Here is a 268,377-nt window from a genome sequence, read left to right on the forward strand (position 1 = left end):
TGAACATGGATGGAAGTGAGGGAAGACAGAAGGAGATGCACATGGATGGAGGGGAGAGTAGAAATTCTGGACATGGATGGAGGAGAGGGGAGAGTTGAAATGCTGGATATGGATGGAGAGGAGGGAAGAGAGAGGACGTGAGATGAAGTGAGATGAGCATAGATGGAGGGGAGGAGAGAGAGGAAATATGCTGGATATGGATGGAGGAGAGGGAAGAGAGAGGAAGGAGATGCATACTGATGGCAATGAGGGAAAGGGAAAAGAGGAGAAAACTGCACATGGCTGGAGAAAATAGGCAAAAGCTGGATCCACACTATACCTCCTCCAGTCAAGTCTGCGGAGGACCCAGCTTTTACCTATGGATGTAGGGCAAGAAATGAGGAAGAAAGGAGGAAAGTAAAGAAATAAATGGAAAGGAAGCCCTGGAAGTGGAGTTAAGGGAACAGATAGAGAGCAGCAGAATCAGAAACTGGGACCATCATGATCAGAAAAACAAAGTCGCAAGACAACAAAGGTAGAAAAAATAATTTTATGTTCATTTTAGTGTTTGGAATATGTCCAATTTGAGAATTTACATCTGCTGTCTTGTTTTGCAATGTATAGCAATGTTCTGTTTTTCTGGTATTGTGCTGCATGCAGAATCTGTATGCTAATTTGGTTTGTGTCATTTTGGGTATACTGGAGCTGTAACAGCTTACATAAATTATTTATAATGAAAAAAAAACAAGTTATTTTTCGTCTCCTGTACTGGTGTAACATTTTCAATGATTACTGTTTATATGCACCATGGCTGGTAAACGGGTGTGGCTAAATGTGCCAACATTGTCCAGTTCAGCACACTATTAGCAGCCAAGTTCATACAAAGTTAATTATGTTCAGTGGAAAATAAATCTGTTGGCTCAGGTTGCTTGCTATCTGAATATTCAATAACTATTTCATTATTGCTACCAAGTATTACATATTAAGGGGATTTGTTTTAATTCATTTATCTAGTCCTTACGTGCACATGGTTTTGCTTTTTAAAACCCAAAGGTTTCCTAGTATAGCATTTTTCATGTTTGAATTAGTTTTTGTATACAAATTTTGCTTGATTTGTCTTTATTTGAAATAAAAGAAAATGTTTAAAACATATCTTGTCAACAAGGGGTGGGGCTGGTGGGACTGGGGGGGGGGGGGGGCCCAGCGAACTGGTCTGCACAGTGCCCCGCAGTTGCTAAGACCGGCCCTGCATATATATATGTATATACACACACGAACACACACACACACAGCCAGCCTATCCCTTTTGTTGCCTCCCCCCAAATCACATGACAAGCCTGCCCCTTCCTCTCTCTGACTATTTCTCAAATGCACACTACCACCTCTTTCTGCCCCAACACACACCTACAACCAGAATATTTATATCTGTGCTCTCCCCTCCCCCCACACACGTATAGCCAACCTATTCTTCCCTCCTTTCCCAATGAATGCGGCCAGCTCATTCATCTCTCTGCTCCCTTTCACCCAGTTGCCACTGCCAGCTCATTCTACAGTGGCACTCATAGGCTGCCTGCGGACTGCACCCTGCACTGAGGCTGTCTTTCTGAACCATCCTGTCCCTTCTGATGCAACTTCCTGTTTTCTGCAGGGTGGAATGGTTCAGGGAGAAACCCCAGTGCAGTCTGCACTGCAGGCAGCCTATGAGTGTTGCTGCCACTGGTGCTGCCCAGGCAAAGACTGGAGGTGATTTTAAGAAGTGGGGGAGGGAGGGAATTGCGAGAGCTTTGTGGGGCAGGGAAGGGAGAGATGTTTGACTGTAATCAAGGTGGGGGGAGGAAATTGTGAGAGCTTTATGGGCTGGGAAGGGAAGGGAGATATACCGGACTCTAAATGGAGGGAGAGGACTGAGAGAGCAAGAGCTGTAGAACAGGAGAGGAGGGGTGACAACATTCAAAGTGGTTTACATATTGTATACAGGTACTTATTTGTACCTGGGGCAATGGAGAGTTAAGTGACTTGCCCAGAGTCACAAGGAGCTGCAGTGGGAATTGAACCGAACCCAGTTCCCCAGGAAAAAAGTCCACTGCACTAACCACTAGACTACTCTGGGAGGGAAGATTTAATCACTGGTGTAGCTATGGGGTGTGCATCTGCCTCTTATAGGTTCAGCACCCTCCCCCCCCCCCCCCCCCCCCCCGAAGACTGCAGTGCCTGTTCAATAGCTGATGGGGTAGCTGAGGCTCTGTCAGCCAAAGAAATCTGCTGCCTCAGTTGCCCCCTTCCTGCACATACTGCCTCAGGAGCAAGAAAGTCGGCGGCATGCCTCCAACCACCAACACTGGCACTCCCCAAACATGCTCAGGTCGTGCATGATCAAAGGTAACTTTTTCCAATAATTTTGATTTGAAACATTGATTGGAGATGAGGTAGTAGTTTATGGGGCGAGAGGGATCCACGGTGGTTTTTTTTTTTTTCAACAAAGGGTGGATGACTTCTTCCAAAAGGCAGGGACAATTCTTGAGGTGAGGCTATGTTGAATAAGTGATAACAGTAAAGGTAAAAGGCCATGGGTTGATGATTTCAACCAGAAGGGTGGAAGGAGGTTGAGACTACAAATGGTGGGTTTCATATGGTGCAAAAGATCGGAAAGTGTTGGAGGGTGGGTAAATTGAAGGAAGTTCACACTAATAAAGTATGAAGGCGGTGGAGTACGCCAATTGTATCTCAAAAACAATCCTCTCACCAATATTATTGTACGTAACAGGAAAATATTTCAACACAAGGAGGAAAAAGCCTCAGCTGACCCAGACCAACTTAATTTCTTCAGGTCTTCAGGAGACCTTTTTGGAGACCTGAATAAATTAAGTTGGTCTGGGTTGGCTGAGGCTTTTTTCCTCCTTGGGAAAATGTGGGATACAAATGCAATAAATAAATATAAATATTTTCCTCTTATGTACAATAATATTGGTGTGAGGATTGTTTTTGAGATACTAAATTAAAGTAAGATCAGGTCACAATACCAGGAGAGGCAGCAGTAGCATTGGGAGTTGACTCCTTGGGGACTGAAGAAGTCAGGGGACTTTGTAATCTTTGTATTTTATCAAGAAAAACTACCACAAGGGAATTGGCTGAAGGTAGGTTAGTAGGGGAGTCCGTAAATGGCTTTTGAAGGATACATGAAGAGAAAGCAAAAAGACATCTAACTGGATTCGTAAACATTTTGATCAGATTCGAAAAATAGGTCAGTGTTGCTTTTTTTAGATGGTAATTATTTGATCTTAATTTGGATTTGCAAAGGAGGCAATTAATCTTAGTTCTGTGCTTGCACCAATGACAACGTTCAGCATGTCTGAGATTATGTTTGATCAAATGAAGTTCTAATGATGGGTTGATGACACTTTCATCTTTTTTGTTTGGACATGCATACAAGGGCTGCACTTACTGTGAAATCTTTCTGCATGTGTGGCCAACATGCTTTTCCCCCCCCCCCCCCAATTAGCTGCAAGTTTCTGCTCATAAAATTTGCATGCCATTAGCTTTCTGCATGGCATAGGATGACACTCGCGGTAGAAGCCACGTGCTCAGACAATCACATGCGTCTCTACGTCAAGCCTTTTTGCATGGGCCCCTGAGCACGATGATGTAAATACATTGACACAACTGCCTCTGCCACCTGGGTTAGGACAGGTAAATTGGTCACTGGGTGATAGTTCACACAGGAGGTATCTTCCAGCTTATCTCCTTTTAGTAAGGGGTTGGTACAACTCTACCCATTCATACCAGAAAACTCCCCTCCTGCAGTGACTGATTAACAAATTGTGTAACCAACTATATAAAACATCTGGCATCTCTTTGATTGTGTTAGGGTTCAGTGTGAGGAACCTTTATGACTCGGTGACCATGAATAATCATTTCCTAGTCTGTTTGCCTGCTCTACAATGCCAAGCTTGAGAGAGGTTTCCATTAGGTTTAGTTTCACAAGTTACAGTGTAACTATATATAAACACAGTTCCCTGTTTAGGAAGTGGTATCTATGTTATAATCAGTTAAGGACCCTGGGCTTTTCATGGTTAGTCATCTTATCAGTACTAAACCCTTTAGTATAAATTATCTGCCTCAGTGATAAACTTTTACAAAGTAGTATTTGTGTGTGCTCATGTGCCTCCTCCCCTCTCCCCTCTTATTGTATCAGGGACTGTTCTGTGAGCAAATATATTAAATCAACCTCTTTTAGCATGTCGTTTCTGTTTCAGTCTTAATCCTGGAGCAGCTGGAACATGTACCTGGTTCCAAACTCCTTAGCTGCTGATGCTGAGGCTGTTGTGCATTAGAGCAGTGCACAGTAAGTCAGCACATGGTTTCCTAACACACATGTAAAATAATAATAAAACATTACCCCCAGTGCAGTGAACAAAGGGATGCAAATAATATGCACACATAGGAGAGCACACTGGTCACCATGGAAAGGTGCACATATGGGCATGATTTTGCAAAGAGTTTGTATCAGTACCAGAAGGTGTGTTCCATGTACATATATTATGCATATTAGATCTCTGTGTCTGGAATGCAAATGTATTTTCAGTGCATAAATATTATTGGTATAGTATTTTCCAAATGTCTGCAGTTGAGTGCACTGTCCATAATTTCATAGTTGCAGCGCTTGCACTTTAACCCTGCATTTGGCCAAGTGACCACTTCAGCTATTCATTTCCCTGCCGTTTTATATTTGCTCATTCATTCTCTTCAAGAAAACAAGAAATAAGTTGTGAGAAAAGAAACCTAAAGCCTCAAAAAAAGCAAACTAACCTTTCACTCCACCTCAGACTCCACACCAAGGGGACCATTTACTAAGTTGCAGCAAAATTACCCTTAACCAGGGCCGCCAAGAAACTGAGCTGGGCTCAGGGCAGGGCCACCGCTGCCAGCCCCCCCCCCCCCCTTCACCAGGATTACTGCTGCCACCCCCCCTGGACTGCTGCGTAGCCAGACTATAAAAATTGGGGGATGGAGCCCAAAGTGGGGGGGGGGCACATTTTGCCCCACCTCCCTGCCTCCCCCCCTCAACTCCACATACCTTGGCTGGTGGGGGTCCCCAAGCCCCGGCAGCAGACGTCTTCCTCCAGCGCTGTTCTTCGCTGCATTGCCTGCCCTGTAGCTGCTTTTCCCCTCACATCGCACATTCACCGTTTTAAGAAATTGTCAAATGAGTACTTAGCGCCACCCATTTTGTAGGTGGAAAGCGCTCACATGGTATTCCTGTGCCAACCAGTTAGCACACGATAATATAGGTACACTAACTGATTAGTGCAGAGACACCCACTTTCTACTCATGACATGCCCCTCTCAAAAAATGTCTGAAATATTTTTTATTGTGTGCCCATTTCAGAGTTACCACAGGATGCCTGAGCGGGTCACTCCATTGTTAGCTGTGCTAGGCACCCAGCGCTTAACACCTCTTAGTAAAAGGGCCTTTAAATCTTCAGTTAGAAAACCAGGCATTGAGCCTTCAGGCCATGTGTGCACTTCTTTGCATCAGGGTTTAATAATGCTTCATTACCATTAAATTTACATAGTAACATAGTAAATGACGGCAGATAAAGACCTGTACGGTCCATCCAGTCTGCCCAACAAGATAAACTCATTTTACATGGTGTGTGATACTTTATATGTATACCCGAGTTTGATTTGTCCTTGCCTTTCTCAGGGCACAGACTGTAGAAGTCTGCCCAGCACTGTTCTTGTACTAAGTTCTGAAGCTAATGTCGAAGCCCCTTAAAATTTACACTCCAGACCATCCCTATCTGTTCAGTCACGATCAGGGTGTAGACCGTAGAAGTCTGCTCAGCTCCCATTTTGTTTCCCAATTACCGGCGTCGCCAACCAATCTCCGCTAACATTCCGCAGAACCAAACCTTCTAAACAGGATTCCTTTGTGTTTATCCCCTTTCCACATAGTTTTCTTGTGTCCTAAACTCCTTAATTCATAGGGCAGCCATAGCAGAGCAGAACATTGTGCTTAGAACTCATGGTAAGCTGATACTTCATTGCACCAGCCCCACTGTGTGGGGCAAACCTTTAGTCGGGACCTGGTCCTGGTGGCCCACCTTGTTTCGCTGCCTATGTTAATCTAGAAATCAGAGTCAACACTCAAGTTTTTATTGGCGTAACAACACATTTGAGGCTAAGTTTTGAGAGTTTTCTACTCTATCGTCAGGTCAAAATGAATGAGCTAAAGGATTTTTACTGCCAAAACTTAAAAACATGCTGATCCTGACACAGATCCAGCTATGTGAATGAAAGGACTAGCACTGTAACTTCAGATGTGTGTCTGTTTGTTGCAGGGATCAGCTGTTTAAATTGTTGGTGTGCCGGCTGCCACACGCATCCTTAACCGTAACTGTATTCTCAACGCAAATAGACCAATCATGGAAACACAACATTGCAGTATGATTGCTTAGTTCAGCTGAGTGCATGAAATAAAGGTCTTTTTATTAAACTAATTTAATTCATTGCTGGTTAGCTTTTGGCAGCAGCACTCTCTTCATAAGGTCAAAACAAAATAAGCAGGTCGAGGTCGTTTATGGTTTATTGGATTTAAGATGCTGGCACCCGTAGGCAGGACCAGACGGAGATGAGGAGTAGCCTAAAGCAAATGGAATCTGGTGCTGAATAGGATTGTCTCCAGGCTCCGCTCATTCTGCCTCGCCTCACCCTATGCTTGGAACAACCTTCCTGAGCCCTTACGCCAAGCCCCCTCCCTGCCCGTCTTCAAGTCTTTGCTTAAAGCCCACCTCTTCAATGCTGCGTTCGGCACCTAACCCTTACCGTTCAGTGAATCCAGACTGCCCCTATCGGACCGACCATTCACTTGTCTATTAGATTGTAAGCTCTTTGAGCAGGGACTGTCTCTCTTTGTTAAATTGTACAGCGCTGCGTAACCCTAGTAGCGCTCTAGAAATGTTAAGTAGTAGTAGTAGTATTTCTTATTCCTAAATCTGAGGTGAAGACAAAGGGCTTGAATGTACAAGTGAATCACAGGTTGCAATACAATGACAGTATGAAGGGGATGGGGGTTAATGTCTCCCAATGTGTTAATTTTACACATACTGTGACCCATAGGTGTTGTTACAGCATTGCAGGGGCCACCTTAAATTTAAAAAAAAAAAGGCTCGCCACCCCAACCAGAACCAGACAATACCTTTAAACTGCTTTGACTGGTGCTGCAGCTCCTGATGTGGTACCTCCCATGGTCACACAGATTCTTCTTCCTTCCTTCCTAGAGCTGCTGGACTGAACTAATCAAATCTGCCCTGTGTCTACATAGCCCTACATGGCTTAAACAGATGATGCTTGAACCTGGTAGGGTTCTTTAGATTCAGGGCCCCATGGTTCAAACAGAGCAGGTTTGAATCGTATGGCCTGAGAGCTGTAGGGAAAAAGAGGGGCTGTGTGACCCGTGGCTGGCACCAGAACTGGACCCATAGCCTCAGCCAGACCAGCTTACAGGCGTTGATCCAAAGAAGAAAAATTAGTGGAATAAATTGATCTAATGGACTTTAGAGAGCAGGAGGATGGGACTGGGGAAGAGAACAATAGAAGAAGGGCTGGACTGAGGAGGACAGAGCAGAAGATGAAGGAGAATGGAGAGGGGACATAGGAAGACAGATTGCATTTGGAGACTGAGGGTATGAGCAGAAGAGGTGCTGGACTCGGGGAGCGGGGGTGTGCAGAGAAGAAGATGGGTGGGAGAGCAGAAGACAAATGGGACCGAAAGATCAGGGGGAAGAGAAGAACAGAGCAGAAGATGGATTGGATTCAATGACTTGGGGAGGGAGTACAGAGCAGAAGAATTGGACTTGAGGTAGAACAGTATTGAGTGAGAAACTAGGGAGGGGCAGAGCAGAAGTATGGGACTCAGGGAGAGGTTGGGAGTGACAGCAGAATAATGAGACTTGGATGAACTAGGGCTTGATGACTGAGTAGGAGAAGGGAGCAGAGTAGGGAATTATAGATAGGAGGGATTTGGAGGGGATACTGAAGACCTTGGCAATTGGTAGATTTGAGTGTGTGGGGGTGGGGGTGTTAGATGGGTTGGAAATATAACTGAGGGTGTGAGATAAGAATAAAATAAAATAAGGGGGATGAAATGTGAGGAGAGGTTTAGACATAGTGTGGAGAACTGGAGGGAGAGGTAGTGAAAAAGGATGGGGGTGTTGTGGAGAGGTATGGGAGAGGAAAAAGACGAGTCTCTGAAGGGAGTGAATGAGGGTGTGAATGGGGCTAAAAAAAGTGGTAAAAGAGGGACAATAAGAGATAAAAGAATGTCCTGGAGGCAAGGGAAGGAAGGAGACACAGGGATGAAGCTAGGGCTGGGAAAGGGATGAGAGGCAGGGAAGGATAGATGAGGACTGAGAGAACATAAGAGGAGCCATATTCGGTCAGACCAGTGGTCCATCTAACACAGTATCCTGTTTTCCAAACAGTGGTCAGGCCAGGTCACAAGTACCTGGTAGAAACCCAAATTATGGCAACACTCCATACTATAAATTTCAGGGCAAACAGTTGCTTCCCATGTCTGGCTCAATAGGGTGAATACAGAGGATGGACATGGGGGACAAATGGATAAAAAATAAAGAGGATATAGGAAATTGGGGAAGGAGAGAGACAGGAAACAATGGGAGTGCTCAAAATGGGATGACAGAGGGCGATGGGAAAAGCCAATAGGTAGATGAGAGGTGAAAAAAGGAGACTAAGGACTACAGGGTGAGAGAAAGGAAGAATAAGAGGTAAGGTCAGATATAAGTGGATACAAAGGCAGAGAAGAGAAAAAATGAAAAGAATGATCAGTGTCAGATGTAGAGAATGAAGATGAGGAGAGAGAAGAAATGAAAGCAAGACCACAGACACAAGAAACGTGGGAGACAGAGACTGGGACTATTCCAATTAGAAAAACAAAAGACCCAGACAACAAAGGTAGAAAAATATGTGTCTTCAATTTTGCTTTTTTTTATTTTGCTTTTTTGGAACATGTCAACTTTGGAGAAATGCACATATTTTCTAGTTTTGTATATTTTTTTTGCATTTTTTTCCTGTATTATTCTGCTCATAGATGCTTGGGGGGGGGGGGGGGGGTTCTATTTCCTTATTCTATATGAGGTAAGGGTTTGTCTATGTTTGGAATTGGCCCACACCTTTTCAATAGTAGCCTGAGGCAATGGAGGGTTAAGTTACTTGCCCTAGAACAGAAGGTGCCGCAGCAGGATTTGATCCTGGCCTTAGCTCAGTGCTCTAGGGCAGTGGTTTCCACCCCAGTCAGTCAGATTTTCAGGATATCCACAATGAATATTCATGAGAGAGATTTGCATGCAGTGGAGAACCAGGTTTGGGAACCATTGCTCTAGGGGTTTTCAACCTAGTCCTCAGGGTACACCCAGCCAGTTGGGGTTTTCAGGAGCACACTCACTGGGGTGCCGCAGCAAATCCCGACCTCCCTCCCACCCGAACTGCTACTGAAGACAGCAGGGGCAGAAAAATGAAATACAAAAAAAAAAAAGCAAGCACAGGGCTGTAGCCTTCAAGCATGTGCTGTCAGCTCTGCCAGTCCTCTGCCCCCGGAACTGGAAGTTGACGTCAACAGGGGCAGAGGACCAGCAGCCTTGTGCCTTTTTTTTTTTGTCGCGGCCACTGGGGACAGGGAGCAGGAGGTGTCCGGGACTCACAGAAGTGACTGCCAAGGAGGCTTAGTGTTGCTTTGAAAATACACCTCAATGTGTGCCTAATGAAAACAGCAGCCCGGATGAAGTCAAAAGTTGAAGTTAATAGGTCAGTCTCTGTTTACCTTCCTATTCAAAAAAAAATGCAAACCTATGAGCTCCTGCATCCGAGTTGTCATTCTTTATTGTTGGTAGCATTTTTTTTATTTAATCTCACTTATATTTTTAAACATGCTGGCTTGTGCAACTTACAGATGTATAATAATGGAATAACTTTTCATAGGTAGAATAGTACCCATAGGAATATATGGGCATCTCTAGTGTTTAGTGCATGCTAAAAACGCTAGCGCACCTTTATAAAAGGACCTGTAGGTGTATTCCATTTTCCATCTCACAGATAGGCTGCAGAGAATACCTTCTCCTGCTTTAGACTTAGTCCCGCCCACCCTACCCCTCTACCCACCCACCCCTAGAGTGACATGTCTTATATAACCTCCCTATCAACCCACTCATTACTTTTACCTCACCCATTTCTATTCTTCTATCACCTTCTCCCACTACTCCAACCAGAGTTACACCTAATCACACTGACCACCCTTCAACATCTTCAGTCCTTCTGTGACTGTTCTCTTGTGCTTGACTGCTTAAATATTAAATGCTTTACTTTTTGTCTATTTAGATTGTAAGCTCTTTGAGCAGGGACTGTCTTTCTTCTGTGTTTGTACAGCGCTGCGTACACTTTGTAGCGCTCTAGAAATGTTAAATAGTAGTAGTAGTATTCCAAGGACTGAGTTGAGAAACTGATTATATTGTTGATGAGTGTGGGAAGGTGAGATTTTCCATAGAAAAGGGAAGTTATTAACAAGAGTTCATGATATAAAATTAAGGGAGGAAGGTCCATTGCAGGGGCTTTCAACCCAGTCCTTGGGCCATACCTAACTAGTCAAGTTTTAGGATATCCACAATTTATTTGTTACATTTATACTCCACATTTTCCCACCTATTTGCAGGCTCAATGTGGCTTACAAAGTACCATATGGCGTTTGCCATTTCGGTTGATAACAAATACAAGATTGTGTTGTGGTCAAATGAGGTAAAATTGAATCAAGCGACATGAGGTCGAGGAGAAAGAGGAAAGCAAATTGTCCGGTACGATCATTGATTATGGTGTGTTGCTGGATGTGGGAATTTATGTTGGATTGGTGGGGTAAGATTTTTTTTTGAAGAGGTAGATTTTTAATGATTTCCTGAAGTTTAGGTGGTTATGTATTGTTTTCATTGCATATGGGAGTCCATTCCATAATTGTGCGCTTATGTAGGAGAAGCTGGATGCATAGGTTGTTTTGTATTTCAGCCCTTTGCAGTTTGGATAATGTAGGTTTAGGTATGATCATGCTGATCTGAGTCTGTTTCTAGTTGGTAGATCTATGAGGTCTGTCATGTATCCTGGGACTACGCTGTAGATGATTTTGTGGACTAAAGTGCAGATTTGGAGATGATCTGTTCTTTGATTGGGAGCCAGTGTACCTTTTCTCATAGGGGTTTAGCGCTTTCGAATCGTGTTTTACCATATAACAGTCTGGCTGCTGTGTTTTGGGCGGTCTGGAGTTTTTTTTGTGAGTTGTTCTTTACATCCCGCGTAGATTCCATTGCCGTAATCTGCATGGCTTAGGACCATTGATTGTATTAGTTTACGAAAGGTATCTCTCGAGAAGAAAGGTTTTATTCGCTTGAGTTTCCACATTGAGTACAACATTTTCTTTATTACGGTTTTTACTTGGCTCTCGAGAGTGAGGTTGCGGTTGATTGTGACTCTGAGTATTTTTAGGTTGTCTGAAATAGGGAATGTGTGTCCTGGGGTGTTTATGGTTGCGGGTTTGTAGTTGTTGTGTTGAGATGAGAGGATAAGGCATTGTGTTTTTTTCAGTGTTCAGTTTCAGTTGGAATGAGTTTGCCCAAGAGTCCATGATGTTCAGGCCATCATTGATTTCATTGGTTATTTCAGTCAAGGCATGTCTGAAGGGAATGTAGATTGTAACATCATCTGCATAGATGAATGGGTTAAGGCCTCGATTGGATAAGGACTTTGCTAGCGGGATCATCATCATGTTGAAGAGTAATGGTGATAATGGTGAGCCTTGAGGTACTCCACAGGTTGCTTTCCATGGTGGTGATATGTTTGAATTTGATTTTACTTAGTATGTTCTGGTGGTTAGGAAGCCCTCTGTTTTCTGTCAATAACCAATTCCTAATCCACACCAGAGCATTGCCTCCTATCCCATGACTCTTTAATTTTCTTAGGTTCACACTCAATAATTGGTCGTACTTAAGTAAACATAACAGCCGTTAGAAATGCAAAAATATCTTTATTCTATTTATATAAATCGAATCCTCTTGTCCTTATCTTGTTAACTCATAGTCATAAAAGTCTATCACACACAAATCACTAACATTCTCTCACATTCACACATTGAATTCAACAAAATATTACAACCAAATACAGGCATAACAGGACTAATACTGAATATGGAGTATTACATTAAAGCATAGTTACACAACTACTTAACCATGCAGACTGATAACACATAACAATTGAGTCCTTTCCACGTAGCAGAATTTCAACCAGGCTGTATAGATAGTTCCAATCTCTTCGGATCTCAATACGAGTACTTTACATTAAAGCTGGATATCCTTTAGTAAACATAGTCTTAATTGTAAATGGACGACTATCTTCAACCCTTCCGGTTAAGGACTCCAGGAACTCCAAATTGCTGACACCACCAACTGTTGGCTACTATGTAGTAAATTTCCACATGAAATTATAATACAATAGGTAGTTGATACACCAAGGAACCAGGACCCGACATGATCATGTTTCGCTAAAAACTAGCATCTTCAGGGGTCTTGTGTTCAGCTCTTCAAGGTGGTAAGGTACTCGACACCAACAATGTGCCAGTGTCAGAATTTAAAAAGGCATAGGATAAGCATGTGGGATCGCTTAGGAACAGGAAGAATTAGGGGTTACAGAGGATGGGCAGACTGGATGGGTCATATGGCCTTTATCTGCCGTCATGTTTCTATGTACCTGAGGTTATCGATGGAAGGTAAAAGTCACAAGGAGTCTTGGTGTGGGTTTGAACTCTGGTGTCCTCTCAGCCCACTTCACTATCCACTAGGCTGCTCCACAGTACATTTCATACACAGCAGCCACGTTGTTTTGCAAGACTATCTCCTCTGGTCTGTTTTCAGCCATCTAAAAACCACAGAATTGCATACATTTATAGATGACATTATTTTGAAGCTCTCCTGCAGGGCTAAAAACCTCTAGGTATTTGTCCCTGAAAGGCAGATTTGTTCCAGAACCATCAAGGCTGGTTTTCTGTAACACGTTTTTTTTTTTTTCATATTAGACCAAATCATTTCATTTCAATAACAGCCATGAATGCAGCTTTGTTGAAACATTATAGCCCACTGAATTGAGCCATTTTTCTTGACCTCTAAGGTGCCTTCTTACTTCACTTTAAAGATTAATAAATAAAAATAACAAAATGAAATGATAGGATACCACTTTATTGGGCTCACAATACATTTTTCACTTGCATTTGGAAGTGGAAACCTCCTTCCTCAAGTCAGGACAGTACAGGGCCGCTGAGAGACTAAGCCGGGCCCGGGGCAGAGGCTGCCTCCTCCCACCGCCCCCCCAATCGCTACCGCCAGTGCCTCAGTTCTCAGTCTCCACCCGCCCACTCCCGGCCCCATCGACAGCCCCCCTCCGTTCGCCACCGGGCCCCCTGCATTCAAATCGGCAGCGCCTTGCCTCCATGTGAAAGCGGCAGATCGCCTCCCTTTGGGCCTTTCCTCATTGTGTCCCGCCATCGTCTGATGTAACTTCCTGTTTCCGCGAGGGCGGGACACAGGGAGGGCCTGAAGGGAGGCGATCTGCCGCTTTCACAGAGAGGTGAGGCGCTGCTGATTTGAATGCAAAGGACCCGGTGGCAGACGGAGGGGGGCTGTCGACGGAGCCGAGGGCAGGCAGGTGAGACCGGGGACTGCAGTGCCGGCAGCCTGGGAGCAGGAGAAGGAGAGAAACCCCGGCGCTGGGCCCGGGGAATTTTGTCCCCCCTGCCCCCCCTCTCGGCGGCCATGGGACAGCATGAGCAAAATTGACAATACAAGAATATCTAAGGGTCCCCTTTTACTAAGCTGTGGTAAAAAGGGTCCTGAGCTAGCAGCAGCGCGAGTTTTTGCCATGTGTAGAGTCCCCTTTACCGCAGTGGGTAAAAAGGTGGAAAAAAGAAATGATGCAAAAACAGAAGAAACAAGTCTTTGCAAAAAGTATGCTAAAAAAAATGAAACAGCGAAGAAGACTACAAAATGATAAAAGGACGACGCTTCAGATAAAAATCCAGATAAAAATACGATGTTTATTGATCGATGAACAAGACTCAACACAGTTTTCGATCCGGGTTTACCCTCAAGATTAGAAAACCTTCAAGAGCACTATTTTATTCCGATGCAAGAGACTCTGCAGCTCCATTACAAGATCTACAATTGTATAACGAATACAAGAATTGACATATCTGATGATGAAAGACTCCTGATGCAGGCCCTGTAGGCCGAAACACAGCTGTGTCGAGTCTTGTTCGTCGATCAATAAACATCGTATTTTTATCTGGATTTTTATCTGAAGCGTCGTCCTTTTATTATTTTGTAGTCTTCTTCGCTGTTTCAGAAAAAAGAAATGGCCATGTGGAAAGTTCGTACTTGCTGCGCAGCCTTTTCAGGGGAAACATTTACCGCCACCCATTGAGGTGACAAGTGAGATCTCTCGCGCTAACCCAGAGGTAACCCCCTGAGGTGATCATTTTTGAAAAATTCCAGCAGCGCGGGAAATGCCACACGCCGGGGACAGAACTACCACCGGCGGAGGTTTCAGGTTGCCGTGCGACAAGCCTTTAGTAAAAGGGGCCCTAAGTAAATAATAAAAGCATTCCAATGACAGACTCGAGGGGACAAGTAGTGGGGGGAAGGGTAAGTGAGAAACAAGGAGAGATGGTTGGTGATCAGAAGATGACAACGCAGAATTTTATGGTTTACAGTGGGATAGCAACTCAGATTTTTGTACGATAATAATAATATAGGCTTTTATAAACTGCCTCCACCAGAAGCTCAGGGCGGCTAACAATTGATAAAACAAAACACAGTTTGTGTCAACATTTTTATTGATGATTCCACCTGGTAACACATCCATTAGAGTACATACATAACAAATTGTAAAGCTATCGTTCTTATGTACATTAATCTTAAGTTGCTATCATCAGTTTTTGTTTTTATAACAGTACCCTATCTTATCCCCCTCCCCCCTTACTACCTTCACTTTTGCCATGTACACTGAAAGAAACAATAGTCAGCTAAAACAAAACACAGTTTAAAATGACAACAGTCAATAAAACATCCATATTAGGACTGCATTTTGAATAAAAGATGTAATTGCGATTAATCACACAACTAAAATTTTTGATGACGATTAATTGCACGATTAAAGTTTTGTTTATTTATCTTCTTCCCTCCCCACTGCAGCTCCTTGTGACTCTGGGCAAATCACTTAAAGCTCCATTGACCCAGGTACAAAATAAGTATAAACCACTTTGATTGTAACTGCAGAAAGGCAGTATATCAAATCCCAACCCCCTTCCCTTCCCTAAAGGACTGATAATCTCCCTCCCTCCTGCCCCCCAGATCCAACATATCCCCTTTCTCTTCCTTTCCTCTTCCCCCAGGTCTATTATCTCTTTCTTTCCCTCTCCCTCCTCCTCTTGTTCAGCACCTCATCATCCCTCCCCTTCACCTTTATGAGTAGCAACACAAAGTTATTTTCGTGGCTGGTGGAGCTTACTGCTTTGGGAATAGCTTCCACTGGTGACCTCTCCAGTTCTGCTTGCAGGTCTGCGTCTCACTCCATTCCCTCTACTCAGGCTTTGGCATCTGCCCCTCTCAATTCCCCTCTCTCCCCCAGTTTTCCTTTAAGGTGGTCTTCTGTTGGTCCTTGGCAGTGGCTGCCTGCCGCCAGGTCTGAAGCTTTCCTTCTGATCCATCCTGCCCTTGCAAAAACAGGAAGTGATATCAGACTAGGCAGAATAGACCAGAGGGGAATCTTTGGAGCAGACCGCAGGCATCATATGTGCACCCCTGCCGTAGCTGGGGACCAACAAAAGACCATTTTTAAGGTAGGCTGACGTGTGGGGGATGATGTTGAATCCTGGTTGGAGAGAAAGATGCTGAATCATGCTGAGGACAGAGACTGGAAGTAGAAGAGAGCAGAAGAGATGTTTGGAGGAGACGGAGATGCTGCAGTACGATTAAATTCTTTAATCGCGATGGGGTTTAAAGCATGGTTAATGATTGATATGTTAATCGCATAGTTACCTGCGATTAACTTGCAGCCTTAATACATATGTTTATGTTTGTTTATGTTTATTAAAGCTTGATATCCTGCTTTTACTCTTTTGGAGACCAAAGCGGTTTACAAATAAAACATGAACCAATACATAACATCAAGAAGTAGAACACCATTTTGTATAGGAAAGATACTACTCAATCATTCAAAATGCTTTAGGAAATAGGAAAAGGGAGTACTAAAAATAAAAATACAGTTTCTCTCTTTTCATCCACAGGATACTTTCACTGTAGGATAATATCAAATGCCAGTGAAAATATTCAATCTTTAAGCGTGACTTAAATTTGGCTAAAGAATATTCAGCCCTAATATCAGGAAGAAGATCGTTCCAGGGTCTGGGAGAGAGGAAGGAAGGAAGGAAGGAAGGAAGGAAGGAAGGAAGCTAGCTGAATTTCAGGTACCTTCATGGTATGCTTTCTTGGGAGGGGGAAGCACTAGTCGATTTGAGCCAAGGGATTGAAGCAAACAGTTCAGTGTGTACGGGACAACCAGTGATGAAAGGTAAGAAGGTCTTCCTCAATGAAGAGCTTTCTGTTAGATTCTATATAGCATCCCTAGAAATACACCTGAATCCATGTGTATTCTATAACAATTCGCATAATGTAATTGGCTTAACAAGCCAATCAGCATTGATAACAGCACTTAACAAGCATTAATGAGCACTAATTGGCAATAATTAGAATTTACACGCACAACTCATTAAGCATATTCTGTAGTGAACTGTGCCTAAATTCTAATGTGTACAGTTTAAAAGGGGCATAGCTATGAGCGGGGAAATGGGCGTTCCCAAATTTATATGTGCAGTTATAGAATATGGCCCAGGACACACAAATCTATGCACAGGGATTTATGCTACATTTTCATTGGCGTAAATAGAGGTGCATAGTTTTAGGCGCTGGAATATCAACTAAGTGTATTCTATATACTGCACCTAAATCTAGGCACCACTGATAGAATATGCTTAGGCGGAAATGTTTACCGTACGGATTTTTTAGGTGCTATATATAGAATCTGATCCTTTATGGGTAAAAATAAGTAGCTTAAAGCAAATATGATATTTGATGGGTAACCAATGTAGTGTGATGAAAAGTGGAATGACTGGATCAAAACGGCAAGCTTGGCAGAGTATGCGTATGGCTGAATTTTTAAGTGTTTGAAGATGACACAACTATTTTTGTAGTAATCCTGCATAAATGACCATACAATTAAGAAAATATTTGAAGGGGGGGGGGGGGCAATATTAAAAAGGGTTTAACCAGGCAGAAGAAGCTCCTACTACTACTACTTATCACTTCTATAGCGCTACAAGGCATACGCAGCGCTGTACACCATACATGAAAAGACAGTCCCTGCTCAAAGAGCTCACAATCTAAATATGGAATGTTGCTAGTGGAATAGCAACATTCCGTGTAGAATCTCAAATAGTATCAACATTCCATGTAGAATCTCAAGTAATAGCAACATTCCAGAATCTCAAATAGTAGCAACATTCCATGTTCCACTGCACTAACCACTAGGCTACTCCTCCACTAGCAACATTCCATCTAGAAGCCTGCCCTTGCAGATCAGCAACGCAGCCGTGCAGGCTTCTGTTTCTGTGAGTCTGAGCAGGACGTCAGACTCACAGAAACAGAAGCCTGCGCAGCCACGTTGCTGATCTGCAAGGGCAGGCTTCTACATTACTACTACTTATCACTTTTATAGCGCTACAAGGCATACACAGCGCTATACACCATACATGAAAAGACAGTCCCTGCTCAAAGAGCTCACAATCTAAATAGGACAGGCAAACAGACAGAACAATTAAGAGGTAAGGGAATTAAAGAGGTGGGGATAAAAGGGTACAGGGCAAGTGAGTACTGGTTAGGAGTCAAAAGCAGCGTTAAAGAGGTGGGCTTTTAGCCTGGATTTGAAAACGGCCAAAAACGGCGCTAGACGTACAGGCTCGGGAAGTCTATTCCAGGCGTAAGGTGCAGCGAGATAAAAGGAACGGAGTCTGGAATTAGCAGTAGAGGAGAAGGGGGCAGATAAGAGAGATTTATCCATAGAACGGAGTACCCGAGGGGGGGGCGTAGGGAGAGACAAGAGTGGAGAGGTACTGGGGAGCGGTAGAGTGAATGCACTTATAGGTCAGTAAGAGAAGTTTGAATTGAATGTGGAAACGGATAGGGAGCCAGTGAAGTGATTTGAGGAGAGGGCTAATGTGAGCATAGCGACTCTGGCGGAAAATGATTCGCGCAGCAGAGTTTTGGACTGATTGAAGAAGAGAGATATGGCTAAGTGGGAGGCCGGTGAGAAGCAGGTTGCAATAATCTAGGCGAGAGGTGATAAGAGTGTGGATAAGGGTTCTGGTAGAGTGCTCAGAGAAGAAGGGATGGATTTTGCTGAGCTGGCAGTCAATATTCAGTAGCTCTTAATCAGGCAGTTCCGCTGAATATCGGCTCTAACCAGCCATAGTGAAACCAGCCAGTTGAGGAGTTATCTGGGATGGATTTGGGACAATCCCAAAAGTTATGTGGGCCCTGGTGATAATGCCAATGTCTGCATGGCTAATCGAGCAAGCAGGACCATGTAAATAGCAGTCCTAGCTTTGCCCAGTTAGCTAAGTGGGTTCAGCACTGAATATTGGCCATACCGCCATAACTTCTCGGTAAAAAAGTAACATAGTAGATGATGGCAGTCTGCCCAACAAGATAAACTCATAGTATAACGTATGATACATATACTTGATCTCGATTTGTTCTTCCCATTTTCAGGGTACAGACCACAGAAGTCTGCCCAGTACTGGTTTTGCTTCCCAATTACTGGTGTTGCCATCTAATCCACTCCTAAGTTTGTTTGGTTCCACGCCTTCTATATAGGATTCTATACAGGTATGGTGGCTAACCTAGATATTTCAGTGTTGCTGCCCAGACATGCCTGGTAATTGAATACCTGGGTCTACCTTTGACTAGTGGCGTAGCTACTTGGGGCCACGGGGGCCTGGGCCCCCCTGCCGACAACCCTCTCAACCCCCCCTCCCGCCGCCAACCCTCCCCCACCGCCTACCTTTGCTGGCGGGGTCCTCTTCTTCCGGCGCAAGGCTTCGTTCTGTTTCTGTGAGTCTGACGTCCTGCACATTGTACGTGCAGGACGTCAGACTCACAGAAACAGAACGAAGCCTTGCAGGTCAGCCAGCAATGCGGCCGCTGGCTGATCTGCAAGGCTTTGTTCTGTTTCTGTGAGTCTAACATCCTGCACGTTGTACGTGCAGGAAGTCAGACTCACAGAAACAGAACGAAACCTTGCGCCGGAAGAAGAGGACCTCGGCTGGTGGGGATTGTGGTCCCCCGCCAGCAAAGGTAGCCGACGGCAGTGGCGGGGGAGGGTTGGGGGAAAAGGGGGGTTGAGAGGGTCGTTGGCAGGGGGGGGGTCAAAGTTGTTGTTGGTGGTGGTGGTGGCGGCGGGGGAGGGTTTGGCAATGTCAGGGGGGGTCGGCGGCGCCGGGGGGGCTAAAATGTGCCCCCTCACCTCAGGCTCTGGACCTCCCCCTCCCGCTGAAGTCTGGCTACGCCCCTGCCTTTGATGGTAACAGTCATTGCTTAACATGGTCCCCTAAAGGTGGGATGGGGGGGGTGAGGTGTTGGTGAGTGATTAGTGGGGTTGATTACGTTGATATTTGTGTGGAGGAAGATGGGTGTTGTTAATTTGAGGGAAGGTGAGTTGATATTGGGGATTTAGTTAGTACTAGTGTGAGGAAGATTGTGGCCTATCCCGATGCATCAGCCTCAGACAGGATATTTAATAATAATGGCACAGCTTAGAAACTTTTAATACTCTTTCTAGAGTTTCTTCTTATTTATGTAGGAGAGTGGCCCCTGCAAAACGAGAGTACAGTGCAGCCTGATGAACTTCTGAAACATAAACTGGAAGTGGCACAGACCGGATCAGAGTTTAAAGGCAAAGGCAATCCCCTGCTGTTGGCAATAAATGCTGCCTGGCTTCCCGTTGTGCAATCTGAGTGCGGCAACCTATCAACCCTCTTCTTTGCACTCATTTTAGCACCACTGGTGGACCAGGCACAGTGTGAGATTCAGTAAGGTAGGCAACATGAGCATAAGGTCAGTCACTAGAAGCAAAGGATCCGCTAATAGCCATTCAGAAAGTCAGTAGGATTCCACAGCTGAATTCCTTAAAACATTAGCCTTTCACCTCAGTGAGCATTCAAGGGAGACTGAGGGAAATTAGCTTGTCCCAAAACTTGTCTAACTGTCCCTCTCTGCTTTGAGGTAGCACACTTACTGAGTTGCTCATTTATTGACAAAAAGAAACTTTTTTTGGTTTTCAGGCAGAACAATTATGGGGCCCTTTTACATAGAAGCCAAACAGAGAGGGTAACCAGCATACATAAAAAGTACACAAACAAAAAAAAGCCACACTGGGCCTTCAAGACTGAGACAACAGGAGTGTTTTATTAGTGAATGACCCGACACGGGCCGGGCCGTGTTTCGGCATGAAACAACGCCTGCCTCAGGGGTCAGGGTTTGGGCATAAATTATGTGAAGTGTATAGGTATCCAAATCCTCCGAGATTAAACGGAGAGAAACTTTGGAGCCAAGAAAGCCTGTCACACTGGACAGTAGCGATTCAAAAACAGGAGACTAAAAGGTGGTTTCTTTTGAATCGCTACTGTCCGATGTGACAGGCTTTCTTGGCTCCAAAGTTTCTCTCCGTTTAATCTCGGAGGATTTGGATACCTATACACTTCACATAATTATGTCCAAACCCTGACCCCTGAGGCAGGCGTTGTTTCACGCTGAAACACGGCCCGTGTCGGGTCATCCTATATAATAATTCTCACCTCCAACGTTCTGTGCTTGGGACCGTGGCTCCTTGGCTGGAGGTGGTCTGTGAGGCAGACACGCACTGACGTCACTGACGTCAAAACAGCTGATTGCAAGGCAAGGGGAGGAGTAGGGAAACACGCGCAGCGTGTTTCCCTACTCCTCCTACTGCCTCGGAATCAGCTGTCACCCCCCCCCCCCCGCGCTATGGCCCCCTCGAAACCCACCCCCTCCCGCGAACCTGTCGATCCCCCCCCCCGCCGGAACGCCGAAAACTGCCGCCGCCGTTGTTGTACTACCTTCCCTTCCCGTAGGTTGTTGAATCATCTTAGAAAGTTTAACTCCGTGCGTCTGACGCACGGAGTTAAACTTTCTAAGATGATTCAACAACCTACGGGAAGGGAAGGTAGTACAACAACGGCGGCGGCAGTTTTCGGCGTTCCGGCAGGGGGGGGGGAAACAGGTTCGCGGGAGGGGGTGGAAGAAAAAAAAAACGCATGTTGGGGGGGAGAGAAGAGGGTGGCCAACCACAGCATGGATGCGAGCGGGGGGGGGGGGGGGGGGGGGGGGAAGAGGCCGGCCCAGGCTGGCACATGGGAGAGAGAGGAGCATGGATGCGAGGGGGGGGGGGTCATGGAAGGGAGAGAGGGGACTTGCTGCAAAAGGATGAATGGAGGCGACAGGGGACAGAGGAGCATGGATGGCCATGGATTGGGAGGGCAGGCCTCAGGCAGAGAGGGGAAATGCTGGATAGGGAAAAATGGAGGGGCCAGGTGACAGATGAGCATGGATGGGCATGGATTGGAAGGGCAGGACTCAGGGAGAGGGGAATTGCTGGATAGGGATGAATGGAGGGGACAGATGGGCATGGATGGATATGGATTGCAGGACAGGCCTCAGGCAGAGAGGGGAAATGCTGGATAGGGAAAAATGGAGGGGCCAGGTGACAGATGAGCATGGATGGGCATGGATTGGAAGGGCAGGACTCAGGGAGAGGGGAATTGCTGGATAGGGATGAATGGAGGGGACAGATGGGCATGGATGGATATGGATTGCAGGGCAGGCCTCAGGCAGAGAGGGGAAATGCTGGATAGGGAAAAATGGAGGGGCCAGGTGACAGATGAGCATGGATGGGCATGGATTGGAAGGGCAGGACTCAGGGAGAGGGGAATTGCTGGATAGGGATGAATGGAGGGGACAGATGGGCATGGATGGATATGGATTGCAGGGCAGGCCTCAGGCAGAGAGGGGAAATGCTGGATAGGGAAAAATTGAGGGGCCAGGTGACAGATGAGCATGGATGGGCATGGATTGGAAGGGCAGGACTCAGGGAGAGGGGAATTGCTGGATAGGGATGAATGGAGGGGACAGATGGGCATGGATGGATATGGATTGCAGGGCAGGCCTCAGGCAGAGAGGGGAAATGCTGGATAGGGAAAAATGGAGGGGCCAGGTGACAGAGGAGCATGGATTGGACTCACACTTTCACTCTGACTCTCAAACAGTCACTCTCACATACACTCTCCCAAACATACACACTCCGAGGAAAACCTTGCTAGCGCCCGTTTCATTTGTGTCAGAAACGGGCCTTTTTTACTAATTCACTAATAAAACACTCCTGTTGTCTCAGTCTTGAAGGCCCAGTGTGGCTTTTTTTGTTTGTGCCCTTTTACATAGGCAAGTAAGGCCTACATGAGTGCGGCACATGTACATAAGTAATGGCACACTGGGAAAAGACCAAGGGTCCATCGAGCCCAGCATCCTGTCCACGACAGCGGCCAATCCAGGCCAAGGGCACCTGGCAAGCTTCCCAAACGTACAAACATTCTATACATGTTATTCCTGGAATTGTGGATTTTTCCCAAGTCCATTTAGTAGCGGTTTATGGACTTGTCCTTTAGGAAACCACCTAACCCCTTTTTAAACTCTGCCAAGCTAACCACCTTCACCACATTCTCCGGCAACAAATTCCAGAGTTTAATTATGCGTTGGGTGAAGAAATATTTTCTCCGATTTTGTTTTAAATTTACTACACTGTAGTTTCATCGTGTGCCCCCTAGTCCTAGTATTTTTGGAAAGCGTGAACAGACGCTTCACATCCACCTGTTCCACTCCACTCATTATTTTATATACCTCTATCATGTCTCCCCTCAGCCGTCTCTTCTCCAAGCTGAATAGCCCTAGCCTCCTTAATCTTTCTTCATAGGGAAGTCGTCCCATCCCCGCTATCATTTTAGTCGCCCTTCGCTGCACCTTTTCCAATTCTACTATATCTTTCTTGAGATGCGGCGACCAGAATTGAACACAATACTCAAGGTGCGGTCGCACCATGGAGCGATACAACGGCATTATAACATCCTCACACCTGTTTTCCATACCTTTCCTAATAATACCCAACATTCTATTCGCTTTCCTAGTCGCAGCATGTTACATTGGCATTACCGCCTGGCAGTAATTCCGAGTTTGGTGTGCGCCAAAATCCCACAGTAGAAAATAATTTTGTATTTTCTACCATGGGGGCATTCCCGGTGGTAATCAGCAGTTGGCGTGTGTTGGACGATTACCGTGTGGGCAACGCATGAGCCCTTTATCGCTAAGTCAATGGTCTCAGGCCGTAAATAGACGCATGATGGTTTTCATTTTGCCGCACATCCATTTCCTAGCCCAATAAAAAAAAAAAAACCCTTTTTCCAGACACAGTGGAGAAATAGTCCAGCACGCATCCGATACACACGCCCACAATACCGCAGGCCATTTTTTGGCATGCCTTTATAAAAGGGCCCCAAAATGTTATGCTCATAATGGACTAAGAAATAAAGGGGTCCTTTTACTAAGATGTGCTGTTTACAAACATGGGCTTATGGTGCCAAAAAAGGCTTAATGCAGAATGCGCTAAAGCGTCCTCAAATAATTTCCCTGTTTGCATGAGCAAATTGCGCACTATTTATTTAAAAATTATTTTTTGGAAGGGGGTGTGGTATGAGTGGGGAAGGGGCATGGAAGTGTTAACCAGCTAGTGAGTTCACATTAGCGCACCCTAACTGATTAAAGCAGGAGGTGGTAACTGCTCCTGCGTTATTTGACAGTTGCCTTAACAACAAAATTAGTGCACAACCTGCAAATCAAAAACTGGAAAATGACCTACTTTTCCACCACAGTAAAAATGGGCTTAGCACATGGAAAGTCCTGTGTTAAGATGTTTTAAACCCAGTCCACTTGATATTTAGCGCTATTTAACTGGTCAGAACAGATGCTGACCGGTTAAATAGCATTTAATCGGCTATCCATGAATATTCAGTGGGGGGATAACCAGCTATCCTCCGCTGAATGTCCACAGTTAGCAGCTGGTGGATAATTGGTTATATCATGCGATATAACCGGCTATCTGCCAATTTTTAAACTGGATTTGGAGGCCATATTTGGCCATGTCAAACCCTGGTATGTCTTTGGCTGGTTTAAAGATAACCGGCTATGTCTGAATACCGACATTTCCAGTTATTTTATTTATTGCATTTGTATCCCACATCTTCCCACCTTTTTGCAGGCTCAATGTGGCTTAAAATGTATCGTTATTGGTAGATAATAGATTAGGAGATAACAGTGTTTACATAAAGAACAGCATAATCAAAATTTAAACAAGTAGATATAAGTAGAAAACAGTACTAATAGGTAAGGTGGAGATGGCCTAGAGAATGGCATAATCGAATTTCAGAAGCAGATATAAGCAAAAACAGTGCTGATTTTTTTATTTTGTTACATTTGTACCCCACGCTTTCCCACTCATGGCAGGCTCAATGCAGCGGGCAATGGAGGGTTAAGTGACTTGCCCACAAGGAGCTGCCTGTGCCTGAAGTGGGAATCGAACTCAGTTCCTCAGGACCAAAGTCCACCACCCTAACCACTAGGCCACTGCTCCACTGATAATTGGTAGGGTGGCGATGTATTACATTTATAGTTGCTGATCTTATTTGTATGCCTTGTGTTAATAATAATGAACATGCTACAGAAATATAATGAGAAACAGTTGAACAGTATAAAGTTCCTATGGTCAGTGAAGTGCAAGTATTAAGGCAAAAGACCTATGAGTCACAAACCTGTGAAAACAATAAGGGAGTCATAGAATCAACCTTGAGCAGCCTGGTGTGAAGCAGAGACAGGAGGCTGTGTAAGTGGGGGGGGGGGGGGGGGGGGGGGGGGGGGGCAGAAGGAATGTTGCTTGCAGACATTTGTAGATAAGGAATGTGAGAACAAGCTTCAAAGAAAGGGGTTGCTGACGTGCACACATTGGGTGCAGTATGAATGTAAGTGTATTTAAACTGAGGAGAAGATAGGTATCTTAAGCAAAGCAAGAGCAAAGCTGAGCAAGCATATATCTCTGTATTACTGCTAAGCAAATATATATCTCTGTATTATTGCTAAAATATATATTCTGTAAGCAGACTTTGCTTCAAGATATACTCACGGTTCGGCTGATTGACAGTCTATAACCTACTCAATCCAGGCTGGCCATTTCTGGAGATCATAGGAAAGAAAGTCACACGATTACCAATCCAAAAACTTAATCCGAACGACGGCAGCCGCGTCCTTCCGCGGTCGCCAATTTGTTGATTTACACCCTATAGTGTAAATCAACATTTGTTGAAGAGGTGGGTCTTCAGGGATTTGCAAAAGTTAGTTGGTTCATAAGTAGTTTTTAAGTTGCGCGGCAATGCGTTCCATAACTGTGTACTCAGGTAAGAGAAGTTTTACGCATGCATTAGTTTGTATTTTAGGCCTTTACAACTGGGGAAGTGAAGATTAAGGAATGTGCGGGATGACCTTTTAGTGTTCCTGGGTGGCAGGTCTGATGTGTAGGCTGGGGCATTTCCGTTAATGATTTTATGAACTAGAGAGCATACCTTGAACGCGATGCGTTCTTTAAGTGGAAGCCAGTGTAATTTTTCCCTTAGAGGTTTGGCACGTTCATATTTTGCTTTTCCGAATATGAGTCTAGCTGTGGTGTTCTGGGCGGTTTTGAAGTCTGGCTGGAAAAACCCCAAATATTCAATGCTGGTCACTGGAAACAGCCTGACATTGAACATCAGGGTTCAGCACAGACCGGTCCGAGTGAGACAGCCCGGCTATCTCCTGCAGTCTGAATATAAGGGCTATTATTTTTACCACACCTTAGTAAAAGGACCCAAATGTGGGGGGGGGGGGGGGGGGGGGGGGGGGGGGGAACATGTGCAGACAAATGTTGTGACTTTGTTAAATGAAGGTATCATCCAGAGAAGTGGGTGAGTTTAAGACACAATAACATAGGCAGGCCGCACACCCTCTTGCTCCAGCCCTCTCTTTTACCCTTAAAGCACTCACAGACCAAGCATGAGACAGGTTTTGGGAATAAATGGTCACAGCTTTATTGAAGAAACACACATTAAACAATCCCTAGGAAGCACCCGAGCCTTGGGTTTGACGTTGCAGATGCTTCTGCCCTCCGCCCTGCTTGGAGCATCTGTCTGCTTGGGGCAGCACCCCCCCCCCCCCCCCGGACCAAAGTCCCACCTGCCCTGCGTAACCAGCGAGGTGATTGGTCTGCCAGCAGTGTATGCTCTTGTCCCTTGCCTGAAGCGGGCGATCTTCCTTTCGGCTGTTGGTCCAGCACATCCCAGAGTTCCCAGGCTACACAATTCTTCCCATAAGCACTGCAGTGTATTTGGTGCTAGTGAGAGCGGGAGGGAGGAAACAACTTGCCCTACATTGCTGGAAGATATACTGTTGAATAGGCATGACTGGTGCAAGAACCCAATTAACTTTCAGGCACCTAAGTCCCCTTCCCCCTTGACATTTTGATAATTAAAACTCAACAGTCATGATCCTCATCCCTCCCTGGAACAATTTCCAAAGACAATGGATCATGGTTAATGGGCTATTTGAAAGCAGTCAACCCTCCCTGTGGGAAAAAGTATCCACTGATGATTCTTGGAGTTTAGTGTGCTTGGGGGGGGGGGGGGGGGGGGAGGGTACCATTTGCCACCCCTTATACCTCTCAGAAGCTGTCACAGAAAATGACCACCTGCTTTACCCAATGGTTAAACTGGCCTTGTGAACAGGATTGATATATATCTTAGACGAAGTTCGTAAGAAACTCATTCAATCACATTCTCTTTCTTTGTTTTTTTGTTTTTTTAATAATTTTGTTGTGACAGTATTAACTTGCTCAAATTTTCCTGATTCCTGCTGATACTGGGTTGATGCAGAAAATCACACAGTAGAGCTACACACCAAATATGACTTTTACTGCAAAATTATCTTTAAAACATAACATGGTGATGTAGTAATCAATGTGTATGCAAATTAAAAATCTGGCAGTAATCTGCTGCTCGTTGTGAAAATGCCTCCCTTCCTGTCAGTGGTAATTGGCTCACACAATGACAGGAAAGAAGATATTATTTCATTGCATCCCTCCCAAAACTACAAATCCCTGTTAGTCTAGTGCCCCCCCCCCCCCAACCTGACCCCCTGCCTCTGCCATTAAAAAAAATCCCTGGTAGTGTAGTGGCCCCCTCCCCTCAACTCCACCTTCTCCACCATAAAAACATTTCTTGTTCATTTAGCATCCCCCTCCCTCCTTCAACCCTTCTTGCCACCACTTCCCCTCCCCTCCTGTCCGTGACCTCTCCCCTCTTGTACTTTCAAGAGGCAGGAAGGATGCCCAATTACACCTGCCTCTGTGCCACCATGCACTGCATCCCTTATTTGGCAGATTGACCCCATGTGGTGCATCCCAGAATGCACTGCATGGGTTCAGGTGTTGTCATTTTCCAAGATGGCACCATGGAGGTGGGAATGAGGAGTGAGTGGGAATCACTTCTGCCTTTTGAAGGTACAATGGGGGGGTGGGGTGGTGGAGGAGGTCTGGGGAGCCCAGAGAGCTCATAGGAGTGGGAGTTGCTGCTAGATATTAGGGCTATTTTTGGGGCAGATTGGAGGTTCAGGGGTTAGCTGCAAGGAGGAGAAGTGAGGACCTGGGGGGGGGGAGAGAGAATATTAGTTTTTCTGTCCTAATGCAGAGGGTGAGCTAATCCTTCTATTCCTCCCCAGATTCAGTGGTAGATTTCTGTATTGCAGCGGAGTGGCCTAGTGGTTAGGGTGGTGGACTTTGGTCCTGAGGAACTGAGTTCAATTCCCACTTCAGGCACAGGCAGCTCCTTGTGACTCTGGGCAAGTCACTTAACCCTCCATTGCCCCGTGTAAGCTGCATTGACCCTGCCATGAGTGGGGAAAGTGCAGGGTACAAATGTAACATAAAAAAAAAAAAAGCTAACAACCTAGTTGCTATTTATTTTAATATGCTGTTCACCAGTGTCAATTGCATGAATTCATTGCCACATTGAACCCACTTTTGAATCGTTCCCTTGCTAACATACTCACATTTCACATTTCTCGCATTAACTGCATGCTCCTGCCCATGGTAGCTTTCTGCACCAGACCTGCTATGTTCTACCTTCCTGCATACAAAATTAAATTAAACATGATGTTTCTATGGTATGGGGTAAATAGAATATACTAATCTGTCAAGTGGAATCACATGACCATGCAATAACATTGCTTCGCCACACAGTTCAGTTTACGTTCTTTTGCACTGTTATCACTTGTATCGCTGCAATCTGTAAAGGAATGATGCTTTCAGCCAAAGCAACTGGTACTGAAAATGCCCAGGCTTCCAAGCTCCGACTTTACCACCAGCCCTTGTATTGCAGTCAGAGAGACACCCAGATAAGTGCTCCTTTGGACCCGTTTGAAAGAAAATGATGTTTGTAATGGTTCCAACCTGTCTGGCTGCAGACCTAGGTCAAAGGCCTCAGTCTAGAATTCAGTTCTATGGGGCCTGTCTGAACTAAAGGGTTAATGTTGAGCCCATGGTGATATTCGGCCACTATCCAGAAAGCCAATTCACATACAGTTAGGGCAGACTTTTCTCTGTCCTGTATTATGAGGATACTTATCCGCGTGGTGGTGCTGATATGTGTTGGTTCCTTCCCAGCTCCGTCCATGCACGGCCGCCGAGAGGGGGGGACAGAGGGGACAAAATTCCCGGGGCCCGGGCCTCCAAGGGGGGCCCAGCGCCGCAGTCCCACCCGCCACCGGGCCCCTTCCACCCAAACCCCCACCAGCAGAAGTGATGTCTTCTGACTCTGGCGTGCGCGGCCACACGGACGCGCTCCTCTCAGCTGATCTTCGCTGTACTCTGCAGGGCTTCTGTGCGTCTGACGTCCTGCACGTGCAGGATGTCAGACGCACAGAAGCCCTGCAGAGTACAGCGAAGATCAGCTGAGAGGAGCGCGTCCGTGTGGGCCGCGCACGCTGGAGTCAGAAAACAGCACTTCTGCTGGCGGGCGTTCGGGTGGAAGGGGCCCGGCCCGGTGGCAGAGGTGGGTGGGAATGTGGCGCCGGGCCCCCCTCAGGGGGGGCGGCGACAACTTGGGGGGTGGCAGTGGGGGCGGGGCCCAGGGGGCGGCCTTGTCTCGGGCCTGGCCCAGTCTCTCGGCGGGCCTGCGTCCATGGAGGGGAAATATTCAGTGGTGTTATCCAGATAGTGGGCTCGCCAGGACTTATCTGGTTAGCAGATTCCACTAAAAGGGTTAGCAGGACCCTTTTACTACGCCGCAGTAGGCTCTACGCTCGTGCAGCACATGCCCAAATGAGACTACTGACAGGCCAGTACACCCCCTGGCTGAAATATGAGATTTGGCGCATGCCCATAACATCTGGATGATTTATTTATTTCCTCCCATGCGCGCTGTTTCTGGCAGTAATCGGCAGTTGTTGCGCGCCGACCGGTCACTATGCGTGTAGCGCATGAGCCCTTACCGCTAGACCAATGGGTGGCGTTAAGGGCTCAGGCTGGATTTAGACGCACGTTGGTTTCAGTTTTACCACATGCCTTTTTCCCCGTCACATTAAAAAAACAAACCCTTTTTTGCAGTCGCGGGAAAAACTGGCCCGGTGTGCACCTAATACACGCTTCTACAGTGCTGCAGGCCACTTTTTTCCACGGCTTAGTAAAAGAGTCCCTGGATAAGCCCCTTTTGAATATTGGCCACTAAATGGTTTCTCCCTTTAGTTCATTGGAAAAATGTCAACAACAAAGGCCCAAATGCATTTGAGTAGTAAATGAGAAAATAACTTGCAGAATTTACTGCACAAAAAAACCCAGCAAGGCATGTTATGGTTTTTTTGTGTGTGTGACTGAATGAGTCCAGTAAGAGCCTGCAGAGGTCACTGTAGCCTCAAAATAAGAGTTCAGTCAGTCCTCATAGGACTAGATTTTACACAGGGCACCGAAAAAAAAAAAATCATTAAGGGTCAGATTCGATATTTGGTGCCTAGAAAATCCGCACAGAAAACATTTCTGCCTAAGCGTATTAGATTTAGGCACAGGATATAGAATACGCTTAGTTGAATCTTAGCGCCTAAAACTACGTGTCTTTAGTTACATCAACGAAAACGTGGCGTAAATCCCAGCACCTAGAATTAGGCGCAGAGGGTTATATTCTATAACAATGTGCGTAAATTTTGGAACGCGCATTAAATGCCCATTTCTTCGCCCATACCCACGCCCCTTTTTGCCTGCCCGCATTAAAATTTAGGTGCAGTGCATTACAGAATATGCTTAGGGAGTTGTGTGCGTAAATTCTAATTATTACCAATTGGTGCTCATTATTGCTTGTTAAGTGCTCTTAACAACGCTGATTGGCTTGTTAAGCCAATTAAATTACGCGCGTTGTTACAGAACATGGTTGGATTTCGGCGTGGATCTCTAGGAGCGCTATATAGAATCCGGGGATAAGTGCTTTTCTATAAACTGCCCTCCAAATAGAAGAATAGCAAAAAAGTAGTGAGATCAACATGACAAAGCCAAGACACCGTGGGTACGAGTAATAAAATGTTTTATTAAATAAAAATTTAAAAATACTCTAATAAAACATTTTATTACTCGTACCCAAAACTGTACAACAGTACCATTGCCCTTAAAGGGTAAAGGGGGCACCTACATGTGGGTACAGTGGGTTTCTGGTGGGTTTTGAAGGGCTCCCATTTACCACCACAAGTGTAACAGATAGGGGGGGGATGGGCCTGGGTCCGCCTGCCTGAAGTGCACTGCACCCACTAAAACTGCTCCAGGGACCTGAATGCATTACTGTGATGGAGCTGGGTATGACATTTGAGGCTGGCATAGAGGCTGGAAAAATTTTTTTTTTTAATTTGTTTTTTTTGGGGTGGAGGGAGTTGGTGACCACTGGGGGAGTAAGGGGAGGTCATCCCCGATTCCCTCCAGTGGCCATCTGGACAGTTCGGGCACCTTTTTGAGGCTTGGTCGCAAGAAAAAATGGACCAAGTAAAGTCGGCCAAATGCTCGTCAGGGACGGCCTTCTTTTTTCCATTATCGGTCGAGGACGCCCATCTCTTAACCCCTGTCCCGCCTTCGGTACACTGCCGACACCCCCCGTGAACTTTGGTCGTCCCCGTGACGGAAAGCAGTTGAGGAACGGCCAAGTCGGCTTTCAATTATGCCGATTTGGCCGGCCTTGAGAGAAGGACGCCCATCTCCCGATTTGTGTGTGTCTTTATAAAAGAGAAACCTTTTCAGACTTCTCATATAGGTAAAATTAACCGCTTAATGGATTGTTCTTTTAACAATTTTTCCTTCTTTTTGTCCTCATTCACCACTTTTTTCCTTCTGGCCCTGCCTTTCTTCCCTCCCCCTTCTCTCCTCATCGCATTCAGCTCTCAGCTTATGACCTGGCTTTATTTTCTCTTTCCAGAGTCATGTGTCTATCATTTGTGCTTGAATTCAAATCCTTAAATCCAACTTCTGTTACAAAACATATGTAAAGCCTCTCACAAAACTTAAACCAATTAGCCAGGCTTCCTGCTTCCCACGGACAGAGCACTTTACAGTAAAATCATATGTATGTACTTCATACATGCATGTATATATGAATCTAAGTATTTATTTATTAGGATTTATTTGAAGAAATTCCCCAAGGCAAAGAAGGAAAACACTAACATACTTATCAATCGGATAATTGTCCTAGCAGGGCAGGTGAAACTGCAGTCTGACACAGTGGCGTAGCTACGTGGGGCCACGGGGGCCTGGGCCCCCATAGATTTGGCCCTGGACCCCCCCTGCCGACGACCTTCTTGACCCCCCTCCCGCCACCAACCCTCCCCCCCCCCCGCCACCTCCGTCACCGTGGGCTACCTTTGCTGGCGGGAGACCCCAACCCCCGCCAGCCGAGGTCCTCTTCTTCCGGCGCAAGGCTTCGTTCTGTTTCTGACCTCCTGCACGTTGTACGTGCAGGACGTCAGACTCAGAAACAGAACGAAGCCTTGCATTTTCTCCCCCATAAAAGTTACAGATGATATCTGTCTTAAATATTGTCTCAATAATGCCTCTTTATCCATAAGGAAAACAAAAGACACCAGTAATGTATATTTAAATTCAATATCTTCTGGTGACTGTTCCAAAAGAGCAGAAACATCCAGATTTTGAGAAACTTGACACATACGTTCTTGATTTTTCTAACTTCTTCACAAAAGCTTGGTCTGCTTTCCTTTACTCAACCAGCACAGAATTAGATTTCTGTTGTTATTAACCGTTTTGCCCTTTCTAATACAAACCATAGCCTGGTCAATGGACAGCACCTGACAGCACTATAAAATCCTGAGGCCTTTTAGAAATGTCACTCATACTCCTTGCAGGAAATCTTCCAGTTTCTCTGCAGGCTGCGGGCAAAATGTTATCATAATATTTCTCTGGGTTTTTTTTTCCTGCTTCCCTACTGCCACAAAGATGGATTATTGAATCATAAAAGGTTCTCAACTCAGTCCTCAGGGTACAGCCAAATCCGTCAAATGTTCAGGGTATCCACATGAATATGCGTGAGATCGTTTTGCATGCACTTGCCTCATGCATATTCATGTGGATATCCTGAAAACTTCAACATTAAAGCTTCTACCACAGAAACTAGAAATAACTTTCAAAGTAAATACTGTGGAGTCTACAAATGTACTTTTGACTCATAGAACAAGAATAGCCTGGAGGAAAAGACCATAATGTGAATGTCCCGGGAGGTACTGAAAGTTCTGTGAATGTTTTCACTGAGTACCACAGGCTGTATCGAGATCTTTTTCTCCACGCTATTTTTGTTGTTTGGGTACAGTATTTAATTTGAAAGTTATCCTGAAAACTTGACTGGCTATTTGTGTCCTAGGTATTGGGTTGAGAATGCCTGTTTTGTTATATTATAGCTCTGTCAATTGCAAACAAGAAAAAATAAATTACAGCGTCACTGTGCAGCCTGCAAAGCTGAAGATTATTATTATTAACATTTGTATAGTGCTACCAGATGCACGCAGTGCTGAACACCTGACTTAGAGAGACATTCCCTGCTCAATAGAGCTTACAATCTAAAAATATAATACAGACAGACAAGACAAATTAAGGGCGAGGGAAGTACTGGGTGAGCAGGAACAAGGGGAGGCAATTGAGTAGTGGCTAGGAGCCAAAAACAGTGGTGAAAAGGTGGGTTTTCAGCATAGATTTGAAAACAGGTAGAGATGGAGCTAGACGTACAGGTCCAGGAAGTCTATTCCAGGCATAAGGTGCCGTGAGGGAAAAGGAACGAAGCCTGGAGTTAGCAGTGGAGGAGAAGGGGGACGACAAGAGAGATTTGTCCAGCGAGCGGAGTTCATGGGGAGGAATGTAGGGAGAGATGAGAGTGGAAAGGTAATGGGGGGCTGCTGAGTGGATGCATTTAAAGGTCAGAAGTTTAAACTGAATGCAGAAGTGGACAGGGAGCCAGACAAGTGACTTGAGGAGTGGGCTAGTGTGGGTATAACGATTTTGGCGGAAGATGAAAATTAGTCTCTTTCCTTATAAAGAAAACAGTTTCTGGATACACTATGTCTAGGTTAAATGTATGATTTTGCCATGACAGTGTCACTGAGCTGTGTTGTGCGATGCTGGGTATTAATAGCTCTTCAAGGCCCATCACCAACTTCCTCAAAATTGATTCACGGCTTTCCTATTCAACACACCAGATTCAGCTACCATTGTAACCACCTAATATTTAATGTTAGGGTTTCTTTTATAAAGTAACTAGAATATAACCTTTTTCCTCTTTGTATTAGCTGATAGGCATCATCCACTTTGGAGTTGGGAATTGCGTCTGGTCCTCATTCCCTCAGTATTTGAGTTTGTCTATTCAGTTACTCATTGACTATTAACAGGTTGTCACATTGCTATAGATTGTATTTTTCCCCTTGTCTATTATGTTCTTAGTGGTTTTAATCTCTGTACAGGAGCTTTTTATGAAAGATGGCTATTTGGGACTAGATTATATATACAGGGCCGCCGAGAGGGGGGGCAGGGGGGACAAAAGTCCCTGAGCCCGGGCCTCCAAGGAGGGCCCGACGCCGGGGTCAGGCCACCAGCGCTGCAGTTCCCGGTCTCACCTGCCTGCCTCCTCGGCTCTGAGCCCCATGCATTCAAAGCGGCAGTCACAGATCGCCTCCCTTCCGTCCTTCCCTCCCTGTGTCCCGCCCTCGCGGAAACTGGAAGTTACATCAGACAAGGGTGGGACACAGGGAGGGAAGGCCAGAAAAGAGGTAGCAACGGTGGAGGAGTGGCCTAGTGGTTAGGGTGGTGGACTTTGGTCCTGAGGAACTGAGTTCAGTTCCCACTTCAGACACAGGCAGCTCCTTGTGACTCTGGGCAAGTCACTCAACTCTCTATTGCCCCATGTAAGCCGCATTGAGCCTGCCATGAATGGGAAAGCGTGGGGTACAAATGTAACAAAAAATAAAAAATCCATCACATTCTCAGATTTGATTTTAGAACTCTGTTACCAAAGTACCTAAGAACCCATAATACACTTTCTTCCTGAGCTGATATGTCAAGCTCCATCTCTGGCCATCTTCAAATCTAGGCTAAAAGCCCACTTTTTTTGATGCTGCTTTTAATTCCTAACCCTGACTCACTTGTTCAGTACCTTTATTCCCACCTTAGTAATTCCCTTCTCTTATTTGTCCTGTTTGTCTGTCCTAATTAGATTGTAAGCTGTGTCGAGCAGGGTCTATCTCTTTATGTTCAGTGTACAGCGCAGTGGCGTAGCTATGTGGGGCCATGGGGACCTTGCCCCCCCCCCCCAAATATTTCTTCTGGGCCCCTGTTTTTGCTGGCAGTGGTCCCCAACTCCCGCCAGTTGAAGCATGCTCAGTTTCACTAAAAGGAGAGTGCCAGATGTGAGGGGAAGACACAGCATGGCAGGCAATGCGGCGGCGCACTGGACAAGGCTTCAGCTGGTGGAAGTTGGGGACCCCCGCCAGCCAAGGTATTTGCTGCGGCAGTGGGTGGGGAGCGGCAGGGCAGCGAGGCGGCAGGGGGGCAGCGGTGGGGTGACAGCCCAAATGTGCCCCCCCCACCTCGGGCTCTGGCCCCCTCCCACTGTGAGATCTGGCTTTGCCCCTGGTACAGCGCTGTATACATCTAGTAGCACTACGGAAATGATAAGTAGTAGTAGTGTTCAGGTCTGGCGGATCCTTAATTGTTGCAGAACTTGACTGAATAATTCAATGAACTGGAATCATAACAGCTATGAAGTCCTCCTAATTTTCTAATTATGAGATACCACTGCCCACAAACCATTTGGACCCGTATCCCATCTCTACCCTCCTCTCTTCTGTCCTTTGTCATTTTTAATGAGCTCTTCTGGCAGTTTTAAGCCAACTTAATGAAAAGGCCTAAGTGAATAATGCCTTGTGACATTCTAATCCAAACCCGGTGACTTCACAAAGCTTTCTGCAGCATTTCCTTTCCTCTGACTGAGTCTCATTTAACCTCTGTCTCTCTTTCTGTGTATCTTTGTCTTGGAGCATTGTCCTCAGCATCTACAGGCATCATCACATTGTGGCTACACTGGATCTCATCTCGACATAGATTTCTTGGTACTGGTTCATATCATTGCATACTCAGTTTCATTGGGTGAACAGTAAGTAAAGAGCTCTTTTAACATTAGTCTAATATAGTAGACATGATTCTCTTGATGAAAAATAGTACATTTTCATTGTGATTCTTAATACATTTTTTGATTAGCTTTCGAAGGTAGCCCTTCGTCAGATCGGAAATAAGCAAATGTTGGTAGATGACAGTATATATAAGTGAAACATCAAAGCATTTCAGTGACAGTCTAACAGGATGAGGGTGGGTCAGGTGAGAGCCAGGGAGAGCCAGGTGGATGACAGACAGGGAGATATGCATGGAGATCTGACAACGAAGGACTATCTTCAAAAGCTAATCAAAAAATGTATTAAGTTATGTCCAATAAAAAAGGTATCATCTTATTTTCTTTTCCATGTTTTATTTTGTTTTATTTCTATTGATTATTACCTTTAAAAGTGGACTAACACAGCTACCACATCTCTCTGCTCATTGTAATTCTGAAACAATGCTCTGAATTTTCCTCTCCTGTGGATTTCAAAATGGTGGTGGGAGGAGGGTGGGGGAGAATAAAATGTTTCTGCTTTGCAAAATCATCTAGCGCCGTTGCCTATAATATCACTAAAGAGTCGAATTATTCATGTAAGCCAAGTCTGGAGGTAGTACATGAATACAGATCTCCAGAAAAAACGAGTAAGTCCTAGACTCAAAGAGTTAAACATACTTTATTCTCCAGGAAATCATTTTGTTAGCATTCAGTTTAAGAGCTCAGCAGACATGTAGTGGTATATTGTTTCTCAACGTAGAGTCTGTGAGAGTTGCTCAGCCAAGCGTCTGAGAGATTACTGCTCCAACTAACTATAGAGCAGCAAATCCCAAAATACAATGAAGAGATGAGCAGAAGCCTGTAGAGAGACAAAAGATGTGCAACAAAATGTTTGTCTTGATTGTCTAAATGATTGTGTGGAACTCAAAATTAATGCCCCACATCAGCTGTTTATTTTGGAAATAGGTTCAGTCAATGTTTTGACACTGTGTGCCATCTCATTCCAATCTAGAAAAATGGAATCTGCTGAAGAAGCTCTGAAATCTCTCTGTCGAATGTGGTACCTTTTTTTGTACCAACATAATACCATATTGTGGTCCATGAGCTTCTGGACCACAATATGAGCAACCTAACAAGTGTTAGGTTGGAAACAACTATTCACAGTGGAAAATATACTCCTAAATAATAAAAATCTTTATTGTAATAGCTTTGTAGTGTATGAGGTCTGAAGTTGAGCTTCAAATCAAATAGTTAAAAGTATCCCTTCAGTAAATGCAAATTGATTGATTTAGTCATCCAAAAAGTACAAAGACTAGGGGACACCATGAAGTTATTATAGTAGCACATTTAAAACAAATAAGAGAAAATATTTTTTTCACTCAGTACATAGTCAAGTCTGGAACTCGTTCGCATATCAAGTGGTAAAAGCAGTTAATGGAACTAGGTTTAAAAAAAGTTTGGACAAATTCCTGGAGAAAAAGACTGTAATCCTTTATGGTTAGACCTGGGGAAACCCACTGCTTATCCTTTGGGATGGGTAGCATGGAATCTTGCTACTTTTTGGGGGTTCTTCCAAGTACTTGCGACTTGGATTGACCACTTTTGGAAATAGGATACTGGACTAGATGGACCCTTAGTCTGACTCAGTTGGGCAACTCATGTTCTTATGTACATGTATTGTGACGTTTCTCAGTTAAGACCATAATTTTAGGCAAGCTTTGCTGATCTTATTTTAAATATAGGTATTGGGGCTGGATGCAGACATAGGCACATCCTTAGGTTGCCAAATTCTGAAGGCACCCTAAAACTAGAAACTGAAACGCACTGCTTTCTAATCTCTGAAGGAATCTTCTCACCACTGGTCCTCTGCCAATGGGCATTATATTCTTAAATCTGGCCCTGATCGTTGTTAACACCCAACTTTGGATAGGTCATGAAGAAGGGAATTGAGACATCTAAGTCAAGATGTGCACAATTCTCCCTGTATGTCACAAAGGCTCTGCCAAAAATGCAGCCTTTTGTGAATACATTTAAGAACTTGCACAATTCAATATGTATATACCACCACGTCCAGCAAGAGCAGTTGTTTTTTTACAGCTGTGTGTGGGAAAAAGTATAATGTTCTTTTTCTCCACACTCAGCTGTATGTTGAAAATGTGATTTGGAGGATGATAGACGTTGTAACAGTGATCTGGAATGGGGCACGTGCAATGGTGGCTGGAAGGGATAGGGGAGTGAGGGGAATCGATGATGTTGGGAGCAGTGATTTTAAAAAGCTGTTCCCATGCATATTTGGTAAGACTATAATGTTGTCTTATCAGATGTGCATGGGAACCAAATCCAGCCACCATTACATGTGCCCCATTCCAGATCACTGTTACAACGTCTATCATCCTCCAAATCACATTTTCAATATTCATCAGCCCCCATCACCCTTCTGACAACTATACCCCCTCCTCTGCAGACAAGCCCCCTACTCCCATTCCCAACTCTTACTGGGGGGGGGGGGGTCCAATGAGAACAGAAGTAATGCTCAGTCGCTCTGTCTTGGTGTGGTTCTGGGTTCCAAAATGGCACCCTTGATCCCTAGTGGTAGACTCTTAAAAATATCACAAGGGGTCAAGCTGCCAAATGATGGGAACAGTCCTTCTTCCCACTGAGACCCCCAATGTCACTGCCATTTAGAAACTGAGGGGCCCTTTTACAGAGCAACAGTAAGCCCAGCGCGGGCTTACCGCTCGCTCTTTCGGGACTGCCGCTGGCCCAAAGCGGCTGCCGGCAGTAGTCCTGCCCCAAGCACGTGCCATTCCTGGGGGGAAAAAGAAAACCCCTGGAAATGGCTTGCCTGGCGGTAACCCAGCGGTAATCGGGCATTGCCACGTGCTGCTCGGTTACCGCTGGGTTAGCGTGGGAGCTCTTATTGCCACCTCAGTGGGTGAAGGGCTCCACATTGCATGGCTATGCAGTAAGAGTTCTCTTACCGCATGGCCCTGTGTGCTGGGGCAGTGGCGATCCTAGGTCAGCTGCCACCCGGGATGGATCGCCGCTGCACACCCCCCCCCCCCCGGGTGCAGTGGCATCCGTCCCCCCAGGGTGCAGTATGACACCCCCCGGTGCAATGACACCCCCCTCCCTGGCGCATCAAGCCCCCACCCCCGGCGCAATGACACCCCCTCCCCGGCACATCAAGCCCCCCCCCGGCGTAATGACACCCCCTCCCTGGTGCATCAAGCCCCCCCCCCCGGATGCATTCTTGGCTGCTGGGAGCAGCCATGCGGCTGTTGGCTCCACTGGCTCCCTCTGCCCCGGAACAGGAAGTAACCTGTTCCGGGGCAGAGGGAGCAAGGAACCAGTGGAGGCGACAGGCGCGCGGCTGCCCTCTGCACCCTCCAGCAGCGTGCACCCAGGGTGGACCGCCCCCACCGCCCCGCCCTTGGTACGCCACTGTGCTGGGTTTTTTTTTAACCCCTGTGGTAAAAAGGGCCCTGACGCATGGGAAAAACGGCCCCCACCGCCAGCGCAGGGCCCTTTTCCCGCAGCTTGGTAAAAGGGCCCCTGAATTCCTCCTACCCCATCTATTCATGTGTAAAATATTTAAATGAACAACTAAAGGGTTAGAGCAACAGGCTGACACCCAAGGAAGCCGGGTTCAAATCATACTACTCTTCCTTGTGATCTTGGGCAATATTTTTCTTATGTATTTATTTATTTATTAGGATTTAATTACTGCCTTTTTGAAAGAATTCACTCAAGGTGGTGCACAGTAAGATTAAATCAAACATGAACATGCATGCTGATCTCTTGAGTAGAGAGAGCCTATCAGGAGGGGGAGAGCATCTGGGTCAGATGAAACCCTTCTTAATTAAGACGAGTAAGTAGCTTTCATGCAGATCTTTCTTGGGGGGGGGGGAGGCATGGAGTGGAGGAGTGGCCTAATGGTTAGGGTGGTGGACTTTGGTCCTGGGGAACTGAGGAACTGAGTTCAATTCCCACTTCAGGCACAGGCAGCTACTTGTGACTCTGGGCAAGTCACTTAACCCTCCATTGCCCCATTTAAGCTGCATTGAGCCTGCCATGAGTGGGAAAGCGCAGGGTACAAATGTAACAAAAACAAAACAAGGTGACTGGTGCAGTGTGGCAGGGGCTGGGCTGGCCAGGGGTCGGGATGGAGGGGATTACTTATGGCGGTGATGGGTTAGATTCCCCGCGGGGATGGGCAGGGACGGGTTAGATTTCTGTCCCCCTGCAGCTCTCTAAATCTTACCTGTAACATATTCTAACCTGACATCAAGCTCCCAAAATGTGGTACAGACTTGAGAAATCTCCCCATTAGGTGATCCCTCACATGCTTACAAACCACAAAGTCAGGTTATACACCATAAAGTGCACAATTCACAATTACTAAAATAGCTGCCATAATGATAGACAAACACACTTCAAGGCAAATCTTAACATTCCAAGTTGCTGCATACATAGTTAGATCTTTTTCCCCAAACTCCTCCAAAGTTTGCCTAAAGGAGTGTCTTAAAGAGCTCCTTCGTTGTGCTCGTTTGTCAGCCCGACAAAGTCGGTATCTGCTCTCTGGCATAATCCCCATAGTAAAGAATCCGCACACCCCTGTGAAGGCACAGGGGGTGGGTCCAGCAATAGCCCATGCAGGCTTGGGGATATTAGCAGGAGAGCAGCAGTAGGTAGTAAATGCCACTCCTTCTCTCAGTCCAGAGGGTGAATGACAAGATAGAAACATGATGGCAGACATAGGCGGTCGGTGGCCCAACTGTTTGGGGAGGCTAAAGGGGGCGGGGTTAGGGGTGGGGCCAGGGGTGGAGCTTAAATCCATAATTGTCTGATAACACACATAAAAAATAAATAAATAAAAATAAAAGTCACAATTAATACCCTTTATTAAATTTAGATATTAGATATGTATCATATGTCAAAGAATAAAGTGGTTGCTCAAAGCATATTCTAAGCACAGTCGCTCAACTGCAAAACACTATGCACACCTTTGTGCAAAAACACATTCAGAACCTTACTGTACCATAAATATTACACTGGGCAGAACCTAATACACTAATATACCACCCAAACGGAAAATGCAGACCGTCAACAATATGAAACAAGGGATCATATCATCACAATTCTCATGTAGAGCCACAAAACACCCTAATTAATGTGGGATAAAATGCCATAAATCAGTAATTAAATATAAACTTTTAATGTTGAGTACCTGATTCTCAAAGTGGACATATTCCAAACACTATAATGAAAATAAAATGATCTTTTCTACCTTTGTTGTCTGGTGACTTTTTCTGATCATGCTGGTCCGGTATCCCATTCTGCTGCTATCTGTCCTCAGTGCAGGTCAGGAAGTCATCCTCCTTAAATATCTCCCTGGCAACCCAGGACACCTCCAGCCAACCCCCCCCCCCCCCAGCAGTAAGGTAAACAAACCATAAACCAATTTCTACAACTGATTCACAAGGCTAGAGGGCTTTCACTGCAGCTCCTGCTGTGAGGATAGAGGTAAATCAACAATTTAAACCCCTCAGAGCACAGCAGGGGAGGCTTAGCCTCTCCAGGCCTCTTATACCGGGCGCCTATGATGGCAGATAAGATCCAAATGGCCCATCCAGTCTGCCCATCCACAGCAAATCACTATCTCCTCCTATCCCAAAGAAATCCTATGTGCCTGTCCCACGTTTTCTTAAATTCAGTCACAGTCCCTGTTTCCACCACCTCCACTGGGAGGCAATTCCACTCATCCCTTCCTGTGAAAAAGTATTTCCTTCGATTGCTCCTGAGCCTATAACCTCTTAACTTCATCCTATGCCCTCACATTCCAGAGCTTTCCTTCAGTTGAAAGAGGCTCATCCCCTGTACATTAATGCCACAGAGGTATTTAAATGTCTCTATCATACCCCCTCTCTCACACCTTGCTTCCAACTTATAGATATTGAGAGCGTCAAGTCTGTCCCCATACGCTTTGCGACAGAGACCACTAACCAGTTTTGTAGCCACCTTCTGGACCCACTCCATCCTGTTTATATCTTTTTGTAGGTATGGTCTCCAGAACTGCACACGGTATTGTAAATGGGGCCTCACCAGAGACTTACACAAGAGCACCATCACCTCTTTTTTTTCCTGCTGGCCATTCCTCTCGTTATGCACCCAAGCATCCTTCTGGCTTTGACAGTCACCATTTCTACCTGTTTGGCCACCTTGAGATTATCCGACACAATCGCTCCCAAGTCTTGCTCTTCTTTCGTACACAGAAGTACTTCACCCCCTCCCCCCATACTATACCGTTCCCTTGGACTTAGCTGAGCAAGAATTTATCTTCTGGTCTAGTGGGAAGCTGGCAGTGAATCATGCAAACATCTGAAAATGCTCTTAGATCCCTTTCTGTTCCTTGTCAATCATGGTCATTCCATTCTGGATCTCAGGTCCAGCTTCTGGGCTATTAGTTTTTCATAGTAAGAGAACTGATGGATCCTCTGAGATGAGCAAGGAGCTCCTAAATGACAAAAACACACTTTGGGCAGCTCTCTATAGAAGCATGCCGCACTCTCCCAATTAATTCTTCATCCGTGACACGACATTATGTGCAGATCTAAACTGATCCCTTGAGACAGTGGGATGGTTTAACATGTCTATTTTGACCCCTTCTTTGCTCCCTGCTTCTCCTTTCACTAAAGGAACCCACACAAAAGATCAGCTAAATCTGATACTATGAAACCATACAAAGAGGTTCTGATTAATATACTCTATATCATTCCCAACTCTTGTATCTCAGAACCACAGGTTTGGATTTGGTCTAGTACCGTGGTTCTCAACTCAGTCCCCAGAGACACACCTAGCTCGTCAGGTTTTTAGGATTTCGACCATGAATATGCAATGAAGTAAACTTGCATACACTGCCTCCATTGTATGCAAATCGGAGGCAGTGCATGCACATTTTTCCATGCATATTATATTCATTGTGGATATCCTGAAAACCTGACCTGTTAATGATGTCATAAGCAGGGCCACCGAGAGGGGGAGGCAGAGAGGGCAAAATTCGCTGGGCCCAAGCCTCCAAGGGGGGGCCCGGCGCCGCGGTCTCTCTCTCTCATGCTCCTGACGGGACCAGGGAGATCATGCAGTGAGAGAAAAATCAACCGCAGGGGCAGGCAATGGGCAGAGTGAAGAGCAGCGCTGGAGCAAGACCTCTTCTGCTGATGGGGCCTCGGGATCCCTGCCAGCCAAGGTATTTGTATTGCAGTTGCAGCGGTGACAATCCTGGGAGGGCAGCAGCCCTGGTCCTAAGGTCCGGTTCACTCTCTTGGCGGTCCTGGTCCTAAGGTCTGTGTTGTGAATTCCTGGTTTAATGTAATGATACAAACTGGTAAAGCGCACTGTCCTCATTGCATACAATTAGAGAAGGTGCAGAGAAGGGGCGACGAAAATGATAAAGGGAATGGAACGACTTCCCTATGAGGAAAGGCCGAGAAGGTTAGGGCTCTTCAGCTTGGAGAAAAGGCGGCTGAGGGGTGATATGATAGAAGTCTACAAGATAATGAGCGGAGTAGAGCGGACAGATGTGAAGCGTTTGTTTACGCTTTCAAACAACAACAAAACCAGGGGACACAAGATGAAGCTAGAATATGGTAGATTTAAAACAAACAGGAGAAAGTTTTTCTTTACTCAGCGTGTAGACAGACTCTGGAACTCGTTGCCGGAGAATGTAGTGACTGCAGCTGGCCTTACGGAATTTAAAGGGGGTTTGGACAGATTCCTGAGGGAAAAGTCCATTGAACATTATTAAGAATTAAGTTGTTTTTTTTTTTTTTTTTTGGGGGGGGGGGGGTTGCCGGGTTCTTGAAGCCTGAATTGGCCACTGTCGGAGACAGGATGCTGGGCTTGATGGAACCTTGGTCTTTTCCCAGTATGGCGGTGCTTATGTACTTATGGTCTTTCGGGTTCGTGGGACTCTTAAATTATGCCGTGGAAGCAAAGATCTTCTAATCAAATTGTGCAGAGCTAGTGAGAGTTTGTTGGTTAAAAAAAGGCAACAGGGCAAAATCTAGAGATGATGAATTATCAGTTCAATATGTTTTTCTTTTTGTTCACAGCAGCTTTTTGTGGAAATACAGAGCACATCATGTCCAGCAATGTGAGTATTACATCAGGTATTTCCCGTGTTCTTCAGAAATTTATTCATACCAGAACTAAGGATTAGAAGAAGCTAGAGAAGAACTTTGGTAGTTTTCAAAGCCATTGGAATTTCTGGAAAATATTTCTAGCTTCCAGAACTTACAAAGTAAGTACCAGTAGAAGGGAATTATTCCCGACAATCACACCTCTATTCCATAGATCCCAAAACTGAGGAAACTATGACTGGGAGAGAAGCAATTAGGTATAATCGAGGAATTCCCTACAACTCCCATAAATGAAAAGCGTTTACTAATGAGGCCTCCTCAAAGTCCAGCCAAGGGGATTTTTTTTTCAGACACTCTAATTAATAGGTTTAAGAAATAAATACATTGAATTGATTGCAGCATTTCTTGCACATTTTCTTCCTCTCAGGCTGGTACATACCGCATTGTTTCTGAGGAGGAACAGGCCCTACGAGCCAAGTTAGAACGTCTTATCACAAACGACCATGGGCCAGTCTTTGGGAAATGTGAAAAGCTTCCTCCCCACACACTCCAGAAGGTAAAGAACCTGTTTCCAAGGATGCCTACATACCTAATCTTTCTATATTATACTGCAGAAGGACGGAGGTGTGTATATGTGTGTGTGTGTGTGTGGTGGGGGGGGGGGGGGGGAGGTCTAACTTCCAATAAATTCTCCTCCAAAATGGACTGCAGAAATGTAACTGCTCCAACTGGATTTTAAGAATTGCCTGACGAAGTCACTTGGATCCCCTTTTACAACGTGGGCTTACCGCTCGCTGAAAAGGAAGTACCACCGGGCTACCACAGCAGACCGGTGGTCCTTCCCACCTCTAGTGCTCCATCATATCCGGTGCTACAGCACCGGTGTGCACCCGGAGGTAATCGGACAGTGCCACCCGCTGCCTGTTTACCATTGGCTTAGCATAGGGGCCCTTACTGGCACTTCAATGGGTGGCGGTAAGGACCCCCCCCCCCCCCCCAAAATGGCCATGCAGTAAGTGCTTCACTTGCCACACAGCCACTTCTTAAAAAAAAGAAAGACCTACCTTTTACCCGCTGGGGTAAAAGGTGGCCTCAGCGTGCATCAAAAACACAGGCAGATGCCAGCGCAGGCCCCCTTTTGCTGCAGCTTGGGGCCCTTAACCCTCCCGTGACACAGTGTAATGTGCTAGCTAGCTAATGCTTCCATGCCCATCCATGCCACATCCCCTGACGGAAAAAAAATCTATGAAAAATGCAACAACATGCAGTTTAATGTATGGAAGTAGGCAAACCACCACAAAACCCCTTAATGCAGTCACACAGTAGCCTGTTTTTGAATGATAACCGCTTGTTAAGGATTTGACGCTCTTTAGTAAAAGGGCCCCCCAAGTTGGAAGAAAGATGTGTTAGTCTTGGGATATTTAGAACATCTATAAGAAACAAACCTAGGGCAAGATACAATACTTCTGAACTTTCTTCCACCGGCTATAATTTAACGGGGTTGTTGTCACTGAAAACCAGAGATACACACTATCTCATCCAGAGACTTACTTATAAGGAAGATGTTATACAAGGTTGGTCAGATGCTCCTGCTAAAGATCAGGGTTTGTTCCTCAGGCAAAAGATGAACTGAATGAGACGGAGAAGGCCCGTGAGACGGCTATCCAGGAGCTGAGAGAGCTGGTTCAGGAACAGACCAGCAATGGGGAAGAAATCTGCAAAGCTGTGGCTGAGAAGGTGAAGGACCAAGAGGACAAGTTCTTTTTAAGGTTCATCCGTGCTCGAAAATTTGATGTCAACAGGTCTTATGAACTGCTGAAAGGTGGGTTATTCAATTTCTCTTGGATTAAGTTATTGTGCCGGAAAGTGAATTATTTATATCATTATGAACAATGAGCAGGAGCTTAATTAAGCTCCCCTGTTCCCTAGACAGACATATCCTCTGCTGATATGTTCAGAGCCTCAGCATCCCTGATATCTGATCTTGGGAGTTCCTTGAATAGAAATGGAGATCGTATATTTGTGACAATACACCTATTATGAGTTGGGACACAACTTTAATTAATCTTTGACCGAAGCTATGGCAGTATTAACTTTCTTAAGAAATGAAAGATTAGTGTTGTGACCCTATCTTATAGTTGGACTAATTATTCTGATTATTGATAAGAGGTTATATCAGAAAGTAAATGCTCCATAGCACTGCTATTCCTATAGATCAATATTTGTTTACAATCTGTTTACAGTAGACCTCGCAGTAGATTTGGAGCAGTAGATTGCCGATAAAAATAATGGAATTCAAAAAGAAGCAATGGACAAACATGGAGAATCTATCGTGGCAAAGAAGAGAGGACAGAGTCAGAGACTGGTCTATAGTATTGCAGGCAAGGGGGGGTAGATTATAAATGGCCAACAGGAGCTGCCTATTGGTCAGAACAATGTGCCCCAACCAGGAAAACCAAAGGGTCATCTACTATGTTACTATGTTGATATACCGCCTTTCTATGGTACAACCAAAGCATTCCACCCCCCCCCCCCCCCCCCCACACCCCAAAAAAAATCTTGCTTCTTTCATAGATAATCCTTGGGTCCTTGTGCAAGTCATTTTATTCCCATGGCCCCTTTGCAGAAGAAATAGACCTTACCTGAAAGTTATTACTATTGTACAGTTTAGAATATTTCCAGCAACATTACAAAAAAATAACTATAAATATCTTCCATCTGCATCTCTGTTCTCAAGGTCTTCCTCATCTTCGGTTTACAGAATCCTTGTTTTAAATTAATAGGGATGTTCCATTTAACCCCCCCCCCCCCCCATAAAAAACACACACAGTAACATAGTACATTTCATAAGTACACAAGTAATGCCACACTGGGAAAAGACCAAGGGTCCATCGAGCCCAGCATCCTGTAAAGACCTGTATGGTCCATCTAGTCTGTCCAACAATGTGGCCAGAGTTGAATCTAGCACTCTGCACAGGTTCCACTACATTATGAAATTAACATTCATTAATTTTCCTAAGATAAAAAAGAGCTAAGCATTCCTCTAATTTTAGCAGCTTTGTGAGACACACCTTGCCTTCTAGATAGGTCAGTACCCCCTAATGATTGGGCTTCATCCCAATGGCAATAGAAATCCACCTGGACAAACATTTCCAGTTTCATTATGATACCTGAAAAATTGTTAATCAACAAAAAGCAATCCTGCTCTCTCAGTCCGTGCTAGACAGAATTTGCAAAAATGAACCCAGAGGTTATAAAATCATAAGAACATAAGTGTTGTCATACCGGGACAGACTGAAGGTTCATCAGGCTGAAGAATCCTGTTTCCAACAGTGACCAATCCAGATCACAAGTACCTGGCAAGATCCCGGAAAAGTAAAACAGATTTTATGCTGCTTATCCTAAAAATAAGCAGTGGATTTTCCTAAGTCTATCTTAATAATGGCTTATGGCTGTTTCCTTTAGGAAAGTAGCCAAACCTTTTTTAAACCCTGCTAAGCTAACTGCTTTTTCCACATTCCCTGGCAACGAATTCCAGAGTTAAACTACATGTTCAGTGAAAAAAAAAATTCTAGGAGTCACCATTGATCGGCACCTAACACTTGAGAATCATACGAAAAACATAACCAAAAAGATGTTTCACTCAATGTGGAAATTAAAAAGAGTAAGACCATTTTTTCCAAGGACCATCTTCTGCAATTTGGTACAATCACTGGCACTCAGTCATCTGGACTATTGCAACTCACTCTACGCCGGCTGTAAAGAACAAATACTCAAAAAAACTCCAGACAGCCCAGAGCACAGCGGCCAGACTAATATTCGGAAAACCAAAATATGAAAGCGCAAAGCCCCTACGAGAGAAACTACACTGGCTCCCACTCAAAGAATGAATCACGTTCAAAGTATGCACCCTCGTTCATAAAATTATCCGTGGAGCTGCCCCAGCCTACATGTCAGACCTAATAGACCTGCCACCCAGGAACGCAATAAAATCTTCTCGAACATTCCTTAATCTTCATTTTCCCAACTGCAAAGGTCTGAAATATAAATTAATGCACGCCTCTACCTTTATGAGCACGCAACTCTGGAACGCGCTACCACGCAATTTGAAAGCGACCAATGAACTGGCCAACTTCCGTAAATTATTAAAGACTCATCTCTTTGAAAAGATAAACCACAAAGATCAAAACATACCCAGAAACGTCGTAACGCGTCTAATGTCTTATAATGTCTTCTGCTATACCACTATCTTATATTCTTAACCATATAACCCAAAATCCTTCTGTAAAACCAAATGTATATCCTCTTCTTATTTCCAGTATCCATGATGTATTGTAAGCCACATTGAGCCTGCAAAGAGGTGGGAAAACGTGGGATACAAATGCAATAAATAAGAAATATTTTCTCTGGTTTGTTTTAAATGTACTACTTAGTAGCTTCTTTGTGTGCCCCCTAGTCCTAATATTTTTGGAAAGAGTAAATAAGTGATTCACATCTACCCATTCCGCTCCACTCAGTATTTACTAGACAGGAACTCTTCAATGTATTATCCTATTGTGAGCTTTTCTATGTAAAGTCACAGAGGTTTTTGAAGATAAAAAGGCAGTTCTCTCCAAGAGAGAATAATGCAGGTTAAGCTTCACAGTTCATACAGAAGTCATCTGGCATCCTGAAATACTTCACCTGTGTTTGAGTTTCTTTAGTCAAGCTGTGAATGCTTCCCCTTGTTTTCCTAGCATTCTGAAACTTTATTTGCCTTCCTTATTGTTTCGTGACCTCTTGCCTCTAATTGATCCTCAAGGTTATGTCCGCTTCCGTCAGCAGTACCCGGAGCTGTTTGAGAATATGCACGAGGAGGCTGTTCGCAGTACAATTGAAGCTGGATACCCCGGCGTTGTATCCAGTCGAGACAAGTACGGCCGGGTGATCCTTCTGTTCAACATTGAGAACTGGGACTATGAAGAGATCACGTTTGATGAGGTGGGTCGCTTGTTTGTTCTCTCCTCTTCGTGCATCATTAAGGTGACAAAGTGAAAAGCTTACCTTCCCTTTTCACCAGTCCCCTCCTTTTTGTCCTTTCTGAGAGGCAGATGATAAAAGCAAACGTGGGCGCTGGAGGCCATTAGCACTGGACCAGCGCCCGCATTTGCCTGTGCCCCAGGATGATCTGGCCAGTGCATGTAACAAAGCGCTCACTGTCTCTGAATGCAAATGCATACAAAAGAGAGACATCAAGAACCAGTGAGGTAATTAAATTTGCTGATGACATAAAGTTATTCAAAGTTGTTAAATCACAAGAGGATTGTGAAAAATTACAAGAGGACCTTATGAGACTGGGAGACTGGGCGTCTAAATGGCAGATGACGTTTAATGTGAGCAAGTGCAAAGTGATGCCTGTGGGAAAGAGGAACCCGAACTATAGCTACGTAATGCAAGGTTCCACACTTGGAGTCACTGACCAGGAAAGGCATCTAGGTGTCATCGTTGATGATGATACGTAGAAATCCTGTGTACAGTGTGCGGGGGCAGCTAAGAAAGCAAATAGAATGCTAAGTATTATTAGGAAAGGAATGGAAAACAAAAATGAGGATGTTAAAATGCCTTTGTATCTCTCCATGGTGCGACCGCACCTCAAATATTGTGCGCAATTCTGGTCACCGCATCTCAAAAAAGATATAGTGGAATTAGAAAAGGTGCAGAGAAGGGCAATGAAAATGGTAACGGGGATGGGATGACTTCCCTATGAGGAAAGGCTAAAAGGCTCTTCAGCTTGAGAGAAAAGGCGGCTGAGGGGAGATCTGATAGAGGTCTATAAAATAATGAGTGGAGTGGAACAGGTAGACGTGAATCGCTTGTTTACTCTTTCCAAAAATACTAGGACTAGGGGGCACACAATGAACCTACCAAGTAGTAAATTTAAAACAAATCGGAGAAAATATGCCTTCACCCAACATGTAATTAAACTCTGGAATCCGTTGCCAAAGAATGTAGTAAAAGCAGTTAGCTTAGTGGAGTTTACAAAAAGGTTGAATAGCTTCCTAACACAAAAGCCCATAAGCCATTATTAAGACGGACGTCTGGAAAATCCACTGCTTATTTCTAGGATAAGCAGCATAAAATGTATGGTACTGTTTTGGGATCTTGTCAGGTACTTGTAACCTGTATTGGTCACTGTTGGAAACAGGATGCTGGGCTTGATGGACCTTCAGTCTGTCCCAGTATGGCAACGCTTATGTTCTTATATTCTTATGTATTCCTCTCCAATGCTCAGCAGGCAGCATGCCAAACTAGGGAGCTGGCATTAGGGTTTACAGAGCATTGGGGAGGAATGGGGAGCCCTGTCTAGCATGCATGTGCATGCTAGCAGGCCCCCACCATCCCTCCTGCCAGAAGATGACCCCCCCCCACCACTCCACCACCAGAAGAGCCTGACCGCCCCCCCCCCCCCGACAGACTAGAGGGCTGAACTTCCAGCCCTCCCCTGGTGGTCTAGCGACTCCCTGAACCCCCTATACCTTGAATGATGGAGGAAGGAGTAGGCATACTTTATAGAATAAACTTAAATTTCTATACAGTTTATAGAATATACTGAGTGCTCATCTGCACGACTAAATGTAGTCACGGGCACTTACGCCAAGTAAAACTTGATGTAAATGCTGACGCCTAAATTAGGCACGGACCGGGTGTATTCTATAACAATGCACGTGGATTTCAGAAATGCCCACGACCCGCCCATTCCACCCCCATGGCAACACCCCCTTTTCAACTACGCAACTTGGAATTTACGCGCAACACGTTATAGAATACACTGACTGCTATGTTCGTAAATTCTAAATAATGTCAATTAGTGTTTATTGCATGTTACTGGGCAATTATTGGCGCTGATTGGCTTGTTAACTAATTAAGGGGCCCTTTTACTAAGGCACATAGGCACCTCACGCGCGTCCAACATGCATCAATTTGGAACTACCGCCCAGCTACCTTGTCCCCCAGGTGGTAATTCCATTTTTTATAAGCATCTGATATGCGCAGCGGAAAATATTTTTTTTATTTTCTACCGTGTGGCGCTAACGGTAACTGGCTTTGTACGCAGGCTGACGATTACTGCCTGGTTAACGTGTGAGACCTTACCACTAAGTCAATGGGTGGCAGTAAGGTATCAGGCCCAAAATGGACGCGTGCCGATTTTTATTTTGCCACATGTCCATTTTCAGCAAAAAAAAGTCCTTTTTTGCAGGTGCGCTGAAAAATGGACCTGCATGCGTCCAATACACACGTTTACACCAGCGCAGGCCATTTTTCAGCGCACCTTAGTAAAAGGACTCCTAAGTTGTGCATATAAATCTAGAATATAACTGGATTTGCATGCAAAATTTAAGTTGCACTATCTAGAATCCAGGGGTTCGTGCCTCCTATATAGGAAATTGGAAAAAGTGCAGCGAAGGGCGACTAAAATGATAGCGAGGATGGGACGACTTCCCTATGAAGAAAGACTAAGGAGGCTAGGGCTTTTCAGCTTGGAGAAGAGACGGCTGAGGGGAGACATGATAGAGGTATATAAAATAATGAGTGGAGTGGAACAAGTGGATGTGAAGCGTCTGTTCATGCTTTCCAAAAATACTAGGACTAAGGGGCATGCAATGAAACTACAGTGCTAGTCCCCCTTTTGGAGTTATGTGCCTAAAATTGTGCATGTAAATTTTAAATAATGCCAATTAGCTCTGATAATTGATGATTAGCACCCAATAATTGGCACTAATTGGCTTGTTGTTTAATTAAATTGAGCACATGAATTAGGCCTGCACCCAAATTTGCGTGCGTAATTTTTAGCACCATATCTAGAATGTGGAGGTTAAGGTCTCCCTTTGCTTGGAAGACACAAGCATCTTCTTTGAGGCAGGATAATACCAGTCAGAATTCATTTAACTAGTACATCTTTGTAGAGGTAGTGATGACCGAGGTTTGCGTCATCCAGACCATCCCTGGAAGTATGTTTAATTATGGAAAAGTATAGTTTGAAAACAGACAGATATTTGAAACTATTGGGAAAGCAACGCAGTAAAGAAACGGTAACTTTTAGAAAAGTGGAATTTTTTTTCTCCCCATTTTACGTGGCTTAGATTCTCCGTGCTTACTGTGTGATCCTGGAGAAGCTCCTGGAAAATGAAGAAACGCAGATCAATGGATTCTGCGTTGTTGAGAACTTCAAGGGTTTCACGCTGCAGCAAGCATCAGGTATCAAACCGCATGAGCTAAAGAAGATGGTGGACATGCTGCAGGTGAGGGGCACCAGTTCCTTCGGCTTGTTTTCTCTTCTTCCTGGTTTTATTTCACTCACATAGTAACATAGTAGATGACGGCAGAAAAAGACCTGCATGGTCCATCCAGTCTGCCCAACAAGATAAACTCATATGTGTATACCTTACCTTGATTTGTACCTGCCTTTTTCAGGGCACAGACTGTACAAGTCTGCCCAGCAGTATTTCCCACCTCCCAACCACCGGCTCTGGCACAGACCGTATAAGTCTGCCCTCCACTATCCTCACCTCCCAACCACCAACCTCTCTTCCCCCACCTGCTCCGCCACCCAATTTCGGCTAAGCTTCTGAGGATCCATTCCTACTGCATAGGATTCCTTTATGCATATCCCACGCATGTTTGAATTCCGTTACCGTTTTCATCTCCACCACCTCCCGCGGGAGGGCATTCCAAGCATCCACCACCCTCTCTGTGAAAAAATACTTCCTGACATCTTTTTTGAGTCTGCCCCCCTTCAATCTCATTTCATGTCCTCTCGTTCCTGCCTCACTTCATACATGTCCTTCTTTGGGTCTCTTTTTTTCCTTCATACCCATAGTCGCATTTGATTGGATTTAACATTCTTACTATTTTCTATAGTGAATAAATTAGAACAATAGGTCAGGTTGACATGAGAGCTCAGAAATGAGACAGTATGCAGAATCAAGCCCTAACTGCCCTCTCCCCAAATCCAGTTTTTCAGGGGAGCCAAATCCAGTCCTGATTTTATTTCCATTGCATTGATTGAAGAGGAGGGCAATTGTCAAAGACATTAACGAGGATAAACGGAGATTTACCTGCATAAATTAGTTGTCTGAATAGTAATCTCTCTTTCGCAATACAGCTGAAAGTATGACCAATATATGTTACATGATGCATGTATTTTTAACTGCATGTAGAGGAGGTGTTTGAGGGAGGGAGACATGATTTGAGAAGGATTGGCAAATAATGTGCCTAGATTCAGTGGCGTAGCCAATAAAGTTTTACAGGGCTTGCATCTCCCACACTGTCCCCGTCTTTCCACCCCCCCCCCCCCCCGGTACCTTAAAATCATCTCTGCTGCAGTCTTCACCCAGGCAGCAGCAGCCGCACTCATAGTCTACCTGCGGCCTGCACCGGGACTTCCTCTCTGAACTGTCCCACTCCCACCCTTCACAAAACAGGAAGTTATGGGATGGCTCAGAGAGGAAGACCCGGTGCAGGCTGTAGGCAGCCTATGAGTGCCACTGCTGCTGCCCGGGTAAAGACTGCAGGCTGATTTTAAGGTATGGCTGTGGGGGTGGGGGCTGGGTCTGATGGGGGGGGGGGTGTATACACAACACACGTACCTTGTATAAATAGGCCACTGCCTAGAATGTAATTTGAAGTCAATATTCTATATTTTTCGTAGAATATATACCAGTGCAAAAAGCAGATGCAAATGTCTATGGGCATTTTGTATCTATGGCATATTTCAAAGAGAAAATATGCACAAAGCCTGTAGGTAAAATGTACCTATGTCATAAGTACATAAGTATTGCCATACTGGGAAAGACCAAAGGTACATTGAGCCCAGCATCCTGTTTCCAACAGTGGCCAATCCAGGTCACAAATACCCGGCAACAGGGGCGTATCTGCGTGGGGCCACAGGGGCCTGGGCCCCCGCAGATTTCGCCCTGGACCCCCCTACTGCCGCCGTGGGTACCTTTGCTGGCAGGGGACCCCAACCCCCACCAGCCGAGGTCCGCTTCCTCCTGCCGCTGCGAGGTTTTTTAAGTTCATCGGGATTCGTCCTCCGTCACTCTGTGCCGCTGTTCAAAGAAGCTGCTAGCTGAATGCAGTTTTCGGACTGAGTCTGACGTCGCTGCTGCATGTTGTACATGAGTCTGACGTCCTGCACGTACAACGTGCAGCAGCGACGTCAGACTCAGTCCGAAACTGCATTCAGCTAGCAGCTTCTTTGAACAGCAGCACAGAGTGACGGAGGACGAATCCCGATGAAGAACTTAAAAAACCTTGCAGCGGCAGGAGGAAGCGGACCTCGGCTGGTGGGGGTTGGGGTCCCCCACCAGCAAAGGTACACACGGCGGCAGGGGGGGGGTCGGAAATGGCAGCGGCGGGGGGGGGGGGGCTATAATGTGCCCCCTCACTCTGGCTTCGGCCCCCGCTACCGCCGACTTTCAGATACGCCCCTGCCCAGCAAGATCCCAAAAATGTACAAAGTTACATAGGTTACTGTGGAGCTCATTTTTGACACTAACATCCAAATTGCTATTTTCAAAACCCATTTTGTAGATGTTTTTCTACGCTGTTCATCTGCAGTGCATTCAAATCACAAGGGAGCGTGTCGGGGGCATATTAAGGGTGGGTTTTGGGCATTCCTAGCACTTGAACATTTTCTGCCATAATGGAGCAAAGCAAAATCATGTAGGACTTCAATTTTAGATGTTTTGATATAGATCTGTTTTTATCACTACTTGCCCTAAATGACCAGCTGACCACTAGAGGGAATAAGGAACAACAACACCCCCTTTACTCTCCCAGTGGTCACTGACTCCCTCCCCACAAAGATGTGAAAGAGACAGTACATACCAGCCTCTATGACAGACTCAGATGTTATAGCTAGTCTTGTCTGAGCAGCAAGCAGGTCCACGGAGTAGCCTAGTGGTTGGTGCAGTGCACTGTGGAGACGGGAACCAAAGCCCATAATCCATTTTAACTGTTACATTTGTGGTAGAAAGTGTGAACCCTCCAAAACCCAAGAAAACTTACTGTACCCACATATAGGTGACACCTGCAGCCATAAGGGCTATTATAGTGTGTATAGTTGGGTACAGTAAGTTTTTGGTGGTTTTGGAGGGCTCACCATCAGGGGCGGTGGGGGCAGTCCGCCCCGGGTGAATGCTGCTGAAGGGTGCAGAGAGCAACCACGCGCCTGTTGGATCCGCTGGTTCCCTGCTCCCTCTGCCCCGGAACAGGTTACTTCCTGTTCCGGGGCAGAGGGAGCAGGGAGCCAGTGGAGCCGACAGGCGCACGGCTGCTCTCTGCACCCTCCAGCAGGCAAGAATACACCCGCAGGGGGGCTTGATGCACTGGGGAGGGGGGTGTCATTGCGCTTTGGGGGGGGGGGTGTCGTGCTGCACCCTGGGGGGATGAACGCCGCCGCACCTGAGGAGGGGGTGCGCAGCAGCGATCCGCCCCTGGTGGCAGCCAACCTAGGATCGCTACTGCTCACCATAAAATGTAAAGGGGTAATGGTGAGATGGGTACCTGGGACCTTTTATGTGAAGTCCACTGCAGTGCCCCCTAGGTGCCCCACTGTTACGATGTATGTGTGGCCAGTCCACTAAGAATGGTGGCTCCTCCTATATACCAACGGCTTGATTGTGTGTGCTTTTAACTTGGTCTTTTTTTTCGATAATGGTGCAGAAAGATAGATACACTAGACACAAAACGTCTAGGAAACATCCAGGAAGTGGCCATTTTTGAAACAAAACGATAGACATTTTGCAGGTTCAAATGGCCGTATTCAGCACTTGATATTTGGACGTTTTCAGCAAAACATCCAATGTCGGATTTAGATGTCATTTTGAAAATGCCCCTCCACGTAACTTTGTAAGTCTATGTGCTTTGACGATGAGCACCATAGAGGTGTTGCTAGTCTCTTCTTTGTGATATCTTATCTGATGTCTGCATCGATTTATTCTCATCTTTAACCGATAGCGAGAGGAGTGGCCTAGTGGTTAGGGTGGTGGACTTTGGTCCTGGGGAACTGGGTTCGATTCCCACTGCAGGTACAGGCAGCTCCTTGTGACTCTGGGCAAGTCACTTAACCCTCCATTGCCCCATGTAAGCCGCATTGAGCCTGCCATGAGTGGGAAAGCGCAGGGTACAAATGTAACAAAAATAAAATAGATACTATTGGAGATTCTACGTACGTGCAGGACGTCAGACTCACAGAAGCAGAAGCCTGCGCGGCCACATTGGTGATCTGCAAGGACCGACTTCTATACTAGTGGAATAGCAACATTCCATGTAGAATCTCAAATAGTAGCAACAGTGGAGGAGTGGCCTAGTGGTTAGGGTGCTGGACTTTGGTCCTGGGGAACTGGGTTCGATTCCCACTGCAGGTACAGGCAGCTCCTTGTGACTCTGGGCAAGTCCCTTAACCCTCCATTGCCCCATGTAAGCCGCATTGAGCCTGCCATGAGTGGGAAAGCACGGGGTACAAATGTAACATAAATAAAATATTTCTGAAGGGAGCTTATATCCTCAGTGTTAGGCCGGAAATGTATGAAATTGGGCCAAGAAAGTGTTTGTTTTTTTAGCAAGTTGATGTTTATCTTCACACATTTAAGTGGTCTAACACAGTCACCCCACTCTTTTATCCAAAAATAGTAAGGGAAGTTGTACAACAATTTAATAGATCAATATGGTGCAATCTTCAGCCTGCACCTGCTCTGGTAAAAGCAGCACTTCACTTGCCCTCCTACTCACTGCTACTGAGTGTAACTAAAAAGGGTGTGTTTCTGTCACACACAGGACTCGTTTCCAGCTCGATTCAAGGCTGTTCACTTCATTCATCAGCCCTGGTATTTTACCGCTACCTACAATGTGGTCAAACCTTTCCTGAAGAGCAAGCTGTTGGAGAGGGTAAGCGTATGATAGAGCAAGAGCAGTGACCCCCCACCTTTCTGCTAAATTAAAACACATATTGATTCTCCCCTACACACATTCCAGCCAGCATACTTGAAACATATGCCCTTGATGAAAAGGAGGGCTGAAAGTTAAGTCTCCCATGGAGCCTCCTTGAGCTGCTGTTTCCCTCCCTCCCCAAGACTGTACAAATCACCCCTGCTGATTGCTCAATAGCAGGGGCATGGGGTAAAAATTCATTTCATTTTTCATATTTTTTTTTTTATCTATTTCATTTTGCTTCATGCTGTTTTATTTAGGAGCTGGTATATAACCAGGGTAGTTGGTACACAAAGTTCAGCACCAGCACTTAACTTTACACACATGTTCGGTGGCAACATCTGTTTAACTAGTGTCGCCAAATAAATATATAAGAAGTGACCACATCTACAACTATCTGTCCAGATTCAGGCCTGCTGTAAAGCACTCCTGCAAGACCCCACCGCCATGGCACTATGTGCCTTTACCAACACAATCCCTGTAGGGGGCAGGAGCGTTCTGTATGTGCTCCTCCCCCAGAGTCCACAGTTTTCTAAAATGGTGACACATGATCTCTAACAATAAAGTCAGAATGTGCCACTAGGGGTCATCTTCCAAATACAGGAATCCTCCCTTATTTGGGAAGCTGAGCCCTAGGGCTGTGTTCCATGCTGGGGAGGAAGCAAGTGATTATCATTCCTGCACTATGCAGAGATTAACATAGTAAATGATGGCAGATAAATACCAGTCTGTCCAACAAGATAAACTCATTTTACATGGCATGTGATACTTTGATTTGTTCTTGCCATTCTCAGGGCACAGTCCTTAGAAGTCTGCCCAGCACTGTTCCTGTACTAAAAGTTCTGAAGCTAATGTCGAAGCCCCTTAAAATTTACACTCCAGTCCATCCATATCTATTCAGTCACGATCATGGTGTAGACTGTAGAAGTCTGCCCAATTATCTTGGTGAGGCTAAGTAGGCGCTTGGGAGGGGTCCTTTTTTGGCATTTTATAACCCCAATGGGCAAGGGAGCAGGAGCATCAGGGACTCACTGGCCTGCCAGAGAATTTGGATTCCTTTCAAGAGCAGGGGTCTCAATCACCAGGGATGCACCAAATCCCTCTTCTTCAGCCCTTTGAAAAATGACTAGAGCCCAGACAGGTGCAGTTGTTTTTCTTGCAAAAGCTGATCTGTGAAGCATTTTCACACACCAGTTTTGCAAAATTCTCCACTACTAAGCTGCTTAGAGTCAATTTGTGAACTTATTTAATTCCCAAACCTGGTCCTGGAGGCACCCCAGCCAGTCAGGTTTTCAGGATATCCACAATGAATATTCAGGAGAGAGATTTACATGCAGTGGAGGCAGTGCATGCAAACCTTGCTCATGAATATTCATTGTGGATATCCTGAAAACCTGACTGGCTGGGGTGCCTCCAGGACCAGGTTTGGGAACCACTGACCTGATACCTTATTGAAAATTACCCCTAAGTAACTTTAAGTGAGACTGCCATTCACTTTTATTGAACCTGCTCTATATAGTGACTTTAGACTTAGGCTCAAGATTTGCTAGGCCAGGGGTTCCCAAGCTTGGTCTTACAGGACCACTATCCTTTCAGAATTTCCACAATTAACATGCATGAAATCTATTTGCATACAATGGGGACAATGAATGTGAATTGAACATGTATGAGATCCTTGTGGAAAGCCTGAAAATTGGATTGGGGTTTGGCTCTTGGGGACCCATGGGCTCAGCAAAAATCAAAACCCTCCTGTGCCCTTAGTTTAGGTATCTGTCAAGAAATCTCATTTGGAAGAAAGGCATGAAGAGCAGTTTGTGCTGTTTGACTAACAGGGTCGCTAGCTTGGATTATAATCTTAAAACCTAAAATGCTATACTCCGGTGCTTCTTAAATTCCAATCTTATTATAATGCAATTTTTATGTTGCACATTGGTTTTGTAACTTGCTCCATCATTGTTTATTTCATACTAGCAGTTGAGCCCGTAAAAACGGGCTGGTATTGGGGTTTTCCTTCCTTCCTTCCCCCTCCCTCCCCGCGAGGTCACCACTGCTACCGTTCCCCCCCCCCCCCCCCGGAGTCGCCGCCATCCCTCTACCCGGCCTGGGCCCTCTCTCTCTCCGCTACTAAACTTACACATCCATTCGCCGGAACGCAGCACGCACATCAGCTGAGCTGCCGTCGGCCCTTCCTTCTCTGCCTGTGTCCCGCCCTCCTGTGACATAACGTCAGCGAGGGCGGGACACAGGCAGGGAAGGAAGGCCGACAGCAGCTCAGCTGATGTGCGTGCTGCGTTCCGGCGAATGGATGTGTAAGTTTAGTAGCGGAGAGAGGGCCGGGGGGGCGGGGGGGGGGGGGTAACGGTAGCGGCGACCTAGGGTGGGCGGGTGGTGGGGGGGGGAGTGGTATCAACCTCGGCGGCGCAGTTTCCCTCTCTGTCCCGCCCTCATCATCACGTATTGATGCGGGGGCAAGACAGAGGGAAGTCTCTACTGCGCATTTGCGAGTGAGTCGGTCACTCGCTGTTTATATGTTTGATTGTAATCCTCATCAAACAAATCTCTAACATATCTGGTTTTCAAGGTAACCAAAGGTTGTAAATCAATCTTGTAAAACCAAATATACGTAAATGTATCTTAGCAGCTTGAACATCAGATATCCTGGAAACCAAGCTGTTTGTTTTTAAAGGGGTGGGGGGGGGGGGGGGGGCAGAACTGCAAAGCACTAAAATCCTACCAGCCAATATTCAGCTCGTAGTGGTCAGCATTTTTTAAAAACACTAACTGCCACGGACACAATTAGCCCTGGATATTCAGTGCCAGGCCATGTCTGGGGCTAACTGAGATGATGGTGGCCGCCAGAACTTGTATGGGGCCTGGCTGATATTCAGCCAGGGCCTGCATAAGACAGTTAAGTGGGCCCGGGCTGAATATTGGCTGGGATCTGTATAACCTCCCGTCCCCCCCTTCCAACCCTCAGAAAGATCCATACCTCCCTCCGCGAGAGGTCATGGCAACCATTTTCTAGAGGCAGCCGTGGGGTTCGCTCCTACCCCCATTGTTCCCACTGGACTATCAAGGACTTCGGGGGGGCTGGAGGAGGTCCCTTGATACATTGGGGGGGAAGGAGAGAGGGAGATTGGAAGGTCTTCATATTCTTCTGGATAGGTGGAAGAGAGGGAGGTCTACATTTGCATCAGAAAGGTGTGTGTGGGGGGGGGGGGGAATCTGATAGGGGATCAGGACACTTAGGCCATAACCCAGAAGTTATGTGGATGGTGACCCAATACTCAGCTTCTCCCGCCTGCTTAAATCATTTTGAATATCAGGCGCCTAATCTTTAGGGGGTTTGCAAGGAATGTAACACCCACACCCCTGACCTAGAAGTGTGTTTTATGCTACCTCAGGTTTTTGTCCATGGAGAAGACTTGGAAGCCTTTTTTCGGGAGATTGATGCTGATATCCTACCAGGGGATTTTGGAGGCAACATGCCAAAATACAATGGTAAAATCATTGCCGAGAAGCTCTTTGGAACTCCTAGTGACTCTGAAAATACCATCTTTTAATAGTCTTTCTACTGAACTAATTTACCACCCTCTAAAACAGGACACCCCAACTAAACCAACACATCTGGATTTTTCCTTATTGTAACCTGAGCCAAAATGATTAGTTCTAATCACAACTTTGTGGTTTCATGTCCAATTCCAAAAGAATGTGTACTTTCTGATAAGCACTAGAGATAGCGAACTTATCCAGACCAACACTACTACTACTACTATTTTTTAACATTTCTAGAGCACTACTAGGGTTACGCAGCACTGTACAATTCAACATAGGACAGTCCCTGCTCAAAGAGCTTACAATCTAAAGGACAAATGTACAGTCAGTCAAGTAGGGGCAGTCAAAATGGGGCAGTCTAGATTTCCTGAAAGGTATAAAGGTTAGGTGCTGAAGGCAATATTGAAGAGGTGGGCTTTGAGCAAGGATTTGAAGATGGGTAAGGAGGGGACTTGGCCTAGGGGCTCAGGAAGTTTATTCTAAGCATAGGGTGAGGCGAGGCAGAATGGGCGGAGCCTGGAGTTGGCGGTGGTGGAGAAGGGTACTGAGAGGAGTGAGCGGAGGTTTCGGGCGGGGACATAAGGGGAGATGAGGGTAGAGAGGTAATGAGGGGCTGCAGACTGAGTGCATTTGTAGGTAAGAAGGAGAAGCTTGAACTGTATGTGGTATCTGATCGGAAACCAGTGAAGTGACCTGAGGAGAGGCGGAATATAAGACGTGCAGCAGAGTTCTGAACGGATTGAAGGGGAGATAGATGGTTAAGTGGGAGGCCAGTGAGGAGTAGGTTGCAGTAGTCAAGGCAAGAGGTAATGAGAGCATGGATGAGAGTTCGGGTGGTGTGCTCAGAGAGGAAAGGGCGAATTTTGCTGATGTTAAAGAGGAAGAAGCGACAGGTCTTGGCTGTCTGCTGGATATGCGCAAAGAAGGAGAGGGAGGAGTCGAAGATGACTTCGAGGTTGCGGGCAGATGAGACGGGGAGGATGAGGGTGTTATCAACTGAGATCGAGAGCGGAGGACGAGGAGAAGTGGGTTTTGGTGGAAAGACGATAAGCTCGGTCTTGGCCATGTTCAGTTTCAGGTGGCGGTTGGACATCCATGCAGCAATGTCGGATAAGCAGGCCGATACCTTGGCCTGGGTCTCCACAGTGATGTCTGGTGTGGAGAGATACAGCTGGGTGTCATCAGCATAAAGATGATACTGGAAACCATGAGATGAGATCAGTGAGGCCAGGGAAGAGGTGTAGATTGAAAAAAGAAGGGGTCCAAGGACAGATCCCTGGGGAACTCCAACAGAGAGTGGTATGGGGGTGGAGGAAGATCCATGAGAGTGTACTCTGAAGGTGCGGTGGGAGAGATAGGAGGAAAACCAGGAGAGGACAGAGCCCTGGAACCCAAATGAGGACAGTGTGGCAAGAAGTAAATCATGATTGACAGTGTCAAAAGCGGCGGATAGATCGAGGAGGACGAGGATGGAGTAGTGGCCTCTGGATTTGGCAAGGAACAGGTCATTACAGACTTTAGAGAGTGCTGTTTCTGTCGAGTGTAGAGGGCGAAAACACTATAGAGGACCTTTCACTCGCTACTCCAGAGTGAGCTGTGGAGTTTCCTTTCAGTGTAATTGGACAGAGAAAATGTTTTCTCATTCCATATTAATTTCAGACAGGAGGAAGCGCAATTGGTGTTATCATAACATTGTGTCCTTTGTGCTGTACAGTTGGCTCTGACAATATGCAATACAGTCAAAAATAAAACCTGGTAGTGCACAGATATTTTCAAAGACTCTTCATAATAGTATGCATACAGTTTCTGCAAGTGTGTGTGGAGAAAAAGTAAAATAAACACATTAAACTGGAAACAAGGGGCAGAGGAGCAGTCTAATACTTAGAGCAAGATGCACTAAAGACGTCGGTAATTCCCATTCCCTACGGATTCCATAGCGAATCGGTAGGGAACGGGAATGCATCAACGATAGGGAATGCAAATGAGCTACTCGTTGTAGCTCACTTGCATTCTCTATTCCTTCGGTACCTGAGTCGGAGAATCGGGACGTCCCTTTTGATTAGGCTCCTCTTCCTGGTCTCTTCAGCCAATCAAAGCGGGCTTAGCTGGCTGTTGTCAACGAAAGGCGCTCTGATTGGCTGAAGAGACCAGGAAGAGGAGCCTAATCTAAAGGGACATCCCGATTCTCCGGCAACCAGAAAAATAGAAAAATTTTGCTGTGGAGGGGTAAGTGGCGCGGCGAAGACTCTCAATAGAAGGGGGAAAAAAACACGAGCGCCCGCAGAGCAAAAAACTGCGAAAAAAAACCGTCGCTCACAAGCGCAGGGAGAGTACGTCCTTAAAGGACGCCCCTCACATGAGCTCCCTGCTTTTTTTTTTTTTTTAACCTTTTTGGGGGGGCCCTTTTCCTTTCTGATTCCCTCACAGGAGCCCTAACGAGAGGTGCAGACCTCCCGTTAGGGTTCCTACGGTAAGGGAATCGGAAAAACGGTAATGCATCTCATTATAATGGGCTGCAACGGTAGTGCAGCTCATTATAATAGCTTTTGAATCATTTGCATTCCGTTTTCGTTGCCTGCTACCGTGGCAGGGAAAATGCCCTTAGTGCATGCCCCCCCCGGGTAAACTACTTGTTGTGGGCTCGTTAGGTTTTGTGCATCTGGCCCTTAGAGCAGAAGGCCAGGAACCAAAAGGGCCCAGGTTAAAATCCCATAACAGCTCCCTCTGACCTCAGGCAAGTCACTTAGCCCTCCATAGCCAAGGGTGGTGCTGGCAACTTCACCTCACTTGGGGCAGCTCATTCACCACTCTCTACTTGATGATGACGAAATGGGAGACAGCTCACTGACCCAGAGGCTGGAATCATACATCCCAAAATACATTTGTGTTGAACTCTTAATTAATCTTGAGTTGACAGGAACTGAGGAATGATGTTAAAGGACCACTCAAAAAGCAGAGAGGGAAGATGAGTCATGTTTTAGCCTGAAGCCTATGACCACTCAAAATTCTCCAACAGAGGAGATGGCTGGATGCAGGGAAAGGATTAGTAACAGACATCACAAATGAAATAGTATAGAAAGGGGAAGCTGTGAGAAAAATACCTTTGACCCACAACTAGCAGTAGGTCGAGGTTAAAAAGAATGAGGCTTTTAGAGGGATAAAGCTGGTACGATGTTCAGAATCCTGCAGCTGCTTCATTCAACTTGGCCATCTTGAAGCCTGCTAGCCCAGGCCTAGCAGTTGTAAAGTTTATTCCCAGTCTGCTCTGGGACTTATAGACCATTTTCATTGACAGTCCCAAAATTCAGCAGGGCTACCATGTGGTACCTAAAACTGAAGTAATCTCTCAAAGTGATCTGGCCTCATCACTTCTTGATTGTTTAATCAACAGTACTATAATGTAGTGTTCAGTTCACCGGAAGAGTTTTACGAGTAGGATACAGAATTTGAGAAATCCACTGAACTTATTTGGGCCATAACACTTAGTGCTAATTGTTCTGAGCTGTGAAGTCCTACCCTTAATCAGAAGAGCAGATACCAAGAGCCAGTCAAATCCTCTTTCAGATCAAGAATCTGAAAGAAAAGGTGTTTATCTTCCGACTGGCTCAGCATCCGACCAAACAAGATGCATGAGAAGTGGCTGGAAGTATGAAAAAGAGGTTGAGAGTATGTTGTTAATAATATTATCATGATTCAGGTGCAGTCAGTCAAGACAGAGGCAGCTCAAGGCAATCTGCTGCCTGAGGCAAGGGATCAGCTGTTGCCACCCCCTCTCCTCCCTGCCCACCGCCTCCTCTTCCAAGCCCTGCAGCAGCAATAAGCCAAAGGATGAACACAGGGTGCCTCTTCAAGACCCTACTGATCACACCTCTGTGACGCGAAAGTACGCATCAGAGGGGGTGCAACAAGCAAGGCCTTGGAGGCACTCATGGGTCTCAGAGGCCTGTGTTTTTCATTTGGCTTTTTACCACAGTAGGAGAGGGGAGAAGTAACATAGTAGATGACGGCAGAAAAAGACCTGCACGGTCCATTCAGTCTGCCCAACAAGATAATTTCACGTGGCAGCTGAAAGGTGGCCATTAGGGAGTTTCTGCTATCAAGGAAATCACCGCTGGAGTGGTTGAGAGCACTTCATGCCGCTCCAATAATTCTGTCAAAGCGACCACCTCACTTTGCCTAATGATAGGGCCACCTCTGAGTCGAGGCTTTCCCTATAGTACAGGAATTTTCAGCAAAATTGAGGGTTTTTTTTCCCCCTTAAGGTCTGGAAATATTTTCCTACCTAGAAATTCCTCAGCTATTAATGTTAATTTCTCACTGCAGGCAGAAATAAATTTTAGTAAAACAAGACAAACCTCCTGAGACAGAAATGTCTATGAGCCCCTCCTACAGGATCTCCACAACAACATTAGGTCTTTGCTGGGAGTTAGAGGTAACAAAAGCCTGCAGAAAGATACCGTGGTAAGTTAGCATTCTTTTTTTCTCCAGAAGGTTCCATAGTTAGTGCAGAGAAGCCCAAAAGAGAAATCATTAGTCTGTAGATCATACAAAGCAGAACATACATCTTCAGTTCTTAAAAAAAGGCTTTATTCACATCATATAAAATAACATCACCCAACGTGGCCACGCTTCACCTTCTAAAAGGCTGGGTCATGAGCTAAACTTAGTCAAACCACAGCTCCGGTTTATTCCTTTTACTTTGCCTTTTCTTATTTTTGTTTTTGATTGTGCCTATTTTTTGCTGTGTGTGTCTGGATTAACAACTTACTGGTACAAGTGCCCTTTGGGCCCCTTAGGGGGGAAGTTATCAAAGTGTGGGAAAAAAATTGCCTTTTACCACATCTTGATTTACCGCAGGATTCAGCAACCTGGAGGATCTCAGTACCGCAGTTGCCGAATCCTTTGGTACAAGAATAATGCTGTTTGCAAATCACCTCAGAAGCAGTGCTATTCCAGCAGCCCATGAGCATTAGGCTACAAAGCAGTGGCCCAACGCTGTTGGGACAACAGACCAGGTTCCCTTCCCTGAAGTGAAGCCCTGCCCACCCCTGGCCTCCACAGGGTGGAAGCTCTCCACTCTCCCCCCTCATAGCCCTAAAGGGGCTATCTGTAGAAGCACTGGTGGTCAAGGGGGTTCTTCAAGCAGTAGGCAATGCCCAGTCACTCCTGCCCAGTCTGGCACTTTCCCCAAAATGGCATGACTGTTAGGGGTCACGGTTCCGGATAAGGAAACATGACCCCTTACTCTTGTCATGAGACTAACAATAGGGACGCCATTTTGAGGAAGGTGCCAGACTGGGCAGGCGCAACTGGGCATCACTCCCCCCCCCCCCCCCGGACCACCAATGCTTCCGTAATGGTATCAGTTTATTATTGAAATATGTAGCATGATATTTTGCTGGATCATATATAGCAATACAAAAATACAGCTTTAAAAATACAGTTTTAAACTACAGCAGAGAAAATAGTTTCATTTCAAGCCCCTCTCTCCCCCTCCCTTTTTCCTGGGGACTTTTGATAGCAGGGCTAGTCAATTACAAACACTTAACAGAGACAAAAGCTGGCTGGGAGGGTCACCAAGACATCTCTAGAGAACAAAAAACTGAAACAGACAGAGAGACTCCTATGACTCAAATGACAAAAGAAACTCCACCTATCACAGCAGACAAACCCTCAAGCTATAGAAAAGCCATTTGCCAGCAGATATCCAGGAAACATGTGACCATGCTTCCCTGCAAACTACAATACCCAAGATCCCCTGCAAACTACAACTCAGGGAACATTATAAAAAGCCTGGAAATAGCCCAGCTCTCTCTCTTGGGAAGCTCGCTTGGGACCTGCTGCTCTCTCTTGGGACCTGACCTGCAGTCCACCTGCCTCTGCCTCATGCCTCATCAATCTTCAATGGACCACAGCATGCTCTGTAACAAAAGGACTGTTCTGTGAGTTATAACTTTTTGATCTAGACCTGCTACCTGGCTATAAGTGCAGATTCTCTGTAAGACCCTTACCTCTCGTTTGGTTTGCAATTGTATTTTAAAATAAACCTTTTCTGAAGCTAAAAATATAGTCTCTTTGTGTTCTGAGCATATGGTATCTGTTAAAGGTTATACTGATAGCGCATGGACACTTTTAACTTAGTGCCATGCTCTGAGTACATGCTTTCAAATCTTGCAGTACAGAATACTGCATTTCAAAAGAGATATATACTTAATTTATTGCAATTATCACCTTTGGTGATTGGTGGAGAAATTAATATCCTAAAACTTATAAATACAGCGCCTGCTCTTAAATTATAAACAGTAGCGAGTGCTTTAGAGCAATATTCCCCAAGTAAATCATTTCTTGTAACACTTCTACAGAGAGCCCCTTTAGGGCTATGAGGACATGGAGGGGGAGGACAGTAAGCCAGAGGGAACCTGTTCTGCCAGCCTTGAAACATCAGGCCATGGCTTTGTGGCTTGCTGCTCCTGGGTGGTGAAATAACCCCAGCAAAAAGCCCACCTGCGGTGTATCACCACTGTATGCCACATCACATGCAAAACATGTACTTGCAGGTTTTGCATCTCATTACTATGTAAGTCACAGCAGCTTAAATATCACCATGGAAAATTTTGTCAGGTTGCATTAAATCTATTGAGGTCATGTTAAGGGGCATATAATGCAACTTAAAGCCCTAACACAGCCTGATAATGTTTTTCCCCCACCCCCCTCCACTTCATGCTTTGTACACTTTAGTACACAGGCCTCAAGACTTCCCTCAGTTCAGCCACTACCATCAGAACTGACCAGTGAGTTGTTTGGCTACTTTAATCATCTTGAGAAACTGGAAGGTTAGTATAAAGGTTTATTAAAGGAATGTGATTTTTTTGTTAGCCTCAAGATTGTCAAACTACAGGAGAAATTCACTAGTTTTCAGAAAGTGCAAGGCAAATTAGTTCATAGTAACATAGTAGATGACGGCAGAAAAAGACCGGCACGGTCCATCCAGTCTGCCCAACAAGACAACTCATGTGTGCTACTTTTGTGTATACCCTACTTTGATTTGTACCTGTGCTCTTCAGGGCACAGACCGTATAAGTCTGCCCAGCACTAGCCCCACCTCCCAACCACCAGCCCCGCCTCCCAACCACCGGCTCTGGCACAGACCGTATAAGTCTGCCCAGCGCTATCCCTGCCTCCCAACCTCCAGTCCCACCTCTGGCTCTGGCACAGACCATATACAGTGGGGGAAATAAGTATTTGATCCCTTGCTGATTTTGTAAGTTTGCCCACTGACAAAGACATGAGCAGCCCATAATTGAAGGGTAGGTTATTGGTAACAGTGAGAGATAGCACATCACAAATTAAATCCGGAAAATCACATTGTGGAAAGTATATGAATTTATTTGCATTCTGCAGAGGGAAATAAGTATTTAATCCCTCTGGCAAACAAGACCTAATACTTGGTGGCAAAACCCTTGTTGGCAAGCACAGCGGTCAGACGTCTTCTGTAGTTGATGATGAGGTTTGCACACATGTCAGGAGGAATTTTGGTCCACTCCTCTTTGCAGATCATCTCTAAATCATTAAGAGTTCTGGGCTGTCGCTTGGCAACTCGCAGCTTCAGCTCCCTCCATAAGTTTTCAATGGGATTAAGGTCTGGTGACTGGCTAGGCCACTCCATGACCCTAATGTGCTTCTTCCTGAGCCACTCCTTTGTTGCCTTGGCTGTATGTTTTGGGTCATTGTCGTGCTGGAAGACCCAGCCACGACCCATTTTTAAGGCCCTGGCGGAGGGAAGGAGGTTGTCACTCAGAATTGTACGGTACATGGCCCCATCCATTCTCCCATTGATGCGGTGAAGTAGTCCTGTGCCCTTAGCAGAGAAACACCCCCAAAACATAACATTTCCACCTCCATGCTTGACAGTGGGGACGGTGTTCTTTGGGTCATAGGCAGCATTTCTCTTCCTCCAAACACGGCGAGTTGAGTTCATGCCAAAGAGCTCAATTTTTGTCTCATCTGACCACAGCACCTTCTCCCAATCACTCTCGGCATCATCCAGGTGTTCACTGGCAAACTTCAGACGGGCCGTCCCATGTGCCTTCCGGAGCAGGGGGACCTTGCGGGCACTGCAGGATTGCAATCCGTTATGTCGTAATGTGTTACCAATGGTTTTCGTGGTGACAGTGGTCCCAGCTGCCTTGAGATCATTGACAAGTTCCCCCCTTGTAGTTGTAGGCTGATTTCTAACCTTCCTCATGATCAAGGATACCCCACGAGGTGAGATTTTGCGTGGAGCCCCAGATCTTTGTCGATTGACAGTCATTTTGTACTTCTTCCATTTTCTTACTATGGCACCAACAGTTGTCTCCTTCTCGCCCAGCGTCTTACTGATGGTTTTGTAGCCCATTCCAGCCTTGTGCAGGTGTATGATCTTGTCCCTGACATCCTTAGACAGCTCCTTGCTCTTGGCCATTTTGTAGAGGTTAGAGTCTGACTGATTCACTGAGTCTGTGGACAGGTGTCTTTCATACAGGTGACCATTGCCGACAGCTGTCTGTCATGCAGGTAACGAGTTGATTTGGAGCATCTACCTGGTCTGTAGGGGCCAGATCTCTTACTGGTTGGTGGGGGATCAAATACTTATTTCCCTCTGCAGAATGCAAATAAATTCATATACTTTCCACAATGTGATTTTCCGGATTTAATTTGTGATGTGCTATCTCTCACTGTTACCAATAACCTACCCTTCAATTATGGGCTGCTCATGTCTTTGTCAGTGGGCAAACTTACAAAATCAGCAAGGGATCAAATACTTATTTCCCCCACTGTAAGTCTGCCCAGCACTATCCCCGCCTCCCACCACCGGCTCTGGCACAGACCGTATAAGTTTGCCCAGCGCTATCCCTGCCTCCCAACCTCCAGTCCCGCCTCCCACCACTGGCTCTGGCACAGACCGTATAAGTCTGCCCCGCACTATCCCCGCCTCCCAACCTCCAGCCCCGCCTCCCACTACCGGCTCTGCTATCCAATCTCGGTTAAGCTCCTGAGGATCCTTTCCTTCTGAACAGGATTCCTTTATGTTTATCCCACGCATGTTTGCATTCTGTTACCGTTTTCATCTCCACCACCTCCCGCGGGAGGGCATTCCAAGCATCCACCACTCTCTCCGTGAAGAAATACTTCCTGACATTTTTCTTGAGTCTGTCCCCCTTCAATCTCATTTCATGTCCTCTCGTTCTTCCGCCTTCGTATCTCCGGAAAAGGTACGTTTGTGGATTAATACCTTTCAAATATTTGAACGTCTGTATCATATCACCCCTGTTTCTTTTTTCCTCCAGGGTATATATGTTCAGGTCAGCAAGTCTCTCCTCATATGTCTTGTTACGCAAATCCCATACCATTCTCGAAGCTTTTCTTTGCACCGCTTCGATTCTTTTTACATCCTTAGCAAGATACGGCCTCCAAAACTGAACACAATACTCTAGCTGGGGCCTCACCAACGACTTATACAGGGGCATCAACACTCCCTTTCTTCTGCTGGTCACACCTCTCTCTATACAGCCCAACAACCTTCTAGATACAGCCACCGCCTTGTCACACTGTTTCGTCGCCTTCAAATCCTCAGATACTATCGCCCCAAGGTCCCTCTCCCCGTCCGTACCTATCAGACTCTCGCCACCTAACACATACGTCTCCCGTGGAGTTCAGTGTATCCTTGGTGTTATGGTGGAGATAGGAATGAAGTTATTTATCTTAAGTCAACCTATGCTAGTATCCAAGAGAAAACCTTTTCAAAGTAAGCAGTGAGGTGAGCTTGGGAGAGATTTAAAAAAAAAAAAAAAAAAAAAAGGAAGGGGAAGTACTGTATTTGTTAGACCTCACACTTATTTTGTGAAGTTTCTCTAGTTAAAACATGTGATTACAAATAGAAAAGAATGTTTGTCATCCATCTCTACATCTTAAGCAGCCTCATGTTAGTTTTAATTGTGAAAACAAATGTATGTGTACTCCTGGAAAATGGGACTTGATATACCACCTTTCTGTAGTTTTTGCAACTACATTCAAAGCGCTTTACATAGTATATACAGGTACTTATTTGCACCTGGGGTAATGGAGGGTTAAGTGACTTGCCCAGAGTCACAAGGAGCTGCAGTAGGAATTGAACCCAGTCCCCCAGGATCAAGGTCCAGCTACACTAACCACTAGGCTACTCTTCCAACAATGCGCATAACCTAATTGGTTAACAAGCTAATCAGTGCTGATAGTGTCAATTGCTTGTTAATTGGCATTAGAATTTATGCACAGAACTGTCAAGTGTATTCTATAATGTGCTGTAAATACTAGGTCACATAGTTGAAAGGGGGCGTGACATGAGGGTGTTTCTAAAATCTATGCGCATTGTTATAGAATACACCCAAGTCTGAGCCTAATTTAGGTGTTGGCATTTACACCAGGGTTTACTTGACATCGCTGCCTGCGACTAAATTTAGTTGCACAGACCATCACTCAACGGATTCTATAAACAGTGTGGAAATTTAGGTTTATTCTATAAACACAGAATATGTAAATTAAAAATTATATACATATCAAATGAGCATTTATACCAGCTTATGGATGGCCTAAATGCTCGTGCTTAAATGATAGGTGTGCATTTCACCTGTTACGCTAGTATTCTACAAAGGAAAGTAGGTGTTTATTTTCAATTGTGGAATGGATGCTCCATTACAGAAAAGCTTGATGAGCCCAAAACTTGAAGGAAAGATTTAGATTCACAAAGTGCTAGAGTTTAACTGCCTATCGCTCTTCATTCTAATTATAGTTCCCTTAGGGGGTCTTTTACCAAAGATCAGTGCACATTGGGTATCTTTTACTCACATTTTTAGCGCACACTAAATGTTAGAGACGCCCATAGGAATGCATTGGCATGTCTAATGTTTAGCGCGCCTACAATTTTAGCACGCGCCAAAACTGTGAGTGCGCCTTAGTAAAAAGACCACCATTATCAGCCACAGGACCCATTTTATTCCTATGGGACCTGCTGCATTTAACATGTGCAATCTTTAGTAAAAGATCGCTTTGGTCATTTACACATTCACACACACACACCAAAAGTATTCACTTTGTCCTTTATTTTTCTTAAAGCAAATCCAACAGAAACAAAGTTTAAACAAAACTCGATGTTTACTTGCAGATCTCAGTTTACACCACAAAAATCAAATCAAGACAACAAAAAGAGAACAATATTGGTATATTTAGAAAAATTGCATTGCTAGTTGCAAAACTTAGTGCTTCAAGTCTACCACATCCTATGGATTTCCCCATATATATATATATATATATATATATATATATATATATATATATATATATATATATATATATAGGCAACTTTAAGGAACATTGTAGATAAACTAGACCTTTTCAGGGCAGCATTTATGTCTGACCAAGGAATGTGAAACTGAAGGATTCCCTGCCCCCCCCCACCCTAGAAAACTGGCAAAATTTAGTAAGCAAACACCCCCTAGTCACATGCAGACTTGGATGCTTGTGTCACTTTAAGTGAAAGAAGGTAAAGAGGATTATGGATTTGATATACCGTATTTTTTGGACTATAAGACGCACTTTTTTCCTCCCAAATTTGGGAGGAAAATGTTGGTGCGTCTTATAGTCCGAATGTAGCAACCCTCCCCCCCCCCCCCCCGTTACAGGCACCTCCCTCCCTCCGTTAAAGGCATCCTCCCTCTCTCCGTTACAGGCTCCCTCCCTCCCTCCGTTACAGGCACACCCCCCTCTCTCCCTCCGTTGGAATTTTAAAACTCCTCACCTCGGCGGTGTGACTCGCAGTAGCAGCAGCGCTTCAGCGTGCATGCTGCTCGGCGATCTTCACTCAGCCTTCTCTCTCAGAGAGCTGAGGGAGAGAAGGCTGAGTGAAGATCGCCGAGCAGCATGCACGCTGAAGCGCTGCTGCTACTGCGAGTCACACCGACGAGGTGAGGAGTTTTAAAATTCCGACGGAGGGAGAGAGGGGGGGGGGGGGGGTGCCTGTAATGGAGGGAGGGTGCCTGTATCTATTTTTCGGACTATAAGATGCACTTTTTTTTCCTCCAAATTTGGGAGGAAAACCTAGGTGCGTCTTATGGTCCGAAAAATACGGTACTGCCTTTCTGTGGCTACAATCAAAGCAGTTTACATTTACGATATGCAGGCACTTTCTCTGGCCACAGAGGGCTCACAATCTAAGTTTTTGTACCTAGGGCAATGGAGGGTTAAGGGACTCCAAAAGTCAAAGGGAGCCACAGTGGGAATTGAACCCAGTTTCCCCGGAAGCCACAGTGGGAACTGAACCCAGTTCCCCAGCCCACTGTGCTATTATACTACTTGTCCAAATCAAGACATGGGGGGGGGGGGGGGGGTAGACAATTTAGAACCATTATCTCTATATGCAAAGAGAGAAAATGTTCTTTTCAGAAGCTCAAAATGCTCTAGAAAGAAAAAGCAAAATTCTTTAATTCTTTCTTTCTTTGTTTCATTTGTATCCCACATTTCCCCACCTATTTGCAGGCTCATTTTGTTAGCCTTACTTAGGTTTATACACTAACATAAATACAATGCAAATACCAATGCAGTTAGCACCAAGATCTATGGCTTAGTTCACAGGTTACATATTTTGCCCATCTTGATTGTGGCAAAGCATTTTTTATGAGCAACAGTTATAGGTTCAGGCGATATAATGTAAACGGGGTCAGTTTTATATCAAGAAAATTGACCTGTACACCAACACATCCTGCTGGATCATAAGTTTCTTTGAGCTGGGACGGAAGGCAGATGCTCCACAGAAGATCAGAAACAGCAACTTCCAAGTCTGACAACTAGCTCAAATTAGGGATGTGCCTTTGTTTTCAGAAGAAGGAAAACTCAAAGAACAATATCATTTTGTTTTTTGTTACATTTGTACCCCGCGCTTTCCCACTCATGGCAGGCTCAATGCGGCTTACATGGGGCAATGGAGGGTTAAGTGACTTGCCCACAGTCACAAGGCGCTGCCTGTGCCTGAAGTGGGAATTGAACTCAGTTCCTCAGTTCCCCAGGACCAAAGTCCACCACCCTAACCACTAGGCCACTCCTCCACTCCTTTTCAGCTCATGCATCTCTAAACAAATCAAATGGATACTGGAACACATGAACCAAAAAGCCATTTGTTCTGGAAACCCATGATAATCTATGGGGCAGGGAAAGCAGTACTTTTTTTTCCCTTGGTCAGCATGAGATGCAAATTTATGACCATTGAGGGTAGAGGCTAAAGACTTACAGATGAGGCTAGAGGAACTACAGTACATGGGTAAGATAGAAGTCAGTAAAGAGTTATCCTCTGGGCAGCAGCTGGAGAAAAAAAGCTCCTGGATGACTCCTTTGGACCACTATTTAGTCCCTAAACAAAGGACGCACCCATGCTGGTCCAATGAGTTCCTCTGGGTTGTGTTTCACCTTCTGCTGTCCAGAGCATAACTATTCACTGGCTTGGAACAAAGTTGGATAGTTCCCATAGTTTCAGCTGTAAATCTTCAGCCTCTGTTCATGGGGGGTCACAAGTTCAATCCTCAGTGAGCTTGACAGCTGGACAGATTGGAGATGACTTGGGAAGAAACAAGGAAGCAGCCGCCAAACACGTCTCCCAACCTCACCTTCAAATCTCATAACTGATGTCACCACGAATCTGAGAACAGCACTATTTCTTTGCTATTTTCCTTTTAGATTTCAGAGTGAGAAGTTTGTATTTGGAAGGTGTACGCTTTAGGGGAACAACAGGATAAACACTGTCGTACTTAAAGATAAAGAAAGCAAAGAGCACGCACAGGGCTCAGGTACAGAGAGGCAGGCACTGAATAATCCTGCGTACCAGAGAAAAATTAGGTTTATCATGTAGTGCAGAGAAGAGGGACTCAATTGTGAGAAGCTCGATAGAAAATAAACTGAAAAGTGCGGGGCCAATGTTGGTGCTACTTTATCCTCCCTTCCAGTGTCTTGGGATATTTTAGACTAAGTTCATGCTGCATTGTCCCTCTCCTGGCAGCTTGAGGTCTTTATTCTATTGTTTAAGCTACCACATGAAAGGCAAAGTACTCAAAGTCTTCATTCTATTGTCGGTGCCCTCTGCCCCTCTTTCAGTGCCATGGGTTCTTCATGCCATCCTTCAAGTCTTGTAGTGCTTTTGCCTCTGTTACACAGATGCCTAAAAACAATTTGGATCTACCTCGCACCTTTTTAAGATGGAGTTGCATCAGTGGGATTTGATCCCTGGCTTCCAGAGGTCTCAGGCTACTGTGCTAATAATTAGGGTATTCCACTACAGTTTCAAGCATGTTTCATTGAAAATGGGTGGAAAACCACATTGTTACAGTACAAAATTGCTTGCCCCATTGACCTGAATGGAAATAAGTGGAACAAATCATATGGTATCTGAAAACAAAATATTTACGCCTATACACACCCTTAATTTGAAATTCTTAAAGCTAACAAACCCAATGAAGATTGTCCACAATTTCAAACGTATTTATACTTTGGCAAGATCTATCTAGAATGGTAAGAGTGGTGTTTATTAGGATCAGAAAGTCCCATATTGGTAAATGCTGCCCTTTTAATGGATGGTTGTGCTCTTTGATTTAACTAGCAAACAAAGAACAAATATTTAAAGAAATTTCAGTATACTAATTGAGTTTACTAAAACCCAAAATATTTTTTTCTTTTTCTTAAACAGGAAACATATATATAAGTTTATCAAATACACCTTAGTGCCTTCATCAACAGGTAAAACTTGGACAGAATGTTCAAATACTTGAAAGATAATTAAAGAAAACTATGAACAACACAAGACCAGAAGACCAAGCACTTGTCAAAGCAAGGGATAAAATATTCAAGGCGTTATGCTAAAGAGCACATCCTAACATAGGGCTATGAAGTGGGATTGCTCTGATTTAGGGCATCAAGTATTGTGTGCGAGTTTCTCTCTTTTCAGTTCCTGTCTCAAGGTGCAACAAGATGAAAGCCCTGTATAGTAAATGACATCCAGTTTCAAGAACAACTTGCAAAAGGAATTTGAATATGTTGGAACCAACTCACTCAATAAAGAGTGTAGTAGGGCTGCGTACTCTAAAGAGTTAACTATTTACCAGTATCTATTTCAGCCTCTCTGGCGCAGAAAATATTTTAACCCTTGCTTCACGCATACAGAACACTGGTAATGCAGGAAACATGCAAATGAAATAATTAACAATGGAAAACACGTCATGATTGGAAAGCTGGGATACTTTACTCTTCCACATAATTCAAACAGATGCAATGAAAGAACAGGAACAAATATAATTCACTTTCAAAATTACTTGCAACAGGATCTTGAAGTGCGTTGTCCAACAAATGAGATGAACAAAGAGGCTGTGATAACACACAGCAATTGACAGATTACACACACACACAGACCCCCGGATTCTATATATGGCGCAATCCTGAGATGCGCGCAACTTAATTGGCTAATGAGCCCTCAATGAGCAATAACTGGCTGTTAACAGCCAATGACTGATGTTAACTGGCACCAATTAGGATTTGCGTACACATCTGGCCCCATGCTATTCTATAATGCTTGGTGCACAAATCTCATGGCACGCAACTCAAAAAGGCGGTGTGACCACTGAAGGGGCGTTCTGAAAAGTTGCATGTGCGTTGCTACAGAATAATTGGTCAGCGCGCCCAGCTTGGGCACCAACATTTATACCCAGTTTCAGCAGGCGTAAGTCTAGCGCTCAATGTTATGGCATGGGAATTGGCCCCAACATGATTCTATAAAGGGCACGCGTCCTTTATAGAATCACATTTAGCACCAATCTTTTAGGGTGCCCATTTCTGAGCACCATATATAGAATCTGGCCCAGAATGCATCAGGTGAAAACATGTTACCCATTACAAATAGTAATTTTATTAACACACCAGCAGCGGAATATATTTTAAGCTTATTATCAACATCTTGTTTTGATTCATATCCATTCCAAAGTATACATTTCTAAAGCAGAATTTCTTCAATCGCTATATCATTAGTGGAATATAGTTTGTAAAGAGTCCGATAAACTACGAAGATTTAGGGAAAGCAACTGGGCAGAGTGGATGGGCCAACTGGTTGTGGTCTGCCATCAAACCCAACTAATTTGAGCCAGATTCAAGTGAAGAAACTACACCTTCAGAGTCGCAGTTACATACTTTGTTTACCTTAGTTTAAAAAAGTGTAGTCCTTTATTGGCCACATATATCATGTAATCTTTCAAATAAATGTTGGTTAATGCAGTACTAGGTAGATAATGATTAGTCATTCATTCCAGAAGAAACAAAGCAGTCTCGGCTATATACGATATTGATCAGTTTTGCTGCTGGCATTCTGCAAGATGCTCTAAGAGATGAAAAAGCATTACTCCTACCATCCATCCTAATTCTGCTCTATAGCACTACAAAAAAATCAGCCCTATGAGTTTCATACACTCCTTTCCTTTACTTACAATGTGTAACTGCTATGTAAATACAATAATACACTAAAAATCAACCAAACAAAATCCTTGTTATATGTTGTCATGTATTTTAATACAGGACTGTAGACCCAGCTTAATATGTTCACCAACATATTTTTTTAAGGCAAAAGCAAACGAGACTGAACAAGAAAAAAAAATTCTAAACTATTTACAGAGAAGAAATTTCTAAAATTGATGTGAGCTTTGGTGAACTTAAATTAGTCAACAGGGCTTATGACCATACAACTACTTCTCAAGAGAAGCCATGACAAAGGTGGCTGGAGACAATTTTGTTCCACTAAAACCTGGACACAGTTATAATGGACTCATCTGGATCTTGAAAGCTGATGATATAAAAGCTAAAACTGATTTGCAGTTAATAAAATCACATCAAGCCATGAGGGAATGGGCTAAAGGGCAGAGGGTGACCCTAGAGGTGATGCTGGTCCCATGGCAATTCAGCCAGAGTGGGCCTCTAATCCAAAGACTGAAAAGGGAGAGAACATGAGAAACTGAGGAGTGAGGAAAATTTAACTCCTGACCTGGTCCACATGGCCTGACCCCAATTCCTGCTTTCTCTTTTTCTGGGTCACAAGGGCCAATGCAACTGACCCTTCCAGGGTGCTCCTGACCACTGGCACTCCCAGCTGACATCAGATGTAGGAGGAAGGGCTACCACAGCAGCATAGCTTCTAGGGTGATTGGCCCAATTCCTCCCCCTTCCAACAACCTTGATGTGGGGGAAGAAGTAAAAATAATAGTATAACCTCTCCCCCTCCCCTCATTCTATAATATGAGAGGTTATCTGTGTGCTTAAATTTATAGAACAGAACCATTCATGGTCTATAAGTGCGTTGCTATAATTATGTGCTAAAATGGTTTGGGGCATAATTGTTAGGGGGCCTACTCACAGGGGAGGGGGGCATGGTGCACACCTACATTTAGGCATGCCAATACTGGTAACCTTACTCATGTACGTATTCTTATAGAATAAGATCACTGCTCGTGCAAATATGGTACCTAAAAGTTAGCTCCCTACTACTTAACACTTCTATAGCGCTACTAGGCATACGCAGCGCTGTACACCATACATGAAAAGACAGTCACTGCTCAAAGAGCTCACAATCTAAATAGGACAGACAAACAGAACAATTAAGAGGTAAGGGAATTAAAGAGGTGGGGATAAAAGGGTACAGGGCAAGTGAGTAGTGGTTAGGAGTCAAAAGCACCGCTAAAGAGGTGGGCTTTTAGCCTGGATTTGAAAATGGGCAAGGATGGGGCTAGTCTATTCCAGGTGTAAGGTGCAGCGAGGTAAAATGAACGGAGTCTGGAATTAGCAGTAGTGGAGAAGGGGACAGACAAGAGAGATTTTATCTACAGAACAGAGTGCCCGAGGGGGGGGGGGGGCGTAGGGAGAGATGAGTGGAGAGGTACTGGGGAGCGGTAGAGTGAATGCACTTATAGGTCAGTAAGAGAAGTTTGAATTGAAGCGGAAACAGATAGGGAGCCAGTGAAGTGACTTGAGGAGAGGGCTAGTGTGAGCAAAGTGACTCTGGCGAAAAATGAGTCGCGCAGCCGAGTTTTGGACCGATTGAAGAGAAGAGATGTGGCTAAGTGGGAGGCCGGTGAGAAGTAGGTTGCAGTAATCTAGGTGAGAAGTGATAAGAGTGTGGATAAGGGTTCTGGTGGCGCCCTGTTATTGAATTGGCTCCATGGTATCTTTCTAAAGCAGCATTTCCCAAGTCTGGTCCTGGAGTACCCCTTGCCAGTCAGGCAACTGCCTCCATTATATGCAAATCTGTTTTTACGCATATTCATTGTGGATATCCTGAAAACCTGACTTGCAAGGGGTACTCCAGGACTAGACTTGGGAAACACTGTTCTAAAGTGCCTGTGTCAGAGGTCAAAAAAGTTGTTGACATCTCAGAAGCAACGGAACTTGCTCCTTTTCATAAATCACAGAATGTAAATGTGGTCATAAGGGCATCAGGAGTGTGGTGGAGGTCCTGTATGGGTCTAGAGGGACAAGAGGTTCTCTACACATTCACTGGCCCTGTCACTGGTTAGAACAAGGAAACCAAACCTGAACACAGCAGTACCCAATCTAATGCAGTCATTGTAACACTGTCGGGTTCTGCATCTCACTGATTTAAAACACTGGGTGTTGAAGAACAATTTCCTAATGCCCAATTGCCATTAAACCAGCAGGTAATTCAAGTTACCAGGCCCACCACACCCCTAGTCTCATCCTCTAACCTGTTCCAAGGCAATAGGAAAACAGAGCCTCAAAGCAGCGACAGAGTGAATACCAAAGGGAATTAACTACTACTACTACTTGACATTTCTAGAGCGCTACTAGGGTTATGCAGCGCTGTACAGTTTAACAATGAAGGACAGTCCCTGCTCAAAGGAGCTTACAATCTAAAGGATGAAATGTCAAGTTTGGGCAGTCTAGATTTCCTGAATAGAGGTATGGTGGTTAGGTGCTGAAGGCAACATTGAAGAGATGGGCTTTGAGTAAGGATTTGAAGATGGGCAGGGAGGGGGCCTGGCGAATGGTCTCAGGGAGTTTATTCCAAGCATGGGGTGAGGCGAGGCAGAAAGGGCGGAGCCTGGAGTTGGCGGTGGTGGAGAAGGGTACTGAAAGGAGGGATTTGTCTTGAGAGCGGAGGTTACGGGTAGGAACGTAGGAGGAGATGAGGGTAGAGAGGTAGGGAGGGGCTGCAGATCGAGTGCATTTGTAGGTTAGTAGGAGAAGCTTGAACTGTATGCGGTACCTAATCGGAAGCCAGTGAAGTGACTTGAGGAGAGGGGTGATATGAGTATATCGGTCCAGGCGGAATTAAAGAACAGAACTGTGTCACTCACAAGAAAGAGTGATACTAGACTAAAATCCTGCCCACTGGGTCACTACCTAGTTAAGAAGGTAGACGTTTCTGACTAACACAACAGAGGAGTGAAGTACCATAAAAGGGATTGAAGATTTCTACCAACATTCAGCCTGTTGGTAAGTATGAAAGAAGCTTGAGTTCGAGGTACAGAATGCTTTCCACAGGAGACCAAGAGTTAGCAGTTCAGTGAAACCAGTGGCACAGCTACATGGGGCCAGGAGGGGCCCTGGACCCCCTGCCAACGACCCTCTCGACCCCCCCTCCCGCCACCAATCCTCCCCCGCTGTTGCCGTGGGCTACCTTTGCTAGCCGAGGTCCTCTTCTTCCCGCGAAGGCTTCGTTCTGTTTCTGACGTCCTGCAAGTACAACGTGCAGGATGTCAGAAAGCCTTTGTGGGAAGAAGAGGACCTCCTCAGCTGGCGTGGATTGGGGACCCCCACCAGCAAAGGTAGGCGATGGCGGGGGAGGGTTGGCGGCGGGAGGGGGGTTGAGAGGGTCGTCGGCAGGGGTCGTCAAAGTTGGCGGCAGCGGCGGTCGGCAATGGTAGGGGGGGTCGATAATGGCTGGGGGGGTCTGTGGTGCTGGGGGCTAAAATGCGCCCCTTCACCTTGGGCTCTGAACCCCCCTCCCGCCTAAGTACTATTTGATTCTTTTTCTAATCGCTGCATTTGGTCTTTATAGATATTTGTCTTATTGTTACTTGTACATTATTTGAAAGTGCACTGAAAGGGAATTCAGTCTCTCGGCCTTTTTGCCATTTGAATTATGTGCCTATTATTAAAAATTAATACTTTCAGGTCACTATCTGGGGACATTTAATAGTTTGTGTGCCAGGAGAAGAATAATTTCAGGAGAGCTGTATATTTTTTGGCCACGGATCTGACATATGATATTATGCACTACTCTCTTTCTGGGGTATCCCTCAGCTCTGCTAGTCAGAGGTCCGCTACATTAGAAAGGGGGTGGGACTTGATATACCACCTTTCTATGGTTACAATCAAAGCAGTTTACATATGATATAAAGGTATTTTGTAACTGAGGCAATGAAGGGTTACAAGGAGCTGAGGGGGAATCAAACCCAGTTCACAAGGATCAAAAGCCGCTGATCCAGAGGAAACTGGAAAGTCATGGGATCGGAAGTAGGGTATTACTATGGATTAAGAGCTGGTTGAAGGATAGGAAGCACAGAGTAGGACTGAATGGTCAGTATTCTCAAAGGAGAAGGGTAGTTAGTGGGGTCCCTCAAGGGTCTGTGCTGGGACTGCTGCTTTTTAAGATATTTATAAATGACCTAGAGATGGGAGTAACTAGTGAGGTAATTAAATTCGCAGATGACACAAAGTTATTCAGGGTCGTCAAGTCGCAGGAGGAGTGTGAAAAATTACAGGAGGACTTCATGAGATTGGGCAATTGGGCGTCCAGTGGCAGATGAAGTTCAATGTTGACAAGTGCAAAGTGATGCATGTGGGTAAGAGGAACCCGAATTACAGCTATGTTATGCAAGGTTCCGTGTTAGGAGTCACAGACCTAGAAAGGGATCTGGGAGTCATCGTTGATAAGACATTGAAAACTTCTGCTCAGTGTGCTGCGGCGGCTAAGAAAGTGCACAGAATGTTGAGTATTATTAGGAAAGGGATGGAAAACAAACACGAGGATGTTATAATGCCATTGTATCGCTCCATGGTGCGACCGCACCTCGAATACTGTGTCCAATTCTGGTCGCCACATCTCAAAAAAGATATAAAGGAATTGGAGAAAGTGCAGAGAAGGGCGACAAAAATGATAAAAGGGATGGAACGACTTCCCTATGAGGAAAGGCTAAGACGATTAGGGCTCTTCAGCTTGGAGAAAAGGCGGCTGAGGGGTGATATGATAGAAGTCTACAAGATAATGAGCGGAGTAGAGCGGACAGATGTGAAGAGTTTGTTTACACTTTCAAACAATAATAGAACCAGGGGACACAAGATGAAGCTAGAATATGGTAGATTTAAAACAAATAGGAGAAAGTTTTTCTTTACTCAGCGTGTAGTTGGACTCTGGAACTCGTTGCCAGAGAATTTAGTGACAGCAGCTGGCCTTACGGAGTTTAAGGGGGGTTTGGACAGCTTCCTGAAGAAAAAGTCCACTGAACATTATTAAATTTTTTTTTTTTTTTTTTTTTGGGGGGGGGGGGGGGGGTCGCCGGGTTCTTGAAGCCTGGATTGGCCGCTGTCAGAGACAGGATGCTGGGCTTGATGGACCCATGGTCTTTTCCCAGTATGGCGGTGCTTATGTGCACTAACCACTAGGCTACTCCTCCACAAGGCTGCCATCTGAACTGAATACAGATGTCCATCCATCAGATATATACACTAAGCAATACCAGTAGACTCTTTCCCTCTCCCAAATAATGAAACTGATTTCCAAATTCTGAGACCCAAACACTAAAGACTTTTACCTATTTTGTGTCTATGGGAGAAATATTTTGTCAATAGGACCCCAAGAAGTTGGTTTCATTTATATCAAAGTGTAAAGTAACTGCCCCCCTCACTAAATTGTTAGCAGGCATTAAGGCCTTGTCTATCAAGTTCCTCTGGCCTCTGCACTGTCTTGAGGGCACAGATTGAAGTGCCTCTAACCTGGTAGCACATTACAAACAGCATAACAGGCGAGCGAGAATTTTGCAACATTTAATACACAATTAAGCTCTTTTCTGGCATTTTCTTGAAATCAGCGGTTTTTTTTAGCTTCAAAAGAGAAAAATAACAGAGTACAAATAAAATCAGCATCACTGATTTATCTGAAATGTCAGCTTTCACAACAGGAGGGGGTCTACAGTTCTTTGGTGCTTCATAATAATGCTATCCCTGAGTTTGTAATAGCAGTAAAAATCTACATCCTCATGTTGTTAATGACAGGAAAACACACTGACTGCAAGATAGAACAAGTACAATGAAAACCGTAAAAGCAATGTTACACAAAAAAATAAAAATAAAACCAGCGGGCCTGGTATTCAAAATGATTTAAGCGTCCAAGAGAAGCTCCTGACCATTTAAATCTTTAGAGCTTTCCTATGAGGAAAGGCTAAAGTGGCTAGGGCTCTTCAGCTTGGAGAAAAGGCAGCTGAGGGGAGATATGATACAGGTCAATAAAATAATGAGTGGAGTTGAACCGGTAGATGTGAAGTCTGTTCACGCTTTCCAAAAATACTAGGACTAGGGGGCATGCGATGAAGCTACTATGTAGTAAATTTAAAACGAATCAGAGAAACTTTTTCTTCACTCAACGTATAATTAAACTCTGGAATTTGTTGCCAGAGAATGTGGTAAAGGCGGTTAGCTTAGTGGAGTTTAAAAAAAGGTTTGGACGGCTTCCAAAAGGAAAAAGTCCATAGACCGTTATTAAATGAACATGGAGAAAATCCACTATTTCTGGGATAAGCAGTATAAAATGTTTTGAACATTTTTGGGATCTTGCCGGGTATTTGTAACCTGGATTGGCTACTGTTGGAAACAGGATGCTGGGCTCGATGGAACTTTGGTCTTTCCCAGTATGACAATACTTATGTAAATCACCTGTCCGGAGCTGCCATTTTTGGTAGCACTTAACTGGATAGTCCACGGGAGAACAATGCAGACCAGAAAGAAAGTAGAAATATGCTCTTTATTAAAATCAATTGCCCGACGTGGCCACATTTCCCTTCCCAGAGGCGGCGTCAGGGGCTTATCATTCCACTCTCAGGGTCCCCTAAAGGCAGAGGAGGAGGTTACTGAAGAGCTTCAGCATTTGTTGCTTTTCACTATTTTAATTTGCTGCTGCAGCGTTTTGTTTCAACTGCTGTCAGGTGTATGTGCCTTTAGGGACCCTGAGAGTGGAATGATAAGCCACTGACGCAGCCTCTGGGAGGCAAAACGTGGCCCATTGGGCAACTGATTTTAATAAAGAGCGTATTTCTACTTTCACTCTGGTCTGCTTTGTTCTCCTGTGGATTACCTGCGTGTAGATCGCAGCCTCTATTGTTCCATATACTTAACCGGACAGTGCCTGAGCCAAAACTGGCTATTTTGGGGAAATTCCTGAGGTGAAGTCAGCACTTAACCAGTTAAGATCTGCATAAATAGGACCGCGTAAAACACGGTCCTATCTTTATACGGTTCTTCGTAGTCGGTTAAGTGCTGAATATCGCACTTATCCAGCTAAGGACCCCGTTTACTAAGGCGTGTTGGTGTTTTTAATGCACCTACAATTAGCGCGCTACCCGTGTAGGCGCCTACAGGGATACTGTAGGCGTGTACACTGTTAACGCGTGTTAAAAATGCTAACGCGCGTATAACGCGGTTTAGTAAACAGGGCCCTAAGTTTTAGCCTGCTCTCTATACTCGGAAATTCAATGCCAGAGACTGGATGTGGCCTGGCAGTGAATTGTGGGAATTAACGCCAGCGGAGGTCAGCAAAACGCTCACTGCCAGAGTCTTCAAGATTTTGCCTAATCTCTTTTTGTTCTTAGGAGAAGTTAAGAAACAAAGATTGATATTTTTGACAACATATTTAAAACTGAACAGAATGCAATTTGTCCTAGGAAAAAAAGTCAAAATGGAAAACCAAATATACCTCAAATTAGATTAGGACACAATGGAAAACAGACTGCAGCATTTTGCTGATCTTGTCCATGAATGTTGCTACTTAAAACTGCAGCTGAAAAAGCTTTTACATATCTGCCATCTAAATGTTCACCTCAGGGGCAACATTTCTAGGTACACTCTGTCACAGAATTACTCCTATGATGTTAACTTTCTGTTGTAATTTTTTCAGTTAACAGTTTGTTAACTGCTAGCTCAAGTATTCTTGCCTTTTTGAAACCAATTCATTTAAGGTTTTTAAGCATTAAGGGGGTGTTTTGCTATGGTGTGACTAAAAACGCTAGCGCACCTTAGTACAAGATCCCCTAAGAGAGGCTGCCATGAGTAAGGGAAGTTATACGTGGAGGGGCATTTTCGAACGGGGACGACCATCTCTAAGGGCGCCCAACTATAAGCACGGTGCCGCGAAGGGGTGGGGCAACGCGTATTATGGAAACAAGATGGACGTCCATCTTTCGTTTCAATAATACGGTCGGGGACGCCCAAATCTTGACATTTAGGTCGACCTTAGAGATGGTCGTCCTCGGTTTTCGGCGATAATGGAAACCAAAGATGTCTATCTCAAAAACGTCCAAAAACGTCGATACCAAGCCCTTTGGTCGTAGGAGGAGCCAGCATTTGTAGTGCACTGGTCCCCCTCACATGCCAGGACACCAACTGGGCACCCTAGGGGGCACTGCAGTGGACCACAAATTGCTCCCAGGTGCATAGCTCCCTTACCTTGGGTGCTGAGCCCCCCAACCCCCCCCCCCCCAGGTCTGCCTGCCTGAAGTACGCTGCACCCACTACAACTGCTCCGGAGACCTGTATACTGCTGCGATGGACCTGAGTATGGCATTTGAGGCTGGCATAGAGACTAGCAAAAAAGTATTTTTAAAGATTTTTTTTTGAGGGTGGGAGGGGGTTAGTGACCACTGGAGGAGTAAGGGGAGGTGATCCCCGATTCCCTCTGGTGGTCATCTGGTCAGTTCGGGCACCCTTTTGAGCCTTGGTCATGAAAAAAAATGGACCAAGTAAAGTCGGCCAAGTGCTTGTCAGGGACGCCCTTCTTTTTTCTATTATCCGCCGAGGACGATCATCTCCTAATCATGCCCCAGTCCCGCCTACACTACCCTGCTGACACACCCCCATGAACTTTGGTCGTCCCCGCGACGGAAAGCAGTCAAGGGTGTAAAAAAAAAAAATCGGCTTTCGATTATGCCGATTTGGACAACCTTGCGAGGACGACGCCCATCTCCCGATTTGTGTCGAAAGATGGGCGTCCTTCTCTTTAGAAAATAAGCATGATAGTCACCCATCCTTATTATCCTGCAGTGAATCTGGACTCCACCTGCAGTGGACTACAAAAGCGAGCACACTCGTAGTCTGATATGCGTATACAGTGGTAAATATTTACCAAAGAAGGGATTCCTAAAGAGAACTCAATACCTAGGATTCCCCCACAATGTACTTATTTTTAAATGTAAAGACTTCTAAACAACAAAACAAAACCCTTCTGGTGTGAAGGTTAACTTTATACCCATTCATATTTCTAATATGGTAAATATTAATCTGTATAAAGGTTTCCAGTCTGGTATAATTAAAAAAAAAAAAACAAGAAACCCTTAACTCCACAATAGATCATATTTTAGCAAAAATGATATGGAAGCAATATTTCATCTTTTTTTCTGCTATTGCTTCTGCCATGAGCGTGTATGCACTCAATACCCCCTTTAATTACACAGATTTCTTTAGTCTACAGATTTTTCAGAAACAGGGCTAAGCAGATAAACACTAAAACTAATTACAAATTGTGCCCATTCTTGCTAGTCAGTCTAAGGAGGGCTGCACAAAAAAAAAGTCACTAGATCTGAGAGACATTTTTCTGTTTGAAGACAGCTACCCAGTGTCTCTAGTGCACACAATGTACATTTACCACAGTTCAACACAACAGGCCCAAACTTACAGGCCTAAGGCAAACAGAAGGAGTTCTGTATCTCCTGATATGGTCAAAATTACAGTAGCTCATTATTGCTTTGCTAATTAACAGAAAATTCCAACCTAATGAAATGTGTACAAGAGCCAACTAATGACACAGGAATTTGTGTGCGGCCACGGAATTAGAACATTTAATTAAAGTGTCTAAAATGCAAATCAAGGCTAACCTTGATAAAGTGCTGATTGGAAGGGACAATGCTCGAGAAGAATACAGAATGACATTTATCGTACTGAAAATGGAATAGCTGGCTACGATAAAGGGGTTGGATTTTAGGGGTTGGATTTTATAAGCAACTCGAGCATGCAGAACAGCGTTTCACATGCTCAAGTAGCTGCTTATAAAACTGTCCCGGTATATGCATGCAGAAAAATAGATGCCACGAAAACACTGCACCTACTGTTGAGTATAGATGTTCTCAAGGGGCGGGGCAAGGGCAGGATTGGCACTTGTGTGTCTCCTATGAAATACATATAGATATACGAGTACACACATGCACAAAGTTTAATCCTGCTTCGGAGTAAGTTTGTGCTGTAACTTTCTGTGTACTATTTTATAAAAGTGTACGGGTGCGTTTTCTACATCTAGTTTAGGTTTATATTTATTCTGGTGAACTTCCTATACCACCTTTCCTGCCACGCAGGTCGAGGCGGTTTACAAACTACTAGCCATCATAGGCAGAATCCACATTTATACACCAGCATCACGTGTCGGGGGTCTCATAAAGACAACATATGTACCTACTGTCTTGACAGCCTAGACACCCTGTTATAATAAGAGGGGTCGATATTCAAAAGCATTTAAATGGATAGGAGGGGGCTCCTGCTCTGTTAAACCCCACTGAATATCACCGCTAACTGGACATCCCCTGACCGGCTAGATCGGGGCAGGCTGGGGGCAAAACAGTTGTTCTAACTTTATGCACAGAGTTAACTGGGCATCGGTCTCAATATCGGCTGATGTCCATTTAATTTCCGAGTCTGTGGACATACCTGGATATTCAATGCTGGGAGCTGTGCACGCCTGACACTGGATATCCAGGGTTAGATCAGCGTGCGGCTGAATATCGACTCCACAGTTCCTATCATGAAGAGAATGGAACCTAAATAAATGAGTTCAAAAGATCTGTTTTCTTAACAGATCCTCATCGCTTCTAGGAACCCCCCCGAATTGCACTAGGAGGGGGAAAATAATCAGTTTTGAGGTATGCCATCTGATCATGATCACCAATGATTAAAATACAACAATATTTTACAATTTGAAAGCCGTCGATCAAGGTCAACAAAAAGGCTCCATGTGAAACAACTTTTCCCTCTTTTCCAGAGAAGAGTATTACATAAAAGGAGAGACACCAATGCATTATTATATCCACCTAAACATACATGAGGCAATATTCAAAGTGTTCACATTGGTGGCTTGTATATAAATTCCATTTGGAAATTGCCATGAGTATAAAGAGGCTTATTTTCAAAGCTCCATAGGTTTCTATGGAACTTTGGAAGGCTAAGTGCTTTGAAAGTATGCCTCAAAGTGTCCATAGACTGAACACCTGAATTTTGAGCAGAGATAATCCTTTCCACATGCATTATTTTCCAAACCCACCCAAAACACAACCCCAGAAATGACTGCCCCTCAATCAGGCTCAAAGGACAGAGGCCATGGAACCTGCACAAACATTTTAGTCACTCTAAGGGGGGAAATGTTCAGACAGGCTAATTTATCAGGATAATTATTTAAATAAATGGTTTTAAAATTGGCCTTTTGAACAGGAGTCACCGTTGTAATGCCCAACCATTATACACATCTGACCTTCCAGATCTAGTTTTTAGCTAAGGTAGAGAAACTCTAGTTTCTGCCTTTTCACTCACAAAACAAAAAAAAATACTAAATCATGTCAGAAAGAGAAACACACAAAGCAAGAGTGAAAATCAAAGTCTTTTCAAAAAGAAGGTAGAAAAATCAAACAAGCTGCTCTAATTCTCTGTGTAAATATGTTTTCCAACAGAGGAAGTGCACCTACCATAATTCAGAACCTGGAATATACCAGTTCTTAGAATCTAATTACCCCCCAATGGTCCATTCCTATTTATTTACCCAACAGCAGCAGTACGGCACCCTGTGCTTTCCTTAAAATCTATTCCATCTCATTCTGGCAATATTCCTAAACCCACGTAAGCAACTTTGAAACAGCCATTTTTGGACAAGTGAATCATTGGTTATGCCCTTATAGGTTCCTAGTGCAATAGTGTAATAAGAATTGCACTTTCTTTATCTATCAATTCCCCCACTGAAGGTTCAATCCTGTAAATGAAATATATTTCATTGACGTCATACACCATAAACTGCTGGTTTCTTCCAGAGATTGATCCAGGGTTCTCCACGTTCACCATTCAGTGCACAGGCTCCACTCGCACGTGTTAACCAATTTAAAAGTGCTATATTCAACTCACTAGAAACACTGCCAGGATGACCAAAATATCTAAAGATAAGCACTCTCTTTACTCCACGTTAATGCAAGGCCACACTGGTGATACGATATACCGATCCAGAACCATAGGATGTTTGTCGTGAGGTGAAGGAGAACCCTGAAGCAAGAAGAAGAATCATCAACAGTGGCTAAGCCGACAAGGAAGAAGCCTGTTCTTTTAATATTGCTCATGGGGCAGACAGTCTCTCCCTTTGCACTGTACAAGAAGGTAGGCAAATACCAGATCAAGAATTCACGAAGCCCAAAAGAATGAGTGAGTCAAGTAGCCTGATTCTGGAACAGAAGAGCATTTAGGGTACTAGTGCTGTGTGTAGTTGTTCATGGTCAGCCTCCGCCTGTTCCAAATCTGCGCACTGAGATTTGTGTCTCTCCCACTGGCATATTGCGTTGGCATACTGCACTATGACCTTGTCCATCCACGTTAGGGGCTCTGGAAATAGCACAGAGCCTTCGAAGAAGCCCAAGTGACCCCCGTGAAGCGGCAGCACCACCATAACGTTCTCTTTTGTTCCTAGAAATAAGAGAGGAAACAAGAAGGGAAAGATTAAAATTCATAGGGGCCAAAGGACCAACTCTCGCAAGCGCCGCTGGGATCCTTCACTCTGCTTTCTAGCTCCTTTATGATGAAGTAAATTTTATAATAAATGATCCTTGTTCACAGTAATTACATTTTCATGGTTTACAGCTAGTTTCATTTGATATAGTACTCTTCCTGAGGCAATAACGGAGTGGTGTACAACATAAATGTTTTAGCGTTTATTTCCAATTTTGTGTTAACTAAAACACAGTCATTATGAAAATGTAGCATAGTCATGTTAAAGATTAATAAGAAAAATTCAGGTATATCCTGGTAGGCACCATCTCCTTCCAAGTCACTGCATCTAGAGTCAAACACTAAGATCATTATGTTCAATCGTTCACTTTCCACTGATCTTCCTTCACAGTTGACCAGTAAGGAGATGCAAATTATCATCTCGCAATAAATCTGTAGTCTCAGCATTAAACTAGACTCTACCCTCATCATGAAGGCTCAGATCAAGACAACTGTACCATCTTCTTTCTACAGCCTCGGATTGCCAAGTAAGTTAAAACCTTTGCTGTGTAGTGAGGATTTAAGGACTGTGGTTCAAAGTTTGGTTCTTACTAAACTTGACTACTGCAATCTGGTTCTTACTAAACTTGACTACTGTAATCTCTTTAGCTAAGCATTTCACAAAATCATTTGACAGCACTGCACCTAGTACAGAATGCTGCTGCCCAACTTTTGACAGGCATACCAAGACATTGAGAGGCCCTTTTACTAAGCCTCGTAGGTGCCTACATGCGCCCAACGCGTGTCAATTTTGAGTTACCGCCCAGCTACCACGTGGCCCTTGCAGTAATTTCATTTTTGACGCGTGTCCGCTATGCATGCCGGAAAATATTTTTATTTTCTGGCTTGCGGGCGGTAATTGGCATTTTACATGTGTAGACCATTACCGCCCGGTTACCACGCGAGACCTTACTGCTAGGTCAATGGCTGGCGGTAAGGTCTCAGATCCAAAATGGGCGAATGGCAATTTTCATTTTGTCACACATCCATTTTCGGCAAAAATTAAAAAAAAAAAAAAAAAAAGGTATTTTTTACAGGTACGCTGGAAAGTGGAGGAGTGGCCTAGTGGTTAGGGTGGTGGACTTTGGTCCTGGGGAACTGAGGAACTGAGTTCGATTCCCACTTCAGGCACAGGCAGCTCCTTGTGACTCTGGGCAAGTCACTTAACCCTCCATTGCCCCATGTAAGCCGCATTGAGCCTGCCATGAGTGGGAAAGCGCGGGGTACAAATGTAACAAAAAAAAAAATGAGTTTGCGCACGCCCAAAACCCGCATCTACACTACCGCAGGCCATTTTACAATGTGCCTTTGTCAAAGGGCCCCTATGTTACTCCCCACCTTAAGGCTCTGCAATGACTGTCTAGTCAGTTTATGTTGTTTAAAATACCTGCTACTCATCCATAAATCTTTACAAAATTATGTGCCATTGTACCTTTTGACAATTAAAAGCATGTATAGACCATGTGGAGCCTTAAGATCAGAGAGAATGCTTCGTTTAACTAGTCTATCACCGGCCAAAATTTTTCTTTCCAAAACAGGATCCTTTGCTTTTTCTATTACTTGTCTGTAGGAAAGGGATAAACTTCCCACTGAACTCAAGACTTCTGATACCAAGCAGTTTAGAAAACTACTACTATTTAGCATTTCTATAGCGCTACAAGGCGTACGCAGCGCTGCACAAACATAGAAGAAAGACAGTCCCTGCTCAAAGAGCTTACAATCTAATAGACAAGAAATAAAGTAAGCAAATCAAATCAATTAATGTGTACAGGAAGGAGGAGAGGAGGGTAGGTGGAGGCGAGTAGTTACAAGTGATTACGAGTCAAAAGCAATGTTAAAGAGGTGGGCTTTCAGTCTAGATTTAAAGGTGGCCAAGGATGGGCAAGACGTAGGGGCTCAGGAAGTTTATTCCAGGCGTAGGGTGCAGCGAGACAGAAGGCGCGAAGTCTGGAGTTGGCAGTAGTGGAGAAGGGAACAGATAAGAAGGATTTATCCATGGAGCAGAGTGCACGGGAAGGGGTGTAGGGAAGGACGAGTTAAGGGGCTTCTCTTTATATGGGCGTTTGACTGTACATATTAGATATATTTAAATGCTACTATCTGTAGGATATTTCAGGGTTTAGTGCAAGCTGTTGTCTCTGTATAGGATGACAAGCTTTGATGCGAACTGAACTTGTGGCAGCAAGACCAGAGGTGAATAGGGATTATTTATATTTTATTATGTTTTAATGTGGAATTAGATAATTTGTTGTTGGTTTTTTTTTTTGTTCTGGCCTTGGTTAGCTCACTTTGGCTTTTTGTTTTATTAGGTACTAGGAAAAAATGCCCGTTTCTGAGCGGAATGAAACGGGCGCTAGCAAGGGGCCCCCTCCCTCCGTCCCTCGAAGCTACTTGCCTTGTTCGCTGTGGGCCGTTTCGGCCCTCAAGTGTCAATAGCTCCGCCCTCGACGTCATGACGTTTTGACGCGAGGGCGGTGCAGACACTCCAGGGCACACCAGATATCTCGGGCGTCTCGACTTCCGTGGAGGCTTCAGAACGTTGGGGTTGCCTTTTATATATATAGATCTTATGTAACAGAATTAGGCAGAATACAAATGGATTACCTAAATTAGAAAATACATACATGACCATATAAACCACAAACTGACTCATTAAGGAATGCCTGTTGAGATACTTGTGATATTAAAATGGAATTTTCCCTGACTTTTCTCTACCAGATGACTAATTGCAAAGCAGGACCATAAGCACACAGAGTGCTGTGGCTTCTTCACACGATATAGAATGCCTGTTCTATTGAATTTCCAACAAAATCAAATCCAAATAAAAAAAAAAGCAAAGCATATCTTTACTTTAATAGCCAAAACAAGGAAGGAGAATGGTATGGGATTTGCGTTCCAAGACGTATGAAGAGAGACTTGCTGACCTGAACATGTATACCCTGGAGGAAAGGAGGAACAGGGGTGATATGATACAGACGTTCAAATACTTGAAAGGTATTAATCCGCAAAAAAATCTTTTCCGGAGATGGGAAGGCGGTAGAACGAGAGGACATGAAATGAGATTGAAGGGGGGCAGACTCAGGAAAGATGTCAGGAAGTATTTTTTCACAGAGACGGTGGTGGATGCTTGGAATGCCCTCCCGCGGGAGGTGGTGGAGATGAAAACTGTAACGGAATTCAAACATGCGTGGGATGTGCATAAAGGAATCCTGTACAGTAGGAATGGATCCTCAGAAGCTTAGCCAAAATTGGGTGGCGGAGCAGGTGGGGGAAGAGAGGTTGGTAGTTGGGAGGCAAGGATAGTGGGAGGGCAGACTTATACGGTCTGTGCCAGAGCCGGAGATGGGAGGCGGGACTGGTGGTTGGGAGGCGGGAAATACTGCTGGGCAGACTTGTACGGTCTGTGCCCTGAAACAGGCAGGTACAAATCAAGGTAAGGTATACACATATGAGTTTATCTTGTTGGGCAGACTGGATGGACCGTGCAGGTCCTTTTTCTGCCGTCATCTACTATGTTAGTTAAGGGGGAGAGGAGGTCACTAATCTATGTGGTAAGATACGAATAGATAGGAGACCTTGGGGGGATAGGACGGGAGTGGAAGTATGAGGGGGGAGGGGGGAGAAAAGAAAATACCACTGTTGTCATACAACACAAAGGGAGGGGGGACTGAAGGAGGAGGGGAACTAATTGAGGCAGGGGGTGACCAGGGAGAATCCTATGCCATGCTAAGAGATCCCTCATTTGCAAGTGATGGCACAGATATGGCTTGGAGCCCCCTGGACCCGTCTCTCATGGGGTCATCAGAGTCCAGACCCTGTGGGATAAGGACGGGGGAGGGTTTTGTCTTAAGAGGGAAGAAGTACTGATATGGCAATATTTTAATATTATGTGTTCAGTGGACCTTTATATGTGGTAATTTCAAGCACAAACTTATACTGGTGAATCCAACAAAGTGGTTAAGATTAATATAGATGGGGGGTGGGGGGGGGGGGGAAGAAAAATAAAAATGTGATGACTGTACATAAGGTTAAATGTTTGTTAAGCTCTTGCCCTGAGAACTGTATTCTGATATGGGCACTGTTGTGGTGGGGAGAATTGGTGATTGTTTGGTTTGTCGTCAATAAAAACCGTTGAACTATTATAGCCAAAACAAGAATGAGTTTAACATTTTTCAAGCAACTAGATGAGCAGAGATCACTTACCTAAGAGATGCCCTTAAAAAGGATACCTGGTGCCCTTAAAAAGGATGGATGGTGCTAAGAGAGGCACGGAAGAAGCAACTAGAGCCGGTTTCAAAAACAGCCCCGCCACTTAGACCCTGAAGCAGTGGCACGAAACACTGGCCATCGTCGGCTAGTGGCAAGGGGGAGAAGGAACATGCTCCAGCAAAAGAAGTTATTAGTGCCGGTAGCAAGAGCGACTTGAAGATAAGTGTCCTTTCAGTTTTGAATTACCAATTTTTTTTTGTAGTCATAGTTGTTGAAATATCTGATGCAGCAGCACTGAAATTAGAATTGTGTAGCAATAGAGGCTATAGCAGCAACTAGCGACTAGACATCAAGATCAAAGGGTTGTTTTTTTTTTTTTTTGGGCCGATCATGAACAGAGGATTACTTAAGATCCGTTTTAGCTCTATTAGACTGTGTTGATCTAGGAGCTCTGTGAGGCCTTTTTCCATTTGTTAGATGCACTAATTTATATTAGAGTGTATATACCGTATTTTTCGGACTATAAGACGCACCGGACCATAAGACGCACCTAGGTTTTAGAGGAGGGAAATAGGAAATTTTTTTTTTTCCTTTTTCCCTCCTCTAAAACCTAGGTGCTCCGGTGCGTCTTGTCCGAGTTCGGGATCGCCCTCCCCCCGGCCCTGTCACCACTTCTCCCCTACTCACGTCACGCGATGTTCCCTGGTGGTCTAGTGACGTCGGGGCAGGAGAGAGCCCCCTCTTTCCTGCCCAGCGCGCTGCTCTCCGTCCTCCTTCCTGCCCTATTAACCTAAGCACCTTGTTATAAAATTATCCTCTAAGGATAATTCTATAAAGAAGGCTTCAACATTCAAGAGCCAAGAATGTGCTTAAATGACCTCAATACCATGTGTGCACCTATATATACTAATGTCAACATTCCAGCTATGAGCTACTCCATAAAATGGTCGTCTGAAGGTGGTATACGTGGATGAAGTCTGGGTGGAATGTGAACCGGGCACATGTTCACAGTATACTCTAATTTGCACACCTTTATTTTTTTAGAATCAATCTAGGCACGAGCAGATCTTTTTTTCTCCTTGCGCAGCGTTTCTGCCTATGCTATGATTGAGGTCTACAAAATCCTGAGTGGTGTAGAACGAGTAGAAGAAAATCGATTTTTTATTAATTCCAAAAGTACAAAGACTAGGGAACACTCGAGGAAGTTACATGGACATACTTTTAAAACAAATAGGAGGAAATATTTTTTCACTCAACGAATAAAGCTCTGGAACTCTTTGCCGGAGGAGGTGGTAACAGCAGTTAGCGTACCTGGGTTTAAAAAAGGTTTGGACAAATTCCTGGAGGAAAAGTCCATAGTCTGCTATTGAGACAGACATGGGAAGCAACTGCTTGCCCTGGGATTTGTAGCATGGAATGTTGCTACTCTGAGATTCTGCATGCAGTCTTGTCACTCTTTAGAATTCCAGAATCTTGCTATTCTTTGGGGTTCTACATGGAACGTTGCCACGATTTGGGTTTCTACCAGGTACTTGTGACCTGGCTTGGCCATTGTTTGGAAAACAGAATACTGGGCTAGATGGACCATTGGTCTGGCCCAGTATGGCTACTCTTATGTTATTACGTGCTTTTGTTTTAGGATTGACCTACTTTGCCACCAATTTATGTCAAATGAAGACCAACTGAAAACAGCCCATGCCTTTTGACAAAGGGGAAGCAGCAGTAGCAAGCTGTAGTCCCCAAAGCCATGCTCAGGGGGCCCTTGCCAGTCAGGTTTTTAAGACAGCTGTAATGAATATGCATGCACTGCCTCCATACCATATAAATGTATCTCATGTGTATGCTTCACTTTCTTTCTGGTTAGTATGAGAAAAATAACCTGATGTTTTGGGCTGGGCAGATACGGAGACTGAAAATTAGGAATTCCATGACGCAAATGTATTATTTTTTCAGTACTCCTCATTTCTATTACTTTTAACAAGACAGTATGCCAAATAAACTTTCAGACAAATGTAATTATGGGTGTTTTGGTTTCACTGCTGCTTTTTAGCTCCTAGCCACTACTCAATTGCCCTCCCCTTGTCCCTTCCTCCCTTCTCACCCATTACTTCCCTCACCCGTAACTGTCTTGTCTGTCTGTATTATTTAGATTGTAAGCTCTTTTGAGCAGGGACTGTCTCTTTGTATCAGGTGTTCAATGCTGCGTGCGTCTGGTAGCGCTATACAAATGCTAATAATAATAATAATTGTGAAAAGTTCTAAAATAAAATCTGATTTTCTTAACAGCTAAGCTGTTAAATTACTTAAATCGGCAAAGGGTTTCAAATTTGTGATCAAACCCATAATTCTGGACTGTTTTAAAATAATTGTATTAAATCATGAAAACCTGCCTTGGAATAATGGACAATAAAATACATTTCTAATTGCAGTGGCGTACCAAGGGGGGGGGGGGGGGGCGGTGGGGCGGGTCCGCCCCGGGTGCACGCCGCTGGGGGGGGGGGGGGGGGGTGCCGCGCACCTGTCTGCTCCGCTCGTTCTGTGCTCCCTCTGCCCTGGAACAGGTTACTTCCTGTTCCGGGGCAGAGGGAGCATGGAACGAGCGAAGCAGACAGGCGTGCGACACCCCTCCAGCAGGTAAAAATGCACCCGGGGTGGGGGTGGGGTGTCCTTTCGCCGGGGGGTGGGAGGGGTCACGCTGCACCCGGGAGGGGGTGTCCTTTCACCAGGGGTGGGGGTCGCGCTGCACCCGGGGGGGGGGGGGGACGCATCGGCGATCCGCCCCGGGTGTCAGCCACCCTAGGAACGCCACTGTCTAATTGCATGCCAGTACTGCTCATTTCAGTTCCAGGCTCCTGGCACTAGAAATGCTATTACATTTCAGGACTAACATAAAACCAGCATTGTTTGATTACAATCACATGCTCTGGATAAACTGAAACTCAAACAGAGGCAGATAAAAATCCCACAGTGCTTTAGAACATCCAAGGAGCGTGACTAAAACTCATGGTGGGTGGCCCTACTATACCAGAATTGTGTCTGTGTTACTAGAGGCGATGGGAGGAGCAGCAAAACTAAAACTGGTAATCCCAAGCAGCCCAAGGACTTGAACAAACCTGATAGACTCTTTGGAATGGATAACAAACTGTCATGCACCAGAGGATCATCAACAGCATTAACAAGCATGAGTGGAACATGGATCTTCAGCAGTCGAAAGAGAGAGAGAGAGAGAGAGAGAACAGGAACACTCTAGGTCATTAACAGTTCAGATTTGGTGCCTTCAGTTGATCACAGATATATTCTAAACTAGATAACCTATTTTTCTTTGCAGTAGCAAGTGGAGAACAGCCCAGTGCAGGCACCCTGGCCAGTTAGGTTTTGAGGATATCCCCAATGAATATTCATGAGAGAGATTTGCATGCAGTGGAGGCAGTGCATGCAAATCTCTCTCATGAGTATTCACTGTGGACATCCTGAAATCCTGAGTGGCTGGGGTGCCTCCAGGACCAGGTTTGGGAACCACTGGCCTAGTGGTTAGAGAGGTGATGAGAAGCCTGGGTTCAGATCCTGCTGATACTGCTTGTGACCTTGGGCAAGTCACTGCTTCAGATACAGCCTTAGGGTTAGCTTTACTAATGTGCATTAACATGTTAAATGTGATTTAAATCATATTTATTGACAACAGCAGCCCTATTGTCAGTGAGGCCAATTTATTAACAGGTCAGTTTTTAATATCTTGAGAACTGCCCCAATTTGACTGCCCCTATCGGACCGACCGTTCACTTGTCTATTAGATTGTAAGCTCTTTGAGCAGGGACTGTCTCTCTTTGTTAAATTGTACAGCGCTGCGTAACCCTAGTAGCGCTCTAGAAATGTTAAGTAGTAGTAGTAGTAACAACTGGAATTCAACAGCACTATCCTGTAGAAAATAGCTAGAGCCACTGAATATATAAGTACTAGCTGTTAAGCCCGTAACAACGGGCATGTTTTTTTGTTTTCCTATGGCCTCCCCCCCCCCCCCCCACACCAACCCTGCTGTCTCCCCTGCCCTCCCCCCCAGCGTCTGTTTCCCTCAGTTCTGCCCCCTCCTTCCCTCCCTGCTCCCTCCTCCTCCGATTTCCACGCCCAAGTCCAAGCCCTCCTCCCTATTGGGCTGTACTGCTGGTGGAGGCGGGGCTTGGACTTCTACACTCTCAGCGTTCCAACTCTACTGCACATTTGCAGGTGAGTCGGTCACTTGCCGTTTATATGTTTGATACATTATTCCCCAGATATTGAAACTCCACAGTCAGTGTTGCATTAATACACTAACTGTGGTGTTTAAAGTTATACTTAGGTATTCAGTGATGGCTTGCAGTGGTGGAGGCCTGGGCCACTCTACTCCAAACTCAGACACCCGCCCTTCCACATTGTGGCAGCCAATACATGGCTGGCAGGGGTGCTCAAGCCCCGCCATTGGAAGAGTTTCCCTGCCAGAGCCCAGCCCATGCTGCCTGAGCAGCAGGAAGTTGGCCGGGTGCTCTAGCAGCTGATTCTGGCACTTCCGTATATGCTCAGTTCATGTATTGCTCAGAAGTCCTGGCGTTCGAGCAGTCTGCCTGCTCCAACCCCCCCCCCCCCCCCTTAGATAGCAGGGCTCTGGCAGTGAAACTTCAGCTGGCGAGGCGTGAGCATCCCCACCAGCAAAGGTATGATGGGGGGGGGGGGGGTGCCCTACGGCAACAGCAGCTGTTGGGGAAGGAGGGGGACTGAGAGGAAACGCTTGGCTCCCTAGTCCACCCCTGGGCCCCCCTCCCAAAATCAACTACTGGGTATGCCCCTGGTTGATAGCTGATAACGGTGTTAAATATTTGGGTACGAGCTGACCGGGAGGAGGACCAAGAGGAAATGCTTGGCCCCACCCAGTCCACCCTCGTGCTCCCCTTCCTAAATCAACTTCTGGATACACCCCTGGTTTGTAGCTGATACCGGTGTTAAATATTTGGGTATAAGCTGACTGCCAGAACTTATCTGACTATATGCTGGTACTTGGAGAACTATTTTGCTGATCTAACTTACCCGGATACTTATCCAGTGTACCCAGATAGGACCAGGGTAGTCTGGGGGTGGAGCCAGAACTATCTAGATAGCACTGCAGTGGCAAGTTCTGATTTTCAGAGACATTACCTGGATATTGCTGCTGAAAATCAGTGGCTAGCCCCAGAGAGCAGCAGCTATCCAGGTAGGAGCAGTTCATGCCTGGATAGGTGTCACTGAATATTGGCCTTATATGTTCAAATCTACCTATTGGTAGAAGAGTCAAAATACTGGACATGGTTGGCCATCCCTGATCTGTACATATATGTAAAATACAAAGATTTTAATATACTAGGAAAAAGTAGACAATTAGCTGTTCTAATTATCATATATGAATTCAGCACATCACATTTCATCTATGAAGCAGATGACTTCTAAAAAAACTGTAGACCAGTGTTATATAACATATTTGTGAATTGAAAAAATGTATTAACATTCTCTAAACTAATCCCGCATTTGTAGGGATAATGCAAAATAAACCTACCTCTAAAGAGAGATCACCTCTTGTTGCATACACAGAACTGCTTCCTCCTCTCTTGAGTCTACCTTTAGAACAGGGGTGGGCAACCATGGTCCTCAAGGGCCACAACCCAGTCGGGTTTTCAAGATTTCCACAATGAATATGCACTAGATTGATTTGCACTTACTGACTCCACTGTATGCAAATAGATCTCAAGTATATTTATTGTGGAAACTTTGAAAACCCAACTGGCTTGTGGCCCTCAAGAATCGTGGTTGCCCACCCATGCCCTGTACTCATGAAAACAATGCTGGAGCATGGGAACAGTGTGGACTCAAATTCATCATGAGCCCCACAGTCTAGTGCTATAGCACATGAGAAGCAACTGACAGAGACCTCTACTGTAAAGTGCAGCAGCAGACAAGACATGGCAGGAAAGGAAGGGGTGTATCTGACCAGCAGAAGTGGTGGTGAACCGGAGGGGGGCGGGGAGAGCTTTGAGCTACTGGGTGGGGATGTGAACTTAGAAATATTATCCCTCTTACAGCTGATTCAAACAAATTGTTATACAGCACATCCAGTACAAGTAGTAAGATTTATTATACATCTTAAGATTAAAAGAAGTTAACTCACATTGTGTAAATAATGCAGGCAGCTCTCCTTTTCATAGTACTCTTTCAGCGACTTGTAACCATGAAACTTCCTGTTGCACAAGGAAGGAAACAAGGTCAGTAGGTTTGTGCAAGCCTAAAATTTTCATTTTGTTTAGTTTCTCATGTTTACAGGATTTTATTCTGTTCCGTTTTAAAATTTATATTTGTTTTGGGGCAAAGCCATTAACAGGGTGACCTATCGATACACAGGAAAAAGAATGACATTTTGGATTTTTTCATGTTGTTTCAGGTTAAAAATTAAATGGAAAACTGACATTTCCCTTGTCATTATAATGCACATCCCTAGAAGTGGAAACAATAGCAACCAGTATTGGACCAATAAGTCACCATAAAAATAAATGAATCGACAGATGGGAAAAAGGTTTCATAAGTCACCAGGTCGACACTCCACTTGTTTAAAATTTAAGGAGCCACATTCAAGACCTTCGGTAATTAGTGTAATCACTGACCAAAAATCCCCCTTCCATCCAAAAACATATAACATGCAGAAAGTGGGCTCCTTTGATCTCATCTCACGGTTTCCAGTATCATCTTTATGCTGATGACACCCAGCTGTATCTCTCCACACCAGACATCACTGTGGAGACCCAGGCCAAAGTATCGGCCTGCTTATCTGTCATTGCTGCCTGGATGTCCAAACGCCACCTGAAACTGAACATGGCCAAGACCGAGCTCATCGTCTTTCCACCAAAACCCACTTCTCCTCTTCCTCCACTCTCTATCTCAGTCGATAACACCCTCATCCTTCCCGTCTCATCTGCCCGCAACCTCGGAGTCATCTTCGACTCCTCCCTCTCCTTCTCTGCGCATATCCAGCAGACAGCCAAGACCTGTCGCTTCTTTCTCTTTAACATCAGCAAAATTCGCCCTTTCCTCTCTGAGCACACCACCCGAACTCTCATCCACTCTCTCATTACCTCTCGCCTTGACTACTGCAACCTGCTCCTCACTGGCCTCCCACTTAACCATCTATCCCCCCTTCAATCCATTCAGAACTTTGCTGCACGCCTTATCTTCCGCCTGGACCAATATGCTCATATCACCTCTCTCCTCAGGTCACTTCACTGGCTTCCGATCAGATACCGCATACTGTTCAAGCTTCTCCTTCTTACCTACAAATGCACTCAGTCTGCAGCCCTCATTACCTCTCTACCCTCACCTCCCCTTACGTCCCCGCCCGAAACCTCCGCTCACAGGACAAATCCCTCCTCTCAGTACCCTTCTCCACCACCGCCAACTCCAGACTCCGCCCTTTCTGCCTTGCCTCACCCTATGCCTGGAATAAACTTCCTGAGCCCGTACGCCAAGCCCCCTCCTTATCCATCTTCAAATCTTTACTCAAAGCCCACCCTCTTCAATGTTGCTTTCGGCACTTAACCTTTATACCTATTCAGGAAATCTAGACTGCCCAATTTGACTGCCCCTATTTGTCTGTCTGTACATTTGTCCTTTAGATTGTAAGCTCCTTGAGCAGGGACCGTCCTTCTATGTTAAACTGTACAGCTCTGCGTAACCCTAGTAGCGCTTTAGAAATGTTAAGTAGTAGTAGTAGTAATTAGTTATAAAGACTGTGCTGAGTGACTAGCGGTAAGCTAATGAATAGAGCGGTGTGATTTTTTATTTTTATTTATTTGTTGCATTTGTATCCCACATTTTCCCACCTCTTTGCAGGCTCAATGTGGCTTACAATACATCACGAATAATGAGAATACATGAGAAAGTATACAATTAGTAGTAACAGAAGGATTTGGGGTAACATGATAATGATAAAACATGATCGTATTTTAGCAAGCAATCATAATAAGAAATATTTAAGAACGTGGAAGCGTCAACCCCAGAGAACACAGCGGTTACAGATTTGGGTGCAAGGAGCCCTGCACTCACTCCTGTCCTGGTGGCACCTCCGGGGGTAAGCGGTGAGAGAACAAAACCGGCTGTGATAACGCTGGAGCGGTTGTGGGATGCCATACAGGGGATGAACACCAGCCTAACTAAGGTAACAACGTCCATAAAAGAAGAAATTGTTAGTTTAAAACAAACCCAAGAGCAGCTGTGTGGGAAGATACAAGAAAATCAAGTAAAAACTGATGCCTTGGGAGGAGAGTTAAAGAAAATTCAAGACCTGACAGGAACTTTGGTAAAAGATAGAGATACTCTAGCTAAAAAGCTAGAGTATCTGGATAATCAGGGGAGGAGAAATAATTTGAGATTCCTTAACTTTCCCAAGTCTCCTTTAATTCCTGCTAAAGATATGCTTAAAAAATATTTTGGAGAAATCCTAGGAATCCCAGTGGAGGGTTTTCCTCCTATCACTGGGTCTCATTATATATTTGGAATTCGGTCTCAACCCCTGGTTTCTCAATCTCATCCGGATATGAATTTGACCAAGTTCCTCGAGAGTTCATTAGAGGTGGTTACCGAACGTACAACTCTCTTGGTGTCATTTGCTCTTGAGTTTGACAGAAATGTCGTCTTCAAATTGTTTTTTCGACATATGAATGCACTTTTTTTTGGAGCCAAGATTCAGATTTTTCCTGACCTTAACAAAGAGACACAAAAGCGGAGACGAGAATTCTTGGTGCTTAAACCACGAATCCTCGCAATATCTGGGACTTTTGTTCTTAAATATCCATGCAGATGCTTAGTCTCTATTGATGGTGTTAATTATATGTTCCTTGACCCCAGGAAAATGCAAATATATATTGAATCAAAAGAACATAGTAAGACTGATGTTCAGACCTGAGATCCCACTTTAAAAATGCTGTTATATCGGCTAGCGAGTAACTGGGGTTTTTTTCCTCTTATTAGAGTAAACTAAACTCAATAACTGTTTTTTTTCCTTTTCTTTTTGATTTTCCTAGTTTCTTGCCTCACAATGTGGTGTTGATTGTGGTCGAAATAGAATATATATATTCATTATGTTATAGTGTGTTTCATATATTCTCTGTATCTAATACATTTTTGAAATGGATGTAATATTGTAAAATCATAAATAAAAATAAAAATTAAAAAAAATATATATTTAAGAATTATATAAGAGTTATATAGAAAATGTGCATTTAGTAGTAGTGAAAAGCATGGTAATGGTTTGGCAAGCAAATATTGTAAGGGCGGTTCTGGATATGTGTACAGGAGTTCATATTTGTTGATCCTTGTTGTATGCCTTGTTGAAGAGAAGGGTCTTCAGTAAACTTCGGAAGTTAGCTTGTTCGTAGGTCGTTTTTATGTTTCGCGGCAGCGCATTCCAGAATTGTGTGCTCAGGCAGGAAAAGGTAGACGCGTGCGTTAGTTTGTATTTAATACCTTTACAATTTGGGAAGTGAAGATTAAGGAATGTGCGGGATGATTTTTTAGCATTCCTGGGTGGTAGGCTGGTGCCTCTCCGTGAATAATTTTGTGAACTAGGGTGCATATTTTGAACGTGATACGTTCTTTGAGTGGGAGCCAGTGCAGTTTTTCTCGTAGGGGTTTAGCGCTTTCGTATTTTGTTTTACCGAATATGAGTCTAGCTACAGTGTTCTGAGCTGTCTGAAGTTTCTTGATTATTTGCTCTTTGCAGCCGGCATAGAGTGCGTTGCAGTAATCTAGATGACTGAGTACCATTGATTGTACCTTTGGCTCCACAAGTCCGTCTTGTTTTTCTATTTTTTCCCCCTCTTTTTTTTTTTTTTTTGAATACTGTATTAGAAAGAACAGATAGATGTACATTTCTACTTCATTGACCATGCAGGGGCAGATTTATGACAAATTCCATGCAGTGTACCCCATAGGTTAGCAATTAACCTGTGAACAGCTCTTCATTTAAATCAGTTTCTGCTGCTTTTCTAGAGCGGTTATGTCCTTCCCACTCTTTGCTAGTGCCCTTTGTGTCATAAAATTCAAGTAATATTTATCCTCTTATCAATTAAACATTTTGTGCTGAAAATGTTTGCATTCTAATCCATTTAATTTGAAGTCCTTTAAGAGGTATTTGTAGGTGTGCCTATGTTTGTGTCTCCAACCTAAAGACCAGCTCCTCTTCCCTAAGCATACTGGTGATCACATTAAGCATTTAAAGTCACAATCATGCGGTACAAATGCGGATTCCAAAGTTTTATACAATGTATTGGTATTGCTCAAATTAACCTGAAATATATTCTGAATTTTAAAAAAATACAGCACTTATCTATTATGCTCAAAGACTGTAGGTTATTCCAAAGAGGAAATGTAAGATTCTAATAATATCGAAGTCAAAAGATGGTTTTTGAGGTATGGGTATAGTTTGGAGGGGGGTATTGCCTCCCCCGAACGCTGCTGGACCGAGTGCCTCACTCTCCCTCCCCTTCCTGATGCGTTCCATTATCTTTCTCTCTAACTCCTTCCCCATTCTGCTTTGTCCCTTCTTGACCTGCCCCCTCCTGCGCATCTGCCCCCCCCCTCAAACCTGTCCTAGTCCTGCAGTTCCTTCCCAGTGCAGCCGTGGTGAGCAGGAACTAAAAATAGCCAGTGCAGAGTCCTGTGCTGCAGCGTTTCCAGCTTGGCTCTGCCGTACTGCCCCCTCTGATGCACTTCCTACCGCTGTGGGAGCAGTTCCGGCAGAACCTAGCTGGAAAAGCTACAGCACAAGGCTCTGCGCCCACCGTTTCTAGGAGTCACAGAATGATACAAGCCTTGAGGGAAGGGAGTGGATTGGGGGGGGGGGGGGGGGGCTGCAAGAATGGACAAAGCTGGACGAGAAAGATGGAGACACACAGAGAGAGGGAGGGAGATGATGGAACATGTGGGTCAAGGGAGGGAGAAGAAAGATGGCAAGCAGTTTTGGATTGGGAGAGGGGATATGCTGGACACTGGGAAGAAAGGAATAGGGAGACAAACGGCAGGTTTGAAGGGAGGGGAGGAGATAGACCGCAGAGGGACTGGAGGTTGGGATGTAGAAGAGACCCTCGTTCTGTGTGATGAGGGTCAGAAAACACTCCAACCTCCATGGTTCTTTGGGGGATAACTCCAGAAGAAGGGGAACCATATTTGCCGCGGCCAGTATGGTGCGATCAGAATCATGGTTCCATGGTCTTGCTTCAGTTTCAACAAAGTCTTCCCCACTAGAGGTATGCATGACAGATCTGGTCGACTTACCAACTAGAAACTCCTTCGTATCAACAAGGAAATACCTCAATCTGATCTACCCAAGCTGCAAAGGAATCAAATATAAATCATCATATGCGTCCAACTTCTCCTACATAAGCACACAACTATGGAACGCATTAGTAAAGGCCCTGAAAGCCGTGACCAACCACCTAAACTTTTGAAAACCATTGAAAACTGACCTATTCAAAAAAGCATACCCTACCGACACAACAACATGCCCGAAATCCACAACGCACTGAAACTGAAGCACAATAATAACACCACACCTCCCCCGCTAAATGACCCCCATTGTGGCTGTACCACATAAACTCTATCTTATCATAACACCATTCTGTACGTATTTGTTTACACCGGAGCCACATTGAGCCTGCAAGTAGGTGGGAAAATGTGGGATACAAATGTAACAAATAAAAAAATATATATAGAAGACCTGTCCCCCAAATGAGGAAGAAGGCATCTGACACTAGTCTGTCATGGGCCTGAAGCCTGGAACAGAACTGAGGGACGTTGTGGTTGAGCTGAGTAGCAAAAAGATCCACTGAGGGGGTGTCCCACATTTGGAAGATCTTGTGGTTTCATTATCATGCTCAGTCTGTTGGCCTGGATATTGTTTTTGCCCACCAGATAAGTGGCTTGAAGGAACATGCTATGTTGGGGAGCCCAATGCCACACCCAGATGGCTTCCTGACACAGAGGGCGTGATACGGTGCACCCCTGCTTGTTGGTGTAATACATTGCAACCTGATTGTCTGTTTGGATGACAACAATTTGGTGAGATAGTTGATCTCTGAAAGCCTTTAGAAAGTTCAAGATTGCCTGGAAGATTGATTTGAAAATTCGTTTCCTGAGAGGACCAAGCTCCTCGAGTGTGAAGCCCATCTACACAAGCTCCCCATTCCAGGAGGGATGCATCCGTCATCAGCACTTTTTCTGGCTGAGGAATTTGAAATGGAAGTCCCAGAGTCAAACTGGATTGAATGGTCCATCACTGAAGTGAGAGTACAAGTCCTGGGGATGCCTAAATGACATCTTCTAGACTTCCCGTGGCTCGATACCAGTGAGAAACTGGTGAAGACCCTGGGAGCTGACGCGAGGCCAAAAGGCAAACACGATACTGAATTTGACGTGTTCCCAGCCGATATCGAAGATACTTCTGGTGGGCTGGAAGTAACGGGATGTGAGTATATGTATCCTTTATTTCCAGAGAGCATAGCCAATCGTTTTTCTGAATCATTGGGAGAAGGATGCCCAGGGAAACCATCCTGAACTTTTCTCAGACAAGGAATTTGTTCAGGGCCCTTAGGTCTAGGATGGATGCATCCCTACTGTTTTCTTCTGCACAAGAAAGTAGCTTGAATAGAATCCCTGCCCTTCTTCTTCTGGTGGTATGGGTTTGACCACACGGGCCTTCAGAAGAGCAGAGAGTTCCTCTGCAAGTACCTGCCTGGGCTGAGAGTTGAACGAATGAGCTCTCTGTGGGCAATCTGGAGGTCTGAGATGCCAACTGAGGGAGTATCCGAGACAGACTATTTGAAGAACCCACCGGTCAGAGGTTATAAGAGGCTACCTTTGTGGAAAAATTTCAGCCTCCCCATGACCAGCAAGTCGTCCAGGACGGAAACTATTACTGCAGCTAAGCTCTGTTGGAGTCAGTCAAAAGTTCATCCCTTGCTTTGACTGGGGAGCAGCAGGGGCCTTAGGCGCACACTGTTGACATGAATGAGCGCGCTGGGGTTGAGCCTGAGTAGGCTGGCATGCCTAAGGGTTGTACCTACGCCTCAACGTGCCAAAAGTCCTCCTAGCTGAGGAGGCTGATGCAGAAGGTACCTGGCGAGAGAGAGAAGCGATGGTATCTGTGTTTTTTGATTTGGTCTCTGACCTCCTCAACCTTCTCTCCAAAAAGGTTATCCTCCCAGCATGGGGTATCCGCCAACCTCTGCTGAACAGAATGTTTCAAGTCAGAAACACGCAGCCATGAGAGTCTGCATTGCTATAGCTTGAGCAGAGATCCTGGATGGCACATCAAAAGTATCGTAAGTGCTCCTGGCCAAGAACTTTTGACACACCTTCTGCTGCCTGATCAACTGGCGACTGGCTCGGCCTGCTCCGGAGGGAGCATTGTCAGCCAGGTGGGACAACTTGTGCACCGAGTTTCGCAAGTAAACGCTCGTGATGAGCTGGTAAGATTATATAAGAGAAATAAGCACTGAAGCCTGGTACATCTTCCTCCCAAAAGAATCCAGGGTTCTAGCTTTTCTACCAAGGGGTGCCAAGGCACAGTCCCTTGAACTCCTGGCTCTTTTGAAAGTGGATTTCAGCACCATGGAATTGCTGAGGCCTATCAAAACCAGGTGTACTGTGGAGCCGATACTGGGTGTCAATCTTTTTGGGCATGGCAGGGACTGACACAGGGAACTCCCAGTTCCTGAAGAGGACTTCCTTGAGTACCTCTCATGGAGAGGTGCAGTCACACCTCCTTAGCAGGAGATATGTAGTCCAGAACCTTGAGCATCTTGGCCCAGGGCTCATCCTCCACTTCCAAATGGAATGGCATCAGCCATTTCCTTTACAAAAGATAGAAATGAAAGGCTCTCCTGAAGGAGACTTTCTCCTTTCAGGTGGAGGGGAGGTTTCAGAGGGAATTCCATAAGACTCGTCCGAGGAAAAATAACTTGGATCCTCCTCGGTGTCAGACAATACCTCCTAATGGGAAAGTCTAGACCGAATCTGCCTCAATGCAGAAGAACCACATCCTCGAAAACGGCGTTGAGAAGCAGTCTCCTGCCTCGAAGCTTCCTCCACTGACATCGAGGGAGTGCCGGCTTGGGTGGCAGTCAACACCACTGCCACATGCGGCATCGGTGTTGGAGGCCAAACCGCCGGCTGAGGGCAAGCGGGGCCACAACGGGAGGCAGGGTAGGCGCAAGCACCCCTGATGCCAATGTACACCATTGCATGAAGCCATCTAGCATCTCAAGGAGCAAGGCTTGGATGTGCTCATTGAGTGTCGGGCACCGGGAAAAGCTGGGGTGCCGACTCAGGTTGCAGAACCGCTGAAGTCGATGTGGGAGGTTGATGTTGGCTGTTGGGAGACCGGCGCATTGACACTTCTTGTACGGATGGGGAGTGGTCCTCCCGGCAAGGTTCTTCTTGGGTGCCAAATCCTTCGACGCCCCGGAGTTCCCAGCATCATGCATCGAGGTGGACTGATGATGACGCTTCTTGGCCTTCGCCTGAAGTGTGTCATTGAGGCTCCTCAATGCCGACGTCGAATCCACATATCGCCCTGGGGTGGGTCCGACGATGGACAGTCCCGAGGGCCCTGAACAACAGGAGGCCTCGAGGCAGGTGGAGACCCACACGATGCTTCACTGATCCCAGCGTCTAAGGGTCTAGAAGCAGCCATGCTTACCAATACGCCTGGTGACACTTGACATTGATGCCGACACCTCTGACCTTGATGCCGATGCCAAGGCCGAGGAACAGGACTTGGTTCCAAATATCATCTCTTGTTGAGCCTCTCTGGAAACTTGGGTCCTCTTCTTCATGTGAAGACAGAGCACACAGTTAGTGGGGCTATGGTCCGGCTCAAGACACTACAGACACAAAAAATTAGTATATTTTCCAGAGATTGTCCGACTGCACCAGGTACAGCGCTTGAAGCCACTGGGAACTTTCATAGATATGGAAGGAAAAACTTCATCGGCTAAATTAAACGATGCGATGGTGCCTAAAAAAAGGGGCAAAACACGGAAAAAGAAAGGGAAAGTTTCTGACCGAAGTGAAGGCTGGAAAATAAAAGGAAACTTAAAATCGTGCAAAATCACTAAAAAATGAAAGGAAACTTAAAAGGACAGAGGTTCCAACAACAGGAGCATAATAAATGATGAAAAAATAAATGAAAAATAGCTGAAAGACACAAAAAAAGCTCTCTAGGACCAAGTGATGTGAGGAGATGGTAAAAAAAAAAAAAAGCCCTCTTCTCACTACAGAAAAAGAACTGAGGAGATCGTGTTCTTGCGATGGTCGGGAAGGCACTCACTCATGCGCGGTACAGCGTGTCTTGTGCTCCACAAAGCTCTCATTTAGCTTTGGTAAATTCCGGACTGGGCGAAGCAGGTTGGTGTCACCCACTTGTGATAATTATAAGCCTGCTTGTCTTCGGAGAAACAATTATTCATCTGTAGGCACTCAAAACCTTTCAAAATCTATTACAACCTTTCATTACAAAAATAACTAGCCAATCTCAGTTTTATGGTACCATCCCACCTGCCCAATTAGCACAGTTGCTTGGTGGGGAAAAAAAAAATTAGCTGTATCCGAGTTGTCATCTGTAATTAGAATGCGGCATAATTTTTTTTACGAGTTGAGATCCTTGTAATTTAATGGCTATATCAAGATTCACAGAACCTACGAATGCCACAAACAACTGAATTCTACAGTAATAAAGACTGGTGGCATTTTAGGGATAACTGGAAACATTTCTGATCTTCAGACATTCCACTTCTCACTTTACCTCATGATGTTATCATCAATCTGCGTGAGAGATGTTGCTGTGTACAGACGGTTCATATCTGTATCATCAAGTCCTTGTGTTCGATTACTGTTCTTTCCAAAGAGGACATGTCTACATGATCACAGAATGAGAAAAATAAGATGTAATCATTTTTCATTTACCATCTCAAAGACAAGAACCAGAGATCATTACAAACAGGAAGAGGGCATGAAACAGATAAGCCAGAATTGAATTTTACGTTACTTTACAAGAATGATAGCAAAGAACTTTAATAATTCGCAGAGATATAGGTGCTTCTCATTACATATCCACAGGCGGAGAGAGGGGTAATAAGAGAGAATTTTGCTAATAAACCATACAGTTCATATGTGTTCGCTTAGAAATAGCTAGAAATGTTGAAGTTGCACATCAAAATCAGTAGTTATTTATAACCTTCACAATCCACAATGTTCTGGCGGCTTACAAATAAACATACCCTCGGTCCCTCCCCTCAGTGCCTGTCTCCCCCTCCTCCCAATACCTTGGAATCTTCTCTGCTGGGGTCTTCATCCGGGCAGTGGCACTCATGGGTTGCCTGTAGCCTGCACCGGGACTTCTTCCTTGAGCCATCCTGCCCTTCACAAAACAGGAAGTTGCATCGGAAGGGGAGGGACAGTTCATGGGGATAGTCCCGGTGTAGGCTGCAGGCGGCCTGTGAGTGTCGCTGCCACTGCCCGGGTGGGGACTTCAGCAGAGAGAATTTTAAGGTGGGGCAGGGGGCTGGGTCTGACAGGGGCTGCGTATGCAATAGGCACACCTAGTTTAATACATCACTTCAGTGATGCCAAGATAACACTCAGCTTCACCTTCACTCAGTATAATCAATTAGATTATGCTGCTATCACAGAAAAATCATAAAAACCAAAACAAAATAAACTAACTTGTGAAACACTTACCCCTGGATTCTATAATGGTGCTCAAAGTTGCGTGTGCAAATTTGGTTGCACACCCAATTTGTGCACACATTTTAACAAGCCAATTAGTGCCAATAATTGGGCGTTATCAATTATTGACATTAATTGGCAACAATTTGGATCTGCGCACACATCTTGCTAAGGGCTCTTCTATAAAGATGCGCAAGCAAATCTTTCAGCATGTAACTGAAAAGGGGGCGTGGTCATAGGAGGGGCATTGGTAGATCAAGGGTACACTAAGGATGAGCGTAGTATTACAGAATTCAGGGTATCTGCGCCTAATTTACGTGCGAGGATTTACACCAGGTTTCAGTTGGTGTAAATCCTTGAGCGCCCAACTTGTAGCGCCATTTATAGTATAGCGCTCAGTACTCTTTTTGGCGCCATTTACTGAATCTAGTCCTTAGAGGGCAGAAAGCTTCCTAGTCCTCTACAAGGGCAACAGGGAGCTTGACAGCAACCACACTAAAGAAATCATGGAAGTTTGATGACCCCAATGCACCCCTATTACATATGAATCACAGAACCCAGAAGCCCCGGCAACTTCTCTCCTCCCCCCTAATGTAATAAGCAGCACATTCATTGAATTTCTTCATAATTCAGATTTATATGATTAAAAGTAATTGTTTTCTGATACACTTGCTATGCTTGAGATATATAGGCTTCCCAGTTGGAGGTGGTAGCTGTGGGAAGAGTAATTACAAGTGTGAAATTTGAGGTCTGTTGTGCACTAGTGCAAGGATGTACATGACAAAATGAATGATCTGAGTAACTGCAACGGTAGTGAATGAATGTGTTGTGCTTGGGGGGGGGGGGGGGGTTGTGTGCGCAAGTGTGTGTATGAGTGAGTGCAAGGATGTGTCTGCATGTATGTGATTGAGTGAATTTGGGTTGATCAGTGTGAGTGTGGTGTGTTTGAGTAAGTGGAACTGGTATGTGTGACTGAGCACATGCATGGTTATTGTGTGAGTGAGTGGAGTGTGTCTGGCCCCCTTTATGTTCCTCTTTGCTTTCTATCTGCATCTTCCTATACACATATGAGTTTGTGTTGGGCAGACTGGATGGACCATGCAGGTCTTTTTCTGCCGTCATCTACTATGTATGTTTCCTCTCCTCTCTCATACCCTTTTCCTATTGGTCTTCACTCAACTTCTTCCCTCGCATCTCTCCCCACAGCTTCCAGACTTAACCCTTCCCTTTTCACCATGCTCCAGACTTAACCACTCAAACATCCACTCTTTTCACTTCCCCATTTTCACTGTCCCCCCCAGACTCATTCCCTGTTTCTCTCTCTCCATCCCCACATTTTGTCCTCTTCCCCAGGATCACAGTTTCATTTTCTCCCACTGTTCAGTTTCTGTTTCTAAACTCCACCTCCTCTTTTCTGGGCAGTCTGGATTCGGAAGTAAGAAATGGCAGTAACGAGGTCTGAATGGTTAAATTTTATTCAAAAGAGAGGGCCATGAAAGAAGAGATGAGAAAGGGTTGAGGTACTCATTGCTTAGCTCATTTGTCACCCCGTTGTGCCCCAGAGTAAAATCGACTAAGGTCAAGAAACCCACAAACACAGCACCTTCAAATTGCATGGCGCCATGCACTAGTCATGTTCTTTCTACTGGCATATGCCATTTCCTCTTTCCTGTAGGGAGCAGGAAGGAAGGCAGCCAGTCAAGGAAGAAATCAAAAAGGGTGGCCAGTACTGCCTGGGGCCATGGTGCTTTGCTGTCTTGTTACCGAGTTGGCCGGGCTGTTTTGTTGGCGGCTGGAGTGGAGGAGGATGGGTCGCCCTGCAGTGATCCAGTCTCTGGCAGTTTCAGTGATGACAGCTAAAGCACAGGGCTGCAGCAGCTGCCAGATTGATGACTGGTTGACTCAGTGGCTCCTCTCCGCCAGAGCAAATTTGTTTGTGCTCTGCATGATGACCCCTAAAATTGTGCCATCCTAAGTTGATGCCTTGTTCATCTGGTGCTAGGGCAGGCTCTGGGTACACAAGCAGCACGTTCTAAAATATTTTCGACAACATAATCTGGGGTTTCACTTCATATTGTGCCTCTCTTACCAGCTCTGTGCTTGTTTATTGGGCCACAGGCTAACAGCTCATTGACTCTTCCAAATACAAACTGGTTAGGCTGACACACCTGTGAGTAAGGATGATTTTCTTCATATTGTCTGCCATAAGGAAGTTGTACAACCTTCGACACTGATCCCACTGCAGGAAAGTTTCCTGTGCCCTAAAATATAATACATAACCATATGTCAACAAGCTTCTAGAAATACTAACAAAACAACAGAAATACATCTTTTTTTTTTTTTTTTTTTGAAAATGGCTATTTGCTAGGTGTTTTTGTGCTCTGTGCATTATCTTTTTGGTCCATTTTTGAAAAAAAAAAAAATGTCCAAGTGAAAAATGCACAAAATCAAGCCATTGGGATGTAGGAGGAGCCCGTATTCTTAGTACACTGGCCACACAGACATCCCAGAAGAGCAATGGGGCACCCTAGGGGGCAGTGCAGTAGAATTCAAATGAATGCTCCCAAGTACACATCTGACCGTTGCTCCCTTATTTTGTCTGCTGAGCCCCCCCCCTCCCAAAACCCACTACCACCAACTGTACACTATAATAGCCCTTATGGGTGAAGTTGGCACCTATATGTGGGTACAGCGGGTTTCTGGTGAGTTTTGGAGGGCTCACTTTTTCCACCACAAGTGTAACAGGTAGGGGGGGGAGGTATGGGCCTTGATCTACCTGTCTGCAGTGCACTGCACCCACCACTAGACTACTTCAGGGTTCTGCATATTGTTCTAATGGACCTGAGTATTACATCTGAGGCTGGCACAAAGGCTGGTAAGTAATGTTTCTATATTTATTTGGTGAGAGGGGGTCAGTGACCACTGGGGAAGTAAGGGAAGGACATCCTTGATTCCCTCCAGTGGTCATCTGATCATTTAGGGCACCTTTTTGTGTCTTATTTGTTATAAATGTAAGCCACATTGAGCATGCAAATTGTTGGGAAAATGTGGGATACAAATGCTACAAATAAATAAAAAAAGAGGTCTAGCTCAAAACGTCTTAGTTTTAGTCCTGGACGCTTTTGTTTTGTTTCATTATGGCCCCAAAACGACCAAGTGTTTGGAACGCCCAGATCCTGCCCTTAACACGCCCCCTTGTGATTTGAATGCACTTTTGATGGACTACATAGAAAAAATGTCTAAAAATTGGTTTTGAAAATTTCATTTTTAACGTTTTGTGAGAAAAGTTTCCAAATGCAGATTTTATACCACTTTTTGGATGTTTTTCTCTTTTGAAAATGTAACCTATGGAACTTTGTAAGTCTATGTGCTTTGAAAATGAGCCTAGACTGTTATTTTCCACCCTTAAACACACAACTAGAATTTGTCACTTAGTAACAACAAGACTGGTTATGTCTTGTTATGTCAGAAAACTGAAAACCATATTCTTCTAAACATGTTAAATGCTTTGATATAAAAAGCAATTTAGGTCGTAGCCTATTTTATTATTCAGATTTCTTTAGGTGCTCCCTACATTGATAGCACAACCCCTTTCTCTTTTCAAATATTTCACATACAGCCTCCAATCTGCACATTGCTTTATTTTATTTTTTTTTCTATTTCATTTATTCTTATAAATGGCCTTCCCAACCTTTAAACATTCAAACTTCCTAATGTGGTATACAGTTGTTGAAAATAACAAAGGGGGTAATTCTCTGCAGGCCGCCTAAAGTTAGGCGCCGAGATGATCTGCACTAAGCGTGAATTCTATATTGACAGTTATGCGCATAACTGGCATTATAGAATGCTAGCGTAAGTCCACAGTTGCGCACCTAACTTTAGGTGTGATCGCCTATGCTGTCTTAATAGCTGGTGTAAATTCTCATGCTTAACAACCGTTGAGTACATAATTGGTGTAAATTCTCGTGCCTAACAACCGTTGAGTGCATAATTGGTGTAAATTCTCATGCGTAACTGTTAAGTGCATAATTAATAGTATTCTATAACTTGCGTGCATAAGTGCTAGCCACACCCCAACCCACTTGTGCCCCTTCCAGGTCCACACTCCCTGCAGTTCCGCGCTATGGATTTTGCACCTCAATTTGTAGAATATCAACTAATGGTCGTTACGCGCATAACTGCAAATTAGTGCCAATTAACATCAATTGTAGCCAGTTATTGGTTGTTAATGGCAGTTAACAGCTATTTTAACAACAATATTCTGTAACTTGCATGCCAAGCGTTAAATTATGTGTATAATGGAGGAGTAGCCTAATGGTTAGTGCAGCAGGCTTTGATCCTGGCAACCTGGGTTTGATTCCCACTGCAGCTCCTTGTGACCTTGGGCAAGTCGCTTAACCCTCCATTGCCCCAGGTACCAAAACTTAGATTGTGAGGCCTCTAGGGACAAAGTACCTGCATATAATGTGTACAGCGCTGCATATGTCTGGTAGAGCTATAGAAATGAGTAGTAGTAGTGCATAAGTTTATACAATTAAAGGGAAAATTTCCATAGGGAAATTTTAACTTTTCTTAAGCCAAAAAATGTCTCTCATCTGATGTCACCAAGAAGTCTCTTATATAGCATGGCAGTGCAAAGAACGCTCCTGCCTGAATTCTGTTTTTTCTGGGCTTTAGGAACACGTAATGGCACCCATTCACCCACTCTCAGTTGACATGTATTTTTCAAATATAAAGGGACATTTTTTTCATAGGGTTGAAAGTTGGAGACAAGGGCTTCTATTTAAATCTTTTTATTACAAGAGGTCAACACACTACATGAAACATGCAAAATTGCCTATTCACATCAGCGACAAGGTCTTAATCCTAACAGGAAGCCAATGAAACAATGGAGCTGTGGTCATTTGCCTTGGGCACCACACCACCACCCCATCAGCCATATTTTGGGTAAATAGTAAATACCCGCAGATAAAGACCCTCCCCCCCCCCCCCCCCCGAACAACAAGGCAGTTACATTTGTTTTCTGCCATTCTGTGCAGGTTACACCCTTCTGTATCCTTTTTAAAGTGCTAAGGTTATTTATGGTTTGCTTTGAACCATCCTCTTTCTATATATATAGGGATGGTCAGCATAGCTCATTAGAAGCATGGAAGATATATGTTCTTTCCTGTCTTATGAAGTACTCTACTAATCATCAGGGCTACTGTTATACATGCTGAGGCCAAGGGCAGAAATGAAGAGAGTGCCCCAAAGTTCACCAGTAAGTTGTACAGGGAGGGGGGGGGGGGGGTACCCTGTGGCATATAGACCCAGGGCAGCTGCCTTCATTGCACCCTCCCCAACACTAGCCCCGATGACCGCAGAAAAGATCCCAAACTATAATGTGCATGCAGATAGGGCAAAATCAGTTTGCTCAGTAAGAGGTCACCTTAGTGCAAGGATTCCAAACCCAGGCCTCGGGATACTCCTAACTAGTCAAGTTTTCAGGGTACCCTCAATGAGTGTGTATGAGATAAATCTGCATACAGGACTTCAATGGTATACAGATCTATCTCATGCATATTCATTGTGGCTATCCTGAAAACCTGAGTGGCCTGGTATGTCCCAAGGATTGGGTTAAGAACCCCAGCCTTAATGCAACTGGAGCTGATCATGACACAGAGGGTAAACCCATCTCTGTACAGACTTTGTTTATATATTTTTATTTACATAAGTACATAAGTACATAAGTAGTGCCATACTGGGAAAGACCAAAGGTCCATCTAGCCCAGCATCCTGTCACCGACAGTGGCCAATCCAGGTCAAGGGCACCTGGCACGCTCCCCAAACGTAAAAACATTCCAGACAAGTTATACCTAAAAATGCGGAATTTTTCCAAGTCCATTTAATAACGGTCTATGGACTTGTACTTTAGGAATCTATCTAACCCCTTTTTAAACTCCGTCAAGCTAACCGCCCGTACCACGTTCTCCGGCAACGAATTCCAGAGTCTAATTACACGTTGGGTGAAGAAAAGTTTCTCCGATTCGTTTTAAATTTACCACACTGTAGCTTCAATTCATGCCCTCTAGTCCTAGTATTTTTGGATAGCGTGAACAGTCGCTTCACATCCACCCGATCCATTCCACTCATTATTTTATACACTTCTATCATATCTCCCCTCAGCCGTCTCTTCTCCAAGCTGAAAAGCCCTAGCCTTCTCAGCCTCTCTTCATAGGAAAGTCGTCCCATCCCCACTATCATTTTCGTCGCCCTTCGCTGTACCTTTTCCAATTCTACTATATCTTTTTTGAGATACGGAGACCAGTACTGAACACAATACTCCAGGTGCGGTCGCACCATGGAGCGATACAACGGCATTATAACATCCGCGCACCTGGACTCCATACCCTTCCTAATAACACCCAACATTCTATTCGCTTTCCTTGCTTGCAGTAGTACACACATAATAAAATCAAACAATACAATCAGACAATACAACTAAAACATCAAAGCATAAAAATACCTGAAATTATATTATAACATCAACAATACATCTGTTAGAACAAATGGGCTTTTCACTGTTTACAAAAAGTAGAGCCTCAATATGTCTCAGATCTGATGCCAATAAATTCCACAAAGATGGGTCTGCAACCATAAATACTGACTCCCTATATACATCAAGCCATATCAAGCCCCCCCCCCCACCCCCAAATCAAGCTTCTTACAGTGTGATGGGATCTCAATGTTGTACTTACTTATCTGATGAAAGCTCTTTTTGAGTCACTAGATACCAACTTGACTGGTTAGGTGTCCTGAGGACAGGGTTGAGAGTCCCTGCACTAAGGTGAACTCTTACAGACTTCATGTTCTGACTTGTCTCTGAGAAATATAGAAGGTATTCAAGCAGTTTTTATATAGGGCAAGTGAAAAAAGTCTATGGCCTCGCCCTCAAACCAGACAGTAAACCTCTTCCATTTATAGCATATGGCTGTGTAATTACTCCCTCACCCGTAACTGTCTTGTCTGTCTGTATTATTTAGATTGTAAGCTCTTTTGAGCAGGGACTGTCTCTTTGTATCAGGTGTTCAGCGCTGCGTGCGTCTGGTAGCGCTATACAAATGCTAATAATAATAATAGAATCTTTTCTAGTATCTAGCAAGACTGGAATGACACTGTCAGGCAAGTTCAGGGACGACAATGCCAATTTCTCAACATCCAAGCAAGGATGGCTGGGGGCTCAACAGTGTGCCCTGCTCGAGTGGTTAGTGTTGGAAAACACTTCAGTCTCACAGGACTTCTGAAAGTGTCCAAAAAAGCGTAATGGTTAGTGCAGTAGGCTAAGAACCAGGGGAATTGGGTTTGATTACCACTGCAGCTCCTTGTGACTCTGGGCAAGTCACTTCACCTTACATTGCCACAGGTACAAAAACTTGATTGTGATCCCAATATCTAAACCACTTTGTACCATAGAAATGCATTATATATTACCCATTATCCATAGATAACCTTTCTCCTGATGTACCTGACCTGGAAGGTCTTAGTTTTGGTAATGGCTACATGCATGGTAACAATACCCAAATGCTTCTGGAAAACATTGCTGGATATTCTTTCCTTTGCCAGTGACATCACCCAGACGTTAGGATTTAAGTCCTATTCTCCTCAGAGAACACCTGCTACATACAGGTAAGTAACAAATATTTGTAGAGGAATTTAACAAACTGCTATCAGAATCCGTGCAGATACTGTATTTTTCAAGTTTCGCTTTGGAAATATATTTTCTTCTGTTCTTGATCATAACTGTGTCAAGTAGATTTTTTTATTTTTTTTGTTACATTTGTACCCCGCGCTTTCCCACTCATGGCAGGCTCAATGCAGCTTACATGGGGCAATGGAGGGTTAAGTGACTTGCCCAGAGTCACAACGAGCTGCCTGTGCCTGAAGTGGGAATCGAACTCAGTTCCTCAGTTCCCCAGGACCAAAGTCCACCACCCTAACCACTAGGCCACTCCTCCACTCAAGATCCACTCCATAAGAAGATCCAGTGAGTCTTTCATCCTGCAGGTGTTTTCCATACGTTTCTCTTTGTGATGTAGCCTGTATTGGTGTGTAATCTAGGTTTCAATTCCTTCGGGCTTCCTCTTATTTGCCGCACGGGAATCGCTAAGGCAGCTTTGTAAAAGAAGCCCTTAGAGGCTTCCTGTTTTCGATGTAAAGTGATTGAAGTCAACTTATATGACGTCCCTGAGAGATTTGAAACCATGGAACTATAGGACTGTAGTGCATGTATCTAAACTTGGAAAATGAGACTTAAGGTACAATGAGGCTTCTTTTGGCCAAAGTCTTGGCAATATTTGTGGAAAATGCATGTGAAGTACATTTTGTTTACTTCCATGTTAAATTTTAATTTTACTTCAGATGTAAAAATAATGAGATTCATAGCACACAGAAGTACTAAAATCTGTGCTAAAATCAAAATCATGCTGTAAAATGGAGATAAACTTTACCTCAGCACTAAATTGGAAGTGAAAATTACTATTATGTTAAGAAAGCAAAATTAACTTCTTCATTAGAAAGTGTGTTGCTTTTAAACAGCAGGAAAAAGGAGTCAGAAAACCGAAGTGCTAGAATAGCAGTTTTTCCCTTTCACTCATGATTACACCCGCCCTAATATAAAAAAAAACCCTGTTTCTTGTCAGTGCTATGTAGTGCAGGCAAGTGCTGGACTTGGAAGGAGGGAAGCACGGGACAATAGAGGGAAAGAACAACAGCGATGAGAGGAGGGCATGGGGGCAGGAATGGAGAATAACACAGAGACAAAGTCTGTCCCCATTCCCACTCTGTCCCCGCAAGCCTTGACCCCATCCCGACTCCACAAACTCCACCACACTAATTCCATCATCTCTCTATATAAAACGCACCTCCAACGTTCTAATGAAGCCTTACTTTCCCAACGTTCTAAAGTGAGGTGGCTGAGACCGCTTTTGATCCATGAGTGTCTGCCCCGCCCACGCGTCAAACGTGATGACGTCGAGGACGGAGCACTGACACTCATGGAGCAAAACCGATCAGTGCCGCCCCACACCCCCCCCACACAGCGCATCACCCAAGCCCCTCCCCTGCCAATCCGTGAGCCACGCAGGGGGCGGAGCGTGTTTCCCTACTCCTCCCCCTGCCTAAGACACAACTCTACCCCCCCCCCCCGCAATGGCGCTTCAAAAAACCCCTACCCCCCACCCCCTCAGCGCATAACCCAACCCCCTCCCCCCGGCGCATCACCAAGCCCCTATACTCCCCCTAAAAGACAACAACCGCCTCGCCACCCGCAAATACTGTCCAGCCGCTGCTGCTTCTCATGTTAAGCAGCAGCAGCAACCGGTAAATAAAGAAAAATACAAAAAAAAAACCCCATTAAGCATAAAACGAACCTCCGTAGACAGCCATCTCACACTGGCTGACGTCTCTGCAGCCGCTCCTCCTCTCCCATCTACGTCACTGCCCCTGGAGGAAGACCCCGGAGGAGCGCTGCAACGTCAGAGGGGAGAGGAGGAACAGCTGCAGACACGACAGCCAATGTCGATGGCTGTCTGCGGAGCTGCATTTTACTTGCTGCGGACCGTCAGGGAGGCCACCACCACAGGATACAGAGGTGAGGGAGGGGCATCATCGGCATAAATGTAGGGAAACCTTGGCTAGCGCCCGTGTCATTTGTTTTGGAAACGGGCCTTTTATACTAGTTTTCAATAAAAGACAATCGCTCGATTTTTGTATGAATGAGATTGTGTACTGTTGCGGGGACGGGGTGGGGATAGGGACAAACTTTGTCCCGTGTCATTCTCTAAGCAGGAGAATGGAAAAGCAGGAGAAGTGGTCAGCTGCAGGAGTGCTGGGGGTGTTGGGGCGGGGGAGAAAAAGTAGATGGATTTGACAGGACAGAAGGAAGGGAAGCTGGCCAGGGACTTGGGAGGAGCAGGGATGTTCAGACAGCAGCCTGGACCCAACAGTGAAATGTTGCCAGAAAAGAAGTGACTCTAGGACATGCATTTTACAGCAGCAGAGAAGCACCTGGTCATCTGCACATTCTGCATGAAGCATCATTAACTGTATGGAAAGAAAACATCCTTGGCACAGAAAATCAACACCTGGAAGAACGTCAGCAGTCAAAGTCTGCCAGTGAAATCTGAAACAGCATCATTTACATGACACCTGCCAGGAGGTGAAAGTAAAAAAAAAAAGTGGCCAAGATAGCCAAGGCCCAGCAACAGACTGGAAGAGACCCACCAGCCACAACTGACCTAATAAGCGAAAGGACCTGAAAGACCTGATGCTTCAAATGGTGGAAGTAGCTGGGGGCACTGACACAGCTGAAGTATCAGCTGTGCTGACTGCAGTTAATTATACCTTATTATACCACAGCACCTCCCCTCTGACTGATACCAATCATTTGATGTTATTTTTCTTGGTTTTATTTGTCCAAATACAGCTAAGCGGCTGATGCAAATAATGCCACACGGCGCTAAAGCCCAATCGAGATTAGCGCTGATGGAGCGGAAAGCCCAAAAGGAGCAATGGAAAACTGCCGGGCTCAAAGGAAGAAAAAAAAAAAAAAAAAAAAAGAAATCACTTACCTTAGCGCGCTATATCCTTGGCATAAACTGACACAACACAGCACTCTCTCTTGATTTACTGGAGCTTCTCCCAGGTATTTACATACAATGTTCCCACCCAAGCTGAAGCCAACTACAATCAGCTGGGTCTGTGGATAAGTCTTCTTGATATGGTTGACCATAGCTCCAAACTCCCAGGTGCAACCTACAATCAAGAACAGAGAACACAATGATACTCGCAGTAATCGATTCCTCAGAAACTGTTCACATGGTGTTTGCTGATCGGTTGGCTGTTCTTTTGTTCTCTCTGTGGATTAACTTGCATACATAAAGGAATTATTCTAGCCTATCAGCTTCTTCTCAGAGAAAGCTGATTGTGACCCCTGAGGCAGGCGCTTTGGCGCCGAAACAAGGACCGTGTCGGGACCTTGATATGAATATTCTGAATAATCTGGTTTTTGATATTATCTCCCTATTGGTTTGCGCATTTGTCAGCCTCTACTTTTGCTGTTTCTACTAAACATTTCTACTACTACTTAACATTTCTAGAGCGCTACAAGGGTTACGCAGCGCAGTACAAATTAACGAATAAGGACGGTCCCTGCTCAGAAGAGCTTACAATCTAAAGGATGAAATGTCAAGTTGGGGTATATGAGATTTCCTGAGAAGAGATGAAGTGATTAAGTGCTGAAGGCGACATTGAAGAGGTGGGCTTTGAGCAATGATTTGAAGATGGGTAGGGAGGGGGCCCGGCGTATGGGCTCAGGGAGTTTGTTCCAAGCATGGGGAGAGGCGAGGCAGAAGGGGCGAAGCCTAGATTTGGCGGTGGTGGAGAAGGGTACTGAAAGGAGGGATTTGTCTTGAGAGTGGAGGTTACAGGTAGGGACGTAAGGGGAGATGAGGGTAGAGAGGTAAGGAGGGGCTGCAGATCGAGTGCATTTGCAGGTGAGTAGGAGAAGCTTGAACTGTATTCGGTATCTGATCGGAAGCCAGTGAAGTGACTTGAGGAGAGGGGTGATATGAGTATATCGGTTAAGGCGGAAGATAAGACGTGCGGCAGAGTTCTGAATGGACTGAAGGGGGGATAGATGGCTAAGTGGGAGGCCGGTGAATTTCACTATTTAAATGCAACACGGTACTCATTGCCACAGATAAAAGGAACAGAATTGCTCTATTGTTTTTTTCTGTATTTGCTTCTCAAATGATCCATCCTTTGTTCAAGTCTTGTAATATACAACCACATCAGCAACACGGTAATCTACCACCATGGAAAGTACTATGAAATTAAGAAATGGATTGTTTTAAAATTAAGAACAAGACATAATTTCTTTTTTTTTTTCCTTTGTCCAAGAGAAGCAGTAACCTGTCCAGGAATTTTATTCAAATAGGATTAAAAAAAGAAGGCTCTTATATTTGGTTTTTGGCCAATGATGGAGTGTCCCGATAAATGCTAAAAATGTTCCTGTGAATTTTCTCTGGTCTTTTTTCCTCCATGTTATTTTTAAACACATGTAAAATGATGCTTTGCACTTGATACTTACATCCACAGAATTTTGGTTAGAAGTTACATATAAAGGGCTTACAGAGTGGGAGCGCTGTGACTTCACCAGGTGTACGTGGGTCCGAGGTCAGAAAAGGTGGGTTGGGGAATACAAAGAGCGTAGAAGTTGGTGTGCAGGGAGTGTGAGAGTTAAAACACTTCTTAACAAGTCCATTCTAAAGCCTACACTACAGTTGCATTTGAAAAGCAGCAAACACAACTACACCAGGGAGATGCAAAGGAAAGCCATGCTCTTTCTTAAATACAGGTAAAAATTAGTTATTGAAAATTAATGTCAAATGTATTCAGCAAGCCTACAGACAGAGAACCTAAAATTTAATAACTCACCCCACCTCAGTCCCGTCTCCCCACTGCCTTGACGGCTATTATAACTGAAAATAATGTGCCTTTCAGAAGTCAAATCTCATTTCATTAGTTTGAAGGTTATCTGCTCAGCTGTTTTTACACAATCGATTCCCCAGGTATGAAACATTATTAATGATTGAAGTCAGGTACTTGGGCTCCTATAGATTTTGAATTTAGATCCTGCCTTTTTAAGTAGTAGCTCAAGGCATTTAACAGTCAGATACTATATATATTTTCCTGTCCCTGGAAGTATTACAATCTAATTGCCCAATATTCAGTCTGCAATGGACAGAGATTTTAAAGCTGCTGACCGCCACGTGCAGAATCTAACCTGGACAGTCAATGAGGGCCATAACCAGGCACCGGTTCTGAATATCCAGATCAGTCACCAACCTAGATGTTATGGACTAGTCTGTATATATGGAGCCTGAAAAATCGACACCGAAAATATTTCTGCCTAGGCGTATTCTGTAAACCATGCCTAGATTTAGGCGTGGTTTATAAAATACACCTAGCTGGTTTATAGAATACGCCTAGTGGCCATACCTGTGCCTAACTCTAGGCACGTCCATTTACACCAAGTGAAACTTGATGTAAATACCGGTGCCTAAGTTAGGCACAGAGCAGGTGTATTCTATAACCCCGCATGTAGAGTTTTGGAATGCCCATGGCTATGCCCCCTTTTTGATCGCATGCATTAGAATTTACAAGCACCACTTTACAGAATACGCCCAGCAAGTTGGGCGCACAAATTCAAATTAATGCCAATTAGTATCAATAATTGCATGTCAAGTGGCAATAATTGGTGCTTATTAACTTAATTAAATTGCGCATGCGAATCCAGAATATGACCAGATTTGCACGTGCAATTTCAAACGCATTACATAGAATCCGGGGTTATGTGGGTGCTAAGCAAAAACAGAACCACACAAAAGGCAATTCTATCTGTCCGCTCCGCATAATTGCCAGTGCCTCCCCAACTCTACCTCTGGAATGTGCCACTAAATATTGGTGCTGGCCCAATCAGAACCCTGCAACACTACGAAACCAAAGAACGTAATGGACATAACGTAACTCTTCCTCTACACGATTCCCTAACACGCTGTTTTCCTCATGAACCTATTCTACCATAACATCACTGTGAAACTGTTCATACCGGAATTGGCGAATGCCTTTACGGTACTATGTAAGCCACACTGAGCCTGCAAATAGGTGGGAAAATGTGGGATACAAATGCAACAAATAAATAACCACCTTTATTTAAACAGGTAGAAGCCTCTCCTGCCTGCTTAAACCACACTGAATAAAATCCACCTACAAGTTTATGCCTGAGGCAATGGTATGTTAAGCAACTTGCTCAAAATTTCAAGGAGCAGCAGTGGGATTTGAACCCAGGCTTCCCTAGCTCTTAGCCGTTGCTTTACTTTACTGGATTTATATCCCACACGTGTCCGAGTCAAGGACGCAGTTCTGTGTGGCTTACATTAGTTGATCAGGTATACACATACAGGTTGGGTTGGCTTGGATAGCTTTAACAGATATACATGTTTAGATTTGGGAGATGAGGGAGAAAAGAGATAGACAGATGATTTAACATGTCTGGGGTGGGGTGTCTGATAACACGCAGAAAAAATAAATAAATAAAAATAAAAGTCACAATACCTTTTATAAAATTTAGATATTAAATATGTATCAAAGAATAAAGTGGTTGCTCAAAGCATATTCTAACCACAATCGCTCAACTGCAAAACACTATGCACAACTTTGTCCAAAAACACACTCAGAACCTTACTGTACCATAAATATTACACTGGGCAAAACGTAATACACCAATATACCACCCATACGGAAAATGCAGACCGTCAACAATATGAAACAAGGGATCATAATATCACAATTCTCATATAGAGCCACAAAACACCCTAATTCATGTTTAATGTGGGATAAAATGCCATAAATAAGTAAATAAATAAATAAATATAAACTTTTAATGTTGAGCACCTGATTCTCAAAGTGGACATATTCCAAACACTATAATGAAAATAAAATGATCTTTTCTACCTTTGTTGTCTGGTGACTGTTTTTCTGATCATACTGGCAACCCAGGACACCTCCAGCCAACCCCCCCTGCTTTCCCAGCAGTAAGGTAAACAAACCATAAACCAATTTCTACAACTGCTAGAGGGCTTTCACTGCAGCTCCTGCTGTGAGGACGGAGGTAAATCAACAATTTAATCCCCTCAGAGCAGCTGGGCTCCACAGCTGATCCATTCTGCTGCAGCAGGGGGGAAGCTTAGCCTCTCCAAGCCTCTTATACCGGGCGCCTATGGATGTGACTATAAGTCTGGAATAAAACTTGGGAAGTCGCTTGTTATGAAGTCATCTCTACCCAATCATAGTAACATAGTAGATGACGGCAGAAAAAGACCTGCACGGTCCATCCAGTCTACCCAACAAGACAACTCACGTGTGCTACTTTTGTGTATACCCTACTTTGATTTGTACCTGTGCTCTTCAGGGCACAGACCGTATAAGTCTGCCCAGCACTAGCCCCGCCTCCCAAACACCAGCCCCACCTCCCAACCAACAGCTCTGGCACAGACCGTATAAGTCTGCCCAGCACTATCCCCGCCTTCCACCACCGGCTCTGGCACAGACCGTATAAGTCTGCCCAGCGCTATCCCTGCCTCCCAACCTCCAGTCCCGTCTCCCACCACTAGCTCTGGCACAGACCGTATAAGTCTGCCCCGCACTATCCCCGCCTCCCACTACCGGCTCTGCTATCCAATCTCGGTTAAGCTCCTGAGGATCCTTTCCTTCTGAACAGGATTCCTTTATGTTTATCCCACGCATGTTTGAATTCCGTTACCATTTTCCTCTCCACCACCTCCCGCGGGAGGGCATTCCAAGCATCCACCACTCTCTCCGTGAAGAAATACTTTCCTGACATTTTTCTTGAGTCTGCCCCCCTTCAATCTCATTTCATGTCCTCTCGTTCTACCGCCTTCGTATCTCCAGAAAAGGTTCGTTTGCGGATTAATACCTTTCAAATATTTGAACGTCTGTATCATATCACCCCTGTTTCTTAACCCTCTAGCCGCCCCCATGCATTTTGACAGCCACCTGCTCTCTCTCCAGGCAGGAGTGGGGGAGGGGGAGGAACCCCACTTAAAAACCTCACTTTACACTGGGCCAGGAGGGGCCCCTCTCAAAGTCATATTGGCCAAAAAACCTAAAAGGAGAAGAAGGTAATGCAGAATCACCATGCAAGCATGTGTTTGGTGGTGGGGTGGTTGCCTCTAGGTAGGTGCCTAATCTGCCCACTGGAAAACCTACCCTGTATGCACCCACAGTTTCATGAAATAGAGCTGAAATGGCAGAAGCTTGATACTTGTAGCATTACCCAGATAAACTAGCCCTTTTCCTCAAGAGGGATCTTGGGGTGATAGTATCCGAGGATCTGAAGGCGACGAAACAGTGTGACAAGGCGGTGGCCGTAGCCAGAAGGTTGCTAGGCTGTATAGAGAGATGTGTGACCAGCAGAAGAAAGGAAGTGTTGATGCCCCTGTACAAGTCGTTGGTGAGGCCCCACCTGGAATATTGTATTGTGTTCAGTTTTGGAGGCCGTACCTTGCGAAGGATGTAAAAAAAATGGAAGCGGTGCAAAGAAAAGCTACGACATTGGTATGGGATTTGCGTTCCAAGATGTATGAGCAGAGACTTGCTGACCTGAACATGTATACCCTGGAGGAAAGGAGGAACAGGGGTGATATGATACAGACGTTCAAATACTTGAAAGGTATTAATCCGCAAAAAAATCTTTTCCGGAGATGGGAAAGCGGTAGAACGAGAGGACATGAAATGAGATTGAAGGGGGGCAGACTCAAAAAAGATGTCAGGAAGTATTTTTTCACAGAGAGAGTGGTGGATGCTTGGAATGCCCTCCCACAGGAGGTGGCGGAGATGAAAACAGTAACGGAATTCAAACATGCGTGGGATATACATAAAGGAATCCTGTGCAGAAGGAATGGATCCTCAGGAGTTTAGCCGAAATTGTGTGGCGGAGCCGGTGGGTGGGAAGAGGGGTTGGTGGTTGGGAGGCGAGGATAGTGGTGGGCAGACTTATACGGTCTGTGCCAGAGCCAGTGGTGGGAGGCGGGGAATAGTGCTGGACAGACTTATACGGTCTGTGCCAGAGCAGGTGGTGGGAGGCGGGGCTGGTGGTTGGGAGGAGGGGATAGTGCTGGGGCAGACTTATACGGTCTGTGCCCTGAAAAAGACAGGTACAAATCAAGGTAAGGTATGCACATATGAGTTTATCTTGTTGGGCAGACTGGATGGACCATGCAGGTCTTTTTCTGCCGTCATGTACTATGTTACTATATGTAAACCTACCTAATAACCAAAAAATGAACCACAAGCTCGGTTCTGGTTTTCAATCAGACCTTGGTTGATTTTAGCCCAATGCCTCTATCTGTGCATTTTCATTTGATTGAACTCCACAAAAGCAGGGACTGTCTCTTCGGTGTGTCTGTGCAGCTATGAATAAGTACAAAATAAGTACCTGAATATATGTAAACCGCTTTGAATGTAGTAGCAAAAACCTCAGAAAGGCTGTATATCAAGTCCCATTTCCCTTTCCCTTAAATCAAAGGCCATCTCTTCCCCCCCCCCCCCCCCAAAACGAGCTTTCCTGAGAAACTAGTCCACTTCCTGTAGTCTACAGTAATGTCTAAGCTTTTAATCCTCATGGATTCGAGAATAAGAATTGCTTAAGAGCAGAATAATATTTAATGGTCACTACTGCTTACAAATGCAAAATCTGTAACGCTAGTTACTGAGTTCTGTCTCCCTCTTTTCTTTTTTATAAACTATAAGCAGTACAGATCATATTAACAGTAACAGTCTGCAAATAAGGAACCAAGTTCTCCCTTCTCAATGTCCGTTTTCATGTAATTGAAAAGAACTTTTTGTTTGAAAAGAGAGGGGGGGGGGGGGGGGAAGAGTAGAACTACGATCTGAGAAACTCAGCCAGATTGACTTTTTTTTTTTCCCAATAGAACAGTCAGGCTCCTTTACTTTGTTTTGTTTTAATATTACAACAGTTTCAAATCCTAATCATGAGGTCAATTTTATAACAGGGTGCTTAGGCAGCCAATACTTAGGTGAAATTTCTAACAAAGAGAACGCATTTATTTTTCTACATAAAATACTAGCGTAAGTGGCATAAGTGGAAAGTCCACACCGATGTGTGTCATGCACACATGTAAATTATAGTTGTTTTGTAATCTGTGCGTATACTGCTTTTCGACTAGTCTGTAATCCGTAAGAGATCATTAATGTATTAATGTATGTCTGTTGCCCTATTTGCACATAAGTGGCTAAAATATCCCAGGGTGGGCACGTCCTTTACCATGTAAAATATATGCCCCCTTACAGTTACCCCCTAGGAGTCGTGGTGATCATGATATATGTACATTCAAGATGACTTTGGATATCTGAATGGCAAATATCCGATCAGAAGTATGCAGCTTTTACATAAATGATTGCCTTTTCTGTTTTTCAGTATGGTTTGTTAACTGCATCCTGCGAGTCTTGGGATTTCTTACGGCTCGTCTACTGCATTTCCTCCATACATGACAGTAAAGGAGGACAAGTACAGAAAAATGAACTGAGGAAGACACAAACTGAGACATGGAAGTTCTGTAGCATACATTCAGAAACTTCTGATCTTGCAAATATATTAGTCATCCCCGGGATATGCTGTCAAACGCCCAAACCTGTCAAACAGCATGCCGAACAACAAGGCTGCCGCCGCGAAAACTGTCTCCCACCCTCCCGCCCAGCGATGGCTGGAGGTCCGGTGGGTCTCCAGCATCCCCACCCCCCCGAACCCACTGAAATCCTTAAAGTAGCCGCCTCCCGGAAAACGCTGTCCTACCCTCCCAGGGACCGGAAGATACTTAGTGTACCTGAATGTAACTCAACTTGAGCTACTACTGAAAACGGTATCAGCTAAAGTCAACTAAATAAATCTCAGCGTCTTAGACTTATCCAACCTGCACCCAACACTCACCCTTGCTTGCTCTCCATACTTTTTTCTTCTTCTCTTTTAGAAACTTTATTGCTGGGCAATTTGTGCTCTTCTCTAATAATATACATTTTTTCTTTTTTTGACCCTTTCAGAGAGGAAAAGAGAGCAGCGTGGTTTGGGGGGGGGGGGGGGGGGGGGTAGGTAGGCAGGAAGGACAAACAACTACTCACCTACGTGGAACTACTGCCAGATTTAACATAAAAAACTGAGACACATGGATCTGCAAGGCTTAATCAAAGGGCCTGAGACTCCACACCCATGTAATCTGTACCATCTGCTGGAGGCAGAGAAACACTGGCAAGTTCCAGGCTGCATCACTCCTTATAATGATTATGTCGCTAGAAAGCGCAGGTTCTCTGCCTCCACCTGCTGGTAGGGTGAGGTAAATTATCAGGACTGATCTAGCAGGATGACAAGAAAATGCATATTATTCAAGTATGAACAAGAAATCCAAACTACAGTCTTGGCTGAGTGCTGCAGTGTAAAAATGTGTGTCAAAGTGTTGACCTGTTAATAGTATTTTGGTTTGATGAAGAACTGAGGAATAGACTGATTGAAATAACTAAAACAACTTCAAATGATTCTTACCATAAGTGAACATGCGTGGAGAGGTGAGCTCAATGTTGGGCAGAGCACCCAGGTGATTCAGCACAGCACACCTGTAACCATTTTTCTGGGCATAATCGACAAACGTACGGATGTACTGCTTCTCACTGTGATTGGCTATCCCGGGGCAAATCACCATTGTTATATCATCTGGAAACAAAAAGTGTACAATCATCTAAACATGAATTGTGTACTCTTGTGAGTTGTTGCTGAGAAACTTCAAAAGGAAAATATTGCATTTTCTTCATAGTATTAGTACAAAATGATTTTATCAATATATATTTTTCAAATCAACATATCAACCAAATCCAAATCTATTAAAAAAAAAATACAAACGTTTCCTTTAAGAGCCTGTGCGTCTTAAGCAGGGCCGCTGAGAGACTGAGCCAGGCCTGGGGAAAAGCCGGTGCTGCCCCCCCCCCCCCGGATCGTCGCCACTGCCGGGCCTGTCCCCCAGGATCGTCGCCGCCGCCGCCCCCCCAAGATTGTCATCACCACTGCTGCCCCCCCTCAGAATCATTGCTACCGCAGGGCCCCCCCAGGATTTGTCGTCCCACCCTCCCCCGATCGCTGCTGCCGCCTGGCCTGGGTGTCTTGGCTGGCGGGGATCCCAAGGCCCCGACAGCAAAAGAGTTCTCCAGTGCTGCTTTTCTTCCTTCTGCTGCAGCTACTTCTTCTCTCAGGTCGCATGCCTGAGGGAGAAAGCAGACGCAGGGAAAGGCAATATGGAAGATTGTGAAGAAGAGCAGTCTACTTTGTTCCTTCAGGTCCTTCCCAGCCTCCAAGGGGCGGCCAGGTGCCGGAGCTTTTTCTCTCCTGCTACTGTCAGGACACAATCTCCTGGGTCCCATCAGGAGCAGGAGAGAGATAGACCTGGGGCCCCCTTGGAGGCCTGGGCCTGGGGAATTTTGCCCCTTCTGCTCCCCCTCTCGCCGGCCCTGGCCCTAAGTAGAAACAAGTTCTGCACACAAGCTAACTGCATGCAAGGTTTCGGGTAGACAGCACGTTTGAATTCATACTAATGAGGCCATTAGCTATTCTGTACATATCCAGAGAAATATGCAAAAGACAAGAAGACTGAGTGCAACGCCAGGGCTTTAATGCAAGGTCTGAGGAGGAGTAGAAGGTTAGCTTGCAGTAGCGCTAGTGAAGATTTCATGGCTGTTTCTTCTCTTTACTGCCAGCACTAAGGACTCAACTTTGTTCTGGCTTCCATGAACATGGGTAAAAAAAAGAAGACAGAGCTGAAGGGCAGTGTGCTGAACGAAGAAAGAGCCGACTGTTGAGTAATGGGCATCAGCACTCATTGGATTGCATGCACATACGTTTCGAGGATATGCTAGAATGCTATTCTGTGTATAAAGATGGGTATACTATGCACAGATTAGCATTCCAGTATATGTGTGAATGTGTGCACATGCAATCCGATGAATGCTAATACAATTATGTTGTGCGCATTAGAGATACTACTGCTACTTATCATTTCTATAGCACTACAAGGCATACGCAGCGCTGTACATAAGTACATAAGTAGTGCCATACTGGGAAAGACCAAAGGTCCATCTAGCCCAGCATCCTGTCACCGACAGTGGCCAATCCAGGTCAAGGGCACCTGGCACGCTCCCCAAACGTAAAAACATTCCAGACAAGTTATACCTAAAAATGCGGAATTTTTCCAAGTCCATTTAATAGCGGTCTATGGACTTGTCCTTTAGGAATCTATCTAACCCCTTTTTAAACTCCGTCAAGCTAACCGCCCGTACCACGTTCTCCGGTAACGAATTCCAGAGTCTAATTACACGTTGGGTGAAGAAAAATTTTCTCCGATTCGTTTTAAATTTACCACACTGTAGCTTCAACTCATGCCCTCTAGTCCTAGTATTTTTGGATAGCGTGAACAGTCGCTTCACATCCACCCGATCCATTCCACTCATTATTTTATACACTTCTATCATATCTCCCCTCAGCCGTCTCTTCTCCAAGCTGAAAAGCCCTAGCCTTCTCAGCCTCTCTTCATAGGAAAGTCGTCCCATCCCCACTATCATTTTCGTCGCCCTTCGCTGTACCTTTTCCAATTCTACTATATCTTTTTTGAGATACGGAGACCAGTACTGAACACAATACTCCAGGTGCGGTCGCACCATGGAGCGATACAACGGCATTATAACATCCGCACACCTGGACTCCATACCCTTCCTAATAACACCCAACATTCTATTTGCTTTCCTAGCCGCAGCAGCACACTGAGCAGAAGGTTTCAGCGTATCATCGACGACGACACCCAGATCCCTTTCTTGATCCGTAACTCCTAACGCGGAACCTTGCAAGACGTAGCTATAATTCGGGTTCCTCTTACCCACATGCATCACTTTGCACTTGTCAACATTGTCAACATAGTAACATAGTAAATGACGGCAGAAAAAGACCTGCATGGTCCATCCAGTCTGCCCAACAAGATAAACTCATATGTGCTACTTTTTGTGTATACCCTACTTTGATTTGTACCTGTCCTCTTCAGGGCACAGACCGTGTAAAGTCTGCCCAGCACTATCCCCGCCTTCCAACCACCAGCCCCGCCTCCCACCACCGGCTCTGGCACCCAATCTCGGCTAAGCTCCTTAGGATCCATTCCTTCTGAACAGAATTCCTTTATGTTTATCCCACGTGTGTTTGAATTCTGTTACCGTTGTCATTTCCACCACCTCCCGCGGGAGGGCATTCCAAGCATCCACCACTCTCTCCGTGAAAAAATACTTCCTGACATTTTTCTTGAGTCTGCCCCCCTTAAAGACAGTCCCTGCTCAAAGAGCGTACAATCTAGATAAGACAGGCAGACAGACAGAACAATTAAGGGTAAGGAATAAAGAGGAGAGGATAAAAGGAAAGGGGAAGTGAGCAGTGGTTAGGAGTCAAAAGCAGTGGTAAAGAGGTGGTCTTTAAGTTTGGACTTGAAAACGGCCAAACAGGGGGCTAGACAGTACAGGCTCGGGAAGTGTATTCCAGGCATAAGGTGCAGCAAGATAAAAGGAACGAAGTCTGGAATTAGCAGTAGACGAGAAGGGGACAGATAAGAGAGATTTATCAACAGAACGGGGCGTAGAGAGAGAGTGGAGGAGTGGCCTAGTGGTTAGGGTGGTGGACTTTGGTACTGGGGAACTGAGTTCAATTTCCACTTCAGGCACAGGCAGCTCCTTGTGACTCTGGGCAAGTCACTTAACCCTCCATTGCCCCATGTAAGCCGCATTGAGCCTGCCATGAGTGGGACAGCCCGGGGTACAAATGTAATAAAATAGATACTATTGGCGATTCTACATGGAATGTTGCTATTCCACTAGCAACATTCCATGTAGAAGGCTGCGCAGGCTTCTGTTTCTGTGAGTCTGACGTCCTGCACGTACGTGCAGGACGTCAGACTCACAGAAGCCTGCACGGCCACATTGGTGATCTGCAAGGGCCGACTTCTCAAATAGTAGTAACATTCCATGTAGAATCTCAAATAGTAGCAACAGTGGAGGAGTGGCCTAGTGGTTAGGGTGGTGGACTTTGGTCCTGAGGAACTGAGTTCAATTCCCACTTCAGGCACAGGCAGCTCCTTGTGACTCTGGGCAAGTCACTTAACCCTCCATTGCCCCATGTAAGCCGCATTGAGCCTGCCATGAGTGGGAAAGCACGGCGTACAAATGTAACAAAAATAAAATAAATAAAAGACAAGAGTGGAGAGGTACTGGGGAGCGGCAGAAGTCTTCTAAAAGCACAGTTCTTCAGCCTGGCCTTTCCGCATACAAAGAACTCTTATTTGAATTTTACCCACACCCTTTTCTTAATCTCGTTTCCCATCTAGTCCTGCCTAATTATGCTCTCACCTATCCACCCTAAATTATTTGTTTGTCCTTGAGATGGTCTAAATCTCTGTCTACTTACTACACCATAAAGAGATGCCAGGTTTTGACATCAGGGGGAGCATAACTTTTGTAACACAGGCGCCGGTGTAAGGCTGAAGGGCCAATCTGAACAGGCGGACATTTCAATCAAACCTGTTTAGGGAAGCGGTTGCTTCCCTTGCAACATCCCCCCCCCCCCTCCCCCGGGGGAAGCCTCTGGTTGTGCACAAGACATAGCTGCCACTAGCACACAGACCCATGTGCACACGCATCCTGTGTGCTCTCCCATATCAGTGCACAATTTTTGCAGTTGGCCTTTTTTGCATGCTATTTGCTTACAGCAATGGGGACCACAATTTGTGCGTTATGACTGCGTTAGGCAGTGCTTTTTTTCTATCAAAAAAGGTGCCAGTACTCAAATACTAGGCCACCCTTCAGGGGTGAGGTGATCACTGATGGACATATCCCACAACAGCCAGGCCCCCTGCAACCAGTCACAGAATCTATGACAAGGCAGAATTGGTGTGTAGAGTCTGAGCTCTTTCATTAAAACTTGGGGTCCATGGGTCAGTTTTAGCAGACTGTTAGAATATCAATGCTTTGATGTTTCTCTTATATATACTATCTGCTAACACATTTGCTTATTTCCGATCTGACGAAGAAGGGCAACCTTCGAAAGCTAATCAAGAAATGTATTAAGTTATTATGTCCAATAAAAAAGGTATCATCTTATTTTCTTTTCCATGTTTTATTTGTTTGATTTCTATTGATAACCTTTAAGAGTGGACTAACACGGCTACCACACCTCTCTACATTGGAAGTCCTAAAACTAGCAGTCGTGAGAGGTGGCTCAAAGTGTATAGGTTCAGGAGTAACATAAGGAAATATTCCATCACAGAAAATGGGGTGTGGAGGATGCATTAGGCAGCCTCCTGGGGTGGGGGGAAGGTTGGCTTCATTAAGCTAAGAAAACCAGGACCTCTGAGTACAAGCTCAGATCTACCACCGACATTCCTTATGATCTTGGGCAAGTGGTTTTATCTCCTGTGATTTATTTTGGTTGGAAATTTACCATTGCTAAGGTAATTGGTTATCAATAAAAATCAAACAAAATAAAACATGGAAAAGAAAATAAGATGATACCTTTTTTATTGGACATAACTTAATACATTTCTTGATTAGCTTTCGAAGGTTGCCCTTCTTGGTCAGATCGGAAATAAGCAAATGTGCTAGCTGACAGTGTATATAAGTGAAAACATTCAAGCATTACTATGACAGTCTGACAGGGTGGGAGGATGGGGGTGGGTAGGAGGTACGCATGGGGACATCAAAGCATATCATTGATATTCTAACAGGATGGGTGTGGATAGGTGAGGGGAGGGTGATCAACAGAGAAATACAGCTTTATGGTTTATAATGGGCTAGGAACCCCAGATCCTTGTTAAGTCCTTTCTGTTGGGTGTTAAAATATTCAATCATTCTGATTTCAAAGGTCTTACGTTCTTGTATGGTTTTAAAGTTACCTTTAAAACCAATTGGGAAACAAAGCTAGTGCTGGGCAGACTTGTACAGTCTGTGCCCTAAAAATGGCAAGGACAAATCAAGGTCAGGTAGAACATACTTTATCTGCCGTCATCTGCTATGTTACTATGAAAAAAAAAAGTAAGTGTACAAAATTGTTACTATAAAACTAGAAACAGATTTTAAGAAAGCATTGGAATAAGCGTAGAAGAGCCTGTGTTGAAAGGAAGGGAATGTAAAGCCAGAGATGATATAGGCAGGCTCTGCAGCCCGTCATAGGAAAGAATGATACACAGATAAGTCCCAGTAGCCTTTGTCAGTCAACATATTCTATTTCTGTTCCCGGACAACTCTGAGTTGATCCTTGCTTTAAGATATTTTGCAGTACAGAATACAAAGGAGCTGATGCAATTACCTTAATGTGATAGAGCCAAAGCTCTGCACACAGTATCCTAACTCAGGGACTATCAACCCAGCCCTCAGGGCAGACAAAACCAGTCAGGTTTTCAGGATTCAACAATGCATATGCAAGAGAGAAATGTAAATTTATCTCTTGCACATACATTCTGGATATCCTGAAAACCTGGTTAAGTGTGCCCTGAGGACTGGGTTGAGAACCATTGTCATAACGCCAGGGCTTTTTTTTTGAGGGGGTACTTGGGGGTACTGAGTAGCGGCACCTTTTCCATTGTCTGCTAAAACTGACCCATGGACCCCAAGTTTTAATGAAAGTGCTCAGACTCTACACTCCAATTCTGCCTTGTCATAGATTCTGTGACTGGTTGCAGGGGGCCTGGCTGTTGTGGGATATGTCCATCAGTGATCACCTCACCCCAGAAGGGTGGCCTAGCATTTGAGTACTGGCACCTTTTTTGATAGAAAAAAAACGCACTGCCTAACGCAGTCATAACGCACAAATTGTGGTCCCCATTGCTGTAAGCAAATAGCATGCAAAAAGACCAACTGCAAAAATTGTGCACTGATATGGGAGAGCACACAGGATGCGTGTGCACATGGGTCTGTGTGCTAGTGGCAGCTATGTCTTGTGCACAACCAGAGGCTTCCCCCGGGGGAGGGGGGGATGTTGCAAGGGTGTTGGTAGGTGAGAGGAGGGTGATAAACAGAGAAACATGAAACATGTATATCCTTACAGGCTCCAAGAAAGCAGCCAGTGCAGCCATTTATCTTTACACATGCTCAGGAGAAGGTGTAAAGGTATGTGACTGAAGCACACATGGGTAAGAGTGAGGCAGGGGATGCTGCAGCTGGATTGTATGCCCGTGTAATTTTTTCTCTCATATTGATTTATTACTGTTACATTTGTAGTGGCAATTTATATTACAGGCTCAGTGCATCATATTTAATGCATGAAAAACCACACTGACCACAACTAAAACACACTCAAATACAAAGCCAGGGGTTAGAGAAGGATGGGGGTGGGGGGGGGGGGGGGGAACTAATTCTGACTATCTGATTTGGGTGCAGAAAACGACTGGTTTCTACTCTGTTGCATTCCCATCTTTCTAGAATGTCTCAAATTGCATTTTTTTTCCAAATAAGGCTGTTGTGAATAATTGAAACCTTTTCTTTGAGAATAATTTTTTTTTGTCACATTTGTACCCCGCGCTTTCCCACTCATAACAGACTCAATGCGGCTTACATATTATATACAGGTACTTATTTGTACCTGGGGCAATGGAGTTAAGTGACTTGCCCTGAGTCACAAGGAGCTGCCTGTGCCTGAAGTGGGAATTGAACTCAGTTCCTTAGTTCCCCAGGACCAAAGTCCACCACCCTAACCACTAGGCCTCTCCTCCACTGTTGCTACTATTTGAGATTCTACATTGAATGTTGCTATTCCACTAGCAACATTCCATGTAGAAGTTGGCCCTTGCAGATTACCAATGTGGCTTCTGCGAGTCTGACGTACGTGCAGGACGTCAGACTCACAGAAACAGAAGCCTGCGCAGCCTTCTACATGGAATGTTGCTAGTGGAATAGCAACATTCCATGTAGAATCTCCAATAGTAGCAACATTCCACGTAGAATCTCCAATAGTATCTATTTTATTTTTGTTACATTTGTACCCCGCGCTTTCCCACTCATGGCAGGCTCAATGCGGCTTACATGGGGCAATGGAGGGTTAAGTGACTTGCCCAGAGTCACAAGGAGCTGCCTGTGCCTGAAGTGGGAATCGAACTCAGTTCCTCAGGACCAAAGTCCACCACCCTAACCACTAGGCCACTCCTCCACTCTAATGATGCATGCGGCAGTGGTAATATACTTAAATTATTGCAACACTCTGTATGTTGTGTTACCAAAGAAGACTACAAGTGCTTACAATTAACATTTAAAAAAAAAAATTCTACTGGTTGATTGTGGCCCAAAAGAGCTCATCTTCCTTCACTTGTCAAATTTACACTGGTTGCCAATTATGGCAAAAATACAAATTTAAGCTGTGTTTTGATCTTTAAAGCTTTGCATAATCTGTGTGTGCAATATCTGTGGAAGAAGTTATGCTCTTTCATGCGACTATTTATTAAGATTTATTTACTGCCTTTTTGAAGGAATTCACTCAAGGCAGTAAGAACAGAGCAAACATGAGCAATAAGCAATTAGCAGCAGTAAAAAAATATTCAAATAACAATACAAAGTATGGCATTGTATACTAAATGCTTAACAATATATATACCTCATAGTGTGATAGAGTTAATGATTGTATACTAAATGTCAACACAATATGTAATACAACATTTTAATTGATGGTGAAAGGTATAAGCAAAGATGGAACATACAGATAGGTAAGACAGTAAGAAGAGTTAGAAAGTAAAGTGACTGATTACCAATGTGGCCGCGCAGGCTTCTGCTTCTGTGAGTAGCCTTCTACTAGGAGTGGCCTAGTGGTTAGGGTGGTGGACTTTGGTCCTGGGGAACTGAGGAACTGAGTTCAATTCCCGGCACAGGCAGCTCCTTGTGACTCTGGGCAAGTCACTTAACCCTCCATTGCCCCATGTAAGCCGCATTGAGCCTGCCATGAGTGGGAAAGTGCGGGGTACAAATGTAACAAAAATAGATACTATTGGAGATTCTACATGGAATGTTGCTACTATTGGAGATTCTACATGGAATGTTGCTATTCCACTAGCAACATTCCATGTAGAAGGCTGCGCAGGCTTCTGTTTCTGTGAGTCTGACGTCCTGCACGTACGTGCGACTCACAGAAGCAGAAACCTGCGCGGCCACATTGGTGATCTGCAAGGGCCGACTTCTACATGGAATGTTGCTAGTGGAATAGCAACATTCCATGTAGAATCTCCAATAGTAGCAACAGTGGAGGAGTGGCCTAGTGGTTAGGGTGGTGGACTTTGGTCCTGAGGAACTGAGTTTGATTCCCACTTCAGGCACAGGCAGCTCCTTGTGACTCTGGGCAAGTCACTTAACCCTCCATTGCCCCATGTAAGCCGCATTGAGCCTGCCATGAGTGGGAAAGTGCAGGGTACAAATGTAACAAAAATAAAATAGATACTATTGGAGATTCTACATGGAATGTTGCTACTATTGGAGATTCTACATGGAATGTTGCTATTCCACTAACTAGCAACATTCCATGTAGAAGGCTGCGCAGGCTTCTGTTTCTGTGAGTCTGACGTCCTGCACGTATGTGCAGGACGTCAGACTCACAGAAGCAGAAGCCTGCGCGGCCACATTGGTGATCTGCAAGGGCCAACTTCTACATGGAATGTTGCTAGTGGAATAGCAACATTCCATGTAGAATCTCCTATAGTAGCAACAGTGGAGGAGTGGCCTAGTGGTTAGGGTGGTAGACTTTGGTCCTGGGGACCTGAGGAACTGAGTTCAAGTCCCACTTCAGGACAGGCAGCTCCTTGTGACTCTGGGCAAGTCACTTAACCCTCCATTGCCCCACGTAAGCCGCATTGAGCCTGCCATGAGTGGGAAAGCGCAGGGTACAAATGTAACAAAAAAAAAAAAAAAATTGAACATGAGGCCAGAGAGATGGTAAAATATTATCTCAGCTAGGTAGGGTAGGAGTGGATAACCCATAAGGATGTGGGGAGTCCCAGGATGAGGCTGTGGGGGAACCACCAAAGGGATCAGGACTTGGGTCCTGCATGAATCAGCTTCTCAGGGGATTACATTAGCTTCTAATTGAATGAAGTTTCATAAGCTCCTTAAAACCTGGTTGTTTCAGCAATCTTTCCTAGGGCTGAATGTATGAATCGGTGAAGTCATGATGGGGTGGTGGTTAAAATTCTGACCAGGTTCAATCAGAGTTAGGAGAGGACATTTTAAGTATAGGGGTTCGTTGGGGAACTGGTATGTTCATGATCCATATTGTACAAAAGGGTAGGAACTGGGGGATGGGATGGAAGGGTGAGGTGATTGGTTATGTATTTCTATTCATTATTGAGGGGTAAGTGCGAGGGGGGGAGATTATGATGTAAGTAAAGGGATGGTGTTGAGATGGTATGTTTTAAGCACTTGATTATTTCCATTTTTTGTGAGACCTTAGAGTATCGTTTATTCATTTACTAGACCGTCACTTGTTACAGAAGTAAATCAGAGCGGTTTACAATATGATGTAACATTAAAACATTAAAAACAGTAAATAAACATACTCTAAAATCCATTTGTGATAGGAAAGCACAGCATTTTAGCAAGTAAAATATATTTTAAACAAGCTAGATGTCCCAGCAGAAACACAAGCTTTCACATAGTGAGGTTCCTCTGGCAGACTAAGCAGGCAACCAAGGAGGCTGTATGTTCCTGACTAATCAGATTTCTACAGAGCCCTGTGTTTAAGGATGGGAAAGGTAAGGTACTGAAGGGAGCTAAGTGGGAAACTCGACTGCTCTTCTGTTCAGGATGATGGATTACAAAGGAGGAAGACAAAGGCGGTAATATACTATGGGGTTCTTGTACTGAAGTTTAGCATGTGCTAAATGCTACGAAGCTCATTTTATACCTATGGGCTTGTTAGAAGTTAGCATGCTAATTCAGAGCCGGTGGTGGGAGGCGGGACTGGTGGTTGGGAGGCAGGGATAGTGCTGGGCAGACTTATACGGTGAAGAGCACAGGTACAAATCAAAGTAGGGTATACACAAAAAGTAGCACATACGAGTTGTCTTGTTGGGCAGACTGGATGGACCGTGCAGGTCTTTTTCTGCCGTCATCTACTATGTTACTATGTGCTAAGCTTTAATAAACGGGCCACTATGACTGGCAGGGGATATCCATACCAGTAAGGACAGAGTAACTGGGAAAGCGTAGTCCTCTCTCTCTGCCAACTAACCTCCGGTGCAGTGCTCCGCTAGTGGTTCGAAGAGGTCATATGTTGCTGTGGCTCCGTCTGGCATCGGGAGGAATTTGCGTAACCCATAAGGATGTGGGGAGCTCACTCTCCCCATTTTCCCATAAAGTGCCGTTTGGATATGTCCACTCTTTCCCCAGATCAGAGGTGGAATGTACCTAAAAGGAGGAGGAAAATATATTCAGTTTTCCGCTTCTGTCAAAACCAAAGTACATTCGCCTTCTCAGAAAATGTATCCCAAGCCAAAAAAAAAAAATGTAAGTTAATGTTTCCATGGGTGCCTGGAAGACAAATAATTATTGGGACCTAGATAATTAAATTTTGAACAGTTTTACTATTACATGTTAGATCAGAATTCAATTTTCAGAGAAATCCTAAACCACAGAGAGTTTCTAACATGAGTTAAAGGGGACCTTTTATTAAACTGCTTTAAGGAGCTAACACAGGCTTATCCCTGCAGTAGACATTAAAGCAGACCTATGCTAACAGCTATGGCATGCTAAAATCATCCAACACAGTGGAAACCCATGCTAGCTGCTTAACATGGGGGGTGGGGGAGAGATGACATGGGTACATCAGAGGAATGGCTGGCTGTGACAGCAAAAGAATGGGTCCATACTGCACATTAACTGTCACAACTGCACTTAAATACCACTTCAAGAGCCAATGATTAACAGAAGCATCCAGAGATGGACATGCATCCAGTCCCCACCACCATGCCGCAGCCACCACAGAGGGACAATAGACAGGGATCCAGTCCCCACCCCCATGCCGCAGCCACCACAGAGGAACAATAAACAGGGATCCATTTTTGCAACCTTTTTCCTTTGTGCCTTGTGTAGCCGCACTACCCTTGGGAAAACCTGATGGTAAATACAGTGTTCTCCACAGACATTTTTGCCAGTCGAGAGGCATGAAGGAGTAGCCAGGTGGGGGTGGGAGAGTACTGCACAGTATTATAAAGTTTTCTGTTAAGTTAGCAGGGTGGTCAGTCGAAAGGTCCTGGGGAGAACACTGCATTACCAGCATTACAGTAGTGTGACACACCCCTGGAGACTAAACAGGAAGAATGCATTGCAGGCGGCAGGACCTGGTATGCCCTGAGCACACACTGTTTTAAGACATGCAACTGCACTGTTTATAAGGTACAAATTTGGCTGAGTTGGCTGGGGTCACTTGCCAGAGAATGTAGTAAAAACAGTTAGCTTAGCAGGGTTTAAAAAAGGTTTGGATGGCTTCCTAAAAGAAAAGTCTATAAGCCATTATTAAAATGAACTTGGGAAAAATCCACTGCTTATTTCTAGGATAAGTAGCATAAAATGTATTGTACTGTTTTGGGATCTTGCCAGGTACTTGTGACCTGGATTTGTCACTGTTGGAAACAGAATGCATACTTATGTGCCCAGTACTTGCACGCACAGGATATAGACTGCTAGTATTTACTTACCTAAACTGCCTACATTTAGGCACGAGTATTTACACCAGCCATTTGTCTAGCCTAACTGCTCACACCTAATGTTAGGTGTGTAAATGCAGACTTAATAGTACTATCCTATAACGGCAAAAGCTAGCATACTTCTCAATATAGAATTCATGCTTGGCACGCATCATCTCCATGTCTACAGTTAGGTGATCTTTACAGAATTACCTCTGTAGCGTGTAAGTCCAAGGGAGCGTGGATGTGGGAGAGGGAAAGGTGGGTCAAAGGGGCGCCTAGCACTTATACACTAACCTTATAGAATATTGTCAGTTACTTGCCCGCCACAGAGCTAGTGTAAGTGCTCACATTAAATATACACGTGTTAATGCTGATATAGAATTTGCATGACGCACACAACATCCTAGTGACTTGCACAGAATTAACCCTTAATTCCCAAATGTACTAGAGGAAACAAAAGGAGAACTAAGACATTTTATTATCACATTCATTGTTGGATTAATCATGAATTGATGAGTGTGACTGTTGGACACACTGGATGGACCATTCAGGTCTTTATCAGCCAACACCTACCACTTTATGATCACAAGAGGAAGCAACGGAGCTATGAAACAGTATCGACTGTTGCATCCGTGGCTTAAACAGGAAGAAAGATCAGCAAATTGGTTGGTGACTAAGGCCATTCATATGCTGCTGACGAACCTTCACAAGGCATCACAGAGCGAGCCCAGTTAAAATCAACACTAAGTCTTATCTTGCAACTGGGCAGTCCTGATAAATGTGATAGTAAGTTCCAAAGTTCCAGTCTTTATTCACATTATAGATACGGCAGCAAAAAGCATGAGTTCCACAACATCTCTATTTTTCATTGCATGAGTTTCTAAAAATAATTTTCCATATATTTAATAAGCAAAAAAGGTGCCAAAGCCCTTCCTCCACCCCATACCCAACTTGATCCTGGCCTAGAACTGCTGTGTGAAACAACTTCTGGTGGTTTGGAACATCCAGGAAAGAAAATTAGATCAAAACACAGAGCTCTCCTCTCGTACGAGGAAAGGCTAAAGAGGTTTGGGCTCTTCAGCTTGGAAACGAGACAGATGAGGGGAGATATGATTAAGGTCTACAAAATCCTGAGTGGTGTAGAATGAGTAGAAGTAAATCGATTTTTTAACTCATTCCAAAAGTACAAAGACTAGGGGGCACTCAAGGAAGTTACATGGAAATAATTTTAAAACAAATAGAGGAAATATTTTTTCACTCAACGAACAGTTAAGCTCTGGAACTCTATGCCAGAGGATGTGGTAAAAGCAGTTAGTGCATCTGGGTTTAAAAACAATTTGGACAAGTTCCTGGAGGAAAAGTCCATAGTCTGTACTGAGACACATATGGGGAAGCAACTGCTTGCCCTGGGATTTGTAGCATAGACGTTGCCACAATTTGGGTTTCTGCCAGTTACTTGTCAGCTGTCTTGGCCACTGTGGAAGCAGGATACTGGGCTAGATGGACCATTAGTCTGACCCAGTATGGCTATTCTTATGTTTTTATCTTCATAATGCAGAGGACTATTACTTCTCCCGGGAATGGTAGCATGGAATGTTGCTACTCTGAGATTCTGCATGGAATCTTGTTACTCTTTAGGATTCTAGAATCTTGCTATTCTTTGGGGTTCTACATGGAATGCTGCCACGATTTGGGTTTCTGCAAGGTACTTGTGACCTGAATTGGCCACTGTTGGAAGCAGGATACTGGGCTAGATGGACCATTGGTCTGACCCAGTATGGCTAATGTTCTCAAGTTCTTATGTAGCTCTATGCTGGGCTACCGAATAAACCAGCAAATGCAAAGCAGCTATATTCCAATCACAAAGGCAAACTAGCAGTCAAAAGATACAAGACCTTTTGGAACATCTGTAACTAGAAACCATATCTGGAGGGAGCTTTACAACCATCAGCTGGAGAATATTTTTAAAGGGAACAAACTGAATGAAATGTTTTAGTCATGGTCTATCACTGCTGCAAACAGTCAAGTGGTTGAGTAATCTAGAAAACTCATATATCCTTCTGGAGCCTGTTAAGAAAAAAAAGAAAACCAATGATCACCAGGCTGATTTAGCGATAACATGTTATTGCCCTACCTGTTTCAGGTAAGGCTCACTAGACAACCATGGTAGGATACCTGTGAAGTGCATTGCACTTTGGGAGCGGCCAACTAATTAAACACTGCCTAAGGAGCTGGTCTGGTGGTGCTGTTACACAGTCCTTTACAGAGGGATCTGGGTTTGATTCCCGGCTCAGGTCTTTTACTCACTTGGGAAGGAGAGAGAAGGGTGATGCAGTAGGCTTGTGTTAAGAGTTGGTGTATTATATCTCAGTGCATGGTTTTTCTAACACGCGTATAACGTAAAATTTTGTTGGGGGGGGGCACTTGTGAGCTACTGTCCATGATTATTATTTTTGTGATTGACCCACTCTTCAACAAGGTTGATGCAAAAATGTACACGGACTGTTGCATTATACAGGCTCGTCGAACTGGGCACTAGAAGCAGAATCATGCAAAAAATAATGGTATCTAAAGGTTGTTATGATACAGGAGCGTAGCCAAACCTCGGTGGGAGGGGCGCCCAGAGCCCGAGGTGAGGGGGGCACAGTTTAGCCTGCCTCCCCCAGCCGCCGACCCTCCCACCACTTTCAACCCCCCTCCTGCCACCGACCCTCCCCGCCACTTTTGATCCCCCCTCCCGCCGCTGCCAACCCTCCCCCGCCACCCGGTACCTTTGCTGGCAGGGGTCCCCAACTCCTCCCAGCCAAAGTCTTCTTCAGTGCCAGTCTCTGGTGCCTTCGCTGATCTGTTTCTGTAAGTCCTGACTCCTGACGTCCTGCATGCATTACGCACGCAGGACGTAAGGAGTCAGGACTCACAGAAACAGATCAGCGAAGGCACCGGAGACTGGCGCTGAAGAAGACTTCGGCTGGCAGCGGGAGGGGGGATCGAATGTGGTGGGGAATGGTCGGTGGCCGGGGGGGGGGGGGGGGTGGAAAGTAGAGGGGGCCAGGGCAAAATCTGTGGGAGCCCACGCCCCCGTAGCCCCACCTAGCTATGCCGCTGTTATGATATATATCAAACATATAAACGGTGAGTGACCGACTCACTCGCAAATGCGCAGTAGAGACTTCCCTCTCTGTCCCGCCCCCGCATCAATACGAGATGACAGGGGCGGGACAGAGAGGGAAACTGCGCAAAGCCGCCGAGGTCGCTACCGCTCCCCCCCCACCCGCGAGAGGTTCCCGCTACCGTTCCCCCCCACCCCCGGAATCGCCGCCGCCAGCCCTCTACCCGGCCCAGGCACTCTCTCCGCTACTGAACTTACATCCATTCGCCGGAACGCAGCACGCACATCAGATGAGCTGCCATCCGCCTTCCTTCCTTGCCTGTGCCCCGCCCTCGCTGACGCTACGTCACATGAGGGCGGGACACAGGCAGAGAAGGAAGGTCGACGGCAGCGCAGCTGATCTGCCCTGCTGCGTTCCGGCGAATGGATGTAAGTTCAGTAGCAGAGAGAGGGCCTGGGCCGGGTGGAGGGCTGGCGGCGGCGGCAACTCTGGGGGTGGGGGGGGGGGGAATGGTAGCGGCGAACTTGCGGGGGGGAGGAGCGGTGGCGACCACGCGGGGGGGGGGGGGCAGTGTCGACCTCCTAAAACCCCAATACCAGCCCGTTTTAACGGGCTCAACGGCTAGTATATATATAATGCATTAATACAACCATAAAGCAATTAACAGTGGCAGAATCACGGTGCATTGGGGCGCACCATACAGAACTTGAGCCTGCGCTTATAAATGCACCTATGTACACACTTCTAAAACAGCTTACAAATACACAGTATGGTACTTATTCAGTAGTTACGGCAGTAAAGCAAATGCATAGCAACGGGTGCCAGAAACGATAAAGTGGATTAAATGTGTTGCGAATTCTAAGAGGGAGGGGGGAGAATATATAGACTCAGCCCACAGGCAAAGGGTCATTTCTGTCTTTGCTGTAGCAAGCTAAACACGTAGGCATTTTCTTTACGAATCTTGTACATGCTCGTGCTTGTTGATTTTGGGTGTTCTATATCCTCTGTTTAACTTAGTTTCTCTTCTGTGAGTTGGTCTTTTTTTTGCAATATTTTGTCAGTTTGTAACTGTAGAAGAAGCAGCAAGTGGGAATATTTATTTATTTGTTTGTAGCATTTGTATCCCACATTTTCCCACCAATTTGCAGGCTCAATGTGGCTTACATTATGCCGTAATGGCGATCGCCATTTTTGGGTAGAGAATTACAAATGATATTACATTAAGGTGCATACTTAGTAAAGTATAGTACAGTATGGTATTGCATAGAGGTTCCTGAGTGATAGAGTAAATTATAACATAAGTTAGATAGTCAACTATAGAAAGTTCATTTCTGACATGAGAAATAAAGTGGTAGTGCGTATTGCGTGATTTTCATTAGTAGTCATTAGGTTATCCGTCAGGTGTAGGGGTACGGTTTTGTCTAGTTCATGAAAAGTCTGTGGTTAGGATGGAGCGTTGTGGTATGCCTTCTTGAATAGGTCAGTTTTCAGAAGATTGTTAGGTCGTGCATTGTTTTTATGGCCTTCGGTAGTGTGTTCCATAGTTGCATGCCTATGTAGGAGAAGCTGGATGCATATGTGGATTTATATTTAAGTCCTTTACAGCTGGGATAATGGAGATTCAGGAACGTACGTGCTGATCTGTTTGTGTTCCTAGTTGGCAGGTCTTATGAGGTCTGTCATGTAGATCGGGGCTTCATCATGAACGATTTTGTGGACCAGGGTGCAAACTTTGAACGCAACTATCTGTTTCTGTGTGCAAGAGTGTTAACACGGAGCACGAGAAGAGTGCTGTGCATGTGAGAACGAATCAGTCTTCATTTTTTCTCTGTTTCTAGGTTTATACAGTCCAGGACAAAATGTTCCCACCAGAAAGAGTTTTCCCTCTAACCAGACTGCTACGTGTTAACTTAACGGTAGTAAGAAAGGATCACAATTGTTTTGTCAAAATCCAAACTAGAGCCTGGATGCTGCTGACAGGAGATTCCCAGGGAGAGAGAACAAAACCTCCAAAGAAACATTAATATCTTCACAGACCAGGATGCAACAGCTAGAGTCCAACAACTCAGATAGATGGCAAGCTGGTGATAAAAAACAGACGTCTATAAACAAAGGAAGCAGCTGCATTATTTGCTACACAAACAAAATAAAACTAGAAGTAATAAGGTACTAGGCCTGAGCTAATCAGTAAGTTCCATCTTACTCTGTAGCTGCAATAGAGAAAAGAAAGCAAGCGTGAACAAGTTTTATGTAGGTGACCTAGCAGACAATTACCGCTGGACATATTGTTTGAAGTAATAAAAATGTATTTGAAAATAAACTGTACAATTAGAACTAACTGTTCTTGAGTTGCATGCACTTCTTATGGAGTGGAGGAGTAGTCTAATGGTTAGTGCAGCAGACTTTGATCCTGGGGAACTGGGTCCGAGTCCCACTGCAGCTCCTTGTGATTCTGGGCAAGTCACTTAACCCTCCATTGCCCCTGGTACAAAATAAGTACCTGAGTATATGTAAACCGCTTTGAATGTAGTTGCAAAATACCACAGAAAGGTGGTATATCAAGTCCCATTTCCCTTTCCCTATTTGAGATTCTACATGGAATGTTGCTACTATTGGAGATTCTACATGGAATGTTGCTATTCCACTAGCAACATTCCATGTAGAAGCCTGCCCTTGCAGATCAGCAACGCGGCTGCGCAGGCTTCTGTTTCTGTGAGTCTGACGTCCTGCACGTCAGACTCACAGAAACAGAAGCCTGCGCGGCAAGGGCAGGCTTCTAGATGGAATGTTGCTAGTGGAGGAGTAGCCTAGTGGTTAGTGCAGTGGACTTTGATCCTGGGGAACTGAGTTCAATTCCCACTGCAGCTCCTTGGGACTCTGGGCAAGTCACTTAACCCTCCATTGCCCCAGGTACAAATAAGTACCTGAATATATGTAAACCACTTTGAAAGTAGTTGCAAAAACCTCAGAAAGGCAGTATATCAAGTCCCCTTTCCCTTGTATCATGTCTCATTCCCTTTCCTTTCCCTTATCAAGTCTTATACACACACCAGCTCAGGGAGGTATTCCATGATTATCACCAGCAACAGCAGGGTTTTAAGCCAGTTTCCTTCCAGAAAGTGCAAATACATGTATATATTTTTGGACACACAGATGACAAATGACAAGTGAAAAAAAAAAAAAAAGAATACATTTGCCGATCTATCCACTGCATTTCTGGTAGAAAATTCAAAAAAAAAAATTTTTTTTTTGAGATGAATATAAAGAGAATTGGAAAAAATATATACAACGTTGAATATAATTACAAAAATATGGCCAGATCATTCCATTGGGCATCTCCTTTCTCCCCCTCCCCTAAAGCCTAAGGGCTAGTCAGTTCTAAGGAGCAGGGGGTCATGGACCATATAAGAATCACTACAGGGTGGAAAGCATAATACCTCAAAATTGCTTACCAACCCTTTGCCACCCAGATTTTAAGACCTTAGATCAGCCCCAACCTTCCCTGATCTGATCAGGTGCAATCCAGTCCTCTTTCTACTTTCCCAAAGTCCTGATCACCCTCAGCACATCCTCTGCCACTGGCCTCATCCCTCTCAGGTGCATGCAAGCAGTGGCCTAGTGGTTAGGCTGGTGGACTCTGGTCCTAGGGAACTGAGTTCGATTCCCACTTCAGGCACAGGCAGCTCCTTGTGACTCTGGGCAAGTCACTTAACCCTCCATTGCCCCATGTAAGCCGCATTGAGCCTGCCATGAGTGGGAAAGTGCAGGGTACAAATGTAAGAAAAATAAAATAGATACTATTGGAGATTCTACATGGAATGTTGCTACTATTGGAGATTCTACAAGGAATGTTGCTATTCCACTAGCAACATTCCATGTAGAAGGCTGCGCAGACTTCTGTTTCTGTGAGTCTGACGTCCTGCAGGACTCACAGAAGCAGAAGCTTGTGCGGCCACATTGGTGATCTGCAAAGGCTGACTTCTAGTGGAATAGCAACATTCCATGTAGAATCTCAAACAATAGCAACAGTGGAGGAGTGGCCTAGTGGTTAGGGTGGTGGACTTTGGTCCTGAGGAACTGAGTTTGATTCCAACTTCAGGCACAGGCAGCTCCTTGTGACTCTGGGCAAGTCACTTAACCCTCCATTGCCCCAGGTACAAATAAGTACCTAAGCTGCATTGAGCCTGCCATGAGTGGGAAAGCGCGGGGTACAAATAAAAAAAAACCAAAACCAAAAAAAAAAACATGCAAGTACTCAAAAGCACAAACCTAACCAAATGAGAAGAGCTGCCAGAGGCTAAACCCACACTGTTGTTCCTACCATTCCCCTTGTATATGGGCAGTGTTATGAACAAGTTGAAAACATGGCAGCCATTCCTGTAGGCCAGGGATTCTCAACCCAATCCTTGGGACACTCAGACAGTCGGATCTAAAGGGTATCCTCAGTGAATACGCATGAGCAAGGTTTGCATGCATTGCCTCTATTCTCTGTAACGTTATCTCATGTATATTCAATGTGGGTATCCTGAAAACCTGACTAGCTGGGTGTGTCCTGAGGCCTGGGTTGAGAATCACTGCTGTACATTGATCCTGTGTGTGGTGAGAACAGCCTACACAGGAAGAGTTGGGAAGGAATGTATGCGAATGGAAGGGCTCGGAGAAGGGATAGAGTGCGGTAAATTTCATGAGAGAGGAGGAAATGAAGGGATAATATCTGGAGGGAGGGTGTGAAGGGGGAAGAAGGAAAAAAAAAAGTGTGAGACTCAGGGGCGTAGCCAGACTTCGGCAGAAGGTGGGTCCAGAGCCCAAGGTGAGGGGGGCCCTTAGGAATGTGCAGGACGTCAGGACGACTCACTAAGAACAGAATCCTTCCAGATCATCTGCAGCAACGTGCCAGCCCGGAGACCAGCGCTGAAGAGGCCAGCACAGGTACCTGACGGCGGCAGGGGAGGGTTGGCGGCGGGAAGGGGGGGGGGCAAATCTGAGGGGGCCCATGCACCCGTGGCCCTATGTAGCTACGCCCCTGTTGTGTGACTTAAGCTATATAGCAAAGATTACTTTATAAGCTCCAAGTATATTTTTCAGGGTTTTGTGTTAATTCACGAAGTATTTATTTATTTATTGCATTTGCATCCCACATTTTCCCACCTCTTTGCAGGCTCAATGTGGCTGGAAGCTGAAGCAGTGTTGCTGCAGTTCTTGAAATACCATAGTTTAAATATTTTTTTATGGGGAGGAGGGGCCAGCGGGATGAGTTGTAAGGGGAAATGTCTTTGCTCCATTTAGGGGAATGTGTTGTAGGTGCTACAGAACAGAAGTGCAGGATATATTAAGATTCTTTTCTATGTTGTATAGAATCCAGACTTCATTCAATGTTGCTATCAAATTATAATGGGGTCCTTTTACTAAGGCACGCTGAAAAATGGCCTGCGGTAGTGTAGACGTGTGTTTTGGGTGCACAAAGAAACATTTTTTAGTGCACCTGTAAAAAATGCCTTTTTAAAATTTTTGACGAAAATGAACGTGTGGCAAAATGAAAATTGCTGCATGTCCATTTTGGGTCTGAGACCTTACCGCCATTGACCAAGCAGTAAAGTCTTATACGGTAACCGGGCAATAAGGACCTATGCGCATAGCTGACGCGCGCCAGAAAATAAAAAATATTTTGCGGACGCACACAAAAAAATGAAATTACCGTAAGGGCCACACGGTAGCCGGGCGGTAACTCAGAATTGGTGTGTGTTGGGCGCGTGTAGGCACTTACGCAGCTTAGTAAAAGGGCCCCTATGGTATTTATACTGGGTGGCTGAAATGGCAAAGGGGAAGGGGGATTCTTTTCCATGGAAGGCCTTGGGATTTTCTTATAGTGTCTTTTATAATTCTTTCAAAGATGAGTGGAGGGGGCTGTGATGTGACATTTCTGCCCACCATCATACCTGCCACTTTGGCTTGCCTCTTCCATACCTAGCTTACATCCTCCATTGCTACTCTAAACGCTTCTGTCTAGAAATGTCACTGAAGGACCATATGAGTTGGTCCCTCCAAGCTGTATGGGTTAGAGCAGTGTTTTCCAAGCCCAGTCCTGGAGTACCCCTAGCCAGTCAGGTTTTCAGGATATCCACAATGAATATGCATGAAAGAGGTTTGCATATAATGGAGGCAGTGTATGCAAATCAAGCAGTATTCATTGTGGATATCCTGAAAACCTGACTGGCAAGGGGTACTCCAGGACCGGGCTTGGAAAATACTGGGTTAGAGGGCCAGAGGCAATGGAATCATTACCAACCTATGATCCCTGTACCTTTGAATGAAAAGCACACTGCCCTTCCGCTAAGCCTGTTAGAACTTGAGGCCATCAAAGTCTTCCTGTTGACACTTGGCAAGGAATTTAGTCCCCTCCTCTCTAGCCTCTTAAAAGGTTTGGAATGCGAAACATGTTGACATAATTCTGTTCAGTAGTTTCAGAGAGACTAACCCTTTTGTACCTTTTAATTAGAGGTATATGCATTAATTGTGTAGAAGGAATAACTTACAAGGAGCTCAGACCTGGAAGGCTTGAAATATCAGTCAGCTGTGCCATATTTTCAATATATCTTTTGCGACTTACATAACTACGTTCATGGTGAACATGAAAAGGCAGAACAAAAATAAGGGAGAGAAGGTATTTAATTGAAGACTGGTTTATATTCAAGCTTTAAGAATATTTTCTGAGGCTACAGTGGATAGGAGCTTTTGTAGAGAGATGGCTGGGTGGGGCTAAAGGGGTTGGAAGGAGGATTGCAAACATACTTTTCATTACCAAATCGGTTGAATCTGTGTAAGTTCTCGATTATCCGAGTTCATGAAGAGAGCAAATTTACTTCATGAATCTCAACATGGCTTTAGGATATAACATAGTACAGAAGCACTCTTAATTACTTTTAGCAACTGAAGTTAAGCGTATGCTAAGCAGAGGTAGAGATATGGTGTTACTACAATTTGATATATCTGCTGCCTTTGCCACGGTTAATCATAAGCTTTTTTTTAAAATGAAAAATAGGCATTGCTTGGTTATTAAGGATGGTGTATCTTCTTTTCCTTGGTGGTCTCCCTGTGGAGTCCAACAGGGGTCTCCTATTTCTTCACTGTTATACAATATCTATATGAGCTCACTTGAAAATATTAAACTGGAGACTGGTGTGAAGCACTTGTCGTATGAAGATGATATTTTTTGTCGATTCCCGTGGACTTATCCCAAAATATTTTCTCTAGAATCAACTACTGTATGGAAAAAAATTAGACATTGGTCCTTTTCTGTTATGGTTAAGCTAAATACAGATAAGATAAAAGTTCTTTGGTTCAGTGTAAATGTAGATAATATTCCCAGCTATATTATAAATTCAGATGGTTCTCAGTTGATGGTGAATAGAACTTCAAGAGTTTTGGGGGTTATTCTTGATTCCGCTTCCATTTGCTTCAGAAGACTTTCTTCCAAGTTGAAACACCTTTGATTAGGTCATTCTTATTTTATTCCTAATCATTTTAAGATGCCTCCGCAGTTATTAATTCTATCACAATCGGACTCATTGGAGCTGACTCTGTGGGTGCTTGAGCACCCCCAATATTGAGAAAATTCCTTGGATGTGTCGAGGGAGGGGTTATTTTCATTGGGCTTAGCACCCCCAATAATTTTGAAAAGTTGGCTCCTATGATTGGACTACTGTAATTCCTTGTATATTGGAATTAATCAAAAGCAATTACAGAGATTGCAGTTGATTCAGAACATGGCAGTCAGGCTTATTTTTCGTAAAGCCAAATTTGATCATGTGTCTCCATTGTTGATTGATCTGCACTGGTACCAGTGAAAGCACAAATAGCTATTAAAATATGTTATTTTGCTTTTAAAATTTTTAGAGGGCCAGTGTCCAACTGATCTGACATTATTAATTACTTTGTTGGGTGACTTTAGTCACCAAAATATTAATATGTATCTCATGTTACAATTTCCCCTCCTTTTGAGGTGTTAAACTGAAAAGTTTTCAGGAGAAGTCCATTAAATTTCAAATAGCAAAACTTTGGAATATACTCCCAGTAGAAATTAGATTGTCCTTCCTCTATTCATTTTTGTATTTGATTTCAAGATTTTTGTAATGAAATTATAGTAATTTATTTGCGTCATAATTATTTATCATTGTAGTTGTTAACCCTCTCTAAACCTAAAATTAGGGACAGAAGCGGGCTGTAAGTACCCATCATTATCTGCTAATGGTTCCTACCTATAAGCACAGTGAACTGAAAATATAACTGAGACTAACCGTGGGATTTCAAGTGGAAGAAGTGATGTCAATTTAAAAGTGAGAGACATAAAAAGACTAGATTAGAAAACTAAGACAACTATGAAGAAAAAGCCTATGACCCTAGGCCAGTTCTCAAACCTGGTCCTGGAGGCACCCCAGCAAGTCAGGTTTTCAGGATATCCACAATTAATATTCATGAAAGGGATTTGCATGCAGTGAAGGCAGTGTGAGAGGAAATCCGCCAGCAAGCGTGTGTACTATAATTTCATGTATACATGTGCTTCATATATTTTGTTTCTAGAATTGTCATATATACTTCCTTACAGTTATATAACTTTTTAAATTCAATTGTGTGTAGTATATATGTGTGTAGTGTATATATTTATTTTTATTATTACTATTATTATTTTTATTATATATAAATGTATGTTTTTATAGACTCCTGATGCAGGCCTGACGGCCGAAACACGACGTTGTGTCGCGTCTTCAAACCTCCAATAAATCTTTGTTTTGAAGAACATCTTCCAGTTTCTGGTATCCTTGGTTGCTCTCCCACTTTTTGTGTAGTGAAGGCAGTGTATGCCAGTCTCTCAAATATTCATTGTGGATAATCCTGACTGGCTGGGGTGCCTTCAGGACTAGGTTTGGGAATCACTACAATAAACAAATAGAAAACAAAATATCTAGTAAGAGAATATTCCATCTAGTTAGATCAGTGAGCTGTGAACCAAGACAAGAGCTCAAATCCCACGTACTTATGACCTTGGACATCACCTTACCTCCTGTTGCTTCAAGTACCCATTTAGACATGTACTGGCATAAGTGTTATTGGGGGGGGGGGGGGGGGAGGATAGGCCACAGCACTAGAATAGCAAGAGGTGCTGCAGGCAGCAGGAAGATGAACTGGTAGAGCCATGGAGGGGAGGAAGCGACCTAGTACGAGCAATAGTCTGAGAGAGTCAAGGAAGCAAGGGGTCAATCCTACTTCCCCCCCTCCCCAACAGTGACAATCTATTTGACTTTTGGTCAGTCATTCCTCCCATTGCCTTAGGTACCCACTTTATGCCAGGGAGAATTCCACACAAAAAGATTCAAAATTCTGTACACAATATTTTAAAATTCTATAAAACTCTTCACACTATGTATTTGTAAATATTTTTTGCAGAATTCTCCCAACATTTGGCTTGAGATCCCCCTCACTCTCTCTCTAGCTGCAGCAGTTCTCAGCTTTCCTTGCCACCCACCTCATTTTTCTCTCCCTCTAATTCTCGGCAAGACCCTCAAATCCTGTGGTCCCCAAGGTTCCCCCAATGCACATACCTCTGCCTCTTCTCCCCAAACCCTCAGGTATATATCCCCCTCTGCATATTTCTCCCCTCCAACTAGCACATACTCCCCCCTCCCCCCCCCCCACGACTACATATCTAGCTTGCTTCAGTGAGCCACACCTCTATGGCCCATCTCCCCAACTTGCTCCAGTGACTCCACACCTCTGTGGCACACCTCTCCCCTTTCAACTTGCTCATGCAATCTGTTCGCCTCACTGCATAACTAGTCCATCTTGCTTCAGTGACTCTTACCCCTAATGCGTACACCCCCCCCCCCCCAGAGTGCTCCAGTAAACCCTCCTCCTGCTTGCTCCAGTGACTCCTATCCCTAATGTGCACACACACACACAAAATCCCATCTAGCTCCAATGACCAACCTCTCCCTTGCTCCAGCAAATCCTATCCCCATGGGACTCCACCCCTATCCAGTTCCACTGACCCCCACTTCATACCTCCCCCAGCTTGATCCAGCTGTCCCCCTCGCCCCACCTCACCCCTATGCTCTGTGCCTCAATCTGCTTGCCTTTTCTCCCCACCCCAATTGCAGCAGCAAGAGACGATGAACAGCTGAAAACTGGACCATGTCTTCCTCCTCTGCCATCTTAGGTCAGGGCTATATGAGGCCTGCACAATTAGCTGGGTCTAGGGAGCAGGAGGATACAGCCCGATGTGCAACAGTTAACCAGAACCGGCCAAAATGTCCCCCTCATGGAACGGGTAAACTTGGCAGCTCTGCAGTATTGGGACTGATAGTTTTGATTTCCCTATCGTGTTCTTTAAGAAAAACAAGATGACAGGTCTATGCATGGGTAACTTTCTCAGATACTGCAGTTTGAATTGGGCACTTACATGAGATATAACATGCAATGTGGGCAACCCTTTGGCACAGGTAGAAGAGATTTTCTCCAGATAAAGCCTTAGTCCTGGGAGTTCCTTGTAAATGCCTGATGGTTTTTAGTAAGGAACTACATGAGGGAGGGGTATATCTCAATTCAAGCAAGCTTGGAGCAAGTACATAAAGAAAATGGTATCTCTAAGGGAGAGTAGAGGACAGGAATAGGTAGACTGGATAGGCTATATTGTCTTTATCTACTGACATTTAAGCACATAGGATCTCTAAGGGAGAGATCAGTAGTTGGTGTGGCTGGACAGCCTGGATCAGTGGCGTGGCCAAGGGTGGGCCTGGTTGGGCCCAGGCCCACCCACTTTGGGCTCAGGCCCACCCAGTAGCAGCACACCTATGATGTGGCTGGCAGGGATCCCCAAGCCCCACCAGTTGAAAACTACCAACAACCATCCCTTCTGCATACCAGCCTTCCTTCTGATGTATTCCCGCCTATATAGAAACAGGAAGTTGCATCAGAGGGAAGACTGTGGGGCCAACATGAGCAGTGTGTATTAGTTGCTGCTCACTGCTGGTGAAAATATGCTATTTAAAAGGTATGCGGGGGAGGGGAGATGTTTGAGAGACAATATGACATTCAGGCAAGAGAGCGAGAGACCAAATCACTTGTGGGACAGGGCGGAGTTCTTCTGCCTACCCATCTTGGGCCCAGGCCCACCCAAATGTGGGTGTCTGGCTACACCCCTGGCCTGCATAGGCCATATGGTCTTTATCTGTGTCATTTTCTATGTACAGAGGATCTCCAAGAGAGAAGAAGGGATATAGTAGCCTAATGGTTACTGCAGTGGACTGACCTCCTGGGGAACAGGGTTCAAGTCCCACACTGCTCCCTCTGAACCTGGGCGTTACCCAACCTTCCACTGCCCCAGGCACAGAAACTAAAGTGCAAGCCCACTAGAAACAGCCCTACAGAAAATGATGTAGCACTAGCACCCTTCTGGAAAAACTTTGCTTCATGGATATGTTGTCACTGTTTTCTAAATGACTGAGAGGGGGGGGGGGGATTTTGGGGGTTGATGTAAACTGTTCAGGCTTTGGGAGTTTTGTCCTTTTTCTATTTAATGTGACCTATGATTTCAAACTTGGTTTCTATTTAATGGGGATGAATTATATTGATTGAATTGATGTTCTTGATTCCCTTTTCAATTCTTTTGATGTATACTGAATTCACTTGTACAGTACCCTCGTATGTTTTATCTTTCCCACCTTATTACTTCCCTTATCCCTTATTTCTCCTGTCTGTCCTGAACAGATCGTAAGCTCTGTCGAACAGGGACCGTCTCTTCATGTTCAAGCGTACAGAGCTGCATACGTCTAGTAGCACTATAGAAATGATAAGTAGTAGTAGTAGTAGCAAGTCACCTCATCTTCTTGCCGCAGCTATGCCTGAGGGAGAGGAAGGAATGATAGAGGAGAAGCATCAAAGCTGGTTGAAAATTCTACACAGGAACATTATTCCGCACTGAGCAGTATTCCCCCACTTAGACTAAGCTCTTTGGGTCTGAGGTTTATCAAACCTGAAGCTTATCACCATTCTGGAACTTTGTGTAAATCTAGGATCACTACAAAAATTAATTATTAGATCTAGCAGTGAAATGTGTTTAGAAAATGGGCCAGACACGTATTTGGGAAGAAAAGTCTATTGTCAATGTCTAACACCATAAATGAAAGCAGGTGTGGCTCACTCATCCTGTGCAGTAAAGTGGTCAGCGTTACAACTACTGCTCCATTCAAGTTACTCCTCGCCTCCTCACTCCTCTTACCCCCATGTCAGGAGCCCTGCAGTGATGAGGAGGAAGAAGGGCATCAAGACACATTGGGGAGGGGGTGAGAGACCAATACTCTTCCTCTGGACTGCTTTTTTGCCACAATCTCCCCTGTTCCAGAACCATACCAGTAGGCGTGCATGGACCATAAGAAGAGTCAGACAGGTCCACTGAGCCCAGCACAGACTGCAAGTACCCAGAAGATACCATAAAATAGATCTATTTCCTACAGCTCATTCCATGGGATGAACAATGGGTCTTCCAAATCTACCTGGCTAATAATTAATTTAATGGACTTCTGTTCTAGAAACTTGTCTAATCTTCTTTCGGATCATGCTACACTGGTCACCTTGACCACATCCTCTAGCAACAGGTTTCAGATTATACTCAGAGTAATAAAAAAAACTTCCTATGATTTGTTTTGTCTGCTGGAGTTTCAAGGAGTGTTTTTCTTGTTTGTTTGTGTGCGTGTGTATGTGTATGTGTGTTCGTTTGCACGTTAAAACAACCATTCCCTATTTATGGGGTTCTACCCCACCATCATATCCCCTCTCAGTTGTCTTTTCTTCAAGCTGAGAAGCTCTAACCTGCTTAGCCTCTCTTCATAAGGGAGATGTCCCATCCCCTTTATCATTTCTGTCACCCTTCAGTGGACCTTTTCTAGTTGCACTATATCCTTTTTGAGATGGGGTGAACACGGTACACACAAGGTGCTGATGCCCCAGTGATCTCTACAGAAAAAGAATGATATTCTTAGTTGGTTCTCTCTTTCTTTTTCAGATAATCCCTGACCAAAGTTTTGGTTAAAGTGTGCTGACAGTATTTTACTGGTATCCACTGTATTTTTAATTTAGTTTTATTTATTTATTTAGATTTTTCTCACACCTTTTCAGTAGTAGCTCAAGGTGAGTTACATTCAGGTACTCTGGATATTTCTCTGTCCTAGGAGGGCTCACAATCTAAGTTTGTACCAATACAGCTACGCAGGCTTCTGTTTCTGTGAGTCTGACGTGCAGGACGTCAGACTCACAGAAACAGAAGCCTGCGCGGCCGCGTTGCTGATCTGCAAGGGCAGGCTTCTACATGGAATGTTGCTAGTTGGAATAGCAACATTAACATTCCATGTAGAATCACCAATAATAGCAACATTCCATGTAGAATCTTCAATATTTATTTAGATTTTGCTCACACCTTTTCAGTAGTAGCTCAAGGTGAGTTACATTCAGGTACACTGGGAAATTCCCTGTCCCTGGAAGCTCACAATCTGTTGCTTGCTAGGAAAAAAGGTTTCCCACCACCATCCCCCACCACCCAGCTGCAGGGTACACACAACACAATTCATTTTTACAGGGCTGTGAAGTAAGAGTAGTGGAGTTGGAAGCAATTTTGGGTGGAGTCGGAGTGAGTAAAAATGTACCAACTCAGACTCAAGCTTATACTTACATATACATATTTTTGTCCTGGATCTAAAGTTATATTTACTAGCATTTTAAATGTTTTGTTCTGGATATAAAACCCAATATCAGTAGGAGTCGGAATCGGAACTGGAATCAGAAAGTAGAAAAATAGAGGAGTCTGAGTCAAACGTTTACTGTACCAACTCCACAGCCCTGCTCAGATGACTTTAATTTTTTTTTCTATTAAGGAGATATAGATGTGTAGGAAAAAAGTGTCCTTAAGAAAATAAAAAAAAAAGTGATTGTTTTTAATTTGTGGAATATTTCACATACTATAGCTGACAGTACTGCAGCACTAAGCACTTCCTGTTACCTTTGCAAATGGCTTTCCACAGACCCAGAGGAAAGTCTAAACAATACCACTGGAGGTCTTCACTACTCCATGAGGACTTGACTTTGCTCCACTGACATCCTTCGCTACAAAGCTGGGCCACTGAGAGTCAATTAGATGATGTGTATACAGGGTAGGCATTTTCTTGGTCTACAAGCATCACAACCACAATTAAGCAGATGGTCTTGGACTATCAGAGTTACTTAGCAGAGGGTTTCCAGGTGCTTGCTTGCTATCAAGTAACAAAGGTGAGCGTTCCAAACAACCAGCACTGTTTCTCACACCATAAGCAGATGGCTAAATCTACAGTGTTCACGTCAGAAAGAATGGGGGTTGGGGGGGGGGGGGGAGATAAAAAGGTTTCCACTTTCTCTCCGACAGATCTAATACCATAGTTCAAAGCTGCACTGCCATGTGGACAATTGCCAATCCAAATCCCAGAACAAGCTGGAGCCAAAAGAAAAAAAAAACACACACACACAAACAAACAAAACAAAGACAAACCAATCTTGTTCTCATGGGAAAAATGAATAGGAATGTGCTTTATTGAATTGTTTCATTTTTTTCCCCAATAGCACACAATATACACTGTTTAGAACATAAGAACATGAGTAGCCATACTGGGTCAGACCAATGGTCCATCTAGCCCTGTATCCTGTTTTCCAAACAGTTGCCAAACCAGGTCACAAGTACCTGGCAGAAACCCAAACGTGGCAACACTCCATGCTACCAATTCCAGGGCAAGAAGTTGCTTACCCATTTGTCTCTCAATAGCAGACTATGGACTTTTCATCAAGGAACTTGTCCAAACCTCCTCCAGCAAAGAGTTCCAGAGCTTAACTATTTGTTGAGTGGAAAAAAAAATCCCTCCTATTTGTTGCTGTTGTTTTTTTAATTTTTAATTTATTATTTCAAATATAATTGATCAAGCCTAAGCTTGTACAGAAAAGTATATTACAACATAATTAATATAAGGAATATAGCAAAAAAAAGAGGCAAAAAATGTTTAAATATGTAAATATACTCAAGTCCTCATTTTGGATCCAAGATTACCAATAGTGAAATAAAAAAAGAAAAATAGAACTTATTCCAAAGTAATTAGAAACCTGTCTAACATAGAAGTGTCATTTTCTTTACAGAGCTCTAATAAATGTCAATAAACATTAACATTCTCTAGATCCCAAAGAGCGTTTGGTAACAAGGAATTCTGTAAGCTGAGATGGCTAAAAAAAAAACATATTTAACCGATTGGAATCTGACTATGCATTTACACGGGTATCGAAGGTGAAGAGTAGCCCCAATCTGAAGGACTCCTTGCTTAAGCAGCAAAAACTGCCTACGTCTTTTTTGAGTCTCTTTTGCTACATCTGGGAATATTGATATTTTGAGACCTATACATTCTTTATCTTTGTTTTTAAAGAACACTTTCATGATCCATACTTTATCCAAAGTTAACGCAACAGTTGCCAGTAAAGTAGAAGAAATAGCCAAATCTGCATCAGAGGATTCAAGAATGGCTGAAACATCCAAAGGAAGTTCAGCTTGGTTAGTAGACGATTGTGCTTCTGTTGGTTTATTTGGAAGATAATATACCTGGAAAAGGGGGGAATAGTATCTTCTTTAAGTCCAAAAATTTCCTTAAGATATCTATTCAACATTTCCCTAGGTGTTACCGATGGCAACTTAGGGAAATTCAAAAATCTTAATTGTTTGATCTCAGGGAATTTTCCAAAGTCTCAATCTTCCTTTGCATGCTTATATTGTCTTTTATCATTGTTGTTTGAATTGTTTAAAATTGAGCAACATTTTTTCCTGAGTTTCTACTTTTTCTACAGTTTTATTTATTTCATTATTTACTATTTCCAATGCCTCTTCTAATTTTTTTGTCCTGGTCTCAAGAGCCTGGGTTTGAGGACATAAAACCTTACCCAGGTTAACAATTAAGGCCCAAAGATTATCCAGAGTCACTTCAGCCGGTTTCTCTTGCAAAAATAGGGGAAAGCTTTAAGTCTGTACCGGCAGTCGAACAAAAAATTGCTCTGGAGAACTCGCACCCCGTGGCTGTGGGGGGGGAGAGCTCCTTGAACAGAGTTTAGTGTGACATCAAGCAGGGGCGTCGTCGGATCTCCACTCTGCCCGATCGCCGTCAACATGCCATCTCCCGTTCCCTCTACCACCTCCGGTCTCCGCAAATAAGGTTCAATAGAGTTCAGCACTAAAGCAGAAGGCCAGCTTGGGATCCCTGCAGCAGCTGACCTTCCTCTTCGCGTCGGCATTTCGAGGAACAGACTGCGTGGAGCACCGCAACAGGATCAAACCGCCATCTTGGATCCCCTCATATTTGTTTTAAAAGTATTTCCATGTTACTTCTACTCGTTCTACACCACTCAGGATTTTGTAGACCTCAATCATATCTGCCCTTAGCCGTCTCTTTTCCAAGCTGGAGTCCTAACCTCTTTAGCCTGTTCTCATACGGAGGAGTTCCGTCCCCTATATAATTTTAGTCGCTCTTCTTTGAACCTTTCCTAAGTCCGCTATATCTTTTTTGAGATACGGTGACTAGAACTGAACGTAATACTCAAGATATGGACGCACAATGGAGCAATATGAAGGCATTATAGTATTTTAGGTCTTATTCACCATCCCTTTGCTAATAATTCCTAGCATCCTGTTTGCTTTTTGGCTGCTGTCGCACATTGAGAAGATTTCAGAGTATTATCTACAGCGACACCCAGATCTTTTTCTTGACTGCTGACCCCCAAGGTGGACCCCTAGCATCAGGTAACTGTGGTTCGAATTATTCTTTCCAATGGGCATCACCTTGCATTTGTCCCCATTAAATTTCATCTGCCAGTCTTCCAATTTCCTAAGGTCTTCCTGCAATATTTCACAGTCTGCAGGTGTTTTAACAACCTTGAATAGTTTTGTATCATCTGCAAATTTGATCACTCACTCGTCGTTCCGATTTCCATATCATTTATAAATATGTTAAATAGTACTGGTCCCAGTACAGATCCCTGCTGCACTCCCTGTTCACTCTCCTCCATTAAGAGAAATTACCATTTAACCCTGCCCTCTGTTTCTGTCCAATAACCAATTCCTAATCCACTCCAGAACCTTGCCTCCTATCCCATGACTCTAATTTTCTCATGAGTCTCTCACGAGGAACTTTATCAAAAGTTTTCTGAAAATCTAGAAACACTGCATCAACCGGCTCACCTTTATCTACATGTTTATTCACGCCTTCAAAGAAATGAAGGAAATTGGTGAGGCAAGATTTCCCTCGGCTGAACCCATGCTCACTCTGTCCCATTAAACCATGTTTGTCTATGTGTTCTCTAATTTTATTCTTTATAATAGTTTCCACTATTTTGCCCGGCACAGACGTCAGGCTTACTGGTCTATAATTTCCTGGATCACCCCTAGAATCGTTTTTAAAAATCGGCGTCACATTGGCCAGCCTCCAATCTTCAGGTACTATGGACGATTTTAACGACAGGTTACATATTACTAACAGATCAGCAATATCATGCTCGAGTCCTTTGAGTGCCCTTGGATGTATGCCATCCGGTCCAGGTGATTTACTACTCTTTAATTTGTCAATTTGGCTCAGTACATCTCCAGGTTCACCGAGATTTCTTTCAATTATGCCACATCATCACCCTTGAAAACCATCTCTGGTACAGGCAGATCTCTTACATCTTCTTCCGTAAATACAAGCAAAGAATTCATTCAGTTTCTCCACTATGGCCTTGTCCACCCCTTTTGCTCCTTCGGAATCTAACGATCCCACGGATTCCCTCGCAGGCTTTTGGCTTCTGATGTACCTGAAAAAGTTGTTACTGTGAGCTTTAGCCTCTGTGGCAAGTTTCTCTTCATAGTCTCTTTTAGCCTTCTTTATTAATGATTTGCATCTGACTTGCCAGTGATTATGCTGCTTCATTTGGGTCCTTTTTCCATTCTTTGAAGGGCAATCTTTTGGCTGTAATAGCCTCTTTTACTTAACCACGCAGGCTGACGTTTTCTCTTCTTTCCACATTTTCAAATAATGGAATGTATCTGGACTGGGCTTCCAAGATGGTATTTTTTGAATAACATCCACGCTTGATTTAGTCTCCTAACCTTTGCAGCCGATCCTTTTAGTTTCTTTTTAACCATTTTCCTCATTTTATTACAGTTGCCCTTTTGAAAATTAAATGCAGCTATAGTAGATTTCTTTTGCGGGTTCTTCCTAGATAGAAGCTCAAACTTGATCATGTTATGATCACTGTTTCCCAGGGGACCCCAACACTGCCACCTCTCACACTATGCCCTGCATGCCACCAAAGACCAGATCCAAAATGGCTTCCCTTCTCATCGGTTCCTGGACCAGCTGCTCCAAGCAGTCGTTTATTACATCTAGAAATTTTATCTCCCTGATGTAACATTTATCCAGTGAATATCGGGGTAATTGAAATCACCCAATATTATAGCATTGCTCAATTTGCCAGCTTTCCTAATCTATGTAAACCTTTCTTCATCCGTCTGTTTGTTCTGTCCCGGAGGAAGGTAGTACAGCCCTACAAGAATACGCCTTCCCTTCACACATGGAATTTCTATCCGTAATGATTCCACGTTGCTGTGTCATGTGGAATGTTTATTTTATTTGACTCAATTCCCTCTTTAAGATATAGTGCAACCCCCCTCCAATTTGATCCTCTCTATCATTGTGATACAATTTGTACCCTGTTAACACAGTGTCCCATTGACTGTCCTCTTTCCACCAAGTTTCTCAAATGCCTATTATATCTACCTCATCATTTAGTGCTATATATTCTAACTCTCCCATCTTATTTTTTAGGCTTCTATCATTTGTATACAGGCACTTCAAATTGTGTTTTTTCCTTTGATCTACAAGCTGCTTAGAAGTTGAAGGGGATAATGTGCATCCTTTATCCTGACTTACTTTAAGCATTATTGAAACATTGTGAGAACTAAATAAAATATTAGTAAATTGTGTATGCTATTAAAAAACAGAAATCAAATATTCTGTCTGCATCCCTCAAGTAGTATTTAATTTATGTTCCAAAGAACATGAATACAAATAGATCCTCTTATTATACCTATGCTTTATGGTTTGAACTTGCTTATAATATATAAACTAAAACCTCTGAAAACTCATAATTTAAAATAGCTTGTTCTAAATTTTATGCTATAAAGACATAATATAAAATATAACTCAAGCAGTTTCATAGCAAATAAGTTCAACAATTATAATCAACTCACAAAATTAAAAAGCCATAGCTGTCTCTTTCTTGTACTGGTCTTTCTTCTGCTTTCATTTATTCTTTTACAAGTTCTATTTTGGCATTTGTATCTACACTGCTTCCTTGCAGTTCAATGTCTGGTGTATGACTCGCATATGAGAAGACAGACTGGCATTAGCTTGTGGCAGAAGAATGCCTGGATAGAAGTGCTGGACCAAGAACAGGAATGAGAGACAGGAGACTAGGAAAGGGCAAGGCAGGAGCGGGAACAAAAGGATAACTGGGAGGGAGGGGGGGGGGGGGAGGCACTGTACAATGGATGTCTGACATTGCCTTCACCCACTCCCTCCCCCAAACAAACATTGCAGGGGTTAGGACTTAAATCAATGGATCATACTGATTATGTAGTTACTTTAAATAGTGGTGTCACAGGGGTTATTATTATTATTTATTGCATTTGTATCCCACGTTTTCCCACCTCTTTGCAGGCTCAAAGTGGCTTACAATACATCATGGATAGTGGAAATGAGAAGAGAATAGACATTTGGTACTAAAGAAGGATTTGGGGTTGCATGGTAATGGAATGCATGATGGTGATGTAATAGAGGGTATTCTTAACATTTCTGGATGTATGTAGGAGTTTCACATGTTTTGATCTTTGTGGTATATCTTGTCGAAGAGATGGGTCTTTAGTAGTTTACGGAAGTTGGATGTATCTGCAAACAGGATAATGCCAGGATTCTCTTGACATTTTATACTGTGGCATTGATTGCCATTCTACAATGAGCTCCCATTTTAGCTGTACAACAATTACATAAAAAATTACATTTCGGTTTCAATAAATTTTTATTAAAGTTTTCAAAGTATTAGCATAACAGGCACAACACTATTTAACTAAAGAAAAAAAATTCTCATCCAGCCCACTCAGACTTTCCTCCCACCTCCCCAGCCCCCCAAACCCCTCTCCCCTATCAGAGAGAAACAAGAAGGTCAACACGTGATTTTTTTCGGGTCAAACCTCAAACTGTCTATGAACTACCTCTCCCTTCCTCCCAACCAAAATCCTGTAATATCAACCACAATTCTGTCCATTCATCAGCATCTTTATCATAACATCTTTTCCGACGGTCTGTAAGTTTTTATCAAGTTCCACAACCACCCCTAACTGCAATCCATTAAGATGGGACCCACTGCCTGCTTTCAGTGTGCTGTATTCTCACATCTTGCAGCAGAAAGGGACATTCATTTTAGCCTCCTCTGCCTTTCTGTCCTCGTACCATTCTAATTCCCAATAGGCAGAACTTGGGGCATAATGGAATAGGTTAACCTAAGCCCACGAAAAGTTGAAGCACCTGTCGCCAAAATTGTTGAATCTGAGTACCACCAAGATGTGATAAAATGTCCCTCTCTCTTCACACCATGCTACCAATAGCGATCTGAAACTGAAGTCAGGTACATGTGCTTTAAACAAAGAGAAGTACCAGCGAGAGACCACTTTATTTTCATTTTCTTTCATTAACACATATTTGACCAAGTAATGTTTTATAAAGAAAACATGCAAATTTAAAATGTACCCGAGCCTCTATAAGCAACCAATATAATCTATTATAAAGAAGGGAAACATTATCGTAACTGGAAAGACAATATAATAACCTGGCTGCCGTGTTTAGTACTGCCCAGGTACACTATATTATAATAATCGAATGATAAAAGTATCAATGAATGAAATTGATACTTATTTGGAATTGGTTCAAATTGATCCAATTCAAAAAAATCTCGTTATGAAGCAAAATTGTTTCACCATAAACAAACATTTTTTTTAATGACAGTGTTTACTTGGAATTCCAATGAAATAGAACAATCCAAATAAACATAAATGTTAATAATTGGGGAAAGAGTAAAAACTGCATTATTGAGATCGTTTGAGGGTTTAATTCTGGATGGTAATTGAAACACAAAGTTTTCTCCTAATTTAACTTTAACTTATGATCCTGCATCCAGCCTTCCACCAATTTGTTTACGATAAATAAGACTATGCTTTCCTGCATCATTGAGATAATTGACATTCTAGGATCCCAATATTAGTCCCTTGCTTCCTTCCCGAGACCTCCTAGAAGGTCCCTCCCTAACAATACTTCCCATTCCATGCACCCAAGTTTATCAAGTTTATTCATAAATTTGATAAGCTGCCTAAAGGAATGTCATCAAGGAGGTTTACAACACAAACCCCTCCGAGTGCTGACCCAGCTTAAAAGAAAAAAAATGTGAGGAAAGTGCTCACAGTCAGGATGGAGGAAACCTTTACACACATCCTTTGCATTGTGAATGATACATCCTGTTAAAACATGGCAGCTTCCCCTTGCCTAAGCACAAATCTTATACAGAAGCAAAAAAACTTATATGATAATAAACAGCAGTCTTCAAGAGCTGGGAGAGAGCTGTGAACTACCGTGCTCCTCTGAACTTTCTGCCAAGCATGGCTACCGGCCGATGACCTCTGAGCCACCAGGGACAATTCCTCTGTTGGTAGATCTGCATAGCCGAGCTACTTCAACATCTTCCATGCCTCTTTTACTGTATATACATTTCTTGAAGTTCCACCTACTATAAATAAAAGAACAAATCGGGAAAGCCAGTGGTACCACAGTCCTGCTTGTTGGAAGTAACAGGTAACTGCGTGAAAATCTCTCCTTCATTGTAAAGCACAGTTGGCAAGGTCTTGAAAAACTTGACTTTTTACATTATTCTACTCCACTTCTTTCTGTGCTCTAACCTTCCGCAAAATCTGTTGTCAGTGCAAAATCTGCAAAGCACGCAATAATATCACAAGGTCTAGAAATCCATGGCTCCAGACTGTGATGTACATGATTCAGGGCCAGCATGATGGAGACAGGCCCATTTCTGCCTCATCCTGGGTGTCTGAGTGCAATATAAACAAACACAAATCTTACCGGATCAATATGCACGGTTAGCATATTGATCCGATTAAGGGATACCCTTGAAACGATGGTTAGAGTGGCGACAGCGATTTTCAGGATCTTCAATAGCATCCTGCAACTCAGTTCTCTCAGTAACACTCTAGTTTTTGGGCTGCCTGTAGAGAGTTAATATTAGTTCCTACTAAATCCATCTGCTCTTCCACTTCCTCCAGTCTAGATCCAAATTCTCTCTGTTCTTTATATTATTGAGCATACCTGGGACATCCGACCTCATGTCTGCTATGTCTGATTTAAGCTCCTTAAACCAATGCAACACATTTGCCCTGGAAATCTCAGTCTCCGATCTCACTCTCCAAGTGCAGCTCGTCTTCTGACTCAGACTGCACCAGCGCCATTTTCCCTGCACGTTCTAAGGCCCGTTCTCCTTGGGAGGAAGGTTGGCGATCCTTCTGATTTGCCAGGCATTTATATTTCTCAAGCCATTTCCAAGTATCCATCACTTTCTGCATCACTTCCTTTCTTAAAACGGCAAGGTCTGCGGGGGAAAATGCACTTTAATCGCCCCTCTGAGAGAGCTTTGCGCTTAAGCTACCATCCACTGCTGTGATGTCACTTCCTCCCAAAATTACATTTTTGGAAAACAAACACTGCGTTAATTGTCATTTTGTAATCGCTCTGTAACTCAATGATGATACTGACCACTACTGTGATACTCCTGTTTTCTATCAACTGTCCAATAGTCCCTTCCTTCATCATGAACCAGTGCTAAGATCTTTATGCTACAAGCCTTCACTCACAAAAAACAGGAGATTTTTCCCCTCTATTTTAAGAGCACCTTCCACTGTTCCTAGTCTGGTCTTTGCAGCAAGAATTGTAAGACAAAGAACCGCACATTCAGGTTTTAGTTTACTTTGTCTAGGATACCTAAGAAGGTTTGAAGCAGATTACAGTACAAGAGGCCATCACTGGGACAAGATCCTATATAACAATTCTCACCTCCAACGTTCGGTCTCTGCCTGGGACCGTGGCTCCATGGTCTGATTCCGGCAGTAGATCAGTGATGTCAACTGCATCACACAGCCTCTTCTATCGCTTCTGTTTCTGCTGTTCGTGTGGTCCCGCCCTTGAGGGTGGGACCACACGAACAGCTGAAACAGAAGAGAAAGAAGAGGCTGTGTGAAGCGGCGTCCCTACAGTGCAGGAGGTAAAAATGTGCAGGAGGTGGGGAGGAGGGTCCTGAAACGACAGGGGATGGAAGGGGGGGGGGGGGGTCATGAACGACACGGGGTGGGGGAAGGGGGTCCTTCTTTCGCTTCTGTTTCAGCTATTCGTGTGGTCCCTTGAGGGCGGGACCACAGGAACAGCTGAAACAGAAGCGAAAGAAGAGGCTGTGTGAAGCGTGCGGGAGGTAAAAACATGCAGGAGGTGGGGAGGGGGGTCCTAGAACTCACATGTGAAGAAGTGGGAGGGGTTTCAGGAACTCAGACAGGGGTGGAAGGGGGGAGGGGAAAGGGGTTCAGCAAACTCTCGGTCTCGCTGTGTCTCACATATTCACTCACACACACTGTCATTCTGATACACACACACTCTTTCAGAGACACAATCGCACCCAATCTCATTCTCTCTCTGACACACACACACACTCACACAGTCACTCTCTCTCTCTCTCTCACACACACACAGTCACTCTCACACACACACTCTCTCTCAAACATACACACTACGAGGAAAACCTTGCTAGCGCCCGTTTCCTTAAAAACTGAAACGGGCCTTTTTTTACTAGTACATAATAAAACAAAAATTAACATTGTACTCTAAAACTGAGAGAACATGTCAAATACCTAGCTTAACACAGTATCAGATCTAATATAGAACAGCCAAATACCTAATAAAAAAGCATGATAAAAATAGCTTAAGATAATACATACTTCTTGAATAAAATAGTTTTTTATAGTCTTGCGAAACTGAGCATAATAGGTAATACAAATCACAGATATTGGCAACATATTCCCGATCTTGACAACTTGATAAGAGAATAAACTGGAAAAAAAATTCTCTAAGTGAAATCCCTTAAAAGATGGAAAGGATAATTTGAGGACATTTCTTGTGCCATGAAGTGAGTCTAAAACTGAGATTAAAGAAAGCATATATGATGACTCTGCCCTGATGACTCTGCTTTAGTCGCAGCCCTGTGCCATGGTGGTTATCTATTTTCACATACTCCTCGCCCTGCTGGCCGTGGGGGCGGTGTTGGACTACTTCTCTCTCCCTCCTCCAGATTTCAACCCCTTCTTCCACCTCAATCTCACTGTTTTTCCTCCTTTGAAGTCCACTCTATCCGCCTTTTCTCTCCTCTGCCTCTTCGAATAGCGGTCATTTATCGTCCCCCTGATAAGTCCCTTTCATCCTTTCTCAGTGACTTTGACGCCTGGCTTGCCTTCTTCCATGATCCTTCCTCCCCCTCTCTCATCCTTGGTGACTTTAATATTCCTGCTAATGATCCTTCCAACTCTTATATTTCCAAGTTACTCGCTTTAACGTCGTCCTTTAATCTCCAACTATGCTCCACCTCCCCCACTCATCAAAATGGTCACTGTCTTGATCTCATCTTCTCCTCCAACTGTTCACCTTCTAGTTTCCTTGCCTCTGATCATCCCTCCTCTTTTCACCATGTTATAACTTTCACACTTAAATCTCCTCCCTCCCAGTCCCGTCCTATCCTATCTAATTTATCTAGGAATCTTCACGATATTGACCCTTCATCTCTATCCTCCCATGTTTCAAACCTCCTCTCTACTATGGCACCATCCACGTCTGTCAACGAGGCTGTTTCTTCTTACAACAATACTCTATCCTCTGCCTTAGACACTCTTGCACCTTTGATGACCCGCCCTGTAAGGCGTACAAAACCCCAACCTTGGCTGACTTCTAATATCCGCTACCTACGTTCCTGTACCCGCTCCGCCGAACGCCTCTGGCGGAAATCTCGGGCCCTTGCTGATTTCTTACACTTTAAGTTCATGCTGACCTCCTTCCAATCTGCTCTTTCACGTGCCAAACAGGATTATTATATCCAACTGACCAACTCTCTTGGCTTTAATCCTAGACTTCTCTTCACCACATTGAACTCTCTCCTCAAGGTGCCCCCTCCCCCAACTCCCCCTTCATTATCTCCTCAGACCCTTGCTGAATTCTTTCACAACAAGGTTCAAAAGATAAACCTTGCTTTCTCTACCTCACCAGCTCTCCCTCCACTAGTCCGTTCCCCTCTCTCTCCTTCCCCTCATTCCCTTTCCTCCTTTCCTGAAGTTACTATTGAGGAAACTACACTTCTCCTTTCTTCCTCAAAATGTACCACCTGTTCCTCTGATCCCATTCCCACCCACCTTCTTAATGCCATCTCTCCTACTCTTATTCCTTTTATCTGTCACATTCTCAACCTCTCACTTTCCACTGCGACTGTCCCTGCTGCCTTTAAACATGCTGTGGTCACACCTCTCCTTAAGAAGCCTTCACTTGACCCTACTTGTCCCTCTAATCACCGACCCATCTCCCTCCTTCCTTTTCTCTCCAAATTACTTGAGCGTGCTGTTCACCGCCGCTGCCTTGATTTTCTCTCCTCACATGCTATTCTTGACCCATTACAATCTGGTTTTCGCCCACTCCACTCAACCGAAACTGCGCTCACTAAAGTCTCCAATGACCTATTACTGGCTAAATCCAGAGGTCAATATTCCATTCTCATTCTTCTTGATCTTTCCGCTGCTTTTGACACTGTCGATCACAGCATACTTCTCGATACCCTGTCCTCACTTGGATTCCAGGGCTCTGTCCTTTCCTGGTTCTCTTCCTACCTCTCCCTCCGCACCTTTAGTGTTCACTCTGGTGGATCCTCTTCTACTTCTATCCCTCTGCCTGTCGGCGTACCTCAGGGTTCTGTTCTTGGTCCCCTCCTCTTTTCTATCTACACTTCTTCCCTTGGTTCATTAATCTCATCCCATGGCTTTTCCTACCATCTCTATGCTGATGACTCCCAAATCTACCTTTCTACCCCTGATATCTCACCTTGCATCCAAACCAAAGTTTCAGCGTGCTTGTCTGACATTGCTGCCTGGATGTCTCAACGCCACCTGAAATTAAATATGACCAAAACCGAGCTTCTCATTTTCCCCCCCAAACCCACCTCCCCGCTCCCCCCGTTTTCTATTTCTGTTGATGGCTCTCTCATTCTCCCTGTCTCCTCAGCTCGAAACCTTGGGGTCATCTTTGACTCTTCTCTCTCCTTCTCTGCTCATATCCAGCAGACCGCCAAGACCTGTTGTTTCTTTCTTTACAACATCCGTAAAATCCGCCCCTTTCTTTCCGAGCACTCTACCAAAACCCTCATCCACACCCTTGACACCTCTCGTTTAGACTACTGCAATCTGCTTCTTGCTGGCCTCCCAATTAGTCACCTCTCCCCTCTCCAGTCGGTTCAAAACTCTGCTGCCCGTCTCATCTTCCGCCAGGGTTGCTTTACTCATACTACCCCTCTCCTCAAGACCCTTCACTGGCTCCCTATCCGTTTTCGCATCCTGTTCAAACTTCTTCTACTAACCTATAAATGTATTCACTCTGCTGCTCCCCAGTACCTCTCCACACTCGTCCTTCCCTACACCCCTTCCCGTGCACTCCGCTCCATGGATAAATCCTTCTTATCTGTTCCCTTCTCCACTACTGCTAACTCCAGACTTCGCGCCTTCTGTCTCGCTGCACCCTACGCCTGGAATAAACTTCCTGAGCCCCTACGTCTTGCCCCATCCTTGGCCACCTTTAAATCTAGACTGAAAGCCCACCTCTTTAACATTGCTTTTGACTCGTAACCACTTGTAACCACTCGCCTCCACCTACCCTCCTCTCTTCCTTCCCGTTCACATTAATTGATTTGATTTGCTTACTTTATTTATTTTTTGTCTATTAGATTGTAAGCTCTTTGAGCAGGGACTGTCTTTCTTCTATGTTTGTGCAGCGCTGCGTATGCCTTGTAGCGCTATAGAAATGCTAAATAGTAGTAGTAATATGATGGGGTAAATCCCTAAATAATTTTAAAAACAAAACAGCAAAGCTTAAAAATGATTCTTACTTCTATGGGTAACCGATGAAACTGGATATATAAAGGAGAAACCCTATCGAACTTTTTCAGACCGCAAATAAGCCTTATGGCTGTGTTTTGTATCACTTATGATTTCTGCAATAAGTTTTTAGGACAGCCCAAGTAAATTATATTGCAGTAGGCCAGCTTAGTTAAAATCAATGCCTAAACTATTAGCCTAAAATGTTCTTGTGTAAAATACTTCCTGACTCATCTGAGATTATGCATTAAAAAGAAACATCTCTTTACAATCCAGGGCCGCCGAGAGGGGGGGCAGGGGGGGACAAAACTCCCCGGGCCCAGGCCTACAAGGGGGGCCCGGCTCTGGGATCAGGGTGCCGACGCTGCAGTTCCCCGTCTCACCTGCCTGCCTCCTCGGCTCTGGGCCCCCTGCATTCGAAGCAGCAGTCACAGATTGCCTCCCTTCGGGCCTTCCCTCCCTGTGTCCCGCCCTCACGGAAACCGAAAGTTACATCAGATGAGGGCGGGACACAGGGAGGGAAGGCCCGAAGAAAGGCGATCTGCGACTGCCACCTTGAATGCAGGGGGCCCGGAGCCGTGGAGGCAGGCAGGTGAGACCGTGGACTGCAGCAGCAGGGGGAGCGATGGGGGGGGGGGGGGGCAGCAGCGGCAGGGGGAGCGATGGGGGGGCGGAGGCGGGGCGGCCTTGCCCCGGGCCCGGCCTAGTCTCTCGGCGGCCCTGTTACAATCCCATTCAGCTACGGTTCCCAGGACAAATTTTGATCTGTTGGGATACCTAAGATTTTCAGGGTACATTCCAACTTATAAGATAGATCATTTACTACAAAAGAATAGTCCTGGACAAAAGTTTCCTTTTGCCCAACCAAAAGGAATTTTGTCTTGTCACAATTTCAGATGATCAAGCATCCAGGTGGTAATTTGAGAAATTTATCCCTCTATACCAGTGGTTCCCAAACCTGGTCCCGGAGGCACCTCAGCCAGTCAGGTCTTCAGGATACCCACAATGAATGTTCATAAGAGATTTGCATGCACTGCCTCCACTGCATGCAAATCCCTTCATGCATATTCATTGTAGCTATCCTGAAAACCTGACTTAGCTGGGGTGCTTCCAGGACCAGGTTTGGGAACCACTTCTCTACACGATGATTTATGGCTTGAATATTGTCCCGTGTTGGAATTAGGACTGCGATATCGTCCGCATATATAAAAGCATGAAAATTCGCAGTCTCCAAAGCAAAACTGAACAAAGCCCTCAGCATGTTAAATAAAACAGGGGAGAGAGGTGAACCCTGCGGGACCCCACAATCCACTTCTCTAGAAACCTGAATGCTAGGTTCTGAAACAAGCCATCAGGGATCAAAAGGTGGTAAGTTCCTCCCGAGAATCCTCTCTAAGAAGTGCATAGCATTTACGAACCAGAGGCATTCGGCTCATTAAAAAAAAAAAACAATTAAATAAATCTGTTTTGTTTTATTTTTTTAATGCAAAAAGGTAGACATTAAACTGGGACAACAGAGTCGTATTTAAAGGTAGCCCTTTGAAATTATTTTTATCCAGTTCAAGACTTGGACAGAAACAAATCTTTGCTCGAATTCAGTAGAATACAGCAGCAGCAGTATAGCATGTTCAGTATTTAAAAGTCACTTACTGAACATCAGCTTAAACTCTACTATCCAATTTGCATAGCTCTGACTAAACATTTTGACACAGCCAGTTAAGCATGAAAACAGGTGCAGAGTTCTACCTGTGCTTTTCCTGCTCATGACGTCACTGCATAACTGATGGATGTCTCACGATGACATTAGCAAAGTCAACATCAGAACAATTTATCTTCACCGCAATTTAAGTGAAATGAAAAAACACTTTTGATGTACAACATCATACTGGGAGTGTTATCTATGAATGCTGAGTGCTGAGAAAAGTACTACAGGATTTCTTTTCCTTCCTTTTTTTGGGGGGTGGGGAGGACGATTCAACCTAGATATCACTAGTTACAAAGACTAAATTAAGAAGTGCTGCTTCTTTCCAACATTCCTTCCCCATGCAAGTATGGGCTATAACAAAACCATACCATCCTATTGCTGAACTGTGGATATTAACAGAACTTAGAAAACAACAAGGAAGGCGGTCTGCCAAATTCAACGTGGAAGATAAAAACAAAAGGCAGACCTTGTGGTAAACACGGTCTTTATTAGTCAATTAAAAGCTCCCAGAAGTTTCAGCATAAAACGCCCGACACAGCAATGTTTCGCCAGAATTACAGGCTGCGTCAGAAGCAGGGCTGCTGAGACAGAGCCAGGCCTGTGGCAGGGCCACCCCAGCCGCCATCGCTGCAGTAGAAAGGCCTCAGTGCACGACAAAACCAGGCCCCCGCTGCTAACACAGGGCCCTTTTTACCGCAGCTTAGTAAACGGAGCCCTACATTCAGGAGCTCTGCAGGAACGGCAGCATGGTAGAGAAATGGAAAAGAATCCACCAACTGGAGCACGTTTCTTTTTTTCATTAGCTCCTCAGCAAACTCAGTACACTGACTCAGTTCGACAGCTCAGTGGACACCATGCAGTCGTCGTCGTCTCCCTCCCCCCCCCCCCCCCCCCCCCCGTTCAATTCCTAATTATGGCTTTTACTGAGTCACTGAGACAGGCGATGCTATGTAGGAGGACGAGAGTAGCTTAGCGGTGGTCAGAGAAGCAAGCTGCGAACCAGGGAAGTCAGGGTTTACATTCCATTTCTGTTAACGCTTTATGGTCTTCGACAAAAATACTTCACCCTCTTTTGCAGGAAAATAACTTTGAAAAAGGAATGTAAATTGTAAAGTAGTGTTAATGACCCATGGGGGCGGCAGAAAAGAGTCCCAGCCATTGCTTTAATAGTGAATCCAAGTTAAAAAAAAAAGATCTGTTTTCTAATGCAGAGGGCAGACACATCTAAACTGGAACAACTAAGCCAGTCGCATTTAAAGGTGGCCCACTGAAATTATTTTTTATCATTTTCAAGACTCAGACAAAAACCAATCTTGTCCAAATTTACTACAATATGGAGGAAGGCATTATACCAGAGGAGAAGGAAGACTGCAGAAGCGGAAGACTGAAGTCCACTACGTATAAGAATACACACAAAGGAGTAGTGTGACCAGCAAAGCACTTCCAAAAAACACTACTCCTTTGTGTGGCTGCATTATACCACCTTTTCAGGTGACTGACCTAAAGCTAAGAAATGAATTGCCTACAGAGATACATATAAGGGAACGGGAAATGGGACTTATATACCGCCTTTCTGAGGTTTCTTTTTTTTTTTGCAACTACATTCAAAGTGGTTTACATATATTCAGGTACTTATTTTGTACCAGGGGCAATGGAGGGTTAAGTGACTTCCCCAGAGTCACAAGGAGTTGCAGTGAGAATTGAACTCAGTTCCCCAGGATCAAGGCCCACTGCACTAACCACTAGGCTACTACTCCACTAGCAACATTCCATGTAGAAGTCTGCCCTTGCAGATCAGCAATGCAGCTGCGCAGGCTTCTGTTTCTGTGAGTCTGACGTCCTGCACATACGTGCAGGACATCAGACTCACAGAAACAGAAGCCTGCGCAGCCGCGTTGCTAGTCTGCAAGGGCAGGTTTTTACATGGAATGTTGCTAGTGGAATAGCAACATTCCATGTAGAATCTCAAATAGGGAAAGGAAAATTTGAGTTGATATACCTACCACCTTTCTGAGGTTTTTGCAACAACATTCAAAGCGGTTTACATATATTCAGGTACTTATTTTGTACCAGGGGCAATGGAGGGTTAAGTAACTTGCCCAGAGTCACAAGGAGCTGCAGTGGGAATCGAACTCAGTTCCCCAGGATCAAAGTCCACTGCACTAACCACTAGGCTACTCCTCCACTCCAGGTGCAAGGCTAGTCTCTGTTTCATAACATCTGATGACGTTTCCTTCAGCAATGGATGGCAATAGTTACCTAAATGTTACCTGCTCAGTTTCCATAAAAATAAGAATCCTTGATGACTTATGCTTGGAGCTCTCATTGTATTATTTGCTTTCAGTCTTGTGCTGTGGTTTTAATGTATGAATATGTACGCTTTCTTGTGATCTGCCTTGAATTGTAGATTGAGCAGGACAAAGACATTTTTTTTTTAATTATATAAAATAGTGAGTACGTTCAGAATTCACATGTATTATTGGGTTCCACAGGGACTCATGGTCTAGGGCTCCTAGCTGAGGACTGAAGAAAGAAAGTTAAAAAGAGGGTGGGGGAGGCTGGGGGGGGGGGGGGGGAGAGAATCTATGTATTTTTGCAACTGATGTTTCAACATAGGGAGGAAGCTCTCAGACTAAAGAAAACATTTTAAACATGTCAGAATTTTAGCACAGAAAAACAGGCTACCGCAAAACGTGTTAAAAAGTTTTAAATATTTTACCTATTTCTGCACACTAATCATTTATTCATTAGAAATTCTTTTTGGGAGGGGGCATGGCATGGGTGGGGAACAGGCGTGGAAGTGCTATCCAGCTAGCGTCCTAACTGGGTAACACAGGAGGTGGTAAGTGCTCTCACATTAAGTTTTCCATGCACGAGACCTTAACAAAAACCCTTGTAAGCTGCTGCATTAAACTTGGGCTTAGTGTACAAGAATGTGCCAAGTCCAGATTCTAGAAAATTTTAGTAGAAAGGCCTCTTAGTCAGGTGCATTTAGTCCTCCTCATTTCTTATTTCTCTGGGGAAAAGTACCCTACAATGGATAGGAACACCATAACAGAGAAGATCCCTGCTGTGATTCTAAAAGGAAGACAGGCTAGACCAAGTAAACCACTAGTCAGTCAGTTTTCAGAATATCCATGCAAAAGATCTGCATGTATAAACCTATTTGTATGCAAATGTAACCAGTTTACTTTAAGCTACTAGGATGGAAAATGTGGGGTACAAATGCAATAAAAATAAATAAATAAATAAATACATAATTTCACTGAATATCCCAGCCTCTCTGTACACACACAAGTTTCAAACAGGAAAAATCCACTTTACTTGTGATCTACTAACAGTGTTGACTTATTGAAGGAAAATAAATAACAAACATATAAACGGCAAGTGACCGTACTCACTCGCAAATGTGCAGTAGAGACTTCCCTCTCTGCCCCGCCCCAATGCGGGAGCGGGACAGAGAGGGAAGTCTCTATTGGCATGCTGCAGATGTCGGAACCGCTCCCCCTCCCCCCCTCCCCCGGAGTTGCCGCCGCCCCTCCACCCGGCCCGAGCAGCACTGTAAACTTACATCAGCACGCAGCAGCAGGCACATCAGCAAAGCTGCCGTCGGGCTTCCTTCTCTGCCTTTGTCCCGCCCTCGCCGACGTTACGTCACACGAGGGCGGGACACAGGCAGAGAAGGAAGCCCGCCCCGACGGCAGCTTTACTGGATGTGCCTGCTGCTGCGTGCTGATGTAAGTTTACAGTGCTGCTCAGGCCGGGTGGAGGGGCGGCGACTCCGGGGGAGGGGGCTTGGAAACCCCCCCCCCCCCATTCCAAAAGTAGCCCGTTTTCACGGGCTCTACGGCTAGTATCTCACAGAAGTCAAGCCCGACATGGCTACGTTTTGCCCCACAAAAAGGATGTGTGAGGGGCACCAACAGGAGATCATATGTCACACAGAACTCCTTAAAACACACACATTATGTTAAAAGACAATGAGCAGCAGTATTACAGATCTCTGCACTGAGTAATGGAATGGCCTTTTGTGGGGCGAAACGTGGTCACAACAGGTTTGAATTCTGTGAGATCTATATTTTCCTTCAAGAGAGGAACAGTGTTATGTCATCATTTTACTTGTGATCAGCTATTTTTCACGTTTTCTGTCATCCGCAGATCCTGTTATAAGCCTCTCTCTTGCATCTCCTCAGAACTTATATACTTAAAATGAGCGATAAACTGCAACACAATTTCAGAGGCCAATGCAGACGTAGTAAGCAGAAGGAAAAATTGCAGTGGTTACTCACTCTTTGGTCAGCAATGGGCAGGATTTGATTAAAAAGTGGGACAAAGGTGTATCCTGGAAAATTAGATCTGGAGGAGCGGTCGCACTTTTAAGGTTCAGGCAGCGGATAATAACGTAAAGAGCTGCAGCAACCGCGGCCAGCTTCACGCCATCAAAGACAGCGGGCATCTCGGGTGTTTCTAGTATCGCATTCATTTTGCCTGTATAAAGAAAGAACCACATGTGAATGAGGTTTGCAGTGGAAAACATTAAAAAAACAAAGGGCCCTGTTTAAGCCATGCTAAAGGCGCGCTAGTGTTTTTAGCGCATGCTAACCGTTTAGATGCCCATAATATTCCTACGGGCGTCTACACGGTTAGCATGCGCTGAAAACACTAGTACACCTCTAGTATAGCTTAGTAAACAGGGCCCTAAAAAAAAAAAAAAGATCTGCAGGAATTTAAAAACACATAAGATCCATGGGAGTGGGGAATTCACACAAGAACTAGATTCCAGCATAAGAAATGGAGTAAAGCATGGAGAGGCTGGATTTTTTTTCTAGCATAACAGACACGCTAACATTGGTGGCCATGGAGATTTCAAAACTTAAAATAGCAAAACACTGTGGTTGTGGAGACAAAAATTCCCACACTAGAATACAAACAACACACAATCCCCACAGAAAACAGTAAAAAAAAAAAAAAAGTATGACAATGCGCAAGGTAATGGGAATGTGTTTTTTTTTTTTGCCAGTGATGAGGTAATTGATCCTTTTTAGATCATACTATAGGTCAGATGGATCATCTGTAGCTCTATTGACCTGTTGGTCAAGAGAACCTTGAGGCTTTTTCCTCCCATTAACCTTGCAGATTGTAACACTTTCTTACTGTTTTCTGTGGGGATTGTGTGTTTGTATTCCAGTGTGGGATTTCAAAACTTAAACACATAAGTGACCTGGGTATTGGCTTACATATTGTTTGTTCACAAAATATGGTCTGACATAGCCTATTAACAGAGGGGGTGGTGGTGGTGATCACTGACAGATTTTGAAGGACAGCTATGGAAAAAGTCTAGAGGGCAGATACAAGAGATGGGGGGGGGGGGGGGGGACAGGTTGCCTGATTACATACAGGATTTTATACATACATTTATCCAAAGTCAAATAGGCAGACTGGATGAGTGTTTCTGTCTACCAAACAAAGAAGAGTTGACGACCAAGGAAGGAATGATCGATGACTCGGAAGGAGTCCCACTAGATGAAGGTTTAGTGAAATTCCCAGTGCAATAATAAATTCATGGCATTCACAGAGACCCAACAAGGACCGTGTTTCGGTATATTGTGCCTGCGTCAGGGGTCCTCAAGATGTTACTTTGTACTGACAACGTTTGTTAAAAGCAGCACCTCATAAGCGTGAATACTGACAGCGGAGCTGAAGGACATTCATAGATTTTAACCGCTCAAAATTAGAAATTTGGCAAATCTGGTGGACTCCTGAGCTGTCAACCATTTTTTTCCTTGGTCGTCACCATTCCTTTGTCTTCCTTCCTGCAGAGAACTCGCCTCTTGTTTTCTTGCTATTTCTGTCTATCATGATTTTTTTTTTTGCTACATTTGTACCCCGCGCTTTCCCACTCATGGCAGGCTCAATGCGGCTTACATGGGGCAATGGAGGGTTAAGTGACTTGCCCAGAAACACAAGGAGCTGCCTGTGCCTGAAGTGGGAATCGAACTCAGTTCCTCAGTTCCCCAGGACCAAAGTCCACCACCCTAACCACTAGGCCACTCTTGTTTTCTTGCCATTTCTGTCTATCATGATTTTTATTACTATGAGCCTAATGTTACAGCAGTTTCCTTGCAAGATGGTGACTACTACTACTATTTAGCATTTTTTTTTTATTAATATCAATTTTTATTGATAACACTTGGACACAATACATCAAATAATTCGAACAATACATAGGAGATGTCATCAAGCTTATAATTTTTCTCCCTCCTCCCCCAACTCCCCCCCCCTCTCTATCCCCACCCTCAACTCTTTCCCACTACCGGTTCTGTTAACAGTTCAATATCCTGCTTCTCACAACGGGTGTCAGAGTGTCCCAAAACGGGAGCCAGATTTTACAGAACTGGTCTCCTTTTTTCGAGGCTAAGTCTCCCACTTTTTTCTTTTCTAGCATGCAGCATTGCATCATGGCTCCTCGCCATTGCGGTGTTCCAGGTGGGTCTGGTTGTAGCCACAATTGTAGTATGGTACGTTTGCCCATCAAGACTACTCTTTTCAAGAACTCTTTAAGTCCCTCTGGTGACTTGCCACGAATCCTATAGACATCAAATAGCTGTCCTGGCGTTGGTTGCCAGTGTATGTTCCACATTTGCGATACTTGTTGTCCCAGTTTTATCCAGAAGGGGGTCACTTTTGAGCAGTACCAAAACATATGCCCCAGAGAGGCCCCCACAGTTCCACATTTTGGGCAGTCGTCTGTTGTTCTCAGGGTCGCCTTATAAGCCCTGTGTGGTGATATGTACAGTCTCATGATAAATTTGTAGTGCATTTCCTGCCAAGTCACATTCACCGTCACCCGATACACACCCATTAAGCACAGTTTGATCTGTTCTGGGTCCGGTTTCCACCGCAGCTCCTGATGCCATTGTTGTGACACTTGCGTGTAGTCAAGTGTCCCCTGTAAATCTCTTAGATGATGATGGAAGTACTTAAGCGGTACTTTTAACTGTGCTTCCAGGCCCAGCATCTCACTCATGGATTCCCATACTTGCTGAGTAAGAGCCAATGCAGGCAATGTTCGTATGTAATGTTTGAGCTGCATATATTGAAAATAGTCTTTCTGTCCAAGTCCGAATTCTGTGCACAGGGCCTGGAATGTTTTAATGGTCCCTGTCTCAGACACCACCTGAAATAAGTATTTAATACTACAAATCTCCCATTTCCTAAACAAAGCAGATTTCCCCCCCTCTGGGAATGCTAGGTTACCTTTAATGAGTAGTAGTGGAGACACTACACTGTTCCATTTGTTTTTCTTACCCAACCATTTCCATGTTTTCCGCAAAGGGTTCAATAGAAATCTATATGGGCCCAGGTTTGGGAGTTCTTCTGATGGGGCATGTAGCCAATAAGCAAATCCCATTGGGGCCATCAGCGAGGTTTCCACTTTCGTGCAGGAGAAAAACTTCCTTGAGCGAAACCAGTCCGATAAGTGCCTCAAATTACAGGCGATTGGTATAAGTTTTAAGTCAAGTAGCCCCAACCCCCCTTTTAGACAAGGTCTCATAAGTTTATGTAATCCAATGCGTGCACGTTTTCCCTGCCACAAGAATGTTGTAAGGGTTTTATGTAGCCACCTCTCCTCTTTATATCCCAATATAGCAGGAATCATCTGGAAGATGTATGTCCATTTGGGAAAAATAAACATGTTATACATGGTGATTCTTCCCCTCAAAGACAGAGGTAGGCCCTGCCATCCCTGCAGAGCTTCTTTTGTATGCCTCTTCAAGGGGTCCATATTCTCTTTGTACAGATTTGTTAAATCCCTCGGTACATTAACCCCTAGGTACTTGAGCGTGCCCACGGCCCATTGAAAGGGAAAAGGGCCCTCCCACTCCTTTTGCACTGTTTCCTGTACTGAAAGGGCCAATGATTTTTGCAAATTTAATTGTAACCCTGAGTAGAACCCAAATTCGTCTATGACTTCTAGTAGGCGTTGGACTGAGGTTTTCGGTTGAGTAAGTGTAAGGAGCATATCGTCAGCGAAGGCCAGTGTTTTTATTAATGTCCCGTGTAGTGTGACTCCCTGTATGTCTGGGTCTAGTAGCATTGTGCGCAAGAGTGGCTCTAAGTATAAGAGGAACAATAGAGGGGATAATGGGCATCCCTGCCTGGTGCCGCGCTCCACTCTAAAGGGTTTGGATCTGGTGCCATTTATTAATATTTGGGCTGTGGTATTTTTGTATAGTGTTTTCGTGGCATCTAAAAACCAGCCATCCAAGCCCGTGTGCTCAAGTACCTGAAACATGTAATCCCAGTTAACTTTATCAAACGCTTTGGCTGCATCTAGGCTAACCAATAGGAGAGGATCTCCTGTAGCCTGCCCATACGCCACTGCTAAGAGGGCTTTCCATACCTGTTGAACCGCCTGACGGCCCTTAACAAACCCTACCTGGTGTTCTCTGATCAACATTGGCATGTGATACATCAGTCTATTTGCCAGTATTCGGGACAGGATCTTGACATCAACATTAATAAGGGAGATGGGTCTATAAGATTCTACTTGATCTTTAGGTTTACCCGGCTTAGGAATTAAGGTAATCAACGCTTCGTTCTCTCTGGGCGAAAAGGATCCCCTAGCAACCACTGCATCTAAATAGTCCGCCAACGCTCCACACAGTTGTGGTGTTAGCATTTTATAATATTCATTAGAGAAGCCGTCCAATCCTGGTGCTGATCCTATTTGTAAGGCTTTTATTACTTTAAATACTTCTTGTGTTTGTAGGGGCGCAGATAATATTTGACGGGCTTCCTCTGGCAATCGTGGCATTTTTGCATCTTCTAAATAATCTTTAGTCAGGGGGCCTTGGACCCTATTTTTGGGAGTATACATCTGCGTAAAGTGTTCATAGAATGTATTTACTATATCTTGTAATTGGTTAAGTTTGTATCCCTTAGAGTTTTCAATCACTGGGATAAATCGCTGTGCAGTGATTGCCTTTGCCACCCTTGCCAATAGTTTCCCAGATTTATTCCCAAATCGCTGAAAATTTAGGCGTCGCGCTGTTAATTGTTTCTTTGCTTGCTCATGTATCAGAGAATTTAATGCTACTAGGGCTGCTGACATTGAGTCTCTATTGGCTATTGTTGGGTTACTCAAGTATTTCCTCTTGGCCTTCACATATACTGTTTCTGAATGTAGTATCCCGGCCGCCAGGCGCTTTTTCCTAGCACACTGAAATGCTATTACTTCTCCCCTCATAACCGCCTTAGAAGCTTCCCAATATGTTATGGGTGAGTCACATGATATCAGGTTTGTATCTTCGTATAATTGCCATTTTTCTTGCAGGTGAGCTAGCAGTTGTTTATCCTGATACAAATATGCAGGGAATCTCCATTTGTTACCCTCTCCACCACCCCCACCTACGTTAATTTCCACCCAGATCATGTTATGGTCCGATATTTCCATAGGGCCGATAGTGGCTTTCTGGACTTTAAAGAACCAGGATTGTGATATCAGTATGTAATCAATTCTAGACCAGGAAGAATGTACTTTAGATTGATGTGTATAGTCCTTTGTGGTAGGGTGGAGGGCACGCCACGGGTCAATTAATTGGAGATGTTTACAGAGCGCTGGTATCCCTTTCCCTTTACCTGACCCTGGGATAGCTGTGGGTGAGGATCTATCCAGACTCGGGTCTAGTACTTGATTAAAGTCTCCCGCCCATATCCAGGGGGCATCATTATGTTGCAGTCCTAATGCTATAAGGGTCTGGAAAAAATTTGGGCTATAAGCATTTGGGGCATGTATTGCACAGATGTAAAACTTTTGCCCTTGGTAGTTTATCTGTAAAAGTACAATTCGTCCCTCAGTGTCTCTGTGGATTAATTTGGTTGTGCAAGGTAATCCCTTACGGATGAGTATTACTACCCCGCTCTTCCTATTACCCGAAGAGGAGAAGTGGCTTTCACCCACCCATTGTTGACAGATTTTTGTGTTCTGTGTCAGACAACTTTGTTTCCTGTAAGCAGGCAATATCTATACCTTGCCGCTTTATCTGGGTCAGGATTTTATATCGTTTTACAGGTGATGTGATACCTGAAACGTTCCATGATAATATTTTAAGTCCAGATCAACTAATCTTTTCTTTGTTTCATTGAAACTATTATAGATATCATCAAGGTAGTCCTCCGGGAGCCCAGCCTCCCCCGGAGGGTGTATGATTTAATGTGTGGGAGAACTTGCATTATCCCTAACACTCCATATGCAAGAACAGACATTATTAAGAACCTCCCCTCTATTTTGCTACGTATCCCCACTCCTATCACTTCCCTCCCATCCTCTCCCACCCCCCTGCCTCCCTCCCTATACCTAAACCCCTTTCCTCCCCCCCTTGCTCCCAAAGTTGCCTTGAGAGGGATAACCCCATCTAGGCAGAGTCACAGCGTGCCGGTTCCCCGCTCACCCCCAGGCCCCTCAATGTTACAATTAAACTTATAAAGTTATAACCTCTATGTATAAAGTCTTTACATTACTGTTTATCCCGTCAGGACAGTTCAATCAATCACAAGTTATGCTCACCACCACATGTCCAAAACCGGATCAAGCCGGTGCTTCCTGGCTTTTCAGTTCTTGGTTAATATATTGCAGTGCTGAGTGTTCTGATATAAAGGATATCCATTTCCCGTTTTTCATGATTTTTAATGTAGCAGGGTAACGTAGCATAAATCTGGTGTTTTGTTCAATCAAAGCTGTACACACCGGGTGAAATTTTCTTCTTCTTTCTTGTATGTTGGCTGAGTAATCTTGAAATATGCGGATCTGGGCACCCGCGTAGGTTAGGGAATCTCTTTTCTGACGGAATCCCTGTAGAATTTCTTCTTTATGGATCTAGTTGTGAACTTTCATAATTACTACTCTGGGTTTTGATCCATTTTGGCGTGGTTTCCCCAGCCTGTGTGCTCTTTCAATGCATAGTGGGCCTCTGCTGTCTGAGATAGCAAATTCTTTAGAAAGCCAACTTTCAAGCAATGTGCCCAGATTTTTATCAGGAATTGTTTCGGGCAGGCCCACCAGTCTAAGATTACATCGTCTGGCTCTGTTCTCCAGTTCATCCAGCTTCTCCTCTTGGGCAGCCAGGCGTTTTTTAAGGTTGGAAAGTTCTGGCTCATGTTGTTGCCAAGTCTCTTCAATTTCGGAGACTCTCTTTTCCACCTCCACAGTTCTGCTAGTGATCTCACCCAACCGGCCGTCTAATTTCTCCAGCTTCCCCTCTAATGTAAGGAATCGGGGTTCCAGCGCTGTACTCACCGCCGCTACTAACTGCGCAAGCTGTCTGGCGGTAAATTCAGCCTCGCCTCGCGGCGATGCGGCCGCCATCTTGGATTCGCTGCTCGCTACCGGGAGCTTTTCTTTTTCGTTCTTCGAGCTCTTCCTCGAGCTTCCAAGCGGCATGGGAACGAGGAATGGGTCCATACACCTTCCACAACACTTTAACGGGACTAGGTTGGTATTTTTGAGGTCAGTTTAGTTCGTAGGGCGCCGGGAGCGAGCAGGGTCCGCGGAGCAGCACGAAAGTGTTTCTACTGCTCCAACTGCATCACGTCACTATTTAGCATTTTTATAGCGCTACAAGGCGTACGCAGCGCTGCACAAACATAGAAGAAAGACAGTCCCTGCTCAAAGATCTTACAATCTAATAGACAAAAATAAAGTAAGCAAATCAAATCAATTAATGTGTACAGGAAGGAGGAGGGTAGGTGGAGGCGAGTGGTTACGAGTCAAAAGCAATGTTAAAGAGGTGGGCTTTCAGTCTAGATTTAAAGGTGGCCAAGGATGGGGCAAGACATAGGGGCTCAGGAAGTTTATTCCAGGCGTAGGGTGCAGCGAGACAGAAGGCGCGAAGTCTGGAGTTGGCAGTAGTGGAGAAGGGAACAGATAAGAAGGATTTATCCATGGAGCGGAGTGCACGGGAAGGGGTGTAGGGAAATGAAGTTCCAGTTCCACTTGCTATGTGGACGTGTACACCTTACTGTTAATTTACTACAATAGGAATGGATACAATTCCCTACAATTTCCCGCCGAGATCGCCACATAATTCATGGAAAGTACAGTTAACTATCATTAAGACAAAAGTTACAATAGTTATGTTATTTACTTATTCATACTTGTATCCCACAATTATCCCAAAATGAGTTTCTGTTCCATGTGGCTTACATTTCACAGTTTCTTAGAGATTACATTGATTAATATAAATATAGTAAACAGAGATTAATATAAAAACAGAACATTGCCTTGAAAAAAAGAATTCAGGACAGTATGCTTTGCAGCCAGATTTTGGAGCAAGACATGGTCCCTTCAATGGAAGCACCGACGCTTTCTTAATTTCCAAAGTCTCAGTTACTTGAGTTGTCACTACACAGTAGCCAAGCTGCAGGGTACATTATCACAAGCATGTACAACCCATGTTAAAGGGTCAAATAGTGCAAGGCAAAACTGATAAATATGGACCTAGATGCAAGAGTCAAACTCCTCATCCTATCACAACTAATAGGTAAGAAACTCCTCCTTGGGAAACCAGGACTGTCTCCAGGTCAGGTGACATTTTCTGGTTTACTGATACTGATGTGTTTATACAAGTGTTTTTCCTATTACAGAGTTTAATCTACTTATTTGATATAAGACCTTTTCTTTGTATATAGATTTACTGATAGCAAAGACAGTTTCAACAGACAGTCTAAACAGAATCCAGCTTTATGATTGATTTGATCTTTCATTTGTGGTTTTACCAGGCTGATTTATAAAGAGGTACCACCTCTTATTAAAATACCAGCATTTTGGACACTCATGTGCCTTTAAAAGCGATCTCACATGAAACAAAAGAAAGCATTAAAGCTTGAGCAAAACATTTTTAGAAAAGTTTTTTTCAAAACCATGGGGTGTGGTATAGACGCAGTGGTATGCTGGAGCAGGCTTTCACAGGCTCGCAAGAGCCGGTTGTTAAGTTTTTAAGAATTTTGGGAGCCGGTTGTTAAAGTAGGACCCTCCATGTCTACTTTAACAACTGGCTCCCAAAATGTGGGCTTGGGCCCCCTGCTGAATTATCTTTCACTTTGCTGTTGGGGATGCTGAGCCCTGCCAGCCAAGTAAATAGACTGATGCTGCTGCTCCCCGCTCCTTGTTTCCAGCTCTGGGCAGCAGGCTGGGACTTCTCGAACATGTGAGAGAAGTTCCAGCATGCTGCTCAGAGCAAGACGTTGGGAGTGGTGGCAGTCCATTTATTGGCTGCCAGCAAAGGTATGCCTAGCGTGCCCGCACAAAGGGAGGGAGGAGCGAGAGGCAAGTGTTGCTCCCCCACCCCACCCCCCCCCGGCCACTCCTGGCCCTTCCGACTGCAGAGCTGGCTACGTCCGGAGAAAGAGCCTGTTAAAAATTTACCAGCACACCCCTGTATAGACGTGAAGGAACACAATGTTTTATTAGCGTTCTGATACACTGACTGCATTGAACAAGAATTTTGAACACATTTTGAAAGATGATTCTAGACAGGGTAAGATAGACAAGAGGAGAGGAATGCTAATACGCTACTCTCCCCATATCACATGTACTGTAAAAACACAAAGGAAATGGAAGCTTCCTACTATCAGAAAGGCTGCCTTTCAAGTGTGACCTGGTTCTAAAGTTTGTCGTGTTTCAAAATAAATCTTAAAAGGAGGAATTATCTCCCTCCCCCGCCCCCGACATGATATGCTGCAATCTAAATAATGCTGTCTAGACTAACATCACAAAACAGAGGAAGACTCTTCTATCCAGATACTGTTCCCCACAGAGTTTGTGAAGCTATTTAAGTGCACGTCGGATAAATGCATGTTCTGTTTAACTGCATGCCGCACTTCGGTCCCCTTTTTGGCGCCATCAATTTCTATGGGGACAACCTTCGGTTTAGCGCACCACTGATAAGTGCAAGATTCGCTTATATGCATGGTTTAAGACCGCTCCTATGCAAGAAAGACTCCGCATAAGTGCGCGCATGGAATATGGAAGCCGATTGGTGCATGACAAAGGGGCGGTAAATTTAAAATCTCATTGGTTAACTGCCACAGGCAGAATAAGCGAAAGAATGTTGTTAAGAGTGTACACTGGAGGAGTCGTCGTCACGCAACTGTAAGACTTTTAACACTGGCTACTACTACTACTATTTAGCATTTCTATAGCGCTACAAGGCGTACGCAGCGCTGCACAAACATAGAAGACAGTCCCTGCTCAAAGAGCTTACAATCTAATAGACAAAAAATAAATAAAGTAAGCAAATCAAATCAATTAATGTGAACGGGAAGGAAGAGAGGAGGGTAGGTGGAGACGAGTGGTTACAAGTGGTTACGAGTTAAAAGCAATGTTAAAGAGGTGGGCTTTCAGTCTAGATTTAAAGGTGGCCAAGGATGGGGCAAGACGTAGGGGCTCAGGAAGTTTATTCCAGGCATAGGGTGCAGCGAGACAGAAGGCGCAAAGTCTGGAGTTGGCAGTAGTGGAGAAGGGAACAGATAAGAAGGATTTATCCATGGAGCGGAGTGCACGGGAAGGGGTGTAGGGAAGGACGAGTGTGGAGAGATACTGGGGAGCAGCAGAGTGACTACATTTATAGGTTAGTAGAAGAAGTTTGAACAGGATGCGAAAACGGATAGGGAGCCAGTGAAGGGGTCTTGAGGAGAGGGGTAGTATGAGTAAACGACCCTGGCGGAAGATGAGACGGGCAGCAGAGTTTTGAACCGACTGGAGAGGGAAGAGGTGACTAAGTGGGAGGCCAGCAAGAAGCAGATTGCAGTAGTCTAAACGAGAGGTGACAAGGGTGTGGATGAGGGTTTTGGTAGAGTGCTCGGAAAGAAAGGGGCGGATTTTACGGATGTTGTAAAGAAAGAAACGACAGGTCTTGGCAATCTGCTGGATATGAGCAGAGAAGGAGAGAGAAGAGTCAAAGGTTTCGAGCTGAGGAGACAGGGAGAATGAGAGAGCCATCAATAGAAATAGAAAACGGGGGGAGCGGGGAGGTGGGTTTGGGGGGGGGAAAATGAGAAGCTCGGTTTTGGTCATATTTAATTTCAGGTGGCGTTGAGACATCCAGACACCAATGTCAGACAAGCACGCTGAAACTTTGGTTTGGATGCAAGGTGAGATATCAGGGGTAGAAAGGTAGATTTGGGAGTCATCAGCATAGAGATGGTAGGAAAAGCCATGGGATGAGATTAATGAGCCAAGGGAAGAAGTGTAGATAGAAAAGAGGAGGGGACCAAGAACAGAACCCTGAGGTACGCCGACAGGCAGAGGGATAGAAGTAGAAGAGGAGCCACCAGAGTGAACACTAAAGGTGCGGAGGGAGAGGTAGGAAGATAACCAGGAAAGGACAGAGCCCTGGAATCCAAGTGACGACAGGGTATCGAGAAGTATGCTGTGATCGACAGTGTCAAAAGCAGCGGAAAGATCAAGAAGAATGAGGATGGAATATTGACCTCTGGATTTAGCCAGTAATAGGTCATTGGAGACTTTAGTAAGCGCAGTTTCGGTTGAGTGGAGAGGGCGAAAACCAGATTGTAGTGGGTCAAGAATAGCATGTGAGGAAAGAAAATCAAGGCAGCGGCGGTGAACAGCACGCTCAAGTAATTTGGAGAGAAAAGGAAGGAGGGAGATGGGTCAGTAATTAGAGGGACAAGTAGGGTCGAGTGAAGGCTTCTTAAGGAGAGGTGTGGCCACAGCCACTGGCTGAACAAATAGAAGTTCTTAAAAAGTTAGAAAACAAACAAAGTCAAGCATCTATTGCTAAAGAATATGGGGTCAATCCCAGTAAAATTTCACGTTATCTTAAAGCAGAAAGATCAGCTTCTGGAAGACTGGCAAAACAATACAAATCCACACCGGAAACGAAAATGGGCGGGAAAAGCTGAGGAGGTAGAAGATGCTCTTCTTTGGTGGTTTTCTCAAGTCAGGAGCAGACAGTTTCCTGTCAGTGGTCCACTGCTTATGGAGAAAGCTAATCAGCTAGCTGAAAGTCTTGGACTAACTGAATTCAAAGCCACTGTTGGATGGTTGGAAAGATGCAAGGAGAGGAACAACATAAAATTCAAGAAACAGCGTGGTGAAAAACAAGACGCTGATGACTTTGGTGCTGAAAATTGGGTTGTTTCAGTTCTTCCTACCATCTTGAACGAGTTTGCACCTCGTGACTTTTTCAATGCTGATGAAAACAGTCTCTACTGGCGAGTGATTCCTGATGGAACACTTGCATTCAAACCAGCCAAAACTACAGGCAGTAAAACGTCGAAGGACCAACTGACGATCCTCCGTTGCTGCAATATGGGTGGGACTGAGAAGTTGGAACCACTCGTCATTGGAAAGCGCAAACAGCCCCGTTGCTTCAAGAAAGTTAAGCGATTTCCTGTGTCATACGAGGCTAACACAAATTCATGGATGACTGGGGAAATTTGAAAGCAGTGGCTAAAGAAGTTAGACACTAGAATGCGGGCACAAAAGCGTCAGATTTTGTTGCTTTGTGATAATTGTGCTGCACACAGTGATGATGTCAGGCTGTCTAACGTCAAGGTGGTCTTCCTGCCACCAAACACTACCTCTCTGATCCAACCTATGGATCAGGGCATAACAGCCAATTTCAAAAAGCATTATCGGGCTCTTGTGCTACGTCGTCTGATGAGCGTTATGGATGACCAGACTGGCAAGGATAAATGTGCTGTTGAACTGGCTCGTAATCTATCACTGTTGGAGAACCCACATATGCAGAAAGAAGTCTGGAATCATGTTACACAGGCAGCCATTGTGAACTGCTACAAGCGGGCAAGCTTTGTTAGGGATGTGGAGAGGGACGAAGCAGATGCAGCTGTTGCAAATGCGTCAGATGAACAGGCTATTGACATCCCCTGCCGGTGTTACTGAAGAGGAGTTTCATCACTACGTAGCTGTTGATTATGATCTACAAACAGCTGACGACAGCACTGATGTCCAGATATGCGCCTACACGCAGGCAACAACGGCTGATGATGAAACAGATGATGAAATGAGCAGCGAGGCACATGCTGACGAAATTCAACAACCTCCTGTCACTTTTGCAAGAGCGCTGGAGAGTCTGAACACCATGCAGGCCTATCTGGAGGCCACTGGATGTCAGTGCTATGACAGTTTTTACCGTCTGGCAGACAGTCTATGGAACTCACAGACACAAGAGTGTACAGAGGACTATGACTGATTACTTCAAGTAAGCCTAACGTCAGTTAACGGAGACTGTATAACGTCAGTTAATGGAGACTGTATACTGTATGTATAATAAACAGTACTGTACATATGTTTATCAGATGTCAAGCTTCTTTGGGTCACAACGGTTAAGTGCACGCTCCGGTTAACTGCATGTATTTCTTTTGTCCCAGACCCTTGCACTTTAGCGGATTGCACTGTACATACAAAGCATTTTTGAACATTTGATGTCATGCTTTGAAAAATTATTAATAATTAAGATTTAATATGATCAAATCTATGTTTTCTTAAAATGTCCCTGTATTCACATACTGTGTTTGTTTCTTGGACATCAAGTGGAAAGGTGAAGAAAAGAAAGCAGAAATGATTGTCTCACATGCTAAAGGGTCCGTTGACTAAGGTGCGCTGAAAAATGGTTTGCAGTAGTGTAGGCGTGGGTTTGGGGCACGCGCTATTCCATTTTCAGCACGCCTCTAAAAAAGCCCTTTTTTTATTTTTGCCAAAAATGGATGTGCGGCAAAATGAAAATTGTTGTACATCCATTTTGGGTCTCAGACCTTACGCCAGCCATTGACCTAGCGGTAAAGTCTCACGCGATAACCAGGCAGTAATGACCTACGCGCAGACTGGCGATCTTTCCTGCCTGCACCGAAGAATCCACTGGACCACCAGGGTGGTTGCCTTCTTCAGGTATGTACTGGACGGAGCCTGGGACCCTATAGCTCGGGGGGGGGGGGGGGGGGGGGGGGGAGCCGGCTAGCCCTGAAGAACAACTGGCTCGCAAGATGCTAAAAAAGTTAACAACTGGCTCTTGTGAGCCGGCTCCAGCACACCACTGGACAGAATCCCAAATAGTAGCAAGATTCGTGCTACTGATCCCAGGGACAAGCAGTGGCTTTCCCTATGTCTGTCTCAATAGCAGACTATGAACCTTCCTCCAGGAATCTTTTTAAAGCCCGGATACACTAATCGCGATACTGACCTGGGCTCGCCCCCGTCTGACGTAGGTTTCTTACGTCAGACGGGGACGGGCCCAGTTCAGGGAAGGAGAGAGACGTCCTGAAGACTGCAGCGATCAGATGGTCTTCTTGCGCATGCAGCGCCTTCATACAGAGGTGAGAGGTGCTGCGCGGGCCCGGTAATACGGAGGGGGGGCCCGGTGGAGGGGGGGAGCGGGGGCGGAGGATGGCGGGAGGCGGAGCTGTGGGAGAGTAGAGAGAAAGGAACAGGAAGGGAGGGGGGCCGGGGCTGCTAAAATTTGGAGTTTTCATGTAGGGGGAAGCGGGGAGCAGCGGGGGGGGGGGGGGGGGGGCAAGGCTGTCTATACAGGACCGCTCCTGACGAGCGCCTATGCCCCCTCCCGATCCTATTTCTATTTTTGTTTTGCTTTTCTTAATGCAGGGGGAAGCCTAGGAAGTACTGCATCCACCTTGTCGTTCTTTATTGGTAGCATTTTTGTCGTTCTTTATTGGTAGCGTTTTTATTTCATCTCACTTTTAAACATGCCAGCTTGGATTTGTATGCTGCAGGGGGAAGCAGGAGTAGCGGCGTGTCTGACAGCTCAGGCCTTAACGACAGCTCTGACCTCACGTAAAATATATCGCGGTAAATGATTCGGTGCAATCGTCGGTATGGTTAGTGCATCCCGAATCGTCTACATTACAATGGTAGTTACTCGTTTGTATTCCGTTTTCGTTAGCTGCTAGCTTCGTTGGAAAAAGGCCTTTAATAATGCATGCTACGGTTTAAAATTTCCTCGTTAAAGGGTCGTTAAAGTTTTGTGCATCTGGGCCTAAGTGAGGTCGCACCAAGGGGCGATTTAGAGTCATTACACTATTATTTTCCTTCCCTTTCTTAATAATTCTTAGCATCCTGCTTGCTTTATTGGCCACTGCTGCAAACTGGGCAGAAGATTTCAGCATATTTTCTATGACGACATCTAGATCTTTTTGTTGGGTGCTGACCCCCAACGTGGACCCCTAGCATGAAGTAACAGTGATTTGGATTATTCTTCCCAATGTGCATCACCTTGGCATTTGACCACATCAAATTTAATCTGCCATTTGGATGCCCAGCCTTCCAGCAACTTTTCACAGTCTGTATTTGTTTTAAGAACCTTGAATAGTTTTGTGTATCTGCAAATTTAATCACCTCACTTGTCTTTCTGATTTCTAGATCATTTATAAACATGTTAAATAGCAGCAGTCCCAGCACAGATTCCCTGTGGCACTCCACTAGTTACCCTTCTCCAATGAGGCAAATGGCCATTTAAACATATCCTCTGTTTTCTGTCAAATAACCAATTCTTAATCCTTAACAGAACATGATCTCCTATCCCATTATTCTCAGGAGTCTCTCATGAGGAGCTCAAAAGCTTTCTGAAAATCTAGATATACTACATCAACCAGCTTGCCTTTATCCACATGTTTATTCACGCCTGCAAAGAAATAAAGCAAATTGGTGAGGCAAGACATCCCTTGGCTGAAAGCATGCTGACTCTGCCCCATTTAAGCCATATTTATCTACGTGTTCCATAATTTTACTTTTTATAATAGTTTCCACTATTTTCCCTGGCACTGAAATCAGGCTTTCAGGTCTGTAATTTCCTGGATCACCCCTGGAACCCTTTAAAAAAAAAATCACCCTCCAATCTTCAGGTACCATGATCATCTTAATGACAGGTTACAGATTACTAACAACAGATCAGCAATTTCATGTTTGAGTTCTTTCAGTACCCTAGGGTGTATGTCATCTAGACCAGCTGATTTATCACTCTTTAACTTGTCGATTTGGCTCAGTACCTCTTCCAGGTTCACTGAGATTTATTTCAGTTCCTCCACATCATCACCTGGAAAAACATTTCTGTTACAGGTAGATCTCTTACATCTTCTTCTATAAAGATCAAAGAAAAGAATTCATTCAGTCTCTCCACTACTCTTTGTCTTCCCCGAGTGCCCCTTTTGCTCCTTCATGATCTTACAGTCCCACGGATTCCCTCGCAGGCTTTCTGGTTCTGATGCATAAATATCAATAAACTAGTAAAAGAGGCCCCTTTCTGGACCAAATGAAACGGGCGCTAGCAAGGTTTTCCTCCCCAACACCCCCCTTTCTCCCTCCCTCCCTACGTACCTACCGACCCCTTGGTCGTTCAGACGCCATTGCTGCACGCACCGTACGCCACTGCTCCGTCCTCGACGTCATCTCGTTTGACGCGAGGGCGGGGCCCGGCGACTTGGCGATTTCGGTGGCTTCACCACCACGAACCCTTCGAACCTGTGTTGAAGGAAGTGACGTCAGTGGCTTGGTTTCACTGACGTCAGTGTCTTCAGAACGTTGAGGGTGAGTTTTATTATATAGGATAAATGTATCTGAAAAAGTTGTTACTGTGAGTTTTTGCCTCTGCGACGTTTCTCTTCATATGCTCTTTTAGCCTTCTTTATCAATGCTTTGCATCTAACTTGTCAGTGCTTATGCTGCTTCTTATTTTCTTCATTTGGGTCCTTTTTCCATTCTTTGACGGTCTTTCTTTTGGCTCTAATAGCCTCTTTCAGTTCACCTTTTAACCATGTTGGCTGTTTTCTCTTCTTTCCACATTTGTAAATGCGTGGAATGCATCTGGTCTGGGCTTCCGAGATGGTATTTTTAAACAACAGCAAGGTGCTCCAGAAAAGCCTTTATTGGGACCCAATAAAGGCTTTTCTGGAGCATCTTACCCTTGAGTGTGGTGACTGATCTCTTGACATTGGGCCCTCTCCACCCCCTTTTTTTCTGTTGTGTTCGATTGCTGTGGCGAGTGTGAACCCCACTCTATTTTTAAACAACATCCATGCCTGATTTAATGTCCTAACCTTTGCAGCTGACCCTTTTAGCTTCTTTTTAACCATTTTCCTCATTTTTATCATAGTCTCCCTTTCAAAAAGAAATGCTGCTACAGTAGATTTACTTTGTGGCTTCACTCCAGACAGTAGCTTAAATGTGATCATGTTATGATCACTGTTTCCCAGCAGATCCAATACAGTTACCTCTCGTACTATGCCCTGCCTTCCACTAAGGACTAGATCTAAAATGACTCTCCCTCTTGTTGGTTCCTGGACCAGTTGCTCCAAGAAGCAGTCGTTTATTACACCTAGGAATTTTATCTCCCTGGTGCTCCCTGATGTAACATTTATCTAGTCAATCAATATTGGGGTAATTGAACTGTTGCCCAATTTGCCAGCTTTCCTAATTTCTGTAAACATTTCTTCATCTAAGACTCAATATTTGATTGACAAAAGCTTTGTTGCAGAATATGAGGAAGTATGAAGGTTTGACACGAGTTACAAAGTTTTTACATCAAAACGTCTGTAAGGTCTTGTCCTTAGCTTTAAACATTACCTGTTCTTATAGCACAAAATGAACTGGTTAAAAAAAAAAATTCCCTCAAAAATTTACAAAGGTGAGAACAGCCTACTTACCAGTGGAAGATGTTCTCTGTTGGTGAAAGTTTTTATTTCCTCAGTGAAGTGCTTCAAAAAAATTCAGATGACAGTGTCCTTGGCTGATTAATCCTAGAAACCAAAATATGACTAATTAGCACAGAGAAAAACTGGAAACCTACAAACATGATATAATAACATATAACACAGTAAATGACGGCAGATAAAGACCTGTACGGTCCATCCAGTCTACCCAACAAGATAAACTCATTTTACATGGTATGTGATACTTTATATGTATACCAAAGTTTGATTTGTCCTTGCCATTCTCAGGGCACAGACCGTAGAAGTCTGCCCAGCACTGTTCTTGTACTAAAAGTTCTGAAGATTCTGGAATCCTCAAGAGTTACAAGATTCCGGAATCCCAATTAGTAGCAACATTCCATGTAGAACCCCAAAGAGTAACATAGTAAATGACGGCAGATAAAGACCTGTATGGTCCATCCGATATGAGTATGATACAATTAGAAAACTAGCTTGTTAGCTTAAACCAACATACCTATATCCTCCCGCATCTTGAACAGAACAAAAAAATAATCAAGGTTCAGGTACTATGATACAGCCAATCCAAAAAAACTATGTTCTATCGTCTTTCTTGATACATCTCAGGAGACAGGAAGACATTTGAATGGCAACCGTTGTAAATTTTGTGCAATTGTGGTACAAGATAGTGTTTTTGCGATTCCTTTGGATGAGTCACAATATTACTTGAGGCACTTTAATACTTGCGTGTCTTCTTTTGTACTGTATGCAGCACTGTGTTTTTACAATAAAGCTGATGTGGGGAAGACTATGCAACAACTGAAGATGTGAATTGCAGAACATGTTTCGCATCATCTACGTCAGGGACAGGTCTTCAAACTTAGCATGCCATAAACATTTCATCTCAATTCATTAAGAAAGTCTAAAGACTATTTATGAAAAATGCAAAAGAAAGTTGTTCTAAAAAATGTATTAATTTAAAATGAAGTCAAATTAAAGTATTAAAGTCTATGCAGACCAGTGAGGAGGCAAAGCGAGCCAACAGCGGTCTTGCCCTGGTAAAATAAGTTGCCACTGCAGTTTGTGACACATGACTTCTACAATTACCTATCAATTCTACATAGTGTGAATGTTGAAGACGCTGGGTTATATGTTATCTATTCTTGAGATCTACCTGTATGTCATGGAGGCAGGGCATGCAGACAGATCTCATGCATATTCATTGAGGAAATCCTGAAAACCCGACTAGGCTGCAGCCCTCAAGGACCAACGTTGGCCACCACTGCACTAGACCTTTGAGTAATGACTGGCAAATGTTGTTTTCCTTTTGACCAGATCTTCCATCAGGGATCTACCTCACATCAACTTATGCACAGGATCATTAAAGATTTTACTGTAAAAGAAAATGTTGCTGTTTTGCTTTATACTTGCTGAACTGTATTTCTGAGTGCTATTACAGCTTCGAACCCTTGTTAGTGTGAATGTTGTGCTCCTTGTGATCTTGGGCAAGTCATTTAACCCTCTATTGCCTCAGGTATAACCTTAGATTGTGAGCCCTCCTGGGACAGAGAAATGTCCAGTGTACCTGAATGTAACTCACCTTGAGCTACTACTGGAAAAGGTGTGAGCAAAATCTAAATAAATAATGTAGAGCAGAGGTTCTCAACTGGTATTTTTCAGTGTGCTGTGAAAAGTTAGTTTCCTGCATAGAGAAGACAGGGACGGGGGCTGGTCAGACCCATTGCTTCCAAAGACAAAGTCATATTCTCTTTACTATCCCCCTAGCATGGCCTCCCATTTGGAAGGTGAAGTCACTGAGCAGCAAGTTTCTCCTGTTGTTTCCCCCTCCTATGCAGGCTTCACTCTAAAGCAGGGGTCTCAACCCAGTCCTCAGGACACACCCAGCCAATCAGGTTTTCAGGATACCCACAGTGAATATGAAAATTTGCATGCTACCTCCCATTTTATGCACATCTATCTCATGCATATTCATTGAGGGTACCCTGCTCTAAAGTCAAAGCACTGTAGGGACATTGGGTCTGGGTCTCATAAGACAGAGTCCTTGTGCAGTTCCAACTTCAGAAAGAAGCTGGTCCATCAGGAGCTATAATCTGACTGCACAGAAAAGCTTTCTATAATTAAATTCCTTCAGTTGAAGGAGTGTCGAAGAAAATATAACGAACATTAGCTGATTTAACTAGACACTACTGGAAATTCGCAAAAAACCCCATATCTCTCCAAACATCTTGATCGAGCCATAGAAAGTTACTTTGGTCTGGGATTGTTTACTTGGATCTGCAATTGATGTCTGGTTATTTCCTTTTAGGGTATTAGTTTATCTTATATTCCCTATATGTTCTCCAGATTACCCCCCTCCTTGTTACGGGCTTAAAAGTGGGTAGATATTACTTTGATTTGCATTGTACTTCTTCTTTGTTTCTCTTTTCATAATTTGCTACCATTATCCTATTTGCTGTACAAGTGGCTTGTTCTTGTCATATTGTTTAGAAATTGCAACAGAAGATTAAAGAAAAAGGAAGTTGGCACAGAAGGCAGCAGCAGATAAGAGCACTGGTCAACCCATTTCTCATGTCAGCTGGAGACCACACAGAAGAAAGAAGATGATGCCGATATTGCTCTGAAGCACTAAGATGTTCAGATGGTCTTGCAGAATACTACTGTAGAAAATGCACTCCACTTGCATTCCTATGTTATTCCAGCATTTCGTTTTTTTTTTTCTGACACGCTCACTGATAAAAACAAAAAAATGTGAGTAGCACACCCCTTTCCCCATGCTATGAGACCTGTGTTTTCCATTTATTTGGGCTGAGATAAGCTTCCACACACACCTAGAACTTATGTACATGTGGTTTGGGGTTTTTAATAGGAGTGAGAGCATGATTGGTGTGGCTGTTTGTGTTTTGGGTGGTGCTTTGTGATATAGTTGCATGATGGATGGGTCAGGTGTAAGATTTGTGAATCCTTTTTGAAGAAGGATACGAATGTTTTGTTTTGAATTTAAAATCTGTATTTGTGTGTGGTGCAATCTGTTAAGAGTTCTGTTCAGGTTTTACATGCATTTGGGAACATAGTAACTTTTATTAAGAGTCTCAATTATGAAAATTGTGTGTCCACTTTAGTAACAGTTTTTTTGGGGTTGACTGTACTCTCCAATGTGAAATTAGCCATTGTGCTACTTAAAACTGATGTTTTAAGATTATTATTAAAATACAAAAAAAAAAAAAGGCAAGCAAATATACATTTCTCTCCCAATCACCTTTTCTACAACTGGATATTCACCTGTTACCAAAAATATGAACAACAGTCCATTAGAGCATGTCATTCTAGACCAGTCCAATGGATCCGCCAAGCCCAGCATCCTACCTCTGGGTCCGATGCACAAAGCCTTGCAGTAGAACTGTGTCTCTACCACAAAACTATTGCAGCACAACTACCATGCTATACTATAATCAATGAGCATACAAATTACTGCTGCGTTTAAATCTGGAGCTCACTGCAAAATGTCACCCTTCCTGTCAGTACTTCAGCAGCAATTGGCTCAGGCACCGACAGAAAAGGTGACATTTTAAAAATAAACTTGTGCCAAGCTGCTGGCATCTGCATCAGTCTCCGAAGCAATCCGACGACTCGGCTTCCCTCCCCCCACCCCCGAGTTTAAAAATAAATAAATAAATAAAAGTCCCTGTCTCATAACATCCTCTTTCCCTTCCCCCCTCCCCCGACTTAATCTTCTGTGGCTCCATCTGGCAGGGCTGGTCCACCCACTAGATGGCACTTGAACTTAGTCTACGGCATCTCCTCCCCCCACCCACCACCACAGTCTCCAGCATGTCTTTCCTTTCTTCCCTCCCTTTCTCCCTCCTGAGATACTCAACATTTTATCTCCTTTCCACCAGGGAAGAATCACATTGTCAGCATCTATAGAAGATGCATCGTGACTGGGGCAGGTCATTGGGCACCTATACATGTTCAAGACTTCCCAGCTTCTACTCTCTCCAAAATAGGAATTTCAGAGGAGGCAGGAGCCTGTAAAGGCCTTAAGCATGATTAGATGCTTAAGGACCCATGCAAGTCACAATGCATCTTCTTCAGATATTGACTGCTGTGTTGAGAAGGTAGGTAAGATGTTTAGCACCTCACAGAGCAGGGAAGAGGCGGAGCAAGAGAAGGATGGAATGAGAGATGCTGGACACCATAGCTGAGGGTGAGGTAGGGAAGGCGAGAGATGCTGGACACGACAGCTGGGAGTGGGGTAGTGAAGGTGAAAGTTGCTGGACACGACAGCTGGGAGTGAGGTAGTGAAGGTGAGAGATGCTGGACACTACTACTACTTGACATTTCTATAGTGCTACTAGGGTTACGCAGCGCTGTACAATTTAATAAAAGAGGGCAGTCCCTGCTCAAAGGAGCTTACAATCTAAAGGACGAAATAACAAGTTGGGGTAGTCTAGGTTTCTTGAATAGTGGTTAGGTGCCAAAGGCGACGCTGAAGGGATGGGCTTTGAGCAAGGATTTGAAGATGGGCAGGGAAGGGGCCTGGCGTATGGGCTCAGGGAGTTTATTCCAAGCATGGGGTGAGGCGAGGCAGAAAGGGCGGAGCCTGGAGTTGGCGGTGGTGGAGAAGGGTACTGAAAGGAGGGATTTGTCTTGAGAGCGGAGGTTACAGGTAGGAACGTACGGGGAGATGAGGGTAGAGAGGTAGGGAGGGGCTGCAGAACGAGTGCATTTGTAGGTTAGGAGGACACTGCAGTGGTGGGGAAGGACCTTGAGCTGTCAGCCACCCCTTGGTCCCTTGGGGGGGGGGGGGGGAGTATGGCTAAAGGTTCACCTGGGGTGTCAAATACCTTTGGATTGGACCTGCTAACTACATAGTAACATAGTAGATGACGGCAGAAAAAGACCTGCATGGTCCATCCAGTCTGCCCATAGATGTGGGTTCTGCTATAGTTACAGCAAGAGCATTTACAAAGTCCAATTTGCAGGAAACAGCACAGTAAATGCACTTCATCCTTGGGCTATAAGAACTTAAATTAACAAATCAGTACTTCACCGATTTGTACATTCTGGGTAAACCTACTTAAGTTTACTGTCCAGTCTCACTTCAATGGGCCGATCCTGGTCTCCAGGAGCTCATAATGGGTTTTCTCCCCATCATTAGGAGTCCAAAAACTATTAAAGCATTCCAGCTAAGGGGTCCTGAATCCCTTTTAGAGCCCAACATGGTAAAGATTATTACTCACAATTCTCAAGATGCTGCCATCCAAAGGGATTCCTAGAGAGATGAGGCTCTCTGCGGGTATTACTTCACTAGCCTCCCAACTGTAAAGGTCTAAAATACAAATTAATGCACGCATCAACCTTCTCCTATACGAGCACGCAATTCTGGAACGCGTTGCCACGCAACCTAAAAGCGATCTATGGTTGCGACCAACTTCCGAAAACAACTGAAGACCCATCTCTATGGCAAGATATACCACAGAGATCAACACATGTGAAACTCCCCACATATATCCAGGAATGTTTAATAATGCCTTCTGTTATATTACTATCATGTATTCCATTACCATGCAACCCAAAATCCATCTGTAATACCAAATATCTAGTCTCTTCTTATTTCCACTATCCATGATGTATTGTAAGCCACATTGAGCTTGCAAAGAGGTTGGAAAATGTGGGATACAAACGCAATAAATAAATAAAATAAATAAGCAAGCTCGGGTGCAGGAATTTACAATGCTGACTCTGGAGCTTGCCTAGTTCATTCTTTGACTTGTTTCCTAGAACTGCAGATCTTAGATCTTGACACCCTGGTCTAGGGTGTCTAAACATACATTTTCGCCAGACCATTCTGCACCTGGACTAGCTTGCTACACATACTGTAACTTAGATCAGTTCCTTATCTCTTGCTTAACTATACAAAGAACTTGCCTTGATTTTAGCTAACCATCAAATTATCCCAACTGACTCTGTACCACACATCATATATCTGCTCTTGGTAAGCTGTATTGTAGAAAATCATTAGCATCATGTCTATGTTAGTACGACTGGTAGCACTATAGAAATGATTTGTAGTAGTAGTAGTAGTAGTTGACTGTTCTAATGCATGCTTATTAGGTGTATCATTAGTATTATGCTAACATTGTACTATATCTCTAGTATTTGAATTCCAGTGCTGTTAAATGTGTATATTTTTTTGATATATTTCACGGTAGTTTTATTATTTGGTTTCAATTTGCTGTAAGTTTACCTCATTTATTGTATTTATGTTTATTCTTGGTCATTTTACTATTGTTACGCTCTTAACAAAATTGTAAGTTTTATATTAAACCATACCTGCTGTACACCATCTTGGGTGAATCTGTCATAAAGGCAGTTAATAAATCCCAATAAAAAAGGGTCTCTGATACAAGGACTTATGACATATAGAGGGGCATAATCGAAAGGGACGCCCAGGTTTTGCTGAGGACGTCCTCGCAAAACTTCCCGGTGGAGGGGCGGGGAAACTCGTATTATCGAAACAAGATGGTATGTCCATCTTTTGTTTCGGTAATACGGTCGGGGACTCCCAAATCCTGAAATTTAGGTCATCCTTAGAGATGGTCGTCCCTAGACTTGGAGGTTTCTGATTTTCAGCGATAATGGAAACCAAGGACGCCCATCTCAGAAACGACCAAATGCAAGCCCTTTGGTCGTAGGAGGAGCCAGCATTCGTAGTGCACTGGTCCCCCTGACATGCCAGGACACCAACCAGGCACCCTAGGGGGCACTGCAGTGAACTTCAGAAATTGCTCCAAAGTACATAGCTCCCTTACCTTGTGTGCTGAGCCTCCCAACCCCCCCCCCCCCCCACCACCACCACCACCACAATTGTACACCACTACCATAGCCCTTACGGGTGAAGGGGGCACCTAGATGTGGGTACAGTGGGTTTGTAGTGGGTTTTGGAGGGTTCACATTTACCACCACAAGTGTAACAGGTGGGGGGGGGGGGGGGTGGAGATGGGCCTGGGTCCGCCTGCCTGAAGTGCACTGCACCCACTAAAACTGCTCCAGGGACCTGCATACTGCTGTGATGGACCTGACTATGACATCTGAGGCTGGTATAGAGGCTGGCACAAAATATTTTTAAAGATGTTTTTAGAGGGTGGGAGGGGGTTAGTGACCACTGGGGGAGAAAAGGGAAGGGATCCCCGATTCTCGCCGGTGGTCATCTGGTCAGTTCGGGCACCTTTTTGTGCCGTGGTCGTAAGAAAAACAGGACCAGGTAAAGTTGTTCAAGTGCTCGTCAGGGAAACCCTTTTTTTCCCCATTATGGGTCGAAGACGCCCATGTGTTAGGCACGCCCAAGTCCCGCCTTCGCTGTGCCTCCGACACGCCCCCATGAACTTTGGTCACCCCCGCGAAGGAAAGCAGTTGGGGACGCCCAAAATCACCTTTCGATTATGCCGATTTGGGTGACCCTGTGAGAAGGACGCCCATCTTCCGATTTGTGTCGAAAGATGGGCGTCCTTCCCTTTCGAAAATGAGTCCGATAGACATCGGAGGGCTGATTTGCTGGAACGTCGTCGTACTTACACCCTAATAAGGATCCTCAAAGCATAGAGCATATTACGTAAAGCTCATAAGGGTTATCTGCTCTGCCCATCCACCCTACTCAACTCTACAATCCTTTGCTTTCCCTCAGATCCCCTGTGCTTATCCCCTGCGTTCTTGAATTCAATATTATAAATGCCACCCTTGCCTCCAGCACTTCCAGTGGAGATTATTCCATGCATCTACTACCTTTTCTGTAAAAAAAATAATTAAAAACTATGTCCTTAAATCTTGAACCTCCTACTCTCTTTCACACTAATATGACCCCTCATTCATATAGCAATTGGATATATTATGCCGGGAGCAACTACACAAAGATTACACAAGCTATATACTACTACTACTATTTAGCATTTCTATAGCGCTACAAGGCATACGCATAGTCAAGTCATTGAGACTGCGTTCAAATACCAACTTTCAGAACTGTCAAGAACCCTGCCTTCTGCTTTAGGTTTGATGAGATACTGGTTGCCAGCTTCGAAGAAGAAGAAAAAGCACACAGCAACCTTGAAAGCCTTTCATTCCTAACATCAGATTTAAAGATCAGTTCATTCTGCTTTATCCACCCTAGCATAGCACTACACCAGAAAATATATTATAAACAAGTAGCATAGTTATACAGCCCACACTTGGTTACATAAAGCAATCACTCAAGATCGACCCCACCTATTTTCTAAAATTACTTGACCTCCAGCATCATGTTAAGCATCAAATGGACAGACACACTATACTAACTGTGAAATATTTCATTTGATCAGGTACAAGTTTGTCCTGTCTGATCATGTTCAGGTGGCAGTGCATTAAATTATTCAGAATACTGCCAGACCTACAACACTACATTCTTAGCCTAGCAAACAAGATAACTCTCGAGGGATCATATAATGAAGACCTAACTCTGCATGAGAATTAGATCTCGGTAAGGTGCATGTTGCTGAACAATATTTCATCATGATTTATGCATTACAATCAGCTTTTTTATTTTTAGCCAACACAAGTTTATATATAAAAAAGGAACAGTGTCCGAGCATGAGACTGTTTATTTTGCTGTTATCCTCTCTGCGTGCTTCCTCCCTCACCTCTCACAAGCTGTCATCTAACATTTCAGCAGCAATGTCATCATGCCACATCTAAAGATCATGATTCTATCGGTCAACAGCTGCATAACACCCAGCAATAAGAACTTAATCCTTTTTTTTTTTTTACAATTGTTTTCCTGAACATCTATCCACTAAAGAAAGCGCAGTGAAACGGAGTGATGTTCAGCCGCAGTCTGCATATTACTGGATTTTGAATTAGAAAAACCTATATTTTGCCACAGCAGAAGGTACTTTGAACAGTTCTACTTATCATCAGTCAGGGCATCTACCTACCTGTCAAATATCTTTATATGTGCTCAATGATAAGGTAGTCTTACAACCAGGGAGACTGTGCTATACCGGGGAGTATACATAGGGTATTGATCTGACCAAATTCTGTTCCAGTAGTAATCAACAACAGGGTGGCCCCATCAAATCATGATCCTGAAGCCAATTTCCATTTTGTTTCAATATAAAGGACAGCTGGAATTCTACAAAGCTAGGGAAATTAACAACCCCTATGTGTGGTTTTACTCTTCCACAAAAAGCTACTGAAGAGACGTCACTTTATAAAACATATTAGGCAGTAAAACTGGCACATGGTAATAGTTAACTTTAGGGGCGATTATCATTTTCTCTGCCTCTAAGCAACCCCACTAAGCAGGATGAGATCTCAGCCTGAATTCCTTGTGAAATTTCTGGCATACAGGTAGGTCTGGGAATTGTCAGCATAAACTTAGTAACACAGTAGATGACGGCAGAAAAAGACCTGCATGGTCCATCCAGTCTGCCCAAGAAATGTGCCACTTTTTTGTATATACCTTACCTTGATTTGTACCTGTCTTTTACAGGGCACAGACCGTACAAGTCTGCCCAGCACTAGCCCCGCCTCCCAACCACCAGCCCCGCCTCCCACTACCGGCTCTGTTATCCAATCTCGGCTAAGCTCCTGAGGATCCATTTCTTCTGAACAGGATTCCTTTATGTTTATCCCACGCATATTTGAATTCCGTTACCGTTTTCATCTCCACCACCTCCTGCGGGTGGGCATTCCAAGCATCCACCACTCTCTCCGTGAAAAAATACTTCCTGACATTTTTCTTGTATGAAAAATAAAGATAACCATGGTAGGAGATCAGAACCCCAAGGGAGCAGGAAGATAAGAGATCCCAAGACAGAGCCCTGAGGGTCATAAACTAAATTATTAACGTTACCCCAGAAGGTTTTTTTTTTTTTTTAATTTAGGTCAACCACAATATTTAGCATACCTACTCATTCCCTATTGTCTTCCAAGGCCATTAAGGTCTCAGAATCAAAACTGCTTGGTCATTCCACCATCATCTGGATTCCTGAGAGGGTATGCTGCTGCTTTTTTTTTTTTTTTTTTTTTTTACTTATCTCCCGTTCTATGTGGCAGAAAAGCAAGCTGGGAGATTGAGTGAGATGTAAAGGGATGGATAGGACATTTTTGGAAGGCAGGAAACAAAAAGGTGCCAGTGGTGCGCACCAGCTGAAAAATGTCCTGGCCCTAACCCATCTAAGGAAAAAAAAGACATTGCTGTAAATATTACACTAGGTCCAAGAGCATCAATCTACCTATGACTGGGAAAGTAGAACAAGATATACTATTACAGATTGCTACACAGATACTAGTTTATAGTTTATTGAGAATTTACTGTACCACTCAACTGGCAAGTAGAGCAGAGCGGTGTACAGGCTAAAAACATTGAGGAAGAAAAGAATGCCAATATTCAAACAGGATAGTAAAAAGCACAAAAATCAGCAAAGAAAGGAGAAAAAGCCATCAAAACTTAAAAGAAAAAAGGGGAAGAAAGCAGAGGCTCCAGTGGATGGGTGTTAAACATCGAGGGGACATGATAGGCTTGATTAAATAACTAGGTTTTTAAGACAGCTTTGAAACTTTTAAATGAGAGGATACGAAGTCCCAAAGGTAGGCTGTTCCAGATGGAGGGGGCCAAAAAGTACATGCTAGCAGAATCCTTCACCTTAGTCACAGGTGCAGAACACGGGCAAACCCTTACCCGATACAAAAACATGCAGATAAAAACTGAAATGGAGATTCCTCAACCCCCCCCCCCCAAAGAAAGCCAGAGTCTATAAGCAGAACAATACAGTACAATAGTGGTAAAATAGAAACAGAAATCCATTTTCTCCTTTACTTTGCAAAATTCAAAAATAGAAAAAGATGTGCATTTCCCAATGTGGACATATAATAATCCTTAACAAATAATTTAAATAATATTTTTCTTTTCTATCTTTGCTGTCTAGCATTTAATTTTTCTAATTGGGTTGGTCCCAGTCTCCTTTACACGTCAGTCTTCTCCTAAATTCTTTTCCAAGTTTGCCTTTCCATTTTTTTCTCTCTTCTCTGCATCTGTCTGGCACAGATCTTTCTTTTTATGTTTGTTTGTTTTTTACTTTTCTGTGTTTATATCTGCTCATTTGATTTTACCCTAATTTTTCCTCTCTCTCACCCTCTAGTTCTTAGTCTCTTTTACATTTTAACCTATTGGCTTTTCCTAATTCCCTCTTTTCCCCTCTTCAGCACTTCCATTGCTCTCTCTGTTTTTTCTCTCTTTCCCCAGTTCCCTATCCCTACCACTTCCTAGTCCCCCATTTCTATCTTCTGTACTAACCCTCCCAGCTCTCAGCTACCCTCCACCACCTCTCATCCTCTCACCAGCTCCATCCCTCTCTCTTTTCTTCTCTTTCCTCCAGATCATTCTTCTCTTACCCTCTACCCCATCTCCCTATTGCCTATATTTATTAGTAAGTCAGATGTCATACCACAGAGAATTTGATAAATTTAAACAAACCACTTTAATATAATGCGTTCATTAACTGGTAACCAGTGCAATCTAGCAACAAACACTACTGAAGTTACTCGGTTTAAAAATTAACCTAGCAGCAGTGTTCTGCATAAGAAGCAATTTTCTTTTAGGTACTGTGATGAGAGACCCTGCTAAAGTGCATTACAATAATCTAGGTAAGGAAGTATGATAATTTGGACCAACAAGGCAAAGATCATTTGATCAAAAAAAAAAAAAGAAGATCTTATTAGCCTTAGTTGTTATCTGTGCAGGGTTTTCCTCCACAATGAGCTTACTTGAGGCCCCAGATTCAGACTCAATGGGCAAGACTATCCTATATAATAAAACGCACCTCCAACATTCTGAAGCTGACTGCATGGCTGAGGCATTCCTGCTCTCTGTATCCATCTCCTGAATTGACATCACGTACTTCCGGGTTTGTCACAAGCAGAAGTGACCAATCACACGAGGTTTCTCGGCTTCAGAATGTTGGAGGTGAATTCTATTAAATAGGATTGGTCAGTTCCTTGAAGCACAGCCAGAGCTCAGCGTCCTGCACAGTAATGCTCAGACACCAGAGAGAGGGGGGGGGGGGGGGGGCCTGATACCAGAGAGAGAGGGGGGGGAAGGTATCTCTGTTACACACACACACTCTCTCTCACACACTGTCTCTCACACACTCTGTCTCACACTGTATCACATTCTCTCTTTATGTGTCACACAGTCACTCACACACTCTCTTCGTCTCATACACTCAGTCTCACAAAGAGTCTGTGTCTCACACACTCTCTCTCTCTCTCGCACACACTATCTGTGTGAAACACACTCTCTCTCTCTCACACACTGTGTCTCATATACGCACTTGCACACACTCTCATTCTCACACACACACTCGCACCCAGACTCACTCACTCTTTCTCTCACATTCACTCTCTCTCTCTCACACACACAGTCACTCTCACATACACTCTCTCAAACATACACACTCCGAGGAAAACCTTGCTAGCGCCCGTTTCATTTGTGTCAGAAACGGGCCTTTTTTACTAGTCATCAGATAAAATCAATGAGGAAGGCACAGCGAACCCTGAATTTTTAAGCCAAAGTAGCTTTGTTTCACTGGGATTCAACATGAGCATGATAGCCAGAGCCCAGTCTTAAATCTTATTTATTCCCAGTATAACAGCATTTGAAAGATCTGAACAGGGTACAGAGAGCAAAAATAAAAAATCATCAGCAAGAAAGAAGTAATTCCCCTTGTCCTAGTCTAACTTGTCTTAAAGAACACATAAAAAAATTAAAAAGTACTGTCTTTCGAGCTCCTCACAGCATTATAAATGGCTTTTGTGTATAAGTGTATAGGAGGTTACCGGTTCCCCTTATCAACACTACCTCACAGAGGAGGTCACTGATTTCCCTTAGCAACACACCCTCACAGAGCTACCTTAAAGGGTGTGGCCTTGGCATAGCAGAGCAGGGAGTGCTTGGTGCAGCCAGTGAGATAAAAGCTTTGAGTCCATAAGTACATCCATCAAGCCCAGTATCCTGTTTCTAATAGTAGCCAATCCAGGTCACAAATACCTGGCAAGATCCCAGAAAAGCTCAATACATTTTATGATGCTTAACCCAGAAATAAGAAGTACATTTTCCCAAGTCAATTTAATAATGCTCTGTGGACTTTTCCTTTAGGAAGCCGGCCAGGCCCTTTCTAAACCCCGATAAGCTAACCGCCTTTACCACATTCTCTGGCAACAAATTCCAGAATTTAATTACACATTGAGTGAATAAACATTTTCTCCGATTCATATTAAATTTACTACTTTGTAGCTTCATCGCATGCCCCCTAGTCCTAGTATTTTTGGAAACAATTCACGTCTACCCGTTCCACTCCACTCATTATTTTATAGACCTCTATCATATCTTCCCTCAGCCGTCTCTTCTCCAAGCTGAAGAGCCCTAGACGCTTCAGCCTTTCCTCATAGGGAAGTCGTCCAGGCAGAACAACAGAAGTCCTACAGCATATGGCTGCACCACATATGTTTAAATAGCACATGCTTTATTCAGGTAGGCCAGGGTTTATCTTGGAACATGAAAATCATTAGATATTGGGGCCTGGTTAGAGCCAAGAAACTAGGATCGTCAGTCTATTTTGCCTGTGAAGGGAACAAGGTTTACTTTTCTGTTTGAATAAAGTCGGGGGGGGGGGGAGGCATTTGTTTTATTTGGAACTCTTTCTATGACTGTGTTTATTGAAGCTCCACACTGGCCGCCACCCAAACTACCACATAGGATTCTGGTGGCAAGATTTGAGCTTCTCTGTTTAAAAGAAGTCAACCCTGCTAGCCTTCAGGGCTTTGGACCTTATGACAGCACAGCATCAGGAAAATGGGCTAAAAGGACTAACCCCGGCCCAGACCAGCAGCAGTACACTTAAAGCCGAACAGGGACGGTCTGCTTTATTTTTTTTTTGTTTTTGGTGTGGCTACAGTCTATTACAGGGGAGTAAGCCAGAATGGAAAGGTTACGTCAGGCCCTGGCGGAGGGGCACCAGCAGTTGCAACACATTGTGAAGGTACAATTTGGACAAAAAACAAGCTTTACATAAAACTTTGGAACTGCAGCAGAACTCTTTGGCTCAGGTGTCACAAATACTGCAGAGGCCTTTGCCCCAGGCGAACTCACCATTCCCCAGTATTACCAAAAGCAGACTATTTGGTTTTTTTTTTAGTGAACTTTGAAAGAACTACTAGAATGGCTGGCTGGCTAGAGATTAACATGGACCACTTACTTAGGGGAATATCTTAAAAGGAGCAGCCATGGGTGCTAACCTTAACGTGAAAGTCACATGTGCAGATGTCAAGACTGCCATTTTGGAATGGACAAGGTGCACTCCAGAAGCATATCAGCAGCAGTTCAGGAATGGGTCCCTTCATCAAAAAAAAAAAAAAAAAAGTCCCAGAAGTTTCTTCTGTCTGTTTAAGGACTTTACCTGGAGTTGGTTGCCTCCAGAGACTAAGGGCACTGTTTACTAAGGTGTGCTAGCGTTTTAGCGCACCTACAATGTGGCTTAGTAAACAGGGCTCTAAGACAGGAATGGAAATCATTAACGTCATTCTGCTGGAACAGTTTATGCCCCTGCCTTTGCGAAAATGGAATTGGCAGAAAATTTTCCCTTAAGTCCTAGGAAGCACACAGCCAAACTTGTGCCTGAAAATTTCAGGGAAAGGCAACTACTACCCTCCGAGTCCAGGAAGACAAAGGGGAAGCTGGAGCACTTAGGGGCCACTGTCACTAAGGACCCAGCATTCAACACCAGCCCAACTGCAGAACCTGGACTTGTTCACATGTTCTAACTGTGGGGAACAGGGTCATTTTGGCAGAGACAGCCCTAGTGTGGGAGAAGACCCTACTGATGAGGGTCCTGCAATTTTGTGGACGCTTTCCACTGCCAGACACAAAATTTTGGCTTTCAAGTGAAGCTGGAAAGGACTCCGCCCTAAGGTATTAGTGGAATCAGGAAGCATGAAGACTGTCATTCAGAGGGAAACCATTAAAAGGCTTCAGGTCAACAATGAGCAGACAGTGATGTTATCCTGTGTTTGTGGGGGCCAGAGGCAATACCTAACTGCTCAAATCAAGACCACAACCCCTGCTGGACAAGCCATATTAGAAGCCATAGTGTTATCTTGGCTCCACCCAGTTGTGCTCGGTCAAGACTATCCAGACTTAACAGCTGTATGGAATCATTTAAATGTCTCACCTAGAAAGCTGAGACAGGAATCTTTCCTGAGATCTTCCCACTGAAGGATACTGACCTCTATGTAAAGAGCTCTAAAGTGCCTAAGCCCCTAATGTCAATGTCAGGTATAAAAAAAAGTTACACTTTACCCAGAATTTAGGGGCCACCATGGATGATGACCACGATGCACAGGAGGCTATTTAGAATACCCCAAATCCTTTTGGTACCCTATCTGAGTGGAGTGATAAGAAAAATCTGGGGAGTTTCAAGAGGACCCAACTGGAAGATGAGTCCCTCAGGGAGACCTGAGAGAAGGTACTAGTAGTAGATGGGAACCCAACGAGCAACCAAGACCCAAGGCATCTGCCCTGTATTTCATAATTATTTGTTTATTTGGATTTTGATCACACCTTTTCTGTAGTAGCTCAAATAAAACATGATCTACTATATAAAGTAGCCAAGGGGACCCTGGGGGAGAGGAGTTAGAACAGTTGTTTGTACCTCAACCCTATCATATGCAAGTAATGCAGATGACTCACAGTCACTTGTAAGGGGTCTCTGGGGGAAGAGAAAACTTGGGAGCACATCATGGCCCAATTCTTCTGGCCAGGGTTATATAAACGGGTACAAATGGCAGAGGCCATAAAGGACCTACTTTCTCAAACAGTTTGGTTCAATCAGATAAATGGAATTAAGAAAAGCGGCTCTGGTTCACAAGGATAACTCTGAACCTGTGCTCCTATCACAGTCTGAACCTCTTCAAGTTACATTGGGACCAGCTCACAGCCATCAACAAAGTGGATCTGGAGCAACTACTTCACAAGAATAGGAACATCTTTTACAGTATCCCAGGTTGAACACATCTCGCAACTCATGACATCAACATGGGCTCTGAAGTGGTGGTTTGCCAGTGCCCATACTGGATTCCAGAAGCCCAGAGACAGGTGGAGGCTAAAGAAGTGGAAGAGATGCTCAACCTGGGTGTTATAGAAGAATCTACCAGTCACTGGTCATCCCCCATTGTCCTGGTTCCAAAGCCAAATAGGGATAGCTGTTTTCCGTTTTTGTATAGACTTCAAGGAAGTGAATGAAGTCTCCAAACTTGAAGTATAACCAATGCCAAGAGTAGACAAATTAATCTAAAGACTGGGAACAGCCAAATTAAATTCAACATTGGAACTGACCAACAGGTATTGGCAGGTTGCCCCTTACTCTAACTGCCAAGAAGAAGATGGCCTAAACACCTCAAACTTTGGTCTAATTTATGGTGCTGTCCTCTGGACTACAAGGGGCTCCAGCTGCCTTCCAGCAACTGTTAACTGCTTGCTGAGATCACATAATGGTTATGTAGCCACATACCTGGATGATTTCATCATCTACAGTAAAAACTGGAAGACCCATTTGACCCTGGCAGAAGCAGTCTTGGACAGTTTTAGCGCAGCTGGGTTAACCACAAATCCGAAGAAATGTTTCCTAGGAGAACAGGTGAGACCCCAGATTCAGAAGGTGGAGGCAATGGGAGAGGGGGGTAAAGGGTAATGAATTTGATATACCGTCTTACCCAGGTGCCCGTGCCTCAGTCCAAGAAACAAGTTGGTTACTTTTGGTGGTTTGTTCCAGGTTTCACTGAGAAGGTAGAACTGTTGACTTGCCTTCTAAAGAAATTGGCTCCAGATAAGATTTTGTTGGTCTTCTGAGCTGGCCACCACCTTCCAAACCTTAAGAGGTGCTCTTTGTTCCGAGCCAGTTTTGATGAGTCTTGACTTCAACTGACTATTTGTGGTACAAACTGATGCTTCTGTTGTGGCCTCGGTGCAGTCCTGGCTCAAGAAGCTGATGGAGAAGAACACCCTGTACTTATCACCAGTCAGAGCTTGCTGCCTCATGAGAAGAATTATTCTATAATTGAGAAAGAGGCTCTAGATGTGAAGTGGGCACTGGAAACGCTGTGGTATTTATTTGAAGGGCTGTCTCTTTACTTTGGTAATGGTATCATGAACCCCTTAAGTGGTTGGCCCACCATAAGGAATCCAAAGGTTGACCCATGCGATGGTTCCTAAGTATTCAGCCCTTCTAATTTGAAGTTCAACACTGGGTTGGTTGGGAGATCAAAATGCTGATTTTTCTATCCTGGAAGGTGGAACCCATTAAAGCAGACACTCAACAGAGCATGGGTGAGCTGAAGGGGGAGGGTATGTGAGGTTATTAGTTCCCCTTAGCAACATTACCTCACATAGGTTACTGGTTTCCCTTAGCAACAATCCCTCACAGAGCTCTTGGGTATGGCCCCAAGCACAGCTGAGCAAGGAGGTGTAGTGCAGTCAATGAGATAAATGCTCTGAGCCCAGGCAGAAGAGAGAGGCCCAGAGAAGCCTCCAGTATATGCCTCCACCACCTATGTTCAAACAGCAGAACCTTCATTCAGGTAGGCCAGATTTTATCAAGGAACTTGAAAATCACCACTGGGACCTAGTTAGAACCAAGAAATTGTGATCCTCAACCTATTTTGCCTCGAAAGAAACAGGTTTTGCTTTTCTGTTTGAATAAAGTGTTTTGTTTTTTTTTGTTTTACCTTCAAATCTTTATGTGACTGTGTTTGTTGAGGTTCCATGTTGGCTGCCACCCATGCTACCACAAATGCAATATTGAAGAAATGAGAAGATAACAGGGAATTCAAATGTACTGGACAGGCATGAAGAGAAAGAAGTCACAGAACATTTCAAGCTGCAGCTTACCGCTGCCTATCTTGCTCGCCAGTCATAACCTGATGTCTGTGAAGTGGCATTAAGATTAAATACTAGATCAAAGATGTGGGTTTTAAGGCCAGGTTTAAATTTCTTATACGAAGATGCCTTTTGAAGAGCAGTCAGGAATGTGTTCCACAGAGAGAGGCTGAGATAAGAAAACGTGCATCTAGTGGACTCAAAGTCAGACTTGGGGGGTACCAAAGGGATGACCAGCAGAACCTCAGACTGAGAACAAAGGGAATGCAAGGAGAGATGCAAATAATGAGAGTTGATAGATAAGTCAGTAATCCCCTTGTGAGGGGGTTTACAGAACGCTGCCCCTCACCCTTAGGAAAGGTCGTCCCCCCCCCCCCTCCCCGATAGCTGGGCCACCTTAAGAACAATCCCTCCAATAGCCGGGGTCATCTTAAGAGCACTGGTCCTGCCCTGGGAGGAAATGAGTCAGGAGGAAAAGAGCCCAGACCTGGGAGTCAAAAGACAGTGCCAGGCTGAAGTGAAGGAGGCCCAGGGAGAGGAGTTGAATCCCCAACATAGACGCTGAAGCTGCAGTTCCATAATCACAACCTGGCTGACGTAAGCCATTTGTTATTTCCAGATTGAACCTTGTAAGTTTTGCTTTGAGGTCTGGCTGGAGCCAGACCTGAAACTCGGCAGAGAAAAGAGAATTATCTGGCTGTGTTAGGGCTGTGACAACCCCTGTGTTTGGCCTACCACCAGAGGCTTGCTTAAGACTGAATTTCTATCCTGTATCTCGGGACCTGTGAAAGGAACAGGCCCGAGGACTCTGTTAAATAGAATCACAGTAAACAATATTGCAATCATCAATAAGTACATAATTAATGCCACACTGGGAAAGACCAAGGGTCCATCGAGCCCAGCATCCTGTCCACGACAGCGGCCAATCCAAGCCAAGGGCACCTGGCAAGCTTCCCAAACATACAAACATTCTATACATGTTATTTCTGGAATTGTGGATTTTTCCCAAGTCCATTTAGAAGTGGTTTATGGACTTGTCCTTTAGGAAACCGTCTAACCCCTTTTAAAACTCTGCTAAGCTAACCGCCTTCACCATGTTCTCTGGCAACAAATTCCAGAGTTTAATTATGCGTTGGGTGAAGAAATATTTTCTCCGATTTGTTTTAAATTTACTACACTGTAGTTTCATCGCATGCCCCCTAGTCCTAGTATTTTTGGAAAGCGTGAATAGACGCTTCACATCCACCTGTTCCATTCCACTCATTATTTTATATACCTCTATCATGTCTCCCCTTAACCGTCTCTTCTCCAAGCTGTATAGCCCTAGCCTCCTTAGTCTTTCTTCATAGGGAAGTCGTCCCATCCCCGCTATCATTTTAGTCGCCCTTCGCTGCACCTTTTCCAATTCTACTATATCTTTCTTGAGATGCGGCGACCAGAATTGAACACAATACTCAATGGAGCGATACAACGGCATTATAACATCCTCACACCTGTTTTCCATACCTTTCCTAATAATACCCAACATTCGCATCAATTCAGGAAGTGACTACAGATCAAAATAACACCTCAAGAAGTGAAACCACCTAGGTATAACTCAAATTACTGCCGACACCTGTGCCTCAAAAGTTAGTTCAAAACCTATGATTATACCAAGGTATTTTAAAGAATCAACCAGAGCTAGGGGAGCACTGAGGAGGAGAGTAGATGGGTGACTGGGATGGCCCATGATCCATGAAACAAAAGTTTTAGAAATGCTGAATTTCTTACAGCTGTTATGGAGCCTAAATCCAAATCCCGAAATTTTGAAACTTCATCAAATAAAATAATTGTGAATATGATGTGATCAGAAACTTATATGTGACTAATTCAAACGTGCTTAACACATTTCCAGCCACTAGTATCTGTCATTGCATACCAGACTTATTGTTGATTAATAGTTCACAATCTGTCTCCACATTTTCAGAACAATCCAGTTGAACGAACTTATCTGTATGATATGGTTGTTAAAAGTTGTCTTGTGACTATCTGCTGTTACATCCAGTATCAATCAACAAGAGAGCCTTTTTTTGCGATTCCTGAACAGCGGATATTCACAAGACAGCTTTTAACAACATACAGATAAGTTCTTTCAAGTGTAGGAGATGACAGCAGAGAAAGACCCGCACAGTCCATCCAGTCTGCCCAACAAGATAAACTCATATGTGCTACTTTATGTGTATACCTGACCTTGATTTGTATCTGCCATTTCAGGGCACAGACCGTAGAAGTCTGCTCAGCACTAGCCCCGCCTGCCAACCACTAGCCACGCCTCTCAACACCAGCTCTGCCACCCAATCTCCGCTAAGCTTCTAAGGATCCATTCCTTCTGAACAGGATTCCTTTATGTTTATCCCACACATTTTTTAATTCCGTTACTGTTTTCATCTCCACCACCTCCCGCGGGAGGGCATTCCAAGTATCCACCACTCTCTCCGTGAAAAAATACTTCCTGACATTTTTCTTGAGTTTGCCCCCCTTCAACCTCATTTCATGTCCTCTAGTTCTACCCCCTTCCCATCTACGGAAAAGGTTTGTTTGCAGATTAATACCTTTCAAATATATGAACGTCTGTATCATATTACCCCTGTTTCTCCTCTCCTCCAGGGTATACATGTTCAGGTCAGCAAGTCTCTCCTCATAAGGTTCCAGGGGAGATCCGGGAAATTATAGACCTGTGAGTCTGACGTCGGTGCCAGGGAAAATGGTAGAGGCTATTATTAAAAACAAAATTACAGAGCACATCCAAGGACATGGATTATTGAGACCAAGTCAGCACGGCTTTAGAGTGGGGAAATCTTGCCTGACCAATTTACTTCAATTCTTTGAAGGAGTAAACAAACATGTGGACAAAGGGGAGCCGGTTGATATTGTGTATCTGGATTTTCAAAAGGCGTTTGATAAGGTACCTCATGAAAGGCTACAGAGGAAATTGGAGGGTCATGGGATAGGAGGATTAAAAACTGGTTGAAGGCTAGGAAACAGAGAGTGGGGTTAAGTGGGCAGTATTCACAATGGAGAAGGGTAGTTAGTGGGGTTCCTCAGGGGTCAGTGCTAGGACCGCTGCTTTTTAATATATTTATAAACTAGGAAAAAAGGCCAGTTTCTGAAACAAATGAAACTGGTGCTAGCAAGGTTTTCCTTGGAGTGTGTATGTTTGAGAGAGTGTGTGTGAGAGTGACTGTGTGTGAGAGAGAGAGAGAGAGAGAGAGAGAGAGAGTGAATGTGCGAGTGTGTGTGTGTGTGACAGAGAGAGAGTGAGACTGGGTGCGAGTGTGTCTGTGAGAGAGTGTGTGCGAGAGCGAGACTGGGTGCGAGTGTGTCTGTGAGAGAGTGTGTGCGAGAGCGAGTGTGAGAGAGAGAGAGAGAATGTGTTTCACAGAGATATACTGGGTGTGAGAGAGAGTGTGTGTGAGAGAATATGTGTGCGATACACAGACTCTGTGTGAGACCGAGAGTGTGTGAGAGTGAGTGTGTGACACAGAGTGAATGTGATAAGAGTGTGAGACATAGTGTGAGAGAATGTGTGAGAGTGAGAGAAAGACACTGACTGTGTGAGAGAGAGAGAGTGTGTGTGTGACAGAAATACCTCCCACCCTCCCTCTGTGGTCTCAGGACCCCCTCCTCCCCCTCTGGTATGAGGGCACCCTCCCCTCTGGTCTCAGGATCCCCTCCCCCCTCTCAGGTCTCGGGACCCCCTCCCCCCTCTGCATTTCCCTCCCCTCTGGTGTCAAGACCCCCTGCCTCTCCCCCCTCTGCGTGTTTGGCAGCATTGTGCAAGTGTGTGTGTGTTTGACAGAGAGAGAGTGAGACTGGGTGAGAGTGTGTGTGAGAGTGTGTCTGTGATTGTCCTCTGTCCCCTGCCCCCCCTCAAGCCATGCAGCGATTCTTGTGTCACCCCTGCCCCCCCCTTCAGCCACCCGATTGTCCTCTGCCCCCCCCCCCCCTGCAGCCACCCTGTGATGTTTAACTACAAAATTAGGGAGAAACATAGCCAGGCTGTTTAGACATTGTGACTCAAGAGGTATTTTTTTATTTTTGTTACATTTGTACCCCACTCTTTCCCACTCATGGCAGGCTCAATGCAGCTTACATATACAGGTACTTATTTGTACCTGGGGCAATGGAGGGTTAAGTGACTTGCCCACAGTCACAAGGAGCTGCCTGTGCCTGAAGTGGGAATCAAACTCAGTTCCCCAGGCCCAGAGTCCACCACCCTAACCACTAGGCCACTCCTCCACTGTCTGTATTATAATAAAACGCACCTCCAACGTTCTGTAGCTGACTCCGTGGCTTCAGGGAAGGGTTCGTAAGATTGTAAGTCTGTCACATCTCTCTCTTCCCCGCCCTCACGTCAAAACGTGATGACTTTGAGGGTGGCGATAGGTCCGCCTCCCTCAACGTCATCACGTTTTGACACGGGGGGGGGGGGGGGAAGAGAGAGATGTGACAGACTTACGATCTTACGAACCCTTACGAACCCTTCACTGAAGCCACAGAGTCAGCTTCAGAACGTTGGAGGTGCGTTTTATTATAGTAGAGATGATTTAGAGATGGGAGTAACCAGCGAGGTAATTAAATTTGCTGATGACACAAAGTTATTCAAAGTCGTTAACTCGCGAGAGGATTGTGAAAAATTACAGAAGGACCTTACGAGACTGGGAGACTGGGCGGCTAAATGGCACATGACGTTTAATGTGAGCAAGTGCAAGGTGATGCATGTGGGAAAAAAGAACCCAAATTATAGCTACGTCATGCAAGGTTTCACGTTAGGAGTTACGGACCAAGAAAGGGATCTGGGTGACGTCATTGATAATACACTGAAACCTTCTGCTCAGTGTGCTGCTGTGGTTAGGAAAGCGAATAGAATGTTAGGTATTATTAGGAAAGGTATGGAAAACAGATGTGAGGATGTTATAATGCCGTTGTATCGCTCCATGGTGCGACCGTACCTTGAGTATTCTGTTCAATTCTGGTCGCCGCATCTCAAGAAAGATATAGTAGAACTGGAAAAGGTGCAGCGAAGGGCAACAAAAATGATAGCGGGATGGGATGACTTCCCTATGAAGAAAGACTAAGGAGGCTAGGGCTTTTCAGCTTGGAGAAGAGATGTCTGAGGGGAGACATGATCGAGGTATATAAAATAATGAGTGGAGTGGAACAAGTACATAAGTACATAAGTACATAAGTAGTGCCATACTGGGAAAGACCAAAGGTCCATCTAGCCCAGCATCCTGTCACCGACAGTGGCCAATCCAGGTCAAGGGCACCTGGCACGCTCCCCAAACGTAAAAACATTCCAGACAAGTTATACCTAAAAATGCGGAATTTTTCCAAGTCCATTTAATAGCGGTCTATGGACTTGTCCTTTAGGAATCTATCTAACCCCTTTTTAAACTCCGTCAAGCTAACCACCCGTACCACGTTCTCCGGCAACGAATTCCAGAGTCTAATTACACGTTGGGTGAAGAAACATTTTCTCCGATTCGTTTTAAATTTACCACACTGTAGCTTCAACTCATGCCCTCTAATCCTAGTATTTTTGGATAGCGTGAACAGTCGCTTCACATCCACCCGATCCATTCCACTCATTATTTTATACACTTCTATCATATCTCCCCTCAGCCGTCTCTTCTCCAAGCTGAAAAGCCCTAGCTTTCTCAGCCTCTCTTCATAGGAAAGTCGTCCCATCCCCACTATCATTTTCGTCGCCCTTCGCTGTACCTTTTCCAATTCTACTATATCTTTTTTGAGATACGGAGACCAGTACTGAACACAATACTCCAGGTGCGGTCGCACCATGGAGCGATACAACGGCATTATAACATCCGCACACCTGGACTCCATACCCTTCCTAATAACACCCAACATTCTATTCGCTTTCCTAGCCGCAGCAGCACACTGAGCAGAAGGTTTCAGCGTATCATCGACGACGACACCCAGATCCCTTTCTTGATCCGTAACTCCTAACGCGGAACCTTGCAAGACGTAGCTATAATTCGGGTTCCTCTTACCCACATGCATCACTTTGCACTTGTCAACATTGAACTTCATCTGCCACTTGCACGCCCATTCTCCCAGTCTCGCAAGGTCCTCCTGTAATCGTTCACATTCCTCCTGCGACTTGACGACCCTGAATAATTTTGTGTCATCGGCGAATTTAATTACCTCACTAGTTATTCCCATCTCTAGGTCATTTATAAATACATTAAAAAGCAACGGACCCAGCACAGACCCCTGCGGGACCCCACTAACTACCCTCCTCCACTGAGAATACTGGCCACGCAATCCTACTCTCTGCTTCCTATCTTTCAACCAGTTCACACTTTCCAAAAATACTAGGACTAGGGGGCATGCGATGAAACTACAGTGTAGTAAATTTAAAACAAAGGAGAAAATTTTTCTTCATCCAACGCGTAATTAAACTCTGGAATTCATTGCCAGAGAACGTAGTGAAGGCAGTTAGCTTGGCAGAGTTTAAAAAGGGGTTGGACGGTTTCCTAAAGGACAAGTCCATAGACCGCTACTAAATGGACTTGGGGAAAAATCCACAATTTCGGGAATAACTTGTATAAAATGTTTGTACGTTTGGGTGGCTTGCCAGGTGCCCTTGACCTGGATTGGCCGCTGTCGGGGACAGGATGCTGGGCTCGATGGACCTTTGGTCTTTTCCCAGTATGGCATTACTTATGTACTTATGTAACGCAAATCCCATACCACTCTTGTAGTTTTTCTTTGCACCGCTTCAATTCTTTTAACATCCTTAGCAAGATACGGCCTTCAAAAGTGGATTGTTTTGAATGATTTGGAGACAGTTTGTGAACTATTAATGGACAAAAAGCTGCTGTGCAATAAGATACTAGTGGCTGGAAATATATTAAGGGCTGGTGGTTGGGAGGCGGGGATAGTGCTGGGCAGACTTATACGGTCTGTGCCAGAGCCGGTGGTGGGAAGCGGGACTGGTGGTTGGGAGGCGGGGGTAGTGCTAGGCAGACTTATACGGTCTGTGCCAGAGCCGGTGGTAGGAGGCGGGACTGGTGGTTGGGAGGCAGGGATAGTGCTGGGCAGACTTATACCGTCTGTGCCAGAGCCGGTGGTGGGAGGCGGGGCAGACTTATACGGTCTGTGCCCTGAAGAGCACAGGTACAAATCAAAGTAGGGTATACACAAAAAGTAGCAAATATGAGTTATCTTGTTGGGCAGACTGGATGGACTGTGCAGGTCTTTTTTCTGCTGTCATCTACTATGTATATGTTACTATGTATATGTTACATATAAGTTTCTGAACACATCATATTTACAATTATTTTATTTGATAAGTTTCAAAATTTCTGGTTTGGGATTTAATAGTGTTATATTTACCAGTAATAATTTTTATTTGAGTACTCCTGTTAATTATTTTATGGAGCCAGGCAGTAACAGAGATGAAACAACCATTCATGGGGGTAAGATCAAGGGAGTGGGGATCTCAGTAAGAAACCAATGAGACATCATATGAAGTATAAGGAAAGGCTAAAGAGGTTAGGGCTCTTCAGCTTGGAAAAGAGATGGAAAAGTGACAGGTAAGGGGAGATATGATTGAGGTCTACAAAATCCTGAGAGTGTAGATTGAGTAGAAGTAAATTGATTTTTTTACTCGTTCCAAAAATACAAAGACTAGGGGATACTTTTAAAATAAATAGGAGGAAATATTTTTTCCCTCAATGAATAGTTAAGCTCTGGAACCCTTTGCCGGAGGATGTGGTACCAGCAATTAGCACATCTGGGTTTAAAAAAAGGGTTGGACAAGTTCCTGGAGGAAAGTCCATAGTCTGCTATTGAAACAGACATGGGGAAGCAACTGCGTGCCCTGGAATTTGTAGCATGGAATGTTGCCACGATTTGGGTTCCTGCCACAGTTGGAAACAGGATACTGGGCTAGATGGCCCACTTGTCTGACCCAGTATGGTTACTCTTATGTTATGATCTGTGTAGTAGAATCTGCTGATACCTAGATGCTGTACTATGCTTGTTAGTGAGGAGAGTAAAATATTGATCAGGAGAAGAGCTAAGACCTATTGCTGAGGCACCCTGCAGGACAATGGACAAGTGGAAGAACCAAAGGAACCAGAAGATACATGAAATGAATGAACACGAAGAAAGAAAAACTGAATCAGTCCAGGACTCAGCCTCTGAAATTAGCCTCGCTGAGTCAGGCTATAGGAGCTGGTATTCAGCCTCGCCTCACCCTATGCTTGGAACAACCTTCCTGAGCCCTTACGCCAAGCCCCCTCCCTGCCCATCTTCAAGTCTTTACTTAAAACCCACCTCTTCAATGCTGCGTTTGGCACCTAACACTTACCGTTCAGTAAATCCAGACTGCCCCAATTTGACGGCCCATATCGGACTGACCGTTCACTTGTCTATTAGATTGTAAGCTCTTTGAGCAGGCTCTATCCCTCTATGTTAAATTGTACAGTGCTGCGTAACCCTAGTAGCGCTTTAGAAATGTTAAGTAGTAGTAGTAGTAGTAGTTGATCAGGTCAAAAGCAGATAAGAAACCACCAAATCTACCTTATCCCCATCCAAGAAACTGTACATTTTATTAAGGAGAAAGACATGATCTTGGTACTACAGCTTGGGTGAAAGCTGGTTTTGAGAGCAAAGGTAGACTTGATACTGGATGATTATTAAGGTAAAGGCATCAAGAGAGGGTTTTCTCAGAAGAGGCCTCAGGTTTCCAGATGTCCAGAAGACTGCCTTGTGCTAAGACTGTTCATGAATATGGCTGCAAATGGGAGTAGACCAAGCACAGGATTCCTAAGCCACTGCAAGGGTGGAGGATCAAGACTACAATTAGTATATTTGGTGGAGGCAAGCATTTTAGCTAAGATAATGGAAGTAATGTTAAACAAAGGCATGTATAGTTGGGCCCAGCTAAGGGAGGGGGCGGGGCTGGGCTGGGCCTAGTTGCTAGATCAGAACAAATTGAACAATTCTGGCTTTTCACTGATGTGGCAGACAGAGAAAATGCTCCTTGGAAGAAAAAAAAAAGGACGCTAGGCAATCAATCTTAGAGACAAAACAGGAAACAAACTCATTTGCACTGGAGGTCTGGGAAAAAGTACAGATTACCTGGAGCTAGAAACAATTCAGATTATTAAACAGAAATGTTTCCTGGGATAACCGGCATGAGTATTAATCAACTGGGAATAGTTAAGCTTTCGTCACCATTTTCAAGTTCATTTTGTAATATGGTGATGTTCTCTACAATGGGTCAAAGCACAGTGAGGCCTACGCGTCCATCAAATTTTCTCTGACTACCTTGCATGTTGTTCCAGTAGGTGCATGTGACAGTGGAACTAATTTACCTGATTTGTGAGGTGGAGAGAGAAGCAAGGGTTTTGAATAAGATGTCATAAGAGCCTCTGAAGTAGAACTGGTTCACTAAAGGGGCAGATGAAGTTACCAAGCTTCAGTGGAGAATCAAGTGGGGGGGGGGGGGGGGGGAAGAGGGTGCGCAGTATGGGTGAGAGCTGAAATATGTTGAATGAAACCTAAAATTTTATTTGCGCATTTGTCATACCACCAAATGATCCAAAGATATCATGGGGGTATACATTGAATTTTAATTGCCAAACCTTAGACCATTCTTCTAGCTTCCTTAGGTCCTTTTTCATGTTTTCCACTCCCTCCGGGGTGTCCACTCTGTTACAGATCTTAGTATCATCCGCAAATAGGCAAACTTTACCTTCTAACTCTTCGGCAATGTCACTCACAAATATATTGAACAGAATCGGCCCCAGCACCGATCCTTGAGGCACTCCACTACTCACCTTTCGCTCCTCCGAGCGAATTCCATTCACCACCACCCTCTGGCGTCTGTCCGTCAACCAGTTCCTAATCCAGTGCACCACTTCGGGCCCTATCTTCAGCCCATCCAGTTTATTTAAGAGCCTCCTGTGGGGAACCGTGTCAAAAGCTTTGCTGAAATCTAAGTAGATTACGTCCATAGCTCGTCCCTGATTCAATTCTCCTGTCACCCAATCAAAGAATTCAATGAGGTTCGTTTGGCACGATTTCCCTTTGGTAAAACCATGTTGTCTCAGATCTTGCAACTTATTGGCTTCCAGGAAATTCACTATCCTTTCCTTCAGCATCGCTTCCATTACTTTTCCAATAACCGAAGTAAGGCTTACCGGCCTGTAGTTTCCAGCTTCTTCCCTATCACCACTTTTGTGAAGAGAGACCACATCCGCCGTTCTCCAATCCCTCGGAACCTGTCCCGTCTCCAAGGATTTATTAAACAAATCTTTAAGAGGACCTGCCAGAACCTCTCTGAGCTCCCTCAATATCCTAGGGTGGATCCCATCCAGTCCCATGGCTTTCTCCACCTTTAGTTTTTCAAGTTGTTCATACACACTCTCTTCCCTGAACGGTGCTCTATCCACTTCAATCTCATTTGTACTTTTTGCAGTCCATCGCGGTCCTTCTCCAGGATTTTCTTCTGTGAAAACAGAACAGAAGTATCTATTTAGCAAATTTGCTTTTTCTTCATCATTATCCACATAGCGGTTCGCAGTATCTTTTAGTCTCACAATTCCCTTTTTAGTCATTTTCCTTTCACTAATATACCTGAAGAAAATTTTGCCACCCCTCCTTACATTTCTAGCCATTTGTTCTTCCGTTTGCGCTTTTGCCAGTCATCTCTCTCTCTTGGCTTCTTTCAGTTTCATCTGGTATTCCTCCTCGTGTCCCTTTTCTTGAGTTCTTTTGTATTTCTGGAACGCCAACTCTTTAGCCTTTATTTTCTCAGCCACTTGCTTGGAGAACCATATCGGTTTCCTTTTTCTCTTGCTTTTATTTACTTTCCTTACATAAAGGTTCGTGGCCCTATTTATAGCTTCTTTCAGCCTGGACCACTGTCCTTCCATTTCTTGTATTTCCTCCCATCCCATCAGCTCCTTCCTCAGGTATTCCCCCCTTTTACTAAAGTCAGCATGTTTGAAATCCAGGACTTTGAGTGGCCACCCTCCTCTTCAGCCGTCATATCAAACCAAACCGTTTGATGGTCATTGCTGCCCAGGTGGGCACCCACTCGGACATTTGACACATTATCCCCATTTGTGAGTACCAGATCTAGCGTCGCTCCCTCCCTCGTGGGTTCCGACACCATTTGTCTGAGCAAAGCACTTTGAAAAGCATCCACGATCTCTCTACTTCTTTCCGATTCCGCAGACGGAATCTTCCAATCTACATCCGGCAGATTGATATCTCCCAACAACAGCACCTCTCTTTTCTTCCCCAACTTTTGAATATCAGCGATCAGATCTTTATCTAGGTCCTCCAATTGTGTCGGGGGTCTGTAGACAACACCCACATGGACAGAGGTTCTATCCTCTCTTTTTAAGGTGATCCATATCGCTTCTTCCTTTCCCCAGTTCCCTGTCATTTCAGTCGCTGTGATATCATTTCTCACATACAGAGCTACTCCTCCACCTTTACACCCCTCTCTATCCTTCCTAAAAAGATTATAGCCTGGTATGTTTGCATCCCATTCATGGGAACTATTGAGCCATGTCTCTGTGATTGCAACTATGTCCAAGTCTGCTGGAAAATGAACAATGCCACAGGTGGAATATATATAATTGTTAGGTAAAGAAAAATATATATAAATAGTTCTGAAGCAAAGTGCCAAGCAAAATACAAAAATAACTTGCTATAAAATTAGATTATCACCAAAATATATTACCATCTGATTATCCTAATGCACTAACTAAAGGAGTGATTACACAACCCAGTACAATCATAAATTCCTAATGATTGTTATAAGAACTTATCACACGTCTTATGCAAAATACAGTGATCAGCTGAATACACAGACCAAAAGTCCTGCTGTAAACCTATCTGCCTCAGATAAACTAAGGACTAATTATCCCCGACTATAGGTAATATATCCTGGTATCTAGCTGACAACCTCAGCGAGCCTCCCAGTCCAGGAATAGGTCCAAGAGTCGAAATCTGGATGCAAATGGTACAGTCTTAGATAAGGCCTGGTGTTGTAGCTGAACAGGCCTCGTCAGTTGGTTACAAGGCACGCAGTTCACTGGTGTTAGGAAAATCAGTCTCTTACTCTCTTTAGAGCTTTCTTATCCACCTGCAAATCCTCCGGTCTTTTACTTCTGGTGTTCTCTTCCTCTTCTTCTCCTTCCAACTGAACTTTCTTCAGTCCAAACCTTTGGTATCCAAGCGTCAGGTGATACCTGTGGACCAATCACAGACGAGGACATATGTCCAGCCAGATTCATAGTCATGAAGAAGCCTTTGTTATAACCATGAAGCGGTTATCAATGGCATGCAAACTTCTTGTTTGATTCCATTCTTTTAGAGCCATGGGCGTTTTTCTCCTCCAAGCTTCCCATGGAGATAACGGGGGCCAGTTTGCAACAACGAATATGTCCTTGGATGAAGTAATCTTGCAATGCTCAGCAGTACTTTTCCTTTGCAAGAAAGCTGGATTCTAATAGTTACAGATGTATTCAGGGCACAGGCTGTAGAATCCATATTGTTATAAGAATGGTTCAGGCTTGCATAGGCCAAGACCAGCAAAGGTGAGATCTCAGGTAAATACCCCTACACTGCATCTCAAAAAAGATATAGTGGAATTAGAAAAGGTACAGAGAAGGGCGACAAATATGGTAAAAGGGATGGGGCAACTTCCCTATGAGGAAAGGCTGATGCATCTATGATTGTTCAGCTTGGAGAAAAGACAGCTGAGGGGAGATATGATAGAAGTCTATAAAATAATGAGTGAAATGGAACGGGTAGACGTGAATTGTTTGTTTACTCTTTCCAAAAATACTAGGACTAGGGGGCATGCGATGAAGCTACAAAGTAGTAAATTTATTACGAATCGGAAAAAATGTTTCTTCACTCAACGTGTAATTAAACTCTGGAATTCGTTGCCAAAGAATGTGGTAAAGGCGGTTATCTTAGCAGGGTTTAAAAAGGGTCTGGATGGCTTCCTAAAGGAAAAGTCCATAGACTATTATTAAATTGACTTGGGGAAAATCCACTGGCTATTTCTGGGATAAGCAGCATAAAATGTATTGAACTTTTTGGGGATCTTGCCAGGTATTTGTGACCTGGATTGGCCACTGTTGGAAACAGGATGCTGGGCTTGATGGACCTTTGGTCTGTCTCAGTGTGGCAATACTTATGTACTTATGAGATGGGCATTTCCCAATGCATTCTCATCATCTATTGAGAAATGCCTTTGCCTTCAAGCATGCGGCTCTTCCCCTCAACTACTTCCCCCTTTCTGTCGTGAGCTTGGATAGAGGCAGAGAGTAGCAGAAAGGAAAAAAAAGCTAGAATGGTGATTAAGGGCTGCCCCAGAGGTCTCCAGTGGCTGCCGTTGGCCCCCGGGCCTTGCATTGAAGAAAACTGTGCTGTACAGTCATATTTAATATAAACATCTGCACAAACCATTATAGAGCAGTGCCTCGATTTACTTAAATCTTCCAAAGGAAGTCTGAAAGGTTTGTTTACTTTTGCCACTCTGCTATATACCAACCACCTAGAATGCACACAAACAGTGGTACCTGCCATCTGATGTCAATATAGCCTGAAAGAAAAGATCACCTGAACAAACAAATCTACCTCTGCAGGTCTGGAAAGCAGGTAGAACAGAGAAGCCTACACTGCTCAAACGGGGAGAGGCCTGAAACTAAAGGGGGTCTTTTAGTAAGGCACGCTGATGTTTTTGGCGCGTGATAAAATTCTGGGCGCATAGGAATTCATTGGTGTCTCTAACATTTAGTCCGCCTACAATTTTAGCGCGTGCCAAAAACGTGAGCTCGCCTTAGTAAAAGACCCCCAAAGTGCTCCGTGCGAGCCTGTGAACTCAAGAAGTGGCATCGGCAGAAAGGAGAGCAAAGTCAGGGGGACACAGGAGAAGGTTTATGTTGATTCAGCCCATTATTTTGTCTAGGGGGGAAAATGTTTTGAACATCTGGCCCTTTAAATGAGATATAGAAGTGCATTTTCAAAGCACTTAGACTTACAAAGTTGCATAGAGGCATATTTTCAAAGCACTTAGCCTCCCAAAGTTCCATAGAAACCTATGGAACTTAGCCTCCCAAAGTGCTTTGAAAATAAGCCTGATAGTCACCTTTGAAACTTTGTGAGTCTAAGTGCTTTGAAAATGATGGCAGATAAAGACCTGAATGGTCCATCTAGTCTGCCCAACAGTCACATAGTATTATCAGTTCATGATAAAACCAACAATGAATGTGGCATAAAATATGTATGTCTCTTTGCTGTTTTTGGGACACAGACTAGTCCATCCGGCACTGGCCTTACATTCCAGCTAGTGGAAGGAGTTGCCATCAAAGCCCACTCCAGCCCATCCGGATCTGTCTTGCCATATACAGGGCAGAGACCATGGAAGTTTGCCCAGCACTGGCCTTAGTTCCTCACAGTTGAGAGTCACCATTTAACACATCAGCATCCACAAAGTTATTTTAAGTTTTCTTTTATACCATCCTCTTTCTAAATAGGAATTTCTGTCTTTATCCCACATGTTTTTGAATTTTGTCACTGTTTTTGGTTGAATACCCTGGGAAGGTATTCCAGGCATTGTCCAACCTCTCTGTGAAAAAAGTATGTTCTGATATTTCTCCTATGTCCATCACCCTGCATCCTCAGTTCATGTCTTCTAGTTTTGCCATTTCTCTGTCTCTGGAAACAATTTGTTTGTATATTAATACCTCTGAAGTATTTAAACATCTATATTATATCTCCCCATCCCTCCTTTCCTCTAGGGCAAGGCTGGCCAACCTCAGTCCTCGAGGGCCGCAATCCAGTTGGGTTTTCAGGATTACCCCAATGAGTGTGCATGAGATCTGTTTGCATGCACTGCTTCCATTATATGCGGATAGGTCATTCATATTCATTTAGGAAATCCTGAAAACCCAACCTTGCGAGGTCCATGGTTGGCCACCCCTGCTGTAGGGTAGTGGTTCAACCCAGTCCTCAAGGACTGCCTGGCCAGTTGGGTTTTAGGATATCCAGAATGAATATGCATGACATGTATTAGCATGCACTTCCTTGACTACATGTAAATATCTCTCATGCATATTCATTGTGGGTATCCTGAAAACCTGACTGGCCAGGTGGCCCCTGAAGACTGGGTTGAAAACCACTGCTCTAGGGTATGTATATTCAAGTCTTCCAGTCTCTTCGCATGTCTCTTTTGGTGCAAATCCCATACATTTTTTGTCGCCTTCCTCTTAACCACTTTGTCTTTTTACATTCTTAGCCTCCAAAACTGAATATAATACTCCAAGTGGGCTCACCAATGACTTGTACAGCGGCATCAACACCTCTTTTCTTCTTTTAGCTATCTAGAATATGAATACTCATAATAAATATTCATCAGACATATTTATTAGGATTTATTTACCACCTTTTTGAAGAAATTCACCCAAGGTGGTGTATAGCAAGAATAAGCTGGACTTAGGTAATATACAATTATAGCAGTAAAGAAATTCAAATTCATTGTGATTAGTCATGGCATGAATTTTGGGCATTTCACCCTTTCCTACTGGTTCTCTCCCATACAGCATAAACATCTCTCTCTGTCTCTCTCACCCTCTTTCTTTCTCTTATGCCCTTCTCCCCAAACTTCACTCAAATTCTCTCATTCCCCCCTCTCCAGCCTTCACCCAAATTCTCTCATTCCCCCCTCCCCAGCCTTCACCCAAATTATCCCATGCCCCCTTTACCCAGTTTCTCTTCTGCTCCCCTCCCTAGCCTTCACCTATATTCTCTCAATCCCCGCTCTCCCCGTTCTTACCTCAACAGCAGGTCTCGGGCTCCACATTTTCTCTTCTTCCTTGCTGCCTCAAAGTCCATTTTCTTCCCCTGCACCGCAATCAGGCTCTGCTGATATTTGAGCCGCGCTGTGTAGGAAGTTGGGGAAAGTCTCACAGTTTCAAAGTCCCGTGAGAGTTGTGGGACTTCCCCAACTTGCTGTACAGTGTGGCTCAAGTATCTACAGAGTCTGATTTCCATGCAAGGGAAGAAAATGAACTTGCCTGCATTAATCGCATTTTAACCCCAGCTGATTTTTTTAATGCGTTAATTGCCCACCTCTTATTCAAATCACAATACAAATTATGGCATGTCGTCACAGACTACAATAAAACATCGTAATAGACTGCGGAGGTGAAACATATAAACAGGTAAGTGTGACTAACTTAAGGACAAATTGCACATGGAGTCAGAAAAACTGCATCAAAATGATCCCAGCTAGAGTAGGAGTGGATGAGCAAGTGCTATTACAGTCTGTGCAGCTGGTGTTGGTCCTTGTGTACTTGTGAGACTAGCTACTTAGTTGCTTTTTCCATTAAAGGCTTAGGAGAAAAGCCAAGTTTTCAGTTGCTTCCTGAAGTAAAGAGAGGCTTGCATTAAGCAAAATACTTTCTGGGAGTGTGTTCCAGATTGTGGGTGGAGGGTGTGGTTAGGGATATTCCCTAGGAGGAATACTGGTATTCAGGTTGTCTAAAAATTCTGCTAGCCTATATATCGATCATATCTACAAGAAGACCTAGTGACTAAAAGGGTGAAGATGACAAGGGATTCTTATGTAATTTGTGCGTTGGTGATGCAAATAAATGTCACTTGTGCATGTAAAATGTTTAATTCCGTTCAGGTTTGAGGTTATCATCGCAAAATGTTTAGGGGGCTCACTTTTTTGCAGACACAGTATTTACATATATATACACACACACACTATCCTATATAATAATTTCCACCTCCAACATTCTGAAGCTGACTCCCGTGGCACCGAAGGGTTCGTAGGGTCCGTGCGGTTCATGGGGTTCGTGCTGCCTGTAACCATCTGTCTCACTGTTCCGCCCTCGCGTCATAACGTTATGACGTTGAGGGCTGAACACTGAGAGGGAAGGGGACGCAGCATAGTTGCCAGGCAAAGCAACAGAACGTCAAACATGAGGGTGTCATCGTCCCTTCCTCCCTCCCTCCCATGTTTAAAAGTCATCTTCACTTACCAAGTCAGGGTTACGGCAGCCGCAAAACGCGTGCAACCTCGGCCCTTTTCGCCTTTTACCATTATCTATTCTTCTTTAGCTTATATGTATGTACACGATGTGTATATATATATATATATATAGTAACTACGTTACTATATATATACACATCGTGTACATACATATAAGCTAAAGAAGAATAGATAATGGTATTGTATGAGGTTCCTGAACAATAGGTTGGCTTGTAACATACATTAGGTCATTGTAAATAGATCTTATTCAGTTTAAGGTTTAGGGTGGTATTGCTTGATTGTTAATATCAGGGAGGTTAGTCTTTCATGTGATAACAGATCGGTTTTGTATAGATCGTGTATAGTGTTATTATTTAGTAACTAAGATGGATGTTTGTGGTAAGCCTTCTTGAAAAGATCTGTTTTCAGTAGCCTTTGGAAGATGGGTAGGTCTTGTGTTGTTTTTATGGCCTTCGGTAGTGCATTCCATAACTGCGTGCAGATGTATGAGAAACTGGTCGCGTATGTGGATTTGTACTTTAGCCCTTTACAATTAGGATAATGGAGATTGAGGAATTTATTTATTAGGATTTTTGGCTTGTGCCTTTTTTCAGTAGTAGCTCAAAGCAAGTTATATTTGAGTACAGTAGTTCCCTGTCCCTAAAAGGTTAACATCTCAGTTTGAACCAGAGGCAATGGAGAGTTAAGTGACTGCCCAAAGTCACAAGGAGCCACAGTGGGATTTGAACCAGGCTTCCCTGATTCTCAGCCCACTGTTCCAACTGTGTAGATGACAAAAAGAAGAGACTTATCTAGACCAGTGGTTCCCAAACCTGGTCCTGGAGGCACCCCAGCCAGTCAGATTTTCAGGATATCCACAATGAAAATTCATGAGAGAGATCTGCATGCAAATCTTTCTCATGGATATCCTGAAAACCCGACTGGCTGGGGTGCCTCCAGGACCAGGTTTGGGAATCACAGATCTACTACTACTACTACTTAACACTTCTATAGCGCTACAAGGCATACACAACGCTGTACACCATACACATAAAGACAGTCCCTGCTCAAAGAGCTTACAATCTAAATAGACCATAATATTTTTGTAATCTCTCTATTCTAATTGTTTGCATCATTTAAAAATAAAGCTCTGTTCAACTATTAAAATCCTTTTCCTTCTGTTCAAAATTGCAGCCACAAAATTACTTTTCTTTCAGTTCTGCTCCATTTCCCTATTCTTCAGTCAATAATTTCCCAATAGTCCAGGTACATTTTCCAAAAGCTATTTAATGCCGCCCTAGCGAGTGAGTCACTGTCATTCACTGTAAGTTGCAATGAAATGAATGAAAGGAAAACATGCTAAAAGCTTCATAACTGAAAGGAAAGAGTGTTTAATCTTCATGTTTATCCCCGGTGGAAGTGTAGGGTTTCTTTCTTGCCGGTTTTGTAATATATTCCAAATGCTTAGCTAATAATCCTTGCATAAAAGTGCAGCTGCCATTTAAATGTTTTTTTTTTCTTTGTTTGTTTGGGTTTTTTTTTTTTTTTTAAGTACACTGAGCCCTTCGAACTGGATCAAATCTACACGAGGCTGCCTCTGTATGGACTAAAACATTTTTCTCATTTGGAGACAAGGGGGGGGGGGGGGGGAAACAAATTGGTCCTATTTTAGAATTGGCAGCCATTAAGGAAAGAAAGTAAATAACTGAGGTAGGCAGGAGAAGAAAGACTCATTTCATTTCTCAAAGGAAGGGCTAATCCAATTTCATCTCTTCAACATAAATCTGTGTGGGAGAGAGACAAGTAGGTACTGGTAAAGAAGATCATCAATAGAAATCAAACAAAATAAAACATGGAAAAGAAAATAAGATGATACCTTTTTTATTGGACATAACTTAATACATTTCTTGATTAGCTTTCGAAGGTTGCCCTTCTTCCTTCGAAAGCTAATCAAGAAATGTATTAAGTTATGTCCAATAAAAAAGGAATCATCTTATTTTCTTTTCCATGTTTTATTTTGTTTGATTTCTATTGATAACCTTAAGACTGGACTAACACGGCTACCACACTCCTCTGGTAAAGAAGAGAAATTTGGGAGAACTGGCTGGGGGAGGGATAGAAAAAAAAAACAGACTGTTGAGGACTGACTGGAGAGAGAGAGAGAGAGAGAGACAGACAGACAGACACTGGTAGAGAATGGAAGAAGAAAAACAGGGACAAAGGGCCTCTTATCAAATCGCGCTAGCAGCTCCAGTGCGGTAATGCCGACAAAGCCCATTCACTTTGAATGGGTTCCGTTGGAATTGCCACGTGGAAACCGCTAATGCAGCTTGATAAAAGAGGCTCAAAGAGAGATACTGAGGAAAGGCTTGGTGCAGAGGGAAGAGAGGCTGGGAAGAGTGGTTGGGACGAGACAAAGCCAACATGGATTTAGTGAAGGGAAATCTTGCCTCACCAATCCATTACATTTCTTTGAAGGGGAGAACAAACATGTGGATAAAGGTGAGCCGGTCGATATTGTGTATCTGGATATTCAGAAGACGTTTGACAAAGTACCTCATGAAAGACTCCAGAGGAAATTGGGGAGTCATAGGACAGGAGGTAGTGTTCTATTGTGGATTAAAAACTGGTTAAGAAAGATAGAAAACAGAGAGTAGGGTTAAATGGTCATTATTCTCAATGGAGAAGGGTAGTTAGTGGGGTTCCCCAGGGGTCTGTACTGGGACTGCTGCTTTTTAACATATTTTTAAATGATCTAGACATGGGAGTAACTAGTGATGTAAGTAAATTTGCTGATGACACAAAGTTATTCAAAGTTGTTAAATCGCAAGAGGATTGTGAAAAATTACAAGAAGACCTTACGAGACTGAGAAACTGGGTATCCAAATGGCAGATGACGTTTAATTGTGAACAAGTGCAAAATGATGCATGTGGGAAAGAGGAACCTGAACTATAGCTACGTAATGCAAGGTTCCACGTTAGGAGTCACTGACCAAGAAAGGGATCTCGGCGTCATTGTGGATGATACACTGAAATCCTCTGCTCAGTGAGCTGTGGCAGCTAAGAAAGCAAATAGAATGTTAGGTATTATTAGGAAAGGAATGGAAAACAAAAGTGAGGACTTTATGCCTTTGTTATCAGTTCATGATGCGACCAAACCTCAAATACTATGTTCAATTCTGGTCACCGTATCTCAAAAAGATATAGTGGAATTAGAGAAGGTACAGAGAAGGGCGATGAAAATGATAAAGGGGATGGGACTTCCCTATGAGGAAAGGCTGAAGCATCTATGGCTCTTCAGCTTGGAGAAAAGATGGCTGAGGGGAGATATGATAGAGGTCTATAAAATAATGAGTGGATGGAACGGGTAGACGTGAATCGTTTGTTTACTCTTTCAAAAAATACTAGGCCTAGGGGGCATGAGATGAAGCTACAAAGTAGTAAATTTATTACGAATTGGAGAAATATTTCTTCACTCAACGTGTAATTAAACTCTGGAATTTGTTGCCAGAGAATGTGGTAAACGCAGTTAGCTTAGCGGGGTTTTAAAAAGGTCTGGTCGGCTTCCTAAAGGAAAAGTCCACAGACCATTATTAAATTGACTTGGGGAAAATCCACTGCTATTTCTGGGATAAGCAGCATAAAATGTATTGAACTTTTTCAGGATCTTGCCAGGTTATTTGTGACCTGGATTGGCCACTGTTGGAAACAGGATGCTGGGCTTGATGGACCTTTGGTCTGTCCCAGTGTGGCAATACTTTTGTACTTATGTACTTATTAGTAAAAAAGCCCCGTTTCTGATGCAAATGAAACGGGGGCTAGCAAGGTTTTCTTCAGAGTGTGCATGTGGAAGTGTGTGTGTCCCTGCCCTCTGCCCTCTCTCCCTTCCCCCCTCCGAGTGGAGTCCTTCAGTGTTAAGTTTCCTGCTGTGCTGTGTTTGTGTTACAGAGAGAGTGAGGGCGTCTCTCTCCCCTCCTCCCTCCGAGTCCTTCACTGTTACATAGAGAGCGATTTCGTGCTGTGCTGTTTTCCTTCACTGTTTGTGTTACAGAGAGAGGGAGGGTGGGGCAGACACTCATGGGGAAACCGGATATCTCTGGCGCTTCACACTTCCGGCTGGAGGCTTCATTAGAACGTTGGTGGTGTCTTTTATATATAGAGATGAGTCCTTGAACTTTCAGAGATTAACAAGTACACGCCACCAAAGCATCTGGAAACCTCTGTTCTATGATAACCTAAGGCTTCTGTTCTCATGACTGTCCATCTGCCTATTAAGTAGTCTGACACCACTTGCACAAGAAGCCACAGTCCTCATTCTTGCTTCCTTCCCCTAATGGCCAGCATCACCCCCTCCTCCTCCTAAGGTAGGGCGGGAAGGGAAGGAGATGAGACACTGTCATTTCTGATGCCTCCTACTTCCTCCCTTGCCTGCCTTGAGTCCTTACAGAAGAGTGAGCATTGCACAGACTGTAAATACAAGCTCGTGCTGAAGTGCTGCCATGTCCTGCCTTCCAACCCCCAACAGGAAGTTTGTCTCCGAAGAGTATAGGAAAAGGCAGCACCTTAGTGTGGACTTGTGATTACAGGGCCTGCACAGTACTCAGTCTTCTGTAAGGACTAGAGGAAGGCATGGGAGTAGGTTGGTGGCATCCAGTGCCTGGATGTCAGATGGGTATCTGACAGCACCATTCAATACTCATCATGTGTAACAAGTTGTCCTGAGAGTCCCCGTACGGGCCACCAATGTTTTTAGGGTTCTTTTTACTCTCTCCCAAATCTTTATGTACCACAAACCCACAATTTGGAGGGACAAAAGACGCCAAGGCTGCGTCTTGTGAAAACAATCAGTTACTTTATTTATTTGTTGCATTTGTATCCCACATTTTCCCACCCATTTGCAGGCGCAATGTGGCTTACATTGTTCCGTCATGTGATACCAAGGCTGCGTCTTGTGAAAGCAATCAGTTACTTTATTTTCCCTACTTACCAAATACACATACAATCAGTAATTGCTTTTGGAAGAGAGACTGCTGCATAGAAATGCTGTCTGTGTCCAACATCTCCCAAAAGCAATTACTGATTGTTATTTGTATTTGGTAAGTAGGGAAAATACAGTAACTGATTGCTTTCACAAGACGCAGCCTTGGTGTCTTTTGTCCCTCCAAATTGTGGGTTGGTGGTACATAAAGATTTAGGAGGGAGTAAAAAGAACCCTAAAAACACATGTTACTTGCATGGAATAAAAAGGGAAACCCAGTGTCAGAAGTCGCCATATTCTGTATAAGGGAGGCTATAACCTCTGAACAGTCTGAAGGGGTTGCAGGTCCCATCAGGGTTATTAGGCATGTGCATCCCCATTGGGAGAGAACAGATGTATTTCCCTTGAGGACATATGCACAGTAGTCACATGGTCATCTCGGCATTCCTTCAACAGGCACTACAGGCTGGATCTGCAAGGCAGAGAGGACACTGCTTTTGGAACCATTTTGAAGACTGCCATGGCTTTCTCCAGTCTGAAAGGTGCTTTTGGTACATCCCACTTGTATAGACTGGTCGGCAGGGAAGCTTAGGAAAGTGAAATTATGTTACCTGGTAAATACCTTTCCTTCAGTCCTGCCAGACCAATCTGGAATCATTCCAGGAAAGCTGCAATTCTCACAACAAAACTTAAGAGGGGGACAGCAAAAGCAAGCTGGTGGGTTTCAAACTCTTCCCTGGCTCTGGTACTCAGGGGGCTCTGAACTGCTGGGAGCCTGTGCCCAAAACAGTACAAAACCTGGCTTTTTAACACAATAAGAAGTGGCCTAGTGGTTAGGGTGGTGGACTCTGGTCCTGGGGAACTGAGTTTGATTCCCACTTCAGGCACAGGCAGCTCCTTGTGACTCTGGGCAAGTCACTTAACCCTCCATTGCCCCAGGTATAAATAAGTACCTGTATATAATATGTAAGCCGCATTGAGCCTGCCATGAGTGGGAAAGCGCAGGGTACAAATGTAACAAAACAAAAAAATAATGCTGATTTATTTTCCAGGCTTCTTCAGCCTATGTTCTGTAGCCAGTTTTGCTCAGTCTTCGTACATAATTTCGCCTCTCTTATGATACAGTTTCATCTGTCTAGGATATGTTTGTTTTGGATTGGCCAAACAGAAATGTGCAAATAAATAAGATACAGAACTCAATTTACCTACAGGGCTGTTGCAAAGAACAAACAAGCAGGGAGACAATCCTGAATATCAGATCTGGCAGTGGTAGTGAGGTGGCACCATGCTGCCCCTTTGAGTCAGTCTGAGTCTGGAAACACGTCAGCCTGAAAAGGGAGTGGGAGGCATTGGGGTACCAAATGCAACCTTTGTCCTGAGGGCTGTTTTGTGCAGTAACTACCATATGTAACAGGACCTGATTGCACCTAACACAGCTTTGGTTTTATATTTAATAAATAGATCTCCAACAGATGAGGTTGATTCTTTATGAAACAACAAATGCCAAAATATCTCTCTCATCAAATGCTTGCACCTTTAAACCAGAACCCTCTCTCGAAGCTTTAACTTTTGACCAGGTACAGCATATCCCCAGAGGTGCACTGCCCCTTTCTTCACCTCCCCACCACTTTAGCTGAGATGCAGCAAATCAGAAATGAACATGAATTCATAATTTCATAGTTTCATAATACATTTGGAAGTAGTAACTGTGTGACGCCCATCATCACAAAGATTTGATTACTTGTCTTACTATATTCAAGCTCAGTATGGGTACAAGGGGCTTTATAATTTTTGAAATTTTTGCAGCATTTTTTGCACAGAACTTCCCAATCCTAATGCCTGAAATTTCCTCCTATTTCCCTCTTCAAGCTCCAGCCTCTCCCACCCTCCCTAATGGCACACTATCTGCCCCTTCCCCCCCCCCCTTCATTGTACTCCCCCTCCCCCACAGAGATCGTGCAGTAGGAGGAGGAAGTGAACTGCTATATATCACGTCACATCCTCTCCTCCTCTGTCAGATTAGACTTGACTGCTTATGGGAACCATGGGACCCCCGAAGTTCACAAACAGTTTAGTCTAAGCTGGCAGAGGAGGAAGTAACCTGTGTGCTGCAGTTCACTTCCTTCTTCTGCTGCATGAAATCGCCAAGGGAGGGGGGAGAGAGACTCGATGCTGGCACCGAGCAGAGTTCTGCACACTCTGCAGTGTGGTGTCATTCTGCACTGATAGAATGAGTACTGTAGCCAGCGGGGGGGTCATCCAAAAACAGGAGGACGAAAAGAAAGATGAAATATTTTATTCATCAAAAGTACCTGACACAGCACCATGTTTCGGCTAAGTGCCTGCCTCAGGGGTCTTGATACAGTTTGTCAATATCTTTTAAGCTTGAAAAAGATGCGTGTTGAAAAGTACAACAAATCAGTCCAAGAGAAATATGTGAATGCTGCAACCCAAAAGTTCACATATTTCTCTTGGACTGATTCACTCTACTTTTCAACACACGTCTTTTTCAAGATAGCGTCTGTTTCAACCACACAAACTTAAAAGATATTGACAAACTGTATCAAGAGCCCTTAGGCAGGCACTTAGCCGAAACACGGTGCCGTGTTGGGTACTTTGAGGAATAAAGCATTTCATCTTTCTTTTGTCCTCCTGTTCATAGGAGCCGGCTCTGTGGGTGCTTGAGCACCCCCAATATTGAGCAAATTCCTTGACTGTGTCCAGGGAGAGGTCATTTCTATTTAGTTTAGCACCCCCAATAATTTTAAAAAGTTCCTGTTGTTTTTGGAAGAGCCCTGCTGGCTACACTATTCATTCTACTACTGTTATTAATCACTTCTATAGCGCTACCAGTCGTACACAGCGCTTTACAACTGAACATGAAGAAAGACAGTCCCTGCTCAAAAGAGCTTACAATCTAAATCAGGACAAACAGACAGGATCAATAAGGATAAGTGAAGGACATACAGGACGACACAAGGATAAGATAAAAGTGACAAGTCAGGAGTCGAAAGCAGCATCAAACAGGTAGGCCTTTAGCCCGGATTTGAAGGCAGCCAGGGATGGAGCTAGATGTAATGGCTCAGGAAGCCTATTCCAGGCATAAGGTTTGGCGAGATAGAAGGAGCGGAGTCTGGAGTTAGCGATGGAGGAGAAGGGTGCAACTAGGAGAGATATGCCTAGTGAAAAGAGTTCTAGGGAAGGAGTGTAGGGAGAGATGAGGGTGGAGAGGTAGTGAGGGGCTGCAGAGTGAGTACTTTTACACAAAGTGAGCTATAGTCTTCCGCTTCTGCGGCTTCCCTTGTAATTTTGTGCTGCACAGAATTCCCCCAAGAGTAATCTAAGCACTAGATTTACTAGGCTACATTATTGTATTTTGGGGTCCTTTTACTAAGCTGCAGTACAAAATGGCCTTAGCGAATGGGAAAAACCCATGTAAGGGGACGCTAAAAGGCCATTTTTACCACAGCAGTAGAATGGCCAATATTTTATTTTTCCTATTAAAGGCCATGTTGCCGTTTGCGTGGCCATTATAAATAGCGCATGAGCACTTACCGACAACTATTTTGTAGGCGATAAGGACTCACACGTTAATCAATTAGTGTGCGGTAATGTAGCATTTGTGTTGCAAACCGTACGAGCAGAGACTTGCTGACCTGAACATGTATACCTTGGAGGAAAGGAGAAACAGGGGTGACATGATACAGACGTTCAAGTACTTGAAAGGTATTAATCTGCAAATGAACCTTTTTCCGGAGACAGGAAGGTGGTAGAACTAGAGGACATGAATTGAGGTTGAAGGGGGGCAGACTCAGAAGTAATGTCAGGAAGTATTTTTTCACGGAAAGGGTGGTAGATGCGTGGAATGCCCTCCCGTGGGAGGTGGTGAAGATGAAAATGGTTATGGAATTCAAACATGCACGGGATAAACACAAATGAATCCTGTTTAGAAGGAATGGATCTGCGGAATCGTAGCAAAGATCGGGTGGAGACGCCGTAACTGGGAAGCAAAACCAATGCTGGGCAGACTTCTACGGTCTACGTCCTGATCGTGACTGGATAGGGATGGGCTGGAGTGTAAATTTTAAGGGGCTCCGATATTAGCTTCAGAACCTTTAGCACAAGAACAGTGCTGGTCAGACTTTTACGGTCTGTGCCCTGAGAAAAGCTGGGACAAATCAAACTCAGGTATACATATAAAGTATAGTCAATTGGACTTAGCCACAATATTAGATATAAATGAAATTTCAATTTTAACGAATGGCCGTCTGTGGCGTGGCTGTTACAGCATATGTTTATGGAGGAAAAAGCCTCTGAATTCCGGTTCAGAATATTAAGATCTGAATACATGGGGAAAAATCTTCATCGGCTAAAAAACCTCCCTAATGCAACTGAAGGTGTAACTTGTTATTCTATGTGTAGGTATTCAAAACAGACTCAATGCAACACTTATCTTAATGTTGTAAATTTGCAGTTTGGTTCCCTCTGTTCTGTTCCGACAGGGTCCCGTTTCACCGTCTTCGGCTTTCTCAAGGAAAATCGACCTCCTACTGCAATTATAGTTCTTAGCTCTATGGCTACAATTATAGTTCTTAGCCATAGAGCTAAGTAAGAGGTCGATTTTCCTTGAGAAAGCCGAAGACGGTGAAACGGGACCCTGTCGGAACAGAACAGAGGGAACCAAACTGCAAATTTACAACATTAAGATAAGTGTTGCATTGAGTCTGTTTTGAATACATACACACAGAATAACAAGTTACACCTTCAACTGCATTAGGGAGGTTTTTTAGCCAATGAAAATTTTGCCCCATGTATTCAGATCTTAATATTCTGAACCGGGAATTCAGAGGCTTTTTCCTCCATAAACATATGTTGTAACAGCCACGCCACAGACGGCCATTCGTTAAAATTGAAAATACATATAAAGTATCACATGCCATGTAAAATGAGTGTCTTGTTAGGCAGACTGGATAGCCCATTCAGGTGTTTATCTGCTGTCGTTTACTATGTATGCCCTTAAATTTACCACAGCTTAGTAAAAGGGACCTTTTACTAGTTATTAGGTTATCAATAGAAATCAAACAAAATAAAACATGGAAAAGAAAATAAGATGATAACTTTTCTTGATTAGCTTTCGAAGGTTGCCCTTCTTCGTCAGATCTGACGAAGAAGGGCAACCTTCGAAAGCTAACCTTAAGAGTGGACTAACACAGCTACCACACTCCTCTACTAGTTATTAGGGAAAGAGAAAGGGGATGGGACTTGATAAGGTGGTTACAATCAAAGAAGTTTACATATTATATACAGGTACTTATTTTGTACCTGAGGCAAAGCAGGGTTTAGTGATTTGCCTGAGACTCACAAGGAGTTGCAGTGGGAATCGAACCCAGTTATCCAGGATCAAACCCCACTGCACTAAGGGCTAGGCTACTCCTCCACTTATTAATGTATTTTAATACATGTTACTAATAAATAACCTACAGTGACAATAACAGAGCCTGTATTAAATATTTCTCAGTTTTTATGTTTGCTTCCATGTGCATTAACACATTTTAATATACTAGAACAACTTAGTAAATCTAGTGCTAAGGTTTGTACCAATTTTACTGCACCAACCAGAACAACACTTTGAATTCAGTAACAGTGCCTGCATATGCAATTATGGGGGGGGGGGGGGGGGGGACAAAACAAAAATAAAGCAAATTTACCACCTGCTTCTCCCCCCCCCCCCCCCCCCCCCCCCCCCCCCCCATCAAAAACAATTCAAAATAAGCATTGGTATCAATTACTCAGTCCCCATGGATGCAAATTTCCTGCCGGAATAGACTATCCTTTTTCAGCCTTTAGCCCGAACAGGTGAAAAGGTGCAAGTATTTGGGGTATTACTGCTCTGTAAAAAGAAAAACATCCTTCCGGTTTAGCAGCCTCTCTTACGTACTACAATTGCAATTGTTGTGGGGATAAAAGGGGAAGAAGTCAGATATTCCAAACTGGACTCCCGAGAATATCAGCCCAAATTCGGAGGGGAGCTAAAACCGGCTATTTGAATTCCGGTAGGGTGTCAAAGGCAGAGAGGAGCTTCACTCATTTTGGTTCACACTACTCAGCTTCAGGACTTCAAAGGGACGGGGCAGTTATGTAGACCAGGCGCGGCTGTCAAAGGACAAATATTACAAACACCCACCTAAAAAAAAACCCCACAATACCTGGACGAGAAGAATCCTGCTTTTGTGGACAGATACAGAAATCCTTACCTGACCCCCTCCACAAACACAAGTCCAGAGTTTCTGAGCCACGGAGGAAGGACAGGCGGCAGCAGCAGCTTACCCAGCCCTGAAAGCAGAGGCAGGCCGGGAAAGGTAGTTCCTAGCCCTAGACACCAATCGAGGAAGAGGTACTCTGAGGTACTTCCTGGAGAGCAGGAAAAGGGAGGAGCTCGGAAGTCACGTGCGCGCAGCCATGGAAACCGTTTAGCAGAGACGCGGAGGGAAGCAAGCACAGATGCTGTACTTTTGAATGAAAATGCGGCCGAAGAACAAAGGGAATCAGAGAGACGCTGCAGACGTGGTGGAACCTTGTAGTGAATTAGAATCCAGGAATACTTCAGTTTGCCCCAGAGACTTTGCAGGAATGGAAAAAAGCTGGGGTGAGAACTGACTTGCATTTGTTTTTCCTCTTTCAGAAGTGGAGATTTGGAGGTTTTTGCTTGCGGTATCTTGGAGGGGGAGGGTTTCGCCATCCAAGTGTGTGGGTGGGATCCACCCTCCTTTGTCTTCCTTTTGGAGGGGGAGGGGGGTAAAAGATAGGGGCAATGCAGGTGCTAATGGTTGTATTGCGTGCATTACCTGCACAGAATGTTAAGGCCCAGAGGGGCAGATGATCAGAAGCTCTGCGCTGTTCCAAACTGCACTCTAAAATTAGTACAGGAACAAGGGTATTAATGCCCCTATGATCAAGCTAATAGCATGCAAATTTAGGCACGCTATTAGCTCTGATCATAGGGGTAGTTCTGCAGGAGAATTGTGCCTGAGCACATACAATCCTCTCCCAGATGTTTGACAGGTCTGGACTGTCAAAAAAAAAAAACAGACCTGTCAAAACAGCAGAAGAGGTTTGGTAGGTCTGGGATTTTAAACCCACCTCACCCCCCCCCCCCCCAACACTTAAAAGACTGGTGGTCCAGTGGGACCGCTAGCCCTCCACTCCTGCTCCCCAGCACCGGCACTCCTCTCCCTCGGCACCGGCACCTCTCCCCTCTCCCCCAGCCTACCACGAAGTTTGAGGAGGGAGAGATTAGCACTCCCTCCTCTGCAGGGGCTTCTTCAAAATGGCAGCGCCCTGCCCGGTGTATCCTAGAATGCGCTGGGTGGGGCTTATATGGAAATTAAACCCCACCTAGTGTATCCCAGGATGCACCAGGCAGGGCAGGGCAGGGCACTGCCATTTTGAGAAGGTGCCCACAGAAGAAGGAGGAAGTGTTAGTCCCTCTCTCCTCCAACTTCAAGGTAGGCCATGGGGGCTAGCGGTCCCACTGGACCACCAGGTCTCTTTAGTGTTTGGGGGGGGGGTCTTAGGCTTTACAGGTCTGGGAGAAAATCCCAGACCTGTCATACCTCTTCTGTTGGTCTCCCCCATTCCTCCCTTGCTGGCAAACCCTAACGCCAGCTCTGAGCTGGTGTAGGGTTTGCAGTGGGAATAGCGCCCTTATTTGCATGTATAAGTGAGGAATGCAGGAGACCCTTGTTTGCATGTATTTGCATGCAATTAGTGGTTGGAGGTGGCGAGCACATTTCACGCGCTCACCAGCTCTGATCCTGGGTCAAAGGCAAATGCGGGTTCTAATCTGGTGCTAATAGCCTTTAGCACCCGCATTTGCTTCTGATCATCGGGGCCAGAGCGTGGGAACAAACGAGCATGCAAAGTTTTGGACTGTTATGGATTTCGGGGACCGATGCTGGAAATGATAAAACTGCTATATAAGAATCCGTGGGCCCAAGTATTAGGAATATGCTCATATTAGCCCGCTCCTCAAGTCACTTCACGGGCTCCTTATCCGTTTCCGCATACAGTTCAAACTCCTCTTATTGACTTATAAGTGCATTCACTCTGCAGCTCCTCAGTACCTCTTCACTCTCATATAATGTGGATCTGACTCGGCTATGGGAATGGACAAATATTACAACAGGAAAATACTTCCAGTCACTGGTTGGGTTTTCCCCCCGAGAGTCTCACCCTAGCTGGGGAGCTGTCAAGCGGAGGGAGGTATCTAGACTCCTGAGTAGTATATAGATAGATATTTTTTTTCTTTCATGGTGGGGAGAGAGAAAGAGAAAAAGACACTCCCCCCAGTGGCAGTCCAATTCAGGGTTTTGTTTTGCATCCAGAGAAGGACAATCAGCTGCCTGGAGAGAGAGGCAGGAGTGTGCTAAACTCCCTTTAAACAAACGTTTGGTAGAAGTTAATTGGAAGGGCTGGGGGAAATATAGCCTCTGATGTTAGCAGATACAAAGAGCTGGAACAACAAAGTATAAACTTTTTTCTTTTAGGACCTTAATCCAAGCTGTCGCTGTTGGTCTCGTAGTCCCAGCTCACCGGACCTCGTAGTCAGGGAGGACACCAACCTCAGCTCAGCCATCCTAGAGTGGCCTAGTGGTTAGGGTGGTGGACTTTGGTCCTGGGGAACTGAGGAACTGAGTTTGATTCCCACTTCAGGCACAGGCAGCTCCTTGTGACTCTGGGCAAGTCACTTAACCCTCCATTGCCCCATGTAAGCCGCATTGAGCCTGCCATGAGTGGGAAAGCGTGGGGTACAAATGTAACAAAAATAAAATAGATACTTTTGGAGATTCTACGTGGAATGTTGCTTCTATTGGAGATTCTACATGGAATGTTGCTACTATTGGAGATTCTACATGGAATGTTGCTATTCCACTAGAAACATTCCATGTAGAAGGCTGCGCAGGCTTCTGTTTCTGTGAGTCTGACGTCCTGCACGTACGTGCAGGACGTCAGACTCACAGAAGCCTGCGCGGCCACATTGGTGATCTGCAAGGGCCGACTTCGACTTCTACATGGAATGTTGGTAGTGGAATAGCAACATAGAATCTCAAATAGTAGCAACAGTGGAGAAGAGGCCTAGTGGTTAGGGTGGTGGACTTTGGTCCTGGGGAACTGAGGAACTGAGTTTGATTCCCACTTCAGGCACAGGCAGCTCCTTGTGACTCTGGGCAAGTCACTTAACCCTCCATTGCCCCATGTAAGCCGCATTGAGCCTGCCATGAGTGGGAAAGCGCAGGGTACAAATGTAACAAAAATAAAATAAATCTCAGGTAGGACCAGCATACGCTTCTGACCAGCAGGGGGTGACAGTGGCCACAGAGAGCGTTTTCAGCTTGATCAAAATCCTGTATGTAAGATGAAAAAGAAATGATTGTGCAGCTATAATTTCCAGTTTTAAAAAAGCCTCTCGTGATAGGGATTTACGTACTGAGAAATACCTATCATTTCTAAAAGAATACCAATTAAGTTGGAATGTAGTTCTTTGTATTTGTTTCTGTGCAGTTCTAGGTAGGAGAAAGTGACATATTATACAATGACTTGTTTTCCAGTATGGTCTAAGCAGTTAGCTTTGTTGCAGAATATCATCCAAGAACTCATTTCTGAATTATGCATTAACACATGCGACCAGCTTTTCCTACATGAGCACGCAGCTGTGGAATGCACTACCAACTAATTTAAAAACAATTAACAAAATACCTAACTTTCGCAAATCTCTGAAAACATATCTCTTCAACAAGGCCTACCACGAGAATCCATAGCTTAATCATAACACTTCAACACTCCACCCTTATTCTGAATGTCTTCTCTCTATAACTGTTTGCTTAGTTCTTTTTTGTCATCCTTGATCTTTTATACCACCAATTGTATCTTCTGCCCTGGAATGGCGATGCCACAACAGGTCTTTGTAAGCCACATTGAGCCTGCAAATAGGTAGGAAAATGTGGGATACAAGTGCAATAAATAAAATAGTGAAACCCAGCCATAGCAGTAGTCCCAATAGTGCCTAGGACAGATGATAGAAACAGAATCTTTTTGTCTTGTCTAGTGCATGCCCTAATTCAGTCCTTCTCCACCCTTTTCATTTCAGGACACACCAAATCAAATTTTGCAGTCATTTTATGTGCTGTTTATTGGCAGCTGGTCACTTGACCATAAAATATACTTTTAACCAAATGTAACCGTATTAAAAAGGCTCAAACATAATTAGATGGATTTATGGATCGATATAAAAAGCATATAGGGATCAGGGCAGGAAGGTAGATGTATATGATGTTAGTGATGTAACTATAATTTGATGGGCTCCGATAACACTATGGTGCTCCTTTTCGGAGCAGATGGATGTCTCAAAATGGACAAAAACATCCAAATCACAATTTCTGAAAAGCAGTTTGTTCAGATAGCAAATTGGGCGGCGTGTGTTGGGAGGGACTTGGGTGGGCTCAAAATTAGAACGGCTTTCAGCAATAATGGAATCGAAAGAAACGTCCAAGGCAAAAAAGAGAGTCATTTTTCTGTAGACCTGTTTCAACCACGTCCAGGGTACAAAAAGGTGCCCTGATTGAGCAGCTGGCTACTGGAGAGATGAAGGCGTGACCCCTCCTTAACCTCCTAGGGGTAGATGCACCAACAAAAATGTTAAAGCCCTTCCCTTACCGATTCCATAGCAAATCGGTAAGAAACGGGCATGCATCAAGGAAATCGCATGCAAATGAGCTGGAAGCCAGTCGGCCAGCTGGACATGCGCAGAGCAGCCAATCGTTATACTGGCTGCTCTGCGCATGCCAAAGATGGCTTCACGTCAAAAAAAAACAAAAGGTCGTCCCTGACGGGATTTTTTTTTCCTGCAGATTTTTTGATAGGTGCCCTTCTTGGACGCTTTTTTCTTACGACCACCACCGGAGAGAATCGGGATGTTCGAGAACTATTTGGACGTCCCTTTCGATTATGCCCCTCCTCCAGGTCTCTCTCAGCCAATCACAGCACGTTTGCTCATCTGCATTCCATTTTCGTTAGCTGCTACCGTGACAGGACAGTGCCCTTTTGTGCATGTCCTGGTTTACTGATTCCACATTAAACTGGCTAGAACCAGTTTAAAACCCACGTTACTGGCTCGTTTATTTTAGTGCATCTAGCCCCTAGTGGTTACTGATCTTCTCCCACTTCCCTAAGAAGTGACAGTGGATACTAGGGTCTATGACAGCTTGAGGTATTATGGCCATTCCTAATAGAGCAGCAAGCAAGTGTAAGGAGTAGCCTAGTGACATGAAATGAGATTGAAGGGGGGCAGACTCAAGAAAAATGTCAGGAAGTATTTTTTCACGGAGAGAGTAGTGGATGCTTGGAATGCCCTCCCGCAGGAGGTGGTGGAAATGAAAACGGTAACAGAATTCAAACACGCGTGGGACAAACATAAAGGAATCCTGTTCAGAAGGAATGGATCCTAAGGAGCTTAGCCGAGATTGGGTGGCAGAGCCGGTGGTGGGAGGCAGGGATAGTGCTGGGCAGACTTATACGGTCTGTGCCAGAGCCGGTGGTGGGAGGAGGGGCTGGTGGTTGGGAGGCGGGGATAGTGGTGGGCAGACTTATACGGTCTGTGCCAGAGCCGGTGGTGGGAGGAGGGGCTGGTGGTTGGGAGGCGGGGATAGTGCTGGGCAGACTTACACGGTCTGTGCCCTGAAAAGGACAGGTATAAATCAAGGTAAGGTATACACAAAAAGTGGCACATATGAGTTTATCTTGTTGGGCAGACTGGATGGACCATGCAGGTCTTTTTCTGCCGTCATCTACTATGTTACTATGTAGTGGTCAGTGCAGCGGTCTTTGAACAACAGGACCCAGGTGTATGGTAAGTGCGATGGCTATTGTAGTGGTTACCTTTAGTTGCAGTAGGTTTTTATCTATTCCTGGAGGGCTCACAATAACATATAGAGAAATTAAGGTGGGATTTGTACCTGGTTCCCTTTGTTTTAAAGTCCACTGCATTGACCACTAGGCTGGCCCTCTGTGCGGCCATTTTTGTACAAATGATGTCAGAGAGACATTTTTGTGGCTGCTTTTTTTTGGCATCCATATTTTGGATATTTTATTTTGGATACTTTCAATGCAAGAATGGCCTTCTCACTTAGGATATCCTGATGTTTTTCCTGTTTGAAAATGGCGTGAGATTGACCACTTTTTGTACCTTGACTTGGACGTTCTTTCAAATATGCCCCTTCAACTTTCCAAAGGTAATGGGGATTGGAAAGGGGGGGGGGAACCTTCAGTGCTCCCGTAACCAAACCCCGCAAAACATCCATTCCAGAATTATATAGAAAACCTGTCATAATAAAGCAACACTAATGTCTTCCTTTCCTCTCTACATCTGTTTTTGACACTGATCATTCCCCTTAATTAATTTGCTCTGTTTCTTCGGTGCATCAGCACTCAGCAGCTAGATTTCACCCCCCATTCTTCTCTTCTCTTGCCCTCTAGTCTTGAGTTTCCCTCTTTTCACATCTCTCATTTATCTTCCTCCAAGTCTCATTTCCTCACCAGCCCCAGCTCATTACCTGCCCAACCCCTCTTGGCATCCAACCTCCCTTCTGTCTCTTACCTGCTACCAAGCTTCCTCATTCCCTTAGATCTGTCCCATTCATCTGTGCCTTTCCCAGTGCCTGTCAGTGCTTTTCCACCTAATCCAGTTCCTACACCCCTTCCCCATTCTCACCTTCTCCTTCCACATTTAGATTTATTACTTACTACCCATTTTTATCCAGGGTGAGGTACAAAAGAAACATGTGTAAAAAAGATCTACAAAATATACAAGCATCATAAACACAGAAGGAAAATAAACCAAACAGTTGATCTTAACAACCCATTAGGGGAAAATATGTCCCAGGCATAAAGTTACATATGTCCAGCAGTGACATAAAAGGCCAAACACTTTTCCCTTCCATTCTGATCCCTTTTCACCACGTCCCTCCCTCTTTCCTTCCATTCTGACCCCTTCCCTTCTGTCCACTCTCCCCTCTTTCTCTCTCTCTCTCTTTCCTACCTGTATTAGAAGCGCCTTCTCACTCTCTGCCTTCTCCTATTGCCCATCTCTAATCTCTGCATCATCTTCTAGCCCCCTTCTCCAAGTCCCAAACCCCCTCCCCAGTGGCCTTGCGTCTCCACCTCTTTTTCCTCTCTCTGCTCCCCTTCTGGTCCAGAATTTCTCTCTCTCCTCTGCCCTTCCAGGCCCACATTTCCACACCTCCTTACAGTCCCAAATCTCCACCCTTCCCTCCCCTCTTCCAGTTTAGCCATCTCCACTTCTCTCTCTCTGTCTCTCTCTCCCCACCCCCAGTCCAGCATCTAATTCCCTCCCAACATAAGAGTAGCCATACTGGGTCAGACCAATGGTCCATATAGCCCAGTATTCCGTTGTAGAATATTAGCATAACCCAGTATTGGCGTAGCTAACGTTCTCCGAGGACAAGCAGGCTGCTTGTTCTCACGACTGGGTGACGTCCGCGGCAGCCCCCACCAACCGGAAGAAGCTTCGCGGGCGGTCCGCACACAGGGCACACCCACCGCGCATGCGCGGCCGTCCTCCCGCCCGTGCATGACCGTTCCCGCCAGTCTTTTCTTTTCCGCGCCTGGAGAGAGTCGTGCCGTCGCCGCTCTCTCTTAGCAGCCCCGGAAAGACCATCGCGTTTACGCGATTTTGTTTATTTTTTCGTTAGATTTTGTTGCCGCGCGCTCCTGTTTTTCTTTTCTAAAAAAAAAACAAAAAAAAGAGAGCACGCGCTCCTTTTTTCCCTCGTTTTTCTAGCGAGGGCGTTGCGTTGCGGCCTTGTGGCCGCGCGATCGATTTATTTTTCCGAGGTGTGATTTCCGCCACCATCGACGACTTTAACTTCGCCGACGCGATTTTTCCGTCGATGTCCTCGAAGGTCCCGAGTGGATTTAAAAAGTGTGGTCGGTGCGGCCGGCCGATCTCGCAGACCGACACCCACGCTTGGTGCCTCCAGTGCCTCGGGCCGGAGCACAATATCAAGTCGTGTTCTCTGTGTCTCGGTCTCCGGAAACGGACTCAGGTTGCGAGGCAAGTTCTGCGGGACCGTCTTTTTGGAACTTGCGCCGGCCCCTCGACGTCGACCTCGACGGCATCGGTATCGACGCCCGGCCCTTCAGTACCGGTATCGATGCCCGAGAAATCGGCACTGATGGCATCGACCCCAGGAGAACAGGTCCCGTCGGCCCGCCGGTCCTCCGGTGAGGGTAGGGGTGAGAGGCCGCGTGGGCAGTCGGCCCCGGTCACTCCCTCAGCCCGTGGCCCTCGGGACCGAACCCTGTCTGACCCGGTTCCTCGGGACCGAGGGGGATCGACCTCCTCCTCCTCCATACCACCTGGCACCGGTGACGGGCACCGCAAGAAGGCTAAGAAGCACCGTCACCGGTCGCCCTCGACGCTCGGTACCGGGGAGGAGTCGACGCCGAAGCGTCCGCGTCGAGAGGAAAGGTCCCCCTCGGTGGTGGAGGTACCGCCACGTCAGGGTCCCAGCACCTCGGTGCACTCTCCTGGACCCGAGCAGCTTCCGGCACCGACGCCTCTACCGGCCCCCACGTCTTTCCCGACAGCGGGCCTGGACGAGTGCCTCCGAGCCATCCTTCCGGGGATCCTGGAAGGGCTGATGCGCCAGGCTGTGCCGGCGCCGGGGGTGCTTGCGCCCTCGGCGCCGATGACTGTGGCGCCGGCGAGCTCAAGCCCGGTGCCGAGGCCATCGACGCCGTCACCGCTTGCGGCGCCGGTCTCGACCGCCACGCAGGTGGAGTCCCCGTCGACGTCGATGGAGAGAGCTTCGTCCCCGCCGGCGCGGGAGTCCACCGCTCGACGACACCGAGACCTCGGTGCCTCGACGTCGAGCCGGGCCCGGTTCAGGACTCAGCTACATGAGCTTATGTCCGATACCGAGGAAGAGGCCTCGTGGGGGGAAGAGGAGGACCCCAGATATTTCTCCTCAGAGGAGTCTGCGGGCCTCCCCTCTGATCCCACGCCTTCACCGGAGAGGAAGCTCTCACCTCCTGAGAGCCTCTCCTTTGCCTCCTTTGTAAGGGATATATCTATTTGCATTCCCTTCCCCGTGGTCTCTGTGGATGAGCCGAGGGCTGAGATGCTCGAGGTCCTCGACTATCCATCACCACCTAGAGAGTCCTCCACGGTGCCGTTGCACAATGTCCTTAAGGAGACACTGCTTCGGAACTGGATGAGACCGCTATCTAATCCCATCATCCCCAAGAAAGCGGAATCCCAGTACAGAATCCACTCGGACCCAGAGTTAATGCGGCCCCAATTGCCCCATGACTCGGCGGTCGTGGATTCTGCTCTCAAGAGGGCACGGAGTTCGAGGGATACCGCCTCGGCGCCCCCGGGGCGAGAGTCTCGCACTCTGGACTCGTTTGGGAGGAAGGCCTACCAATCCTCCATGCTCGTGACCCGCATCCAGTCATACCAGCTCTATACGAGCATCCACATGCGGAACAATGTGAAGCAACTGGCGGACCTGGTCGATAAGCTCCCGCCGGAGCAGTCCAGGCCTTATCAGGAGGTGGTCAGGCAGCTGAAGGCGTGCAGAAAGTTCCTGTCCAGGGGTATCTATGACACCTGTGATGTGGCATCTCGTGCTGCGGCCCAAGGTATAGTGATGCGCAGGCTCTCATGGCTGCGTGCCTCTGACCTGGACAACCGCACCCAGCAGAGACTGGCCGACGTCCCTTGCCGGGGGGATAATATTTTTGGTGAGAAGGTCGAGCAGCTGGTGGACCAACTGCATCAGCGGGAAACCGCCCTCGACAAGCTCTCCCACCGGGCGCCTTCAGCATCCACCTCAGCAGGTGGACGTTTTTCCCGGGCCCGGCAGGCTGTACCCTATTCTTTTGCAAAGCGTAAGTACACCCAGCCGGCCCGAAGGCCTCGTCAGGCACAGGGACAGCCCCAGCGCGCTCGTTCTCGTCAACAGCTTGCGCCTAAGCAGCCCCCTGCGCCTCCACAGAAAAAGCCGGGGACGGGCTTTTGACTGGATCCACGGGAACATAGCCGCCCTCAAAGTGTCCGTACCGGACGATCTGCCGGTCGGAGGGAGGTTAAAATTTTTTCACCAAAGGTGGCCTCTCATAACCTCTGACCAGTGGGTTCTCCAAATAGTGCGGTGCGGATACGCCCTGAATTTGGCCTCCCTGCCACCAAATTGTCCTCCGGGAGCTCAATCCTTCAGCTCCCATCACAAGCAGGTACTTGCAGAGGAACTCTCCGCCCTTCTCAGCGCAAATGCGGTCGAGCCCGTACCACCCGGGCAGGAAGGGCAGGGATTCTATTCCAGGTACTTCCTTGTGGAAAAGAAAACAGGGGGGATGCGTCCCATCCTAGACCTGAGAGGCCTGAACAAATTCCTGGTCAAAGAAAAGTTCAGGATGCTTTCCTTGGGCACCCTTCTGCCAATGATTCAGAAAAACGATTGGCTATGTTCCCTGGATTTAAAGGACGCATACACTCACATCCCGATACTGCCAGCTCACAGACAGTATCTCAGATTCCGCCTGGGCGCACGGCACTTTCAGTATTGTGTGCTGCCCTTTGGGCTCGCCTCTGCCCCACGAGTATTTACAAAGTGCCTCGTGGTGGTGGCGGCGTATCTACGCAAGCTGGGAGTGCACGTGTTCCCATATCTCGACGATTGGCTGGTCAAGAACACCTCGGAGGCAGGAGCCCTCCGGTCCATGCAGTGCACTATTCAACTACTGGAGCTGCTGGGGTTTGTGATAAATTACCCAAAGTCCCATCTCCAGCCAACCCAGTCTCTGGAATTCATAGGAGCTCTGCTGAATACCCAGACGGCTCAGGCCTTCCTTCCCGAAGCGAGGGCCAACAACCTCCTGTCCCTGGCTTCGCAGACCAGAGCGTCTCAGCAGGTCACAGCTCGGCAGATGTTGAGACTTCTGGGTCATTTGGCCTCCACAGTTCATGTGACTCCCATGGCTCGTCTTCACATGAGATCTGCTCAATGGACCCTAGCTTCCCAGTGGTTCCAAGCCACCGGGAATCTAGAAGATGTCATCCGCCTCTCCACCAGTTGCCGCACTTCACTGCTCTGGTGGACCATTCGGACCAATTTGACCCTGGGACGTCCATTCCAAATTCCGCAGCCCACGAAAGTGCTGACGACGGATGCATCTCGCCTGGGGTGGGGAGCTCATGTCGATGGGCTCCACACCCAGGGTCTGTGGTCCCTCCAGGAAAAGGATCTGCAGATCAACCTCCTGGAGCTCCGAGCGATCTGGAACGCACTGAGGGCTTTCAGAGATCGGCTGTCCTGCCAAATTATCCAAATTCGGACAGACAATCAGGTTGCAATGTATTACGTCAACAAGCAGGGGGGCACCAGATCTCGCCCCCTGTGTCAGGAAGCCGTCGGGATGTGGCGTTGGGCTTGCCAGTTCGGCATGCTCCTCCAAGCCACATACCTGGCAGGCGTAAACAACAGTCTGGCCGACAGACTGAGCAGAGTCATGCAACCGCACGAGTGGTCGCTCCATTCCAGAGTGGTACGCAAGACCTTCCGAGAGTGGGGCACCCCCTCGGTGGACCTTTTCGCCTTTCAGACCAACCACAAGCTGCCTCTGTTCTGTTCCAGACTTCAGACACACGGCAGGCTAGCGTCGGATGCCATTCTCCTTCATTGGGGGACCGGCCTCCTGTATGCTTATGCTCCCATACCTTTGGTGGGGAAGACCTTACTGAAGCTCAAGCAAGACCGCGGCACCATGATTCTGATAGCGCCCTTTTGGCCCCGTCAGATCTGGTTCCCTCTTCTTCTGGAGTTGTCCTCAGAAGAACCGTGGAGATTGGAGTGTTTTCCGACTCTCATTTCGCAGAACGACGGAGCGTTGCTGCACCCCAACCTTCAGTCTCTGGCTCTCACGGCCTGGATGTTGAGGGCGTAGACTTTGCTGCGTTGGGTCTGTCTGAGGGTGTCTCCCGTGTCTTGCTTGCCTCTAGGAAGGATTCCACTAAAAAGAGTTACTTTTTCAAGTGGAGGAGGTTTGTCGTTTGGTGTGAGAGCAAGGCCCTAGAACCTCGTTCTTGCCCTGCACAAAACCTGCTTGAATACCTTCTGCACTTATCAGAGTCTGGCCTTAAGACCAACTCAGTAAGGAATCAACTTAGTGCGATTAGTGCTTACCATTATCGTGTGGAAGGTAAAGCCATCTCTGGAGAGCCTTTAGTCGTTCGATTCATGAGAGGCTTGCTTTTGTCAAAGCCCCCTATCAAGCCTCCCGCAGTGTCATGGGATCTCAACGTCGTCCTCACCCAGCTGATGAAACCTCCTTTTGAGCCACTGAATACCTGCCATCTGAAGTACTTGACCTGGAAGGTCATTTTCTTGGTGGCAGTTACTTCAGCTCGTAGGGTCAGTGAGCTTCAGGCCCTGGTAGCTCATGCTCCATATACCAAATTTCATCACAACAGAGTAGTGCTCCGCACCCACCCAAAGTTCCTGCCGAAGGTGGTGTCGGAGTTCCATCTTAACCAGTCAATTGTCTTGCCAACATTCTTCCCCAGGCCGCATACCCGCCCTGCTGAACGTCAGTTGCACACATTGGACTGCAAGAGAGCATTGGCCTTCTACTTGGAGCGGACACAGCCCCACAGACAGTCCGCCCAATTGTTTATTTCTTTCGACCCTAACAGGCTAGGGGTCGCTGTCGGGAAACGCACCATCTCCAATTGGCTAGCAGATTGCATTTCCTTCACTTACGCCCAGGCTGGGCTGGCTCTTGAGGGTCATGTCACAGCTCATAGTGTTAGAGCCATGGCAGCGTCAGTGGCCCACTTGAAGTCAGCCACTATTGAAGAGATTTGCAAGGCTGCAACGTGGTCATCTGTCCACACATTCACATCACATTACTGCCTCCAGCAGGATACCCGACGTGACAGTCGGTTCGGGCAGTCGGTGCTGCAGAATCTGTTTGGGGTGTAAATCCAACTCCACCCTCCAGGACCCGAATTTATTCTGGTCAGGCTGCACTCTCAGTTAGTTGTTCTTCGTAGGTCAATTTTCTGTTGTACCCTCGCCGTTGCGAGGTTCAATTGACCTGGGTTCTTGTTTTGAGTGAGCCTGAGAGCTAGGGATACCCCAATCGTGAGAACAAGCAGCCTGCTTGTCCTCGGAGAAAGTGAATGATACATACCTGTAGCAGGTGTTCTCCGAGGACAGCAGGCTGATTGTTCTCACCTACCCTCCTTCCTCCCCTTTGGAGTTGCGTTTTCATCTTTTGCTTGTCATTCAACTGGCGGGAACGGTCACGCACGGGCGGGAGGACGGCCGCGCATGCGCGGTGGGCGTGCCCTGCGTGCGGACCGCCCGTGAAGCTTCTTCTGGTTGGTGGGGGCTGCCGCGGACGTCACCCAGTTGTGAGAACAATCAGCCTGCTGTCCTCAGAGAACACCTGCTACAGGTATGTATCATTCACTTTTCCACACCCGCAGTTACAGCAGCCATAGACCTGGCAAAAATGTGGCTGCCTAAGTGCAGCAAGGACGTGAGTAACTAACTTACAGTATTCTGTAACTTATACACGCAAATGGGAGCGTCAGCTACGCCCCCTTGCACATACGTGCTATGTAAGTTGAGTGCACAGTTATGAAATACCAGTTATGCGTCCTGCTGGCACTTTCACAGGCACATGTACATATACAAGCATAAGTGCTAATATTCTGGCTGTTTACGTGGGTATGGGGTGTGTACTACTACTTCTTATCATTTCTATAGCGCTACTAGACGTACGCAGCGCTGTACACTTGAACATGAAGAGACAGTCCCTGCTCGACAGAGCTTACAATCTAATTAGGACAAACAAACAGGACAAACAAGAGGACAAAGTGTAGCAAGATTCCAGAATCTCAAAGAGTAGCAAGATTCCATGCAGAATCCCAAAGAGTAGCAAGATTCCAGAATCCCAAAGTGTACCAAGATTCTGGAATCCCAGAGACTACTACTACTTAGCATTTCTATAGCGCAACTAGGCGTACACAGCGCTGTACACTTGAACATGAAGAGACAGTCCCTGCTCGACAGAGCTTACAATCTAATTAGGACAGACAAACAGAACAAACGAGATAAGGACAAAGTGTAGCAAGATTCTGGAATCTCAAAGAGTAGCAAGATTCCATGCAGAATCCCAAAGAGTAGCAAGATTCCAGAATCCCAAAGTGTACCAAGATTCCGGAATCCCAGAGACTACTACTACTTAGCATTTCTATAGCGCAACTAGACGTACACTGCACTGTACACTTGAACATGAAGAGACAGACCCTGCTTGACAAAGCTTACAATCTAATTAGGACAGACAAACAGGACAAACAAGAGATAAAGAAGGTGAGGATGATAAAGTAAGGGTTTAAATGCGTGTGTAAATGCAGGTGCTTAGTGTATAGAATTGTCTTTTCAAACAGACATTCCTGTTAGTAAATCTGTTCTTATGTTTTTCTCCTTTACCACAAAGTTTCCATTTTTTTTTTTTGTGGGAATGGGAATGCCCCAGCGATTGTCATTTTTTTCATTTTCTACATTCTGATACAGCAATGTGTACATGGTTTCCTGTGGATGACACATGCACCCTTCATTTGATTTTTGACATCAGCAGGGCACACCCAGCAAGTAGATGTGTGATTGTTTCCAGTTCAGGGCTCCAACATGTGATTGTATCTGTTTTCCGACTTAGTTTGTATTTTATCTGGCTATGAAACAGCTTGTCAATCAGACTCCTATGTTTACGATTAGGTTCACTTCTCAAAAGTTCATATGTCAAAATTTGATCTATTTGTTTTTTCAGAAGTAATTGTCTGTATTTCCCACTATATTTGTATGTAAGCGAGTTGTTTTTCTAGTGTTAATTCTTCTTCTTGTTCTGCAAATTCTTTCCCTGTGTGCTGGTAGAGTCTCACTTATTCCTTGGGATGATGGCCAGTTCTGGCCATTTGCTTTCATACTTCAGCACTTTGGTGTATTTGGGTCTGTTAATTCTGCCTGAAGGCCTATGATGTCTGCTCTATATATTTATGTATTTATTTATTGGGATTTATTAACCGCCTTTATGAAGAGATTCACCTGTCCAGTAGGTACAGTTAAACTTATAATTTTATTAACAGCATAACAATAGTAAAATAACCAAGAATAAACATAAATACAGTAAATGAGGTAAACTTGAAAACAGTAAATTGAAACCTAATAATAGAACTACCGTGAAACAGTATCAAAAATATACACATTTAACAGCACTGGAATTCAAATGCCAGAGATATAATATAATGTTAGCATAATACTAATGATACACCTAATAAGCATGCATTAGAACATTCAACTAACATAGATATGATGCTAAAGATTTTCTACAATAAGTCTTACCATATAGCTGAGGGACCAAGAGCAGATATATGATGGGAACAAGATGCGTGGTACAGTTGGGATAATTTGATGGTTAGCTAAACTCAAGGCAAGTTCGTTGTACAGTTAAGCAAGAGATGAGGAACTGATATGCTACAGTGTGTGTAGCAAGCTAGTCCAGGTGCAGAATGAGTGTATAGTCAGTCACTGTATGTATTAAAGGCTTGGGAGAAGAGCCAGGATCTCACCTGTTTCCTGAAGTAGAGGTAGTCTTGAGTTATACGTAGCCCCTCTGGGAGTAAATTCCAGAGTGTGAGGGCTACTCCTGAGAAGTCTCACTGGCGGGTATCACATCGTACAATGTAATCTCTTTGTAAGACCCATACCGCCATCGATATATAAAACTTGTATACACTGAACTAGTGAAGAACTCGTGCGTGTTTTGAGAAACAGAGGTGCTCAATGTGTGTTAGAAAGAGTTACTCAGAGTGACCAATCAAGGCTGTTTATTAGACATGACCTCTTCTCATCCTTAACAAGTTTCAATTTTGAGATGATCTCTTCATAAAGTTCTGTTGTTAAATGGTACTGTCAAAAATTGTTGGTTATTCATTACCAGTAGCCAGCATGCATCCAGAGCAGGGGTGGACTGACCATTTCGGCAGCCTGAGGGCCCAGTGCAGTTGGGGGGGTCCAGTACCTCCTCCCCACATGTCCGACATCTGTCTCTCGTCTGTCCCCAAGTCCGGCACTCCCCCTCTCTCACCTCCCCCCACCCCCGTTTACCTCAAAAGTCTCTTTCTCTGTACTGGGCCCCAGCTGTTTGCTGCTGACCAGATCCTTCTCTCTGCCATGGCCTTCCCCTTTCTGATGTAGTTTCCTGCTTCCACAAGGGTGGGCTGCAGCAGAGAGTTTCTGATCAGCGGCAGACAGCCAGGGCTCTGTACAGAGGAAGGGGCTTGAGGTAAATATGAGGGGAGAGAAGCCAGATCCAGGGACAGGGGGGGGGGGAGATGTTGGACCGGAAGGAGGGAGGGGGCAGAGATGGTGGAGCTGCAGAAGGGGGGCAGAGATGGTGTATCGAGAGGAGGGAGAAAGAATGACAGGGAGAGATGTGGGACCCAGGGGTGGAAGGGGCCCAGGACCCTGATCCAGAGGCAGCTTAGTGAATGTAAGTTTGAGAAACAGTGATTCTTGGGGCCCTTTTACTAAGCTGCAGTAAAATTTGCAATTACCACAGCTTAGCATGGCACTTTATACCCCGTATTAGCTATAAATTTAATGCGACAACTTGGGGGAGTGTGCCCAGGATGCCCTATACAGATCCCATATGAAACTGCCTATTAGCTCATTGTAGTTGGTTTGTGGTTATTGCAAAGGCACTTAGCGATTCATGTTTACGAGGTGGTAAGTGGTCCCATGCTAATTTCGCATTAGTTAGCATGCGGTTCGTGCAGCTTGCTAATTATCAAACACATTTCATGTCTATTGTCCTCCCATGCAATGCCCCCTCATAGAAAAAGCACTAAGGGGTGAATTCTATAAATCACACCTAAAAAACACTTAACCTAAACTTAGGCGCTGTTTATAGAATAGCACTTAATCGCAGGGGTTGCATGTAAATGTAGGCACATCCATTTGCACCAATGAAAATGTGCAAATGCTCCTGTCTAAATTTATGCATGGAACCCCCTTATTCTATAATTGCATGCGTAACTGGAATCCATTCCCATGCACCACCCTGAAACGCTCAAGACCATCCCATTTCCGTGCCCCTTTTTCCTGGAGATTTGTAAAATTTAGGCGTGGATCAAGTGCCTAAGTTTAATTGATTTCATTTAGCGACAGTAATTGCTTGTTAAGAATCCAATTATTAGTACTAATTGGTTTGATTAAATACGCACACAAATTGGGCATGCGCCCAAATTTGCTAATGCAATTTTTGGCGACTTTTATAGAATTAAGGGGTTAGACTTCCTGAGCCGGTCCGTCAAGCTCCATCTCTGGCCGTCTTCAAATCTAAGCTAAAAGCCCACCTTTTTGATGCTGCTTTTAACTCCTGTCGTTTCTTCCTTTATAACATCGCCAGAATTCGCCCTTTCCTTTCTGAACACTACTACTACTACTATTTAGCATTTCTATAGCGCTACAAGGCGTACGCAGCGCTATCAGAACCCTCATCCACACTCACATCACCTCTCGCTTAGATTACTGCAACTTGCTTCTCACAGGTCTTCCACTCAGCCATCTCTCTCCTATTCAATCTGTTCAAAACTCTGCCGCACGACTAATATTTTGCCAAAGTCGTTATGCCCATATCACCCCTCTCCTGAAATCACTTCACTGACTCCCTATACGTTTCCATATACAATTCAAGCTCCTCTTGTTGACCTATAAGTGCATTCACTCTGCAGCCCCTCACTACCTCTCCACCCTCATACTCCCTACACTCCTTCCCTAAAACTCCGTTCACTGGGCAAATCTTTCCTAATTGCACCCTTCTCCTCCATCGCTAACTCCAGACTCCGCTCCTTCCTGACTTGTAACTTTTATCTTAACCTTCTGTGTCCTTCTGTCTGTCCTTCCCTTATCCTTTTTGGTCCTGTCTGTTTGTCCTGATTTAGATTGTAAGCTCTTTTGAGCAGGGACTGTCTTTCTTCTTCATGTTCAATTGTAAAGCGCTGCGTACGACTGGTAGCGCTATAAAAGTGATTTATAGTAATAGTAGTACTCCTTACCCTTACTCACTTTGTTGAGAACCCTTATTTTATCATCCTCACTTTAATATTCCCTTATCTCTTGTTTGTCTGTCCTAATTAGTTTGTAAGCTCTGTCGAGCAGGACTGTCTCTTCATGTTCAAGTGTACAGCGCTGCATACGTCTAGTAGCGCTTTAGAAATGATAAGTAGTAGTAGTAGTAGTAATGCACAATAACTGCTAAATTACTACAATGCACCTTAACATGGTTATGTGCTAGTAGTTACCACATGGTAAAAAACATTCATTAAGTGCTTAGGGCCGGATTCTATATATGGTGGCCTAGATTTGTACACCGAAATCCAGGTGCATTCTAAAACTACGCCAATCAGCGTTTTTAATAGTATTTAATAAGCAATAAATGAGCACTAATTGACAATAATTGCAAGTTACATGCTCAACTTGGTAAGTACATTCTATAATGAACTGCGCCTAAATGGTGAAGCGCACCGTTCAAAATAAATGCTCACACTTCAAAAGGGACATGTTTATGGGCATTTCGTGGGCGTTCCAAAATTTGCGCGCATAGTTATAGAATACAGCTCAGTCCGCCTAAATCTACGTGCCAGAATAAACACCAGGTTTTCATTGGTGTAAATGGGCACACGCAGATTTAGTCGTGATGATATTGACTAAGCGTATTCTATATACTTTGCGTAAATCTTATAGAATACGCTTAGGCAAAACTGAGTTCCGCACAAAGTTTTTAGGCACCATACATAGAATCTGGCTTTTAGTGTGGAAAAGGGCCTCTTAAAGTCTGTAAATTCCTCTCGTGCCTTCAGAGAAAACTCTTTGATACCTCCACAGATGAAGCAAAAGAATCATGATTCCAATTATACTGTTCTGTACCGGTCAACTTGATTTAGCACATCAGATTGTCACGAAATATGCCCAGATATTCAATCACCACATACACCAGCAGCTTTTTTTGCTGATCTGTTTCAGCATTTCAGGTGAGTCCCGTCCTGTTTCTTCTTTCACAACTTAAGTTTAACCCAATATCATATCTGTACCAGTAAGCACATTCTTGGTGCATCCTTACATCTGTTGTAAGGAGGTTGGAGGGTCTAAGCAGGTGAGGAGGAGGTATGGGGCCAGACTACATTCCCCACAAGGCCCTGAGAGAAGGGATCGGGGGGGGGGGTAGGTCCCAAAACCCGGTATAGCCCCCACGTGGAAGGGAGGGGGAAAAGCACTGGAAAGAGCAGCTGCTATGGCAGACGAGGGCCAGAAGGGGGAGCAGGGATGACAAAGCTCAATTCCCTTGGGTTAGAAATCAGTACAAGATTCCTTCCACCGGGGATGGGGAGGAGGTCTCCAACCAACAGCCTAGCAGAGAAGCAAAGTTAATGGAGTGCTTGGAGGAAGGAGAGTCTGGAGGGACCAGCACACCAGGTTTGGAAGAGCTGGTTGACATGGACTGTAATTGTACTTTGGGGCCGAGTTGCAGGGGCTGAAGGCAGTGGGTGGTCACAGGAGTCAATTAGCTGTGTTGTGGGCGGTGTACTGCCATTCTGCAACCACCCAGGCGGAAAGACTTTTAAAACTGAAACCCCGGCTGTTGAACTGGGGAGAACTTGGATTTAAAGGGAAGTTTTTTTCTTGTTGCTTTGTTTTGGAAACTGAATGGGACTTTAACCCCCTTGAACTGAGATTTGTGGAGGAGGGGAAATAAACTGTTTGGAACTAAAAGTTGTGTTGTCTGGAAGGACTTTGTTTGTGGACTGCTGAAGGGAACCTACCACCCCCTGAAGGTTTGCTACCGGGATACAGTTATTACACTGTTTTTCAGTTTGTTAAAGTGCTAAAAAATGTCAGCTATATAGACTACTTCATTTAATTGATAGTTGCAACAAACCGACATACTGAAATTTCTGGTGTAACATTAGGAACTATTGTACTTTTTCCTTCAGCTCATGAAGTCTTGCCAGGACTTTGCCTTGTGAAAGCCGGTGAACCTCTATGAGATCAGCACCCACTGCCTCACACAGAATGGAGATAATGTAAGCCTTAGGAGTCCTTGATTTGATAAAATTGGTGACTAACTTACTTCACCTCATCTGGCATATTGCTTGCCATGAGAACGATGGAAGAAAAAAATGTGTGAATTGAACATGTTTTGTGTCAAAAGTGCAAAATCTAAACACACATCTGACATTTCTTGTCATTGTAGTTACATTAGATACTTTTGTTTTTCAAGTACGCATTTGTAACACAAAATTTCATCATGTACTGCATGCGGAGGAAGTTCTTTACTGTAATTTTCTCGGTCCTCTTCCTGAAACCAGTGAGAGTCCTCCTGAATACCAGTTGTAATTGTGGCTGGCTTTACCTCAAGACTCATCACCTGTCTGAGTTGGACTTGAAAAAAATACTAACTCCTTGACTGGTTCAAAACTGGTCAAGGGAAATATAAGCTAAAAATGGATAAAATTGTTGAAATCAGAGTAATCTATAAAAATTGCTTTTATTTAGGATTTAAAATCAGTTGATAAAATGTAAGCATAGATTGAAACCAGCATTTATTTATTTATTAGGATTTATTTTCCACCTTTTTGAAGGAATTTGTTCAAGGCAGTGTATAGCAAGAATAAGTCAAACATAAGCAATAGACAGTTTCAGCAGGGAAAATATTCAAACAACAATACGTGGAGGGGCATTTTCGAAAGGGATGTCCAAGTTGCGATTTGGACGTCCTTGCAAAACGGCGAAATCTAGGGGCGGGGAAACCCATATTTTTGAAACAAACGTGTCCAGATTCTTAAATTTCGCCGTCCCTAGACATGGTCATTTCTGATTTTCGGCGATTTTTGAAACCAAAGACGTCCATGTCTGAAATGACCAAATGCAAGCCATTTGGTCGTGGGAGGAGTCAGTATTTGTAGTGCACTGGTCCCCCTGACATGCCAGGACACCAACTGGGCACACTAGGGGGCACTGCAATGGACTTCATAAATTGCTCCCAGGTACAGAGCTCCCTTAACTTGTGTGCTGAGCCCCCCAAAACCCACTACCCATAACTGTACACCACTACCATAGCCCTTACGGGTGAAGGGGGGCACCTAAATATGGATACAGTGGATTTGTGGTGGGTTTTGGAGAGCTTGCTGTTTCCTCCACAAATGTAACAGGTGGGGGGGTATGGATCCACCTGTCTGACTTGCACTGCAGTACCCACTAAAACTACTCCAGGGACCTGCATGCGCTGTCATGGACCTGAGTATGACATCTGAGGCTGGCATAGAGGCTGGAATGACATATTTTGAAAGTTATTTTTTTGAGGGTGGGAGGGGGTTAGTGACCACTAGGGGAGTAACGGGAGGTCATCCCCGATTCTCTCCGGTGGTCATCTGGTCATTTCAAGCACCTTTTTGTGCCTTAGTCATAAGAAAAACAGGTCCGAATAAAAACATCCAAGTGTTCGTCAGGGACATCCTTGTTTTTTTCGATTATGGGTCAAGGATGGCCAAGTGTTAGGTACACCCATCCCTTCTCTACATCTCTGACACACCCCCTTGAACTTTGGCCATCCTTGCGACGGAGTACAGTTGGGGACGTCCTAAATCAGTTTCGATTATACGATTTGGACGTCCCTGGGAGAAGGAGGTCCATCTTCCGATTTATGTCGAAAGGAGGACGTCCTTGTCTTTCAAAAATGAGCCCAAAAGTATGACATAGTATGCTACATTACAATGTCAACACAATATGCAGTAAAACATTTTAATAGACAATATAGGGTGTAAGCAAAGATGGAGCATATAAATAAGATAAACTAACAGGAGTAAGCAAATAAGTGGACTAATTTAAAGAAAGTTGTACATGATGTCAGAAAGGTGCTTGAATATTATCTTAGCTAGGGTAGGAGTGGGTAAACATGTCCTGCTATAGTATGTGCAGCCAGTGTCATTTAACATTAAAGTGCTTAAGCGGTTGTTTTTGCATCAAAGTGGATAATAAATAATTTAGTTTAAATGCTTTAGCAATGAAGTCAGATGAATTCTTATAGGTTAAAACATGCTTTTTTTTCTCTCATCTGTTTGACCAGAAACAGATACCAGGAAAATCTCAACTACTTAAGATTCCACACGTTATCAGATAAGTATATTCATTTTCAACTTCAGGAAACAATTGCTAAAATGCAAACAATACCTTAACAAATTACTTGGTAATGCATAAGAATTGATTCTTTGTGCTGAATTCTGTTTTTCAGCATTGAAAAATCCAGAATCCAGAACTTCTCTCAGGTAAATATATATATACATTTTTTTATTTTTGTTACATTTGTACCCCGCACTTTCCCACTCATGGCAGGCTCAATGCGGCTTACATGGGGCAATGGAGGGTTAAGTGACTTGCCCAGAGTCACAAGGAGCTGCCTGTGCCTGAAGTGGGAATCGAACTCAGTTCCTCAGGACCAAAGTCCACCACCCTAATCACTAGGCCACTCCTCCACTGTTGCTACTATTTCAGATTCTACATGGACTGTTGCTATTCCACTAGAAGTCGGCCCTTGCAGATCACCAATGTGGCCGCGCAGGCTTCTGCTTCTGTGAGTCTGACGTCAGACTCACAGAAACAGAAGCCTGCGCAGCCTTCTACATGGAATGTTGCTAGTGGAATAGCAACATTCCATGTAGAATCTCCAATAGTAGCAACATTCCATGTAGAATCGCCAATAGTATCTATTTTATTTTTGTTACATTTGTACCCCGCGCTTTCCCACTCATGGCAGGCTCAATGCGGCTTACATGGGGCAATGGAGGGTTAAGTGACTTGCCCAGAGACTCTTTCCTCTTTTTCTCTGTGTTGTCTCTGAATGTGTAAAGCAGGCACTATCTGTTCTTCTCCTTTCTTGTATAGAGTCTCTTCTCCTTGCTTGATGGTAGGGCCCTTGAATCTTCCAACTTTATTCTTTTTCAGTTCTTCTACTGCGACCTACTCCTTACCTTTACCAAATTAATAAGGCAAAACCCCCAACTTTCTTTCTTTTGCTATGGCAAAATTACATTTAGGTGCTAAGCACTCTACTCGTTTACAATTTTAGAGCCCTGGCCAAGAAAAATAAAAGATAATTTTATTCCCTTGCTAAATTTTTACCCTGTTCTTTCTCTGGTTCCCTATTTTAATGAAGGGACTTCTTGTCAAAATCTGCAGGTACTCACTTTTATTCCTACCAATCACTAGCAGCTCAGCTATTACAACTGTCCACAGTCAAACAGCTGTGAAACACCACTGACTGAACACATCCAGGTTTGATTCAACACAGACGAGGCCCAATTAATCTTTAAGGCTCTTTTTCAGTGTAGCTAGGGTTAAACACAGCAATTGGGAAACTGCCAGTAAGCTCTCTGCCATATGGTAGCAGTACTGCAGGCTTACAGGTATTACTGCCGACTGCTTTCTTTTCATGAGACTTTTAAATAAAATCTGATTAAAAATTTGTTACTTTCACCACTCAAGTTCAGTTCACACAACACTCAATGTTCAAACAATTTCATCAACGTATATCAGCCCTTCAGCCAAATGTACTTCATACTAGGGCTGTACTGAATATTGAATTCGATTCAGCCCTGAATACATTATTCATATTCGGCGGAATTGTGATTTAAATTCAAATATGAATAATATGGGGCTCTACTGTGGAGTGGAGGAGTGGCCTAGTGGTTAGGGTGGTGGACTTTGGTCCTGAGGAACTGAGTTCGATTCCCACTTCAGGCACAGGCAGCTCCCTGTGACTCTGGGCAAGTCACTTAACCCTCCATTGCCCCATGTAAGCCGCATTGAGCCTGCCATGAGTGGGAAAGCGCAGGGTACAAATGTAACAAAAATAAAATAGATACTATTGGAGATTCTACATGGAATGTTGCTACTATTGGAGATTCTACATGGAACGTTGCTATTCCACTAGCAACATTCCATGTAGAAGGCTGCGCAGGCTTCTGTTTCTGTGAGTCTGACGTCCTGCACGTACGTGCAGGACGTCAGACTCACAGAAGCAGAAGCCTGCGCGGCCACATTGGTGATCTGCAAGGGCCGACTTCTACATGGAACGTTGCTAGTGGAGGTGTAGCCTAGTGGTTAGGGTGGTGGACTGTGGTCCTGAGGAACTGAGTTCAATTCCCACTTCAGGCACAGGCAGCTCTGGGCAAGTCACTTAACCCTCCATTGCCCCATGTAAGCCGCATTGAGCCTGCCATGAGTGGGAAAGCGCAGGGTACAAATGTAACAAAAATAAATTAGATACTATTGGAGATTCTACATGGAATGTTGCTACTATTGGAGATTCTACATGGAACGTTGCTATTCCACTAGCAACATTCCATGTAGAAGGCTGCGCAGGCTTCTGTTTCTGTGAGTCTGACGTGCAGGACGTCAGACTCACAGAAGCAGAAGCCTGCGCGGCCACATTGGTGATCTGCAAGGGTTGACTAGGGTGGTGGACTTTGGTCCTGAGGAACTGAGGTTGATTCCCACTTCAGGCACAGGCAGCTCCTTGTGACTCTGGGCATGTCACTTAACCCTCCATTGCCCCATGTAAGCCGCATTGAGCCTGCCATGAGTGGGAAAGTGCAGGGTACAAATGTAACAAAAAAAACAAAACAAAAAAAAAATCCTACTAAAATAAACATAATCTCTGATTCCATGTTGCTTCTTTTATTATTTGTTATGTTAAAGCTCAGTGCCCATTATTTGTATTTGGCCGAATAATATTTTTCATTATTCACGTTTGGCTAAATAGTAAAATATGCTATTCAGTACAGTTCTACTTCATATACAAATTTCTACCACAAAACCTTTACATAATATTCTATTTTCACAAACACAGACCAGTGTTTTCATACAAAATTTTCAGGCACCCAGAGTTCCTCGGCTACATATCTGTTCTTTCAAATCTCTAGCCCTTCTCTCCAACTGTAACACAAGCTGTTGCAATGGAAACCTACACTACTAGCCTCAGATTCTCCACCAGGAACCCTCCCAGCCAATCAGAAGCTTATAAATTACTCTAATTTTGCATGAAAGCCTTGACCTGCTTGCAAACCTGTTTGAATCTAAAACTAAAATTCTTTTTTTTTTTTATATTCTTTATTTATAATTTTCTAATTTTACAATCACATAACATGACTGCAAAAGCAGTAACTGAATTTTACAAAAACAGAAAAAGGGATATAAATCTAGGAGGTATAACCTCCTCTAGGTAAATACTTTCATTTATTTAGTCCACTATATAAGTGAGGCAAAACACAAAGCAAAAATTCAAAATAGAAATACTATAAACATAAGAGCAGGGGAACTACTAAGCCCACAATTGAATTTAACAGCATTAGCCTACAGGATTGTTCTGATTAGAACGATTCTCTTCCTCTTTAAAGGCAATAAAACTTTGCATTTTCTTTGGATCGGTAAACATATAGTTAACAGAGTTAAGAGAAAGAAAGCATCTGCAGGGAAATTTCAATAGGAATGTTCCTTTCAAAGTAAGAGTCCTCTGCTTTAAACCCAAAAACTCATGCCTTCGCTTCAAAGTCTCTCTGTTTAAATCTGGAAACATTTGTATTCTAGAACCAAGAAATAATGCCTTCATATGTTTGAAGTATAAACGGAAGATGTTATATCTATCAGATTCAAACACAAATGAAACCAAAAGAGTGGTACGCTCAGTAATTACTTCAAGGGAACTTTCAAGAAATTCAGTTAGATTCAATCCCTGTTGCTGTTGTGTTGAAGTTCCTTTTCCTGTAATATATTGAGCCCGGGTGATTGGAGGATATGCTTCTTTTGGAATAGCCAGAATTTCATTAAAGTATTTCTTTAACATATCAAAAGCTGATATAATCGGAGATTTCGGGAAATTAAGCAGTCTTAGGTTTAATTTTCTGGCATTATTATCCAGGTACTCTAATTTCCTGTTAACAATCTCCCTTTCTTTCGTGGCTGCCCCAGCAAAAGTTTGTAAGGATTTTATTTCGCCAAAACTAAAATTCTAAACTGATTTTCCTATGGATGTCCATTGAGTAACACTACAAAGCAACCAATAAGGTATGGAAAAATTTGCTTACAATAAATAATAACAAAATACTACTTTTTCCTTTCACTAGAATGATACAAAAAATCAGTATACAAT

At 44.5% G+C, this 268,377-nt stretch overlaps 2 protein-coding genes across 2 annotated transcripts; one reads left to right on the forward strand and one right to left on the reverse strand.

Moving 5' to 3' along the window:
* Positions 1-44,124: 44,124 nt before the first annotated feature.
* RLBP1 (retinaldehyde binding protein 1) lies at positions 44,125-60,905 on the forward strand. Its single transcript, XM_030190440.1, has 7 exons — positions 44,125-44,159; positions 44,573-44,701; positions 45,763-45,967; positions 48,947-49,125; positions 52,266-52,424; positions 56,965-57,075; positions 60,522-60,905. Exons 1-7 carry the CDS (start codon positions 44,148-44,150, stop codon positions 60,678-60,680), a joined length of 954 nt encoding a protein of 317 aa, XP_030046300.1. The 5' UTR covers positions 44,125-44,147; the 3' UTR covers positions 60,681-60,905.
* A 25,093-nt stretch (positions 60,906-85,998) lies between these two features.
* On the reverse strand, positions 85,999-242,358 carry ABHD2 (abhydrolase domain containing 2). Its single transcript, XM_030189696.1, has 11 exons — positions 242,280-242,358; positions 195,982-196,074; positions 178,575-178,773; positions 140,657-140,832; positions 129,926-130,093; positions 121,359-121,542; positions 112,920-113,012; positions 109,829-109,939; positions 100,148-100,217; positions 97,095-97,179; positions 85,999-89,691 (listed from the first exon to the last, which is right to left on the reverse strand). Exons 3-11 carry the CDS (start codon positions 178,766-178,768, stop codon positions 89,471-89,473), a joined length of 1,302 nt encoding a protein of 433 aa, XP_030045556.1. The 5' UTR covers positions 178,769-178,773; positions 195,982-196,074; positions 242,280-242,358; the 3' UTR covers positions 85,999-89,470.
* Between the last annotated feature and the right edge of the window lie 26,019 nt (positions 242,359-268,377).

The sequence above is a fragment of the Microcaecilia unicolor genome, chromosome 1 (genome assembly GCF_901765095.1).
Source record: "Microcaecilia unicolor chromosome 1, aMicUni1.1, whole genome shotgun sequence".
Classification (NCBI taxonomy): Eukaryota; Metazoa; Chordata; class Amphibia; order Gymnophiona; family Siphonopidae; genus Microcaecilia; species Microcaecilia unicolor.

Excerpts from the sequence above, each read along its gene's own strand:
- RLBP1 (XM_030190440.1), top strand. Across the intron at positions 45,968-48,946 it reads GTCTTATGAACTGCTGAAAG|GTTATGTCCGCTTCCGTCAG; the intron begins GTGGGTTATTCA and ends TTGATCCTCAAG. Across the intron at positions 52,425-56,964 it reads AGATGGTGGACATGCTGCAG|GACTCGTTTCCAGCTCGATT; the intron begins GTGAGGGGCACC and ends TGTCACACACAG.
- ABHD2 (XM_030189696.1), bottom strand. The coding sequence starts at position 178,768 with ATGAATGCGATACTAGAAACACCCGAGATGCCCGCTGTCTTTGATGGC. Across the intron at positions 121,543-129,925 it reads TCCACGCATGTTCACTTATG|GTTGCACCTGGGAGTTTGGA; the intron begins GTAAGAATCATT and ends TCTTGATTGTAG. Across the intron at positions 89,692-97,094 it reads CATTCCAAAGAGTCTATCAG|GAACAAAAGAGAACGTTATG; the intron begins GTTTGTTCAAGT and ends TCTTATTTCTAG.